This window comes from Python bivittatus, unplaced genomic scaffold (genome assembly GCF_059951505.1).
Source record: "Python bivittatus isolate LINGU-HERP-01145 unplaced genomic scaffold, Pbiv_v1 ctg000700_np1212, whole genome shotgun sequence".
NCBI lineage: Eukaryota > Metazoa > Chordata > Lepidosauria > Squamata > Pythonidae > Python > Python bivittatus.
The window spans coordinates 69,193,059-69,454,561 of record NW_028277098.1 but is presented as its reverse complement, the minus strand read 5'-3'; the positions used below and the strand labels follow the sequence as shown (position 1 = coordinate 69,454,561).

At 37.8% G+C, this 261,503-nt stretch overlaps 6 protein-coding genes across 14 annotated transcripts; 3 read left to right on the top strand and 3 right to left on the bottom strand.

Moving 5' to 3' along the window:
• Positions 1–93,470: 93,470 nt before the first annotated feature.
• Positions 93,471–100,734, bottom strand: OLFML3 (olfactomedin like 3). Its single transcript, XM_007429597.3, has 3 exons — positions 100,542–100,734; positions 99,353–99,638; positions 93,471–94,504 (listed from the first exon to the last, which is right to left on the bottom strand). Exons 1-3 carry the CDS (start codon positions 100,644–100,646, stop codon positions 93,720–93,722), a joined length of 1,176 nt encoding a protein of 391 aa, XP_007429659.1. The 5' UTR covers positions 100,647–100,734; the 3' UTR covers positions 93,471–93,719.
• A 12,546-nt stretch (positions 100,735–113,280) lies between these two features.
• On the bottom strand, positions 113,281–155,583 carry HIPK1 (homeodomain interacting protein kinase 1). Of its 3 annotated transcripts, none has more exons than XM_015888322.3 (16): positions 155,293–155,583; positions 148,847–149,924; positions 138,958–139,081; positions 136,433–136,552; positions 135,214–135,300; positions 134,607–134,791; positions 133,853–134,015; positions 133,288–133,510; positions 131,016–131,137; positions 129,542–129,676; positions 125,593–125,732; positions 124,606–124,788; positions 123,923–124,138; positions 122,640–122,872; positions 120,329–120,462; positions 113,281–119,032 (listed from the first exon to the last, which is right to left on the bottom strand). In XM_015888322.3, exons 2-16 carry the CDS (start codon positions 149,920–149,922, stop codon positions 118,562–118,564), a joined length of 3,612 nt encoding a protein of 1,203 aa, XP_015743808.1. In that variant the 5' UTR covers positions 149,923–149,924; positions 155,293–155,583; the 3' UTR covers positions 113,281–118,561. The 3 variants fall into 3 exon arrangements, with proteins under 3 accessions (XP_015743808.1, XP_007429656.1, XP_007429657.1); XM_007429594.3 differs by having other exon boundaries at positions 125,593–125,735; positions 155,293–155,582; XM_007429595.3 differs by lacking the exon at positions 155,293–155,583 and adding an exon at positions 155,131–155,282 and having other exon boundaries at positions 125,593–125,735.
• A 142-nt stretch (positions 155,584–155,725) lies between these two features.
• AP4B1 (adaptor related protein complex 4 subunit beta 1) lies at positions 155,726–196,192 on the top strand. 4 transcript variants are annotated; one of them, XM_025167539.2, is made up of 11 exons: positions 155,726–156,327; positions 183,612–183,770; positions 185,791–186,015; positions 186,411–186,541; positions 187,191–187,338; positions 189,100–189,596; positions 190,744–190,827; positions 192,277–192,380; positions 193,308–193,515; positions 193,892–194,176; positions 195,302–196,192. In XM_025167539.2, the coding sequence occupies exons 2-11, from the start codon at positions 183,658–183,660 to the stop codon at positions 195,724–195,726; spliced, it is 2,220 nt and encodes a 739-aa protein (XP_025023307.1). In that variant the 5' UTR covers positions 155,726–156,327; positions 183,612–183,657; the 3' UTR covers positions 195,727–196,192. The 4 variants fall into 4 exon arrangements, with proteins under 4 accessions (XP_025023307.1, XP_007429653.1, XP_087984537.1 ...); XM_007429591.4 differs by lacking the exon at positions 155,726–156,327 and adding an exon at positions 181,772–182,228; XM_088128411.1 differs by lacking the exon at positions 155,726–156,327 and adding an exon at positions 181,772–182,263.
• On the bottom strand, positions 169,159–181,869 carry DCLRE1B (DNA cross-link repair 1B). Of its 3 annotated transcripts, XM_088128412.1 has the most exons (7): positions 181,601–181,731; positions 180,525–180,724; positions 180,156–180,321; positions 179,351–179,533; positions 176,247–177,438; positions 171,031–171,220; positions 169,159–170,442 (listed from the first exon to the last, which is right to left on the bottom strand). In XM_088128412.1, the coding sequence occupies exons 2-5, from the start codon at positions 180,711–180,713 to the stop codon at positions 176,315–176,317; spliced, it is 1,662 nt and encodes a 553-aa protein (XP_087984538.1). In that variant the 5' UTR covers positions 180,714–180,724; positions 181,601–181,731; the 3' UTR covers positions 169,159–170,442; positions 171,031–171,220; positions 176,247–176,314. The 3 variants fall into 3 exon arrangements, with proteins under 3 accessions (XP_087984538.1, XP_087984540.1, XP_087984539.1); XM_088128414.1 differs by having other exon boundaries at positions 169,159–171,220; positions 181,601–181,869; XM_088128413.1 differs by lacking the exon at positions 180,525–180,724 and having other exon boundaries at positions 169,159–171,220; positions 181,601–181,724.
• Positions 196,193–204,729: 8,537 nt separating the features above from the next.
• BCL2L15 (BCL2 like 15) lies at positions 204,730–211,415 on the top strand. The gene is made up of 5 exons (XM_015888319.3): positions 204,730–204,825; positions 205,025–205,223; positions 208,305–208,435; positions 209,809–210,027; positions 210,719–211,415. The coding sequence occupies exons 2-5, from the start codon at positions 205,088–205,090 to the stop codon at positions 210,749–210,751; spliced, it is 519 nt and encodes a 172-aa protein (XP_015743805.1). The 5' UTR covers positions 204,730–204,825; positions 205,025–205,087; the 3' UTR covers positions 210,752–211,415.
• PTPN22 (protein tyrosine phosphatase non-receptor type 22) lies at positions 210,549–261,002 on the top strand. 2 transcript variants are annotated; one of them, XM_025167537.2, is made up of 22 exons: positions 210,549–210,658; positions 220,488–220,598; positions 233,888–233,996; positions 235,819–235,895; positions 237,069–237,164; positions 238,239–238,277; positions 238,655–238,726; positions 238,822–238,884; positions 239,410–239,552; positions 241,589–241,655; positions 241,951–242,028; positions 242,733–242,825; positions 244,119–244,195; positions 247,992–248,689; positions 251,739–251,837; positions 251,961–252,091; positions 252,575–252,602; positions 253,266–253,352; positions 254,262–254,362; positions 255,647–255,677; positions 257,359–257,436; positions 259,406–261,002. In XM_025167537.2, exons 1-22 carry the CDS (start codon positions 210,611–210,613, stop codon positions 259,468–259,470), a joined length of 2,391 nt encoding a protein of 796 aa, XP_025023305.1. In that variant the 5' UTR covers positions 210,549–210,610; the 3' UTR covers positions 259,471–261,002. The 2 variants fall into 2 exon arrangements, with proteins under 2 accessions (XP_025023305.1, XP_007429661.2); XM_007429599.4 differs by lacking the exon at positions 210,549–210,658 and adding an exon at positions 219,977–220,110.
• Positions 261,003–261,503: the final 501 nt, after the last annotated feature.

Sequence of the window (261,503 nt, the reverse complement as noted above, 5' to 3'; positions counted from 1 at the left end):
TTTTTCAATTTCTTCTCTGCAATGAGGAAGGGGAGCAGCCAGTTATTTAATAAAATAACATTTTGTCAGCTGCAAAAAAAAAAAAAAAGATGAAGCTGAAAAGTACTGCCTAGTTTCTGTTTAGGAAAGACATTTGTTGTGATCTTACCTGTCAGAAGTGAGTGATGGCTTTGAGAATAAAATGTTTTCAGGTAGATAGTTGAATACAGTGCAGCTTACTGTGGCTTTCCTCAACTTGGTGCCTTTAGATGTGGTGGTCATATTCCCAGCCAACATGGTTTCATACACCCTCAATGTAATAAAGGCAATGGGTTTCAAAAGTCATGAAAAGTTGAAAGGTAGCTTTTTAAGCTTGCAAGCTAGGAGATTTAAATAATATTGAAGATTTGTGTAATTTTTATGATGGGCCAATTTTGATGTCAACTGTTAGCACCCACACAGATAGGATTATATGTCCTTAGTCTGGCCCTTCAGATCTTCCAGTGGTGGCCCCATCACCACTGGGATTGAGTCCATCCACCTTGCTGCTGATCATCCATGTTTTCTCTTTCCTTTCCCAGCATTACAGACTTCTCAAGAGACTAGGATCTTCTCATAATGTGCCCAAAATATGATAATTTGAGCCAGGTGATTTGTACCTCAATTGTGAAATGTGAATTGGATTGATTTGTTCTGTGATCCATTTGTTTGTTTTTCTGGCTATCCAAGGTAATCTCAGGATTCTTCTCCAACAACAAAGTTAAAAAATGTCAATAAACTTTCCCTCCTGATTCTTCAATGTTGATTTTGATTGTCCTTTAATCGGTTTGATTTTCCTTTAATTGGTTACTATCTGTCCATTGGCATCCTTTAACATACCAATTCAAAGTTTGAACCTCTTTCTGAGTTCACATATGTTTTGGAAGACTTGCCTTGTTTTTCTGTGTTTTTACCTTTGATGTCTTTACACTGTAATACTGCTTTTTGTTTCTTCTGACAGCTTTCTGAAATTCTTTGTTAAGTTCCTTCCTGAGCGCTTTGTTTTATTGGCTTTGGTTTCTCTTCTGTTCTTGGCAATTTCCATCATCTGTTTTGACTTCTAGTTTGCTTTCTTCTCTTTTTTTGGTCTTTGGAAGTTTCTTTTTACATTCATCCTTAATTCTTAACAATTCTTTTGATTTCATTCCAGAGTTCTTTTGGTTCCCAATCATTGAAGTGCAGGACTTCAAAGCAGTTCCTGATGTTCTCCATGAAAATTGTGGGTATATGTTCAGAGTGATATTGTGGAAATTGACTGGCTTTGTTCTTCTGCTTCAGCTTGATTGGATACTTGCACATGAGCAATCTGTGATCTGTCAAACAGTCAACCCCTGATTACATCTTTGCTATTATAACTGAGTTCTTCTGCCTCCTTGTACTAGTAATATAGTCAATTTGATTTCTGTGTACTCTACCTGATGATGCCTAAGTACATAGGCATCATTTTGGTTTTTTGAATGCTGCATTAGCAATGAAGGAATTGTTGGATTGGCAAAAACTGATAAGTCATTCTTCTGCCTTGTTTTGGTTTCTTAGGGCATACAGTCCAACAACAATTTCTTCCTTTATATTTCCAACTTTGGCATTCCAACTTCCATCCTCAAGCAGCACATCTTGCTTACATGTTCTGTCAATTTCATCAACCTCCTCTTCTTCTGCATCAGTGGCTGGAGCATTAAGTTGTATAATCATCCTATTAAACGGCCATCTTCTAGTCTTTTTGATATTATTTGGTCACTGAGTGCATGTACCCAACTACTGTCTTTGCTATGACTGGAACAGCAATACTGTTCCTTCTTTGTTTTTTTATGTCCTGAGTAGTGACAGTATGATCTTCTGATGGAAAGTGTCCAATTCTAGTCCATTTCAATTCACTGATGCCTAAGAGGTCAATGTGTAGTTCATTCATTTCACCTTTCACTGAGCTGAGCTTTCCCATGAGCTTTCTTAACTCCCACGTTCCCGCTGCAATTTTGTCTTGCAGCTTTAGATTTTCTTTCCTTCCACAGCAAAATTAATAACTAGATGTCCTAAAGGCTTTAATCTAGCCATATCATAAACACCATTAGTACCCCAAAAGATCTTCAGCTCTTCCTAAGTAGCACACTAAGTGTCGTCTGACCTGATGGTCCCATCATCTGCCACTTTATGTTGTCTATTGATGTGGTTTTCTTGGTAAAATACAGAAGTGGTTTACCATAGCCTTTTCTTGCACAATATGAAGCGGTGTCTTTGCCATTGTCACTAAAGCGATCATCCACATGAAGCATCTTCCTATATCGCTGCTGCCCAATATAGGTGCTTAGCTGGGCAGCTGAGATGGCCTTCATGCCTTGGATGACCTTGGCATTCTTTGCTCATCCCTCCCAGGAACATCCCCTGTCACAATGAGGTAGCACAGCAGAACATGAGGGGAACTACTGAGATCTATAGAGTGTAATGTGATGTTTGTTATCCTACTGCATCCACTCTACTTCAGAGCAGTCCCTCTCTGCTATGGCTTACTTAATGAGGAGTAGAGTAGCAAATCTCTTCCTACTTTTCTGAGTAGGCTGGTTCAATAAAGACATTCAAGCCTTTATTATGTATATCATGATTAGGGAATTAATGAAAATGAAAGACAAAGGGAAAAAGAAAAACAGTAAGGACACCTGGACAATAATTCAAAGAAGTTTATCTCAGCTGACCATTCCTTCTGTCAAGAATCCACACACAAAATCAGATCAGTACCTAAAATAAATCCAAAAACCTCATCCAGCTCCATAGTTACTTATAATTATATCTTTCCTGGTACTCCAATTCCATATTTTCTTGGAATTAGGGCTTTGTTTACCTGGCTTCTGCTCTGTTTTTAGGTTCTTGGGGTTCCCTGAGTTTGGTTGTTTTCTTGCAGATGTTTTATTACCAGGCTAGGTAACATTTTACCCATACCTTAGAACCAGCAGAGAGAAAAAGCAAAGGGGATTGTGGGAGACAGAATTAGAAACTTGAACTAATGTCACTCCTGAGACCTTCCATATGTCCAATAGGAGACATATTTTGTAAAGACAACAAGTAAAAAATTTTTAAAATCCTATGCCAAAGGAACTAAGTAAAAAACAAAACAAAAACAGGGTATCTTAGCTGGTTGTCACTATATCAATTGTCCTTCTTGGCCAATAGGCTTATAAGGTGCAGAAACTCAATGCATTCAATGTTGAATTTGCCAACAGCTCCAGTCCCCACAAAAGCCTCAAATTTAGAAACATATTTACATGCTTTTAGCTAATAATTAATGATACAACTCTCTAGTTTTCTTTCTTCTCAAACTTCACCTCAAACTGTTTTCTATACAATTGCTATTCTTTTTTAGCTACTTCTCTTGTAAAATGAGAAAGACACATGTATAAAGCTTGAGTTTTCCAATTCTTTCACAGAAATGAGCTTTGTCTCAGGAGAAAACTAAAAGAACATCTTTCAGTTCCATATGAAGGTCAGTGCCAAGGGCCTTTTATCTCTTTTAGAAATTGCATGTGAAATCCAGACATTCATGTTCTGTCTTTTCTTCTTACAGCTGATTTTATTAGTTACTTATAAAAATATGCACACCCTGCCTTTTGTTTCACAGAAGCTCAGAGTAATAGGACTTGGCTGATTTTATCTTAGCTCAGAAACTAGGTGGGCTTGGGTGTGACTAGCATTTGGATGGGAGACCACCAGGGAATACCAGGGCTGTGCATATCTGAATGAGGTAACATTAAACCATTTGCATATTGTTGTCAAGGGAACTACGTGGACACAATCACAAGCCACAAGGAGGTGAGCGCAACTTGAAGGAGACTTTACTTTCACAATAGTAATGAAGGTATATGCTAAAACCCCAGCCCACCCCACCTCAAATCCTCAAAACATAAATCAAGCAAGCAACAAAATCAATTCATGAGATCAACATCTTAAAAAAATATGAGAAGAAAAAGACTCCAAAGCCCTGTAAAACAATACTTTCAATGTCATATTGCTGCTGTTGTTATTATGTATAAAGAACTGGTATCTTCAAAACGTAAACTGCTTTTAACTGAAACTGAACAAAGTTCTAGGACCTGATGCCATCTCTGCAATATATTGCAAGACCTGGCAAGAAACTTTGATTAAACCACTAACCCTGGTAATGAATGAAATTCAACAACATCAAAAACTTCACATCACAAAAGAAGCTTTTATTTCTCTGATTTACAAGGAAGGAGACAATCCAACCTGTCCTAAGTCATGCAGCCTATTTCCTTACTGAATGTACATCGCAAACTTTTTATAGCAATACTTGCAAAGAGAACGAGTGATTTTTCCACTGAATTAATACACCCTGACCAGGCTGGATTTGTCCCAAAGAGATACATGAAAGACAATATCATATATATCTTGAATGTAAGCGATAATATAAATTAGAACAACAAGACAGATATGATCTTTCTGGAGGCAGAGAAAGCTTTTGGTTATTTGGAATAATCTTCCATGCTTACAGCTCTGAAGAAGATGAATTGTGGCTCTAATTTTTTACATGAATACTGAGTATTTATAAAGAACAATAAGTTCTTAATAGTAAAGATATAGTAAATGTTTTTTTTAATCACAAAAATCTACCATAATGAAAGGAACAAGAGAAGGTTGTCTCCTCTCTCCTTCATTATTGATATTGGCATTAGAAACATTGCAAAGAAGATACACCAAAATTTCAGGAATTAAATGCTACTCAATAACATAAATTGAAATTATATGCTGATGATGTGGTACTTACACTTACTCAGCCAAATGACTCTTTGGAATTGATAACAGAATACATATAGCAGCATGCTTCGACGCCAGGATATTAGATCCATAAAACTCAAATGTTGACATGGAGCTTAATTGAAGAAGAAAAGCATCATGTGTACCAAATAAATGGGTTTTAATATCACTGCTAAAATTGAAAAAAACCTGGCAATTTACATGATAAAAAACAAAAAGACCTATTTAAAAATACCGTATATACTTTCAGATAAGCCCATCTGTGGATAAGACAACCCTAGAATTTTTAACCAAAATGTCATGAAAAGTGCATCACCTTCAGATAAACTGACCCTCAAAATTTTTGTATGTTTTAATTTAAAATTTAATTTTATAATTTAATTTTCACAACTGGCTTCCCCACGGGTAGCACATTTTTTCATGGTATTTTGGTTAAAAATTTAAGGGTTGGCTTTTCCATGGATGGGCTTATCCACAAGTATATATATGGGTACTTTAAAAACATATTTATACTTGCAGATAAGCCCATCTGCAGATAATTTTGGCGCCTAAAATACTTGATTTATCCATGAATAAATACAGTAATTATTCACAGATCTAGAAAAATATGACAGCTGATTTTTTTTAAGACAGAGAAAATGGAAACTGTCTTGGCTGGGAAGAATTGTAGCTATTGAAATGACCATTCTACCAAATCTAAATTTTCAATTCCAAATGATTCTTACAAAAATTGAAAACAAAGTATTAAACAACGACAGGGACAAGTAAGGAGAGCCAGTTTGGTGTAGTGGTTAAGTCACCAGGCTAGAAAATGGGAGACTGTAAGTTCTAGTTCTGCCTTAGATACAAAGCCTTGGGCCAGTCACATTTTCTCAGCCCCAGGAAGGAGGGAATGGCAAACTACTTCCAAAAAAACCTTGCCAAGAAAACTGCAGGAACCTGTTCAGGCAGTTGCCAGGAGTCAACAATGACTTGAAGTCAGAGGGAGAGGGAGAGGCAAGTAACAAGCTTTGTATGGTCTAATAAAAGACTGAAGACTACATTTAAGATACTGTAGGATTCAAAACAACAAGGTAGTTTGGCAGCCCCAAATTTTAAACCATATAATCAAGCTATCTGTTTTATTTGGATTACAGACTGGATTATATCGCCATATGGTTGGTTACCTCCATTGGAAGAGCAGACTCCAAGATGGACTGCAGAGATATTTTTGGGCTGATTCAAACAGAAATAAACAGTTTACAAAAATTATGCAATGATAAGTGGTATATTAAAATTTTGGGATAAAGATAGGAAAAATCAGTCCTGACTTATGCTTCTTGCCTTGTTATTGTATATTTATATTCATGAAATTTATATTCAAATCATAAAGACTACAAAATCTGGTTGTTAGTAAAACAAAGATTAAATCTTCTGAGATTTTTTCCTCAGAATGGTCAGAACCACCCACCCATTTTTGCTATTTTCAAATAAGCAGTACAGCTTTAAAGGAATTGCAATAACAACAGTTAGAAAACTGAGTAAATTTGAAAACCTTATACCACAAAATTCAGAGCATTTGCTGGGCCTTAATTTATAAATTGATGGTGACTCTGAACTAGTTAAAGACTGTATAATTAAATGGATTTAGAATTTAAATACAATGATTGATGTGCAACAATGGGAATTTCAGTAAAAGAAAAATGTGAAATTCATACCAAATATTATACTTAAAGAAAACTGGCATAAGATGTTTTACCACTGGTACATTGAGTGTTAAAATAAACAGTTCATTCTCTAAAAATTGTTGAAAATGTAACACTTAGATTGGGTCATTTTTCCATATTTGGTGGCAATGTGGTAAAGTTCCACAATGTTGGGAAATGATTTATAAGAGAATGGGACCATTTTAAAAGCTGAATTTCCTTCCAACTGAAGTTAGTTAAATATTGCTAAACCTTGCCTTCCCACAAAGTATACTGTATATGGTAACTGCTGCAAAGACACTCTATACTTCCTATTGGAAAGTGCTCACAGTTCCTTCTGTAGAAGAAAGGCAAATTAAAGGAGTATGCCTTGATATCCAAAATAACGTCATATTTCAAAAGTAAATCTGACAGAATTAAATTCAACTTGTAAACCATTTTTGGATTAAAACTCAATATATGTGTTTATATCACATCTCAAACATGTCTTTAATTGCTCAAATATGCATATATTACTTAGATGTTAACAATGAATTGTAGTTTTTAAAATGATATAGTATATTCAGTTACTTAAAATTAATGAAATACTGAAAATATTAACCTAATTCTTTGATGTTTGTAAATCCTCTGTTTATCCACTTCATGTTTTTTCACCTTTTTCCCCCTTTTTTCTTTGTGTGTGTGTCTGTGTGTTTTGTTTTTTCCTTAAAATGCTTAATAAAAATATAATTTAAAAAAAAAATAAACTGCTTGACGACTTACTTTTAAAAATCCAGAAATAAACATCCTGGTCCTAAGGAATTGTAATTGTAAAGGAATTTTGAGATGGCTTTGCTATTAGAAGGAGAGATTTGGAGAAGCAATTATATAGTCCAGAGGCTGAAGCAAGCATGAGAAAGAAACTTAAAATAATCCTGCCGTGATTTTATTAGTAGAAGAAAGGACAGAGAGAAATTTGAACGGATTTGCAAGATTCTGTCACTATACCCTACTTCAATTAAGTAGCATTCTTGGATTCCCTGTGGTGACTGTTTCTTGATTTGGCCTACCTTGAAGGCTTAACAGGAATTTATAGTCTGCTTCAGTACAAAAGCTGGGATAAAGAAATTTAATGCGGTGGAAGCAAACTAAGGATGTCTTCTATTATAAATACTGTGGCTTATAACAGGAAATGTGCTGCAGAATAAACTTTCCAAACAAATTTGGTTGTGGTTGCAACAAATCCTTCCAGACAATCCACCATGAAAACATGTGTTGTAATTTTGGAAACTGCTGCCATATTTTCACTGAGATGGGTTCTCAACTATATGGTAGCCCAAGAATTTAAACTTGCCTTTAGTGAATAGTTTATGCTATTTAATGGCAAGAGAAAACCATAATTTGATGAAGACAATGACTGATTTGGACATGCAGATTTCATTAAGCCAACCCTTTGAATATTATTTATCTCGATTTGAAAGCTCAAGCCATTCTTACATATATATATGGAGTGGCCATAGCTCATTTGGTAAAGCACATTATTTGTATGCAAAATGTCCAGGATTCAGTTCAAGAAAGACTGCTGTGTGAATCCTTGGAAAATCAATATAATATTGAGCTTCTTGGACCAATGGTTTGACTATCATAGATTTGCCCTTGAAAAATGGTTAGGAACTGCAGTATTTGAAAACATAATGGTTTAATTCCTGGCTGGGAGCATGCATACAAACTACATCTCATCAATTTTAAACAGTCTCATGGACATTTATTAATTAACTTAATTAATGAATTACTTACAATCAAGTTGGAATAATCCCTTCCTATGTAGCTTATGCAGTGATGATGAACCAGATGAAGATGTTTTCCTTTGATTCTGAAATGTCTCTGAATGCAGCTAGTTGTTATTGATAAGCACTCTATACTAAGCATCTTTGCTGTTAAAAACAAACCAAATTTCACATGCTGTGGAAAGGCAGCTGCTGGATCTTTTCCTTGTGCCTCTATGAAGTTCTTTTAAGAAAATTTCCTTATTTATAATGTGATGTCATAATTGATAGCATTAATTGTTAATTGATAGTGTTAATCCTATGCTTGTGCTGCACTTAGTTACACGCTCACAAGAAATAACATTACTACTGCTATTAGTACTTACTCTTTAAGGAGAAAAAGAGTCTTCTGCATTCAGGTGGTTAAGCCTGTCCTGATTAATATTATAAACCACAGAGTGTGAGGGTTAAGTGCACAGGTGATAACTTGCATATTTCAAAGCATCTTAACCATACATGTTTGAGTTTGAACAATTGAAATTCATCCAACAATAGCTATCTAGATGACACGTGGGACATATTTACTGACCATATTTCAGGCAAGCTGACAACAAAATTACTTGAGCTGGGAGCAATTTTATTCAAATATGTCACACTTTGGACTTCTAAGGGGTCCTGATCATCACCCTGGGAGCTTAGATGAGAAAGTATTTCTCATTTTAAGTTTCTAAGGGAACATGTTTGTTTTCTCAGTGGTTCAGAGGAGGAAGAACTCTTACCACTGGAAAATCTCCACTGGATGACATTAAGAATTTTCACTTATGTTCACTCAGATTTGTTTTATGTGTATTTATCATCTGCTTTCCAGCTATCATCTCATATATTTCTTTTGTCCCAGTTTCTTTACCTAAATCAGGGAATGCCAAACAAGCTCTAGCCAGTGCAAGAAAGCACTTAGAGGCAATTGTGTCAACTGGCCAGATTATGATATGACATAGTTTCATTTAAACCAATGCCTCTTCAAAACATTGAACAGAGATTGGCTGCATTGGGTTTAAAGCATAATAAGAAAAATAAGCTGTGCCATGATTAGCACAAGGAAATGAAACACATATTCAATTTCTTATGCCCCAGCACTGTAGATTATTTTAGTGAATTCGTGACTGTAGTGGGTTAATCACTCACATAAAGAGCCTCTCACACGTTTGAAAAGATGCAACATAAAAAGTTGCACTCTCCTTCCACAATCTCAGCATTTTAATACAGCATTATCCTGTAATATTATTATTACAGCAATGTAATATTATTATCCTGTAATATTATTATTACAGCAATGTAATAATGATAATGCAAAACAAACAAACAAAATAACCACTTATTCTGATGGCTGGAATGGGGTTATTTTCTTTCTTAGGCTTATTCGGAAATATTTCATACAAGAGTTAGTTATCAGATCAAACATCTGACGTTTCTTCTGACCTAACAGGCATCAGAGATAAGCAACTGGCCGTGCTGCAACAAAGAATAAAGAGCTAATTTGTTGCCTTTCCTATCATCACAAAATTAATGTATAGCTGTTAATAGTCTAAACCAGTGTTGTCTAAACTTGGCCACTTTAAGATGAGTGGACTTCAACTCCCAGAATTCCCCAGCCAGCATTTTGGGAGTTGAAGTCCACTCATCTTAAAGTGGCCAAGTTTGGACAACACTGGTCTAAACCATCACTCAGATGCTAAGCAACCAGCAGGGCAGCCTTGAGTTGAGCCTGTTTATTGTGAGCCATGCATGCTCTTGGCTCATTATACTGGGTGATCATCCTAAGTCTAATTCCTGTGGTTTCTGACATTGATTATCTTTCCTGCAACTATTTCGGCTTATGGAAGCCATAATTTTCAGTCAGCATGTGGTAAGTTCTAGCCTGATTGCCACAGAACTATTTATGTTTGTATATGTTGGAGAGGAGCTGTAGCTCAGATGCAGAGCATGTGCTTTGCATGAAAACAGCCCTGGAATGTCAGAAAGCCAGAAAATATCTCTGCTTCAGGGCCCAGAGAGACACCACCAGTACAAGTAGGGGATAGTCGGCTAAATCTGCAGCTCCAGGGTTGCATAAAGCTCCCCAGCTCATTTTTAATGGCAATTTTTTGTGGCACCATTTACCTCCATTTTGAGGTGAAAATGCACCATACAAAAATGTAATATATAACCCTACAATAAGCTTTAATAAGAAAAAATGGTGAGGGGACTACTTCTCTCCCTCCCTCCCTCTCTCTCTGTCTCTGAAAATGGGAAATCTCAGCTTCATCTATGTGTATGTTATAACTCCACCTGTTTTGAATTCTTGCTTCAGCCACAGCAGTCTTTATCTTCCTCCCAAATAATTTAAGGCACTCATTTTCAGCACATTTTATGCACCCTTGAGCTAGATGGACAACTTGTCTGAAAGAATTAAACAGTTTCACATATTCCAGACCAAAAAAAAAAAATCTGAGCAACAATCTCAAGATACAAGAAAAAGCAAATATTTAGGATTACAGGAAATGGCCTTATACCATTTTAACCAGTTTATGTGGCCTGTATTCCTACATACAAAGGCCTTTCTCCTGCATGGATATCTTGAGGGAGAGGGCTTCTTGGGATGATAAACAAAACATAATAAAGTTGTAGTACTGAATAGAATTCTGGCAAGTTGTACGTGTTGTCCCAGGAAATGAATGTTCCTGAATTAAGGAAAGGAGTTCTCTCTCTGTCCCAGGACATAATGTCTCAGGAAACGAAGATTCCTGTCTTAATGAAATGGATCTCTCTTTCTAGGCACTACCAGAGAGAAAGTGATACTGGGAAACTTCGACTTGTTCTCCCGGGAATTATCTATAGCATCCCACAAGGATTTCTCTTGTCTTCCATGTTACTTAACATCTATGTAGAGCTAATGGGATTTGAAGATTTGGAGCTAGCTATTATTTGTATTTATATCTTGCCCTTTTTTTGAGAACTCAACCTAGATTAATCTGGATTTCCTCTATACTGTAATTATATGAGGCAGGCTTGGCTGAGAGTGACTGGCCCAAAGTCACTCAGTGGGCTCTGTGGAAACTTGAAGTTAGGTCTTTCCAATTGAAGTTCAACACTTGGACAAATGAGCGTTGTAGTACATGTGCAAGAATTTTTGATTATATAATGATGATGTGTGATTGTGTTGGTTTCGAATCTTAGCAACCACATAGATAGATTTTATCCAGGAGGATCTATCCCCAACCTGGTCCTTCAGGTCTTCCAACACTGCATCTATCACAGTTGTAACTGAATCAATTCACTTTGCTGCTGGTTGTCCTCTTCTTCTCTTTCTTTCCATTTTCCCAGCATTATGGACCTCTCTAGAGAACTAGGTCTTTGTGTAATATGTCTGAAGTATGATAATCTGAGTCTGATCATTTATACTTTGAGTGAGAATGTTACATTGATTTATTTGATGATCCATTTGTTTATTTTCTTGGCTATCCATGGTATTCTCAAGTCTTCTTCAACATGAAAGTTCAAAAGCGTCAATATTATTTCTATCCTGCTTCTTCAAAGTCCAGGCATAACAATAGTAGCAAAAAAAAAAATGCTTTCCTACAACCTCTTATTAGAAATGGACAATTTCTAGCATACACATTCCAAGAACACCATACTGAATTTGAGTTGCACAGTTTTGGGCTGTTTTTTATGTTGGTACAAAGATCAAAGGTGGGAATGGTAGCAGCCCACTTTCCAGAGGCCTTGTGTTCCCACTTTATAAATGCCATAAAAGGATTTTAAAAATTGGGTCTTGCCAGAAGGTCTCAAATTCAAGTTGTAGTTCTACTTATTACAAGTTGCCTACCCTTCCTTTAAATCAAACATATGCAATATTTTGGGTCTGAGTTGGAACTTGGGCTTTGAATGTCATGCTGGGGGCCATACGCTAAGAAACAGACATACACCAGAAAAATAAGACAGGACAGGGCACAGATAAGATCTGCATTAAATTAATTAAATGCAGTTAGTATGATTACTTCCAATTTATTTAATAATGTTACTCTTTTGTTTTCTGAGACTCTAAATGACCAACCCACAACTACCCCATTGGCTATCCCCATGCTTAATGCCATTATATCACTTTATCCTCTGTGATCTTTGGTTACTAAACATATTATTTTTAAAAGTGTATATCTGTACCATGTTAACCTCAAGGCCAAAAATTTCTCCTTCCTTTTCTACACTTCTAGCATTAATATGTACAAGTTTCATAATATATCAGTTGCTACTGATATATTATGAAAAGAAACCAGTTAATTTTATCTAAAGCTACTCCATTTTGTTTTAAATTAAACCTAAACTCAGTAGTTGTTGTTTAGTCGTTAAGTCGTGTCCGACTCTTCGTGACCCCATGAACCATATTGCGCCAGGCCTTCCTGTCCTCCCTGCCTCCCTGAGTTTGCTCAGTTTCATGCTCATTGCTTCAGTGATGCTATCTAACCATCTCATCCTCTGCCGTCCTCTTCTCCTTTTGCCTTCAATCTTTCCCAGCATCAGGGTCTTCTCCAAAGAGATCTCTCTTCGCATTAGGTGACCAAAATATCTGAGCTTGAGCTTCATTATCGATCCTTCCAATGAGCAATCAGGGTTGATTTCCTTTAAGATTGACTGGTTTGACCTCCTAGCAGTCCAGGGGACTCTCAAGAGTCTTCTCCAGCACCACAGTTCAAAGGCATCAATTCTTCGGCGCTCGGCCTTTTTTATGGTCCAGCTCTCACAGCCATACATTACTACTGGAAAAACCATAGCTTTGACTATGCGGATCTTTGTCGGCAAGGTGACTTCTCTGCTTTTTAATACGCTATCTAGGCTTGCCATAGCTTTCCTCCCAAGGAGCAAGCGTCTTTTAATTTCATGGCTGCAGTCTCCATCTGCGGTGATCTTGGAGCCCAAATAAATGAAGTCTGTTACTGCTTCCATTTCTACCCCTTCTATTTGCCAGGAATTGATGGGTCCAGATGCCATGATCTTAGTTTTTTTAATGTTGAGTTTCAAGCCAGCTTTTGCACTCTCCTCTTTCACCCTCATCAAGAGGCTCTTTAGTTCTTCTTCACTCTCTGCCATTAGGGTGGTATCATCTGCATATCTGAGGTTGTTGATGATTCTCCCTGCAATCTTAATTCCGGCTTGTGATTCTTCCAGCCTGGCATTTCTCATGATGTACTCTGCATATAGGTTAAATAAGCAGGGTGACAGTATACAGCCTTGTTGTACACCTTTCCCTATTTTGAACCAATCGGTTGTTCCATGACCGGTTCTGACTGTTGCTTCTTGGCCCGCATACAGATTTCTCAGGAGACAGGTAAGGTGGTCTGGTACTCCCATCTCTTTAAGAATTTGCCCCAGTTTGTTGTGATCCACACAATCAAAGGCTTTTGCATAGTCAATGAAGCAGAAGTAGATATTTTTCTGGAACTCTCGTGCTTTCTCCATGATTCAGCGAATGTTGGCGATTTGATCTCTAGTTCCTCTGCCTCTTCGAAACCCAGCTTGTATATCCGGTAGTTCTCGGTTCATGTATTGCTGAAGCCTAGCTTGTAGGATTTTGAGCATAACCTTGCTAGCATGTGAAATGAGTGCAATTGTGCGATAGTTTGAGCATTCTTTGGCATTGCCCTTCTTTGGAATTGGAACATAAACTGACCTTTTCCAATCCCGTGGCCACTGTTGTGTTTTCCAAACTTGCTGGCATATTGAGTGCAGCACTTTAACACCATCATCTTTTAGTATTTTAAATAACTCAGCTGGAATACTGTCATCTCCACTAGCTTTGTTGTTAGCAATGCTTCCTAAGGCCCACTTGACTTCACTCTCTAGGATGTCTGGCTCAAGGTCAGTGATCACACCAGCGTGGACATCAGGGACATTAAGATCTTTCTTGTATAGTTCTTCTGTGTATTCTTCCCACCTCTTCTTAATCTCTTCTGCTTCTGTTAGGTCCCTGCCTTTTTTGTCCTTTATCATGCCCATCTTTGCACTAAACGTTCCTTTCATATCTCCAATTTTCTTGTAGAGATCTCTAGTCTTCCCCATTCTATTGTTTTCCTCAATTTCTTTGCATTGTTCATTTAAGAAGGCCTTCTTATCTCTCCTTGCCATTCTCTGGAAATCTGCATTCAGTTGTTTATATCTTTCCCTTTCACCCTTGCTTTTCACATTCCTTCTTTCCACAGCTATTTGTAAAGCCTCATCAGACAGCCATTTTGCTTTCTTGCATTTCTTTTTCTTTGGGATGGTTTTAGTTGCTGCCTCCTGTACAATGTTACGGACCTCCGTCCATAGTTCTTCAGGCACTCTGTCTACCAAATCTAATCCTCTAAATCTATTCATCACCTTCACTGTGTACTCACAAGGAATATGATCTAAGTCATACCTGAGTGGTCTAGTGGTTTTCCCTACATTCTTCAATTTAAGCCTAAATTTTGCAGTAAGAAGCTCATGATCTGAGCCACAGTCAGCTCCTGGTCTTGTTTTTGCTGTCTGTATAGAGCTTCTCCATCTTTGGCTGCAAAGTATATAATCAATCTGGTTTCGGTATTGACCATCTGGTGATGTCCATGTGTAGAGTTGTCTCTTGTGTTGTTGGAAAAGAGTGTTTGCTATGACTAGCTTGTTCTCTTGACAGAACTCTATTAGCCTTTGCCCTGCTTCATTTTGTACTCCAAGGCCAAACTTGCCTGTTATTCCGATTACTCCTTGACTTCCTACTTTAGCATTCCAATCCCCTATGATGAAAAGGACATCTTTTTGGTGCTAGTTCTAGAAGGTGTTGTAGGTCTTCATAGAAGCGGTCAACTTCAGCTTCTTCAGCATCAGTGGTTGGGGCATAGACTTGGATGACTGTGATATTGAATGGTTTGCCTTGGATACGCACTGAGATCATTCTGTCGTTTTTGAGGTTGTACCCCATTACTGCCTTTCCCACTCTCTTATTGACTATGAGTGCAACTCCATTTCTTCTAAGGGTTTCTTGCCCACAGTAGTAGATATAATGGTCACCCGAATTAAATTCACCCATTCCCGTCCATTTCAGTTCGCTGATTCCCAAGATGTCGATGTTCAATCTTGTCATCTCATGTTTGACCACATCCAGCTTGCCTTGGTTCATAGATCTTACATTCCAGGTACCTATACAATATTGTTCTTTACAGCATCGGACCTTCTTTTCGCTTCCAGATACATCCACAGCTGAACGTCCTTTCGGCTTTGGCCCAGCCGCTTCACTCTTTCTGGAGCTACTTGGAATTGCCCTCCGCTCTTCCCCAGTAGCATATTGGACACCTTCCGACCTGAGGGGCTCATCTTCCGGCGTCATATCTTTTAGCCTTTTAACATTGTCCATGCATTAAAAATGAGATGAGTTCTATTTGACAAATGGCATTAGGGGATCCATGTTGCAAACTGCAAGTGTATTAGGCAACTTCTGCTGCCATATTACTATATTTTTTAAATAGTTGTCCATTGGATCAAAAGTCCAAAATCTACTGCAACCTATTAATCATTAAAAAGGGTTCCCCCAGATGGGCTGAAATTTTGCCCTATAACATACTTTTTCTAAACTTTAATTCCTGCAAGCAGGTAAATAAATGGTTGGAATATGACAGAGCAACTCTCTTAAGGAGAAGTCTAACAGAAATAAGGACAATTATGCCCCATTAAATTCCATAGGAATTCCCATATAAATTTGCATAGGATTGCTCTCTAAAGATCTGTGGAGTCTGCTCAAAATCCAGAAACTGCTAAGAAAAAAAGCTGGCAGTATGTCACTTCCTGTGGCCCCAGTGTCCACTCCTGTTTTCCCACATATTTCCATAGTAGCAAACTTCAAAACCCAATCCTTGCTGTGACAATTGAACATTCTGCTGGTAAAATGATACATTGTCCTGTTTCTTGTCATTACCTTGTATATTTTGCATGGGTAGACAGCTGAACATTTTGAGGGTGATGATTGTTTGATGAATAGCCAGTGGCATATTGTAGGGACCATCGAGATGACTTTGAAGAAACTATCCAGAAGCTATTAAGACAACAACAGGTGCAGAAGCATGAGCTGAGCCCAGATAGGAGGGAAGGTATTAGAAAGATACTCAGACTGGTTCTGTCCTGACTCCCTGGGCTATAAGAAGGAGGAATGGAAAATACAGGCAGACTTGAAAGATTTTATAAGTATAACCTGCTTCAGTGAAGTATAGTTCTAGTCTTCCTGTTGAATTTCTTTCTGATCTGTTCTGCCCCGGAGGGCTGACAGAATCTATCCTGTCTTCCCTTCTATTCTTGTCATCTACCACAAAGCACCTTAAAATTCCCCTAAAAGTGGGGCAAAGACTTATATTTTATACACTATGGCTATGGCAATTTAAGGAAAAAGAATTGAGAATTTGATAGTACAAAAACCAGCAGGATAGGAATATGTAAATCATGGCCTGGGGATGACACAAGGCCAGCATTAGGGGGACAGAGAATGGTTAGGTGTTGTGATGCCACCTAGTATACACAAGAATGACAGCTTGCTTCCTAGAGAAGAAACACACTCCTCTCTCTCAAGCAGGCTGTACCCAAGGAAGGCATGGCTTGGGATCATGTAGGCAGAGTTACTGTCTCCAAAGCCTGCCTTTCTGCTAGGTAAAAACATTTTAATCCTTTTGAGAGCAAAGGAAGAAGCTGGATGCCAAAGCTAAGGAGAAGAGACAAAAAAAGGATGTCCTGCTGAGCTCCGATCAAAGAAAAATCTACCAGATGCTGGAAAAGTCCAAGAAACCAGGCAGAGAACTTTAACTTCAGACATCAGGTGGTCCTAAGAAATAGGTAACAAGTCTAGCTAAGAATTATGTGTTGTTCAATTTCTGTTACTCTGTGTGTTTAAGTTGTGACTCTGTGTGCTATTTTGTTACTGGTATTTATTTTCTCTGTACAAACTCAGTGATTGTGTGTTTTTTGTCATTTGGAATTTCTTTACAGCTAAATGTCTTCTAATTAGGAGCAGACCAGCATCATCTGCCTAAAGCCTTATATGTGACTTTATAGTTTTCTATGCAAGATCCTTTTAAGATTCTGTAATTTGAACAGCTCTATATTTTATCTGCATCATGACTAAAAGTTGTTGCTTGGTAGTACTTAAAGTTAAAAAGGAATGTTTACATTCCCTCTTTCCCTTTTGAAAAATAAATTTAATTCTCTTTAGCTTTTGTGAGATTGATCTATCTCCCAAAGGGAAGGTGGAGGAAGGATTGATTTCCCATGAAAATGACAAATCAAGAGCTACATGTGGCACACAGTTCATAGTGCTGTGAAACCTATACATTAAGATTGAGTACAATCTCATCAAAACCTAAAGCAGTCTTTCCTTACTGCAGGTGAGGTCCATTCCATCTCCATCTCCAGATTGCACTGTTGAAATTCAGCAATACAACAGCCAAATTGTGGTATCACACTTTCAGGCAGTTTGGTGGGGTTAAGAGAGGTGATAGAAATAGTTTGCTTCCAGAGATCTCCCACTCCCCCATTCTGTCCAGTTCATACTTGCAAATGTGTCTATCTGTCTATCTTTCTATGCAGGTGATAAATATCATCTGTGAACCAGGTTTAGAGAAATGTAATGGACATCCCTTACTTTGCAATCCCTCATTTTGTATATAACATTTGTCTCTCACTCACGTATGATGCACACATCATTCACTCATTATTCCTCATTTTGACAGACCTAGGGATGAATCACCTATACTAATGAACCAGCAATACTAGAAAGCCTTCTTAATTTTTTTTTCATTTTCAAAGGTCAGAGATGGGCATGAAAATGTGAAAATGAAAAATATATTTTATGCAGTTTTTGGTGGGCAGACAAGTCAGTGTCAATGGTTTCACTGCATAGTAATGATTTTAAATCAGGTAGAAATATGAGCAGGTCAGAAGATAATGTTATTTGGGGACTTCCAGGGAGGCAATGGCGGATTGAAGATGGCTTCACATGAGTGGAACTGATGGCTATACGGAAAGAGGATCTGGTGAATGGATCGACTCCTTGGAGCCCCTCCGTGGATCAAGGAGAGGATTAGGATCACCCACAAGTTTGGTCTATACAGAGGCTCGCCCATGAAGACATTGCAAAATAGCAATCTCTGCTGGGTTTGAGAGCTCTGGGAGCCAGGGGAAAATCAATTTGCTTCAAACAGACACTGGGTTCACCTACTTCCCCTCTTAATTTCTTTAGGAAACTATTTATTATCAACCTTTTGGATGTTAAGAACCTTCTGACGAGCAAGTTTCAACACATTGGGACAGCTTCCTTCTATCCTGGATGAAAGTTTTTATTTAAATTTAAAGTTTAAAAAATTGACTAGAGGTAACCAGAGAGAACTAAAGATTACAATTAAAGGAGAAGAAACCTATTAATACAATGGAGCAACCTTTGATTGATTGATTGATTGATTGATTGATTGATTTACATTTCAAATTTGTCGTCACCCATCTCACTGCAGAGCGACTCTGGGTGCTTTACAATAAAAAGAATAATATTAGTTAAAATAGAATAAATATACATTAAAATACATTACAAAAGACTTCTTATATAAATAATAAATAATTTTTGGTTCTGCATATTATTTGACTATAGAAGAAATTAAAGTTGTCTGGGAACAATGTACTCAGAAATTACTTTCAAGATTATCTGCCGCTATAGAAATGGATATAACAGAGGTCACAGAAGAGGAACAGACTTTACAGGATAAAATAGAGACTGAGGCTGATATGAATGTGGATTTGAAAGCGGACTTTTAAAAACCGCCAGACTATAAGAGTGATATGGAAGAAGATGATGCAGATTTGAACATGGATTTTAAAATGACAGACTATAAAAGTGATATGGAAAAAGATGCCACAAAGGATTTACAAATGAAATTGGCTGATGTCTTAATAACTAAAGGGGACATACAAATAATGAAGAGTGACTTGGATAGCCTTCTTACCTTGGATTTACAAAAGGGATGTGTTAAACTGCTGAAGCTGTTTCTGAGGAGACAAAGATAAAATGATAAGAAATCAACTTGTGAGACATTTTTTGATGGGATTAATGATTAATCTTTTTAGAAAGGAATACAAAGTGGATCTATTTGATCAGGGTTAAAATATATATATTGCAGTTTCTGATAGCTATTAATGGAATTTCTTTATGACCAGGACTGAATGACAATGCTTTCAAGATTTCTTTACAACTGGGGAGAAATTTCTTTTGCTTTACCTCTTAGAGAAAGTGATAAGTTGGAGCACAAAATGGATTTATTTCATGAATGTTAATACACACACACACACACATTATTATTATTATTTCTGGTAACTCTTAATGGACTTTTGAGAATGGAACTGAGTGATGAGTTTTTACATTTTATTTATTGATAAGAGATGAGTTATGGGAAGAAGATATATTTTTTATTATTGAAATACTAGAGAAGGAGTTAAGTTACAGGAATTGTTTATATTTGTCTGGAGGGAGGAGGGAGTCACTTTTATATTTCTTTTTTTCTTCTTTTCTTCTCTTTTTTCTTTTCTTTTTCTCTTTCTTTGCACTTTTCTTTTTCTTTTCCTCATTTTTATATTTCTCTTAGTTTGTATTACTCTTTTATCTTTGAATTTCTAAACTTTAATAAAATTATTGCAAAAAAAAAAAGAAGATAATGTTATTTGGCTTAGAGCAATTGCAGGGTGATATTGAACTTGGTGGTACTATTTACTCATAGAAAGTTTCTTTCCCATAAATGGCACAGTCTGCCTTTACTGACCTTTGCACAACAAAGTGAACAATGAGAGCTTCTTTTCCCAGCACCAAGATTTTGCTCACAGGAGAAGAAAAGCAATTCTGACATGGTTGCCGTCTGGTGAAATGTTAACAGCCCTGTGAAATGTTAACTGTCCTATTAAATGCAAGCATATCAGCTACTTTGTAACTCATCATATTTTCTAGAAGATTTTTGTTTTAAAAAATGGTAGCTATATGTGCTAATGAAGTGGCCTATGTTTGCTGAGTATTAAGTAAATGAAACATAATTACTAGACTCAGTCCAGAATGGGAGAAGACTCACTAAATAAATGCGGGGAATAATAGCAGACATTAGTATAGTCAGAACAACATTATTATAATTGGATGAGCTGCTGGCATGATTAGCAGTAGCCAGTCCTGTGCTCCTAAATGAAGGGGAAAATTCCATTTGACTCTTATTAGAATGCTAAGCACTGTTATACTGTCTGTCACAATGCATTTTAATCTAAAAGGAAAATTAGAAATTCCAGAGTTGCTTTCATTTTAGATCAGCAAGAACAGACAGTACACCTGTAAGACAACCAAAGGACACCCTTCAAGCCAACTCCAAGATGCACAGAATATACTAATGACCATAACACAATTTAATGATCTAAGAGAATTAAACTCAAAGAGATGGAAACATCTCTCCAGGATCATCACCGTGAGCCACATTCAAAGTATCTCTTAGTTTTCAGAGACATAGTCTGAAAGCATAGTCTCGTTTGTGTTGCATATTGCTTACTAGATAATATATTCTAAGTTCACTCTTCTTAATATGCTTTGGCCTTTTAATGAACCCTAGTGGTAATAGCTATTTTCTTTAAGGTCCTTGATAGGATGGGGTATATGTTTTCTAAATATATAACACGGACAACTAGCAAAAAATCAAATGTTCAGTTTCAAACTCTTGATTCTGCACAATTTTCCATCCATCCATAGGAAAGTTCAGAGCTTTATCGCTATAACTGTCTTGCTACATTCCTGGTCTCCAAAAATTCATCCAGTAAATCATCTGCTATGTATACTGCATGCAGGGTTGCAACTATCTGCCTCCCTGTGTCTGTATACTTTTAACAGCTGTCTGACAGATAACAGCCAAACAGCTTCAGCTTTGGTTGTCACTGGGAAATGTTGCATATGTACCCTTTTTGTTTCTCTTGTAGATATTAAGAGCACATACCTTCTTTCTAGGGAAAAACAAAACAAAACAAAACTACAACCCACTGCTCTCTTTTCAGCGATGTCTCCTGAACCATTTTATGTTGAGACGTCCAGGCGAATCTAACTGCACATACTTTCCACTGGAAGCCTTGTTATCAAAGAAGCAAATATTTAAGCAGCAGTTAAGCTGAAGCATTTTAAATCCCTATTGATTCAGTTTCAACAAGGGAAGCTATAACCAAGGCTGTTCAGTTTAATTAGGGATCTAAAACTGAGTATTAAAGAGAGCTTCTTAATCCAGTAAATGAGGTGGACTGGGATACCTTTCTTGTGTAATGGGATAAGATGCAGAGGATGTCAACACATATGAGAAAGTCAACAGGCCATAAGACGTTACAAAGGTAACTATTACTAGCTGGGGGACAGAGGTAGAGTAGAGCTTTACTACTATATAGGGAAATCAGAGGAAGAAAAAGAAGAGATGGAATTTCTTTAAATAACAAATCGTTAATTAAAAAGTTAAAAGTTGATATTTGGTAGCATTTTGGGCATAGACAGACTGCTAGTTGGTTCACTGATGTAATGATCTGGCAAAAAAAAAATCAATCAATGAAAGCCAGAGTATGCAACCTGCAAACCTGCCCTCCCCCAAGTTTCAAATTCCCCAACTGCATCCAAACGTTGCTGCCAAATTGCAATCTTTAATGAGCCCAAAGATGGAAATTATTAATCAATTGGAGTATAATCACATTATTTGCATTTAACATAATTTTTTTTCATTTTTATCCCGGCCTTGTCTTCATTGTCCATCCCTTCCCCACCTTTTGGAGAACAGTCTCTGGCATGCTACTCAAACTCAAATAATGCAAATTCATCTGCACAGAAGTTCTACTCATTCAGGGGATGGTGAACTCTGAACACATATGTATTCCATTGCTCATATCAAAGTACATATACACTATGGTTGTCCACTGTGAAAATGATTTGGATAAATTGCTTCACACCCCACACAAGATGTTGTAAAACCAGTCTGCCTTCCTATTATTCTAGATTGTCAACTGCATGTCATACAACTGGTGGTTTCCCCAACATACAACCCTCTGTCCCTGTCCCTCTTGAGGAAGTATGCTTATTTTAGCAAAGGAAGATCCCCCCAGTTCTTCCTCATTTGTAGTTTTTGTGTTTTACAAATCCAAGAAAGTAGCAACATATCTGGGTTAGGAAGAGGAACTAAGGAACATTGTTCCTGAACCTCTGATTAAATGTTGGAACTATTTAGAAGGTCAAGCTCAAGCTCAGATACTTTGGTCACCTAATGCAAAGAGAGGACTCTTTGGAAAAGACCCTGATGCTGGGAAAGATGGAAGGCAAAAGGAGAAGAGGACGGCAGAGGATGAGATGGTTTGATAGCATCACTGAAGCAATGAGCATGAAACTGAGCAAACTCAGGGAGGAAGTGAAGGACAGGAAGGCCTGGCGCGATATGGTTCACGGGGTCACAACAACTGAACAACAAATTTAGAATCTGAAAAAAGATTCAGGGAAGCAAGCAGAAACATTTTCTGCAGTCATCTGTTGATCTCTAAGAAATAGGTAACAAGTTTGAGCTAGAAAAATTGTGTAAATTTATTTCATTTGGAAGGTGTATAGTAATTTAAGCTTTATGTTCTCTGATATCTGTTATCTTTGATCTATACTGTTTCTATGCAAGCTCAGTGGTTGTATTTCTTTGTAACAGATTAATATCACATTCTGGTCTGTTCAGAGTCAATTTTTCTTGTGTATTTTTTGCATTGGAGAATGTCTTGAGTTACTGTCTATAATTTTCATGGGTCTCTATTTTTATTTCATCAGCTGCTGATTGTTTTGCATGTGACAACAAATGGAATTTTTTTACCTTTTTTAAAAAAAAAGTTAATTTGTCTATACCTTGTGAAATTGATCTAGCTCTCACAGGGAGAAATTTCCCTAATCACATGCTGCAACAGTTCAGAGATTTAAATCCTATAGATTTCATTTTGTTTCATTTCTGCTTTTTTCCCTGTTACCTGCCAGTATGACCCACAAAGTGTGGGATCCCTATAGTCTATATGTGTTGGCAGGGGAATGAGAAACTAGGTGATAGGAGCAGTAACTATCAAGTAGCTGAACCAAACCAGGAAGGCAGAACCAGGATGCATCAACCCAAAGACCTTCTACTTCAGTTATTCATAAAGCAATCCTTCTTTTCAGGCTCCCACACAACCTGTTTTAAGGTGTTACTGTATATATACAACTCATAAAGCAACTGCAGCTTTTTTTTAGGCTGGCACAGAAGCCTGAACAAAGAGGGTCTGCTTTAACAAATAGCACAGAAGTACTGTGTTCCCATGAAATCTGAATTATTTATTCCAAATTGTTTTCAAAACATGTGTGGCCTAATATATACACTAGTCCTAAGAATGAAACTTACCAAAGCATAGTCTCTATTTTCATGAGCAAGAGTGAAGGCTATGGCTTAGGTGATGGATTGGGGCCCTACCCACCAGAATCAATCAACATCCCCTGCCCTCGAATCTGAGTGACACCAAGCACTACTGATCAAGACTGCATGATCTCATGGCATCTTTATCGTGGTGCCACAGGAATGCTAGTAGCTGATGTAGTTCTCTAAGAATTCATTTCTCAGTCAGGGTCCAATCATTGTCTGTAGAACACACCATTCATTTCTGTAGACTCTGAGGCCACAAGATCTCATTCTGAGGACAGAACACTCAGAGTCAAGTGAAATATTGAGGGAGGAAATGGCAAAGGTGAGGCATTATTTCGGCCTTTAGCAGCATGACTTTTTAGTGCGCTGGGAAGGTTTCATGTACTGTCAAAAAATTACAAACAAACACATTAAGGAAGAAATAAAGCTCTTACTGATGGGGCAATTTTAGTTTCATTTGGAAGAGTCAGCAGCTCAGAGGCTTTATTCAACAATCTTTTTCTCCTCTATGTCCTCATATGCCTCTTCAATCTACTGCTGTAGAGAAATCTATTTTAAAATCTGACTAATTGAAGCAAAGCAAATTCCCCCTCCGGGTTCTACTGGGTGAGATCTGTCACCCAGGAGTCTAAACATTTCTCTTTAATAGCAAGATCCTCTGTGGCAGATTCACAATGTCCTGAGGTTTCACGTTGAACAAATATACATTATCGCGATACAAGAAAGAGTTATTTACCAGAAGAAGTGCTTGCGGACACAACGATAGCTACCACTCTGCTAGGTTGCATTATGAAAAGGAATTAAACCATACAAATGAACTCGGTCATAGGCTTTCATCCCAAAAGTTCCTGGTCTCAGTCCAAGAAAGATACTGCTACTTAAATGGAATTTCAGTTGTTCGGCTCCTTGAGGACAAGGACTGTTAATTCCAAACTGCTTTTCCTAGCAATCTGGCCCTTTTCTATTTCTCCAATTTCTGGTATCTGACTTTGGGATTCTGACTCTTTTTCAAACTTTGTAGCTGTTTACTTTCTTCATCATCTAAGTCCAGGATTGCAAGTTTGGAGTAATGGAAAGGAACTTTGCCAAGATGTTAGAACTAGGCCATGGCTCCTCAGAATACCATGGACAGCCAAAAAACCAAACAAATGGGTTACTGAATAAATCAACCCAAAGTTCCCACTTGTGACACAAATGACCAGACTCAAATTATCCTACTTCGGACACATTATGGAAAGACCTAGCTCTCTGTAGAAGACTCTAATGCTGGGAAAGGTGTATGGATTCAGTTGCAGTGGTGATGGGTACACCACTGGAAGACCTGAAAGATCAGGTTAGGGACAGATTGTCATGGAGAAAATCTATCTGCACAGAGGCAGCTAAACGTTAACGCTGACTAAATGCACATAATCAATCAATCAATCAATCAATCAGATTTCTCCAAAGCACCATGGGACTTCTTGCAGAGAGCAGTGCTACTTCTCTCCTGCTTCTTTTTTCCAGTTCCAACACAGCATATTCTTCCACTAGTAACATTAATACGAAGTGTACACATACTCCTCATTTACCCTCTTTTCTCACTTAGAAAAAGAAAAATGAGTAAACTCCTCTATCATCACCAATTATCCCAGCTTGTACTGCAAACATGTTATAATATTGCTAACCATCAGCTTGCCATTTTGGAACACTGACACATAGCCACGGCTACCAACTGCTTCTTTCTTGGGTCTTACAAGTTATTGTTTGAAGGTAGTTACACTGATAACAAAATTCCCAGGAATCTGTGACTCATGATCATGTCAGAGAGGATCTTCTGATAGCCATCCTTGCATACTGTTCAGCTCATAAGGTGTGCTGCTTTAGAATTCCGACGTATTACAAAAACACATAATCTTTCATAATTCAGCTCAGATGCGAGAAACAATCTTCTGCTGAACCATAGTAGGCTATGCAGGTTTTCCAAGAGGGTCAGTTTCTGAATCTTTAAATGCTCATCAAACATCAAATGAACTCCATTACATCTGGCTATATTCACCATTTCTTACAATGGGTAAGAGGGCAGATCCCTCCTTGTCTGAGCATAGATACCTCTTGATTGGGACTACTGAATTTCCAGGAACAATGTTTTGTTTAAATGCCTTCTAGCTAGATCCCACCTTTATTGTCACTCCGACTGGTTGCTACAGACCAAATTCTTTCCCACCACTGCCATAATCCTTAGTTTCTGCTCCAACCGACTTGGTGCAAATCTCTCTGGCTCACCCTCACAGCTCTCTACAGTTTTTAGATACAGGATAAGTGACAGCAGACTAGCCAGCTATTTTTTCCACATACCAAACAATGGCATTCATATTCTATTGTATATGAAGTGCAGGCATACATACTGTCCTGTTCTTGTAACTTCACCAAAGTAAGTCTCTGATATGAGCAATAAAAGCATTGCATCTAGGCAGCTTCCTTTTATACTATACAAATGCACACCAGTTCTGAAAAAGTATGCGTGTGGGGGCTGCTGGCTATTTTTTGTCATTGTTCTGGAATATTAGTAAGAGGGTGTTACCATGGCAGAACTATGGTAGTTCAGCGGACAGGACTGAATGATGTTTTGTGTTTTCCTATTGTCTACTGCAGGGTTTCTCAACCAGGATTCCATGAGAGGTCACTAGGGGTTCCCTGGGAGATCATGATTTATTTAAAAAATAAATGATGAGCAGAGACCGAACAAAAATCTAGTTACAACTCTTTCTGAGCTTCCTGGTAGTGCACTGTAGGACTATGTTTATTTGGTTGAATCCATTCTTAATTTTTGTTGCAAGATAGGGGAGACCATTGATAACAGGTGAACAATATATTGCAGGAAGGGATGGATATATTGCAGGAAGGGAGGGAGAAGTGCATTTTTTGAGAAATTAATGTACTCATCCAACTTAATCTGTGCCGTCAGTCTCTCCCTCCCACATCTTTTCCCTGCAGTTTTCCTGTAGTCATTTTATCCTGTTATTTTAAATAAATTTCATACATGTTTATTCACTCATGACTGAGAGTCCAATGTGGCAATTCTTGAAGAGGAGGTATGAGAGAGAAGAGAATTCTAGAATGGACAATATCAATAAGTTTAATGATGATAATGATAATGAAGAATTTAAATCTTCTCAGGCATTTACCTGCATTGGTACTGACCAATGCAGGTAACTGACTCAAAAAAAAAAATCTGTCTTTACAATGAAAGCTATTTATCAATGGGTTTTACATGGACTGGTGATCCAAGTTGTTCTATTCCATTGTGCCTCATCTGTGGCAAACAACTGACAAATGCGGCAATAGCTCCAGCAAAATTAAAAAGACACTTAACTACAAATCACACCCATATGACAAGTAAGAGTTCTGATTATTTTAAATGGCTACTGGAATCACAGAACAAACAGAGGAAAGCTTTTGTTAATAAAATGACAGTCAGTAAAAAAGCCCAAGAATCAAGTTATTTAGTAGCAGAACTTATTACACAGCAAAGGAAAAGTCACGCTTTGGGTGAGAAAGTAATCATGTCAGCATGTAAAATAATAAATTAATTTTTAGTTTAAGAACACTGTTAATGCACATACTGTATACAGGCCTACACATGAAACAAATATAATAAATTTGTAACTTCGGGCCTATATTTGAGCCTGAATGTGCAGGGGTTCCCCTAGGCCTGAAAAATATTTCAAGGGTTCCACCAGGGTCAAAAGGTTGAGAAGGGCTGGTCTACTGGAGCTTGGCTCACAATGACCAATCACCTCATTTCAAGCCCAATAGGAATCATGACAATTGCATCAGGGGGATTCAAAATAATTTGGAGGTCATGAAAAGTGGAACTGATATTATGTGGAAACTCCCAGAATGTCCCAGTTCCTGAAAAGCAATATGTTGTGAGTAAACACAACAATGACTATATAAAACCACACCTACAGCAGAGCTTGCCTAACCTCTGTTGCAAACACCTTAAGAAAGGCTTACAGGGTCAGGGCCATCCAGAACTGGGGAAGGCGAGGGAGGGATTCTGTTTAAACAGAAACATCCATGCCTTTTATGACTCACATTTTTATCAGTAGCACATTTATGCTATGTTCTTCACTGTAATCTTTGCCAGAAGACCATTCTGCTTTTTGCCTTTATGTCATCATTGACATATAAGAGATGCATGGTGTGAAACCTGGTCAGCTTTCAGACTCCCTTTGGCTTCTTTCCATGCTGCCTTGATTTAAAGGCACAGAAATCACAAAGGCAGAACTACATGCCTTTTTTTCTAGCCTAACCAACAAAGGATAGCCAGTTGGAAAGGACCCGTGCAATGATTCACCCTCACTCCCACAGTTCTGTCTTTCACATGTTACTGCAAGAACATGGGGAAAAAACAGGCCCTGCCCATCTACTAATAACTCTACATCAATTGTGTAAGCATCTTGGAGAAAAATCACCATTTATACTTTGGGAGGAGCTGCACTGCACAGAGGCAGCTTATAGCATTATTTTATGTGAGAAATATATTGGGAGATAATTTCCCAGGGCAGGTATCCCAAATATGTCAGTAATAACTGTTAGCGTGAGAAACGCAGTAGAAAAGATGGAAGAAAGAAGCATCAGCTTTAAACTGAAGAGGGTATAAAAAGAGATGGTAGGCTCATTTTGATAGAGACCAATCAACCAATTTAAGTGGCTTCAGTTTAGTGTGCAATCAGCCAATATGCTGGTTACTGTCAAGTGTCTGGGTAACTTCTACAGAGTTTGAGTCAGTGCACTGAGGAAATCTGACAGTTTATTAGCTGGCTGATGTCTGTGCTATTCCTGGAGAGTAGAGAAATGCAAGACTCATGGATTGAGAACCCTTCTGTTCCCAAACTGATGAGTTATGCACATCCATATGGGGGAATGAACACAGATCTTTCATATCATCCTTGGCTGGGAGAAAGCCAATAAATGGCAGGATGTTTCCATCTTTCTTTCCATTGCAAGTTGTCATCACATTGGAAATGTGTAGCCTGCCTTTATATCTAACAATGTTTTGCAAAATCTAAGTCAGGAAGCATCCTAAAGGCCAATACACAGATATGGCCTAAAAGTTCTTAGTTGAGCCACAATATACTTGTTAATGTCATATTCTCTTTTAAAAGGACTCCTAACGAATCCCCTCCATGTTTACGTTTAGCAATATCGAGGGCAACATTAGTGCCACAGATTCTTTTTAAAGTCTCATAAGCCTCTGATGCTCTTCCTGGTATCTATTTAATCAGTGTAACTCACTAGTTCATGCTTAAAAATCCATTTGTTCTAAAATAAATGCCAGTGTATATGAGGTGATTATTGCAGTTGCTTGTTACTCAACAAAGAGTAAAGCCAGTGGGATGGTTGTGGCTGAGAGAGCTGCAGGAACTAGAGCTCTTGATGGCTGCTGTGCAATCTCTGCTTTATCTAATGATGACTTTAATTACTATATTGTTGCCTTTTCTCAGCAGGGCTGCTGGAATAGCTCTGCATCTGAAACTGGAATAATTGTATTCCTGCTGACTGACTGTAGGTGGCAAAGCAATTATGTCCATTCCTGGCCCTAGTAGTGGGAGCCAATGAGACCTTTCTAATTTTCTATCCCAGTAAGTCAATACTTTGCTTTGTAAGAATTTGTGGAAGTAAGTATCTTATAACTTTCCACAAATATAAAAGTATGAAACTTTTGACTTAAATGATTAACTGGTCCCTTAGTTTGGACTGGAAAACATTTTTATAATTGTGATTTTAAGGTGTGCCTATTTCTAATGTCTAGACATCATTGTTTTTACAATGATTAGTCATGACTCTTATTATTTTCAGTGGATATTGCAAATCTAACTCAGAAATAATTCAATTTTCATAACTCCATTATTTTATTTATTCAATGTATGTGCAATTTCTATTATATAACGGAGCTAATGATACACCAAAGGAAAAGTCAAGCAATAAAATTGGTATAATTTTTTAAAAAACACAATAATAAATATTCATTATTAAAACCTCATTACATTTGCAAGAGTTACATAACCCAACTGAAGTTCTAGGCAAATGATCACAATATTTCCTAATCACTGCTAACTGGCCTTGAACAGGCTTCTTTTCTTACGGTATTTCATATTAGTGAGGCCACCACCCAAAAGCTCCTGCTGCTCACTGCATTTTTATATGTTACCTTAGAGAAGTTCTAATGAATTAATTAGCAATTTTAAACAAGGTCACTCTGATCAGATATGGAACTGCAGCTTACAGGGCCTCCCATTTGAAATTGCTACTTTAGTCTTTAATAATAAAAATGAGATGGTGCTTCTTCTTCCTACCAATGCATTTTTTCCCTTTTTCTGTGCCCAAGTTCAGTTTCTCCACTTACCACCTTCTTTTTCTTTCCCCATTTTTCTTCTCTTTCCCTTTCTTTAAATTCTGGATAACCAGAATATTGGAGAAGCTGAAGCCCTGCTAGCATCTTCACATCTCAGAGGGCCATTATTTCTATAGAGAATCCTGGACAAAATTGCAGCTTTGTTGCATACCACACATAGACCCTTTTAAAAGTTAAAAGAGAAAAAGAACCAGAATAAAAACATGGTGCCTGGTAGATGGCATGGACAAGCACCAGGAAAAGAGAACATGGAAAGTCCAGGAGGGAGGGAGACAATTTGAGAAGCATGCAGGATTTGAAGTGGTGATCACCGCTGGAGCCCTACCTATCTGTTGTATTTAATTGGGATTGGTAGCTTTTGTTTTTATACATTATTTTTGTAAAGGCTTGGCCCTAAAATGTGACTTATAAATACTTTGAGGAAGGAATGATGATAAAATAAAATGATGTGACAAAGGGTTTTGACAATGCTGCTAGCATTCTGATACTGAAGATGATAAACTATTATTAATGGTTGTGCAGTGTTTGATAGAGCAAGGTACATACTACTTATTATTTGAAATTAGCATTCAGCCTGCCACATTAAACAGACAATGGCTTGGGATTTTATATCTCCAACTTTGGAGATCCTCCAATTATTATGCTGGGTTTTAACAAACTCCAAAATGCTCTTTGACTCTTTATAGATTTGGGTACCATTAAATTTTCTAGTTTTGCACCACCACAGTTTTAGAGCTTCTCCTTCAATAACAAATATCATATTGAGTTCATTTTATTATGTATCCTCTCTATCAAAGAATAGAAGCTATAGGAATCTTAATTACTTATTTCCATTATAGTATTCCATTTAAAGATTAACTCTGTATCAAAAGAACTATAATTTGTAACTTTGTGCTACTGCCTCATTTAATCTTTCATTACTTCTTTTCACTTTAATCTTTCATTATTTCTTTTCACTTTCACCTTTCCACTACTGTCTGGCTATCTCTATAAGCATCAAAGATGATTCAATTTGCCCTTGATGAAGATGGTGTTGATAACAAAGCTATTTTATATTCATTCCCTAAAGAGAAGCAGACGGTATTTTAGATTATGAAATAAAGATGTGAAGAATTAAAAAGTAGGAGACGAGAAAGAGGGACAACATATACATGAGGACACTGTGAGAGTCCACACCAATCAATCTCTTGCCATGCTCTCTCTTATCCATACACAGTTCCACTTCTAACACATTCTAGGCCATGCCAGTTATTAATTTCTACCATCTTCATTCTTTATCAAGGCTAGCCCAAGACTCTATGCTTTCCAAGAACAAGAAAGAAAAAATGTGGCCCTACCACCACACAAACAAACAGCATTCTACCAACATCTGAGTGTTGAAACTTGTTTCAATGCTGGTGATGGGACACTATTGTCCATCTCACCTGCAAGCGACAGGAATGCTTGGGAGCAGGTCAGGCCATGTGGAACAAATAACCCTGTCTTCCAGTGAAAGAGAAAGGTCGTGGTACCACTAGGCGTCCTTCATATGCTACTACCCTGCCCCATTCTAATGGCAGATCAAGCATGTACTTTGTTAATAATCTAGCAGATTGTTATGAAAACTTTGTTGTAACTCCCCAGCTGTGGAATCCTCTACCCAGGAAACTTCATTTGCCATCTAAGCTATGTTCTTTTTAGTGCCAAGTAAAGATATTTGTATGATTTTTAAGAGTCTTGGGGGAATTGTTTCTTTTTTAATCAACATTAAGGTTTTAAGGGCATGTGTGGTTTTTATATTTAATACTTCCCCTTCTTTCATTTTATTGTTTAAACGTTATAATTTTCCATTGTATGTTTATTATTCCCTGGGCCTCCAGAATAGGCTTTTTTGCCTGGGTCTGCTCCAATCCTACTAAAACCAACAGGAGAGAGACAAAGACCAGAAAAACATTGTTTTCCCCCTCACACGCACATGCACCAACTTTTCAAAACGGCAGATCTGACTCACTCATTCTTTCTCTCACTCTCTCTTTCATAAACACACACATTTATAATGGCTCTGCAAATTTATTTTTTGCTTAGACTGCAATCATACATAATTACCTGAACCACTGAACTTACTCTAAGCAGTACACTATGTAGGAGCGTACATCATCAAAATACTACTTATCCTGTGCTTCTGATTAAGAAAATTAAAACAAAAGCTAAAGTTGTGGTTGGTTGTTGATTCCCCCCTTTCCCTTGTCAGTTCCTTTTAATACATTGTGTACTTATCCTCCTGGCATAATCTTCCCTCTCTTTCAGTCATTTCGCTCTTATCACCTCTGCAGATTGTGCAGAGGTTTTCTTTTTTTTTAAGTAGTTGGACTTCTGAGCCTTTAACTGCTATGGGATAGGCCAAAATTTAGCAGATGGCCCTATGAGGAAAAAACTATTCCTCAGTACCTTTCTGTATGTCAGCCAGTGATTACCTGTAGAGGAGCTTTGCTCACTTAAAAAGCTGTAGGCCACAATTTAGGCTGTTAGCATAAATTGGTAGACTTGAGTTGTTTAGAATAACAGTCATTTAAAAGAAAAGACACATTAGTATGCAAGGCGTCATGTTCATCTTTTTATCTAAAGAAGAAGAAGGTTTATTTTTTAGTAATATATACATCTTACATAACAAGAAAATTACTACACTCCAGTGGTATAAATATTTAAAAAATCAGAAGTTTGGTAGCACTTTTTCTAATACATTTTATTAAAAGGCATAAGCATTTGTGAGTTGCTGCCCGTTCCATACAGTGGACTTGGTGTTTTTTATTCCAGATGTTGTAGGAGAGCCATGTTAGTCTGCAGGGGCAAAAATCAGAAGGAATCTGTTGGCACCTTTTCCAAGTAAAATTTATTAAAAGGCATGCTTCCCCTCTCCTTCTGATTTTTTGCCACTGTAGACTGACACAATTCTCCTACAATGGCTATAACAAGAAGCAGTAAGTTCTGCTGGATGGAATGGTGTAAATGATGGTGGGAAGGCTTGGGCCATAAAGCATGTGGGGTCTAACAGCTCCCCTTCATCATTCAAGCTTTGTCCTCCATCTTCCACAACTTGATTGCGCAGAGTAGAGCTAGCAAAACTGGGGTGCGGAAATCCAGATGACCACTAACTGGCAGCAAAGTTGTAGCATTTTCTGTATCTCTCTGGCACTATACCATTTTGCAGCACAGATATGGTAACCCAAGCTGAAGAAACTATAGAAAAACTATAGAAACTGTAGAAAAAGAATGTCAAGAAAGGGAGGGAGGGAGGGAGGGAGGGAGACAAGGGCCATTACTCTTGCTGCTACCACTATCTTCTCCATTGCTACTCTTGAGTCAGCCATTGCCTCAACAGGAACAATATCTGCTGGAAGCAGTCCTCAAAAACCCAGTGATTTCCCCACTCATTGCTCCTGGTCTCTCTCTCTCTTCTTTTCACTATCCTGCATCCTGCTGGTGAAAGTTTGAAGGGAGAGAGAATAGGCTACTGTATTTGGGCTGGAAAAATGTGGATGACCCCATAGCAGCAAAGAAATACAGGTAACCTCTAACTAGATACTGTACAGGAAACTCTCTGCCACCATCTATTGTCTGTTTGGAATTTTGTAGCCCAAATTTGGCAAGCCTAAGGAATAAAGACTTTTCAGGCAGCCCAGTACTATATGGAGAGTGTTCTAAGGAGAGGGAGCAGGAGGGGGGAAATAATATTTTGGCTGACTGAGAAAGGAGGACTAATGAGTTTTTTGTTTTGCATAGAATAATGACTTGCTCCTTCAATGTTGCTATATTTTCTCAGGATAATTCAAAAGAACTGCAGGACAACATCTTTGTGTAAACAGCTCATGAGAATGGTGCAAGCACAGCAAATCAATATGAAGCATTTTGTTAGCAATTACATCAGCGCCCCAGTTTAGAAGAATGACTGCACTTAGTGTGATCTTAAGAGGGTACAATAAGAAAGCATCTGGCTTCAACTGAACATGTTATATCATCAGGACCATGATTGGATCTGACTCACAAGTAGCTTCAAAAGAAACCAGCTATCATTCTTTAAAAAAAGAGCTTGGTTTGATGAATCCTGTTCCAAATATATTTGAGAAAAAACAGTACAAAGTAATTTTTGACATCCCCTCAACTGTCACATGAAAAAGCTGTAATAAATTTAGGGATGAATGCCACTGCAGTAGAAAAGGGGGTTTTGGGCAGAGTAATGGAATATGTTCCTGTGATTTTATCGTTATACTCTTAGTAGGATTGTACCTTTATAAAAAGGTACATATTTGAGTTGCACTTGACTCCTAGTGACTTCATCCATGTAACTTTCTTGCCAGCATTATGAACATGATTTGCCATTACCTTTTTGGATGATGTCTAACTTCAGTCTAGCCTACGCTCTTGAATTCCCCCATCCAAGTACTGAGCAGGGTTGACCATACTTAGTTTCTGAATTCAGCCAAGATCAGCTATCTTGGTTGCTAGCTTTTAAAATCCTCAGCATGAAACTGTTTCTAAGGACTGATGGGAGAACTGATATAGAGTAGCCATATGTCCCTCTGATCTAATACACTTCTCATGTTGCAAGTTAATTAGCTTTACTTTTTCCGATCCACCTAATAGCATGTAAGTTTATTTCTCCTTGGCTTTTGATTTGTAATTCACTGGACCGCTAGCAGCCCATGATCTTCCTCCTTATAAAAACTTCATTGTTTCTTCAAAACTGTCATTTTGAAGACATTTGAAAGCTGAGTCAGTTAGTTAAAATCTAAGAGATCATTAACGTGAACTAAAGGATTCCAACAGTTTTTATCTCTGCGTGTCTTTTTTAGTCTTCTTTTTAATCTGAAGTGGAGTCTGTCTATCTTGCTTTAAAAAAAATCTTTTTTTAAATCAAATAGCAGAAATTACTTCTGGTCTTCTCAAGAGGGAAATGCAGGAAATATTTCATTGGCTAAACTTATAAGTAAGGAAGCCACAGTACAGAGAGAACATGGTGAAACAGACTGACTCCTGGTTGGTTAAGAAGTACAACAAGGTTGCATACCTTCCCCTTATTTGTTCAACGTATATGCTGAATATATACTAAGGGAAGCTGGATTGGAAGAAGATGAGCATGATTTTAAAACTGGAGAAAGAAACATCAATAACCTGTGCCATGCTGATGATACTGCCCATGTAGCCAAAAATGCAAAGGATCTGCAAGTCCTAGTAATAAAAGTCAAGGAGCACAGTGACAAAAATGGGACTACAATTAAATATAAGGAAAACCAAACTAATGATAACAGGTAGAACAACCAGCCTTAGAATTAACAATGAAGATATCAAAGTGGTGGATAGTTTCTGCCTTTTAGAGTCAACCATCATCAGTAAAGGAATAATCAGTCAAGAAATACACCTCAGACTAGCACTTTGGTAAAGCAGCCATAAAGGCCTTAGAAAAGATATTCAAATGCTATGATGTGTCTATACCTATAAAGATCAGAATTGTACAAGTAATGGTATTCCTTCTATGGAAGCGAAAGTTGGACTTTAAAAAAGCAAGATAAGAATAGTATTGACATTTTTGAACTTTGGTGTTGGAGAAGACTCCTGACAGTCTTGGAAGCCATGGACAGCCAAGAAAACAAACAAACAAACAAACAAACAAATGGATTATCAAACAAATCAACCCAGAGTTCTCACTCAAGACACAAATGAGAAGGCTCAAATTATCCTACTTCAGACACATTATGCGAAGATCTAGCTCTCTGGAGAAGGCTCTAATGCTGGGAAAGGTGGAAGGAAAGGGAAGAAGAGGATGACCAGCAGCAAGAGGGATGGACAGAGTTACAGTGACAATGAGTACCCTATTGAATGAGCTGAAGTATCAGGTTAGGGACAGATCGTCATGGAGAAAATCTATTTATGTATCTATGTGGTTGCTAAGAGTCAACAATGATGGCAATCAATCAACATTTTAACAAAATATTATATTGGAGAATTCAAGATTATTGCAAGAAAGAACTAACAGAACTAGGGAAGACATTGCAAAACAATTAATAGGCATTGAAGTCTGTTATATATGGCAAAAATACTTCACCTGCTCCTGGAGGCACTCTTATTGCTCTTATACAGCTGCCTGCAATTTGTCAGTGGTTTGTTGCATGAGGCCAAGTAATTCAACTGTTCTGCAAACACAGGAAACATAGTCCTTGTGTGTAGGAGGAAAATGCTTGCATACATATGTCTCTATTCTTCTGGGTCATGACTAGAGATCCATCCCACTGTCTCTCAAACTGTTAACTAAAGCAGTGAGAATAATGATGTGGATCAGTCGATTATGTTTTCTCTGTTACTTTCACTCCCAGCAAGTTGCAGTGTGATTTCAGCAAGCAGAAAAATTAACTGGCTATATTTTTTTAGCTTTCCCAGAGAGGAAAATGAAACTTTTCTTTTTTAATGATTAATTGCTTTAGTGGATCCTGTACCGAAGAAGGGGTTAGAATGGCTGACCTCTGAGGGCTCTGAGGGCACTATGATTCTATGATTAGGGACTGATCTGCACCAAGCTTTTCTCTGCTGTTCTAAATCCTGTGTCACTTGCATTGCATGTGATGCCCTTCCTGATGCTATTTCTCTCAATATACATATTCCATTTTGTTCCAAAATGACTTTTAAGATGGGAATGGGAAAATATAATAATTGCAAAGCTACCAAGTTATGCTATTACCTAAGCAATTTATTACTTTAGAAGTCTGGATAAAAGTAAAAACAAATTCCATCTTCTGATCCTTTCTTCCTTCCTTTATTTGATCAGCTGAGCTGTAACACTTGGATAAATATGATCTGTTCACAGAATGGGAAAAGAGAAGACTTTATAGGATTAAAAATTGAACTGATAATAAATTCCAATTTGGTTTCATATGACAAGTACAATAATTTCTTCTTAAGCTTATAAGATTTATTTAACAACGTTTGAAAAATAGTGCATATCTACATTACATAAAATCAGTGGAAGCTATTGTATATCAAATACAACAGATTATTTTGAAAGTCTGTAAAAAGTATGGCAAGAGCATTTGTGATCTGAACATTTTGAGTCAGTTCTTTTTATTCTTCCTTTTAAATCTATTTTGGCAGGTCATCAAAACTAGCTAAAAGTATAATTCATATAATATCATATACCCTCTTGAAATTATATTAATCAAGATCTTTCTATATTGTATTAGAAAAGTGGCAATCAAACTGGAACAAATTTACCATCTGTGGTGGCAATGTCTACTTAGTTACTTATTTTGGATGAAAGTTTTTGAGTAATTTTGAAACATTATTAAATAGTCTTTAATAATTACAGCTACTACAACTTTATTGTCTGTCTTTCCCAATATATAAGACATGAGAAACAAATTCATTATTGTTGTTGGCTACCAGATTTACAATTGCAAAACACTGGAAAACTAAAGTATATGTTTTTTTTTGGATCCATGGGATTTGAAAGTATTCTTGTGGCATTGGTTAAACATTTCACACAGCAGCTATGCTTCTTGAAGAATCCTTTAAATATTTTTGGTCACACTTGGTCCCCATGTTTTAGTTGTGTCAACAAAGTAATTCCTAAGAAAATATCTTTCTATATACCAATGTCTTTGGGACTGAAATTTGAACATGGATGTTTAAAATTGCATCTTAAGTTTACAACTGTATTTTCTCCTGCCCAAGTTGTGTTTTCTCTGCCATTTTAGCAGAAGACCTCCGACTGGATATTCCAGTGGTCTTGCAAAGAGCAATCTCCTGGGCACCAGTTGGCTGACTGCCACCTGGATGGAAGCGGTCTGTGCCTTCATGACTAGTTCTGCTACAGCCTTTCATTTCTTTTTCTTTCTTGGGCTCAGGCATGGGAATAACAGTGTCTAAAATTATCCAACTGCTCCTTTTCCATAGGTTTGCATTAAAATGGCATATGCCAATGTACAGGTGTGGGAGAAAAACAAAGAATTATAGTGAAAATTAAAATCCTATACAAATCTATATTTTTAGAATTAAAATGCAGCAAGGTTGCCTGCTTGTTTGCTCAGCCCATTGTTCAGGTGCTCCTTATTAATAGGAAGTCTCATGACTCCTGTTCGCCATTCTTAGGGTTCTTGATTTTTAAACCAGACTTGAACAAGTTAGCCCTTCAAAGAAGTAAATGTCCTCTGAAAAATAAGGCACACAACCACCCTGTTAGAAAGCACTCAGGAAAGTGTTTTGTTTCTGAATCTAAAACCTCAGGCCAAAGCCTAAGATCTTTTTTTCCCAATAAAACAATATTTTTCCCTCAAAATATGTAAGTTTCCAAAGGAAAACCGAGAATGTCTCTAAATTAAATCAGCTTGTATATAGAGTATAGTAGACAGATATAATTAATATTTTCTGTCTGTTTGCTATAGCTCATTAATTATCTGTAAATGTTCCCAGGCTTAGATTTGAAAATGAATTCTTGTTAGTTAAATGTGTCATGTTTCCAGAAATGATAATTTTTAATTTTCTCTCACAGTGCAAGAAATCCCCATGGTATTGCTAGGGCAATGTAGCCCATGATGTAGCCCAGCGCCCCAGGTCCTGCAAAGATTTATAAGGCAGCATTGAAGTGCTTTGTCCCTGCAGGGCTGAAAGAAGAGCACTGAGCAGAATGTTCAGTGACCTTCTCTCTAATTTATTTTCCCTTTTATTTCCAGTTTCTTTCTTCTGGGAACTTTGCTCTCATATCTCCTTAATAAATAGGAATTTCTGGTTATTTGAAATATATCTTTTGGACTGGATATTGCATTGGGAGAGAGAGATAATTAAACAAGTCCTTATTAAATCTTTTCAAAAGTCTGAAATCTTTTTCAGCTGTTCCTGTGTTTACTCTGAAGTAAAGCTCACTGAACTCAGTGGAATCTACTAAATAAATATGGTTTCTGTATTGCTACCTCTGGGAATGCAAATTATTTTATTAGCCCCCTCTGAGCACCAGTACTCCATGTATTTATTTTTCATTTTTATTTATTTTACTGCATGCCTGTACTGCCTGGATGAGCCAACTCTTAGTGGGATACAAAAAACATCAGTATAACCAACTAATAACCCTTCATAGCTCACATTAAAACACCAAGTTAAACAATTGGCCATTATTCCTCACTCAATCACAAGGCCTCCAGAAAAAGTAGTTTTATTGGCTTCTAGAATAGGTGTAATGTTGCAGCAATGGGTTTTTGCAGCTAATAGTCTGGCCACTGCATTCTGCAGCAGTTGCAGCTTCCAAGTCACCTTCAAAGGTAGCCTCATACAAAGTGTATTGCCCTAATCTAAATGCCCGGTGATCAGGGTAGTAATATTAACTATACCCAAAAGACTGAGTATAAATCAACAAACAATTTTTTAAAAGTTAGAGCTACCAAATTTGGGCTACAAAAATCCAGATGGGTTAGAGTTTTCTATATCTCTTTGCTGCCATCTGGAAGTTGCCTGGATTTTTGCAACTCAGATCTCATAGTCCTAAGCCCTAAGCAAGGAAAGAAAGGTGGTAGAGTAAGTATGAGATCTTCAGATAACTTGAGCAGAAAGCTAAATATTGCACTGATTATATAGCTTGCTATCCTATGATGGCATTATTTTTCAAGTAGTCTTGGTGCAGGGGCAAGGCAATTTCCATAGTGAATAAATAGTGAGGGCAAATTTACCTTTTCTCTCCATAAACCTGATGAAAACTATGCACACACTGCCATAAATGGCAATCATCATTATCATACCCTTACTACAAATAGGATTTGTGTCTATATCCAATTGCAGAATGTGAGAGGTGGTCCTCCTTGTGATATGGAGAGAAGAGTTAAATCCTGCCTCCCTATTTGCTGATATCCATTTGGAAATCACCTCCTGCTCTGGCTAGGATTAAAGATTTTGAATCTGCTGATATGACTACAGTTAAGGCCATGTATGGTTAGGCTCTGAGAAGTGGAGTTGAAAGAGCAAAAATGTAAGGTTGGGTGGACAAGCACAACCAGCCTGCATCCTTTAAGCAGCACCAGCTGTTGAAACTTTTTACACTACAGTGGGAAATATTATTTGCTGGTATCTATATATCCAACTGCTGTTAAAAGAACTCTAGAAGCTGGTGATTGCTTTTTTTTACCTGATGAAAATGAACCTTCACTACTTACTGGACTTTAATTCTCTTCAAAATATGTTTTCCTACTACATCAGTGTTGTCCAAACTTGGCCACTTTAAGATGAGTGGACTTCAACTCCCAGAATTCCCCAGCCAGCCATGCTGGTTGGGGAATTCTGGGAGTTGAAGTCCACTCATCTTAAAGTGGCCAAGTTTGGACAACACTGTACTACATTGTTGGTTTGCGATCCTCACTGAAGTGTGGAAGATGGAGAGAACTTCCTAATGTTGGCAATGCCCCCTCCAATGCTACTCTTTCAAACACTTGGTGTTCAATAGGAAAAGAATTTGGAAGACACCCTGTAGGACAGGAAGGAGAATAAGGGAAGTACTTGTTGTGCAAGCTGGCCTTCTGTTTGCACAAGGCTGAATAGCACTCCATTTAATTTATCTGAATGACTGGCACTTTCTGGAGCACATTCTTTTTAAAGGTATTAAAAATCTAGGGTTTCCTTGCCCCTATAGTTTAATTCCTGAAACATGCCATCTAATAGCATTGATCTGAATCAAACCTACCTTCATAGTAGGTGGCAGTCAGAAGAACGAGGAGGCTCTTCTAGACATGGTAAGTGAAAACTTCCAATAATAAGCCATTATGTGTTAAGATTAGAGCCAGGTTTGTGATGAGAGCAAGAGATACAAGAGAATAATCCACAAGAATGCTCATCCTGAGCAGAAGTATAGTGCATGACTCTGAAGACAGAGAGGCTTCAGAATCACATCATACACATAAAAAGAATTTGGCTGTAAGGTGTTTTGAGTGCAACAGTATTTCAGTCACATAACTGCTGCATCTGAATTATCCAGATGCACAAGCCCAAAAGCATTCTCTTCCCACATCTCTGTTTTTGTAATAATAATGCTTGGCAAACTTTGGGGTTTTATGTGCCGAGATCAATTCACTCTCTTTCCTGTCAAGAAATTCTTCATTTTGTAAGGTAATTTCTGTAATGTTTTGAGAGACACTCATTTCCAATTCCTGCATCATCCTAAGAAATGTTCAGAAGTGATATTAGATCCAGATGGGATTAAGAACTGGAACACAGAGTGTAGATGCTCTCTATTTAAAGACTTTAAGAAGATAGTTTGAAGTAATTTAATAATTTGAGCATCAGTGTTGAATTTATGTCATTACTGAAGTTAGAAGTAAAGATATATCATCACACTGAATACAAGCCTAACATTATTGTCCGTAGCAGGATGACAGACTTGTCAATATCTGGAAAATTACATTAAATCAGATGCAACCAGCTGCATTGGTTCAGAAACAAGACACATACTATGTTTCTCTGATGTTATCTCATTACACTGCATCATGATATGAAGGTTTGCTGCTCCAAGTGAAGATTCTCAATGTGTACATCTAAGCCCTGACCTTGGCTGTATCGATTCTAGCATATGAAATCTGTTCTTTCACATTCTCCTACTTTACTTTACTTTACTTTACTTTACTTTACTTTACTTTACTTTACTTTACTTTACTTTACTTTACTTTACTTTACTTTACTTTACTTTACTTTACTTTACTTTACTTTACTTTACTTTAGGCAAAACTAAATGATACATGGATATGCTGTGCTTTTATTTCCTTGTGATTCTTAAAGCATAGTAATCCTGCATAGGACTCACTATGAATCACATGCTGTAGTAGTTATACTCACCCTGCTACAACTGAAAAGCATATGGGAGAAAGCTAACAATTTATTCAATATAATTGGAGTGCAGAGGCATATCATAAACAGCAGTACATTCTTCCAACAATGGGTGACTCTTCTATCCTCCTCATTCAAAATGCAAATGTCAATATTAATAAGCAATTTAATATTGAATCCATTGATTATCTTGTCTCCTTTTTACAGGCTATTCAAATTTTTATTTTTAACACATATGATGCTCAGTTAAATATAAATGTGTTCAATTGAATTGTCTGATGTTGACTGACAACAAGCAATCCCGTATTGGTAAGGCTTAATCTGATATTGTTTTGCTTCTTCCAGTCCTTGACAGCTTCCAGACACTGGTTCAAGTGTTCCACACCATCTTCAGTACAATCTGGTGCAACTGGGTGTCATCAGCATTCTGATGATATTTCACCCCAAACTGACAATGACTTCTCCCAGTGGTTTCATATAGATGTTGAACAATATGGGGGAGAATGCCAAGCCTTAAGGAAGCCCACCACTGGAATAACATGAGCTAGAACACTTCCCCCAATTACTACCATCTGAAACTGCCCATTCAGGTAGTTCCCCTAACTCCCAACTGTTGCAACTAATTCAGAAGGATACCATGGTCAATAGTACTGAATGTCACCAAGATAGCTAATAGGACCAAGGGGCACACATCTAAGTCCTAACAAAAGTCATTGATCAGAGTGACTAATGCCATTTCTGTCCCATGACTGGACACGTATACTGACTGTGAAGATCCAGATAATCCATTTCCTTAGGATCCTCAACTGCGTTCTCAACAATTTTCCTTAAAAAAGGAAGGTTGGAAAGTTGTCCAGGACAAGCAGGTGGCTTTATGCTCTCCCTCAAAGAAGAATTGACTATATCTCAGATCCAGCTGCTCTTACCCTGCCTAGCCACCCAAAGAAACCAGGAGGGGGATGTATCAAGTCTGCAGATGGCAGAGCTGATACTAGTTTGTCCACTTCCATGGGTTGTAGAAGCTCAAAAGACTCTTGGCAACTCCAACACTAGCTCTTAGACAATGTCCAGGAGTCACTAGCAACCACAGAATCCTGCTGTTTTCACAAGCTCCATCCTTTTGGGGTGTTCATGTAATGTAATGTTGTGATGAAGGTAGAAAAGGAGTAGGGTTTATGTCCCATTCACAATAATGTTTAGTCAGTTTGATCTCTGTTGCCCCCACCAACCCAGGGGGCCACTGCTAAGCAGTTATGCTGTCTGTTTACCAGGACCAGCTCAAGCTTGTCTCTATGGCCCAGTTCCATACATAGATACTCACATCGAGCCATCTCCATGGCAGCTGTGACACAATCACTTCTAGCTCTCCTCCCTCACCTTGCCATCGCAACTCAATTGCAGGAAACTTGCCATCGCAACTCAATTGCAGGAAACTCAACCAGGCAGATTTTCAGGGCTACATACCCACTGCTGTCTAGCCAGGTCTCAGTAATATACACCAGGTCTGCACATTTGTCCAGCACCATATCATGGATGGAGAAGATTGTATTCCACATAGACTTGGCATTTACCACCAGAGGATAGAGGCCAAGACACTTAAATTTGACCACCTGCCACCAGGATAGGGGAAACTGGCTTAGAAGAAAGGAGCAGTGCCAATAATTGAATCGCCCTTCTCCTGCAACAGCTTACCCAGCACCCATGTCATACCTCCCTCCCCCCATCACAGTCCCAATTTGAGCTTCTATCATATTACCCACAAAGACCAATAGTTATCTCTCCCTTGTTTCCATCCTCAAATGTTTCAGCCCTCCACTCACCAGCATCAGAACCATGTTCAGGGCAGTTCTTCAGGCCTAGCCTTGTACTATTCGCACAATCATTCACTCCTTACCACCCCTAGTTTCCTATTCCTTTGCTGATCCATAGAAAAAATGCAGCCCCAACTAACCTCCCCCAAATTCACACTTCCTGAGAGACTTCCAAACCCTCCAGTACTGCCAGTGTGCACTTCTCTCACCCCTCCATTCTTTCCCTGCAGAGGGGAAGCCCTTCTCAGCCCTCCACCCCTGGGAGTGTCCTCAAATAGCCCTTGCCCAATCTAATTAGATCTTCTTCTCTGGCCTGATTGATTTTCCAGAATGGCCTCGAAATGGCCTCTGGAGCAGACAACAGACAGCAGCAGCTTCTCTAGCAACACACCTCCCACTCTATTTCGGTTGGCCACAAATCTGCAGCAGTTCTAAGCACTCTAGATGTTTGGCAGTCTCTTTCACAAATCCTAGCTGCAGCCTGTTGTCCAGGAGTCTGGATTTCATTTCCAACCTCTTGCCTCAGCTTCAGTCACTATTCTTCCCATTGCTGCTCAGTTGTTAAAGGCAGGAACAGCACCCTTTCCCGGTCTGGTGATTGCAGATGCCAGTGCAGTTCACCTTCGGCCAGGCAGTGAAATCACTTTCCAAAATGCAGGTCCCTCTCCCTCTCTCTCTAGTGGCTCCCACACAAGTCCAGCAACAAGTGCAAAACTGGATCGTAGAAATTCCTCTTCCAAATCTTCTCAGCTGATCCATCTTTTATGACTTCTCTTTCTAGTTAATCTTTCAGGACCTCCATTACTGACACCTCCATTGCAAACCATCTACCACCAGCAACCTCTCATTTTCACTTTCACTAACTTTCTCACCAACACTTTCTCTTCCCTGTCTACCGCTATCCCCCAAAGCAAAAACTGGCAGTAACATCATACAAACGTGGACCCAACTATCAAAAAACTAACTTGGGTACCATCTTAAAGAAAAATGTATAACAATGGTTTCCTGGAACTTACCCTGAAAGAAATATTGCAATTAAAGTGCTTATTTCTTATTGTGCTGCATCTATTTTTACAGTGCAATACAAGCAGCCTAACACCATTGGGCGAAGAGGTTTCACTTTTTATTATTTTGTTATTTTCCCCTGAAAATTACTAGAAAATAACACTTCATTTTTCTGCTGGTGAATTTGGGCTCTGCAATTCCAGGAGTCTCTGGTGGCAGCAAAAAATGGTTTTTTTTTTACATATGTATGCCTGCTCTTGTACACAGAAGTAATTCCCACTAGGTTCAATGGGGCTGACTTTCAGGTAAGGTCATGTACAATTATAGCACCAGTCTCTCAGGCAAGAGTGGAGAGAATCCAGGAGGTACTGGTAATGCTAATGTCAGAGCTAGCATTGCGTCTTCATATTACTCTTCCGGGTAAAATGTGATTGGGAATGTTCCTAGGCAAATCAATGGATACAAAGAAAAGCTGGTGCACTACAGTTGACTAAAAACCATTAAAGCCTATTATAGAAAAAGCATTTTTTAGCCAGTGTGGCATAGTGGTTGAAGTAGACTAGGAGCACGGAGACTCACCATCTAGTTTATCCTCACTTGGTGAATTTGGGTGCATCCCTCTTTCCCAACCCAACTTATTTTACAGGGTTGTTGTGGAGAAAAGTGAGAGGAAGGAGAACCATGTATACTGCCTTGCAGATGAGGTAAGCAAGTCATTTAGAGCAATGTTTCTCAACCTAGCAACTTGAAGATGTGTGGACTTCAACTCCTAGAATTCCCAGAGTTGAAGTCCACACATCTTAAAGTTGCCAAGTTTGAAAAACACCACTCTAGCAGAAAGGAAGGGTTTTGCATATAGGGGTGTTTGTGAGGATGGGGCACAAGGGGCAAATGATGAAAGGAACATCATCACAGTGTGATGCAAACTCCACTCCTTTTGTACATGTGGCATGACATCACATGGATGTTAGGGGTGCAGTTCATCTGTTTGAATAATCTTCCTGAGTGTGCATTCTCAGCCATGTCTCAGCTTAGAGAAAATGTCTTTGGCTGACTGTGAAGGTGGAGGCTAGCTTTTCCTTTCCTTTGGTTTTCCCTATATGAAAAACCTGGGGAGAAATGTTCATGTTTGCATATATATCTTGTCTCTAGGTTTACTGTTACAGAAAAAGCTTGTGGGGAGTGCAAATTCAGGAGGAGTTCCTTCAGTTCAGAAACCTGAACTCATTCAGCTACATCCAATGTACATCTGTAATAAACAAATATGTGACAAGGACTGACAGAAAAGGACTGTACCCTAAAACAGTGTTTCTCAACCTTGGCAACTTGATGCTGGCTGGGGAATTCTAGGAGTTGAAGTCCATACATCTTCAAGTTGCTAAGGTTGAGAAACACTGCTCTAAAAGACTTGCTTACCTCATCTGCATTCTGTATATACCTGAGTACAGCCATAGAACTACACATCAGAAATAGCATCCCACATTCCCTGTATACTTTGCTTTTTGCCCTGTGGCTCAGCTGATATTCATAGTCTGTTATGCATTCAGCTTTTCTCCATAGGGGTGAATGAAGTATTTTGCACTCCTAGTCATGCTGAGAAGCAACCGATCTCTCAGTTTTATATGGTGGAGGAAATATAGAAGGTTTCAAAGCATAAGAGCTTTCTTTAATCAGGCAGTGATTCAATTTGACGAGCAATGCAGCTAAGTTGCAAGGGACACATACTTTCTGTAGGATTTTTGTTTTTGTTTTGTTTGTTTGTAAGGTTTTCTTCTAGACGCATATGTTCTACATCTGTTATTGATTCTTGCTTTTAAACTGTGAGCCACCCAAAATTGGCTTCTAAATTGTATAAACAAACAGACAAACCATCCTTGGATCCACTTTGTCTATCTGAATTTTTGTGCTCAGATCAGCAAATCATTCCATCTTTTTATTTTCCCATTAGTGACAACAGTGGCATTCACTGCTACAAATGCCAACAGTTCCTAAAAGGAAACAAATGAATAAAAGCAATGACATTTATCTAATGCCAATCTAAGAGGACGTATGGCTGAGCAAATGAGCTTTGTGGTTGGAAAGGGAGAAAGAGGCCCTTTTCCATGGAGAGGAAATGCATGGCCATCATTTTTGTAATCAAGTTGAATGTAAGATTATTTTGTGTCTTTAACAGAAAGGCAAATCTGTTAAACCCGTCTAGATTAGTTAGGAACATGCCTGGGGTTTTCTTGCTTTGGGTGGCTTCAAGAAAACAACTTTTCCCAAGTTGTCTCAAACCCTACAAGTATAGATAGACAGTTTGGTGTAGTGTTAAGGTACTGGCCTAGAAATCAGGAGACTGTGAATTCTAGGTCTCCCTTGGGCTGGGTGGCTTTGGTCCAGTCACTCCCTCTCAGTCCAACCCACCACACAAGGTGGTTGTTGTGGGGAAAATAGGAGGAGGAAGGAGTATTAGGTATGTTTACTACCTTGTGTTGACCAAATATAAAGGCAGGAATAATAATAATAATAATAATAATAATAATAATACCACAAAACAGACAAAGTAATAGAAAATGAAGAAGCTAAAGTGTTCTGAGACTTTAGAATTCAAACAGACAAGCACCTGGCACACAACACCCCAGACTTAACAATTGTTGATAAAAAAGACAAAAGAAGTCTGGATAGTGGACATTGCAGTACCTGGAGACAGCAGAATAGAACAGAAAGAACTGGAGAAAATCACAAAATATAAAGACCTGCAAATAGAAGTAGAATGACTATGGCAAATCAAAGCAAAGATAGTACCAAAAGTAATAGGCACCTTAGGTGCAATCCCAAAACATCCGGAGCACCTCTTGAAGACCCTCAGCATTGACAAAATCACCATCAGTCAATTGCAAAGGGCAGCTTTACTTGGAACAGCTTATATTCTGCAATGATACCTTTAACACCATCAAACAATGTCTGCCTATCCCAGGTCCTTGGGAAGGACTTAACAGGTGGATAAAAATGCCAAATCCAGTCTAAACAACTGGCTGACTGTAAGACCAACCATAATAATAATACAGTGATAATAATAATAGAATATTAAATTTGGAAGAAGTAATATAAGCTGTTGAATCCAATTCAGTGCAGGAATCCAAATGAAAGCATCTCAACAAATGTTTATTTGCTTGAACTCATCTACCAAAGAGGAACCCACCATCTCCCTAGGGGATTGGTTCCACAATCAAAGTGAGGTTTTTCCTAATACTCAGTTAGAATCTGCCTTTCTGAAACTTAATTCTGCAACCCGCATACCGGATAACTGACAGCATATCTTCTGTGTGACATCATTTTACTCACCTGAAGAATGCTAACATTTTTTTTACTTATTCATGTTTCTCAAGGCAACACATAGCTGCCTTGACCTTTCCTCATAGGACTTCCTTGATCATTCTTGCTCTTCTCTACACCTGTTGCAGTTGGTCTGACTTGTTTTTAAAGTATGCTGCTTAGAACTAGATACAGCTTTTGGGGTATTATCTGAGCAAGGAAGAATAGAGTGAAACTATTATTTTCCATGGAATTATACTTCACTTGATACAGCCTAAAGTTCTGTTTATCGTTTTCGCTGATGTACATTCAGGTTGTGATGTGCTACATTTCCAAAGTACTTTTCATAAATATTGCTGGCAATCCAGGTACCCCACATGATCCTATATTCAATGCATTTTATACCATTTTTCTAAGAGAACAACTTTGCATTTATCACCGTTTCATGCTACTATTCTTAGTTCCCTTCTACAAGGCAATGTCTAATTTTGTTTTTGACTTCTAGAGAATTAGCTATTTTACCCAATCATGTATTACTTGAACATTTGATAAGCATTCGTTTCTTCTCTTCATGAAAAGTTGAAGCTTCTAGGACCAAATCCTGTGCCATTTGCTGAGAATGAAGAGCAGCTTCAGCTCTTCCTTCTTACTGAATAAAATCACCACCATCATACTGATCGGATATGACTGGTGCAATACAGATGTCTTAATTCTAGAAACAATTTCCCTAACTCATTATTCCATGAGTATATGTGGAGTTTGGAAAATTACTTTTTCTAAAATGTAATGTTTCACCAATTTCTCTTTTCTGACTGTTATTTTGAATCTAAACCGCTTTCAGTCTTATTCTCAATTCACAATTAAAGACTCTTCACCATTCTTTGCAACACTCTACTGGGTAAGACAATGATATGGTTCAAACAGCTACTAAATTATACTTGATTAAATGCATTTTTTCATGATAAATGTATATTGAAAAGCACCATTAATTCCTGCATTAGAAGTTGGCTGCTTCACTAGCTTCCAGAAGAGGTGCTATATTGCTGGGACCTCTAATATTTTTGTCACATGCTATTTATGGAGAGGGTACTTCTTGCATTTTATTTCTGCCTGGCCATGTATATTGTCATACTCATATAGGTTACAATGGTAGTTGTTCAGATCAAAATTAATTAATGATCCCATCCTGGAAAGGAAATATGATATACCTGGCATAGGGCCTGGTTATTTGAAGGATTTCCTGTCTCCCATAGTATCTGCCCAGCCAATCTGATCCGGCAGGGTTGGTGTGCTCCCAGTTCCTTCAGTTAAACAATGCCACCTGGGAAGCACACCTTCTCTGTAGCAGTTTCATAGCCTTTGAAATGAGGTTCCCCCCAAGATTTGAACAGCCCCCACCCTACTGGCATTTCAAAGGAGCTTGAAGACCTGGCTCTTCACCCAGGCCTTTGGCGAAACCCCTTGGCTTGTTCCTGTCTGGCTAGTAATTCTTGCTATCTTTTATTTTATTTTTCACTTATTAATAATTGTATTTCTCTTGTTTTAGCTGTTGTGAGCTGCCTAGAGTTGCTGGAAGTCGAGCAACATACAAATTTGATAAATAACATACAAATAAAAACATAACACAACATAACACAACATAAGACCTGAATACTAAGGCCAAGGTTCTAAGTGCCTTTATTCTTAAAAGTAAAACATTTTGAACTTTCCTCCACATTTGAATTTTCTCCAAGTAAAGCCCTTGCCATAACCAGTGCTGCAGACCAATGTGTCCTACCGAACTGTTCTAAGATAATCGATGCAGGACTCCTCAGTGTGGAAATCAGCCTGAAGCCAGACCCACTGGATGTATCCTGGCAGAAAAGCCACAGTCATTTCTTCATAGCCTGTGACTGACAGAGTACCATCCTGTGAGCTCTAAATGGTCAGGACAGGAGGCCAGAGTTATATAGGGCATGTGACCTGCCATCTTACTTATGGATTCCTAATGTGGAGGTAACATTCTAGTAAAGGTATGCTATGGCGGAGGAGTAAATCATACTGCATCCTGGATGAGCATGGCAGACTTTTTTTTTCTGAACAGCAGAGAATTTAGTTACACCATATCATTGTGTACCTGAATAAAAGAGTGGAGAGGCTGAGTCACACAAGTTCTCAAACAAAAAGAAAAGAGATTATCTTTACAGTGGCTCATCAGTGTTTTATTTCGATTGTCTGAAGTGTTACAGCATGTCGTCTTTTTCCAGAGGCGCAATCTTTTTCCCCACTTGTAAAAATCTTTCTTGTCATTTGCATGCCATAGACTGCTGGCTTAGCTCCTGGGTAGCCCAAGGACATAAATTGGCTGAGAAAGGCCAGTTCTGTTGGACTGAATATACTTTCCACCAAAAGGGAGGGGAAAATATTCCACCTCAACTTAGCCTGATCCAATCAGAGGAAATACAACTCAGGCTTGTACTATATGTCCTGTTTGTTGGTGTTTTATTTGTTGGTGTGAGCCCTTTCACCCAAGGCTTTGCATATAGCTACAGTATACGTTAATGTGTGGACTCCTGGAGTTCCCCCCAATGAATAAATTACCCTAATTACAGTACACAGGGTGCAGAATCCATGCATGGATAGAGTTCCATACATGTTGTTTTTGATGGGGGTTGTCCTATTTATTATGTTCCACTAGATACAGAAAAATCTCCCAATGAATAGGATTGTTATATTCAGAGTATTTCCCACCCACGCTCCTTGGAATATAAGAGAGTCTTTTGTTTTAGCATCTTTAAAACATATAAGGAAAGTTAAAATTAACGTTTGTACTATTAATCAGTGCATCATGCTTGTGAAGTATATCTCTTTCATTGTCTAAAATAAACGCAAAAGGGAATGTCAAAGGTTTCACAAGCCACTTGTTTTCTGTTAGCAGTAAGTATATATTTGCTACTTCTGTTTCCAGTTCAATAATAGCAATCAAACCTGTATAGCACATGTTAAATAGAAATAACCCCCAGGCCACTGACAAGGAAAAAGAATAGTAGAATTACACAGCAGGAGAAATAAAGTTTAATTTAAGGGTCCAATTGGGAGAAAAGCTTCCTGAATAGGAAAATGTTGCTTTTATATATAGAATTGCACATATAATTTTGCAAATTCTTCAACTAATCCGTGAAGTGAAAATTTACTATTGCATACATTTTGGAACTGGCATTAAAGACATGTATTTAAAAACTCTCTTATTTCTTTTTTCCACTTTTCAAGTTAATTTAAAAACAACACCAGGACAAAGATTTGCTATATGTATGCCATATCTCTATGAAAGCCTTCAGATAATTTCATTCCATGCATTTAGGGCTTTGTAGGCAAGAAGCTGAAGTTTTATTTGCATCTGGAAATGAACTGGGATGTAATTTAAATGAAACAAAAATCAGACAAAGAAACTGGCAGACAATTCTGAGTGCAGCAATCTTCAGAAATTCATCTCACTTACGTCACCTTACATGAAAAGACTGTGAAATGGGGAGAAAGGTAGAAAAAAACTCTACCAGGTTTCCCAGATTTTCTTTTCTGGGCTTTTAAAACACTATTACAAAGGCATCTGAGAATGAACTCTGAGGAACTAAAATTATGCAAAAAAGCTTTAGATTTCTTCTAAGACAAATGGTTTTAAGGCAGAGACACATATCTAGAAATGTGATCAAGGGGTATTTTGGTGGATTGGTGTCAAAAAATCAAGATGGCAGACATGATCGCATGATAAAAGCCCACTCTCATTTTTTATATATCACATGTAAGAAGCACATTAAAAAGGGGTGGACTTTGATTATGAAGTTGCAGCTGCCACCTCAACCTTTTTATCCCCCCCCCCATGATGCACCTGATGTTATCTCTTTGTCATTACCGCAACATACATTTATCCAGTTAATGTTACCATATGCTCCTTGACTCCCTGTTGAGGAACACTGTAATCTTTTTTCCACTATTTATCCTAATAAAAAAAATTGTATAATGAAATGTTCTACTACACAGGCTTTCAGTTGGCCTCCTATTTTGCTGAAGATGACACACTTCACTCTTCACACTCTTCACTGTTTTCATTGAAGTGATGTAGATGGCTATTAGATATATAATTTATTTGAATAGCCAAGTAAGAGGGTTAATAATAAGCATTCTATTTCATCAGAAAGATAATTGGTAATTTCTACCCAGTTTGACCTCTAATAGCCGCATTTTCCTTCATCACCTATTTCCAGATGTATAGCATCTAATTCCAGGTCACTAGGTATGCCTATCACAGAGATAAGAGTATATTTACTTGAATGTTCCAGATTTCTGCCCTTATGGCATCACAGAAATGCTAAGAAGTCTTGCTACCTAGATTTACCAGCTGCAACTTTTACCCTCTACTAATCAAACAAGTAATTTGATTTTTAGATAACATCTAATTATCTCTCTGATTATATCTAAAATTCCATTCTGTCTCCCAAGATAAATCTGATGTACAGACATTGCCTCTAGCTCTCACCATATTCAAGCCATAATTAAAGATCCATGTCTAAAATCTCTTGCTTCCCAGAGATTTGTTGTTTGAGCATCAACCCTGCATTTTCTCCCTCTCTTTCTCCATAATAAATCCAACTTCTTGGCTAAATTCCTGCAACTAGGGCTTGGCTACTTCATATTCTGTATCATGTTCAGTCCATATTGCTGCAAATCTCAACCCACTTCCTAGGCAGTAAGTAAGCCCTATTCAACACATTGGACAAACTCATAAGATTGTACCACTTGTTAAAGTTTGCAATTAATTACAACTAAATATGTTATTAATTATTTATTAGGCAAATTTATATAGCTGGCCATCCACCAGATCCAGTAGTAATGTATGGCTGTGAGAGCTGGACCGTAAAGAAGGTGGAGCGCCGAAGAATTGATGCCTTTGAACTGTGGTGCTGGAGAAGACTCTTGAGAGTCCCCTGGACTGCTAGGAGGTCAAACCAGTCAATCTTAAAGGAAATCAACCCTGATTGCTCATTGGAAGGATCGATAATGAAGCTCAAGCTCAGATACTTTGATCACCTAATGCGAAGAGAGATCTCTTTGGAGAAGACCCTGATGCTGGGAAAGATTGAAGGCAAAAGGAGAAGAGGACGGCAGAGGATGAGATGGCTAGATAGCATCACTGAAGCAATGAGCATGAAACTGAGCAAACTCAGGGAGGCAGTGAAGGACCGGAAGGCCTGGCGCAATATGGTTCATGGGGTCATGAAGAGTCGGACACGACTTAACGACTAAACAACAACAATCCACTAGAAGAAACTCTGGGCAATGAACAAGAATTGAAAACACAATATACTTAAAACAAAAAAGCATTTAAAACAATGATGAGCCAGGGATAAAACTTGCATCCATCAATCATCCACACCATGCTGGCTCCATCAACATCCTGGCCAAAGTGCCTGGGGGGGAAAGTGAGAAGGAGCTAAACTGTATGCTGGAGCCCTGTGTATATTAGCTGATCTAAATATTCCTTTTTCTATATTCCATGTTTTCAGCACTTCCCAAATAGAAGAAAATATTAAGAAATTAGCTTCTTTTGCCAGTAAAATCATTTAACTAGCCACTGTTGTGAAATTCAAGAATTGCCCCAAGAGCACCAAATGCCTTGTTTTCCATTCTGCATATCCTCTACAACCTGATATCCATTTTCAAATATTATTTGTTTTGGAACTAGGAACGAGCTAATTAACTATTTTAGGAAATACCCATATAATTTTTAAAAACGATGTTTCTGGTTTTCCCCTCCTTCCTGCTTATGTCAGCATAATAAACCTGTCAGCAATGAAGAACATCTATGTTCCAGCAGCTCCAAAGGGGATGGGTCAAGAAGGATCAGAGTGATGAAAGCAGTATTGCAACAAAAGTCCCCTCCCCTTTTTTTACATGCATTGTGACATCACATGCATGTTTCAAAAAGGGCTTAGCTTAAAGCAGTGTTGTCCAAACTTGGCCACTTTAAGATGAATGGACTTCAACTCCCAGAATTCCCCAGCCAGCATGGCTGGCTGGGGAATTCTGGGAGTTGAAGTCCACTCATCTTAAAGTGGCCAAGTTTGGACAACGCTGGCTTAAAGCATGACACCATGACAATGCTTGTGTCAAGAAGATGAAAGCAGCAAGAGCCTACAGATGCTGCGGCTGTGTTCAAGAACAACTAAAATATCTTGTAACTTTCAGTGATAGTAGGGGCCAGGCAACTAAATTCCCTTAACATATGACAAAGACTTTTTCGTCCAAAAGCTCAAAACTATTAGTACAGGTATCATCAGTACTGTGTTTTAAGGTGCTTTATAGACCCCCCCCTGCCTTCAGTCAGTTTATGTGCACTTTCTTACAGCTCCCAGATAATAAGAAATATCTTCCTCTTTTCACAACGAAGTGGAACTTCCATCTTGGCTTGCTCCCTGGTGGCCAGCCAGGACACAAGAAGTTCGTTAGGATTCAGAGACAATAGGCTCAAACCAGAGTGAAATATCAAACATGATTTTATTGAATAAATATTAAAAGGGTTATAGTGAAATAAATATGACCAATTTACTGTATGTCCCTTCTCTTTCCCAGAACCCCACAAGTGGCAGGAGATGGACCCACTGGAGACAGCTGTTGATGGAACTTTGTCTTTGTGGGTTTTAGGTCTACACCAAGATTTAGTGTCTGGAAGCTTTTGTCTCCTTTCTATACTCAGCTGTCTTTTCTTAAAGGACAGGGAGTATAAAGAATAGCACCTGAAGATGGCTTCATAGCACATCTGATCAGTGACTTAGTCAAATTTCAGACAGTTGATCTTACGCCAGTGGAATTTTAAATAAGGAATTGTCTCTAGCAGACAATGCCTAGGAATGGCCTGATGACATATCTTGTCAGTAAGTTGGGAACTCAGACAATTGATTCTTTGCTAAGAATATTTTTATGGGAATCATTGTAGCTAGAGTATGGCTGCCTGTGCATGCACGCACACACACAGACACACAAACTCAAGCAGAGAGATTAACTTTTTTCCATTGAGCTGAAGAGCTGAACAGAGTTGACAGTTGAGCACTGTACAGTCAGAAAGACAGTTGTAAAACAAAGAAAAACAGTGGCCTGTCAAAGTTTATCTGCAGCTGTTACTGCAGCAGTAGCAGAAAAAATGGAGTGTAAGACAGTGCCAAAACCAGGAACTGGTCCAGCAGAGCAGTAAAATTAGGGTGACTATCAGTCTTGTTGAGAGAGACCAGAAGAGGTTCAGTGAAAAGGGTGGTAAACTATGTAGCAACTGAAGCCCACCAATGAGGCTTAGCAACACCATGGCACAGGGTTTGTGTGGCCTACTGAATTGCCATAGGAGGGCAACCCAGTGCCAGCTGCAAGCTAGACAAAGACTAGTGAGGGCAGCTTCATGGGGAACAGTGGCATGTGGTAGTAGGACATGGCAGAAGGAATACCAGAGGCAGAACTCCTAACATATTACTTGGATAATGGCTTGCCAGATTACTCAGATAATGCCTAGCTGCTCAGAAGGCTTCAAAGAGAATATTGTAGATCCTGATAGTCTACTGATAAGTCAGACAGTCAACCAGAGCAAAATTCTATACTGCTGCCAGAAAAGAAGGGGCTAGGCTGTGGGAACTGGCTGTTGCCAGGGTTTAAACTTTCTGTCGAAGGAGATCAAGCCAATTCCTTCTGTCGTTTTGTGCAAACAAGCAGACATTCTTATTAGGCAGGTGGTTTGGCATTAAAGTCTGCTGAAGTAAGTTTTAATTAATGGAGGGCTTTTGATTTCCTTTATTTATTTATATTTTGCCTTTACTTAAACAAAACAAAGAAAAATAATAGAAAAAGAAAAAAGAAAGAGTACATATAAATTTATAAAGGTGATCGTGTGTATACATGTAATATAACATTTATACAAGTTTCCTCTTTACCTTTATTTAAAAAGAAGAAAGAAAAGAATAGTAAAAGAAAATGGAAGGAAAAAGAAAGTAAAACTACATTTATATATATAAAGGATTCTCTTGCATAAATAGATGTGTATGATATTTTTACACAACTGTTTCAATAAATGACAACCATATTTTGTTGTAATCTTCCAACATAATCTGCATCTGTAAGAAATTAGTTTATAAGCCACAAGTAACATCAAGTCTTCAATCCACAGAGTAATTGGGGACATAAATTTTGTCTTTCCAATGTTGAAGGATTAGTCTGTCGGCAGTAAGAATAGTACAGAGAATCCATTATCATTGTCTAGCCATCAATTTCCATATACTTGAAATGTAGTTCAAAAGAATATAAATATTAATTCCATTAATTACTTCTTCCCAGAAAGTAACAACTTTAGGACATTGCACAAACATGTGTTTTAATGAAGCCTTATTCTCTGTGCATATCCAATGGCACAGTGATTTATTCATTCCTTTTCTATACAAACACAATGGGGTCCAAAAAGTCCAAAATATTATTTTTTGTTGAATAAGCCACAGTCTGAGATCTACTGAAATTCTTGATATAGACATTAAGAAAGTTTTGCATTACTCAGTTAAAGTGGAGATCTCTGATTCTTGTTCTGTTCAATATTTAAAATTTGCATATCAAATTGATTTATCTGTAATGAGTATTTATAAAGAATAATGATGAGCTTTAAGATTTAATGAACCCTTCTAATATATAAGATGTCTCTGAAGCCGAAAATGCCACTGCTCCAAATTGAGAAGTCAGTAAATGTTGTAGTTGTAATACTGCCTGTTATTTATTTTCTTTCATTTTTCTTTTAATTTATAATTTTATTTTATCATTCTGTTTTTTTTATTACTAACCACTGAAATCATTTTGAAGGGAAAGGCAGTTATTTCAGTCAAATAAATAAAAATTTCTCTGGCTTCCATCAGCTATGTAATAGCATTTGGGCTGAATTTACAGACTTTACTCTCTAGATGACAGGCATCTAATTTCTAAGTAGCCACAGGTCATTGTAGTGCTGGTGGTTTTATGGGAAGATTGGCAAGGATGAATTGAATAGTGGTGTGTAGCCCTTTCCCTTAGGTGCATGATACAAAGAACTCTGTATGATTTTATATTTTCATATAATGGTTCTGTATTGTAGTGCAGACTTAAGCAAGCATTTATTTTAGTCACCAAAGGGTCATAACTGGGTCATACATTGTTCTGCCTTGACTTTGGTGGGACACCTGTTTAAGTAGGATGATCGTTGTGATCTTCAGTCCAATTAATCTTGAGAAACCAATACTCCTTAACTCTGAGATGGTTTTATTGCCACCTGGTATAAATAAAGACTCCCTAGCCTTGATAGTCTCATTCTTGGCAGAGATTCTCAACCCTGAACCTTGATGATCTCATTCTTGGCTTATAGACTGTTTTAACATGAAACATAAAATCTGGGAATTATGGATAATCTGGGAAGAAATTATGTTCCATGACCCTGCTTATGGATGTCCACAGAATGGACCCAGTTAATTTATTTTATAAAATTGATTTGGCAGCCATGGGAAAAACTGAAGCAAACAGAGGGAAGTTTTAAGATAACAAACATGGATAAAGAAGAAGAATCATGATGTAGCAGATAGTTTTCAATCCTTGAAAATTATCTGATGAATGTAATAAATGCTTGTATTGCCTGTTACAGCAATTAATGGGAAAATAATTAAAATTTAAATGAATTGCTAAACTTAATATTAAATCTCCAAAGCTTTCCTTTTAGCCGTATTTTAAAGCACAGTTAAATCCTAAAGTTATAAACTGTGTGAAATCTTCCCCCAGGGATCAGATTCAAACTATATGGCAAAGATGTTGTTCTTTGTGTTCGTGAGAATCTTGCTGGCTCAAGATGTAATTATGTTATTGCAAATTGGAATGAGTTTATGCAACACAATCCATCTTGATCAAAGCATGGAAATAATTGCAAATTCCAAGTCAGTAATTGAAACTGTCAGAAAAGTAATGAAACATTGTTTCATCCAGTACATTACATACTTTTTTTACAAGGTTATAAGGTCAAGCTGCAAAGATTTTGATTTTAGAATCCTTGCTGTCTTTGGGGGAAAATGCAATAACGGATGAATTTTGTAAAGACCAGAGATACAGCAATCAACTCAAAGCTCTGTCATTGGTAGAAGCTATTAAATATGGCTCTTTGGGGGAAGTATTTCTTAGCCCATTTTAAACAGCTATTCACTTAAATCATTATTCTGGTCAATTCTGTAATGCTTTTCTGGATGAAATCAAGGAGCTCTCTAGTCCCATACATTGTTTCTGATAAAGATTAATCAGGTGCTTCTTTTGAAAAACCTCTACCAAGCCATGAATCAGCCTTCTGTTGTTGTTTATCCTTCCCAAAATCTAGAAAGGTATGTTAACTGGGTTCACACAATGCAAAACCTGTGGCTGGTTTATGGTTCAATGTGTGATGTGGAAGGAGAATTTAGGGTCAAGTTAAACCCTCCTAAACCAGATTAATCTTTCCAGGGAAAACAAAGAACCGGCTCAGCTATATACTATTAAATGAGGCAATGATCATCTTTACAAAATATAGTTTCTCAGGGAAACTAAAACTATCAACTCAGCCATAAAAATATTTAGAAGTCCAAGGACTGCTGATAAGCTGGGAAAAGATACTGGAAGGTGAGCAGAGCTCTGGGAAAGCAAAGGAAAGTAACTCCCTAGAAAGAAGTTATGTTCATGAAAGAGTTGTCTCTTTGTTCTTACAAAATTCCATTGTTTTTGTAGTCCTGCCCCATTACCTCATAGTTATACCCTAGTGGCCTTACTGACCTCAGTAGGTACATGATCCAATCAGATACATTACTGCTATATCCAATCACGTGTGCATTTTAATTTGCATATGTCTATAAAGGGGGACTGTAACTCCACCTCTTTTTAGGCCTCTCTTTGCCTCCAGTGCTGTCAATACACCCATCTGTGCTTCAGTGTGATGGTGTCCTGGCCTCTGGTTTAAATGGAACCCTTAGGGGAAAACTTTCTATTACAGTTCAAAGCCAGGCAATTGAATAAGATCAGTAAACTGTGGATTCAGGTGCTATACAAGCATAGCCACTGCATTTTCCAAATGAGTTTCTAGTTAACTTTCTTGATTAATAAGAGAATCCTCATAATAGATATCATGTAACACTAACAGTGAAACTGAGACAGACCTCTACTGCAATCCAGAAAGGAATCTCTTTAAATCAGAAATTATGTGTATAATTTGTTCCTCGCTCCTTTGCCAACCTGGAGCCGGTCTGTTTCACCATGGACTGCCCATACTGTGGCTTCCTAACCTGTATATAAGTTTCTCATGAGGACAATGAGATGTTCTAGGATTCTCATTTTTCTGAGCACATTCCACAGCTTAACATGATTGACACAATCAAAGGCCTTCCTGTAATCAATGAAGCACATAATGACTTATTTTTGATATTCTTTGACTTTCTCAAATATCCAGCGTTACATCAGCAATAATGTCTTGTGTTCCTTAGACCTTTCTAAAGCCAGCTTGAATGTCTGGCATCTTTTTTTCCATGTAGGGCTCTAATCTGTGTTGGATGATCCTATGCATTATTTTGTTAGCATGTTAAACTAAGGATATTGTACAATAGTTTTGTGATGGAATGGACTTATGAAGGCCATGCTCAGGGAGATAAGCATGTTCTTAGCCCCCAACAGGAGCATGAGAAGTTCAAGAAGATGAGGCTGGCACCTCCCTAAGGAATTCACGGTGTTGTGGCTGCTGGCTTGGGAACTTGGGTTCAGTCTGGTGAGATTCTGTCTTGAGGTAGAAACTAATAAACGCAACAGAACTGTATTTGCATTGTCTCTTGGAGTTCTTTGGGCTGAACCTGACATCAGTCTCACCAGACTGAACCCAAGTTCCCAAGCCAGCCAGCCACAACACCATGAATTCCTTAGGGAGGTGCCAGCCTCATCTTCTTGAACTTCCCACGCTCCTGTTGGGGGCTAAGAACACGCTTATCTCCCTGAGCATGACCTTCATAAGTCCATTCCATCACAGTTTGCACACTCTGTTAAGTCTCCTTTTTTGGAATTGGAATGTAGAGTGACTTCATATTTTTAATTGTTTTCTGAAGGAAGACAGCATGGGGGACAGCTAAACATCTCTCCAGAGAAAATTCCGTAATTGGGGTGCTGAAAAGACCTACTCCTGTCATCACACTGTGAGCAGGGACTCCCCAGCTTAATGCATAAGTTAGATAGTATTAAGGGAGATGAGACTAATATCAACACCATAAATTGGATGTTAAATTGGATGTTAAACTCCACTTAGCATTTGGACAGCCATCTTCTGTACTAGTTTTAGTTTCAGAATACCTTCAAGTATACTGTAGTCCCATGAAGAGTACACTCCGTTCATCCAATCAAGAGGCATGATCATGCAAGGTGGGCTTTCTCAGTCTGAGTAGTGTCATAGCACAGACCTTCCTTGCCACTGAGACCCCCATGCCTCTGGTGACAAACAGGAATAAAGGAGAACCTCCAACCTACATACCATGCTTTATAAGAGGGCATGCTACTCTGTACAGTAAAAATCACATTCCTGATTTCCAGGTACAATCTATTATACCTCCATCTTATCTGGAGTCAGCCTCAGTTTGTTTGCCTTGATTTTTAAAGATAAAACTTTGTGGAAATTTTTCAGACCTACCACTTCGCTAATATGAGATATCAGTTAAGATGTCACATTGGTGCATGGCGTTATGCCCTGCATGTTGTATTATTTAAAATTTGTATTGGTTTTATATTTGAGTGTATTTTTGCTTACTTTGGCAGTTGGCTTTGGCAGTTTTATGCCGAAACTCAGTTTACAATAACAATTGCTGTAAGTATCACTAAAGGTTGGAACTCATTGGAAAGAACTTTCATACTTTCACTGAAGTACTTTTTGTAATTAATAACAACACATTAAACACATCACATTTTAAAGGTTCAAAGGGTGTCAGATATATGGTTGTTCTTTCTTTCAGCCTCTTCTATGCTGCTTCAGCATATTCCTCACTTATAAAGGCTTGAATTTTGTATCATTATTAACCAGCAAAAATGTTTCAGATTTGTTAAGCTTTGCATCTCTGATTGTTGATCAGGATCTTTTTTTAAAAAAAGTATTTTTTTTTCTTTTTTCCTAGAGTTGGGCTAAAGGAAGATGATTTAGGCAGAAGAGCTAAGAACTCTTCAGCTAGAAAGAATACAGAATGCCAAGAGAAGACCTCCAAGGCACCAGCATTTCTGTTTCCAAAGCCTTTACAACACATATTAAAATCAAGTTGAAGTATTTCCTTTTTTATTTCCTTTTATTCAGATTGATGCTGACTTTCACAGCACTATGTCACAGGCATGTTTATAGTTTTGCAAGTCTAGAGTTTGTGGTGAATGTTAACCAATTAGTGGTTTCCCTAGCTGCCTCCAAGCTGGCCAATAGCTGAGTGATCATTGAATCCATTCACAGCATCAGCTCTTGGTGTATTAGTGAACTTACAAAGAAAGAAAAATAATTTGCTAACATTGTTTCTCCTCTCTAGAATTCATTTATTTGTATAAATACATTTGTATTTATTTATATACATTTCTCTGGTTGTTTGCCAGTCATTTCTAGGTAAATGAATGTATTCAAAGCCTTTCCCAGTGGTTGTGCAATTAGCAACAAGTTTTCATTCAAAAGTCTTTCTGAATAGTGTGACTATGCAACATACAGTATATCTAAACTGGGGAGTGGGGTGGGGGCAGTAAAGCTAAATTCTAAATAAAAACTATATAAACACTGGGATCTTGGAAGTTCCATGAACTCTGACATAAATTTTGGCTGCTTCGCTGAGCTTCTAGTTCATGGATTTTTTTCAAGACAAGAAATTGATTGCAGGTACCTGCCCTGGTTTCCAGTGGAAAAGGAATGATTAGCTGAGGAAAGGAAATGAGAGTATGGCAAGCAATCTATTCAATGGGCTACAAAAACATGACTAAAGAAAACAGTGTGAAAATGTTGTAGCTTTCAAAAGCAAAAATGTTTTTCTTGGTCAGAGAAATGATGAGGAAAGAAGCCACATATATATTAGATTGAAGATGTACAACTTATGTATCATGAAAGTTACCAGAGGTGTATTCCTGTGATTGATTGATTATGTGCCATCAAGTCAGTTTTGACTTATCTAGAATTTTGCCAGGAGGATCTGTTCTCAACCTACTCCTTCAGATCTTCCACAGTGTAACTATTGTTGCTGTAACTGAATCCATCAACCTTGCTGTTGGTTGTCCTCTTCTTCTCTTTCCTTCCACTTTTCCCAACATCAGAGCCTTCTCCAGAGACCTAAGTCTTCGCCTAATGTGTCTGAAGTAGGATAATTGGCCTGGTCATTTGTGCCTCAAGTGAGAACTCTGGGTTGATTTGTTCAATGATCCATTTGATCGTTTTTTGGGCTGTCCATGGTATTCTCAGGAGTATTCTTCAAATTTCAAAAGTGGGATTGAATATGGTGTCTAGAAAGGTTCAAGTTCCAACCTAACCACTCACAGCCTTTCCATGCTTGACTTTTTATTGGAAGCAATAAGATAAAACCATCCCTATGTCCAGATTTGTGACATATGCTAATTCAGTTTAATCTTCACAACTCTGAGTTAGAAAATTCCATTTCAAGTCCTGATTAGTAAAATACCCATTCATCCTAATTGGAGGAGGTAGAAAGCTGGGATTGAGCTGAACCCTACTTTATAGCCATAGCTTGCAAGTAAGCTTGTTTGTAGTCACTGAGTTTCTGCTAAGAGGAATTTCCATTGAAGCAAACTGCCCAGGCAGACTGTAGGATTTCTTTCCTTCTTTAATAGGTTTCAGGATGATAGGCTTTAAGAATCTCTGCCTAAAGGCAGGGGTTAATTAAATTATAAACTCTGTGATTCTGGGAAATTATGAGGCAACAAAGACTGATCTGGCAAATATCATTTTTTCTGCTGTGGTCTGCTACACAGATAATTTACCTTCCCATCAACACTCCTTGACCTTTTCATTTGAGCAGGGGTCTCAAACTCAAATTGCCATGTGCGCTGCATATGGACTAGTTCATTAGCCTGATGGCTGCATCACAGAAGCCTCTTCATACATTGATACAAAAGCCTCTAGTGACTCAAAAATAAAGGAAATGAAGAAAATCACATTATGCTATTAAACATAAGTTTGTTGAATAAAACATTTTTACTGTGAAACAGCTCTTCTTTTTTACCAGTTTATTTTGGCCATGTAGATAGCTGCACAATGATTGTAGGGATTGCTATTACTACTGGTAGCAAGATGCTGGGTTGGTGGTGGTAAGGCGAGTAGGAGGAGTAAGTCTTGGCTATGATGGCACTTCCATGCGGGACTAAGAATTTCTACTCAGCCCAAGGATGGACTAGACACGCCTAGCCAAGATTGGCAAACTGTGTACTTGTCAGGCCTAGCCCAAGGAACTCCAAGAGACCATGTAAATTCAGTCCAGCAATGTTTATTAGCTACAACCTCTAGCAAGAATCTTCCCAGACTGAAACCCCAGTTCCCAAGTAATGCCAGCCACAACATTGTGAATTCCTCAGGGAGGTGCCAGTCTCATCCTCTTATCTCTCCCTCTCGCCTCAGGAGATGAAAGAAAATGTTTTTCTCCCTGAGTCTGGCCTTCATAATTCCATTCCATCACAAAAAGACTGATATTGCAGCACTGGAAAGATAAATGTATGGTCCCATTTAGCCAATGGACTGAAGACCTGATACACTTGCTACTTATGAGTGGATTGCCTATAGATGTAGACTTTGTATGGACAAGTATAATGAAATATGGGACTCATTTATACAAAATACATTGGGTTAAAAAAAAAAACAGGGTAGTCATATAACTCTATTAGAAATACATATGTATTTGAATAATATTTGTATTAGATAAGCATATATAGAATTGGAACTGTGTACTATTATAATGATATATTAACTTTTTGTTCTTGTATTTTTTTCACTTTTATGTTAAAGCACTTTTATGTTTTTTTTCCCTTTTTTTGTAATTAATTTTTTAAAAAAATATTTTTTTAAAAAAACGAGGAGTCCTACCTAAGACAATAATTTCATAAAAGGAGATGGGACTTTTTGTGTGTTATTGAGTTAGGATTTTTTTCTGTGGACAAAAGGAAAGATAGCCGAAGGTAAATTGTGAAAACTTAATATATTACCATGAATTTAATCATAGAGTGTAAGTTTTCATGGCTGCTACTTATTGGGGAAGTGAATAAGTGCTGACATTTTGCTAGCCATGCTGCTAGCTTGCCCAGAGCAGATCTAAAAATGAACTTAATAACAGATGTCATATCCTTATATACCGCTTGTGTTCAGTGGAATGGAATGGAACGGAACGGAATCCCCAGAACCAATTGCTAACTGCCATATAGATGACCAGAATTTTTCCAGTCCTGCTTTTTCCAGTAGTTCTAGTATTATTGTCACATAAAGCCATGAGATAATTTTTGCTCTAGGCTTTGGTAGAGATAAAGTTTATTAGACAGCTGGTGTGCCTAAGGATAAGAAAGCAACCACAGATTTGCTGCATCACAAATTAGTTAGCCACATTTTAGTTTAGTGTGTTGTGCAAACCTAGTTTTATAGTTAAATATATTGTGCAGACTCAGAAAATTGGACTGAGTAAATCCCACAATTATGTTAAATATAAATGAGCTTGTTATATGAACACGACCCATATGGCTTATTCTTCCCACAATATATCATGCATTTTTCCCATCATGCACACCTTACACTTTTTCCTTCCCCTTGCATTTAATTGCATTTATTTACTGTACTGTACTTCTAAAGAAGGATTTGAAGCAAATCATATCTTCCTGCCCAGGTAGGAGTGAAAATCAGTGAAACAAAACTATGTGGTTCTTTTTTTTTTATGCATTGCTTGTTGTTTTAGATACCTGTTTGTTTTGAATCAGGGTAATGATATAGGATCTGTGTCAGAATTTATGGAATTACAGGGTAAATTTGGCAGAAATTATACACATGATGCTGGGAAGAAGGTTACTGAATATTTCAGCATAACATACAAGAAGCCCTTAAAATGACCACTCTGGCTGTGACCTAGTGTTTCTGAGGAGCAATAGCAATCATCAGCCCAGATGACATATAGTAAGAGGGAAAGGTCTGTATTTGTTTCTGGTGGGAGGTGGGAATCTATTTCATCTTTAAAGAATTAAATCAACAGTACTGTACTGTGATTTGATACAGTGGAAATGCTCAGTCTCTAAAGATTACATAAAGCTTTGTAAACATGCAAAAAGTATGTTCCTCAGGGGAGAAAGTTATATGCTTGATCACCAGTAAAACCACAGGTTTCAGTTATCAGACATACACAAATAAATACTTTGGACATTCTTGAAAGCATGCTTACAATGGAGTGCCACAGGGGCAGGGAAGGAGATATGATATTTCCCCAGAACTGACTGAAACAAAAGCATCTTGGTTTCACAGCTGAATAATAATACGAATACCATTTGAATCCCTAGAAACAATTGAGCAAGAAACTGTACTACTTCCATGTTTTTCATCTCACAAAGCTCACCCCATTCCAGTGCTTGGGAGAAAAGCTAGGCCTTGAGTGCTTTTCCAAAAGTTAAAGGGGGGGGGGCGAATTTCAGGGGGAAGGGAGTTCCATAGGGCAGGGCTGCCATGGAAAAATCACACTTCCTAGATCCCACAGGATGGCAACATTTAAGAGAGGAGACTAGGAGCGTGCCCATTCTATCCAGTCTGAGTTTTGTGAGATGAACCTGTTGTGGGCTGCATGGGAAAGCTTAGCTATGGTGCCAGGCCTTTTGGTTTTAATATTTTTGGTCTTAATTTTTTAAATTGTACATAGATGTGGTTTTGTCTTGTGGTTGTGAGCTGCCCAGAGTTTGGTACAAGATGAGTCGCTATATAAATGTTGTAAATTAAACAAACAAACAAACAAACAAATGTTTTTAGGAGAAATTTGAACATAAATTTTTTGAACAACTCTTTATCATACAGAAAGCTACCATAAGGCCCTAAGAAAAAGAGTTGGGGAGATCATGTGCTCAGAAGGACGAGATGCAGAATTCCTTAAAAGCTTGAGCACCCAAAGTAGTTTTCAATCCCAGCCTTTCAAAAATACTTGGTCCCAAGCTACCATAAATTATAGCAAGTACTCTACAAAGTAGGTAGGCTATTTTATATTAATTATGAGGGACCTGAAAGCAAATAAAGGATCAGATTTTTTCCACAAAAGTGCGTTTTTGCTGTTATTTATTGTTCTGCCCAAAAAGGACAATAGTAATGCACACAAATACAAATAGATGTTGCACAGTTGAGTGCTCTTTCTGACACTTACCCAGTCCTCTGGAACTAAATCACTCCTCCTACCATGTTATACAAATCCCTTGATAGGCTCTGTTGTTACTTTGAGTAATTCATCCAGATGTTATGTGGGCAGAAATACCTATCTGCAGCTTAAAAGTCTGTGATTATACTTGCCAACCACCTATTAAGAAAGAATTAAAGGGGAGAAATTATCCCTCATCCTTCTTTCACTACAATAGCAGCTTTATAATGCACTTGTTTAAATTGCCTGGCCTTAATTTTGATTCTCTTGCTCTTAACAGAGTGTGCAGGATCAGTTTGCTCCATCAATAAGACCTTTGCAACTGTCAGGAGAGGAGCCCTGCTAGTTGAAAATTAGTGAAGGCAAGAAACATAAACAGAACCCATGCAAACAAAAGAAGAGCTTGTCCTCATTTTCCCTGCTGTTATAACACTTAAGCATGATGTTAAGTGCTTTCCATTTCCCTAAATGATGAGAACTCAACAGACAAATGTATAAGGTTTATTTCCTTTAAATAAGAGAGAGAACACTGAAATCTTTTGATACTTTCACAATATGTTCTTAGACAAATGCTACTGGAAGCAGACTGACACACACAAATAGGCAGCAAAGGTGCTGATTCTCAATCACCAAGATTCAGTCCCCACCAAACTTTCAACAGAAGAGAATTTATGTAGCTCGGGGTTGAACTGTGGAGTCCTTGGTGCTCTCTGAGCTTGGTTGTTTTCTTGCAGACATTTCATTACCCAACCAGGTAACATTATTGGTGCAAGTAAACAACCAAGCTCAGAGAGCACCAAGGACTCCTCACCAAACTTTCCTGAAGAAACTTAGTCATGGGATATGAGAAGTCAAGTTATGGTTTATTTACTAATTAAAGAACAGAGTGGAGGAATAAGCCATTGCTTCTCACAAAGAGAAGCATGGATAGTGGGGACTCCTAAGAATTAAACCAGTGATTTTTAACTACTTCATAAATTATCTGGAATTAAGAAAGAGCAGAGAGATTGTCACATTTTCAGATTACATCAAATTATTTAGGATGGTTACAACAAAAAAAAGAATCTGAAAAGCTCCAAAAAGAGAAGAAGTTGTGTTAAAATGGCAAAAGCAGGTCAGGGTATGATATATGTTGACAGAATTTTATTATCAGTAACTGACCAGGAAAGGGATTGTTGGATTTCTAAGTATGCAGCTCAGTGAGAACATCCACTCAGTTTGTGGCTTCTCAAAAAATACATTCAAATTGGGAATCCTTAAGAAAAGAAGTGAACATAAAACTACCAAGATTGTATGCTTTATAACAAGGACAACCACCTGACCTTTGGAAGGACTGCAGGAAACCATAATGTGATGCTCTGATGTCACTGGAAGGTTCCTATGTTTTGCCTTTGGGGAATGCTTAAGGGATGGGAGTGCAGGTCTTTTCAGAGGAATACTGCTTCCATTCCTACTGTTTAAACTTTCCCCAGTCCCTGCAAAATTAGCCTTTTTTCCCCAAAACCTTTTTGGCCTTTAGGTTTGGGACAGTTAAGTGCAAGGATGAAAGCTGGAGCTCCCCAGATGCAAATTGCTTCTGTTAACCAAAACTCCAAAAATGGGCTAAAATCACATACCTGGATTTCAGAGGGGAATTTCATAATGTTGCAGGTTATAGATGTAGTTTTGGAGAGCCATAACTTATGAATGACCAGTCTATGGTTAACTAATAATGATGGTCAGCACTTTGACAGCTTTAAGGGGTATTAGAATATGTGAAATTAAGGCTATCCATTTTATATTTATTTCTACTATTAAAAGCTCTTGCTACCTACTGCTGTGTAGCATAACAGAAGAGGTTACCTTGGAACTGTATCTCACTCATGGGCTTACCTTGCGGGACAGAACATTGGACCAGATAGATGCTTAGTCTAGACTCAGCATGATTCTGGTTATGTTCTTATGTTAACACAGATCTTTCCGTTTTTCAAGCAATTTCCAGACTAGCTAAATTCATTCTCTCTGTGCCAAACTCAAATGACTACAAATTTCTATTCCTAAAGGATACCATTCTCCAAAAGTAAGGGAGGAAGATTTCTAGCTACCAGGGACTATAAATATTCCTAACATTCCTGCCCACTCATTAGTTGTTTGTTCATGCTAATCAAAGCAAGAACATTAAAAGAAAACGCTTTCATTTTATAGCCAAGAGCAACAGGAGTGAAAATAAGTGTTACTACTTGAATAACTTCTATTAAAGCAATAAAATATTTGGCAATTAAACTAGTAGCATTTACAACCCCATAAAGAAAGAAAAGAACCTGCTGGGACAGCTACCAAACATTTTTTCCCACTAACCTTTCATTACTGTAAATGATGATGTAACATCAAAGTGTGGTGCTTTGCAAATTCTTGTCTTTTTCCAATGCCAGGGCAGTTAATGACTTTATATGCCTATGAGTTACATTTAGGCACTTCCTGGGAGACATTGATTTGTATTCTTCTGAAGGGAGACATCTACCTTGCAGAAATCTTTCTATATAGCCATCCAGCAAGAGACCGTTTCATCCAACAAGAAAGGGGTCCTGGAGACTTTTCTTAGAATCTAAATATAGAACATAATTCTGAAAATACTGCTGGAGACCACTTCATTCTCACTCATTAGAAAAACAACAAAAGATATAATTCCATTGGAACTAATTGTCAGATAATCTCTCTAAATATTCTTTTAATGACTAGGAAATACCTAAAAGGAAGTATTGCAATCTGTAGTCCATGTAATGTGCAAGAATACTACAACAGACCTTCCTTTAAGAGAAATTGCTAAATCTGCAGTCCTTTGTCTACGTACCTGGAAGTAAAATTTATTGACTTCAATTAGAACTTAGAGTTATGTTTGATTGACTATGAGAAATAGTTCTGGTTGGGTTATAAAGCATGCTAAAATTGGCTGCTTCCATCAAGGTGAATTGACTAAACCACAATTGCTTGTGTTCATTACAGTGGCTGGATTTATACTACAGACTGTAATGGATGGCATGAGCGGGGAAGATTCTGGAATGGAAGTTCAAGATTGTCAGGAGGGGGGAGAGGCATTCCAGAGCAAGCGCCTCCTCAGCCCACAAAAAGAGTGTGGGAAGATGAAGAGGATGAGGCTGGCCCCTCCCTAGAGTCTCACGGGGTATATCCACTAGTTGCTTTAGCATAGGTTTAGCCTGGCGAGATTCTGTCTATTAGGTGCGAATTGTTGTTCTTGGGCTGAACCTGACACAGATTAAGCCAAAATCAAACAAATCACTTTATTGCAGAATGTATGCCAGACAGTTCTGAGTTTGGGTTGCTAGTTCCTTATCTCTGAAGATCTGATATGAAGCAATGGATTTGCTATATTCTATTGGAGTACATACTTAAAAATAAAATCAATTATTGCAACGTTTCTTAAAAACTCTAGTGACCTAACCATGAGAAAGTTCCATACTTCTGGAACTGCTAAGCAGATGTGTCTATCAACACATTCCTCATTTTCAAATCAATACACTATGTACATTAATATAATTTTAGGAAGAAATTTTATATTTTAGGATCTCAGTGTGATGTTGAATTACAATCCTAACATATGAAAACAATCATCTCATGAAAAGCTTTGTCTCTATTGAGCATGGGGTATGGCAGAAAGGATAATCCTATATAAATGAAAAGAAAGTCATTCTTCTGATTTTAAGGAATGAATCTGCAATATGAGTCTGTTATTGATTTTTGAAAACTCTTTGTGTTCTAAAAATAAGAAGGCAATACGGTACATTGCTAAATGGTATAGATTTAATGATAAACTGAATGATTGAATTAATTCCATATAGGTATTTATTCATTATATGGATTTTTTTTTCTGTTAATTAGTTGTTGTTACATTTAGTTAATTTAATCATTATAACATGTATAGGGTCCTTTTCCATTGTATAATCACTGTTCAATATTGGACTCTTTTCCTTCTGTATTTCACTATTTTAAATAAATTTAATAAAAATATCAGTATATTCCTCAGTGGTGAAGGAAATTATCTGTTATGCTATCAAGCCAAGTAATTTTGCACCTTGGATGCAAATTCATTTTTGATACATTCCACTGAACATGATTATATTTCTTTTCTTTCTCCTTCTCCTTCTCCTTCTCTTATTTCTTCTTCTCCTATTTCTCCTTCTCCTTCTTCTGTTTTTTACATCAGCGTCAATAGCATACCAACATTAATTCTAAAACTCAGTTTCATTTCCCCCACTTTGTGCCCCTTACAAATATTTAAAGTATGTTGAACTTATAGAGAATTTTTTCTCTCTCTTATTTCAATTAAAGAGCTCTGTTGATCCTCAGCAGCAACTTTATTTAAGTTTCCTGTGACATCTTCAAGACTAGCAGAATTACAGGATAATTCTGTGCATGCTTACAAAGAAGTAAATCTCCATTGATTCTGTGAGAAGTATGCATAAGATTGCAGCCTTATAGCAGTAAATATCTACTTTTTCAGACTTCACTGAAAACTGAATTATATAAGAAGATGGTCAATGTATTTACTCTTGTTTTATTCTTCAGTAAACTTGTGTTATATTTACTTATTTTTTCCAGGATCTCATACTGAAATCCACTTTCTCCCTTCCTTCTAGATTTTGTCAAACTGAATTATAGTAAAGGCATTTTATGATAGAATAAAAGAAATTGCTACAGGTAGGTCTGTTACTTTCTGAGGTGGCTTTCTTCCAACCCACCCCAGCCCATAGATGAAGAGCAAATAGCTCCAACAGCTGAGCTCTAGAAAGACCTTGAAGATTAATCTTTGAATGGAAAAGGTCTCCTCTTTGTTCACATCATGCCAAGACAGAAACAGTTCTTAACAGAAGATCAATTCTATTTCAACAGGGGTACAGTTAACAGCATGATTACTATTATCCTACTATTACCTCTAACAAATTTTGTAGGGTTCTACAGCTTTTCAGAAGCCTTCCTTCCTTGGAATCATTAGAGAGGGGATTGGAAATAGAACTGCACCTTTATACAAATCTATGGTGAGGTTCTAATGCTGTAAAAAGTGGAAGAAAACAGAAGATGTGACCAGCAGCAAGGTGGATGGACTCAGTTGCAGTGGTGATGAGTGAACCACTGGGAGACTTGAAAGAACAGGTTAGGGACAGATTGTCATGGAGAAAATCTATCTATTTGATTGCTAGGAGTTGAACAACTTGATGGCACATAATCAATCAATCACTCAATGGTGAGACCACTCTTGGACTATCATGCATTGTTCTGTCACTGTACCTTGAAAAGGACATTAGAGAGCTAGATAAGATGCGAAAGATGATAACCAATTGTAGAGGGGTAGGAGCAATGCCTCTACAACCTCCTAAAGCAATTGGGGCTCTTTAACATGGAATGAAACAGTTACCGTATTTTTCCGACAATAAGACACCCCCATGTACAAGACGACCCCCACTTTTCCAGCCCAAAATTAAAAAATCAATATTTTAAAGATAGTGCAGAACACATTTTTATTTAGTAATTAGTTAACATTTACCTGATACACTCGGTGGGAGGAGGTCCAAACCGTCTCTCTGCAGCTCTATTTCCAGGCTCTTTTGCATAACTGATTACATTCAACTGCAGTGAGTGAAACTGCAGATAGCTTGTCTCTGCAAACAGCCTTCCTCTAATTGGTTTGTTCAGCATCAGCTGATGTCAGTTACATCAGGCTTGTGATTGGAGAAAGTCTGTTTGGGAGACAAGCTATTTCACTCGTGATTGGAGGCTAGCAACAGGAGGAAGCCTCTCTGCAGAAAAAAAGTATGGGCAGTTTTGCAACCGCGCGATTCTCGGCTGACTTCCTTGAATAAGACGCCCTTCAGTTTTTAGGGTAAGGATTTTAGAAAAAAGTATCGTCTTATAGTCGGAAAAATACAGTATATAAAATAGTAAAATCATGTATGACATAGTAATGAGGAATGAGAGAATTGTTTTTCTTCCTCTCCCACAATATTAAAGCTCATGGTCATCCACTGAAATTAAATGCAAGGATTTTCAAGGTCTACGGAAGGAAATACCTTTCCACATAGTACACAGTTAAACTGCAGAATTTGTTGCCAGCAGTTGGAGTACAGTAGTAGCACTCAGTTTGGATAGTTTTAAAAGGGAAGTGTTAATGGCTACTGATATTGATGGTTATTTACTACTTCTCGAACATAGGTAGCCTTAAAGACTGGTTGTGGAAAGTTATCCTTATCCAAGTGAACAATAGAGTTGTCTCCCAAGATTCTGCTGGAATAAGAGAAGATATTTATTATCTTTGCCACACAAAATCCAAGACCATTGTCACTGAGAATCTTTCTGTAATGGGTGTGATCTACTCTGAAAAGGGAAATAGGGAAGTTCTTGGCCTCTGTTTAATATGAATGAAAAAGAGTCCAGAATAGCTAGGTTCCAGCATCACAAATTTGATACTATCTTCTGTTTCTTTTAATGTGTGATGGACACAGAATGTCTGACAATAGAAACATATCTATATGTCCCACTTAGCTCATCACCAGTACTGGTTATCTACCTCTTCCTGAGTGCAGGAATGATGTTGTGATCCTCCCATTCCTAGGAGCAGTAAGAGAGGCAATCAGCTTAAGCGGGCATGCAGAAATTCCCTAACAGAGAATAAATGGCCTAAAAGCAGATTTTGCCCCAGCCTGAGATCAAGATATTTATACCTCCTATTGGAATTTATACGACTTCACTGCAGGGCCTCTGAACCAGGTTCAGAGGAACTATGCTCGGATTCTATAAATCACTGGGGAGAGATTATCTTAATGAAAACTCATTCCAGGGAACATCTGTCACAGCCAACCCAAATCTCACCATGCATTAAATCCACAACAATGGGATGACCTGTTTCATTTCAAGTGACTTCCAGTGGATCCAGATGTATGAACACCCCTAGAATGGCCATGAAATCCTGAGCCAGAAGACTAGAAAGCCTTGGAAAATTAAGAGTTAACACAGATAGTACTGCTTGATAAACGCCAGCTTATGACTTTTTGTTTGTTTGTTCTTTCAGATGTATTAGAACTCTCCTCTTTCTTTAGGTACCCCAGAAGCCTTAAAAAGGTGGCTCCTGAAAGCTTTATGATCTGGACCTATACAGTTCTGGCTATATTTCTCACTGCCCTGAGTGTTTGGATTGAACCTTGCATTTCCCACCCAACAAATCAGATGTGACCTCCTAGATCATCCCAGTACCTGGACACTTATACTTTTGATTGAACAGCAAAAACCATCAATGCTTTAGAGAATCTTATGAGGCTCTTGACAGTTACATAAAGCTTCTACCTACCTTGCTCAGCCTCACTTTATGGGTAACTGCTACTATGCTGGATTCTCCAATTGCTCAGAGTGCCTAAGAATGTCATCATCATCAATGGCACAGATGATATTTTGTTCTCAGTAATGCCCTCATATTCCTCTCTGATAAATTGATGTTGCTTAAACCTAGACATGAGATAATGGGCAGAGCCTGTTCCTGCTCCACTTCAGTATATATTTGCACAATACATATATAGTATACATTTGCACAATACATGAAAATGATAAACTGAACTCTAATAGAGAATATATTATTAAATGTTGATATATTACTACAGAATTGGAGACTATAAGGACCTCCAGGTCCAGCTGAACAGCAGCTCTCATAACTTTTCATCCTGGACCATGCTGGCAAGAGCTGATATGAACTGGAAATCAATTCTATTAATTACTGGCATGCTCACATAACAAAAATAGTCAACCCATTTTAAATCTTTTTTACCATATAAATGTGTTTAAGAAAACGTATGCTCAAGTACCCAAAAAATTACTCCCCCCAAATTATCAACAATAAAACATCCAGTCTATTAAAAAAATCAGCATAAATCAAAATGACATTGAAATATCTAATTAATACCTTTAAATTCAAAAGCACATTTTCAGGAGATATAAGTCCCATAAACTTGATTCAAGACAACATATTTTCACTGCCTGTAAGAATATAGAGTCCCGTGATGTCATAAAGACTAATCAATTTTATAATCACATAAGATTTTGTAGGCTGGGATGGAGAGACAGAAAAGCATTCATATGGGAAGGGATTGTTATCAAAATATTCAGGTACAATATATTCAAGGCCTCAGGGTCAACGCCTGCATTTTCATTTGGACCCAAGGAGGATCAAATGATGAAATAATTACATGATCTTATCTGCAAGTGTCAGGTACAAGATAACAGCTGTATTTTTAACAAATCAGAATCACCTAATCCTCTTAAAATCCATTAAGAAGGACTCTATCAATTGTGAGTGCCTGGTTAGGACCTACTGTACCAAAACCAGACATTTTTCCAAAGTTGGCCCAGTTCTTTGCTGCTGAAATCTTAGGCCAGATCTTCAAAACAGAGTGGACTGTCACAGTCCAACTGGAATTCTTTAGTAGCAATAGCAGGCAGGGATGAAGAACTGAATCTAGCCTAAGGATTAGATCATCATAACTCAGTGTAAAAGAGCACTGAACCAACATACCAGCCATTTAATCCAGAATTTCCATTTCCTTTTAACTGAATTCTGTTACCACATTAGGGTTTTCTGATCTTCACTGGTCTGTTTTTTATAATTAAACCTATTTGCTGACTCCTCAGCATAGAGATTTCAGTATACCTTTCTGAATATCATATATCTAGTGTATGATTAAAAGTTTAGTGTGAATCAAACAGAGAAATTACATTTGGACTACAGATGCTGTTATTCACATAGACATTATGCAATTGTGGAAAGATTTGGTAGGGCTGTCAGGTTATTTCACTTCAAGAGCCATAATTGTACATTAAAAGATAATCGAAAAGAAAAGAAAATGGATCATTGCAAATAATTAGGATAATTGATTTTTCCTCCCATGAGGTAAAAAAGAATGGTTAGATATTTCTGCCATGAGAAATATCAGGTCACATGAAATCATACTAAGCTAAGAGAAAATTATTTCTTAGTTAGAAATCATGCTATTCTCAGAATGGAATGATGCCATCTAAAAAACTGTAATCCAATGACGTCTCCTGTTCCAATAGTTTTTACATTAGCTTATTTGCACAGGTTAAGTTCAACTACATCTACAGGTTTTTGCCCATAATCTCATTAGATTTGAGAAGAAACGTCCGTTCCATCCATTACAACTCAAAAGCACATTTTCCATTAGAACCACTAATACCCGAAACACATTTCTAGCCAATGTGCATTAAGGTCACAAGGTGAGAAAACTAGATAATAAGTTGGCACAAAGTAATGCAGTATGCACACGGCAAAAGCCTTCTTGAAGCTGGGACGGGGGAGGGAATGAGAGAATCCATTAAAAGGATGCTCAGCTTTCTTTCTGTAGCCTCATATTTTCAAAACCTTTCGATTCTTTGCTAGAACTTTAACTTTCTTTCATCTCACTTTCAGTTGCTCATATTTAATGAATTCCTGGAAAAAGACACTGTGGCTCATACAAGGGTTCCTTATCTCTGTCTCATAGCATATGTTTTCCATGAAGAAAGCCTCAGGTTTGATCCCGGGTTTTTCCAGGAAGAACTAGGAAAGATTCTTGTCTGAAGCCCAGGAAAATTGCTGCTGGCCAGTGTAGAAAATAATGCCTTAGCAGAACCAACAGTTTCCCTTAGAAAACAGCTTCCTATGTTCACATTCTACTGTTTAATAATATCTGGATTCTTACTATGTATAGAAAAAAAATACTATAACATCCTTGTATGCTTCCCAACTATAATCCATCTCCAATAAACTCTGAACCTCTGACCTGGAAAATGAAATTGTCACAAGTTTTTCATCTCAATCCTGTTTTGGAATGATGCTTGACATTTAATGAACAAATAAATCAAATTTTGCAATGACACAAACTTGGTGTGGCTGTCTTTAGTTCATTTTTCTTTCCATTCAGGCAAGTTGCTAAAGCTTAGGTGTAGGTTTACATATCCTTTTCTTATTTAACTTGAATAAATTTCTAGTGATACCAGGTATCATTCTTTTTCACTTTAAAAATATATTATTGTTTTCAGATTATTGGAGATCCTTGTATCTGAAATTCTAGAGCAAAAGTTAAAACTAAGATATTACTAGGCAAAACAAGGTTTAAAAATCCATAACTTTAATCATCCTGTTTAGTACAGTATTATAGGACAAAGTTTAAAATGTTACCAGAATATGTAATTGTTCTAGTTTATCTTTTTATTGTTCACAGATGCAGCAATAAGCAGAGAAAGAGAATTAGGCAAATTCCGATACTTTTAGAAAATCCTATTTTTCCCAAGGGGTGATGGAGATTTAATTCAATGCATCTGGAAGGCACCAGCTTGGGGAAAGGTGTTTAATGAGATTTTTTGACCCAGTATCATATAAAAACAGCCTATCATATCCATATTCAAAATGAACCAGATAACCAAGGAATTAATATACCAAGGCCAGTGGCATAAACTTTTTAACTAGTTCATCTAGAAGGATTTCTAGAGCCATCCAGAATGGGGGTACACAATCCAAGGTCCCAGGGAAAAATGCAACTCCTCTTCTCCAAACTGGGGATACAACTTTCTGAGCTTCTTCAAAGTGTATCACTGAACTGTTACTGTTTTTAGTCTGCATCCAGTTCTGGAACGTCACCTGCCACTGAAGGAACTGCAGGCTTCATTCCATCACATAGTTATGCATCTTTAATCTAGAAGGAAATCTGGAAAATTATCACATGCTTGCAATAAACACCCAGGTATGAAGACTAGTGGAGTTTTGTCATAGATTGATTTCAGATGCAGTTAAAGTAACCTCATGCTTAGTTTACACCATCATTTCAAAACTTTTTTTGTATTTTTTTACAATTTTGTAAATTGTAGCCACAGCTTGCCTCTTTGTTGGCAATTGCAATGAGTCTTAACAAATCAGTGTCCAATCATATGCACACAGAGTATTGCCAAGTTTAGCATGTTCATATTGGTTTGGATCCCAACTAAATAAATTATACTTTTCTCACTAATACAGATGTATTCTAATCTGCATTGCCAGGACTCTTGCAGGATAATATTTCATTTCTAGTGCTGTTGCAGATAAAAGCTCCTTCCTGTGATAAATTAGCTGTGCTAGGCTGAGCAACAGAAGAGAACATTTTCCAGAAAAGAATATCAGTTAATAAAATCTATTCAACTGCAACTTGGAGGCATTGATATTTACTGAAATAAATTTCTTGGTGGCAGTGGGATGTATGCCATTGTAAAAAATTTAAAAAAACTTATATCAAAATGAGGTATGAAAAAACGTGTAGGTGCAAATATTCTGGGAAGGAGGAGACCCATTTTAAAAATCAGCCTTATTCAAAACTCTTGTCTTGTGCAGGTTTGTTTCCCATTCTCTGCCAGTGAAAATTCCTCCCTCCTGCTGAGTATTCTTCCTACTCTTTGTTTAAGTAGTTCTAATGACAACCATTAACACATAAAATAGCACATCTATCCATGCCCACCTATGGGTGAAGAAGCTAACAATAGAGCACCTTGCTTTTAAGTAATCTTTGATATTTTGCTTATACTGCTGGTGCTCATATTCAGATCTTTGATGTTATCAAATACAGATAGCTAATGGAACAATTAACACTGATGCATCGGCCTCAATCAAATGGTTTATTAATTCTTATTTTATCTCAAATCAGTATATAGGCCAGAATAGAACTATTCACGCTTTATATTTAATATATGAGAGTTGAATGAAAATAGCTCAAATTTTATATGTCACCAACAGATGGCAGTATTGATGTTCTAGGAGCTCTAACATGTTTTTAGCACCTGTTCTTTCACTTCAATTGGTGTAAAAAATGGTTGTTATTTTTTGTGAAATACAAACCTACAGTGGGTATCCTCAGTTCTCTTTAAGCAAAGTACCATGATTTAATTTATATACATACACACACACACACACACACACACACACATATATATATATATATAATTTTTATTAAAGAATTTTTTTACAAGATAAAAATAATACAAATTTTAGAGAAGAAATAAAGAAAATAAAGAAAAACAGTGAATAGATAAGAAAATAAGAAAACAAAGAAAACAGAAGAAAATATAAAGAAGTGGCTTCCAATCTTCTTAACGGCAGTTATAAATGCGTTTATATTTTGCCCTAAGATTGATTAAATCATGATTTAATTTTTGACTGCCAAAGGAGTCCTTCCAATTGAAATTCACCACCAAATGCAGGATGTTTATGTTGATGATTGTGTTAACATGAATACTGTGTGTCACTGTGCCAAAAATGTAAAGATGTTGAATGGGGAAGAGCTGGTTTGTGTGATCCTAAATAAAGTGGACTAATGTGACAACAACTAATGAGTTTCACATGAGAAAGGTTGATGTAAATCAGCCTGATTAAGGACAATCAGCAGATCACTCAAAGGGAAATTGCTTTCAAGCTTGGCATTTCACAGGAATGTGTGGGTCACATTATTGATGTTCTCCAGTATTGGAAGATTTGTGCAAGATGAATTCCTTGCATGCTGACAGCAGAGAAGAAAGCTTCAAGAGATGAAATTTGCCAGCAGCTGTTGCTATGCTATGAAAATGAAGGTGAGGAATTTCTTCACAGCATTGTGACAGCCAACAAAACATGGGCTCATCATTATGACCCAGAAATGAATCATCAGTCCATGGAATATCATCACAAAGCTTCACCTGAAGAAAAAATAAATTCAAAACCGAGGCTTTGGCAGGAAAAGGCATGGTTACAGATTTTGGGGATGCAGATGGTGTTATTCACATATATTTCCTTAAAACTGGCACTGCTATCAATTCAAAATGTTACATTGCAACACTTAAAACTTTGAAACAAGAATTAAGCATAATTTGGAAGCAAACAAAGGGAATTTTGCTGCAGCATGAAAATGCTGGCCATCACACCTCAAGAGACAATTGTGAAGTTGGATCTCACCATCTTACCCCATTTGCCATGCAGTCCCGAGTTGGTGCCATGCAATTTCCACCTTCTCCCAAAATTGAAGGAAAACCTTGTGGACATCTGCTGACTCAAATGAAAAGGTGGAACAGACTATCAGGACATGATTGAAGAGACCAGTATAGAGTTCTTTCATGACAACTTTAAAACGCTTATCCATTGTTGGCAGAAGTGTGTACAGAACAGTGGTGATTGTAAGGAGAAATAAATAAAGATAACAAAAGAGTTCATTTCATGGATTATTTTCTGTTTTATTTATTAAAATATTAGCAATCATTTAGAAAACCTATTATATCAATATAATTTAGCCAGAAATCCATCAGTTGTATCTGTAGGGAATATCTGTGGATGGATTGTGGACCTACTTAGTTACTATATAAAGTTAGAAATTCAATTGCTGGTGACTTCATGGATACATCCATGTAGTTTTATTACCAATAATACAACAGTGGCTTCTTCTGTTTGGTTGGTGATTTTATTCCCGAGGCTAGCCTATATTACCTGTAGTAATGACCAGCACTTTGCATACTTCCTCAGAATAATAGCTGCTGAGTTCATATCAGCTGAAGTTTCTAGCCTAGACACAAAGGCAGCTTATAGTCAAGCCTGGAGGTTATCCACAGATACATCAAAGTTTCAGGGTCACTATTTTCCAGAAAGCGATGCATTGGTCCATTAACTGAGGCTGATAAAAGGCCCTCCTGGCTTTTCTCCCAATGTGGGAAACTAGAATTATCTGGGTCCAGAAGCACCCCAAACTGCATACTTGCCCTTTCTAGGAAACTGAAACCCCACTCACAATAGGCAGAACTTCCACTTCTATTAAATTGTGGCCCTTCACAATGAGCAGCTCCATCCTGTTTGGATTTAGTTTAGTAATGTCTGCAGCATCAGAATGATGAAAGAAGGGTCATGACATTGGTCACAATCTCCACAGTATCATGTTACAAGTTCTGCCTCTTTTCAACATGTGTAGGATATTACAATGCATGTTGAAAAGAAGCAGGAGTTATACTGTAATGCTGCAATGCTACTTTTCTCATGCTGACCACCCCCAAGCGGACACTGCTGATTCAGTTTCAGTTTATTATCTTTTCATTAAGCTCATTACTCACTACAATACTGACTACATGGAGCCCTCACCGTTTCCTGAAATTGTCACAGAAGGATAGATCTGGGTGGCCTTTCTGAACTGATTGTACTCAGCATTAAATCTTCTGATGATTTCCCTCAGTGATTTCATGTAGATCCTGGAAATTTTGGAAACAGAACAGAGTCCTGAGGATGTGGTGGAAAATTCACCAAAGGAACACCAACAACTGGAGAGGATCAATGATCACTTTATTATTTCAAAGCTAATGGGTTACAGTGAGTCACTGGTCTCTTGCACTCAAACAAACCAAGACCAAACACTACAAGGTTACTTAGTTCCTATATAAGATATTCATCAAAGACAATTTGAGCATGTACACAAACTTAACAAACCCCCAATGCATAGAAGAAACTGCTTTACAACTGATAAGCAATTGAGTTAACAAGTAAGATGAAGTATGAAATCTATCTGAGAGATAGGAACAGAACCACTGCAGAACCATGCTTCCTATTTCCAGATCCAACCCAGAAGAATACCATCATTGATGGCTCCAAAAACCCCTGAGAGATCAAGAAGAACCAACAGAATCATAGTCTCTCTGTCAATCCCCAAAGATCATCCATCAGATTGACCAAGGCAGTTTCAACTCTATAGCCCTTCTTGAAGGAAATGGGCAAAAATCATCTGTTTTCTCAGAACAGATTGCAGCCACTGCTCCCTCAATCAGTTTAACCAGTCATAGTAGATTAAGGAGTGGCCTATAATTGTCCATCTCTTTGTAGTCTAGGTCAACCTTCTTAAGAATTATTGCCACCTTCTCTTCAAGGTATTTACAATGTTAACTAAGGCATCTGCAAAAAATTCCTGGCTAAGAGTCAAAGCTGAATATGTGAAATGGAGCATACCACTTCAAGCAGCCTGCCCATATCCTTGAGTATCACAAACTGAAATTGACCTGATCTAATTATATGAGTTACCAAACACCCCATGGTTAACCCTATATCCAGAATAGTCAGGATAAGATAAGATTTCTTATTTAATTAAGAAATGATAAGATCAGATTAGCTGTAAACACCAACATTTCCTTTGGGGTGTGTGTATTTTGAACCAAGGAAAAATGGGGGCTATGACAAAGAAAGAATGAATCCAGATGCAGATCACCAGCTGTGAACAGGGATGAATCCAGAGAGAGTCAGGGCCAGTAAGTAGGTCACATCTGCTAAATCCCCACTGGAGAATTGTTATCCCCCTAATTCTGCCCCTATAGAGACAACTGCTACCTAGATAAGAAGGGAATCAGGAAACATCCTCACCTCATCAGTGTGTTGCGTGCAGATTAGGAACCTTGCTTTGGATTGACATTAGGTGCAAAGAGCATTCTCCACTGGACTTTTTCCTAGTTTAATTTGAGTCTCTAATAGAGACAAAAAATTGCCTCGCTGTTAGCAAAACCCTTTCCTCCATTGGCAGGAGTTGGAGATGCACCTTTATATCCAGTTTTAAAATGAACAAAAGTGAGAGGAAGGAAAGCAATATTCCCCATTATGTCTTCTGATACTGTACCTGTCTTGTTGTCATGCCAACGGAACAGCATTAGAATATACTTTCTCACAACGTTGAATATGGCAGATGTTATATCGGGGAAAACAATAGAAAATTATTGTTTGGCTGATGAAGAAAAAATTAAAATAAGTCTGAGAAAACAGAAACATGCTTAGAAATGGTAAATCTGTCCAAAAACAATAACTCTTTGTTTTGCTAAATAGTTCTTTTAAAGGGAAAGCAAAGCCCACACCCTTGAGAGCAATTCACTGCATCTCACCTAATTAAGGGCAGAAAACAGGAATCAGCAGAGGAAACTGCAGCTTATCTTGGACCACTAGCATAATAAAGAAACAGATAGGAGTTCCTCTAAGATAATGTGAAAAGATGGAAAATGCTGGGGAAAAATGTGTGCATAAATGACCTTTGTTAGTAACTAATACATTGTCTACAGTTGCAAACTTTATGGTTAAATCACCTGGCCTAATTTTGGAGTTTGCTTTGCTTTTTTTCCCCTGTCCCACTTCACCTGATGGAGAATTCTAAGAAACTCAGGTGTTGGTACACTCCTTTATGGTGTTTTATTTGGACATATAATAAAAATATTCCCCCAAGTAAGTATTTTGATCTTCCCCACAGCCCTATATACCAAAGCTATTTTGTGTTAATATGTTCTAGTAGAAGCACTTCTTGAGATGAAACTATGATCAATACACAGAATGCAGTGAATTCTTCATGCACTGTTTACCTTAACATCCAATGAAGGATCCTGTATCTTTCAGCACTTCATAGCCACTACAAAAATTCAAGATTCAAGCTGTTCTTTCTTAATGATTCTGGCCATGTAGTAACTGGAAGACGGAAGAGCCCAATTTCTTATGTAACCTCAAGATAATTCACAGGTACTTAGTAACTGTCATAACAATTTGGTTTACAGAAGTAGGGTAAGATTTAAAGAATTATCCCTAGGTCAACCAAGGGGATACAAATCTAGCCTTTTAATTATGCAGGAATGTTCTGCACTGGCTTCTGTACTGATGTGGACATAGATGACATTGAACTATCTGTTCTACTTTCTGCTGAATCATTTAGTATGTAGAGATCCCTCCCCAGTCCCCCAGTAACTTACCAGTCGGAAGCCAAACTGCAATCACTTTTACTACTGCCAGCCTCAAAATACAGAAAACAGGTAGGGAACATCATCAGCTAGCCAGTGCTTTCCCTCCAGCTCCCTCCAGTGAGCAATAAGAAAGCATAAAAACGTCCACAGATATGTAGGGCTGTACATATTTCAAATATTAGGGTTACAAAAATCCAGACAGTCAGTAGATGGCAACAAAAAGATACAGAAAAATAACTCTTTCATGCCATCTAGTGGTTATCTGGATTGTTGTAACCCAGTTTTGGTAGCTTTACAAGAATTATTCTGAAGAGATGTTTCTGGCCTCATCAAAGGAAGTGCACAGCACCTCTCTGCTATTCATTAAAGCAGCCTTGTTTTTAAGTGTTCCATGGATCTCTGAGAACAGGCATTTAAGAAATGTGCACAATGTTACCATTAAAGCCAGTAACATAATTTCTGAGACTCTCAAGAAAGCCTGAAGAAAGGAAGATGTGCTTGCATTGGGTCCAAAGGACCTCTTGCAAATTATTTGCAAAACGTACAGAGTATTACAGATCAGAGCACTTATCCAAGATATAAAAGTGTTAGACAGCAGAGTTGTCATTGGGCTGGGAGAAGAAGAAAACTTATCCTGCCACCATCAATGGCATGGAATTAAAGGCTTTTAAGCCTGAGTTCTCAGGATTTACCCAACCCTCACCTAGAAAGAAAGTCTTCCTGATAAGTAGACCTTTACTCCTAAAAAGTCCTTTTAATTTTGCAAATGAGTACATCAGCACCTGTTCCTGAACCCTCTTGTTAAATAGGGTGGCACCAAAACTTCTTTCTTAGGATTGAGGAAGGGAGAAGACTCATTTCGATGGTGGGGTTGGGATCCATCTAGTTATCTTCAAGATTTCTAGAAAGAAATGGCTTCTCAAGGAGTCTTGCAGTTATGCCTCCGATATGATAGATTCCTGACTTTTTCTTTCTTTAAGTAGTTTTGAGCTCTTTTCAGAAAGGGCAGGAAATTAGGAAGGACAACTAAAGGAGAGATGATTGCTTATTTATATATATTAATTCATTTAAATGTGATGCAGATTTTAAATTGTCCTTTCTGTCTTTACTCAACTAAGCAAAGGCTTTTTCCTGTGATAGTTTCTTCAGGCCCAGTTAACTTGACTGTTCATGTATACAGGGTGTTCATAAAGTCCTTGTGCAGTTTTAATTTTCAATAACCCCACTTTTGTATATAAACAAATTACTAAGTAAAAGTTACTTCTGAAGCTGCTGCCAACACAGCTGTTTTTCTCCCATCCCCAGGAGATGCTGCCTCTGCACCGCTGAAGGATAGCCATTTCATGTTTTGAAGACTACTAGGAAAACATTTAAAAAGCAAAAGTGCTAACAACCAAAATGTTCCTTTAGAGCCGAATCTAAATTAATTATCAATTCTGTATACACCACTAGTGTAGTTGCAATGTGGTAATAGAACAAAAATAATCCTCTTTTATAATTACCACAGGTTCACCATTATGAATGCTTCTTGGAACTATATTTTTTGTCAGCAAGACTATGGAAAAATTGAGAACGATCAAAATGCATGGACTAGTAGTAGCTCCATCTTCTTTGTAAATCATATACTTCTTCTGAATAATTCCTATTTTGGGGAGTGCCAGGAAGGGGGCTTTCATGTGAAGTGGGCTGCCACATTCCTATGTAAGTTAGATCTCTATATCCCTACCAGATTTCATAAATGTGACAACTTAAAATCTGCTCCCACACAGCACATACATTCACACATACACACACACTCCACAAATCATGCTGTTCCTGCCATAATAACTAGAATGATTAGTTGGTTGGTTGGCTGATAAATAATCACCAATGGATTAACATTATACTTAAGTTCCGTATTTCTAATAGCTGTGAGAAAGGATGTAACAGAACATGATAGTGCGATTAGTAATTTTAGATGTCATGTCAAGGCTAGTTTCTCTGGCAATCATAATGTATATTCTGGCCCTGAAGTCCATTATTTCATAACTGTTGCAAGGCAACCTGCCATTTTCCAACTAAGTTGGACTACAGTTCCTCAATGTATGAGAACCATGGTTTGTGATACCTAGATGGCACTGGATTGGGGAATTTTCTTCTCGAAAGACTATACCAAAAGTTTACATTTCTAATAATGGTAAGAAACTAGCCTATATTCTAATTTGTATTTATAGTTATTACGCTTGCCATTTTTGTAACCTAAATAAATCTTATGGAACAGCACTCTGATCCTTTTGTAGAGTACATTTATATTCTCCCTAACCTTTACTTTGAAGTTTAATGGCTCAAGCTCCTTTCTGTTTTCGTCTTGATATTCTTTGCACTTGTTCTAATTTAACATTTATCACCAAAACCAGGGTTCTTGGCTTAGTTCCAAAATCTTCCCTCTGGAGTTGCCATTAAATTTGGATCCTGTGTTCTATTCAGCAACAGTAGCAGCACCACTTGCCACATGAGCAACAGTCATGTATGCTCATGCTGAAAATGGCCTTAGAAGATTGGAAGAACTCCTGAGCATATTCTGGGGTCACCTGGATGCACAGGGGTGATTCTACAGCCATCCTAATCTGGTTTTGTGCCTTGACATTCCAACAAATTATAACAGTTATATTATGTTACCCTCTCCTGAAGCTGGAGTTCTATTAAAAGAGAAAGGAAAAAGGATAGATTAAAATCTGACATGATCTAAGTTTGGGGAATCTATGTTTTTCACTTCTCATTTTCTTCCTTCCTTCCTTCCTTCCTTCCTTCCTTCCTTCCTTCCTTCCTTCCTTCCTTCTTTCCTTCCTTCCTTCCTTCCTTCCTTCCTTCCTTCCTTCCTTCCTTCCTTCCTTCCTTCCTTCCTTCCTTCCTTCCTTCCTTCCCTTCTCCCTTTTTCTTCACGTAATATTTTTTTTAGCATTGCAAAGCCTAGTGCAAGGTACATATGCCTGCATTTTCTATTAGTAATTTCCTGGCACTTCCCCTTTGGAGTTTTAGGGTGCCTGCCTTAGACCAATTATTTCCATAATGGGTCACAAAAATCTTAAAGACAAGTCATTGTATGCTGAAAAATAACAATGGAGTACACAGAGCTAATGAAAGACTGCACACTGATGGAGAAGACATTAAAAAATGCTAAGTTCCCTTTTTTCCTGAATTAGTTATAAAAGCATTATGATCTGCTACATTAGCTACTGGCTCATTGTTGAACAGAATAAGCCCATGAACAACAATATTTTCCAAGCTAGCAACTTGTTTAAAAATTCATTTGAAAGAATCAAACTTTGCAGCAGCTTTAATAAGGCCTGATTAAGTTGCAAAGTAATAAGTCTAGATCCCAACCTGAAAAGAAAATGAACTATTTATATGAAGATAATGCTGAGATCACCAGTTAACAGGTTTGAGGTTAGAGATAGGAATATCATTCTTTTCCCCCCAGAGCCATATAGAATATTTCCACACTAGTGACCTAAACTGTCACCCACACATTGCTGGGGCAATATAAAGCCTGTCTTCATTAGTGACGCATCACCAGCAAGAGCTAGATGACGTTATAAAGTGCTATTGTGGAAATGCTCAAACATAGGCAAATCAGAATGTCTTTATTCCACTTATGGAACCAACTATGAGCTAAGGGAAGACAATTGCCTCAGGCAGCAGATTCTGAGGACGCAGAAAAAGCTGTATCTATCACTATCGTTTCTTAACATTTTGACCTATAATTAATGAGACAGGATGATGGGCAGCAACCCTGGTGTTGGATCAAAACTACAATAATCCAGGGAAGTAATAAAAAAAAAAGTCAGTACAAGATCCTGATAATGTTACAAGTATGTTCTGCCAACTTTATGAAATTATTTAAGTAGCTCAGAGAAGATTTCAGCCTACTGTTTAAAATTTAGATTTGTAGCAATATTTCATCTATTAGCTTTATAAAAAAGACATAGCTTTGAGCTTCTAGAGGGGCTAGAAGGATATGAAGATGAAGAGGCAAAATGTTATTCAGCTGGCATCTGTAGCTAAGACTTAAAACAAAGAAAGATACAGTAAAAGTGAGAACAGATCAGAAGAAAATAAGAGGACATACTTTATGGCCCCAAAAGATCCAAGTTCTTACACACATTTCCTGAAGATGCAGAGGAAACATGATTACTGTCAATGCATAATCTTTTACTCCAGTGATAACAAAAAGGCAACCACAAGAACTTTGATGGAATCTAATCCCATAAGAACTGCACTCTTCACTCCTATATCAATGTATGTATAAACACTGAATAATGATCAATGTTTTTATGAGATCATAAAAGCAAAGAGTTGGAAGGGGCCATTAAGTCTAACTTCCTGCTTCATACAGAAATCCAGTTTACAGCATCTCTGACAAATGGCTGTCTAAGTCTCTTCTTGAACACATCAATAAACAGGAGCCTACCACTTCTCTAGGTAAAAGGTTCCATGGTGAATTTCCCTTATTGTTAAGAAGGTTTTTTTCTAGATTTGGTCAGAATCTGCTTTCTTCTTTGCTTATTTATTTTTGTAAATAGCCATAAACTGCAGGAGGAAAAAAATGAAGTTTACGGTAATTAAAAGAAATAAAAAAACACACAAGCAACAGTATTTAGAGCAGAAGAAACGTCAACATAATAAGTAAGTTAAACTTGGCAAACCATAAAGCTTTACAAAAGATTTTGAAGTTCTGTACACAGATTGGTGGGAAGAGCTAGAACAAGGCAGTTAACAGTTGAGGAAGTGAAAGATGGAAAGAAAAGAACCAGGGTTTAGTTAGCTGTAGAGCAAACCCACCAGTTTCTAATGACCATAGCTACAGTTAAGAATTTCACAATCTTTTTAGATGTAATTACAGTGCAATAGTCTTGCAGCAGCTGATCTATAATCATTGATTGTGATAGGTGGGAAAGATTGTTAATAAGTGGTTCAGTAAGATCACAGCGTCAAGTGTGATATAAAAGGCAGTCTAGCGACACACATAATACAGACTTGACCTGTTGTCAATGCACATGCAGAGACAGTTCTGACAAGGAATCTTGGGATGTCTACCTGTAGTGACAACTGAGGACAGGGCCTCATGCCAAAGTGAATGCCCTTCTGCAGAGAACATGAAGGATATGATAAATTATATGATATATTAACATCAAGATCCAAAATTCCACTTAAGCTCTGCCAGAGCTTTATCAGGACCCACTGAGCATATAGTAGGGGAGATAACCCATAGTAAGAGAAATTCAAATTGATTGCTTTTTTCAAGGATGAAGTATAACTATTCAAGACTGTAAGCTGGACCAAGGACTTCCTCCAGGATGTTTGTTTTAGACAGAATTTAAGACAGCAAGTTTTAGGCAGGCCTTAAGGGAGACATGGCCAAGTTCCAACTAAAAAAGAGCATTCATGGTTGATTGAAGGATATGAAGAATGGCCTTCAAAAAGTTAGACTGAATTATTTCCAAAGTAAAAGTGTCCTTATATGTTTAGAGTTGAACACCATATAGCAGCAAACTTAAGACCTTGGCTTTGAATAATTTGATTGCTGTAGGCACAGTTATTGCCTTTGTGGCTTGCAAATCTAATCTTGTTGGAGGCTTTTTGTGCTCTTGATAAGAGCTCACTTATTTGATGACTCCAGGAGGTAGATGGTAGAAAATGAATACCTAGATGTTTAAGTCCTTGACTTGCTCAATAGCTTTTTCACTGATTTGCCAATTATAAGAAAGCTTTTTAGTGAAAACTAGGACCTTTCTTTTAGCATAGTTAATTTCTAGGTTTTCCCAAGCACAGAAGGATGCTCCTGCTCCTAAACATCTATGGAGGCCAATTTGGGATATGGATAAAGTGGAAGCATCATCTGCATAGAGAAAGATAGAAGTGAGCCAGTGAGTCATGGGGGTGAAATTTGTGTTTGGCAAGCACCAGAACAATAGCATTAATGGAAAAATTAAACAATAAGCGAGCCATAATGTATCCCTGTTTGACTCTTGGAGATGGGAACAGGGGTAATTAATTCTCTGTTGTTTTTACATCTGTGTAAAGATGTCCTCATGTAGCAGCATTATCAGTCAGAGAAGGTTATAGTCAGTGGAAGAGGTGGCTAGCTTTCTCCATGGTCTCTCCCAGGAAACTGAGTCAAAAGCTGTCCTCAGATATACTTATTACAAAGCATTCCATATCAAACTCAGTTGAAGTAGGTGATACCTGAACAGGATATCATACTTTTAATCTGTTCTGTCCTGCTTCAACATTCTTTACTACTTTCTCACAATAAGTAAGTAAATAAAGTTATTGCTGTAACCATAAGTCATAACAATGTAGCATAGCATAAAATACAATAAAACAAAATAACAATAGGATAGGATAGGATAGGATAGGATAGGATAGGATAGGATAGGATAGGATAGGATAGGATAGGATAGGATAGGATAGGATAGGGTAGGGTAGGATAGGATAGGATAGGATAGGATAGGATAGGATAGGATAGGATAGGATAGGATAGGATAGGATAGGATAGGATAGGATAGGATAAAGAATATTGGATCCAAAGAGGTTGAAACAAAATAGAGTCAGGACTACAATTAAGAACTTAAATATTTCTTTCTAAGTCTAAATGACAGCAAAGCAGAAGTAGCAACCAGTCTACTAACAGTGGGAAACTGTCGCAAGAAGTTAATTCAATCATTCAGGCTCCAAGCCCTTAGATTCACTTACCATCGATAATTTGGCCATAATAAATGGAAGACATAGTGAATAATGTCCTCCACTTGATCAACACCACAAGGGCAGAGACGCTGTTCAACAGGCCACTTAGAAATTTTCTCTACAAGATATGCCAAAGGCATCGTCTGCAAGTGGAGCAATATAAAAGCCTTTCTCAGTGGGGGACTGATAATATTAACCAGATACTGGAAGAGGCTTTTATTTTTTTATAATGATGAAACCAAGATGAAAATTTGGATAACTCTACTGCACTAGCATCTTTATTGGAATCCCTTTCAAAAAGCCTATCTCTAATATTTTCTGTACTCCAAGAGTTAAGTTCCCCCAAAGGGTTTCTATTATTATTATTATTATTATTATTATTATTATTATTATTATTATTTATTAAATTTTTCAGCCGCCCATCTCCCTCCAATGGGGAACTCTGGGCAATGTTTGGAAACCATCTACAGCCTTGCTGGCTGGGGAATTCTGGGAGATGAAGTCCACCCATCTTAAAGTTGCCAAGGTTGATGATCTGCAGGATTTGTGAGTATATCATACTATGCTTTTTGATTACAAGAGGTGACCTATTACTGACTTAGTCTATACATTACTGTGTTGTCAATCATAATTTGCTTAACCAAACCATCTTTTAGTGAAGCCTAGATTTATGTAATATACTGAACACCAACTATATTGGTTTAAGATGATCAGATAATTTCGTTTGGTCTAAAGCAGCTCCCTAATCTTTTCTGCCAACAAAAGCATAGGAACTTGTATCAGGAAATGAGATAGTAAATGACAGTGGGACAGTGGGAGTAGTTTGCCTACAAATTACCAATCACTAGTTGGGTTGCATAACCTAGGAAACTGCAATCAGATCTAGATTTCCCAGATTCAAAATGGTAAAATAGAACCACTTATTCCCTTGCAAACTCAGGAAGTTTTGTCCTGGAATTCAGACCCACAACAGTTTTCCAAGGCAGTCCAGGGTCTGGAGCACATCAGCAAGCTTCTCTCTTTTCCCCACATTTGTTGGAAATACCTTGGCACTGAACTAGCCCCCAGCTGTTATATTATATAAATTTCTCTCCTATGAATTTCCAGTCTGTATTGGAATCACATTAAATTTGGAGAAAGGAATGGGGCAGCCAGCCAAAAAAGCCTTTTAAAAAGTCTTGCTAGAGCTTTTGTCTAAAGTCCATAATTTTTTTTTTTCTTGGTTAAATTGAATCCATTCTTCTCTCTTGCAAACCTGCCTCTATCCTCCATGCCGCACTTTATCTTTGGATTTTGTGCATGTGCTAATGAGACCCCAATCTCTTCCCCAATTTCAGATCAGCATCCCTGTATGTACGTACCTACCATTCAGTCCCGATCATGGAAAGGCAGCTCTTTTTCCAACATTTCATATGTGGGATGATGGCATACAAAAAATGGTACAGGAAGTAGTGAAACACAGCCTGTGCCTACCTAGCACCGTTTGTAGTTCCCTGTTCATCCCTGACAGACCAATCTATTAGGAAAACAAAAGTAGTCAAACTGGCAGAAGATTCTTTCCCAGCTGAGTTTGCATCTCGCAGACAATGAAGGTATGACAGCCAGAACTTGGCAGAAGAGAGCAAGCATTGCTCAAAAATCCTTCCTAACCCAGGAAAGGCTGGGAGAGGGGAAGATTCTAAGACCAAAACAGTATCAAGGGAGCAAAGGAGAATACAATGTAATATAAAGATTACAAGAAAACTTATGTATACTTTGAAAGGCTTGGTGTAAACAACACACAAACCAATCTATGTATATGAACAATGCATATTTTTAGATTTTATTATTACATACTAAATTAGCAGGAAAAAATGCTGTGAATTCAAGAAAATGAATCTTCCAAAGGTTGGCTAGAAATTACGACGTTAGTTCCCTGCTTCTTTGGATACCCCAGATAATGTCTTGCATATTCCAAGGGGTGGTTTGTCCCTCTTTTTCTGCTTTTGACCTATTCACATATTCTGCTAGGTTTCCAATCTGGATTGTAATCTCACTGCCACACCTTATGTACTTTTAACAAAAACATAAGAAACTTTTTTCAAAATGTCAGTTTCAGTTCTTCACAAATGTAGGTACTATTATTATAATAAACTATTGGGAGATTTTTAATGGGAAGCATTATATAAGTTTCAAATCATAAATCAATCAAAACTTTCTACAGTAAATAGGTTGGGAAACATTCTTAAATTGCAGTAATAGCAATAAAGTAATAGCAATACATCTTTCTCTGCCTCTCTTCTGAAACCTGGCAGACAGGAGTAGATTTTGTATGAAAGAGGGGAGAAATCAATCCTGATAATGAAATACCTCCAAAGTGTGATTTTGTTTTTTTTAAAGAGAGAGATAATTTGAGGTGTATATTTGTCCTACTAAGCCACTATTCAAATCCTTAGTTCCAGTTGATGGATTTTGAGTTCGCGCGCGCGCGTGTGTGTGTGTGTGTATCGTTATAAATGTTTACCGCCAAACAGCTATTGCTTATTTATTTCCAAGGGTTTAGTCCTGCTGTGAACTCTCTCTACAACCTATTTCTTTCTTTCCAGTATCAAGCTCTGAGCTGATATATGCATATCAGTCAATCAGTGTCTGCTTTTCTGTGTCATGTGGCCTCATACTTTTCTTGTTTATCCACATGAACAAATATACCCTATACATAAATATTAATTCATTGATAATTTCTCAATAATTTGCACATAATAAATACCAATCAACCCTCCTTACACACACACACACAAATCAGCCTTGCCTAAATAAAATCTCCAATACCAAAAATTATCAGCTAGAGATCCCAGACGCAAATGACTCAAAATGCATTAAATTCTCCTTGATGTTCAACACAAGAAATAGCTAGATATGAAAGCTGAAGCAAGAAGAAAACTGATTATGGGAAAATTCACCTTTTCTCAGATAATAGCTGTGATGTGAGACATGCCAAGAAGTCTAGACTAGCAAATGAAAGCTAGTAATATTAAGCCTAACTTCAAATATTCCAGTAATGAATCACTCTGATATATTGAAGTACTTAAATCAGATTGTAAGCAATGGGAAAAAGAATAAATTTACACTAGTTTTCACACTGGTCTAAACTCATTCAGCATTTAAAGGCATCACAATGGGGCAGAAGGAATAGGATACAGCATAACCATTCATCTCTAAACACCCCACCCTTGCACTTTCCAATTGCACTGTCCAATTTTAGTACAGCACCTGAGGTGAAGTCTTATTAAATTAACCATTAAAATAACCAGTTTTTTTTTTCCATAGCCACTGCAAACTCCTGGAGTCTTAGAGTCTGAAATGACAGCCAAATATTTCGCAATCCCTCCTGAACTGCTTTCTGAAAGAGGAGAGGTCTAGAGCAGTCCTGGGTGAAGGATCCCAGTCTGGATTTAAAGCTATTGAAGAACATGGAAATGTAGGGATGTTGCATTGCTTGGGAACTAGAGTCAGTTACATAAAACTTTTCCTCATACTTTTGAATGGAACACATGTTTTTCCATCATAACATTTATTTTTAAAAAATCTAAGTTGAAAAGCAAATGAAAATGGACAGGTACCAATAAAAATGCTGACAACATCAGTTTAAAAAGCATTTAATATATCAGAAAGTCATTCCTTTTAAAAGTTCAGTCTACATCAGTCCTCATTATGGCTGTTGCCTTCCTATGCTATGCGCCACTTGGCATGTGTTGGCATCTGAGTCATAACCTGTGGCACTGAGACATGTTTCAGATTTTCTTATGCCGGAGACAAAGGCCTCTTTCAGACTTCACTCTTCTTCTTCATTTCCATACGGTAAATGATCTGGTAGCCATCATCCCAAGCGTAGATCTGCCTCTCTTTGGGGTTGTACTTCATACTGGAGTGAGAACCATATCGCTTTGGGAAATAGACTTGGGCAGCATCCTCAGATGCCATTGAGCCACTGACATCAAAGGTGCATTGAATACGGGACCGGCTGGGCAACCGGGTATTGTATACTACATAGAGAGCTCCACAGATAACAAAAGCACTCTCTGCATTCTCCCGAGGGCATGGTGTGTCCCACATTTGCTCAATGTCTAGAGATGTAGGGTCTAGTTTGGCCAGTGCTATATTTCTCTCATTTTCTTGTGTGGCGTAAATAGCCCAGATGCCCTCCTCATCGGCCCCCAAATCAATGTAGTTGTAGGATGCAAGACCAAAGACGGGGATCTGCTCCTCAGCTGGGAAGACAGAACTATCAACAATCGTTTTGTTGGTCAAGCTAAACTTGATGACCTGAAATGTGCCATGTCGCCGAATATAATAAAGATACCCTCCATATACCAAATGTCCAGTGCCAACCCATGGGTAGGGCAACTTGATGCGTGCAGCCTTTCGGGTAGCGGAAAAGAGGGTGAATTCTCTCATTCTGGGAAAAACATAGACAGTGTCATTGCTAGTGCCATCAAATACATAGATCTTCTCTGAATTACTGAGAGGGTCTTTGGTCCAGAGTCCAGCAGTGCTGCCAAACCTCTTTAATATCTTCATGGCTTTGACTTGGGATATGGTATCACTGCAATCTATAAAGAATAGTTATAGAATGCTTAATATATGCTCTGCTATCTCATATCCGTACTGAAGCATAATATCAAGCCATGTAAGCACATAAAAAGTTCCAGAATATATGCCATGTTTAGAAACAGGTAGCTTAAATTTTACAGATTTCTGAGATTCTCAGAAAATGCTTATTTTGAAATATAAAATAAATAAATACATAAATAAATACATAAATAAATAAATAATATTTAGCACCATTCAGGGCTCCATGAGTTATCCCATTAGCTCTTTTGGAGATCTTATCAACTCACTCCAACTTGACTTTCTCAGTCTTCCCTCGCCTTTTGACCCATTCAATTTTCCTTTTGATATTTGCTTTGCAAATATATAGTCTTTGTATATATTTGCTTTGCAAGCTAATCTCCACATTGTAGTATAGCAGTTTTTTTCCAAAATAGCACCCTTGAAAACTGTTGGACTACAGTTCCCAAAATCTCACGTTGTATCAATTACATCAAAGAAATCAAAGCCAGGAGAGATCAATATCAAGCTTACCAGGAATAAATTTTGAAGCAGTTATTGGGTAAAACTAAAATGCCACACCTAGTTTATACTACAGGTAGTCCTCAGTTTAAGAATGAGTTCCATTCCCAAGGTCTGTCCTTAAGTTGAATTTGTATGTAACCGGAACAGTATTATAGTAGTATTGTGTAATGAACTTGAACTATTGTGTATTTAAGTTCAATCATTGTGTATTTAACTCGAAGTTTGCTACAATAGGCTCTATTCTTAACTATGGGTCATCCATAAACCAGGCATTCTTAAACCGGGGACTACCTGTAGTTTTTTAAATGCAGAATTTTAAACTCAGCCAGGCCTCAATACCACCGTCACCACCCTTCAGGTCCTGCTATGCTGCCTCCTCACGATGGCGGAGAGGGATGAGCAAATGATGCTAGGAGTGTATATCTCCAGTGGGGTCACCCAAGGTTGAAGGTCATCCCATCTTTCCAATTAAAGCATATGTTGGGCAGCAATGATACAGGAAGACCCTCGAGGGGGAAGAGCACTTTAGTGACAATGGCAAAAGCATCATTTCATATTGCATGGGAGAAGGCAATGGTAAACTGTATTTTACCAAGAAAATCACATGGATAGAAAACACAAAATGATTAATGATAATTAACTCAACATGCTATTGAGGAACTTCTGAGGAACTTTTGGAGTAGTAATGGTGTTAATGACAAAGCTAAATTAAGCCTTCAAGATGTCTAGCTACTGATGTTGTCATGCAGTAAAAGAAATCCAAAGCTGCCACAACAGAATTTCAGTGAGAACATGGAACATAAGAAGCATGAACATGGGAGAGTTCAACACAGTGAAAAATGAAATGAAATGAAATGAAACTACTACAAATTGACAACTTAGGCATCAATAAATTGAGGACACACATAAGCACACACAAAGAAGGAATGGTGTTGCTTTCATAGTTATGAAGAATATCACAAAGACAATACTTGGGTACAATGCAATCAATGACTGAATACTGTCAATTAGATGTTGCAGACAACCCTTCAATATGATGATTATCTAAGTTTATGCTCCAAGCACTGATGTAGAAAAAGAGGACTAACAAGTTATATAGTCAAATTTAGTCTGAAATCAAAAGAACATGCAAGCAAGATATGTTGCTTGTTGCTGGAGACACCTTAAAAGATATTCCCTATTTATAAGAACCTCTAGTACAAGATGATGATCAGCATTCCTAGTCATTACTAAGTCAGAAGGCTAAAGGAATTGATGGAGTATCTACACAAATATGGCAAGCAGCAGAAGAAGAATCAGTAAAGGTTCTAACCAAACTATGCTAGCAAATCTGGAGAATGATACAGTGGTAAACAAATCGGAAGTGGTCAGTCTATATACCAATACTAAAGAAAGGAAATTCAACAGAGTGTGCAAACTGTCATACAATATTCTTAATTTCATATACTAGCAAAATAATGCTTAGGATCATCCAATACAGATTAGAGTCCTACGTGGAAAAGGAGCTTGCAGATGTTCTGGCTTTAGAAAAGGCCAAGGAAACAAGAGACATTACTCCTGATGGACACTGAATAATTGAGCAAACTAAAGTAAATATAAAAAAAGTCAAATTGTGCTTCATTGTTGATGGAAAGGCCTTTGATTGTGTTGACCATGTCAAGCTGTGGAATATGCTTAGGAAAATGGGAATCCCAAAATATCTCATTGTCCTTATGCAAAGCCCTGGACTTATGATAATTCATTCAGCAATTGTTCGAAGTTATGACAGTGGTGAACAAATGGTGATTATGGCCAGTCCTCAGAGTTTCAGCTGTCCCAGAATCTCCACAGTCATATGATCGCGATCTGGGTGTTTGGCAACCCATTCACACTTATGACTGGTTGCCATGCGCCCCAAAATCATGTGATCACCATTTACAACCTTCCCTGCAGGCTTCCTCAGAAAGTCACTGGGGAAGCTGGCAGGAAAGGTTGCAAGTTGCTGGGGTAAGTCTTCCCCACTCACACACACCTGCACACCCTCATACATTCTCCCCAACCCACAGAGCACCTCTGCACACCCTCCCCAATTGGTGCGGTGCCTCTCACATACCCTCCCCAACCCATGCAGTGCCTCTTGTGCACCCCCTTGCACACTTGTGACTCTCCCCAAGCCATGTGGTGTCTCTCACACACACGCTCATGCACCCTCACAAACCCTCCCCAACCCTCCCTGTACCTCCCTCACACCCTCATGCACCCTCTCGCACCCCTACACCCCCTCCATCATCCACGCGGCACCTCTCACGAACCCCCTCGCACACCCTCTCCATGCTGTGCCATGCCTCTCACACACCCTACCTGACCCTTTCCCGCACCCCCGTGCAGCCCGTTGCTCCCTCCCCCACCCAGCAGCAGCCACTTACCTATCTGCAGGCCTGGGACTTGCAACTTCATGCTGGCTTCCCCACTGACTTTGGCTGCGGAAAGTTCAGGAAGTTGCAGTCTGAAAGGATCATGTGAAACAGACTAGCTCCAGTGAGACAAGGTTGTATACTGCCTTCTTATTTATTCAACCTACATGCTGAATATATACTGACAGAGGCTTGATTGGAAGAAGATGAGCATGATTTTAAAATTGGAGGAAAAAAAATCAATAACCTTGCTATGCTGATGACACTACTCTGATAGCTGAAAATGCAAATGCTCTGGAAGCTTTAGTGATGAAAGGTAAGGAGCACAAGGAAAAAAGGAGACTAAGATTAAATACAAAGAAGGCCAAACTAATGACAAGAGGTACAGCAATCAGCCTTACAATTGATAATGAAGATATTTGGATCAGGATGATTACAGTTCCTGCCTGGAAGACTGCAATAAATTTGAGTACTAGATCGCCAATTAATTGTTTATATCTGTTATGAATAAATAAATGTTGAAATGGTGGATTGTGTCTGGCTTTTAGGATCTACTATCAACAATAAAAGAACCAGCAGTCAAAAAATACATCTCAGACCAGCACTTGGTAGAGTAGCAATGAGGGCCTTGGAAAATATATTCAGATACCACAAAGAGCAGAATTGTGCAGACAACGGTTTTCGCTGTGACACTCTATGGAAGCTAAAGTTGGACTTTGAACAAGCAGGATGGAGAGAATATTGATGCTTTTGAACTTTGGCATTAAAGAACAATACTGTGAATAGCCAAGAAAACAAACAAATGGATCACAGAACAAATTAATCCAAAGGTTCTCCCTTGAGGCACAAATGACCAGGCTCAGATAATTGTATTTTGGACACATTATGCAAAGATCTACTTCCTTAAGTCTGTAATTCTGGGAAAGGTGGAAGGAAAGAGAAAAAGAGGATAACCAGCAGCAAGGTGGATAGACTGGATTACAGTGGTGATGAGTGCACCACTGGAAGATCAGGCTGGAGAAAATCTATCTATTTGGTTGCTAATTGTTGACCCCAGTTTAATGGCATTTAATCAAGACATCAGTAATTTGGGAAGTCAAATTTCCAAGGTCAAATTTCTTTTGTTATAAAAAATGTAAATATCCTTTCTGTTGTATGTATAACACGTTATTTTAGCACTGAGAGTAAAATATTTTCCCCACTTCCCTCTTCCAAATTGTCCATCCACTTCGGTTGTTCTGCTAAGTGAATGAAAAGTGCAACAACTCCCATTGGACAGGAAGTAATAAATTACAGCTTCTGCCTTACACCAGCCATATCATTCTGTGAGCTTTGCATGTTCATTGTTAAAAAAATTTAAAGGCTATTTAAATTTTTCACTGTATTTATTATTATTTCGTTTCAGGCTGCTAATCTGTCTTGATTTCTTTAAGAATGACCCACATAAAGCTACCAGCTCTCCACTACAACATAATCTCTTTTTTAATGGAGGTTTGTTATTTTCAGAATTCTGAAGACCTTCTTCCCTCTCACAGAAATTTAAACTGTAAGATATGAAATAGTCAGAGTTCAACTGTACATCTAACCCCAAGGCTATAATCTTTTGCAAATGCCTATCTTGATATTAATATATTCATTGGTTAGGTTGACATCTATCACTAAGATGTGGCTTTCTGAGCTATGGTTTAGTGAATAAAACACAATTGGCTGAATTCACATATCACTCTAAGCCATAAACCAGAGTGGCTGGATTCACACAGCATGCGAATCCAAACCAAACAACCCACATTATAGCTTTGCACAACATGTGAACACAGCCAAATATATCTTAATAGCTGATGGTAACACATGGGGAACATATTGAAAGATACGTAAGAGGATCATTGGGATTGGCTTCTTGTGTGAGCACATGATCTGGGGAATTCCGCTTACCTGTCAGTTTGTCATATTTCTCATTCTTACGCTTCTTGGCAGTAGAAGCCTGATTCTCCATGAGCTTATCATCTACTTCCACACAGGGTGGGGCAGGATTTTGGGTCTCAAGATAGTCCACCTCTCGCTCCAGTCGGTCCACCCGTACTGCAGTATTTTCCACCTCTGCACGGAGTATTTCCTTATCTTTTTCTACTGTCTCCAACATGGATACCACCTTATTCTTGAAATCTCTCAGTTCGGTGGAATAACGGCTGCTCTGATCATGCCACTGGGAGATGCGTTCCTAATGGTACAAAGGGAATTAGAAGCTTTAAGGGCAATGCAGAGGAAACTCTTTAGCAAACATGCTACATCTAGATAATTGCAGAAGAAATTGAAAAAACTCATAATCCACAGGATAAAAAATGAACTCAAACTGAGACAGTGTTCACCCTGTAAAAATCAGGTTATATCTGTTTTGACATATTACAGAGTCGTCGTTATTATAGACTAAATACTGAAAGTCATGGACTTAAATCCTGTCGTGTTAAAATATCAAGTAATTCTGAGATGTTTTCATCTACCTTCTGGATTTTCAGGCATCGCTATGTGCCTGCATTTTCATTGTTAAGCTTTTCTACAATTTAGTTTTGCTTGAAAAGGTACCAAATTGTAATCTAGACTTTAGGACTCCTTATTTTATAATCCTGTCTCCCAGTCAGCAGCATGTATCCAGCTGCTAACACTCACAATAGCTGCAATCCTTCAGGGTTATTCGGTAGAGCTTTCATGAATTTATGGGTGAATTGCTGTCAGACCCATTATGCTTTGAAATAAGAGGCTTCTGGTCTTCCAAGTAGATGTAGCATTTTAAAATATGAAACAAGACTTTAAAATCTGGGGGGGGGGGGGAAACGTTTGCTTTCAAAATACCTTGCATATTTCTCATTACAAATAAAAAACTAAGCAGCCTTAAATTTTCACTTTCATCCGTGCTGCCACACCAACACCTACAATCATGAATGGCACTCTACCTTGTCTCAAAATGTAGGACAATTTAGCATTGCATCTCAATTGAGCCTGTAGTGAGTTCCCACTTGGGAGAGGATGGTTTCAAATCATTCCGCAAGAAATCTACACAACTGCAGTCCTAATGCCATGTGCCTACCAAGTTCAAAGATGAATGTGTCAGTTCTCATGCTCTCACCTCTAAGCCAGCCAGCCTCCTCTCCATGTATTCCATTAACTGCTGTTGCCCATCGACAGCACTGGCCAGGATAACCAGCAGAAGCAAGATATGTTGGGGAGCCATGATTGTGCTGGTTGTCTTGTGCTTTGCCAGCCAGCGATTTCTGTACCAGATTCTACCTCACACCATTGGAATGTTTTGACAGTTTCTCTGTAAAAGGAGGGAGAGAGAGCACACTCTCATTTGCTAGATTTTATTAAATCCAGATGTCTTGTTGTAGAAGAGAGGCTGGCCCATTCCACAAAGAAGCCAGCGTTGAGTCTTAACTCCTTTATTACCAGAATCATACAACCACTGGAATTCAGAAGTGAGTAGAATGGGAAACAATACTGTACTTGCATACTGTTACTTGGAGACTACATTGTCAATAAATTTACAAGTATAAAAGTAATGCAGAAAGCCTTCTGCAGAGCAATATTTTTGTCCTGGGAGATTAATGTGAATCACTTTCTAATGTCATCTAAGCCTTCTAGAAATATTTCAAGTGTCTTTGTGTTTCCTAAAGGTTCTACCTATCTATAATTTGTATTGGCAGACTCTCCTGCTTTTTATTGTGTGTTTATATACATGCTTCATTTGCAAATATGAAGTGCACATATTATATGAACCATGTCTAGCTTAACCATCATTTATTGAACAAATTATAACTGACTAGGTTTGTACATTTCACTAAGCAACAAACTTATTACAGAGGTTGAATTCATGCAATATTCTAAGCTAAAACCAATCACACTGTGGCTTAAATATGTGAACTTGCTTCATATCTGCTTGAATTACTATTTACTTGGGTTCTTTCTCTTTTTTTCATGATTATATTTTTACTTCAAAATTTAGTTATCCTGAGTAGTTCCCAAAGTGATCTTAATAAGTGAACTTTGGATCTAGAATAGTCTTTTTTTCAACACCAGCCTAGTTAGACCTAGAATTTGCAGCCCTATTTGCAAGGTGATCCTGGAATTTCTTTCATCTAAAAAGGTCTTAGATGAAAGCATCCAGCACAGACCTCCCCCACTGCAATCCTGCTCTTACATCTGCCCTCAGGTGAGGGCAAGGAGTGCCAAGGTGGGAAGTGGCAGAGGTTATCAGTAGGTATATCGAGCTCATGGAATAGCTATCCAGAGGTCAGTATTGCTAGCAGAAAAAAAGAGGAAAAGAAGCATTTGGCTACCAGGAAGCCTAAGTTCTTTCTGGCAGTCAATGGAGAAATGGCCACGGAGGCACAGAGCACTAGGGCCAGATTGTCCTATTAACTTTTGTACTTATTTTGTTAGGGTACTTTATCTGGAACTCAGCATCCTCTGTTGCTAAAGGAGTGCCACGTTCAGCTGACAAATGTTGTGCTTAGAATCCAGTTCCCAAGTAAAAATAAATGTACATAGCACCATTTTAAAAGGGTGCCCATATGAGTATAAATCTTGGTATTTCCATAAACAATACATCTGAGTAGCAAGTGCAGTGAATTGATCTCTAGTATTATTTGTAAGCAAAAAACACAATTTATACATGAGCACACACTTCATAAATAAGGTATGCATATGAATTACAGGGGAATCAGACACTAAGTATATGGTGTATGGTATCAAGTAGTCGATGCTAGTGAGTGAGATAGCAAATTTTAAATATTTCTTTGTGAGTGTGCCAGTATGATTGCACTTGTTCATTTTTAATAGGATTAAGATTTGTTTACATTGAATGCTGCAGAAATTAAAGCAGAGGTGAAAATAAATCAGGAATAGTTTATCTGTATCTTGGGAGAGGTCTGTAGCTCAAAGTCCTGAGGATCAGAATGCAAACTGGCCCACCACGTATGGATTTCACAGAATAAAAGAGTAATGGAGTAGGAGATGTTGAAATAGTTGGCTGAAAACCAGAGGCTAGACTTTATTATGGATGCCAAGACTTCCTGCAGAGCTAAGTAGACAACGGTTTCTAAAAATTCACAGTCCAAAACATAGTGGCAGCTTTTATTCTGAAATGACTGCTGACTGCTTTGATACTGCCTGGGTTATATTAGGAGTTGAATCTATAGAAATTCAACCTATTCTAGAGAAAGGAGCCATAGTTAAGTGGTAGAGTGGTAGAGCACATGTTTTGTATGCGGAAATCTCCCATCTCAGAAACATTACAGAGCTGTGAAGTCCATACATCATTCCCAGGTCAGATTGAGCAGCCTCCTTCACCTTGAACTTGCTTCCCTGCCTGAGGATTGCGTATGATATCGCTGATATCAGCACACGTTTTGAGGGATAGGGGATATTTGGGGGGGGGGGTTAAGGGGTGGGAATGGGTGTTTTTCACTTCACTAAGTTTGATACATCCATTTCCACCCTTATTTCACCCTTTTCCTTAAAATTATGCAGCCTTAAAAAATGGCTGGATAATTTTGCAGCCAGATTTGGTGGTGTAATCTGAGGGTACTCTGGGGATCTTTGAAGTAAATTTAAGGTTTGAAATAGGCGTGTTTTGCATCACAGAGCCATCATACACTAATTTCTTCCTTTATTTTAATCTTTTTAACTTAAATTCACACTTTCAGCAGCATAATCTTGGATATTCAGGGGACACAAATGGGTCTATAGTTGTTCACTTCTGTCCTAATCCGTATTAGTTTGGTCTTGGCTTAGTGCATTATGTGGACCCAGCTAGTAGTGGCTTATTCCATCAACTACAGTTAAATCATGGCTTACTGTGACAAGGGAATGCAATCAGTGCTGAAAATACCAGACTAGGTGGATCAGTAGTCTGACTCAGTATTAGGCAACTTCCAGTTAAACTTCATTTCAAACATGTCTCAATTCAAAGGAATTAGTAAGAGAGGTTGCTTTCCTCTGTTTGTATGTGAAACAGGACTCTGGTATGTTTTTGAAAGGTAGGGGAATTTCTGTTTTCTTTAGACATGAATCAGAATGCAAAGTTTCTCAAGATGCAGTTACATTTATAGTCATATAAGTTTATAGAACTTTTAAGGCAGTTTTCTTGAGAGTTTATCAGGGATTTATTCACAAGGTCAGTAAAACATTAAGATTCCCACCACTGTCAATGCCAATGTTCCCTCTTGCAAGAAATGTGGGAAATAATGATGTCCAACATACCTGGCCAGTTTCACAGGACCTGCAATATGCAGATGATCCTTAAATGTATTTTCTGGAGGGAGGAAATGGAAGAAAGAGCTCTTGCTCTAAGAAACGTCACTCCTGAATTCTCAAGGTAGCATATTTCTCTTTTTGTATGACTGAAACAAATGGTTGGATTTCTCAATTATACACAATTTCCAAAATTGAGAAATGTAGATGACATGAAGATTAGTAATATTAACTGACTCTGCAAAGTAACAAATAGAAAGAGTCCTCAGATGCTCAGAAGCTTCAATATGTCACCCTTTATAAGTGACTAAAGGAGAGGGGGAAAATCCTTCATTGTCAAAATCAGTTAAAAATGAACCACTGTTCCTCTGAATTAATAAAGCAATCAGGTTTTCAGCAAATAACTAGATCAATATCTGTGTGACAGTCTACATTACCGTAGAATGCCAATAGTTTGGGATTAATTACACGTTTCTTTTTTCTGATGCTTCAAGTTCACATTCATTGCCACTGGACAATAGTTCCATCATGTTGTTTGGAACCATTGATTTGCCTTTCCATTATGAGCCAAGAAACCACCTTACACTGAAGATGCTTCCAGCTAGATTATTTCCAGTGCTACCAGGTGATACACATTATGCAACTATTGTGTCTTTTTGCTCTTAATGGATTTGGGGGGGGGGGGGTTCATTGTTGTCTTTTGTTCTTTTTGTTTTTAGTCCTAAGGTGAAAGATGAAAGAAGGAGTAGGAAAACATGAGAGAACTACAAGTGGAGCATCATCTGGACTGCCAGTAAAATTCCATGAATGATACAGAACAATTGCATAATAGAAGTTGTACCTGGAAACACCACTGGTTCATCCAGTTCAGCATTGTTTATATCAGTGTTTCTCAACCTCAGCAACTTTAAGGTGTGTGGACTTCAACTCTCAGAATTCCCCAGCCAGCATGGGAGTTGAAGTCCACACACCTTAAAGTTGCTGAGGTTGAGAAACACTGTTCCATATTGATCAGAAGTGGACCTCTAATAGAGATGATTCCTAAAAGTATGTGGAGATAATAGGCCTTAGGGTCCAAGGCATACGCCCTACCACTGAGCAATAGCTCTTGACTAAAAGAAAAAGGAAAGATTGAAAAAAAAAAAAGTCTGATTATACAATCTTTTCCCACACAATTACTCTACCATGAACCAGTCATGTATCACTATTGTTACATGAGACTGATTTTAGGTTGTGCAACAATAAGAAAGTACAGTACTTCATATACTGAAATACAAGATATAAGCTATAAGTATTTTTTTTTCCACCATGAATACAGCAAGCTGATACATTTTGGGACATTTAATTCAATATCTTTTTATGGGTCACCACTTACCAGCCTTTAATGCAGCATGAGAATTGAGTTTAAGGTTGACTGAGAAAACAAAGAATCTCTTTGGTTTTTTGTTCAAGATTTCTTCAACTCAAAGCCATATGCTGCCATCTAGAGGCTCTGCTACAGTCATGTTAATATGACTGTAACTGCAGAATTTAATATTCTAAAACCTGTCTTTTCAAGGAAACTTTAAATTTCAATAATATGACCTTACTCCTGGAGTATAATTACCAGAACCTCTAACCATTGGGGGGATAGAAGTTGCAGTCCAAAATATATTAAGGACGCTGGATTACCTATCCGTTGAAAAAAAAAAAAGGATGCTTGTTAGGTCTGTGCAAATAATTTCATGGATGTATGGAGTATGAAGGCCTGGCAGCTGCTATGACAAGCCTTGAAGCGGTAGTAGCTGCTTCATGACTCCAAGGAACAGATGCCAAGGAGCACCACTCAAGAACCTTGTTGAGTGATTAGCACAATTCTCTCTAGATTCAGCAGATTACCTTGTGGAAGAAGACATAAAATAAGCAGTGCTGAATTTGAGCCAGAACCCATATATTTTAGCAGGCATAAGCATAGGCATTCTTCCTAGGAAGGTGGGCACATGTGCATTTTGGGGACTATGACATGGGCATCCTCACAAAATGGCTGCCTGTTCACCAAATGGCTGTCACCAGTCTCCATTTATCAGAATATAAATTGGTGATATTTTTCCTTGTCACACACAGTAGTGCCTTATCATACCCAGTTTATCTTTGCCATTTTTTTCCTAGACAAATGGAAATACTAGTCTACCCAGCATTTTTGTAAACAAAGATGATGCTAGAGGCTAGGGCTTTGCTTTTCATTATGCCAGGTTTCCATTGAATTGAATTGAATTAAAATAATTTTGAAAAAAAAATAAAGTGAATAGGACAGGGAACTCAGCAGGTGTCGAAGATGCCTCTGGGCACCATATTGTTTCTCCTGCTTTACTCCAGCTTAATTATCAATATTTCTCTCCCTCCGTCTCTCCCTCCCTCCCTTCCTCCCTCCATCCCAGGGTTCTCCAAAGTGGCTGATATTGAACCCCAAAGGATGATGGAACCATCCAAGAGGTCAATGTTGTTGTTGTTGTTGTTATTCATAGTAGTATTAAAGTAGTGTTTATTAAATTATTGTCATATAATAAATGTTTGGGGGTTGATGAACAATCTGAAACTTCATAAAGTTAAGTTGAAGAGTTTGGGGACCCCTGATTTATACAGTATCTATCTATCTATCTATCTGTCTGTCTGTCTGTCTGTCTGTCTGTCTGTCTGTCTGTCTTCTGTTAAAGAAGACAGTTCCTACTCTAAAACTTTTCAGAAACAGAATATGAAGCATTCAAGATAAGACTGTACTGGAACAAATTTAGTAATTTCCAATAAAGTTATGGACATTCTCACAAAATGGTTGCTACAGTGAGTGTGGCCAATCACGTAACACCTATATTTATTTTATGTTAATATTTCAATTTCAATTTTGAGGCTGCCCAACTCCATAGAAACTCTGGGCAGCATACAGATAAAAATTAAAATAAAATAAAATATATTGAGAGGGAAAAGAACACAGTTAACTGGAACCAAAGCACCAAAAGCCAAGCGGCCAATAATCAACCAAAGGGGCTTGATCCTCATTCTAGCCCAAGGTCTGGGAGAACAACCAGGTCTTAAGCAGTTTATAAAAGGCCAGAAATGTGGGAGTAGTACAAACCTCCAGGGCGATATCATTCCGCAAGGTAGGAGCCATCATTCAGAAGGCACACTTCCTAGGTGCCTGCACTACTTTATTCTGGACCAGCTATAGCCTCCAAGTGGTCTTCAAGGACAGCCCCATGTAGAGCACATTACAGTAATCCAATCAAGTAGTGACTAAGACATGAGTCACTATCTGAAGACCCTCCCAGTCAGGAACAGGTACAACTGGTGCACAAGGCCAACTTGTGTAAAGGCCCTCCTGGCCATCTGCTCTTTGAGTAGGAGCTGTGAGTTCAAGAAGACTTCTAGATTGCACACCAGTCTCGCATGGGGAAGTGCAATCTCATTAAAGACTAAAGATGTCCCTGGAACCAAAAGGGTCAAACAAACAAAGCCACTGGGTCTTACAGAATTGAGTCTGAATCTGTTCTTCTCCACTCAGCACTATCTCCAGGCACTGGATCAAGATTTCAACACTTGGTTGACCTGGGTTGAGATATATAATTGAGTATTATCAGCATACTGATTTTTGTTTTAATCCATTCAGTTGTGTCCAATTCTCAGAGACTGCCTGGACAAGTCCCTGCAGTTTTCTTGGCCAAGTTTTTCAGAAGTGGTTTGCCATTGTCTCCTTCCAAGGGCTGAGAGAAAGTGAGGCTTTGTGCCTAGGTGGGACTAGAACTCGTGATCTCCCAGTTTCTAGCCTGATGCCTTAACCACTACACCAAATTGGCTCTCTCATATTGTTGGTAGCTGACCCCAAACTGACAGATGACTTCACCCAGTGGTTTCATGTAGATGTTAAACAAAAGCGGAGAGAGGGTTGAGTCCTAACTGTTGGTAAGTTAGGAGTTGCAGGCATGCCTCTCACCTCCTGTCAACACCAGTTGGAACCAGCCACAGAGAAAGGAGAGAATCACTGCAAAACAGTGCTTCCCACTCCCAATCCCTGAAGCCAGGCCAATAGGATACCATGGTCAATGGCATCAAAAGCTGCTGAGAGATCAAGGAGCACCAGGATGGATGTATCACCCCTATTCCAGCTCTACTACAGGTCATTGACAAGTGCGATCAATGCTGTCTCCATACTGAACCTCGGCCTGAACCCCATCTGAAACAAGTCTAGATAATCTAGAATCAGGAAGGACCTGATTCTAACAAACAGGTGGCCAAGCTCATAGACTGGAGGATCCTGTCCACTCCTCAGGAGTTAGAGTTAGATTTGTTCCAGATAATGCTACAAAGTCATACTTCAGGCCTTGATTTAAGTTATTTCTCTTCATTATGGAAAAATTGATTCATAGAAGAAAATGGAGAAAAGTTATTACCTCCCACTTTGGTCTGAATCTGTGCCTTGAGAAGAGCAGCCAACACATTTCTCTTTTCCAGTGATTTTAGTTTTAAAATTTATTTACTTCTTCTATTTTTTTTCTCTACATTTTTCTATCTGTGCATTTTTCTTTAACAATAAATCATCTTGAATGTTCTTTTAAACAAAAAATCTAATAAAAGGTAAAGATGCCCTAGAGTTGAGCTCAATTCTTGCTGACTACATCCAAGTAGTTTTCTAAGCGGTGTTCATGCCAATGCTTCCTTCAATGTTTTTTCAGCTTTGCAGTCTGGCCCATAGCCCTGGAATTCCCAGATGGCTTCCCCATCCAAGTTCAACCAGGGCAGACACTGCTTAGTTTCCAAAATTACCTGAGGGAGGATAGGCGTTACAATGTACAATTGATTGCTAAATGCACATCTGAAATAATGTGTCCAAACACAGAGAATGAAAAATAACCAAAATACTTTATTAAGTTGAACCAGGAATTTGATTTTCTAATATCAGATTAAATCCTGACAAATCTGATTTAGAAAAATGTAGAAGATAATGTTTCACTGAATATATTTCAAGAAATATTTTTCAGCTTGTTACGTATCTATCTACTGATTATTGCAAGAACAAATTGCTATCAGCTACACATTATAAGGAGAAGAGGACGGCAGAGGATGAGATGGCTAGATAGCATCACTGAAGCAATGAGCATGAAACTGAGCAAACTCAGGGAGGCAGTGAAGGACAGGAAGGCCTGGCGCAATATGGTTCATGGGGTCACGAAGAGTCGGACACGACTTAACGACTAAACAACAACAACACATTATAATAAGGAAAGCAGGGCAAGAAGGGAAAATATCCTATCTAGATGGATTAGGAAAGCTTAGTATAGTGTAGCCTATTCAGGTTAATGACATATTTTTTAGGGAAAGATTGTTGAGAAAGGGAATCATGCAGCAGCTTATGAGGATCCTGGAGGAAACAGATTATCTGGATCCCTTTCAGGCCTGGGTATGGGACAGACACTGCATTGGTCACACTTTTGGATGACCTCTGGTGGGAGTGGGATGGGGGTAGTGCATCCATCCTTGCTGTCCTTGACCTCTCAGTGGTTTTCAATACCATCTACCATGGTATCCTTCTAGATCAGCTCATGGGTTGGAAGTGGGCAGCACTGTGTTGTGCTGGTTTTCTTCCTTCCTCCAAGGCCAGTTCCAGTCAGCACTGAGTGGGGAGGAGAGGTTCCAGCACTCAGCCCCTGGTTTGTGGGGTGCCACAGGGTTTGGTACTTTCTCCCACTGGATGAGGTTATCCGATAGCACAGAGTAAGGTACCATCAGTATGCTGATGATACCCAGCTTTACATCTCCATCCCGGGCCAATTAAGTGATGCTGTGGAGGTCCTGTCTCAGTGTCTGGAGGTTGTGAGAGTCTGAATGAGGAACAACAGGCTTTAGCTTAAACCAAGCAAGACTGAGAGGCTTTGGGTGTTGGGACCTCTTGGTTTTGGGGGTTTTCCATCTCTTATTCTGGATGGGGTTGCACTGCCCCAAATAGAACTTGTGCACAATTTGGGGGTCCTTCTGGACTCATGGTCCCTGTTCAAGTAATAGGTGGCAACCATGGCCAGGAGGCCTTTTGCTCAACTACATGTTGTGGGCCACTTATGCCTTTGGTAATCTCTTGTATGAATTACTGCAATTTGCTTGAAGAGTATTTGGAAGGTTTAGTTGGTCCAAAATGCACCCCTCAATTGACACACATTACACCTCTGCTTCGTGGGCTACACTGGCTGCCAGTTTACTTCTGGGTGCATTTTAAGGTACTGGTGATGAGCTATAAAGCCCTTCAGGGCATGGGACCAGGTTACTCGAAGGACCACCTCTCTCCAACTACGTCTACCTGTCCCATCAGGTCCAGCAGAAGGGGCATGCTCCAACTCCTATCACCCAAAGAGTATAATCTGGTGGGGCCCAAAAGGAGAGCCTTTTCTGTTGTGGCTTCCACCCTGTGGAACTTCATCCCCTGGAGATCAGAACAGTCCCTGACCCTGCTGGCTTTTCACAAGGCCCTGAAAACATGGTTTTGCCAGTAAGCATGGGGATCTGGGAGTGTGGTAGAGCCTGGACAGTGGCTATATTGACTGTTATGGATGGATGTGCTCACCTTTGGCTATGGTGCAGGGATTGTTTTTGAATTTTGGTTTGAATTTCTTTAGTGTACAGGAATAGTTATTTTCACCTATACCTCTACCATCCTGATTTCTTTAGGGACGCCTGCCTCCTGACCCAAAGAGGGCTAACTTTAATCCTATGGTAGAAGGTCCCTCCAAATACAGTCAGGACCAGAAATATTGGAACAAGGAAAACTGTTTTGGCATTTGGCCTCTGTACACCACCACATTGAAGTTGAAAGGAAACACACCCAGATGGGAGTGAAGTCAGGACTTTCAGCTGTAATTCAAGGGGGTTGACAAAAGTGGGGCACTAACCATTCAGGAAGTACAGCCAGTGGCATACCCCCCCCCCCCAATTGTTGGTGGCTTATAAATAATGGAATGAATGGCTGACAAGCAGCTGCATGGCCAGGTGTAGCCTGTTTCCTGGGTGCCCAATCAAGCAGATAAAAGGCCTGGAGGTGGTTCTAAGTGTTACATTTGCATTTGGTAGCTGTTCACTGGAACTCTCAACATGAGGTCCAAAGAAGTGTCCATGTAAGTGAAGGAGGCCATCATTAGGCTAAGAAAACAAGATAAACCCATCAGAGAGATAGCAAAAACATTGGGAGTGGCCAATACAAGAGTTTGGAACATTCTGAAAAAGAAGGAATTAACTGGCAAGCTCAGCAACAGTAAAAGGCCTGGAAGACCATGGAAGACAACTAAAGAGGATGACCGCAGAATTCTGCTCATGGTAAAGAGGAACCCTTTCACAACATCTAGCCAGGTCAGGAATGCTCTAGAGGAGGTAGGCATGTCATTGTCAACATCTACAGTCAAGAGATGGCTTTATTAATACAGAGGCTTCGCAACAAGGTGCAAACCACTGGTAACGCTCAAGAACACAAAGGCCAGATTAGACTTTGCCAGCAAACACCTAAAAAAGCCTGCCCAGTTCTGGAATAAGATTCTTTGGACTGATGAAACCAAGATTAACTTGCACCAGAATGATGGGAATAGTGTGGAGAAGGAAAGGAACACCTCATGATCCAAAGCATACCACATCATCTGGTAAGCATGGTGGAGGCAGTGTTATGGCATGGGCATGTATGGCTGCCAAAGGAACCGGGTCACTGGTGTTTATGATGACCTGACCTCTGATAAAAGCAGCAGGATGAATTCTGAAGTGTATAGGGCTATTCTTTCTGCTCAGATTCAGCCAAATGCTGCCAAACTGATAGGACACGGCTTCATATTGGAGATTGATAATGACCCAAAACATACAGCAAAAGCTATCCAAGAGTTTCTCAAGGCAGAGAAGTGGGATGTTCTTCAACGGCCAAGTCAGCCACCTGATCTCAACCCAATAGAGCATGTTTTTCACTTACTGAAGACAAGACTGAAGGCAGAAAGACCCACAAACAAGCAGCAGCTCAAGGCAGCTGCAATAAAGACCTGGCAAAGCATCTCAAGGGAGGAAACTCAGCATTTGGTCATGTCCAGGGGTTCCAGACTTCAGGCAGTCATTAACTGCAAAGGATTTTCATCCAGGTATTAAAGGCGATCCTTATGTTTGTAATGATGTTGGTTTGTTCCATTACTTATGAGCCACCAACAATGGGGGGGGGGGGCGGGGTATGCCACTGGTTGTACTTCCTGAATGGTAAAGTGCCCCACTTTTGTCAAACCCCTTGAATTACAGCTGAAAGTCCTGACTTCACTCCCATCTGGGTGTGTTTCCTTTCAACTTCAATGTGGTGGTGTACAGAGGCCAAATGCCAAAACAGTTATCCTTGTTCCAATATTTCTGGTCCTGACTGTATGTTCCCTTTAGATAATTAACTGAGGTATGGGAAGCCTTTACGCTGTACTTTTGAAACAGAAATACCTATTTTTATTGAGTGTCAATAATGGACCCCCAAATGGAATATCCATTTTGAAGGCGAGAGAAAGTGTTTTCCTGGTTTACCACGAACCCATATTTGTTAAGTAGTGGAGGGACTGATCTATGTTCCTGTTTGTCCCTCCTGAGAGGAAGCTCTGATTAGTAAATCATCCAAACAAGTACAGATATAAGCCTCTTGAGTTCTCTAATATCTGATTAGGGCCATTCAGATATTAAAGACTGAAGACTCTTGGTGCCAAAGCAAGGCTAAATGTAAGGGTCCTGAACCGAAATTGGTCCTTTCCATAAGTGAACCTGAGAAACCTGTGGTGTTTTAGTCAGATGGGGATGTGAAAGTATGCATTGGATAGGTCTATTGAAGCCAAAAAATCATTTAACAGAATGGCCCCTGCAGTAAATGCCAGTGTCTCCATTTTGAATAACTGGTGTCTAATGTTCTACAGCTTCAAGCTCAAAGTAGTACACATCCCTGACCAATTTTTTTAATCTAATTTTTTCTATTAAGAATTTTGATTACAGTAGTAAAAACTAATACAAACTAAACTTAATGAAAGAAAAGAGAATAAAAAGAAAGAATAAAAAGTACAACTTTAAGGTGCGTGGGCTTCAACTCCCAGAATTCTCCAGTCAGCATGCTGGCTGGGGAATTCTGGGAGTTGAAGTCCATGCATCTTCAAGTGGCCAAGGTTAAAAAACATTGCTCTACGTCATTGCTAAAGTTCCATTTTCTTTGTTCTCTGTTTTTTGTACATATGGATACAGATCACTGCCTCTCAGCCCAGATGGAACTAAGAGGAAACAAAAACACCAAGTCTGTCTAGCCATGAGATACTCCATCCTCAGACCATCTCCACAGCCAACAGAAATTCCTTTTGATCCTGATATCAAATTATGCTCCGCTCTCGAATGCTAAGGTACCAGTTCTACCACATACTGCTGGGCAAATTCCCTGTTCTCTTCAAAGAGACCTCCCCTTCCCCTTTCTCCTCCTTTTATATGGTATCCTTTACATAAAAACAGACCTGGCACCAGCCTTTCCTTCTTTCATTTTATCTTGATGTACAACTGCGATTTAAAAAAGGAGTTAATCTCAGGGGCTTTTCAAACCCTCAAGTCAGAAATCAACAAATTAATAGAATACAGAAAAGTAACTTTTTTTATTGATGCATTGCAATTGTTCTACATTTTTACCATATTATGTAGAAAATACTTAAAATACAAGCTACTTTGTAAAACCAAAGACAAACATTGAATCCAAAGATAAACCGGTTTTCACAATGGACCCTTTTCCCATATAGTTAGTATTAAAGTTTTTAAATATCTGTATTTCCTTTTGTTAAAATGATTTTTACATTATCCCTTAAGTACATTGGCAATACAAACATAGATCAATAATTGTCAGAAACTACCTTTATCTAGCGGCTTGTAAAAAGGAAGAGCACAACCAGAAAAAAGTTAAATTCTACACAGTAAACTAGCATATCAAATACATTTAATAAAGTAGGAATTCCATTGCAATATCAAGGAGTCAAGCAGAAATACTAACATTACATATAATGCACTGCTACATGTAGTGAATTAGATAATAGTTCAAGCTGAATCTGAAATCACACATTATATAAAGTTTAGCAACAAACAACTATGTCAACATGCGGCACCATTCATAAGTTAAAAATTAAAACAAGAAAGCAGGGCTGTGCCAATCCCAGTCACCTAGAAGCAATTGAATTTCATGTTTTTTTAAAAAAAATATTGAAATCAGAGGTATGGTACTGCACTGTTTAACTATGTGCAAGCAGTAAAGCTCAGAAGCTGCCTTTGCAGTGGAGTATCAAGAGCAATGAGGTGAAAGTTCAGCTATCAAGAATGTTAAATAATCTGTTTAATCAATCACAAGAGTGACTAGGTAAAGCATATTTTGTCTTATTACTAAAGTTAAGTTTACTTGCAAGTGAGCTCAGGTTGCAGAGAAAAGCACAGCTGCCCACATGCAAGTCCTACAGATTTCAGAACTTGCACAAATATTTGGCTGCATGCAAAAATGCAGCCGTAATATTATGGGGGTATTCCAAATTCCCTCAGAAAAGGAGACTATATTTTTGAAACATGTTCGGTTTTGCGCATAAAATAGGTTCATTTACATGTAGGCTGCACAACTGTGAGGCTACTGTGCTCTCTCCTTTGGCTGTGAGGCAACCTGGAAATGCACTGGGAGAAAAAGATGCCCCTAAGGCCTAGTTCTCACAGAACATATGAGAGGTTACTTTCAAACCCACCCACCCCACATCTGGAGCCAGGAAGAATCTTGAACCCAATGCGGGTGCCAAGGTCAATTAAAACTTCCCACCTGCTATTGACTCCTGTACCTGAAAGGAAGGTAAATTGAGGGAGAGTTCCCAAACCAAAGCATCTGGAATTATGTCTCCTTCCCTGGGATGGTGTCAATCTGGATGAACAGTCCAGGTGCATATTGTGAGATTTTAAAAGAGCTTAAAGGCAGTAGTCTGCTATGTGTGTAACTTGCCATCTCACCTGCTTTGTGAGAAGAAGGCCTTCTAGGGAAAACCCTTTATATATATTTGTTTGCTTCCAGATATGAAGTGTCTGGTCTCTGGAGCAAATTGCTGAGGAAGCCAGAATCAAGAGCTTGGGAATATGTCTTTTGTTAATGATTCATAATTGCTTAATTCTGATGCTATATAATTATACTTTAAACAGTTTTGGTTTTTTTTGTCTTGAAAAGCCAGTTGTTGTGTTCACTCAGTATAAGTGAACTGACTTGAGGTAAAAATATGATTAACCCTTTCAAGGATAGTTTTTTTTGTTGTTGTTTTTTTAAAGACCTGTACTTTACATTTTCCAAGCAGATTCACTGAAAATCCTTGTCTGCACTGGAAACATTCTAGTAATATTTTGAATTGGACAAAAAATCTACTTTCAGAATTTCTATAAGGTGGATTGAGCTACAGGTCATACCAGGGATGGGACGATAATAATGGGCTTGGCACTAAGCAGAAAACTATTTTGAGAATGTTACAGCAACAGAAAGTGTTGTTGACACCAGTGATGTAAAGAATTGAAATTCCTTGGTTATCTTCACATCAGTACAGAGGAAAAAATTACGACAGAACAAGAGTACAGTAAACAAATGTTCACAGCTAGTCATGCTGTTTACCACTCTCCTCTATTGCCAGAGACAACAGATTCCTCATTAGAAAGGAAACTGTAAGGCTTGTGGTCCACAGACTATTTAGAACTATTGGGGTAAGTGGCTTTAAGACCTCTGAAATCTTGGCCTGGCTGAAATCATGACCCCCCCCCTTCCCCCAATTCCTGACTAGTGGGTTAGTTATTGCCAGTTACCATTTCATAAATTGTTCACATTTGGACTATTATAACATGTGAACATGCACGTTCCAGAAATTGGTTTAATCTTAAGATTTTTTTTTTGTAAAGTACAAAATCTAGCCATATAATCTAGATTGGATGGAATACAAACTGGGTTCCAAGGCTGTTAAAGCCTTTTATTGCTGTAGCAGTACCACTCTCCAAGACAGTTAATTCTCCATTTGGCCAAGAATATTCTTTGCATAATGGCAGTGGTGAAATAAACAATTGTGATAGAACTCAGGAAATCAAATGTGATTTAAAAGCTCACCACTAGCAGGCCAGTTCATGTGTTCATTTCCTCCACCAAGTGCTACAGTTTTCAAAGCTTTCTAAAAATGCCAAATTACTAGTGGTGTTAAATAAAACTTTGTTATGTGCTTTCCAGTAAGCTCTCTTTGGTATAAAAGTTCTAATTGTAACACCAAACTAGAAATATTTTATAAGCAATTTCTGCTACACACATGGGTGGTAATGTTACAGTATAACCTAAGGGAAGGAAATTGCACATGCTTACACCAGTGAAATACCAAATATGTTTCCCAATGCATTCCTAGCATAATACTCTCTTAAAGATGCATCAATAGCTAGAACAGTTGAAATTTTTTTGGGGGGGGAGGGTCACTCAAAATAAAATAGGACATAATCCAGCTAAACTGAAGCATTTCAGACACCACACTAAGCCTTGGTTCGAAGCTGTAATTTGAACTTGATTACAAACTATGTTACTGTTTGAACTGGCAAACCAAATTATTCTGTCTCCAAAGTACATACACCATGGCCAAAGCATGCTGTACAGTGGCCTTCCCCAAGTTGGTCCACTCTAGACATGCCAATTCCCATTATTCTCCAATCAGCAATGACAGGCTGGTTAGCAAATCTTGAAGGAATAGTCTGTCTAGAGGGCATCATGTTGAGTAAGCCAGTACTTTTTAGAGGAGACTATCCTACATGATGGCTTGGCTACCATGCAACTGGAAACAAACTGTAGTCTGTGTTTTATATTGTGGTTAACAAACACACAGCTTGGCTTGATGTCTGAACTCACTCAGCAGTTTCAGGGGGAGCAAATTATAAACATTCTTAACTTTCCATCTGAAGTAAGTGAGACTATAGAAGTACTCAGCTTTGGCTGAATGATGCCCATTGTTTCCATTTATGTTGGCATTGAAACTTAAAGCAAAATGGTTTTGCCACCTATATCTATCCTTAGTGGGACATACTCGATGAATTGCTTCAATTTGACGGAGAGCGGAGGGGCTTGCTGGTCCATCATAAGGCAAGCTCACTGTAAACTCTAGTCACACTACATAATCATTTAAGGCACTACAATATTGGGGGGGGAGGTACACACCAGTCACACATACCTGTGCAAAACAAATCAGAAGATATCCTTGTCTCTCATGCAGCTTTTTTTTTCTTTTCTCTCTTTCTCTCTCAGTGCTACAGTGATGAGCTCTAGGCGATTGCATTATTTCACATACATTCCAACATGTATTAACAACTCATTTTGGTTTAAATACAAAGGAATATATCAATTTCATCCCCAGAAACATTTAAGAGTTAGACAAACACTTAAGTACAGAGTTCAAGTATAATCACTACACATTTTGATTACAAAGACAGAACATTTGGGATTAGCAGGAAATTTTGCTTGTTGTATTTAATTCTAATCAATATGTACATATTTCATTTTCTGTAAAATATTAAAACATCACCATTACAAAACTTCTAAAATAGTTTTAAATTCAGTAATAAACATTTAAAATCTGCAATTTGTGTGTCATGTTTTTGCAATTCCTACATGCATGTATTGTATACAAGTCTTAATAAGAGCGCTTTAATGTTTCCTGCCAACAAATTCCTGGAAGGAGATGCTGGCAGAAGTATAAAAAGTTTACATTTCAGTAGGTTGATGTTAAGGTGAATTTTGGATTCTTCAGCTAAATGAACCAGGCAAGGAAAGACAAGATGAATAAGAGACCCTTGCATTTCTGAGAAAAGAATCCAGCTCTAAATGTTATTTTTAAACTGAAGAAGTATAATCTAATGGCCTAGACTTCAGATAAACTCTCCAGAAACTGCACATCTATTCAGTTTAGTGAGCCTCACAGGAAGAAATTCCCAGTGGCTTCTGCCCTGAAACAGTAATGCAATCCTAAACATTTTCAGCTAAGAGCAAGAGCTTCCGGACAATGCAGTCATAACAACATTACAGACTGTGATCTCATAACAGAAAGCAAATTCATATTTCTGCAATTATTTTTTGAAAAATCCTCTCATCTTCATTTTGGAAATTCACATACTAAAAAAAAAAATTGTGGTTTAAATGAAAACTGTGTACAAAAATGCTACACTATCCTTCAACAGAAATAATTAAAATCAGGGAGTTGGAGAGCAATATACATATGTCTATGTACATAGATAAGAGAAGCTGAAGAGGGAGGAAATAATTGCTTTTGCAGAATTCAGCTCTTGCCTATCAAGAATATGAATTACAATATTAAATTTAAAATACTAACTCAAGTTTATAAAACTTGCCCTAGCAACCTAGAGTTAAATGTGCATTTTAGTGGCAATAGGAGTTTGTGCAAGCTGCTAAAATAATTTAAACAAGTACTATTTAACTCTAATAAGATTTTTTAAAGAACAGCTTCTTAAAAAAGTCATTGATTTGCTTTTCCCTTCTGATTAACATAATAGCTTTAAATAAATGGGGTTCAGGCCTTAGTTGTTTGTTTTTAAAGCATGAATAAAAATTAAACGTAAAATCTTAATGAAAATTTGATTCAAAAGATTCTACCCAGTCATCACCTATGTTTCCCCCAAACAGCAGGGCTCCACCAACAGTACCACCTGATTCTGGAGAGCATAAGCAGAACTGTCAACAAAGGGGTGATTCCCCATTATTTTCCTTGGATTCCACAGAGGTTCCTGTTGTGGAACTGTTAGAATACTGTGAAACCTACTGCAGATCCCTTCACCTCTATGATCATTCACGATTTCGAGTCAATCTCTGCCCCCAAACTACAAGTAAGAATACTGATTAATCTTGGTAGGGCTTAGTGGGTATCCAGTGTAAATCGCAGATCCTCTGGAAGCACCAATGTAGGACTGGGCAGCAAACTGATGTTGATACTGAGCAGGTGCTACGTTGGCAGAGGTTAGCAAGCTGGGCCCCACACTGACTGGGACCTGGTGCACAAGAGTGCTTGGATGGGTTGTGTATGTGGTATGCCTAGAGGAGCCCTGAGGGGAAAAGAGATGAGCAATTGAATTGGTGGAGCCCAAGGTGGCAGCAGTAGTAGGTGCGTAGGTGTACATGTGAGGCTGGCTTGCTGTAGCTGCTGCCAAGTGAGGGTGGACTGGGCTACTATGCTGGAATGTATACGGAGCCTGAGCAATTGTTGTTGGCAAGGGAGCAACATAGGCCTGCTGTCTGCGGGGAGCTGGATTTCCACTTCTCTCTTGAGAGGCCAGTACAGTTGCTTGCTGGTTCTACAAAGCAAGGAAAAGGCTTAGAAAGAAAGCATTCAGAACAACATTATACCAAGAAATGTTTAATAGGAGGAGGAGGAGGAGGAGGAGGAGGGGAATGAAGAGCACTTTTTCCTTCTGGGGATTGCAACGAAGGACTCAAGGATACTTCAACTCCCTAAACACCCTTCCAGGCATCTATCTAGTGCCCCTAACTCACCTAATTTTTATTTTTGAAAAATTAACATCTACATCTGCATAGTAAAGGAAATATTCTGCACCATCAATTTCCTTTCTTTGTTTAGCATATCTAAGAGCATTCTATGAAACGTTCTTGGGGAGGAGGAACAGGTTGACTCTTTGGTTTTTCCAGGGGATATCTACCTAATTTGCCTATTTGCTTTCTGGGATATGTTTTTCAATGGTTTGCTGTTGGCAGGGGTTGGGGGTAGGGACAGTTTGCATGCCTGCCGTTTAGGCTGGTAATCCATTGACCTATTTGAAGTTGGGAGAGTAGTTTATGGACAGCTAAGCTTTTTCAGTTTAGTTATATGAAAACAGTATTTTGGGTTGTGCACTGCAGAGATAAATATAGGGTTTAGCATTTGAGCTCACATCCAATCTTTACCTTACACTCAACTCTGGGGGGAAATTTGGTTGATCGCTGTGAGTCAACAGGCCTTGACAGTGCTTTTTTTTTTTTTTGCCTAGACACACTCCCACAGCAGCCATTTTATAGTTTTGTCACTTTCTGTTTCCTCAAATTTCTAGCCATGCACATAGTCATCTACCAGGGAAAGGGGGTGGAAGGGAGAACTGATGAAATGTGTGTTGCTACCTCACAACACAAACCTTGACGTATCAACTTGCACCCATTATTGGGACACTAATATTTGTTATTAATGTGCATCGTGACATCGCAACACACAATGCATTACTTTTCATCATTGTGGTTTGTAGTGGATGCCAATGGCCATGCTCATGAGCCCAAAATGATTAGAAATCCTGTATCTGATTAGTCTAAACTTGTTCCAAAAAGGAGGCATGGGGATGGTTTGAGGGGTTTTCCTGGACAATGGGGAGGGCTGAAATACATGATCCTTGTGATCCTGTCCGACTCCATAATTTATGAAGCAGGAACTGAATCAACCACTGAATGCAAATTTGTTTCAATACCATTGCTCCCTTAAATTTCCATCTATCACAAGTTCCTATTTTGGTATTTCCTTTTTAATTGTTCCTTCACTATATAGCACTGTTAACTGCTAATATCTGAACATCACGGCAGGATATAGCAGGCAAAATAGTTCTACGTACCTGGCTAAGGTTGAGTGGCTGTACACCATTTGTCACTACCCGATGTTGCCGATATCCAGTTGGTGTGATACAACATCCTGATGTTTGCCCACTTACAGATGCCATTGGCTTGATCTTGCTCAGGCTAAAGACTCCTACAATAAAAATCACCAAATTTACTCCATAAAATATCCTCCTTTTTAATAAGGGAAACAAGATCCAGTCCAAAAGCTAGGTATCTCCTCAAATCTTTAAAAGAAAAGGTCCCTGAAGAGGCCCAAACCTCTTTGGGGATAGGCCATATCAAGGTGTCGCCAGAGGGGAAAGGCAAAGTCCTGGGGAAGCTGTGAGCAGATAAAGGGATGGAGCTTTGGGGAAGGAAAGAGGCAGGCTTTAGGAAGAGCCTTAAATCAAGGCCATCTCTATTCTGTTCTACATCTCTATTAGATGTGCTAGAATGTGGACATACGCTATGAACTTTTTGATTTGTACAACAGGAAACCAATCATATCGCAAGTTATTTCTGAACATAACATTCATTTCAAAATTGGTTTATCCTTTTAACAGCAGGTGAGGAGGGATTCATGCTAAACTCACCAAGATGTACCAACTAAGATCCAGTCTATTATCTTATTTCATTCACATTACTGCATATACTCCTTGCCCAAGTAATCAAAACCTATACATACAGAAAAATTAAAATACCTACTAACAGTATATAAAATCCTATCAGCATAACGTTCTTAATTAAAATGGCAAAAAACAGCCCCAAAATGTCCCCCCCACACACAAAAAAGTTTACAGCATTGCTATAAAGAAGGAAAAGGAAAGTTACTCTTTCCATGAAAAACTATCCAAACTATCCACCAACCTATCTCCTTGGTGCCTGCCCTAAAGAAAGTACTTAAAAAGAACCAGATTTAAGGTCTGAAACCAGATTTTAAAATAATCTAATTTTAGTGAACTACTTTAAAGCATTCACAGGTTTTGGGGTATATTTTTAACAATTTTCTTCTTGGAGTGATAATTAAGCACACTGAGAAGGGACTTCTAGTGCCCTTTTTATTTTTATTGATTTATTGGTTTGATTTTTAAAGAACTGCAACCTTATGATTCTTGGTGGTATACAAAAATTTTCTAAAATTCCACAATACAACAATATAAACTAGTGAAACCAAAATACAAACAAACCATTACCATTAATTTAAATTACAACACTATCCTAATAGCAGTCAACACATTGATGGCTTTATATTAATTAAATATTCTTGACTCCCTTTATTGCATTCAGTGAGACTATTAGACAGCCATATTTAATTAGCTACGTAAAATATAATATCATTCCACATGTGTTAAATCGTAGATTGGGTTGCCTTAACTATGAATGCTGAAGAACAAAGTAAAAGCAGCCTGGGAATATATGAAGTTTCTAGAAATAAATACCTGCATAATCTAAATGGGAGAAAATCACTGCAACTCTATTAAAAATACATGGCTATCAATTATTATGGAAGGAAATAATCTTACAAATGAAAAAAAAATCCTTTTCCAGCCTTATGTAAATAAGATAACAATAGAGTGGGAAAATTTGGAAATTCTGAGCTTGATTCTGGAAGCTTTTACTTTTTTTTTTTTTTTGCATTTGTTATAAATAAAAGTTTCCCACTCTGTTGGGACTTAACCTAACATCTCAAAATGGTCAATCTGCCACCCTCGTGCTTAAAGAGGAAATCTAAATTTATTATTATAAATAATAATGATTAGAGATTGATTACCATTATAAATGACTTGGGAAAATTATGATTATACTGAATTGGAAGAAACTTGTGCATAACTTTGCTTTTCCCAAGTAAACATTTTCTTTTTCTTTTATATTATATATAACTACAGAACTGTGATTAGTACAGAATACTTAATAAGAAAATATTAATAAACTTACAGGTATGCACACATAAACATACTTGTATGCATCATATAGAAGAGAAAGATTTAGTTTACGAGCACACTAGGTTTTGTCATTAATACATTTGTTATTCTTTTCTGAAGATCACATTTGTATTAATTTTTTGTACTCTGAATGAATCCATTATAAATAATATTTTTAAAAGCTTTTATCTCAAACCACCTTTTCCTTTTGGCTAAGAGCCATCATTTAGCAAACAGCTGGATGCCTATGTGCTCCTCCTGACAATTACTCTTTCGTATGTTGATTATGAAAGCTGTGCAGGCAAACACTAACAAAAAACACATACAATGTTTTAGCAAAACCTGGATAAAACTGGGAGGAGAAAACCCAGCCCCTACAATGCACTTTGCAGGCAACAAACCTTACCTGAGGCCTGGGTGGCTACAGTACAGTCGCTAAGCTGTGTTTTCAGAGGCACAATAATGGTACGGGAAGCGGAGTTTTCAGCCGCCCCTCTACTTGGCTCCAGCGTGCCACCAGAGCTCCTGAGCGTGGAAAGTGCATCTGATGCATAAGGGCTATTCAGTGAAGAATCTGAATCAGGGGAATCATTAACAGTAACGTAGCTGATGACATTGGATCTCTGCTTCATGCCCAAGCTATGAGGAAACAATAACCCTTTATTAGTTATCTTAGTTATCTTAATCTTATCTTATTACAATATTTAGAAAAATACATATCCATACTATTCAGGAACCCAAATAAATCAGATAAAAAGAAATAACATAGGTTGTGCAATGCAGTCAATGATCTGATTCCAAAAAAGTGCTTCAGAGCACACAGGAATGTGAATTCTGCATCCACCTGCAACTCCTGTATTATTCTGTACACAAAACTGTATTAAATACGTTTGCATCCCGCAACTTTCCCACAAGCTTTGGGTAGCATACATGGAATCTATCTTATTTCATTTTCACAACTATCCTATAAGGTATGTTACACTGACCTAACAAGGTCCACAACTTTTTATATGATGGAGAACAGTTTGGAGCCAGTCCAAAACTAATACTTCTAACACAAATCCTCAAACTACCTTAAAGTTGTGAAGGGTTTGTTTAATTATACAACTTCAAAAGTATGAGGAATCCACTGTGCTTCAAAATAGATGAATTTATCCACTAGCTCTATATAATTGTGTAACATGAGATGTGTAACATTTACATAGATATGAACACAGGACCTTATATCCTGTCAAATTACTGTTCAATCTAGACCAGAATTATCAATGCAGACTACAAATAACTCTTCAGGGGTTCAGAAAAGGGATTCTTGACACCTCCAGCCCTACCTAAAGATGCCGGAGACTGAGCCTTGGACCTCTCACCTGAAAATCATACACAGGTAGTCCCCAGTTCAAGAATGAGCTCCGTTCCCAAGGTCTGTCCTTAAGCTGAATTTGTACGTAAGCCACAACATACTGTATAAGTAGCATTGGGTAATTCGCTCGAGCCATTGTGTATTTAACTTGAATTTTGCTACAATAGGCTCCATTCTTAACTATGGGTCGTCCTTAACCTGGAGATTACTTGTCTTGCCCATTGAGCTATGGGCCCTTGCTCTTTTCTGCTTCATGATTCTCTCTTTCTCACTGCAATGTCTTAATGAATAACATATATGAAATTCCCTTTGAAAGGAGCTTAAGCCTCTACCTTCCAGGTTTGTATTTGTTGTCTTCCTCTTCATCAGTGTCACTGCGGATGGTGATAACACTAACAGGAGGACTGGGGGTATCTGGAATAACAATGGGCTGATGCTGCTCTTGCACTGGAAGGAGAGCATTGGAGGAAGAAGATGTGGCACGCAGAGGGCTGCTCCCAATTAGAGAGTAGACTTGAGATGGAATTGCCTCCAAAGTAGATGCAGGTCTATGGGGAAGATACATTGATAGTTATGATAAATAAATTCATCCACTAAAGGCATAAACAGAGCTTATATATTATGGATGGCTCCAAGCTTGCAGAGTTATTCCAGCTCAAATAATCATGTACAACCCAGTACAAAAGCATGTCATTTAGATTTTAAGTCTTGCAGGATTCTCAAACCAGTGCTTGTCCCACTCTCTGTAAACAAATTTTTATTCTCTACTTTCCTCAGTAATTATATATTCTTATTACTTAACAATAATTTAGCACCTACAGGTGCTAATTTAGCAGGTGCTAAATTAAGGCTAGTGCACAAGAAAGTTCTTATTTAGCATAACTGTCTGGGTTCAAACTTGCTTGAGGACTTAATCTGCTATAAGCATCGTGTTGTTATACTAAAAATGCCTAGGTGTATATGAAAAATACTGTCTGCCTATTCCTATTCAGAAGCAGGAGAAACAGTTGCTTACTTTGTGGCACTGTGAGATGGGTGCTTATTCTTCTTCGCTGGTACCACATTACTTTGCTGCTGTCTTACAACATGAGCCACTCCAACATTCAAAGGTTGGGTTGTAGCCAGAGTCACATGATTGGTCAACAAAGATGGCTGCTGCATGATAGTGCTATACTGATTTCCATGTGAATGAGCGTTTCTAAAGGAAACAAGAAAATAACACAGAGATGCCTATTATTATTTATATACTCCAGAAGACAGAGCCAGTTTGGTATAGTGGTTAAGGCATCAGGCTAGAAACTGGGAGGTCATGAGTTCTAATCCCACTTTAGACACAAAGCCAACTGGGTGACCTTGGGTCAGTCACTCTCTCTCAGCCCTATGAAAGAGGCAATGGCAAACCACTTCCAAAAAACAGTGCCAAGAAAACTGCATGGACTTGTCCAGGCAGTTGCCAGGAGTCAACATTGACTCAAAGGCGCGTGCATGCACACACTCCAGAAAAACAACAATTCTTAGAGGGTGGTATCCAATCAGGATCCTGGAATGGGGAGGATCTGTGTTTATTTTATCCACATTATAGTAGGTTTTGCTCGGTCTCTACATATTTGAACAGAAAATATATTACTTTCTTTGGAGTTAAAACTTCAGACATTAACTGTACTTTTTTTTTCCTAGAGAAGGCTGTAATTTAATGGCATATCTTGAGGATGCCCAACAGATCCCCTCCTACCTTTTGTGAGCATCTGTGGATGTTATGTACCTATCCACTTATTTCTTGACAGTTCAATCATATTTCTATATTTATATCTTTCTCTCACTTTCCTATCCCCCCAGAGGGGTATACAAAAGTACATCCTAGTCAATGAGAAGGAATTTATTTTTACCACTATGCCACGCATCTTGTTATCTATCCTTAAAAATATCATCTGAAAAAACGGCATCATTTCTACCCTTTTTCATATTATGTAATACCTACATTTCTGCTTTGTAGAAGACTCACCTCCAATCAGCCAACTGCTGGTTACTTCCAATTGTTTCAGGAATCACAGCCGTAGGCTGGACAGAATTGTGCAATGCAACCCCTGGAAGCTGTTGCCATGTAGAAGGCAAAAGGATCTGTTGGGTCCCTCCAGGCCAGGCCTGCTGCAAAACAACAAAAAGAAAAACAAAAGATTTACTAAGGTTAGCTTTTAAGAAACTAAAAAAAATTAAGTTTAAAGTAAAAGAAATGAGAACATTGTTAACTTGCAGAGATAAAGACACGGGACTACATTTCTGCAAATAATTTTACAATGGAAGTGAACAAAAACGCAATAAAAAATGTTTCCTCTCACTCCATTCATTGTATATATCATAGAGCCAACAGTAGAGGAGCTTTATATTCAGATAATGCTGCAGAAAATATATTTAGCATTTAAGTAACTAAGCAAAACAGATAACATTTTGGGGGTGGCTTTGAAGAAAATGATTCTTAAAATATAGAATGGGCCATTCTTAGAGGCTTTAGGAGAAGCAGCAAAATTTTATGATAAGTTCTGGAGATAGTGCATTCATATTTAAATGCTAGTTCTCATACAAATATTTTCATGTGAAACTAGCCCTTTGGAGGAATATGAATACCCCTTCCTCATTAACACAACATATTAGTCTGCAGATAGCTGTCTGCAGCAGTAGCTGAAGGCACGTGGCTTGTGTAACTATTTCTGCATGCTGACTTGTAGAAAATAGGTTGGTGCAGGACTGAAGTAGAAGGCAATATAATTTTAAAATGAGGGGTTTGAGTTCAAATGCCTGGAGGACAGCTTTTTTCTGGATCATTTACTGTGTTGAGGAAATTTCAAGATTTGAAAGCAATTTAAACTACTTTTTATGTGGTTCCTCCACATGGAATCAGGAGTAATTGGGATAATTTTCTTCCCTTTGAAAAGCAAATACTTTTAAGGAAATTGCAAACTTGATATGTAGTCAAATGTGCATAAATCAGAAGAAGTCCACAGATTTAGGAGCATTTAACTTTAATGAGATGGTTACAGTTGCGCCATTAAGGTAAGAGCAACTGCTGGCCCATCTGCAGTCTTAAATATTCTAAGTACACATTGTATAACCATAAAGGCTCTGAATTATAAAGGAAGTACTGTAACAGTTTTTCACTGGACAGGAACCTGTACCTGTGTAACCAAACAGATGAGGATCACCTATCTCTCTTCCTACTTTGGCATCCTTTTTGTAACCATTATTAAGTGAAGTATTTATTTTTGTAATTCTACAGGAACGGTGTTGTAGAATGTAGATAACTCTTCCTCTCTATGCCATGAAGGCTGTATCCCAGCATATCACTTAAAAAAAAAATTACTTGCTCCATGTCTACTGTTGCTTTATTTAAAACATGTAGGATGTTTTAAATAAAGGAGGATCAAACAGTCCTCGTGTTTGTTTTCAGATCCTACTATAGTTATAATAAATTTGTTTTCCAGTGTTAACTCCTTACAATGGATTCATTAAATCCATCCAAGAAGAGTGTTTTCTCTTTGCAAAAACATATTCACAAGTTCTGCAATAAAATACTTCCAGAGTCCAATACTTGTAACCATATTTCACACAGTTCAAACTGCAAAATTATCACACATGCAATTTTAAATGACATATTTCTGCAAGTAACAAATTCTCTTATTCCAAACACTGGTTCCAAACAAGAAGCTTTCAAGCAGAGAACTGCTAACCCCTCTGCCAACACAAGCGGAATAATTAAAAAAAGAGAATAATGTTAAGTCACACCATGCCTCTTTCCAAAAGCCAACACCTGCACAAGACAAAGCAGAGAGTTTAATACAGTGCGAGATCTAATGTCCCCACCAGGAGGCAGAAATCGGGCTTTCCAAGCGACGAACTGTTTTGACAGAGGAGGGACAAAAATATGCAAAGCTTAGCAAATGGCTAACGTAAACTTAGATGAAGCAGCAAAAGGGAGAAGTGTTGAAAGCACTAAAGGTGAGCATTTCAGGCAAAAGCCTAGAAGCCAAAATTCATGGAGAGAAAGGTAGGATTCAGATAGACAGGTGGATTTAGTCTAGAAGATACATTTTGTGTCATCGTACCACGGAAGCACAGCAATTAGTATTCCAAGCAGAGGTGCAGAAAACATTTCAAATTCAAAACATTTCAATCTTGTTTTGAGCTCAAACAGAATGCTTCTACTTTTCAGTGTCCACACTGTTCTGATCATTCCATAAGTATTTGAGTTCAAAACAGCTCAGTTCCAGGCTCCAAAATGATTCCAGACAGGTCGAAACAAAGTTGGAGCATTTTTACTAAGGTTGATGCAACTCATTTGAACCCCAAACAACTGTTTCAAGCTTGAAATGTTTCAGTTCTGAATGCTTTGCAGACTCTAATTCCAAGTATGACAGTTTGGATTTATTAAAATCCAGTTTCTAATCCTTAAGGCTGCAAATTGTTTGAAAGCATACAGGCTATGTCTTGAGGAATCTCAGAAGAGAGAGGCGACACAAGTAGAAAAGAAGTTCAAATGGCCTGTGCCTTCCATAGTTCTTTTCCCTTTCCTGTGAGACAAGAGGGCTTCATCTGTATAATTTATACTAGTTTCAGAATTTAATTTTCCATTGCAATGAATTTTGAATGCAGAGTATATAAAATTCTGGTCTCAGTCTCCTAGCAGTAAATCAAAAGAGGGACTGGTTAGCTTACTGGTTGAGAAGTCCAAAATAGTCTTCTGATAGTAAATAATCAAAGATTTAAATTCTATTAGATGTACTCCATGTGTTTCAACTAATGAAATTCAGCTAGAATTGAATAATGGAAGACAGAATGGAGAACTAAGAAATCTGTAGTGATCTTTTCAACACATGCAGTCATAATCTTTAAAAAAAAAATCTATCTTGCCTACCCACATGGCACTCCTTGGAGCAACGGTAGCAATGTCAGAGGGAGCAGTTACTCATCTTGGTGAGACTTATTCTGACTAGAGCCAACAATGCCCCTTTTCTCTCCATTGGAAGAGAAAGATGCTCACGAATTATCACTTTAAAGTAACATAAGACAATGATGTATGCAACAAATAGAAGTGTGCTTGGCAAGACACATGAGGACATCACCATTTCAAGTGCACTGCAATGTTTCCATGTTTTTCACTGATCTGATTCTGGGGTTTCCAATTGACTGTTTTGTGGGATCTACAAAGTATGAATTCCAATCAGAGAAATCCAGAATGAGAAAGAAAAATTTGAGAAGTGTGAACTGTGCTTCTTTTAACAACTCTAGAGAATTAAAGAACTATCCTAAGATATAGCTTAGACAGGAAGAGCTCACCTTTAATCTCAACCAAGAATTGTAAAAGGAACTAAAAGCACTGGTGGGATGCAACATCTCTTTAAGGATGATGCACACTAGTCAGAGGTAATGAAAGGCCAGAAAGATTTGGGTTCCTAATTGTTTGATGGAGGTTAAGAAATCTGGGTTGTTAAAGCCATGAATCAATAAAGGATTTAATGATATTAGACACTTTCTGTGCTTAACAGATCTGTATGTGCAAAGAAACTAAAAAAAAAAAAAAGCTAAATTTGTCAAGACATGGCTACCCAGGTATCAATGGCAGAATCAATCTAAGGACCATTACTGTTGTTTTCAATCAGCAAAATAAAAAAGATAAGAGTATAGAAAAGAAGAAGTACATTACTGCTCTTTCCAAACTAGGAGAAGAGCTTGATCAGCAAACTAGCCAGTAAAGAACAGTCAATGAATCTGGATTCTTTACAGAGCAACACTAAACATCAGAGTCAGACAGTGCTTCAGCAATGTTGGGGAGGAAAAACAACAAGACATTAAGATGTAGCAAGAACACAGCCACAAGATGGCACATGCTTCCATGCCCTCTGCAAGTCTAAGTTAAAACAAAAACTCCGTTAGTGAACACAATCAAGGGAGGCAATTACCAGTACTGCAGCCGTCTGTTCTACTAGCGCTGGCCGGCCGGCTGCGCAGTTCAGAGTAAAGGGCACCGCATACTGCGGCGTGATGGTGGCTACTTGAGGATGAAGAGTTGCTACCATTAGTGGTGTACAGCTTCCCTGAAATGTAGATTAGGCAGTGAGTGAAACAAATGTACTAAGGTAACAGGGCCAGAAAGGCTTCCCCCAAGGATATTAAGGGTGCTTTTGAGTGACTTGCAGAATTCATAGGTATCCACTGAAAAATTCAATATGCTTTTCTGCCAACTTGTATGCACTGATAACAAGTATTTCTTCATATCCATGAACAAGCCTTTTGTGTTTAGTGCACTTAAAGCAAAAATTAATTATGAGTGGTATAAAACAGTGCAGGAAAGGCTTGGAAACAGAAATAACTCCTAAAATGGCTTACTGAAAGCATTCAATTGTTAAACCAGCGTTTTGTGTTTTGATATAAAAATAGCATTAACTGCTTTCCTACTGATTTCATTTTAAAAATACAGAGCAATTCAGTTACTCTGTCAGTGTAATTATATTTCACCACAAATATCTTAAAACTTAGAAGAGAAGAAAATTTTCATTGTATTCATATAGAATACAATATGGGATTTGTATTATGCTAGCCTAAGTGCTTCCAAATGCCTTCTGCAATACAAATAAAAAGGGAGAAGTTGCTATCTTTAGGTTATTCATGCCTGACCTAAATTGAGTTTACAATGATGTAACCAAAGCTGCATTGCAAAGATAATACAATTAAGTTAACAAGTAATGTATGTAACTATAATTATTAGGATTTCAAAATCTTCAGTTCTGGAACAAACATCCCCATTATAACAATGAATATATAACAACAACAACAACAAAGGTTTCTGAAAGCAGAAACTCCTTTGTTTTTATAGCAGAATATGAAACTAATATTGAGTTTATCAGAGCTGTAAGTCTAAACCTTTGTTATTATGGGTAACCTGCCATTTTCTCAGCATCAAGAAACAAAACAAATGCAATAAGTACTCCTAAATCGAATGGTAAAATTGATGGGAAAGAGTAATTTATTTGAACCAATAAACAACTTTTTCTGCTTTCTACTAAGTCTTATATTAACTGTAATTTTATGGCAAGCAATTAAAATCAATTAAAATTTATCTTCTTTTAAAATAATAGCTGCTAATATATTCTGCTATAGACACAATGGCGGATCTGTACCTGTAAATGAAAATTGCCTAAGATTTTGGTCTTGGACAATAAGTCCATTTGCAAAGGCCAAACCTTTAAAGCAAAGAAGTCATTAGACAAAGAAAGAGACTACTGCCCATATTTTATTATCTTTTCCTTAGTATGCTACTAATGATTTTTAAAAGACTCAAGCATTTCTTATTCCCAATTTCAATTGAGAATATACCATAGATATTATCCAAACATATCTATGACATCTTGCTTTACTGTCCCTCCCCCTTTTTACCTGTGTGAGAACTCCTGACTGGATCTGCAGTGGCTGAGCTGCTGGCGCTTGTGGCACAATTGGAACAGCATTGTCCATCCTTACAGGAAACCCCGAATGCTTTGTGGTTGCCTGAAGACCAGCTGGAAGGAATACAAGATAGATCACAAATAACTACCCAAATATTTTTCAGAGCTTACCTGCCAATAAATGATCCATAAAAAAGATAGAGTTAAGATCCTAATTATCATATTGAGAAAGGTTCACCCACCCCAGAAGCTAATAATATTCTATGCTATATTCTCAAGGCACCTGATACGCCCACAGGACCAAAAAAGTTGGGGATCCTGGCCTACCTTTGTAAGACAGTTATGAAGCAACAGAAACATTTTTTTTTTTTTTGCAATACCCATGAAATGAACCATGCAGCTTCCTTCTATTATGCATCATACCTATATACAGTACTGTGCAAAGGTTTTAGGCAGGTGTGAAGAAATGCTGTAAAGAATGCATTCAAAAATAGATATTGTAATTATCTATGTTTAGCAATTTACAAAATGTAAAGTGAGCAAACAGAAGAAAACCCCAAATCAAATAATTATTTGGTATGATTACCCTTTGGTTTCAAACCAGCATAAATTCTTACACTCGCACACTTTGTACACTTGCACAAAGTCAGGGATCTTGTAGGATTAGAGTCAGTTGTATGATTAACCAATTATACCAAGCAGGTGCTAATGATCATCAATTTCATATGTAGGTTGAAACACAGTCATTAACTGAAACAGAAACAGCTGTGTAGGAGGCTTAAAACTGGGTGAGGAACAGCCAAACTCTGCTACTAAGGTGAGGTTGTGGAAGACAGTTTCATGTCACACACCATGGCAAGACTGAGCACAGCAACAAGACACAAGGGAGTTATACTGCATCAGCAAGGTCTTGCCCAGGCAAAAATTTCAAAGCAGACTGGGGTTTCAAGATGTGCTGTTCAAGCTCTTTTGAAGAAGCACAAAGAAATGGGCAACATTGAGGACTGTAGACACAGTGGTTGGCCAAGGAAACTTAATGCAGCAGATGGAAGACACATCATGCTTACTTCCCTTTGATACTGGAAGATGTCCAGCAGTGCCATCAATACAGAACTGGCAGAAACCAGTGGGACCCAGGTATACCCATCTACTGTCCAAAGGAGTCTGTCCAGAAGTGGTCTTCATGGAAGAATTGTGGTCAAAAAGCCATACCTCTGATGTGGAAACAAGGCTAAGCAACTCAACTATGCACAAAAAAATAGGAACTGGGGTGCAGAAAAATGGCAGGAGGTGCTCTGGACTGATGAGTCAAAATTTGAAAGAGTTGGGTGTAGCAGGAGGCAGTTTGTTCACCAAAGGGCTAGAGAGCAGTACAATAATGAGTGTCTGCAGGCAACAGTGAAGCATGGTGGAGGTTCCTTGCAAGTTTGGGGCTGCATTTCTGCAAATGGAGTTGAAGATTTGGTCAGGATCAATGGTGTCCTCAATGCTGAGAAATACATCAGATACTTATCCATCATGCCATACCATCAGGGAGGCGTGTGATTGGCCCCAAATTTATTCTGCAGCAGGACAATGACCTCAAACATACAGCTAACATCATTAAGAACTATCTTCAGTGTAAAAAAGAACAAGGAGTCCTGGAAGTGATGGTTCCGCCCCCACAGAGCCCTGATCTCAATATCATTGAGTCTGTCTGGGATTACATGAAGAGACAGAAGGATTTGAGGCAGCCTACATCCACAGGAGATCTGTGGTTAGTTCTCCAAGATGTCTGGAACAACCTACCTGCCGAGTTCCTTCAAAAACTGTGTGCAAGCGTACCTAGAAGAATTGATGCTGTTTTGAAGGCAAAGGGTGTTCACACCAACTATTGATTTGATTTGGATTTCTCTTCGGTTTGCTCACTTTGCATTTTGTAAATTGATAAACATAAACAATTACAATATATATTTTTGAAAGCATTCTTACTTTACAGCATTTTTTCACACCTGCCTAAAACTTTTGCTACTGTACTTAAAATACTATTTTCTGTATTACAAAATCCAATTTTGTCCTGGTAGCCCCAAAATCAACTTGGGTTGTCTGGATATTTTCTTTCCAAATATGCTTGTTTTTATTTCAGAATGTAAGAAAACGTAGATTTTAATGTAGAAAGAGACAGCACTAAGGTGATTATTTTCTCCTATCTTTTTTAAAGCCATGTAAATATATTATCATGGATATCCATAAATAGCATGTTAAGGACCAAAACACATGCTTACTTGGAAAGGCAGGAGGACATACAATGAAAGTTTGTTGAAATGGGTCTGTTTGCGTACAGATTTGGGTTGTTCCAGGCTGTAAGGAAACACTCTGTTGTGCCACACCAGCAACTGGTGCTGCAGAGGATGGATAAAGAGCAGACTGATAATTCAAGAGTGAAACATCTGAATTTGCTAGCGAGAGAGTAGCCGCAGCTGTAGAATTGGAAGCCAAAACACTAGCCTGAAAAAACAAGACAATCTAACATTAGAACTAGAAACTATAATATTCTAACATGTATATTAAACAACTGAAAACAACAAGACGAACAGTAAATCGATCACTTTCTTAATCACACGGGACTGTAAAAGCCCATCAGTAACCTGAAGGGGATCTAGAACTCATAGGCAGTCATGGCACAGATGCTATGGAACAGATGCTGTGGCCTACCAAATACTGAGGAGATTTCAGATGAAATTCACTGAAGCTACTAAAAACAAGTCAATTGCTAGGAAGACTCATTCCAGGAAATGATAACAAGAGTTTTATTTTGTTCATCAAAAGAAACAAAAGGGAACTGATTACCTGATGATGCACAGTACTGAGTTGGTTGTTGAAACTCATGGTGAGGTTTGTGCTTGTATTTGGTGCAACGTGTGTTGTAAATGGGCTTTTTATTTGATTAACAGTGTCATACATATTAACTCTTCGTTTACAAATTTCCATGTTCTGAAAGCAGGATTTCACACTAAAAGAGTATGGAGTTTTAAAAAAGTTATTTAGCTTTTCATTGTACAAACTGACATGTCTGATTATCAAAAAAGGGCATTTATGACTGAATTAATAGTTATCAAAACCTTTTAAGCTGTTTCTGAAATCTAATTTGATATTTGCCTAAGTAACTATAACTGCCATCCTCCTCCATCATAATTCCACAATACAAGCAAAACCAAATATTGCCTATTCCAAAATATACTTACATAGCCAAATACCTCTAGCAAATTATATATTACTACTAGGTTTCTCTCCTATCCTCTTTTGTATGTGCAATATAAAACCTACCTAAATCATAAGTGGCAGTGGAAAGCCAAGACTGAAAAAGGAAGTAACTTGCTGAGCTATTATGACAAGACTTCTTGATGTCTCTGATGAACATTATGCTAAAACTGTGGTTTAGCAATTTATTTTACTGAATCCATTTTTTATTTAATTTAAACACTTTACAAGATTATCCAGAGATTATACTTTTTGGTTTGTTACTTGTCCAAAATCATGAGGAAGAAGCAGGCTACAAATGTGAATGAATTAATAGATTCATTTATCTGGGCCACAAACTCACTGGTTGCTATGTGGAAAATCCAGTAGATGATTCATTGTCACAAATGGATGGTTCAAAGTCTTCAGCGGAGTAATTCTCTTATCTGCATCAATTGTCAACATTTTCTTCAACAAATCTATATATTCTCTTCGGTCAGCCTTCTCTGCCAACATGTCTGTTCCCTCCAAGTCCGTAGACATATTTACCTTATGGAAAAGGTTTTTTAAAAATTGTTTAGATTTTTCTTCAATTTATTTATAGCAGGAAAAATAGAGGACACATATTTTAAGTTACTGAGGAATGTAGTTCTAATTCACCCCTATTCTCTCTTGCTTTGCTTCTAACAAATAAATATTTACCTCAAAGAAACATTATCCATTCATTTAAAGTGTATGTTCAAGACAAGTCTGTGAAATGTAAGAGGTTATCCTAAAATTGTTTACTTATAATTGCTAAATTACTGAGAATTATTCTCAGGTGCACTAAGACAGCAGTTGCATAGCCCCACAGGGAATAACAGAAAGGAAACACAATTAGCTCCTATGTGCAACAAATGCAAATTAATGCTTCCATGGATTATAATACTTGTACTTGTCAAACACAATATTATTTTTTACTGGCAGCTTACTTGCGCCATGTCATCCAAACAGTTGAAAATATATTTCCGAGCTTCCTTTGATTTTATTCCTGTCTCCAACTCATGTTCTTCTGGAGTCTGTCAAATAAAATAGAGGTTACAAGAAATTATATCAAGATTTAATATTTTAGTACAATAAAAGCAAAAGTAGGTCAGCAGGCATCAGCCACCGACAAATAGAATGCCAAAATAGCAATAATGCAAGCTTCAGAGAATTTCTGAAGAGCTCAGACCTGAAACAGTGTTTTAAATCAGTAAAACAGCTTTATATTCAGGGTGGAAATAACTAGCAACCACAACACGTGTTTACTGAAAATGGCCAAGGACATCTGTATTTGACAATTTTCCTCAAAACTAATTCTGATGGGCTTAAATCTTACAGAAACTATCTTACAGATATATTTTTTTTCATCGCATGTTCCAAACATGTTTTCTACAGATATGTCTACTGTAAATTTCCAAAGATCCTCAGAAAATAAGAACAAAGTCCAATTCAGAACACCCCTTGTGTATCAATTATGCACAACAGTAGTTGAAGGAATGTTATTTATTGGACTTGCTTTACTGGACTGTAAAAGCTGTAGAAGCATTTTCTTAGAGACAGTTATAGAATCTCACTGTGTCAAGGCAGGAGAGAACCTAATCTATCTTTTTCTTTTCAGCCTGTTATCACTCACTATTTTTCCACCAATGGTTTTCTGTTTTAGGTACAGAGAGGATGCAGACTCAGAGGGAATACTTTATAGCTAATGGCCAGATTTATATTCACATAATTTATTAGACAAACTATAGTGGTTCACACTATAGTAGAACTAACCCACTAACCACAAGTCAAAATTAAATCACATTATGGCATAGTATGATATGTGCAGCCAATCAATTTAAGCCTCCTTCACTTAATGGGGTTGCAGGAAAAAAATACATATTTAATGTTACACACTCCATCCAGTTATTAGCAAATTAATAAATATTCTATTCCTGATGTTCAGATGCTGATGTTTCCCTTGATAAAATGCTACTGAATGCAATATTGATTGCTACTAGTTTAGCTTATATTTATTGTTAATTTACTTAACTTAGTTACTAGTTTTAAGGCAGAAATGAAACAATGAAAACCACATAAGTAGCACCTAAGATGTGTCTTAAAAGTGCTACTCTCAGAAAACAAAGAGCTTCTTAAAAAAGAAAAGAAAAAGAAAAGAAAAGAAACCTTTAGCCTCCATAGAGGGTATCCCAAGTTTGGATCTCTGTTAAAAAACCTGCTTGTTTTCGTTCCCGCACTCAGAAGATACTCTGCTGGTAGTCCTTGTGTTTGTGAAATGTAACGAATCTGCAACAGAAAAATAATACTGATGATGTCAACAAACAACTATTACTGCTATTATACAGTAATAGTAACTTTATTTTTATACCATTATTCTTCATGTACTACTATTATCCTTTTCCTCTGGAAGGTTAAATGTTGAAGACACTATTTCTTATACTAGGCCTGCACAATATATGGCCAGCAGACCAGATGTGGCCCATCAAGAGTCTTGTGTGACCCAGTGGCATTTTTGAAAACTTCATAAATTCACTGCTGCCAAACATCATTGTCACCAGGAAGGATGTGCTGCCACTTAGTTTTTTGCAGCCATCTCTGCCCCAAAAGACATTCTGCGGAGTCCTCCCAACATCTCTAGGCCTCACCAACACTGCCAGCTCCAGCTTTGCTGCTGTGCTGCTAGCTGCCAAACAGCTGATTGCTGCCCCAGCTATTTCTCTGTGGCCCACAATTTTTAATAAGGTATCAATGCGGCCCTTTCCCTTCCATAAGTTGTGCAGGCCTGTCTTATACCAATTTATTATATCTTTTGAACTTCTACACTTACAATATTTTACCAACAAAAATACCTCTGGAAGGGAAAAGTATATTCTTCTGTGCTGTGCTGTGCTGTGCTGTGTGTGCACAGAAATGAAAGTAAAATGTATCAAGCAGATTTCAAACTAATTATTTGAGACCGATGATGCCATCCGTTCAATCATGTCCCATTCTCGATGATTCTATGGACCAGCTTGCTCCACATTGTCTGATCTTCTATGGCTTCTTTTAGTTGTTTCATGCTCTGGCTGGTGTCAGCTTTGATGGCATCTAGCCACCATGTTTTCTGGTGGCCTTGTTTCCTTTTACCACTAGCCATTCTGATTATTCAATTCAAATTGAATTTGAATTTTTTTGAATTCAAAAATTGAATTGAATTTGAAAAAAAAGAGATTCAAATAGTCCCTATTTGAGACTAGCTATATGCAAAAGAAATTATTTTAGATGCTCATTGTTTATAGCTAAAAAGAAATAAGATGCAAATAAATATAGATAGTTCTTGGGTTATGATGACAATTGGGACCGGGAACTCCATCACTAAGCGATGTGGTTGTAAAGCGCAATGTCACATGACCATGTTGCTTAGCAACAGCAATTTCAGCAGTCCCAGTTGCCGTAGTTAAACGAGGACCACGCTGGTCATTAGGTGAGGACCTCATGTGATCGCGACTTGCAACTTCCTGTCAGCTTCCCCATTGACTTTGCTTGTGGGAAGCCGGCAGGGAACATCAGAAATCGTGAACATGTGACCGTGGTTCACTGCAATGTTGTAATCGTGAGCCAGGTGCCAAGTGTCCAGATTGTGATCATGTGATTGCAGGGACACTGCAATGGTCAGAACTCTGAGGACCCACCGTAAGTTCCCCTTGTTCAGCACCACTGTAAACTTTGAACAGTTGCTGAACAAATGTCATAACCTGAGGACTACCTGTACATGTGAAAGTGTAGTTAGAAGGAGATCGGTGTCTAACCAATGTGTGATGAAGAAAGTCCTTCCTTTCTTCATTATAGTGAATTTTTGGAGCGTAAACATCCACCATGAACATATAGCACAGTTGAGAGGAAGAAGAGGACAAAGAGGAGTTAATTGGACTGGTCACACCAAGGAGAGCAGCCCAAGGACCCTGTTTGCCCCAGAGCAAACATTAATTCCTGAAAGCATGCATATAGTCATGCTCACATAGAGGTAGTTGGCAATAACTTTTCTTGGCAGAGAATGGAACAGGTAACTGTGCTGTATAGCCACAGGCAGAGAATACTGTAAGTCTGTAAGTGCTAGCCTTATTTCTCTAACTGAAGCAGCAGCAGGAAAATAAGTTTGTTAGTTTAACAGTACTGACTTGAATACTATTAATACAAATGGACATTCTATAATCTAGTAGTTCTTTTTATTTCTCTTCTAATTTGGCATAATGGAATAGGAATGGGAGACAAAACATGACAGGATATTCATCATGCTTTTATATGACTCTTTTTATCTCAAAAACCTGCATATCAAAAATCAACCAAAACTAATAACAAAGTGTTAGCCACAAAGAGGTTATATGTAGCAATCTGGGAAGAATGGGTGCTTATTGATTAAAGCCAATCAATTGCTCTCCAGAGCAAAAGTCCAGTACCAATGACTTAAATGGCTCTCATTTAACCAGTATACAAATATCAAGTAGTGTTTACTCAAAAGCAAATCCTATTGGATTGAATGACACTTATTCCCTAGCATAGTAGTTTAAAGACTGCACATTTAAGTATCAGCATATCTCTGCAGCAACCAGAAAACTGAGAATTGGGACATTCTATAAAAAACAAATGTGACCTTAAACCAGCCCCAAACATAAGATCACACAAAAGTGATCCAAACATCAGCAGAGACTTACCTGATCATATTCTGAAGCTCCTGGATACAAAGGCCAGCCAAGAAACAACTCAGCTATCACACATCCTAGTGACCACATATCAATAGCTTCACAAAATGGCAAACCCAAGATGATTTCAGGAGCTCTGCAAAATATGTAATATTTTATTATTCAGAATTTACTAACAGCTTCACAAATCCCACTGGCTTGAGTGACAATTAAAAGGTTGTAGTTTATCATGTGTACAGTCAGAAGAGATTTCCATAGTAAACCACTATTTTTATCTAAGGAAAAATACATAAAAGTTCTGGCAAAAGTAGCAAATCATCCTGTAGCCTTGAAAACTACAAAATATATTATGACATCCTAAGATATATAGCTTCTGATAAACTGGACTTTGACCAACCAGGAGTTCCAACACTTTTAATCTTTACAATGATGCAAGAATTTGGGATATTTATGCTACAAGAGACTAATAGCTGAGGTTTGTCAAAACTGATACTGATATCTACAAACTCTTATTTTCTTATTTAGGCAGGAATACTGATCCACATACTTTCCATATCAGTGGCAGTACAATTTTCCATTCAAGGATATTCAATTACAGTAATCTGACATAAATATATTTAGATATATATCCCATTAGGTTCATAGATTACATCCTGTTAAATTGGAAGAGACTCACAATTTCTAGCAAAATCAGCCTATGCCTGTAAAGTGATATATGCCCACTTCAAATTAAATCCCACTGATTTAATTTGGAATTGCTTCTGAAAACAGTAGCAGCAGTAGCTTTATTTTCATGCACTTATAACTAGGAGCAATACAAAATGATAAAATCCAGCATAACTTTAAAAGCTGTAAAACAACAGAATGTCCTGATTTATTTGGCACACAATTCACTGTATCTGGTATCAGTCAATTGGTCTAAAGCCCAATGTAGCATAGCCTAGCTGGGAAACATCAACTTGAACACAAATCACTGCTAAATCTGCTGTGTTACTATTTGTCACTAGCAACATTTTCCACCAATAAAAAGAACATGTTCAGCAATGTGCTTGAAAATATGCTCATAAATATGGGTTGTAGTTGAGCACCAGATCCAACTTCTGTCCTCAATTCCATATTTCTCTGCCCAGTTTCCTTACACTCTCACTCTATTTCAAGAGACCATAACCACTGCTTTATGCCTCATTTATATCTTATCTCAGCTATTCCTTTCCCTCAGACTTACTTATGTTATGGCCTAGCAATTTCACCAGCCAGAGGATGATACAAACCCTAAGCTTTGCATTCACTTGGATAGATTTTCAGACTATATTTATTTATACTTTTTATTCTTGATCCTTCTATTTTAAGCCTGTCCAGAAAACTTTCTCCCCTTCTTTAGTAGCTCAGCATACAAATAGAACTGAGATAACAGAGGGAATTGGTTAGTGATTATTACCATCACAAATACACTAACCCTAACCCTTTAAACAGGAAAGGAGATTTTTTTTCTAGACAAATTTTAGAAAAAAGAAGCATTGCTGAAATATTTTTTGGTTTACTAAATAGACACTTACTACTGCTCTTTTAGATCAGGGCTGGACAACCTATGGCTCTCCAAATACTGTATACCAGAAGCTGCAACCAGCCCTAACCAGCAAGGTTAATGGTGAGGGGGCAACAGATTTGCCCATCCCAGTTTTACATGATAGCACTTCTGCCTACCTTAGTACAGTGGTACCTCGGTTTACGAACTTAATTCGTTCCGTGACTCTGGTCGCACCCCAAATTGGTCGCAACCCGAAGGAAATTTCCCCATAAGGTTCAATGTAATTACCGTTAATCCATTCTGGCATGGAGGACAGGGAGGCGGCTACTGCTTGGAGGGAGAGTCCCCCTCCCTACGACCACGTGTCAGGGGCAGAAAATGGCCGCAGACCACGTGTCAGAGGCAGAAAAATGGCCGCAGACCATGTGTCAGGGGTGGAAAAATGGCCGCGGACCACGTGTCAGTGGCGGAAAAATGGCCGCGGACCGTGTCACGGGAGGGAAAATGGCCGCGTATCCTGTTTGTACCCCGAGGCGGAGTTCGCAAACCGAGGTAAATTTTTGCGGCTGGAGCTGGTCGTAACCCAAAAAGTTCGTTAACAGAGGCGTTCGTAACCCGAGGTACCACTGTATATTGGTTCAGAAGGTGGTGATAATGAGAACTGATAAATTTGCAAAGGTGGAAAACATTGGTAAGTGAAAATTCTATAATATTTTTCATATGCAAAAAATATAATCTGTCTATTTTACAACTTTAGGGACTACATTTCATTTTCAGATATCTATATACTACTAAAATTCCTCTGTTTGTGTTTGTAACCTTCAGTTGGGTAAAACTGTGCATAATAGGGCAACAATTTTTGAACCAAGGTACCTTAAATGGGCTAACTTATAGAATGCGTACAAAATCCAAGACACATTACTCCTGTGGGATTGAAATTTGGCAAAGTTGTGCCTGCTTCAGTGCCACTGCGCCACTGTGGTCATGTGATCATCATTTCCAACACTCTCTGCCAGCTTCCCACAAGGAAAATCAATGGGGAAGCTGGCAGGAAGTTGGAAGTCGCTCCTGCTCCCATTGCTTTTTTGCCTGTGGTCATTCTGTTTCTCTGTTTAGGTAAGGAAATATCTCTGAAATATGAACCCAATGGATCACAGATTGTCTAGTGTGTAAATAAAAACTGAAAAACAGAAATTTCCTAAGTCACATAATGGCTTGCTTGATGTAATCTGCTCATCCATGATCAACTTAACATTTTCCTCAATTAGCCTAATTTAACTGACCACCATCAACACATTAGGCTAAAATGTAGTTGATTATTTTGTGGTTCAGGGTGCCATGTGAACATGGTTTTATACTGTACAAATTTTGCCTGGGTAAAAACAAAAAGAAGCAACCTAGTAGAGGAGTCCTTCCTTCCCTCTGCCATATCTTAGCAGAACTGCTGCTGAATGACCACAAAAGGAGCAACAAAGCCTAATGGATTCAGCTTCTCAGGAGGACTAGTATAACCTGTTCTTTCTTTTTGCCACTATAATTTAATCATGCAAAATGTTCCAAAACAATACACAATTCCCGAAGCAAACAAAGGATGATAACAGAATCCAAAGAAAGTAACCACAAAACATTTGATGGTACAGTGCCCAATCCAACATACTAACCAAAGATAGCAGTAACCAACAGTCCAGTAGAACTTGAGCTATCAAGCTATGGGAAACAAGATTACATTCCTCTCATTCTTGCCTAGGTAACTAGCTGCAGTTTATTATATCCATGGTCTTAAATGAGGGATAAAGAATGTTTATATGAAAGGGATTTGCAAAGCCTATAGCCAATAAGTATAAAAGAAGTTTGTATAGGGAGCTTTGGTATTTTAGCAAGGAGGGAAATCTGTCTAGGATTCTGCAAGATTCCTTTAGCTTATTATGCATATGAAATGTCGCCCAGCAACCAATTTTTTTTCAATATAAGAAGTTAAAATTTTAATGAAACACATAAATAAATTTTTATTCTAAATAAAGGCTTGGAATGGATACATCATGTCCATTTAGCCATTTTTCCCACAGGCTGCATTTGAATCTTAAGCTAAAATCAAAACCAAGAAATCTGATACCCTCCAAATAAACCAGATTATAGCTTTTACAATCCCTTAACTCTGACCATGTTTGTTGTGGCTAATGGGAGCATATGAAGGACACCAAGATGCTTATCCCAATATAGGTTTTCTATTGCTAGTTCTTCCTAATAAAGCCAGAAGGAGGAGCCTGAAAATTTTTATACCACTTTTGATTATCATTGCGCCTATGAAATGCAAACTGGGAAAGTTGTGGCTAATCTTAACTATGTTATTATTAATAACATAACAAATAACTATGTTATTTAAGTAAACCACATTCAAACACATGTTGCTGCTCATTTTTAAAAGTTCAGTTGCAAGAAAGGTAAAAAAAAGCAACCTCTCACAAGTTGGACATGTAAGATTAATTTACTTTTTATACTAAACCAGGATGTTTAACCATAGCTTATTGAACAACCCACAACTGATATATAGGATATGTAACCCACATCAAATGGAATTCAATTTTTGCAAGACAAAAGCAAACTTGAATTCTTCCTACAGCATACAATGCCAGCTTAAAAACTGCTCTGGAGATCTGGAAGACCATCCAATGGGAGTTTCTTTCACTCCATTGGGGAGGGTGGGGAAAGAGAAATTAATGAAGATTGCATCCTACCTTGCTCCAACAAAAAGCCTCTACTGGATCCCACCAACTCTGGCAAATGGAAGGAATCCTAGCTTGCTGTTGTGAGAATGAAAGGAACCCTTGTATTCACACAACAGCAAGTTGGAGTCACTCTAAATATACTAAACTCAGATTCATGAAATATTTAAAAAGGCAAGTTGTAAAGAGGATCTTATTATTTTTTGTTTAAGAATGTCCATTCTTAGCATTATGTAAGTCTGAAATAAATCTAGAGAAAATCAAGGCAAATTACTTCTGTAAGGACAAGAGCAGAATAATTAGTGACAGAATAGATATAACACCAGTAAGTTCTTGTCCTTAAAATATGTGTACAAACATATACAACATTATATTAGCATTAATATTTGTTTTTTTCCAACATAAAAAATCGATTTTTTCCTAATATTTACAGTCTACTTTAGACATCTGTTATATATTGTGGCTAGAAAGAAAGTTTAATGAATTAGAACTTGTCCTCTTTTGAACATAATATCAGTCATGTGCTTTCTACAGACTTTTCTAAAACTCTTGGAACTATGTCAATAAGGTAGATATAAGAGATGATGACAAGGCAATAAGATTAATATTACTGTACTAGAATGTGTTATTCCATCTGCTCCCTGTCAATGACCGACAGGATCAGTCACAACTATTTTTATTCTAATTAACAAGTTTGGCAAACTTTCAACTGCATAATACTTAAATATCTAATTGGAACAAATATGTATCAAGATTTTTTGAAATGAACATATACGTTAGGTAAATAAATAAGAAAGCATCAAAGAAATGAGGTAGCGTCTTATTAAGATCAGAAAACTTACTAGCCTTTTTCTTGAAAAAAAAAAACGAGTAAAGAATTTTAAGTAATTGTGGCTTGCTGTGATATACAGATGTTGCCTCTATTTGTTTCAGCTTTGTATATCGTTGATAAGAGTTTGGATATTCCAAAACAAAGATGGGAGGTGAAATTTTTAATCATTTGAAAAACAGTCAAAATTCCCAATTTTGGAATACAATTATGTCATAGAAATAATCTATTGCAGAAACATACTATTTAAATACACAGGCTCAGCATATGGGACATAATATATAATGCTTGTGCTGATCACTGATCAGTTTTATATGTCCATATCTCCTTATCAGCATAGTGTTCGGTGCAAGTTGAATAAATTAAAAACAGAGATAGGAAAAAAAATTAACAAGCAGTTGATTTAGAGACATTACTGATTGCCAAAGACAACATTATTTCTCCTATAATTAATGTAAGGGGAAAAGGAAAATGGATAGTTTTCTTCCAGAGGGAAAGTGGAATAACAACATTCAGGGCTTATGTGTACTATATTACTTTCTATTCAATCACAACTAACAAATCTTATTTCTTCATGTACATTAGGAGAGTCAGAAATTAGAAAAAGCTCAGAAAACAAATTCACTTTGACAATATTTGTAAATTTCTGAGACTCAAGAATAAAGTATTCACAATTTAGAGTGAAAATTGTTTAATGCTATAAATTATATTTATGCATATATACAGTTGCAAGAAAAAGTATGTGAACCTTTTGGAATTTCATGGTGTTCTGCATTAATTTGTCATAAAATGTGATCTGACTGTCATCTAAGCCAAGAGTATTGACAAATATAATGTGCCTAAAATAATAACACAAAAACAATTCTGATCCTTCATGTCTTTATTGAGAACAACCATCACAACCTCATAGTGCTAGTGGAAAAAGTATGTGAACCCTTGAGTTGACCTCAAAAAAGCTAACTGGAGTCAGGTGTTAGCATACCTGGAGTCTTGTTAAGAAAATGAGTTTGGAGGTGTGGACTAGAGATACGTTGACTGATAAAAACCACTCAAACTTTTTGAGTTTGCTCCATACAAGAATATGCTTATGTGAGCCATGCCTCACCAAAAAGAGCTTTCAGAGGATCTACGATCAAGAATTGTTGATTTACATAAAGCTGGAAAGGGTTACAAAGTGATTTCAAAGACCTTAGAAATTCAGCAGTCTACAGTTAGGCAAACAATCTACAAATGGAGACACTTTGGGACTGTGGCTACTCTACCAAGAAGTGGGTGCCCAGTCAAAATGACCTCAAGAGCACAACGAACTTTACCACAATCAATGAGGTAAAGAAACAACCCCGAGTGACAGCCAAAGATTTGAAGGCATCATTGGAACTGGCTAACGTCTGTGTTCATGAGTCTACAGTACATAAAACATTGAATGAGCAGGGTGTCTATGGCAGGACACCATGAAGGAAGCCGCTGCTTACTACAAAGAACATTGCTGCACGCCTGAAGTTTGTGAAAGAGCACAATACCACTGCGGTATTGGCAAAATGTTTTGTGGACTGATGAAACAAAGATTGAACTATTTGGAAAGAACACGCAGGACTACATCTGGTGTAAAAAGGGCACTGCATATCATCATGAAAACACCATGCCAACTGTAAAGTATGGTGGAGGAAACATCATGATTTGGGCCTGCTTTGCTGCATCAGGGCCTGGCCAGCTTGCAGCCATTGAGGGGAAGATGAATTCCCAAGTGTATCAAAAAACTCTTCAGGATAATGTGAGAATGTCTGTACATCAGCTGAAACTCTGTAGAAGTTGGGTGATGCAGCAGGACAATGACCCAAAACACCGGAGCAAATCCACAACAGAATGGCTTCAGAAAAACAAAATCCGCCTTTTGGAGTGGCCAAGTCAGAGCCCAAACCTCAACCCAACAGAGATGCTATGGAATGACTTGAAGAGAGCCATACACATGAGACATCCAAAGAATATGACAGAGCTAAAGCAGTTCTGGCGGGAAGAATGGGCTAAAATCCCTCCTGAACGATATGCAGGTCTGATCCACAGCTACAGGAAGCACCTGGTTGAGGTTATTGCTGCCAAGGGAGCGGTCAACCAGTTATTGATTCCAAAGGTTCACTTACTTTTTCCACTAGCATTTTGAATGTTGAATGAGTGTGTTCAATAAAGACATGAAGGATCAGAATTGTTTTTGTGTTATTATTTTAGGCACATTACATTTGTCAATACTCTTGACTTAGATGATGGTCAGATCACATTTTATGACAAATTAATGCAGAACACCATGAAATTCCAAAAGGTTCTTTTCACATACTTTTTCTTGCAACTGTAGTTTGATTCTTACAAAATTAAGTAATGAGAGGTATCCCATTATATCCTATTTTTGCACAAAGCACTTTATCAACAACTTTCAACTGTGTCATGCCTTGCAGTAACAGACAGAAATGTAAGCATCAGATATTTGCGGGAACAAAGATTACATTTCAAATAACTACCAGTTACGCTGATCCAACTGCTAATCAAAAAAGTACTGTTAGAACATATATCCTATCCAAAGCAAAAATGCAGGAATGGCAGCATACATTTAGGGAGGACAATTCTGCTTCACTTCTATGGTTCCATACTGGAACCTTTTCATCCAATAGACCTAATACCTGCATAGTTGCTCTTTCTTTCCAAAAAAGCAGCAGCTGTTTCTCAGTTTGTGAAGCTGTGGTTATGAATAGGAAACAACTGCACCACTCTTTAATCTTGCTTTGTCCAATATATTAGCAAAATATATTGTACTATTTTTTATTATTCTAGGACTGACAGATCTATAATTTGGCCACAGAGGAGCAAGCAATGATGCAGGGCATATCTTCCATTACTTTTTGGCCACATCCCCACTTCTTGCATACATGGACAAGGAAACAGATTTGGGAGAAAGATGTCAACCCTACCAACAATAAATAGCACAGACACAAAAGGAGCTGTTGGTCATTTGTTGTACCTCCATCTCTGAATGTATTGAGCTAAAAACTTAGTTTAAACTAAGATTTCAATTAGAACTATGGCTCTATTCTAGTATAATTGAAAATCTTTCTTGATTAGAAAAGTAGTTCCCGTGACAACCTCAAATTTCAAAAGAACTAGAACAGGAATAGGTATTTTAATTCCTATATACATTATGACCACAATCACTTCTGATGTGCAGAAGATTACCAATCCTGACTTTAATAACAGTAAGTAACAGTAGTAGTAGTAACAGTAATTAATGTAAAGCAAAATTTCAATTTCCAGGATTAACCTATACCTAGAGGAATGGCTCAGGATCTCTCAAATTTTGTAAGAAGTAAAAATGCCTGGAGTCCAGTGTTTTGTTCAGAAAACCCCCAACTTCCTAGACATAAAATAATCTTTGATGAAGATAGCAGTCCAGGGGTTTAGAGGCAACTGTGGAAAGTACTGCCAGTTTTCTCTCATTTTTTTGTTTTCTAACTGGCCATACTGACACGGGGCATTTTGTGAAAACACTGATAATGTGCTCACTCTACCCAAGATATCTGATTCTGAGAGACTGTACCACCTTCAGTTAAAGGGAGAGCAGAGTTGGATAAGGTATCTTTTAGATCACATTGTGTATGGTCACTTCTACTATTAGATTGGAAAGAATAACTGCATCTTCTGGCAGGGCTTGAAATGACTACTTGCCATGAGATATTATAAGAAGGAATACTGACAACTGCATAATCTCAAAATCAGGGCCACTCATGGGCAATTATAAAGTGAATGCATATAAGGAAAAAAGGGGGCATGTTATTTTAAAAAAATGGATAATCATTCTGAATACAATGGAATTGGGTCCTACTGAGTATTTACTTATTGTAACCACCTGCTAATGTTGTGCTTGGCACAAATATTACAATTCCAGCAATGAAAATTCAGGTACCACCTATTAGCATCTAACACACTTTCCTCTATCCTAGTGTTTTCTATATGAATATGATTATAACTATCATAATTCCCAGTCTGCATGCTGTACTAGATTATGGCAGTAGTATTCCAAAATACTAGATAGAGGAAGATTCAATTAATCCATGGCTTCTGAAGCTAATAATCAAATCCAGGATTCAAGACAGCTACTTTATTTTTAAAAAATAACTTCTTCCTTTTACCATCAGATGGCATGAAACCCAAAATATCCTACAGCACAAGAGCAGACATAAAACTACAATTACAACTGAAAATGCACATACACACCAAATAATCTAGTATGACATGTTAAAATGCCCGTGTTGATAAGTTCTACATGTTGCTGAACTGATAGATGAGACAAAATGCAAGTTTTAACTTGGCACTGAAATGAAGAGGACATTTTACTGATGCTGCACTACCATAGATAAGCTTAACTGCCTAGTTCATATAATCAAACTTAGCCTGGCAAAGGAACAAAAGGATGATCCTTCTTTGGCGAGCTTAAGTTATAGGAAAATCCTCCTTCAGGATCTCAAACCATAACAAAGATGTGATAGAACATCAAATAGAGGCCAGAAGGAAATGCTTATAATCTTGGGCATATCTAGAAAAGGCTTTTTAGATTAGCCTTTTCTTTTTCCCCCACATAGTGGCAAGGAAGAGACCTTTAGTCAAATTAACTTGAGCTGTTCTGTCTATGATATGAAAGTGTTTCATAAAAAAACCCTACTTCACACTTTTTTTTTTTAACTCAGTGAGTCGAGTTACATCCACATATCTATAAAGTATCAACTGAATCAAGATCTGTGACACAAAATGTATGGTTGAACATAGAAAATGGATACTTACCTATAATAGCGTGACTGTAAATAAGTGGAACACACAGCTTTTGAGACATGACTAGCAGAACCAAAGTCTATGACCTTGACCCTATATGGCTGGCGCACAGGATCCACCAACATGATGTTTTCAGGCTTCAGGTCAGCATGTATTAAACCTAAGCTTTTCAGTTTCATCAAAGCAGTGGCCACTTGTTGCAATATTGGCCGAATATATTTCAGAGGCAGAGGGCTAAACTTATTTTGTTTTAAGAAGTCATACAAATTTTGTTCCAGCATCTCAAACACCAGACATGTGTGGTTTTTGTGTTGAAAACACTCATATGAACGGACAAAGTTATATTCATCAGCATTCTCACTACTCAGCCGAGAGAGGATGCTCACTTCAATTTGACCTTGCCTGGCATAAGAAGGATGATTTTTCAAGATTTTGATAGCAACAATCTCCTTTGTGCTGCGCTTCCAACATTTTGCCACCTGTCCAAAGGTTCCTCGGCCCAAGAACTCCAAGACTTCATAGCTATTTGTCATAGAACAAAGGATTTCATGCTGGACTAGCTGGTAATCACCTTCGCCACTGGAACTACTGCTTTTGGTTGTTACAGTGGTGGTAGTGGCCGCAGCACCCACCGCAGGTCTGTTTTGCAGCATGAGAGGTGGATGTTCCTCAATTATTTGCACGCTACCGTTGCTGTCAACTTCTTCACTTTTCCTTTTTAAGCCACATTTTTGATATGGTTCCAGTAAAGCAATATTAGCCCTGTGTGTTAGGGCTTGGCTGTTTTGAAAGGATGTTGTTCCACCACTGCCTGTGCTGTCTGCTGCTGTAACCACAATGTGCTCAACTGAAGGAGCGGGGAGAAGGAGGTTCTGATCATAAGCAGGGATACTGAAGTTTGCTACCTGGTGAGAGGAGCTTGCTGGCCCTTGAGCACCAGAGAGATTTTTGCTGTGACTGTAATACTCGTCACTGTTACTCTGTCCTGAAACATCCCAGCTAGAGGGTTCCACTTTCAGTTTCTTGGCACTGCAAAAGGCACTCGAAGATACTGATGGAGGTGAGAACACCTGCAGCTGTGAGGCCATACCTAGAGGAAGCAAAGAGCTAATCAATCACCAAAAATACTTATAGTGCACGTCAAGTTACAAGACATCACACTTGGCAGGTACAGAAATCATAACTCTTTCACTACTGAGTAAGAATAGCCAATTCATCACACATTTCCCCAAATCTGTTATTAGTAATTACAATTATATCCTATTTTTCCACATATATATCATACCAAAGCTGTTCAGAAGCAACAACAGTCATAGTAAAACAAGCTATGGTTATTGTTCTGGGGTCATTCTTACAGAGGACTTAATTGCAATAGATAGATCTATGGAGAGGGGAAAATCTAGTTTAACTGGGACGATATTCATCTGCCTTCTTCCTGTTCCCTGTGGGGGGGAAAGATAGAAGAGTCCATGTTGCAATGGTACAATGGAGGAAGGTGGTCTAAATCTAACCATAATTTTCCTACAACTACGTACAAAATGCTACCTTTCACATAACTAAAGCTGTGTGTGTGAGTGTGTATGTGTATGTATTTGTGTCCTCAAGTCAATCTTGACTCCTGGTGATTACATGGACAAATACATACAGCTTTCTTGGCAATATTTTCCAAAACGGTTTGCCACTGCCTTCTTTCTATTGGCTGAGTCACCCAGCTGACTTTGTGCCTAGGGCAGAACTAGAACTCAGTCTCCTACTTTCTATCTAGGTGCTTTTAACCACTACACTAAACAGGCTCTCAGTGAAAGCTTATCTTGGTCATATTAACTGATTGACATATGAGAGATATAGTAATAATATAAGAATAATGGGAAATTAATGACTTTTTATTTTGGGTGGAAAATGATAAAAGTCAGATACTGACTTCTAGTATAATCAGACCCTTCAAAGCAGTGATTGATTTACTGCAGTAACAAACAACAAACACAATATTCACAAAGCTATCTTTAAGTGAATAGGTATGAGTAGCTGAGCAAACAAAAGTATTTTTTGCAGTTTAATATTTATGTACTTATGATCTACTTAGATGTTATAGAATTTCTCCTATTGCACACAACATATAATTTTGCAATTTATCAGTTTTTTTATTTTAATACTTTCCATGGACGTCTTAAAGTTCTTTATATCATACAAGCTGCTCAGAGTCATTCTGGACTGCAGCTGGATAGAAATAAAATAAAAGGAATAAACCACCTGATAAACCCACCAAAATCTAAACTGATTCTCCCCAGTATGCCAACCATCTATCATGAAGGAATGGAACCACATTACTCCCTAACAATTGCTCCTATGAGAAAGTCAGCCTTCCAAGGAAACTTCTTGGAAGTTTACAATATCAAATTTTCTACTAAGTAAGGTGCCAAAATAAGTTTAAAATCAATAAATTGGTTTTTAATACAAGATAAAGGTTTTTTCAGAATCTGGATTTTTTTCTATAATTCAACATGGTTTTAACAAAAGCTACTACTAATTCTTAGAAGACAAGTGCTATTTTAAGTTAGAAAATTATGAATATTTATTTTAAAAATATCATTTATAAAAATAACACTGTCCTATCTGTTGTACTGTTGGGCAGGTGTTACTTTTATTCTAAGTGTATTGTCAATCTTCTTGCATATCATTTTGATTATCAATGTACTGAAATTATTGTAACTTTCCAATTTATGTTTTTTTTTTAACCAAGAAAAACTCTAAAACAATTAATAAGTACTTGCCTCAAGCCTATCAGAAGAAGCAGTTCTACAGAACCCACTACAAGGCTACCTTTGAGTCAACCATTTTGCTTCAGTATCTCTTAGGATACTAAAACTTCATTTTATTTAATATTTAAATTAGCCTTTAACTGGTCCTTTAACAGTTAAAAAGTATATTTTAATTATTTGGCTTTTTCCCAGAATAAAGACATCTATAAAAGGTGGGGATATTCAAGAACTATTCTTCTGGTTTAAAAAAGCCAATATGAGAACTCTGTTTTTAAAAATTTTGAAGATATATGCCACACATGTCCACAGCTATACAATCCATGTTCTCCACAAAATATTTGTACTAATATGACAATATCCATAGTCAATTCATAGATGCATTTTTGAGTTGCAATGCTAATAAAACAATCTCATTTTGTAACTAACTTTCCTATTTAAACAAAGAAATTCATTCACAATGCTGTTGATGCTACCTGCACCAGTTAATACAAATTTATTTCTATCCTGCCTCCCAGCAATGTCATTAAAACTCCATCAATTCACTTTAAAATGCTGTCTACAGTGCAAGCATTTCCTTATGCCATTTGTACAGACCAGGAGAAGTACATTCAGTATAAAAAATGGGAGTGGAGAAATACCTATTTATTAGAATATAGCTCTAACTGAAAAAAAAATACAGTTAACTCATACTAACCAATTTCAAATGCAGTTTCAATGTTTAGTCACCTCTAGATTGGACGTGATTAATTTATCTAATTTTGTATATGAACTGCCCTAACATAAAATTAGAATATTCCTTAGAAACTTCCAAAATGTTTAAATACCAAAATCCTATTTTGACTGCCACCTACAGCAATGCATTATCCAATAAAACATCACCAACTCTAAGGGGAGAGGAAGAGTCAACTCCCTACTTGTTAGTAATCCACTGTTCTACTAGATATTCTAATAATACTCCAGGAAAATGTTAACTCTTTCTCTGCACTCTATCAATATAAGTTCTAACATAGGATTAAACCTTCGACAAGTGCTCTGTCAGTAAACTACATTCATTCCCAACTCTGAGGACATGAATATGCTTGGACTTTAGGAGCTTAGCTATTAATCTATTTGTTCAAGCTACTGCAAAGTTTGAACCTCTCCCCCACAACCATTGGCTTTTAATAGTGAACAGAAATGAAAGCTTCTTGTATGTAATACAATTCAAGATTAAATTAGCATATACTGAGGTGACTCCCCTCTTCTATACAGTATACTCAGCAATAATCAGATACCAGTGACCTGTATTGACTTCTCATGCAAAGCAAAAGCAAGAGCAGCATGTACATATTCTCTAGAATATTGGCACAGAACCCAGTATTTTGAAGAGCTAACATCCTTTCCAAAAGTTTATTCTAACTCTACAGCATGTTGGCTCAATGAGTAAAAAACAGGAGCAAGAAAATCAAATCTGGCTCCAAGAGATGAATCTCAGGTTTTCATTCCCAAGCAACATCTGCCCAAGGAAAACTGCTCTACTAAAGGCATTGTATCAAGTTTCGAAGAACAACCACTCAACCAATGTTTCAGGAGAATACTTTTATCAGTATCCAGGAAACTGTCTTAAATCCCTCCCCATCTTGCATATAAGCTAAATCTAATGCCACATCAGCATCAATGTGCAAACTGTTACCAGGATAAAACACTATTTTGCTGCTACTTACTATCACTTTTCCAATAATTCCAAAAATGGAAATTCACAGCAGCCTGTATATAATTCTAAAGAAATAAGGGTGTGATCTCACCAGTAGGAAGATTCTGCATTTCAGGTTATAGTGACCTAGATAGATTTCAGCTAATGCTGCATCATGGGTAATTTTTAAACTATTTACTCAATTATTATATCAACACACACAGTGCTTATCAGTGAGTATTAGACTGGAGTCCTGGACTAGATAAAATGTTGATTCTCTACACCAATTTTGTTCATAAGCAAACAAATTAAGTAAAAACCAGTGGACAGGGAGCGGATTTGTTGAATGGAGCTAAATGGTTAGGAAAATCTTGTCACTTTTTGAAAAAAACCTCACATAATACATAACTTGTAGAAGGTGCTTCATTATACAGGAATGGCTGCCAACTCTGTCAATTTTAAAAGGGGATTTAAGCCTTATTTTCCACGAATTTATCTATCAAGTTGTTAATAGTAATTACAGCTATATATATTACCCCCAACAGACCCAATATGCCTTTGAATTAAGTGGGAACTACAAGCTGATACATTTACATCTTGCATATCTTCCAAGAGAGGTCTGCTATGGTCCATACCTACAGAACATTTTATTCATTTAGTTGTTAAATTTATACCCCACCATTCATTCAGGCACTCAAAGAGGTACACAGAACATTTCCTCCTATCATTTTTTCACAACAAACCTGTGAGGTAGGCTGGGCTTAGAGTGACTCAGTCACCTAATGAGCTTTCATGGCTGAAGGTGGACCTGAAAATAGGTCTCCCCAGTGCCATCCCACCTTAAGTGCTACACCACACATATTTTACTAGTGAAAAAAACAGCATTTTTAGATTCACATCAGCTATGTACAACATTCTCACCCAGTTGACTGAATTAGCCCAATTGCTTGGGCTCATACAACATTCTGTACCATAAAATAACCACACTGTGTGGTTCAAGCAACACACAGCCAATAACTAGCCATTCACATTTTAGCTTAGCATCTTACATAAACACAGCTACTCTATAGTAACCTAATCCTAGCAACCTAAGTGGAAAATTTCAGGGTCTAAACCATTACTATTTTCATATCAAATTAACTGAGGAATGCCTCAAGATGAGTTACGTACACAGTATATTGTAGGACTAAATCTAAAATCTCTAGCTACTTCTTACTCTAAATGAGCATTTTCAGGGTACTGTCTGGACATACCAATAAAAGCCTGTGTTGGCTCTAGGTACAATCACTGTGGCAAGTTGACAAAGATTTACAAAAAATTACAACCATAGAATACCACAAGGCATACAAGATACCTCGTATGCAGGTATCAGATATAAACCAGGAGTTTGTTAAAAGATTACTGCGAAATCCAGCAATTGTTCTAAGTGATTGTGCTATGAGGGAAAAAACAAAATCATATAATTGATTTTTCCCGTATGTACGTATGTATATTTAAATGCTTCCCGGAAAGATATTTTTTGTTTCTCTGTGAGAAGCGCTCGGGCTAACTGCTAATTCTACACAATTTTTGTAAGTTTCAGTTCAATTTCAGCTCAACAAAACTACCCAATGCGCACAACTTGAGAACGTTTTCGGATTGTATACCGCAATTTACACCTAAAATATTTGAGGAATTCGCTCAAGCGATTTAAGAAGGGGGGAACAAACAAGTTTAAAGAATGGAGCAATCCAATATCTTTATTTAGGTCGCTGGAAATCGGAAAAAAAACAGATGCGCCGTATTAGGGGAAATACAGAAAGCTGATCATCTGCCGAAGATAACTGTCTTCCATGGGGCCTTCCGACCCACCCCAATTTACTCACTTTTGGCAACGATGTTCGCTCGCCGCCTTTCCGAGCAGGCCTCAGCAGTCGCCAAGAGAGATGGCGGTCACTGACCTAACCAGTCAGGGCTAAAGCGCTTCCCCAGCGGCCTGTCCCGTTCGACCCTACCATCTCACGGCCGCCCCAAGGGAAGGTACTTACTCGCCGCCGTTCGGGGTGTCTCAGCCGCGGGCCGGGCCGGGAGCTGCCTGCCGGTGCCGGGGGACGAGCGGGCGCATCCTAGCCCTGGGCGAGGGGGAGCGTGGCCGCCGCGGCCCTGTCGAGCCGGCCAGCCCACGGGCAGCCCCCAGGCCGCTCAGCCTCCGCTTCCGCCAGGCTTAGGCCCCCGTCGCCCGCCAGCGAGCCCAGCCCGGCCCCGGCCCCGCTTTTCCTCTAGATGCCGCGCCCTCGAGGGCCCCTCGGTTCAACCCTGCTGCTCCCGCTCCGTTCCGCGCCCCTCTCCCAAATCAGGCTGAACCTGCCGAGTGCGGAACTCAAGCTGCTCCGCACGCTCTAGGCGGCAAGGCGAAGGAAGCCGAGCGTCGAGGAAGAGATGGAGAGGATCATGGGAACCCACGTGACTAGGGGTGCTGCACCACGCTGAGTCTGTGGAGGCCCGCTGGTGCGGTCGTTAATCGAGGAGCCCAAGGGGGCATTTTCTCCCATGTTCACAGTCACGAAGTGCTGCTGCCAATTCCTTCTCGATCCGCCTGGCGCGACTGCAAACTGCTCAGTTTTCTAGTGCTGGTTTATTGCGAAGTAGCCAAACTCCGTAAGAGCTGAAGTGTGTTTGGGACAGCAGGCACAGGCCGATAACGCGAGCGGGAAAGCTCGCCCTAGAACTGACCACCTGCTGCATGAAGATAGGACTCCTAAAAGGAGCGTCGGGCCGCGCGACTTTCCGCACTTCGGTCCTTAGTCCGGTTGCAATCTTGGGCCCATTTATTCAGACTAAGCTCCGCCGAAAAGGGCTCGGAGTCAGGGTTGCTGTCAGACTCGTTTCTTGTACAGACGAACTCCTCACCTCTGAGGGCATCGTAAATAAACGCTTTTACTTAACGTTTTCAGAGGGAACGTGGCTGCCTGTTGTATTTGGCCGAAGCAAGGAAATGAAACCTCTGCTTTAGTGTGATTGCCCCTCGCTCAGGCAGATGATGTCCTGCTTCTTTCCTCTGGTTAAATCTCTGAGCAGTTTGGGTAAGCTAAAATCAGCCTTTCTCCTTGTTTTGATCTGCCAGAAAGCAGGCCTTCTGATCGAAACTTGCAGGAAGTTGGGAATGTTAGCCCCTGAGGCCTCCAGATTTCTGTGAAAGCGGCTTCTATGAAAGCCATCATTCCAAGAACCCTTCAAGCTTTCTCTTCACTGAAACAGCAAGCCAAGCATTTTCACTGGTCCTTTTTGATCAGTCAAATGCAACAATTCTAGAACTTAACACACCGTTGGTTGAGAAAGGAGTAGCCTATGGTATGAACTCTAGCTGCATCTTACTTTAATATTTCCACATTCTAAGTTACGGCCTTGAAATAAAATGTAAGATCTATCTAAAAATGAATCCATTTATCTTACATTTTATTTCAAGGCTGTAACTTAGAATGTTACATTCAGCTTCTATTATCTTTTCTCCATTGGAAGTCATATTAAAGTCTGATCTTGATTTCAATCAGTGTTTTGAAATTAATAAAGTATTTTCCATAGGTTGCAAACACATACTGAGTCCCACAACATGCTTACCTGTGGTTAATGAAACCATGGTTTTCTGAACCCAATTTTGGGTGTTGTACAATACTATACATGTAGTCCCCAGTTTAAGAATGAGTTCTGTTCCCAAGGTCTGCCTTTAAGTCGAATTTGTAGGTAAGCCACAACAGTATTATTGTATAATATTGTAGAAGTAGTATTGTGTAATGAACTTGAAAGATTGTATATTTAACTTTAATTTTGCTGCAGTAGACTCCGTTCTTAACTATGGGTCATCTGTAACCTGGGCATTCTTAACCCGGGGACTACCTGTACATTTATCACATGAGCTGGACTTGCACAACATAACTGCAAAAATGCATTGGCTAGTGTACTGTGCACAGTCATATAAAGACATTTTTCATATGTATGTGTGTATGCACAGACAGTTTGGTGTAGGTTTGGTATAGTGGTGCTGAATAGAAATTGGGAGACTGCATTCTAGTTCTCTTAGGCACAGATGCCAGTTGGGTGACTTTGGGCTAGTCATTCTCTTTCAGTCCAACACACCTCACAGGATTGTTGGGAAAATAGGAAGAGGGAATATCGTGTACAAAACTGGGTACAAAATAAAGGCATTATATAAATGATAGAGAAAGGAAGGACGGACTATAAGGAGATACTGATATGTTAATGTCCCAATACTTTGTCAAATGAGAAGAGAACTGTTGAACCCAATAATAATTTCTTAAACAGCCAGATCCTGATTCAACTATGTGTATGCCTTCTTTTTTTTTTCATTTTAAAAAATGGCTATATGATTGATGGATAAAAGCTGTATATATTATATGCAAAGTCTTTGCCTTGTGTTTGCCCCAAAATCATGTTTCCATCCTCAAGCGTATCGAGCGAAAACCAATATTCTGGTCCTACAAATATTCAGATATAATACATCAAAGTTACATGTGTATCTTAATTCAGCCCCCATTGATTGCAATTCTTTACCCAAAATCTTAGATTGACTGTGTTGGCTACATCTAGAGCAGTAGTTGCTTAAGGTTAATTTTAATTGCTTTAGGATAATGGAAATATTTTTATGAACCCAAAATAGACTTCTTTTCAGTCACCTACTAAAAGCTGCTAAGAAGATTTAAATTTTATGCATATACGTAGTTGGGTAAAATTCATGTTAAATTTAGTGGACTATTTCTAGTCAGGTATGTGCAGTCGTTGAAGACAATATAACTATTTAATTACATCAGAAATGAAATTGCAGTCCTAATTGTGTCCTAGGAGAGAATTTGTGTTCCAAGAAGACCACACTAACCTCTTCACACTTGTTTCTGTGGCTGGCCTCACATGATAGGTCATAATGCAGTTGTCTGGTTTTCACTTAACATACTGTGCAAATCCAGGGGAAGGGGGAGATATAAGGTGATGGCACATATGAATCCTTTAATCTACAGGACTTAGTGTTTCATACCAACTCAACCAATCTGTCTCTTAGCCTTGTACAAAATGAAACTGTGATTGCACTCTATTTTGTACTGCCATTTCCCTCACCCTACATATCTTCAGATAATGTGGCATTAAGTTTCCAGAATTCTCAGCAAAGATCCCATTTGCACTTGTACAGTACATACATCTCATATGGGCACCAGATTGAAGAAGTTTATTCTGATTCACTTGCTACTTCTGCCTTACTGTTATTATCCTACCTTTTTAATATATATAAATCAAGGTGGCAAACACACATAATCCTCCTGCCTCCTATTTTCTCTACAACAACAACCCTGTGAGGTGGGTTGGGCTGAGAGAGAGTGACTGGCCCAAAGTCACCCAGCCAGCTTTCATGTCTAAGGGAAGCCTAGAACTCACAGTCTCCTAGTTTCTAGGCCAGCACTTTAACCACTACACCAAACTGGCTCTTACATAAAATAATACACTTAATAATATGATACTTCTACGAAGAGTTGGAAATCACATCTGTGGAAAAAAATGAATTGCCAGAAAGCAAAACAAAGAAGTTTGAGTTATAATACACAAAATGTAATGTAAATACTATGACTTTACTGGGGAGATGGATATTTCAATGTCAGTCAGCAAGATTATTGATTTATTAAGTGCCATCAAGTTCTTGTTGACACTTAGCAACCACATAGATTTTTTCCATGACTATCTTAACCTGGTCTTTCAGGTCATCCAACAGTGCACTCATTGCCACTGTAACTGAGTCTATCCACTTTGCTGCTGGTCGACCTCTTCTCTTTCCTTCCAACTTTCCCAGCATTAGAACCTTCTTCAGAGAGCTAGGTCTTCACTAATGTGTCCAAATAGTTAGCAAGGGCACCAGCAAATTCATGTGTTTGAAATTTCCTACCTTTGCTGTGTTTTCTGCTGTTGCAAGAAGAGTAGTAATGCAGTACTACTACTGCAACAACAATAATAGTTTGATAGCTATAAAAACTTGGATTATTCCTTCTAATACCTATAGCTTTCCCAAATTGAGCATCATCCAGATACATTGGTCTTCTCATATTTGTAAGAGCTGAGAGCCAGTTGAGTGTAATAGCTAAGGTGCTGGGCTAGTAACGAGGAGATAATGAGTTCTAGTCCTCTCATAAGCATGTAAGCCCAACTCACCTCACAGGGTTGTTGGGGGGAGGGAAATAGAAAGTTGGAGCATTAGATATGTACACTGCTTTGAGTTGATCAAAAAATGAAAGTGGGATAAAAATCTAATAAATAATAACAACTCCTTGCTAGACTTCTAGCTTTCCACAGCAAAGATCCTAGGTTCAAGCTAGGACTAGGAAACCCCTGCTGAAACCCTGGAGAGCCATTACCAGGCAGTGTCGACAATCCTGTATTAGAAATACGTGAACATTTAAATGTTTATAAATATTGTATATTAGAGTACAACAAAGGGGAAGTTAAGAAACTATTTACCTATAATGTTTTTCTTTTTTTATGGTATCTTTAAATAACAAAATAGTAGACGCTTTGGCACTCAGCTCAGAGATTCAAAAAGATCTCTACAATCCTTTTCCTTATTGTTAAAGATAAATTAACCATAAACAAAATGCATTAAGTTTTCCTCAATGATATACTGAGCGCTAACTGTACAATTTTTGTAACTTCTTTGTCAACTTACTGATATCTTTGCATCAGTGATAGAGTCCTTGGGGTTCTCTGAGCTTGGTTGTTTTCTTGCAGACATTTCATTACCTGACTAGGTAACATCTTCGGTGCTAGAAAGGAGTGGGGTTTGCTCTTTCTTTATATACAATAGCTTGCCTTGTCAGTGTTGGAGGGTTTTTTTTTCTTCTTGGTAGTTTCTTGATTAGGGTATTGTTTACTACTTGTTTGTTTGTCTGGTGTTAATCCTGGTGTTAATCCCTGCTTCTCTGGGTGTTGATTGCTGGCAAGAGGTGTTCTGGTCTTTTTGTTTCCTTTTCATTGTCTCTTTTGAATGGTGTGTTATTTATCTCTTTGTGCCTGTTGACAGCTGACTTGTCTGAATATCAAGATTCCCTCACGTTTTTGGATTTAGCTTGGTCTAAGATACTGAGAGTTTCCCAGTTGAAACTATGGTTGAGTCTGTCCATGTGTTGTGAAATTAAGGAGTTTTCATCGTGTCTTCTGACTGCTAGTTGGTGTGACTCCCTTCTAGCACTGAAGATGTTACCTAGTCGGGTAATGAAATGACTGCAAAAAAACAACCAAGCTCAGAGAACCCCAAGGACTCTACAGTTCAACTCTGAGCTACATATATTATCTTCCATTGCATTGATTATTCTTTTTTCTCTTTCTTCCATTTTTACTTGTTTGCTTTCTCTTAAAAAAAGTAAAAATTATTTTAAAAACCCACAATCCTGAGTTGTCTGAATGTGGCTGGATTTATATAACATGTAGTTTGCTTGTTGGTAGCTTAGCATATTGTTAACCCCAGCCACAAAGCTCTGTGGACCATGTTTTAAGGCTTAGCATGATGTGTAAGTCTAGCTTACTTTGATTTATTCAGTAAACCTCCTGGCTAAGCAAATCATAGGCCCAAATTGTTAGCTCAGTATGAGGTAAGTCTTATGCTGCCAGTTTTCAGCTAACTGGAGATGCCCAACTGAGCCAGCCTATGTTTTAAACTTGTATGGAGGAAATTTTACAATAAGTCTGTCTTCATACAACATGCTAAGCCATGGCTTATGAATAAACCAACATTAATTGGGATTTTTTGCTATACCAAAAAGTGTGGTTTACGTATCACACTGGGTAGGTAATCTACACAATAAGGCACAATTAAGCCAGCCATATTTTGTTTTAGCATGATGTGTGAACCCATCCATTTGCTGTTATAATTTATAGCATAATCTAAAGCAGGCTAAAAATCAGGTATTTCTCTCTGCATTGATTTTAAGGAAATATGTTTCAAAGCTATCTTTAATACAACTTCAACTTTTCTTTTAAGAAAATCAGTATATTTTTCCTGCTGCTCCTGTGTTATACTGCATGCTCTTCATGCTCTTATGAAAAAGGATACATAGTGCAGTGACTTTATACAAAGGATGAATGAAAAGTAATGCCCCTACCTCCATACATTTAGTTTAAATAAGGATATTTTAGTAAATGAAATAGAAAAATAATCCTTGAAATGAGCTTGTTTGTTACCTGTACTTACTTCTCCATATAATCGCTGCCATTCTTTAATGGACAAACTTTTTAAAACCATCAAAAAAGAACAATCCTTCCACAATCACTTCCCATGAAAAGTACTACTGTATTTTCTTTTGACTATGTTTTGGATTGCAGCCTTCGTGGTGTGACAAGGAAGTCCTCCTCCCCGCCAGGCGATCTTCCTGCCCATAATCAAAGCAAAAGGTGAAAAACTACAATTAGAATGGGCCAAATACATAGATTAAAATGCAGCGAGAGATGCCAAGCTAATAGCATTCCTAGCCAAGGTCAAACAGGAGATCTCTTTGATCAAATAAGGAGGGATCTTTTCCCCTAGGAAATTACCCTCTCAATCAACAAATGCTAAACAAATGGAAAGCCACAGCTCAACAGGGTGCCTAACTACAGTGGGGCAAAAAAGTAGTCAGCCACTAATTGTGCAAGTTCTCCCACTTAAAAAGATGAGAGAGGCCTGTAATTTTCATCATAGGTACAGTGGGGCAAAAAAGTATTTAGTCAGCCACCAATTGTGCAAGTTCTCCCACTTAAAAAAATGAGAGAGGCCTGTAATTTTCATCATAGGTATACCTCAACTATGAGAGACAAAATGGGGGAAAAAATCCAGAAAATCACATTGTCTGATTTTTAAAGAATTTATTTGCAAATCATGGTGGAAAATAAGTATTTGGTCACCTACAAACAAGCAAGATGTCTGGCTCTCACAGACCTGTAACTACTTCTTTAAGAGGCTCCTGTCCTCCACTCGTTACCTGTAGTAATGGCAACTGTTTGACCTTGTTATCAGTATAAAAGACACCTGTCCACAACCTCAAACAGTCATACTCCAAACTCTACTATGGCCAAGACCAAAGAGCTGTTGAAGGACACCAGAAACAAAATTGTAGACCTGCACCAGGCTGGGAAGACTGAATCTCAATAGGCAAGCAGCTTGGTGTGAAGAAATCAACTGTGGGAGCAAGAATTAGAAAATGGAAGACATACAAGACCACTGATAATCTCCCTCTATCTGGGGCTCCACGCAAGATCTCACCCTGTGGGGTCAAAATGATCACAAGAACGGTGAGCAAGAATCCCAGAATCACATGGGGGGACCTAGTGAATGACCTGCAGAGAGCTGGGACCAAAGTAACAAAGGCTACCATCAGTAACACACTACGCCGCCAGGGACTCAAATCCTGCAGTGCCAGACGTGTCCCCCTGCTTGAGCCAGTACATGTCCGGGCCCGTCTGAAGTTTGCTAGAGAGCATTTGGATGATCCAGAAGAGGATTGGGAGAATGTCATATGGTCAGATGAAACCAAAGTAGAATGTTTTGGTCTAAACTCAACTTGTTGTGTTTGGAGGAGAGAGAATGCTGAGTTGCATCCAAAGAACACCATACCTACTGTGAAGCATGGGGGTGGAAACATCATGCTTTGGGGCTGTTTTTCTGCAAAGGGACCAGGACGACTGATCCGTGTAAAGGAAAGAATGAATGGGGCCATGTATTGTGAGATTTTGAGTGAACACCTCCTTCCATCAGCAAGGGCATTGAAGATGAAATGTGGCTGGGTCTTTCAGCATGACAGTGATCCCAAACACACCGCCCGGGCAACGAAGGAGTGGCTTCGTAAGAAGCATTTCAAGGTCCTGGAGTGGCCTAGCCAGTCTCCAGATCTCAACCCCATGGAAAACCTTTGGAGGGAGTTGAAAGTCCGTGTTGCCCAGCGACAGCCCCAAAACATCACTGCTCTAGAGGAGATCTGCATGGAGGAATGGGCCAAAATACCAGCAACAGTGTGTGAAAACCTTGTGAAGACTTACAGAAAACGTTTGACCTCTGTCATTGCCAACAAAGGATATATAACAAAGTATTGAGATGAACTTTTGATATTGACCAAATACTTATTTTCCACCATGATTTGCAAATAAATTCTTTACAAATCAGACAATGTGATTTTCTGGATTTTTTCCCCCATTTTCTCTCTCATAGTTGAGGTATACCTATGATGAAAATTACAGGCCTCTCTCATTTTTTTAAGTGGGAGAACTTGCACAATTGGTGGCTGACTAAATACTTTTTTGCCCCACTGTACATAGGACTCCTTGGAATACTGGCTAAGTGCATTTTCTTGGAATTCCTGAAGGGCACACATTCATGTGCTTTCAAGAAACAATAGCAAGTTTTCTCTATATAAAGGGCTTAGAACGGAGGGCTAATGGTGGCCGCCCTGACAGCTGACTACATTTGCTCTTGGAAATAAATGTTATCTCTGTTTCAAGGAACTGCCTGTGCATTTTTTATTCCCAGCTTGGAAATGAACTTGGTACGATTTCTTTCCAAGAGTGGCTTTTTATTTTAGAGACTGTACAGATGGCAGAAGTCTGGATGATCCAAATCCCACTTTTTTCAATCCTATTAGACAGTAGATAAAAGTTTGTTTCAACAGCAGTAACTTAAGCCTGAACATATTATTATTATTATTATTGCATTTCCATGGTAAACCATTTATTTACAAGCTTGTTCCAATGAAATTTCCTAAACAATATGTTTACAAAGAGGAATTCTCATAATGAATTGAATATTGCAAAAGCTAAGAGATCTGTGTATATATGCATTTACACCTTTATTCAATATTTTAGTGTATATAATTTTAACAGAACTTGAAATACTGTTGCCTGAAATTTTAAAATTGCATAAGCATTTGGTAGCTGTTGAGTGAAACTGTCTTGGTAGCAGAAGATGCATTATTTTCACTGAAGTAGTAGTATTAAGTTAAATTAATGAGAATCATCTTAAATAAGACTCTTTGCTTCATCCTTATAGAAGTTACAGGTGCTATGCTTAGCTAACTCAGCCTAGTCCCAGGATAATTTTTTAGAAAATTTTGAAAACAACTCCTCAAATCAGTTTCCTTTACAGCAAAGTGGGGGAGGCATGGTCTTCCTGTAACACAATGCTTATGCAAACAGCAGGAAAACATGAAATTCTGACAATAGTAGTGATGCAGCCTAAAAGCTGCAGATAGCAATGAAGCATTACAAAACTTGGTTAAAACCATGTATCAGATCTTTATAACAAAGTATTAGAAAGAAGGTATAGCTTCCTAGAAATTGTTGAATATTTTTCATCTTGGAAGTAAAGTATTTTTCAGCTTGATTCCAATTTAGGCCTTTGTTTCTGTGTATTGAACAAACACTGAACCAGAAAAAATTAAGTGGAATTTTAAGTTCTGTGAAAAGCAGAGGCTTAATAGGCACAGCTCAAAACTATGAATAACAAAACACAGAGGGACCGTTGCAAAGCTGGTAATCCTATTGCAGTATGAAAGAAGGAAGGGAGAATGTAGAAAGTAGAAAATGAGGGGCAATGAGATTTTAAGCTGCTGGAATCAGCTGCAGAAGATAGTTGTAAATCAGAGGCAGTTAAAGGATAACTAATAAGGGATGTGATAAAAACATTACTCATATTTTCTGAGAGATTACCACTATAATAGTAGACATATAGTAAGGCAAAAATAATGATGCCTCTCATATGAACTTAATTCCTGGTGACATGGAGAGAGCCATGCAGTTTGTCTTGATAACAATATGGAAGTGGTCTGCTGTTGTCTTTTTCTGGAACGCTCTTTTCTAAATTCCCATTTGAGTCTACATCCCTGGTATTCCCTGGTCCCCTAATCAACTGTTAACCAGACCTGACTTTAGTTAATTTCTGATACCAGACAAAGGATATAGTAGACAATCTATAGAAGAAAGCAGTATAAAAATGGAGAAAAAATAAATAATATTTATTCCATATAATTAGAGTTACCAGATCTGGGCTGCAAAAAATCTGGACTAATTGATGGCAGCAAGAAACACAGAAATCTCTTTGCTGCCACCTAGTGTTTTCTTAATCTTTCTGCAGCCATCTAGTGGTCATCCGGTTTTTGCAGCCCAGATCTGATAGCCCCAGGTAGAATATCTAAGATATTGCTTATTGGAATGCCAACTGGTGGGGGGGAATCTGCCTGGTCTTTGTGTGTGTGCATGTGTGCTTTTAATAGCAACTTTCTAGAAAACATTTCTTGTGTCATTAAGAGTTATAATCAATCAATGCTTTTGAAATCAATTAAAAAATTAAGAGCTATGAGAAATCCAAGAGATGCTGTTTCACAGCTGTTGCTAAGGAAAGCTGCAGGTTCTTGTCTGTCCAGAGAACACTGGGATGGGGAATGAAAGAAGTCAAGAAAGCTGTCAGAACTCTATATCTTAGTTAGGCAGGCCAGCTTCTTTTCAACCACAGCCAAAGCTGATTATGGGTGACCATGATAGTACGTGGACAATTGTATCTTAACTTTCCATAAACAACTTGAAAGGAAAGACTGAGCTGGCTGGGGATTGTAGGTGGGTCCTATTTTAGTAAATTATGGAGTTTATTCTATAACTAATGTAAACAATATGTCTTGTTTACTGTTATCTTCATAGAAGGATTTCATAGACCCAATATGGAACACAAACTGGATTCATAGTAAGTCATAATGCAGTTTATTTGATATTGGCTTAACATGTTACATGAACCTAGTCACTGTGGTATGTAATGAGTTGTAGTACCTTGTATAATAGCTAACTGTGACTTATTCCATAAACTAATTCATAGGATTTGTTCTTAAAAAGCTGCCTACAGAATTGTAGTCTGAAATGCAGTTAAGTAAAGGAATTTCCCCTTGAAACCAGTAGGACTCAGAATTGTAGAACTGGAAGGGGACAATTAGTTCAACTTCCTGCTCAGTACAGAAAAACAAATCATCACAGGCAGAAAGGTGTCTCATCCAGGGAAAGGAAGCTTGCCATCACTGTTGGTAAATGGTTCCATTGTCAAACAGCTGTTACCATTATGTTTTTCAAAATGTTCAACTAGAATCTGCCTTCCTGTAACTTGAGACCATTATTCCATGATTTACACTACAAGAAGACCAGAACAGTCTTAGCCTTCTCCTTCTATGTGACTCCCATTCAGGAATTTATACAGTGTTCTCATATCCCCGCTGCCCCACACATATACAGTAATCTTCAGGCTAAACATATCAGGTTTCCCCCAGTATCTCCTCATAAGACTTAATTTTCAGTTCCCTGATCATCCTTACTGCCCTTTTTTGCATCTATTGTAGTTTCTCTTAAAGCTTTAATAAAATGTAGAGCCCAGAATTGGATGCAGTAATTGAGTTGGGATTATGTCCAGTGCAGAATATTTTATCTACTGAATATTTAGCTTTCTATGTAGCCTATAATTGCACTTGCCTTTTGAGTGGCCACATTACATTGCTGATTTATATTCAGCTGATAATCAGCTACAATTCCAAAACCCTTTTCATGCATACTGTTACCAAGCCAAATATCCTAATCCTGTATGTGTGTATTTGATTCCTTTTCCCACTAGAATACGCCAGGCAGTGTTAAACTGTTGACACTTCTCCCTATAGGCTTACGTCCTCCGACGCTAGAAGACAGATTTCAGAGTGGATGGAAACGAGCAGTTTACAACAAACTCTTGCTCCTAGGACTTTCTCCCACTTACCATCTCTGGGCTATGACAAGGAATGGCCACACTCAAGCAATATTTATTTGACATAGACTGTCAAATCAATGCTGGTAATACCACTCAGTTTCCCATGGCGGATAGCCTGAGATAAACTATGGCACCAATTTACCATCCTGAATCAGAGAAGGGCCTTTTCCTTAGTCTGTTGTAATACTCTTCCCTCAATACTTCTGACTGGAAGATATAAAAAGATACCATATCCACTATGAATATGTCCCTGTGACTCAGGACTGGTCAAAAACATTGAACATGTTCTTCTGTACTGCCACTTTTATATAGAACTCTGAAGTGTTCTAATTACCCTAACCCTGACCAGCAAAACAGGATTCACCATCCAACAATCTATGCAATTTCTGCTTTCTGACATTAATCCTGAAATAACACACAAGGTAGCCAGGTTTTGCATGGCAGCATGCAAAATCAGGCAAAGGATAATTAAGAGCAGCTGAACCTGCCTGAATATGGATAGACAGAAATGGCTTAGTCTCAACATTAACTCTTGGTTACTTATTAAATCCTCGAAGGTGTTTATGTTTTGGTGGGTATATGCTATGTCAGTTATTATGCTACATTCTTCTCAGGTTTTGACAGGAGTGTAAGTGAAGTTTATAATCCCCAAATCTCTTCTGGATTATTTTATTGCTTTATTTATTGATATTTACTTGAATTTTATGCTACAATTTTCAAGTTTGTAGTACCCTGATTGCTAATCTTAATCCCTTTTCTCTTTTGTCACACGTGTAGATGGAGCATCCTGTGTTTAGTTTTATGTATTTTTCCTAGCTATTCTGATATTGTCAATTCAGCTTCAGATCATTGCATATCAATTTCCTCTGTGTTAGTTAATGACTGCAATAAACTTTTTCAGTTTCAGATTTTTTTTCCAAGTGAATTATTACCTTCAGCCCATTTCTCTAACCTACCATGACCATTTTGAATTGTGCTTGGATTCTATCACATCCAATTTTCAATAAGCTTTTCTCCCATCTCTTCATCCATGTCATTAAAGAAATATTCAGGATCAGATTTGATGCCAGTCCCAGTTCAGAGATTTCTCCAGTTTTTTGAGAAAATAACTCCTTGATTTTCAAGCCAGGTGTGGACTCACCAGGTGTGGATCTATCCTCCAGTCCATACTTAAGTAGTTAGCTAATCAGAATCTCATGCAGTAGTTTGCTGATATCAAGATATATTATGTCATAGAATCATAGAGTTGGAAGGGTACAGTTAGGCCGTTGAATCCTATCCCTTATTCAGTGCAGGTGTCAAAATTAAAACATTCTAGAGAGATGGCTGTTTAGACTGTGAACACTTCCATTGAAGGCAAGCCCACCAATTTCTGGATAATTAATTTCAGTGTTGAATTGCTTTCACTCTTAGGATGTTTTTTTCTGACATTCAGTTGGAATCTACCTTCTTATATCCTTTATTTTGTGTCCTGCAGTCTGAAATAAGAGAAAACAAGACTTGACATTTGTCATTATGACATCTTCACAGATGCTTGAAGAGTGCTATCATATGTTCCTGTCTTCTTTTGTCAAGGCTAAGCTTCTCCAGCTCTTTCAATCTTTCCTCATAGGACTTTGTTACTAATCCTCTGATCATCCTCAATGTCCTTCATTGAATTTGTTCTGGTTTCTAAGAATCCTAAAATATGCCTAGTAGTTGGCACTCTACTTACAGCGAAGGCTGACCACAGCAGGATAAAGTGGAATGATTACTTCCCATGATTCAGAAATTATATTTATGTATCCTAAAATTGAATTTGCCTTTTTTGCAGTTGTATCACATTGCTGGCTCGTATTGGTTTGCAAACTTCCATTCCAAGATATTTTTCACCAGCATTATTACAAAACCAGGGCTTCCCCTCCTATATCTTTGCATTTTACTTTTCTTTCCTAAGGGAAAGAAAGAACCTTCCACTTATTTCTGTTAAATGTCATTTTCTTACTTTAACCAATTTCTCTAATCTCTCAAGGTCACTTTAAATTTGGTATCCTGCCCAATTCTGTATCGCCTGTGAATTTGATACTCATTTCCTCCACCTCGTCAGGTAAGATGTTGATGAAGGCTACCAGATCAGTATTGCAAAAAAAAAAAAAAAAAAAAAAAACCACCCAAGGTAGAGTTCTAATTCTATTTGCAACCACCTCATCGTCATCCATATTTTTGTAGTCCAGACCTGGTAGTACTAAGTGTTGAAAAACAGAGGACCCATGCCCGATACCTCTCTCCAGTTTCATGAGGAACCATGGATGGGTACTCTTTAAGTATGACTTTCAAGCCAGCAACATATCCACTTAACTTTCATGCCATCCAACTCACATTTAACTAGCTTCCATGGTATTTGTTTAAATGCTTTCCTGGAGTTAAATATAAAGATGTGTTATATTTTTAGTACTGCCATAATCTACTAATGATATTTTTCAGACCAAAAAATGATGAAGTAAGATTAATTTGACCAGACCTGGTCTTGGAAAATCTGTGCTGTCTCCTACTAACATTACATTGTTTTCAAGGTGTGTACAGACTGATTGCATTATGTTCTGCTCTAGAATTTTCTCAGGTTTCAATATCAGATTGATTGGTACATAGCTTGCTGGATCTTCTTTTATTCCCTTTTTGAAGATAGGAGCTCTTGGCCTCCTTGTCATCTCCTATTTCTTATGTTTTCTAAGATTCTTCTTCCTCTTCTTCTTCCCCTTCTTCTCCTTCTCCTCGCAGCAACTTTTAATTCCAATTTCTATTTCTCCTACTCCAGGATTTCTCATGATATGATGTATGTAAGTTAAACAAATAAGGTAGAAAGTATCCAACCTCAGTGTACTCCTTTCCCAATTTTGAACCATTTAGTTGTTCCCTATCCCATTCTAACTATGCTTCCTTTCCCCCCATTTTATTTGTTTATTCTTACAAGCTAGGTATTACAATTTTCAAGAAGAAAAGAAAAAGTAACATACTATTACAAGTACCAGTTTAAAAGAATATAGAAAAATAGATAGAGGTAACAGTAATTAAAAAAAAAATTATAAAACAGCAATAAAATAGGAGTAGATAGCCAACACACTTCAGATACCATTGAACCACCACTGTAACAAAGATTACTTCAATATACAAGATTCTGCCCGAATCAACTTTCAGTGTCCTAGGTTACAGTCCGTTTGGTCATGAGACTTCAACTTGTTCATTATGAAGAGTCATTCCCTACTTTTCTGTCAAACTTAAACTGCAGTTCTGCTTCTTCAGCCAACTCTTCTCAATTCCAAGTTGCTTTAGGATGATGGTGCTAATCCACGTTGTTAAGATTTCCAAAGAGGATTGTGGGTGTCCTTCTCATTTTCATCATCTTCTTTTCTCTGTTCCACACCCCTTTTAGCATCTGTAGGCCAATCATTGAGTGGGATTAGATTGCTTACTCTGATTCAGATAATGTTCCCAGATGCCTTCAGTTTCCCTGCCTCACCTGTCTTAATTCTTTGCATTTTTTTAATTAAAAAAAATGTAAAACTGGCTTTTCAGTTTTTAATTGAAAAAACAATTGAAACGCTCTTAGGCACTCTTAGAAAAAAATATGGGAGAGTGAATGCACCTGCCCAGGAAAAAAAAAAAAGGCTGATAGGGAGCATACTGGAGGGAACTAAAGATGATGGCCTGCTAGTAATTTTTTATATTGTGACAGAACAGGCTCAACATGGCAGTGCCAGGGTAATCATTTTGAGAGAGTGCTTACCACATGGTTGCACAATTTCAAATGTTCTTGTCCCCAAAAGATTGCCTGACCCTGATTTAAATTAGATAAAGGGACCTCCTTGGTTCCAGTTGCCTTTTTTGTAAAAGTGCAGTCCACTTCTGAATTAGTAGGCTAAAATTATGCATGTGGCTTAGGAAGAGTCAGGAAACTATACTGAGCTTGGCAAAATGGCCATAATTTCTCCCTTCCCCCAATACATTAGGAGACCCTACATACCCCCTGAAAACATTTGTATAAAGATAAGGATTATTTGTCTTCAGAGGAACTCAACCATAAGGTGTTTCTGCTTGAGATATGACTTGTAACTGGCAATTCCTGAACAGGGGCTGATGCAGAGAAACAAGGCAATTGGCTTCTTCTGAAGATGAATTAATCCGTTGCATCTTTGCATTAGCAGCAATCTGATCTAGAGATAAAGCAAAATTAGTTACCTCCAAACGGAAACTGATTGAAAAGAAGATTAGAGCAGTCAACCATAACAGAATACAGGCAGTAGATGGGAGCTTTTGGATTTAAGGAGCCTTTGATGATTTCCCAATTCAGTTTCTCACAGAACAATCTATCAGGGTATTACTTGCTAACTGCAGAAGCCAGTGGTGCCATCAGAATGAGGAGGGAGGACTTCCAGATGCAATGAATCTTTTCCATTAAACTCAAAGGAATAAAACAAAAACAAATGCCCGCTTAACAATTTCAACTCCCTTTAAATAGTGCAGAACTATGAAGTGTGACATGCTTTATAGATTTTAAAATATGAACAGAAATATGTAACATTATGCTGGACAAATCAGAGAATTTGGTTAGATGAAAATCCTCTGCTCCTCCATCAAAAAAATATCCAAATGCTGACAATGTGGCTTACTATTACATTTTGAAGGAGGTGAACTAGTAGAGTATTATTATGGAGAGGAGAATGTAATCATTTGGGCAACTTGAAGGCACAGATGTTGCTTTTGTGAAGGCTCAACTATTTAATCCAAACTCTTGGCTTAATTAAATAAATGTTTTGTACAAAGTCAAGAGCAAATACTTTGGGAAAAAATGAATTAAGCCATAGAAGCAGAGTTTGCTCTGAAAGTGACTGTGAACTGATATAAATCACCTCTCAAATATGCAATGCACTATAATACATTAAAATCCAAATATAATTGATTACAGAATAAAGGATGAGAACAACAAAATCTATCACAATCAAGCAACAACAGCTGCTTCACAAGGAAAAGTTTTAAGATAACAAACCAAGACATTATAAGCTGCAAATAATACGGCTGTGTTATTGCAAGAATGTGAAAGATACTCAATTCCACTGGCACATACTAAGAAACAGTTATACCGATCAGCTTCTGTCTCACCTACTAAGAAAACCCCAATCATTTGTTTAGAGATAATTTTTCTTAGAATTTTTCATAAGATAATTATAATTTTTATCACTTGATGTAATCTACAAACCTATTTTACTGTTCCATTTATATAATTTAGGAAGTAGTTAAATCATATTAACTGCCAGCCAGAACTCTGAACCACTGTTGACTTCTGTGTATTCTTAAAATGGTCTATTTAATCCTGCTCTTTGCTATTATTAAGGGTGGTGGTTTTCACCCACAAGATACCCTGTTTATGCCATGATTAATGACTTTCATTATAGGCTTTTCAAAGGTGAAACCTCTTGAAAATCCAGACATGGGATGTTTGAATCCTTATAAACACTTAAAAAAAAATTCTGAAAGTTAACATACATTGATTAGCTTCTGATTTCATGGTAAGGTTGCTTTTTTAAAGAAATGCACTTAAAGGTTTAACTTCTGCACTCAAATACAAGACCCGAGGATGGATAAACTTGCAGTTTTCCAATTAGTTTTATTACTTTGTGAAATGGCTTGGAGACATTTGTTCAGCTGCCCAGTAATTAAATAAGAATCACTCAGTTTCTTCTGCAGCAGGGAAAGACCAAAAGAGAACACCGTTTAGCTTTTCTGTATAATAATCATTGTTTTTAAAAATTCCAGGTTTATTGTAATGATCTTTTTACAATATTATTTAAAAGCCTGTTTCTGCAGTTATTTGGTCTTCAAGATGAAATTGAATCAAATAGATAGCAGTTAGCTTCCTAAACAAATATCACCACATCCCAAATAACTATTTTTCTAACCAGCAGAAGTTTTTCCCCAACCCCACTTCCTTTCTGATATACATGTTTTATGGGCCGCTTTTACAGCAGTACCACCCTAGGCTGCACTTCACTTTTTCGACTTTCTTTGTAATTTCACCCTCAACTCAGAATGTTTCTTCATTTGCTTTATTACAAAATTAGCGGAAAACCGAGGTGAGGTCTTTCAACACCTATCCCACTCTGACAAACAACATACCACAAGAGGCAACAGAGCAATTTACTGAAACTGCTGAGAAATGGCACAATTGAATAAGCCAGCAAAGGACTGGGAAAGAAATCACATCCCCTCCCCCCGCATTCACGCTTTGAAAACTGCTACATGGTGTAATTAGGCAGGGCCCACCTGGGCTGAGATTGGAGGCTTTCATTTGCAGTGTTGCCATCATCCTGAAAGCAGTGATTATTTTAATATCGTTGCCAATTTCATTAGGCATATCATGCACCAGGGTGTGGTGTGCTGGGAAAGAACCACATGTACTAGAAAAGCAAGCAGTCACAAGCAACTCCAGACATGCTGCTATCACCTGCCTTTTGCTGATCTCTTTTTTCCCTTTTCTCCTCCTTCTGAAGTACAGAGCACGTTATGCAAATGACAGGATGTTTTTTATATATTATTCCGTCTTCTTGTTTTAAGGAAGCAGACTGGAAACTTAGTTAGCTTGCCAGTTGGCTTCTGACCAGAAACTATTTTATAGCTTAGCAGTGACAAAATTCTGAGAAATTATTTTTCCAGAACTATGACAAAAACCAGGCATTTCATCAGCAGTCCTGGGAGGAAAAAGATAATTAACACATCTAACTATCTTGTGCAACAGGCCTCTCCCTGTTAGCTGTGCCCTGGGAAGTATTTTCATTTACTAGTGAACATTCATGCTGTGTTCCATTTGGCTAAAAACTGTAACAGGAACACTATGGCTGAAAATTGCTGCTATGGATCTCACTCCCATATCATCTCTAATTTCATAAGTGCATTAGCCTGACCAGAGCCAAATCTCATTCAAACAATAAATACTCTTACCCAGAAACCAACACTGTTGACCAACAGTGCTAAAATCTATCTTCCCATTTCATGTCAGTTTCTTTGGCCAAAAAAATTTCCTGGTCTTCCATCTCATCCCCCAAATGCTTTAGAATTCCTTTCAGTTGTGTTTTTAAGCTTACGTTAGTGCTGTAAGGTAGAGCAGGCAATATGAGGAGGGGCAGGCTGGAGCTCAGCCTCCCAACTTTCCAGAGCGTGGCAAGAAAACAACTAGTGATGCACTGATTACAAACAATGGAAGGGGCTGAATTTGGGGAGCTCATTTTCTTTCTTTTTTCCAGGATTCTAAGGGTGGGAATGGGTGCCAGAGATCTTTTGCTTACATTTCCACCCTTAAAAAATCTTGAAATCACCATTTTCAGGCTGAATTTGGGCCAAAAAAGACCCCCAAAGGCTTTGAGGATTGAAAGTGCTTGAGGAAAAAAGAGAATTCCCATTTCCATTCTTAATATTGGGAGGAAATGTGCAATTTCCTGCCAAAATTTGGGAGTGCAATCTTACACATAGAAGCAAAAATTTGCCCATTAAACCTTCCCTTAGGATTTAACTAAAGCAGGAAAAGTGACAGGGAGAAACTGGAACTGATCCAGGGAGATCTGTCCCCCTCACCAGCCCAAGAGGGTAGAATAATGACAGAGTATGGAGCTTTAGGAGACTCCACTCCTCCTCAAAATCCCTACCTCCTAATATAATTCATTGATTTCTTATACAGGAGTCAAGGTCACTTGATGTTTGTTTTTGTAAAGCTGTGAGTAAAGGGTAAAATATGGAAGAGGGGTGTCATCTGAGGCTTTGTGGACCAGATCAGCTGAACTGGTAGGCTCATTAAGTTTATACAGGATCCTGTTTCTTGTATAATAGACATGTTTGAGACATGAATGAAGTAACAAAAGCTACAACAAACTCTTCACATGCTCACTTATTGTTACACACTAGCAGCATCTCCTGCTCCCTTTCTACATGCTAGCCTGAATGAAAAGATAAACTTTTCATACATTCTGATGGCCCATGTTGTACAATAAGAAATGCAGGCTGCCAATAAAAGAAACTAGCCACCTTTCTTATTATTCTTAGCCTTGTAGCTCTGCTCTGTGCATATGTAAAAACCAAGAGAGTTTAATGGAGCTTGCTGCAAAACGGCTGTGTCCCTGTCCCTTGGATGCTGTGATCGGGGAACAATTTTACTAAATGGAATAGAAGTTGTAACACTGGCACTTTCTAATGGACTTAGGATAATACAATTATATCATCAATCGATGCATTGTTTCTCTAACTTTTGCTATCTGAAAGCAGCTGCACAAATCATAACTGGATATAACTCAGGAAAACTTAGCAATAACTATCTCATCAAGCTCCAGTCTATAATTATGTGATTTTTTTTTTTAAAAAAACCCTCTAAACCCAGAATCTGTAGGAATAAATCTGATGGTTTGTGTTTTGTCTCTGGTGGCAGCAGCATCTGAGGAAGAGAAAAGTTATTACAGCTACAGTATTATGTGTAAGACTATGGAAATTAACTACAATATTGCTGCTTTAATATTCAAAAGTATACCTAGAGATCTGGAGAACTGACACAACTCAGCACTGGCTTTAGTAAATGTTCATTATAAGCAATAAAAACTTTTGAATAAAATAACAGTGTCAGTCCCCTGTTGTGTTGAGAGAAATTAATGTATTTATTTTAACATTTAAATACTAGCAGTATACTATAAATCATTTAATTCAGAGGCAGTTTTTCATGAAGAGTCAGTTTGATCAACACAAGCCTCCTGTTTGGTTCTTCTTAAAAAGCACAAGGGAAAGTTATTTTTCATTTTAAAACATTACTAGTAAAAAATATATCCCTGACAAACCATATATGCTTCCTTTCTCAGGAATATTGTTAAAGAGACAACGATCAAATGATTGCCTTTAATTCACAGGAAAGATTTCAGTAGTGAGTAACTCATGAAAGGACAGATTGCCCTTCAGTTAAAAAAAAAACCTATTATGCAGGCAAACTTACATATTTAGGGGTCTGTGATTTATCAACTGAATTGATACCAGTAAGCAGCCCTAAAAGATAGGAGAGAACCTTCCAAAAAGTGAATGGAGACAAGCTGTTAATACTGAAGATTCACTTTTTTGTCAAAGTAATTATTTGATGGGATCTATTTTAACAGATAAATCGGGAAGGACGCAGATATACCCCACTTGAAAATCAGATTATTATTCCATAGCTACCTTCTTTTGGCACTTGATCAGAAGTTTTGCTTTTTCCTGTAAGTTTTTGTCCAGAGGGCAAGTTTACACTACTCTGTGCACATTGATATTCTTCCTCTTTTTATGTAGCTCTCTACTTGCCAATCAAAGTTTTCTAGGGACCTTTGCTTTGGGGTGTTTAGTGGAGATAAATCATATTCCTGAAAAAAGTCTTTTACAGCCTGTTGACTGGCCACTCTGTGAATCTGATCAGTCTGTGATGCTGTTGAGAAGATATCATTGTTGAAGACTAGTTGACAAAGACAGTCACTGTCTACAGAGGAAGGAGGAACTTTTTCTAGAGTGGACCTCACATCCTTTCTGTCCCTGGAAAAAGTGCATGTGCATGCTGGTGTTGCAGCAGTCTGACACTTTTTAAGTTGATTGACAACATTGTCCTTCAGCTGATGTTTGGTAGAAAACATGTTTTCTGACTCTACTACAGATAGTACTCTCTGGTTCTCAAGGTTTGTTGGTTCTACTGTTATTTCTTCCTTTTTCTCTTTACATTGTGCAGACCAAGCACACTGTTCTTGTCTACAATAAGGCACAGTTCTGTTAGTGGATTCCGGGCAGCACTGCTGGGAAATTTCTGGGTCAGGGTAATACTTGTTCTGTCTAGTACATTTTTCTGGAGAGTCAAAGCAAACTCCCTTTGGAACATGATGAGTGGTTGCCAATTTTAGTAGTTTTATCGGCTTTTCTCTCTTCTTGTTTTGCGTGACTCGTTTAACCGATTCAGGAACTTTAGACTCCAGAAGTGAATAGTTTTCAGATGTCAAATATTGCTGAAAATATACCTGACATGCCTCCTTCTTCACCACAGGGATAATGGAGCAGGGCTTTAACCAAGCTACAAATTCCAACAGCTCTTGGAAAGATGAGTGGTCAGAATAAGGAACAACATATATATTAGGGTGTTTGATTTTCACTGGTCTGCTGGTAGGGAGAATAGCTATAGTTGGATGACTCCGATTCCAGTTGGTTATTGTTTCTTTGCAGATTTCTGAAAAATCCACAGCATGAATCCATCCAGCTCCTTCTTCAGAAGTGAAAACATCCTCCATTTCCAACAGTTGCATAAGCTCCAACTTCTGGGGACTCACTACAATCCATGTATGAAATTCTTGGGCCAGTTCCACCAAAAGTGACTCCTTTCCCAAGCTGTATATACCTACAAGATAGCAAACACCTGTTAGCATTTCAAAAGCCAGGTAGCGTAACACTATAGTAATTCAATCTTCAGAGTGGAATGTATTCAACTATTATTATTACATCAAGTCAGAGCATTTGAAATATGGCTTGGCAGTTGAAGACTTCAAAAACCTGAAACACTACACCTTCCCTTGGTGGTCTCCTCTGCTAATGGCTATTGGCTCAATTGGCCGCTCCATGCAACTGTTTTATCATTGCTGATACATGTTCATATTTTATGGAGTCAAACCATCTTCCAGATTAATGATTAGATAGGATCAATTTTCACAGGTGACTTTGAGAAAATATGCTGCATCTTACTACTCTGGAGGGCATTCAACACTATAATAATGATAATTAGTAGCAGTTAAATATAGACTAAAATTAATACTAAAATAAATATGAAATTATTAAATTTGTAATCTTTGCCTCCTTGAAAAAGACAGATTTCTCCAAGTCCTGACTTCATTAAATCAGTTCCATGTTCTCCCTTTGGGGACCCTCTATAAACCAGGGTTGCACAACAGGCCAGACACTGCACTTGGCTTTTCAAAGATGTACCAGCAATCACATTCTAAAAAGCAGTCATGGCCAGAAAATAACCCTGGATTTTAATTCATATAATTTAACCTGAATTAATATGAGACAGAGCCTGTTTGGTGTAGTGGCTAAGGTACCAAGGTAGAAACCAGGAGACTGAGTTCTAGTCCTGCCTTAGGCACAAAGCCACCTGGGTGACCTTGGGCCAGTCACTCTCTCTCAGCCCTAGGAAGGAGACAATGGCAAACCACTTCTAAATCTTGCCAAGAAAACTGCAGGGACTTGTCCAGGCAGTCACCAGGAGTCAGGTGATAATTTTATTATTCTACATGTATTTAATGAACTTCCCTTTCTAACACCTTAAAATTTAGAATTCAGTAGCAACTTCTGAAAGTATCTGGAGCATTGCATCTGAGACTTTCTGGAGATGGGGAATGTTTGGGGCCTTGACTTGTGCACCTCTGGTGTAAACTTGCTATGATGGTTATCTGGGTTGGCACTCCATGGCCTACCATGAGCCAACAGGCTGAAACCAAAAGGATTCAGAGAAAATAGGCTCAAACCAGGGTGAAATGCCAAAAAGAATTTTACTGAATAAATATTAATAAAATTACAGAGAAAGGTATACAATCCACATCTATTCTGCTTCCCCAAATTCCCAGAAATGACAGTAGACAGACTAGCCCTCCTAGGAATGTGGATCTATGTTGAGATTGAAAGTGGCCAGATTTTATAATCTTTCTATACTTTTTTTTTAGGAGACAGGGAGTATATAGTAACACCTGGAGATGGCTTGGTAGCCCATCTTATCAGGACCTTGGTCTCAACTTCAGAGTTGACTCTCTGCCAGTGATATTTTAAATAAGGCATTGTCTCTAGCAGACATCACCTGGGAAATAATCTGATGAACTATCTTGTCAATAACTTGGGAACACAGATAGTTGACCGTTTGCTAAAATATTTTTATGGGGAAAGATTGAATTTAGAGTAAGGCTGCTTGTATGCCCAGCACCCCCAACAGGTGTTAGATTAGGGAACTCATGCTGTCCTCTTTAGCTTAATCATTATAAGTAGCAATACACATAAAGCTTGCTAAGTAACTTCTTCTAAGCACAGGTATGGATAAATTTACAACACAAAACTTGCTAAGTCTGCAGAAATTGCCAATGCTGCTAAGTAACTCTATCTACACATTACTTCTTGTATGTGGAAAGGGGAAAAAAGGGTCCACACTACTATTTCCTTGCCAGTCTGCCATGCCACTGTACTACCTAAAGGATTCTCAGATCAGTGAAGAATCTATATGACAACTTCTTCCCATTCTATTAGATCCTAAAATTAGATCTTCTTACCAATCTTCACCTGATGATCAGGGTGACTCCTGATCACCCTTTTGATTTGCTCAGTGGCCTGTTGCCGGGATGGTAAGACAACTTCAGGATGACAGTTGGTATTGTCCAGATAGAGGAAATTGATAAGCTTTGAGTTCTTCAGAACTGGCTCCTGCTGCATGTTAGGAGTGTAACGAAAATCACCTGTTAAGACACAGATATAATGCGACTGTCAGGAGAAACTGCTCTTGGGAAGCAGAAGCCTAAATTAATTAAGAATAAATGTCTTTGGTTACTGTAGTAGGAAGCAGTGATGTAAATTTTCTAAAGCATTTTTGAATGTGAAACTCATATTTCATTGAGTCTTGCAAAATTACTGAATGACCAGCTACTAGTTTACAGCTACTGTTGAATGTATGTTGACACAAAGTGGGATTTACATTTTCTTCTTCCATATAGGTCTGAATCTCAGACATTATACCATGCCAGTCTGCACAGTTATAGAAGTGGGAAGCTACACTTTTAGCTTGCTATTACAGCTAGCATCAAACAGCAAGCAAGCGAAAGCGAGAGAGAGAGAGAGAGAGAGAGAGAGAGAGAGAAAGAAAAAGAAAGAAGGAAGGAAGGAAGGAAGGAAGGAAGGAAGGAAGGAAGGAAGGAAGGAAGGAAGGAAGGAAGGAAGGAAGGAAGGAAGGAAGGAAGGAAGGAGAAAAGCAGCTGAGGACATGTTATGACAGGATTCAGACAAACCTAGGCCACAAGGGACAATCATAGATGTGACCTAAAATGCAATTCTCCTCTCTCTCAAAAACAAAGAAGTTCATACCTGTGTAGAGAATGACACCAAAGTACCCTTCAAAAAGGAACATGACAGATCCGGGGCAATGGTTAGCATCTATCAAGGTCACTGTCATGGTCTCTCTGCCCATCTCATCCAAAGCCACAATATGGCTATCTCCCACTTCCAAAGGACGGATCCACTGCTTAGCTACCTAGAATCCAAAGAAAGACATAATAGAATCAATGTCAGACTTTGCCTAAGAGATGAGAAAATGAGTAGGATAATGGTGAACTACATTTCCCAGCATTCTGCACACTAGAAAGGTCTGTCAGTGTGTATTTCAGCAACACCAGGAGAACAAAGAGCTGACTAAGAGAAGTGGTAGAAGAACAATTACATGTGCCTAGGTTGTACCTTCAGCCTGAGATGTAGAATTTGACCAGAAACAGGTGAACAATAAACTGGTTGGTTCCAGGTGCTAGAAAGCCCCACAGTATGGTCACTGTGCATATGAGAAAGAAAGAACAAGCGAGCCTGCCCAGCTTTCCTGATATTCCAAAAATCCACCGCAATGGGTGTACCGGCAATCAGAGTCCCATTCATCACTCCAGGTCCTATAAAAACAATGAATGCATTTGAAAACTAAAAAAAAAAAAATCTCAGAAAAGTTAAGATGAATTTATGCATCAGTAAAATTCCAAACAAACTTATTAAAAAAAAAAAAAATGGGGTGGGGATACTGGTATCCAAAATGATATCCACAGACAGTAAGAACTAAACTTAGATTAGGCTAATAAGGCAATATAGCATGCTCTCTTATTTGCTTAGCACTTAGGATTTCAATTGCTGTGTTTCTATGACACATTCACAGTTTGACACCCAAAGCCATAAACTGATCACAAGGCCTATATCTGCGCAATACAGGCCATAAGTCCCCAACCTATTCCTATATGCAGACTGCTATATAATCTCTACAATTTTTTGAGGACCATCAGTGGAGGGCAATGCAGCCCCTGTGAGCCCTACAGCGTGTGTGTGTGTGTGCGCGCGCGCGCGCGCCTTTGAGTCAGTCTTGACTCCTGGCAACTCTAAAGCAGGACTAGCATTCACCATTTCCCAGTTTCTAGCCTGGTGCCTTAACCACTGAACCGAACTGGCTCTCTCCCTACAGCATACATATTTAATAAAGTGTAGTAGTAGTAGTAGTAGTAGTAGAGAATGCGTCCAGAGGACCTCCAAATTATTCTTTTTAATGAAAAATGGCCTAAATCTTGTGGGACAGTGAAACCTTATGACATTTTAGCACTCCAGCTAAAGAGATTAGGACAAGACCGCGGTCCAGCGCAAAAAACTTTTGCGGCACCCACGGGCAGCACTTTACAACTGCTGATTTATGAGTAGACGAGCACTATAAAACTTTGTTCTGGAGCTCAGTCCACACACCCGCCCCTTCCCTAAATCAGTATGCAGAGAGCACCGCGAAAGCTTACTGCGATTTGCCGTAGCCTTGTAGCACAGGAAAGAGAAGGCAGCAAAAAGGGATGGCTCTCCTTTCCCAGATGCAAAAATGCCTGCTCGGCGAGCTTCCCAGTGGAGGGAATTAAAGAACTCTTTCCTGAGCAAGTAGGAACGTCCTGTCACTTTCCCAATTTTGTCCTCACGCAGCAGCTTTTCCCGCCGAAGAATGGAAGAACCAAAAAAACAATTCGCCCGCTCGCAAGGCGTTACGACAAACGAGCATGCGCGGTACTGGCCGCGAGAAGAAAAAAAATTGCGCCGCTAGCCGGAGAACGCGAACCAAGACGGTAAGCGCATGCCCGTTATCGACCTGCCGGGGAGCTCATGCGCAGAATAGTCATAATTTGAAGGTTACAGTCGTGATCCTCTCGGCCACTGTTACTCAACTTCAGAAGCTTTAAGATGTGCGGACTTCAACTCCCAGAATTCCAAGCTGTATGTAATCCCACGGTCTGAAGACAAAACTTCCTGGATACTTTTGACGCCTCCCCCCCACCCCGGAAGGCTGTTATAGAGGCCCATAAGAAAACAGTAGAAAAATCCAGGATTTGTGCGGAGCTGCGACTAGGCAACAGCAGCCTTTCCCTTCTCAAGCAAAAGGTAGCAGCAAAGCCTGCGTGGTGTTTGTAACGCGAGTAAGCCAGGACTCTTTTGCACTGCGAAGAAAATGGAGCTGATGTCTTTACTTGGGGCGGGGGCGGTGATCACGAAAGGAGGCTGCGGCTGAGGCTGTTCGGGAGATTTTTATTAATCTACTCCGTTGTAGATTAATAAAAATTCATATAATGATACTTTCGGGCTGCTGTTGAGAGTTAGGACCCTGCAGCGTATCCGAGGTTTCTTCTGGCTTCTGATTCTCCCCGTCCCTAGCGCAACCAGGATATTAAGCTGAAAAGCCCCCGGAAACGTTTGCAGTGAGGATAATTTAAACCTTTATGTGACTGCCAAGCAAATAACTTATCCTGCATTGCACTACCAGTTCTCACTTCATTTGAGAAAATAAGAGTTGCATTAAAGTTTCTTCTAAAGGAGAAGAGAATTTTGGAGGCATTCGCACGAGTTTTGTCTTCCTGCACTTAAAGCTCCGCATTTTGAGAGCTTGATTCCCTCCGATGACGAGGTAAATTGCAAAATTTGCCCTCCGAGCGCATTCACTCCATTTATTCTCTAGTTGCCTGGTATAAAAATTGTAATGCTTTAGTTTTCGCTCTCTGCCAGGCCAGAGCATTTACCATAAACAAGTGATAAATTGTGGTCTAAAATCTTTGTGTTTTCAGAGCTGGGAAAGCTACTGTTTCCTGCGCCCTGAAGACTAAATGTAGTTTCATACCAACAGTATCTACAATGACTGCATTGATTCCACAACTTTCATCTTTGGCTTGACACAATTGTACTTTGCATAACTAGTTTAATTTTTGAGCTGTACTGCTCCTTCCTTCCTTCCTTCTTTCCTAGCAGTATCTTGTGTCATGGAGAGTTCTAAGAATTTAACAGCTTATACATCATGTTATGACATTTTGTTTGGTCCTAATAAATGTACCACCTATCTGTGGAATTAATACCTCTTTCTCATAACTGTTTTATTAATCTGATGAAAAGGAAGTGATTCACCAAAAATATAATACATTTGTTAGTTTGTTTTTATGCCTTTTATTGTTTTTACAGTAAGTCTAACACAGCTACTCCTCCAGAAATTAGGTGTAACTAGTTACTTGTTATCTATTTGTTGCTATTCTTGTCTTCTTGCCTTTCTTCTATTCCATCGCCTGTATTTACTGTATTTTGTTTGCTGTAAGCTCCTTGGAGCAGAGACGTGTTAACTTGTTGCTTGTAAAAATGCCGTGCTGTTTGCTGTCACAGTGAAAAAGTAGCAGTAGTCTCTGTTCTGAGAAAAGCAGAAAAGACGAGATTGAATGGAATACAGTCTGAAATGCTCAGCTTTCTTTCCGTGACCGTATCTGCCCTATGTGACTATTATCCTAGGTTCTTGAAGAATCAGTACTTCCAGGGTATTTAGGATCTCAACAAGATGCCATATCTTGGTTCAGAGGATACAGTGAAGGAGCTGAAGAGGGCCCTGTCCAACCCTCATGTGCAAGCTGACCGTCTTCGCTATAGAAATGTTATCCAACGAGTGATCAGGTCTGTACTGAGATGCTTGTGTTATGCTACAGTCCTCTTGTATTCTGTCAATTATAGCTGGTCTTATGAAACGCTGGAAGTTTTTAATCAATTAAAAATACATGCAATAATTGCTTTAGATTGCTATTCAGATAATATTTTAACAACATTAACTATCAAAAAAGTTTAAAAATAATTGGATCTGGTTAGAGTACGTATAATCTATCTTTATATTGTTAATACAATTTTTTTACAACTGTGCAGTTTTTTTTCAGATACATAGGATATAAAGTTTTGCTTATTTCTATTTTGTATACTGTACTACACCTGCAAAAGACTTTGTAACAGTAACATGTTATTTTATAAAAGCCAATCTTAACAAAATCAAGAAATAGTATTTGCGATTACTTGGAACATAAATGGAAATCTTTGATTAAAGGAAAAAGGAAAAAAATATTTTGTGCTGTGCAATATTGCTTCCTCTCTCTGTCTTATTGTTATTTCTAGTTCAATTTTTTTAAAATGTTCTGGTTGTCCAGGCCAAGATTATATTAAAAAAGAAATCAACATTCTGTCTCTAATGTTGTGCAAAGTATAGCTAAATACTATAATAATATTTTCATATATTTAGTTCAAATATTTATTTATTTATTACATTTATAAGGTGGCCCAACTCTACAGAGACTCTGGATGTCACATATTTAAGTTAGAGATACATTACATATTTTAACTGCTCTGTGGAGATGCATGCTGAAGATTGCAGCTGACCACGCTCAGTTGTCATGCAGTGCTTTAGTAGAGGTATCAAGCAGGTTTGTGCCTGGGATTTCATAATGAACCCATGATCCAACCCCCACCTTACCTTGGTTCATTAGATGAATTCACTCCTTTTCCTTCTTCCTTATCTTCATTTCCTCAGCTTCAATATAAATCCTAGCCATTTCCTTTTCATAATCCTTTTCAAGTGGGGAAAAAATGTAGTGTGCAATCCACCTAGTACTCTGGAATATAACCACCTTGGATCTCAGCCAATTATAAATATAATTTAGTCTTGCAATCTGTGTATGAAATTCATACTTCCTTTTCATTTTTGCAAATGTTGTTTAAAAAAAAAACCTTTCTGCTACTCTTAAACAGGTAAAGGAAATATGCAGGGCACTGAAACGTTTTTTTTTAGATTTTTTATCCCGCCTTTACTATTTTTATAAATTGCTCAAGGTGGTGAACATACCTAATACTCCTGCCTCTTCCTGTTTTCCCCACAACAACAACCCTGTGAGGTGAGTTGGACTAAGAGTGACTGGCCCAAAGTCATTCATCTGGCTTTCATGCCTAAAGCAGGACTTAGAACTCACAGTCTCCTGCTTTCTAGCCTGGTGCCTTAACTACTAGACCAAACTGGAAAACCCTATTTGGGTTTCCTTCTGGCTTGTCAAATTTTATTATTGTCCATATACTTTCAAACTTATATGATTTACCTATACAAAGTATTAGGTATACATCATACTATTATGGGTGTAATTTAACTGTGAATTCCCTTCTCCTTACACTCTTCTATCAAATTTCTAGCCAAGGAATACCTTCCAAGGGAACAGTTGAAATTTTCTTATTTGACCTGGTGTTCAAAAGCTAGGCTTAAGAAATTATTTAAATTGACACCTTGTTTATATTGCATATTTCTTGATGTATTTATTTTTTCTGAGACTTTGAAAAGTGGAGGATTACATAGAAGTAAGTCAATCAAAGTATGCCGAGTTTGGAATATGTAGCCAAAAGTTAACATAAAATGCTCCAGGTAAAGACTTTGGATTTTTGTGGTGCAGGACTTACTTTGGCTGTGTTTGCAGTTAAGCTGCTCCACTGAGGTGGAATGCAAGTGAAACTTAAAATGTATTTGCATAAATATATACACAAATTCTGGGTGACAACTTCTTATGGTTTATGCATTGGCTATAATAATGACAAAGTTATCTTTTGATTTTTCAGATAGATTAATATGGGATCCCCATCGCTGTATTTAAATTCTGTCTTTTTCTTGCAGGCATATGACCCAAGGTGTAGATGTCTCCAGTGTCTTTATGGAGATGGTTAAAGCTAGTGCTACCATAGACATTGTTCAGAAGAAGCTAGTGTACTTGTATATGTGTACATACGCTCCACTGAAGCCTGATCTAGCTCTTTTAGCTATCAATACTCTGTGCAAAGACTGTTCAGACCCCAACCCTATGGTTAGGGGTCTGGCTCTGCGTAGCATGTGCAGTCTGAGGTAAGGAAATATACTGCTTGCTCTGACCTTCACTGCAATCACATATGAGAGAAGGGTATATTGTGTTATACACTCAGATACAGAGGTTATTGGGCAATAGCTCATGTCCTGAACTGTGACGTTTCAGTTCTTTTAACTTGAATTTAAGTCTTATTAGTAATACATCACTACAAATAACAGATCCCTCCTAGTTCTGGGACACACTTGAAGAGCTTTCTGTTTTGTTGGCCTAGACTGAATTTCCCTTGAATTATAGCAGGGTAGACTGCTATTTTGCTATCAGATCTGCAGAATCTAGTACTAACTATTTAATAATATTTTATTAAAAGGGGGGGGCATCAAATTAAAGAGGGTTTTAAGAGAATTTATAGATTGATAGCCTACAATGTTCCTAGGATGCCTGGCATACAAGAATATATTCAGCAGCCAATCCAGAATGGTCTACGAGACAAAGCTTCTTATGTAAGGAGAGTAGCTGTTCTTGGATGTGCAAAGATGCAAAAACTCCAAGGAGATTGTGAAGTGGGTAAATAAACATTTTTTTTTCCACTCCCTTTTCAATCCCCCCTCTCCATTCCTGTTAGAATAAATATGTGGCATATTGTTTTAATGCTATGAAGAGAAAGTTGGGTTTGAATGCTGTAACAGTTCTACTTTGCACGTAGAGAGCCCCCTTCACATCAGATATATTCTGCTGAGTGCGATTCTTCCTACCTTGCCCCATAATTACTTGCCAGCAACCCTTCTCAGCAAACTCATATATATATAAATATAAAAATAAATATATATATATATATGTATATATATAAAATTATTATTATTATTATTATTATTATTATTATTATTATTATTATTATTTAAACTTGTATGCCCAACTCTCAGCAACTCTGGGTTGCTCACAACAATCAAAGAAATTACAATAAAATCAGTAAAACATGATAAATGAAAAGATGGCAAACGCAATGAAGCAAGGGGTTTCACTCTCCCCTGCCAAAGGCCTGGGTGAAGAGCCAGGTCTTCATGGCTCTTCTAAACGACAACAAAGTGGGGGCCATTTGGATTGTTTTCATTAGATGATAATTGTTTGTGTTTGTATACACATGGTCAAAAGCAACGTCACAAAGAAGATGAAAGATGAAATATTTCTGACTTCCTTTCTAACACGCTTTCTGCAGATGGTGCACTAGTTAATGAGTTATATAGTTTGCTTCGGGATCAGGATCCTATTGTGGTGGTAAATTGTCTGAGGGCTCTTGAGGAAATTCTGGCACGTGAAGGAGGAGTTGTCATCAACAAACCCATTGCCCACCATCTTCTTAACAGGTACATTCCCCCCAAAATGCTTGGGTGAACAAGAGGTATCATTCTCCACTGTCCTTTTCGTTTTGAATTGTGAAAACCAGATGCTTGTCAAATTAATGCTAATATTTTCTTTCTTTGTTAATTTATTGAATTTATAACCTGCCTTTCTGCCAAAAAAGGCAATCATGGGAGCTAACAGTAATAATATAAAAATGAAAACAGGTATATAATTAAAATACACTATGAATCATCAAAAACACATTTGTGGGAGAAGACAAGAATAACCAATCAGTGAAGTCCTACTTTGAGAGATTCACAAACCAGCTTAGATGGTAGACAACTGATTGAACAGAAATATCATAACTTATTGGCATCTAGGCAACAAGGAGGGAACTTCCTTTGGCAGGGAATTCCCAAGTCTGGAATCCACCATTGAAAAGACCGTCAGTTGATATGCCATAATACTGTCCAAGGTCTTTCATTTTTACATGATGGCAGCAGAAATCATTGCTTGTTCTGCAGAGCAGTTGTTTCCTGCTTCTGGCTTTAAGGCCTGTGAGTATTAAATGAATGTAAAAAAAAAACCCTTTGCAATTATATACAGTTTAAATAAAATAATTAGCTTATAAACCCAGTGCCCATAGATAATATATGATTGCTCATCTGATTTTATGGGGCTATAGCAAATATGACATTATTTTTGTTATTATTAATATATTTTATCCCATCTTTCTTTTATATGTATGTATGTATGCAGGTATAAAAATATATAAAAAACTCAAAGCGGTGAACGTACCTCATACTCCTGCCTCCCATTTTCCCCACAACAATAACCCTGGGGGGTGGGGTGGGCTGAGAGACAGCAACTGGCCCAAACTTACCCAGCCACTTTCATACTTAAGGGAGGCCTAGAACTGAGTTTCCTGGTTTCTAGACCAGCACCTTAACTACTACACCAAACCGGCTCTCAACATTGAATGCCTCTGACATTGAATTTTGTTTGTGTGTGTGTGTGATATGAGTAAACATGAATATTTAGAGATGAGTTGGTAAAAAAGCAAAATTTTAAACCTTATGGATCTTTCTGTAATTTTAAGATGCCATTGACTGCCTGATGTAGAATGCTTCTAGAACAATTCTGTTTTTCCTGTGAACGGTGTTCCTAATATTGGGGGTTAGTATTTTCTTTGGGCCCCTCTCTCCCATGAAGAACTGTGATTACTGTGCTGATAATGAAAAGCCTGCAGCTTGCTTTATAAGGAAATAATGCATTATATTAACATTTTGATGAAACAAAGATTTTGAATGAAGTTAGCTAGTATATTTTTAGTTTCAGGTTCTTTCATTTCATTTCATTTCATTTCACTTCACACAAACGTGAATCTGTGCAAGTATACGCTTTCATTGTTCAGTTCTAGAATTTTGCTCTCTGAATACATCTGTGAAAGGTGACATTGGGTACTACTCTAAAATAATGTGAGGTGATCCTGGATGAGTTTCAGACAATTGATTATCTGTCTATCAAATATATATTTGTATTTCTCTTTTAAATTTTGAAAGATATTTTATGTCTGTGGGTCAAGGACTAAGTACAAATTTAAATTTAAAATATATAGTTTAGTAGAGTTTGGTCAGGTCCCTCCATCTCATCTTACTTACATCTTAAACTTATATTTAAGTTTAATACTGATGAAAAAATTGAAACAAGTGGCCTGCAGTTTGGGAGAGCTAAGCTATAGTTTCATTGCATCACCATTTGTTTTTGTTTTCCCCTCTTTGCAGGATGCCAGATCTAGATCAATGGGGGCAGAGTGAGGTGTTGACCTTTCTGCTGCGATACAAGCCCCGCAGTGAAGAAGAGCTTTTTGATATCCTTAATTTACTGGATGGATACCTTAAAAGTAGCAGTTCCAGTGTAGTGATGGCTGCCACAAAACTCTTCTTGGTACTGGCTAGAGACTTCCCACATGTCCAGGCAGATGTGCTTGTAAGAGTAAAAGGTCCACTCCTAACAGCATGCACCTCTGGAAGTAGAGAACTCTGTTTCACTGCTTTGTGTCATGTGCGCCAGATAATAGACAGCCTTCCTGGCCATTTCAGTAGCCAATATAAGAAGTTCTTCTGTTCTTACTCGGAACCACATTATATCAAGTGCCAGAAAATGGAGGTGCTGTGCAAGTTGGTGAATGATGAGAATGTGCAGCATATATTGGAGGAGCTGAGAGATTACTGTACTGATGTATCAACAGAGCTCGCCCGGGGAGCAATATTTGCCATAGGTAAGTGGACTAATAGGATTCTGATGAAAGACTTCCAGCAGGCAAATAAATGTAGACCATGGCTGGCTGGGGAATTCTGGGAGTTGAAGTCCACTCATCTTAAAGTGGCCAAGTTTGGACAACACTGATATAGACCAAAGTTGTAATGTTTGTGTAAAGGATACAGTACCCCTCCCCCTCCAATTATATGGCAAATTCTGTATTTGCTAGTGTTTCTTTTGGATAGGAAAAAGTATGATTGTCCTTACAGGTATAGATAGGACAATCTGCTCTAGAACAAAAGGTAGGCTTCAAAGTCAGAAGCAAAGTATGGTCAAACTGGAAAACGAAGCAATTCAAAATTAGGCCGGTCTTTTGAAAATATTTGCCGTGGCCCCTGCCATCTTAGATATTTCTGAAAACACAAGCTACTGCGCTCACAATCTCCAGGAAAGTACGTTTGCTCAAAAGTAAATTCCACTGCATTCTATGGGTATAGGTTGACAGCTTTAGTCTTTATTTAATATCAAATTAATCAAAAATTTAAGAAACTTTAGAAAACAATTAGTCGCAGAATGTTTATCAAGAGGCATGTAATTGACCTATCACCAGTACAAATATTTCAGTTTGATGTAGTGGTTAAGGTGCTAGACTAGAAACTGGGAAACCATAAGTTCTAGTCTTTCCTTAGGCAGGGAAACTGGCTGTGTGATTTTGGGCCAGTTGTTCTCTCAGCCCAATCCACCTCACAGGATTGTTGTTGTAGGGAAAACAGGAGGAGGGAACATTATGTATGCCGCATTGAGTTGTAAAAACTAAAGGAGGGATGTAAATCTAATGTCTCAGTGAGAATTTCACTTTATGCCACTCAATTATATTGAATGTGTTTCTTGGTTGATTATCATACTGCTGTACTATTGTTTAGGTTATGGAAAATATTCATGTTCTCTTCCTTAAGTGGTCCAATAACCTGCCTAGAACTGTCTTATCTATATTATCACTGTTCCCAATACTGTTCCATTCTGTCTTATTTTGCATATGATTAGGTTGTTACATTTCTGTACTGAGAGATATTATCAGAAATATCAGGGTGTGTTGCTGGCTGTTTCCGGGTTAAGGAATTATTGAGCAACCTTCAAAACTTTGGGTCATATGTGATTTTTTTCAGGAAACATTGCAAGAACCTATTCAGAGCAATGTGTGAGGATTCTAACAGAACTCCTTGAGCTGAAGCAAGAACATATAACATCAGGTATTACTCCAGACTTTCTGATTAACATTTGATTTACACTGTGGCAAAATTCAGGTTATTTGGTCAGATGTGACATAGTTTCTTCTAAATTTAGAAGAAATCACAAGGTTGCTTCAAAGTGGGCATGGGGAGATGCATTCCAAGAGTTGGTGCCTCCTTAAAGAAGCTGCATATTTTCCTGACTCAGGGAAGCCAGGAAAATATATATTTGCATTAAGGAGGTACTAACAAAGTACAATAGGGTGCTTTCCAATGGGTGTGGGCACACTCTTGTCACTTACTTCCTTAATTCAAACATATATTTTCCTGGGATTGCATGGTTTCCATATGAGTCCAGAAAAACATGCAACTTTAAGGAACTTCAACAGGTGTGGCATGCAAACTCACAGCTGTTCCAAATCATCTTTTTGGCTTTGAGTCTGAAGAGCACACATCCATAGTTATTGCTATATTTAGATGACATAAGCTTTCATTTCCTTGCTTGAGACACTGTCCTAAATCATGTGGGATGCTAATCCACAGGGCATTCACTTTTTAACCTCGGATGCTTTGAGATCTTACAAAGTGACTTCAATCACTTGGACAACTATTTTTTTTTTCCCCTGAGAACTCAGAATTGGTGAGACTTAATCAAGAGAAGGTAGAAATACTATTGGTCAGTAGAAATAGAGTTCCAGAATGGGAAAGACAATCTATTCTGGAAGGATTTGCATCTTTCAGAGGCCAGGTTTGTACTTTGGGAGTGCTCCTCGATTTGTCATAGTTCCTGGATGGCCCAATAACAGTTGACTGCTCAGTGCTAAGAGTATTTTACCTGCTGTAGCTGGTACCAGCTGTGTCCATTCTTGGAGAAAGCAGATCTGGCTACATGTCATATGCCTTAGTCCCATCGAGATTAGATTCCTGCTTTGTGTTTTCTATCAGGCTGCCTAGAAAAGTGTTCTTAACTAGAGGTGCTGGAGAATGATGTGGCCAGTGTAACCTTTCTTTTCTGTGCTTTTTTAAAATACCATGGGCTTCCACTTTGCTTCTGAAAGCAATTCAGGATATTACTGTCACTTACACTTAAATTCTCCATGTAATTTAAAATCAGAGTATTTGAAGTCCTTTTTCTTTGTGCATGGTCCTCTCTATCAGCTGTACCATCTCCTCATGCCCGGCTTTGCATTCCATGATGGTCAGGGAAACAGACAAGGCCTTTTTAGTGGCAGCACCCTAATCGTGGGTCTTCCTTCCAAGGGAGGTCCAACAGCTTCTTTATAGTATTTTAGGCAAATGGTGAAAATACATTTTGCTAGAATTTTAGTGTATATTAATCTTATTAGCTGCAGTTTCTGTTTTAACTATTTTTTATTCTGAATCTTACTGCTCTTGGGTTTTGACTATATTAAGATGTTATCATTTGGACCAAAAAGTGGTATAAATTTTTTGTTATGTGTTTCCTGATAGCTGTAGTGCAGGTGTTCCGGGATCTAGTATGGTTGTGCCCACAGTGTATAGAGTGTGTGTCCCAGTCTTTGTCTGGCTGTGAAGAGACCATCCAGGATAGTGAGGTAATGCAAAATACTTTTTGTGTAATATAGATGATGATAGTGGTGGATGGCTGAATTGAAATCATATAAAACCCTTGATTCCAATTCCAGAAGTGAAAAATGCAACTTGTAATCTAGAGTTCTGTATGAAACCTCGATTTCTGGTATATATAACAGCCTTCAGCCGTAATATAATGAATTTTATAATTGTATCAGCCTGTCTTCTATTCTGTTGATGAATTCTAAGTAAAAAGTTGAAGCTGAAATGAAGAAAAAGTACATGTTTATTGTATATAAGTGAGTCATTAGTATAAACAATTATATAATCATTCAGTTATATGATCTGAAGGTATGTCTATATAAGAATTTTATCTTTTTTTCTTATTTCTATTCTAATCTATTTTCTTATAGCATGAAGAATTCCTCTGCTTTTTCATTTGCAGCGCAGAATCTTGAATCAACTAACTCTCCTTTTACCTATGTGTTGTATTCCTGAAAGCAAAATGTTATATAATTTATTTGTTATCTTACCAATTTTTAATCAAGTAAGTATAGAATTAGCATTGGACATTATGGAATATAGTGTAACTAAAATTTTTGCTAGTATCGTATAATCTGACAAAATAAAACCAATCACATTTAATCCTTGAATAATTCAAGATTGTGTGTGCTAAAATTCTTAGAGTTCTAACTCACATGACCAAGTACAGGTAGTGTTTTATAATGTTGATTCTCCAAATTAAATTGGAACAGATCCTAAAATTTCAATTATGAAGCAAGCAGATGGTGCAGCACCCTCAGAATTTATTTCGATGTCTTTTTCATTCCAATTTGCTCCAATAACATCCTTAACATGTAGATTTGGTATGTGAATTGCTGTTAACAGTTCTGAATGCCAAATGTTTTAATGCGGTCTTAAATGTGAGCTATCCTGGTTTAATTTTTTAGGGAAAGCAAGCATTAATCTGGCTGCTGGGTGTACATGGAGAAAGAGTTCCCAATGCCCCTTATATATTAGAAGATTTTGTGGAGAATGTGAAATCAGAACCATTTTCAGTTGTAAAGCTGGAACTACTGACTGCTTTGGCCCGGCTATTCATAGCACGTCCAGCTGAGTGTCAGGATACACTTGGGCGATTACTTTATTATTGCATTGGTAAGTCTGTCACTTTGTGGTGGTTGCTGTATCATGAATTAGGTGAAAAGTAAGAGTTATAGTTACTGTTGAAAAGCATATGCAAAGAAATTCCTGGTCTAAAATTCTATAGATTTCCAAGCCAAATCTCAAATCATTTTGCCATGAGTATTTTTTCTATCCTATCTGTACTGCTAGTGTCAAATATCTTAACAGATTCTAAGGGAGTGATGGAAGGGTTGGGAGGGACACTTTGGAACTGCATCACTAAAGGCCAAGTTAAGTGATTGCTTATTTTTTGTGGAGTCTTGGGGTTCTCTGTTCAACCCTGAGCTACACATATTCACCTCCATTGCTGCTTATTTTTTGTTGCCAAATGTGTGTGTCTCTGATCCAGAGGAGGAAAAAGACATGGCAGTTCGGGACCGTGCACTATTTTACTACCGTCTTTTACAAGCTGGTATGGAAGAAACAAAAGGAATTCTGTGCAGCCCAACATCTGATCGTTCTCTCCGCCTTTTGGAGGAGCAGACTGAAAGTTCCATTAATGAATGGGTCTCTGACTTTAATTCCTTGGTGCCCATCTATGGCAAAGAGCAATGGGCAGCTATGACAGCGAGTCGAGCTGTTGATCTCCACTGTGCAGACTCCAGCTGTGATGATTCCAAAACAAGAGACAAAGGTAAGAGACATACCTAGATTTTAGTTACTTTCCTATTCTTCATGTGCTCACTTTTCCTTAATAAAAGCCAGAATCATCACTGAAAAATTTACTTTTAGGTATCTGATTGGCAAGTTATTCTTTGCTTAGTAGGTGATACTATGTTTGTTATAATTCTGAAGTTCATGCTAGGCATCTTTCAGCTTATACTGTTAATAGCGATTGCTCCAATGTGGGGTTCCACAGAGTTCGGTTCTCTCCTCCATGTTATTTAACAACTATATGAAACTGATTCATCTCTTAGTTTGAGGCGGGATATCATCAGTATGCTGATGATGTCCAGTTCTACATTGCCAGTTCAAGAGATGCAGTAAAGATTCTTATCCAGTGTCTGGAGGTTGTGAGGGACTGGATTTGACAAAACAAACTCAGACTCCCAGCAAGATGGAGCTACTGTTCTTATACAAACAATCTGGCATTATGTCAGTTCCAAGGTTGGTTCTGCAGAGTTGCATTTCCTCTGAAGGAGCAGGTCCTTAACTTGGGGTTCTCCTGAACTAGAGTAGCAGGTCAAGGCTATGGCCAGTGGAGCCTTTGCTCAGCTTTGGCTGATGTACTAGTTACAGGCCTTCTTGGACTAGACAGCCCTTATGATAGTTAGGGTTTCCCATATGGATATACTTAAGACTCCCCTTCCTACATGAAATTTAGGGATGGGGGCCCAGAGAAAGATGATAGCCATCTGCTGGGAGACTAGTGGACTTCCTTATGTAGTAGGTTGGCTACTGTGAGAACAGATTGTTGGACTAGATGGGGCAGGGGTCCAATCCAGGAGGGCACTGCTTATGTTCTTATGATGTGTTTCATTCATGGCCATGACATTATGGAATAGCCGACCCCCTGAAGTACTGGGTGTTTGCAAAGTTGTGAGTATGACTTTATTCTGATAGGCTTGGTTATGTGTTTTGGTTCTTGATTTTGATTTTACTGTATGATGGATTTTTAGGGAAGATTAAAAGGACAAGTTCAGTGTTGTGTTTTAATAGATGTTATCGCTGCAAACTGCTGTGAGTCTGATGAGCTGGTCATACACAAATGTTTGTAATAAATAATTAGTAAATAATACGGCTTTTCTTTCTTTTTCAGCACCACTGATGCTAGAAAAGGAGAAGGTCCCTGATACCAATACCAGTTCCAGTAGCCTTATTTTAATGTCCAGCATCTGTCTGGCTGCAGAGCAGTTTGAGAGGACATGGCTAAACCTGGCTGTTGGCTGCCAGCAAGCTGTTCCTTGGCAGGAAACCATGCAGCCAGAGACTTTGCAGGCTGCCCTGCAGGTGGTCCATATTCAGACTATTGCAATGAGCAAGCCTGGTTCACAGACATGGAAAGCCTACCTAGGGGCACAGGATGACACAGGATGTCTTTTCCTAACTGAGCTGCTGCTGGAGACAGGAAGTACAGAAATGCAGATGTTAGTGAAGCAGAGTGAAAACAAGCTAGAAGCACTGCAGGCCTTTGTCTCACTCTTGAAGACAGTTCTGGAGACAGTGGCAGGCCTGACATCCTGATTCTTTCTAATCTCTGATGTTGGTCATAAGCAGGAAGAGGCAGAGACTTTGTATATGGTTTACTTGTTGTATTCTTCAAATGAAGCTGTAGTTCTTACAAGTTGACAGTAAAGGCTTTCTAGAGCATAGCTTTCAGTGCAGATGAAAACTATGTGTCTAGAAAGATATGTGCAAAGAAACCAGTCACCCTTAAAAGGCAAAATAAGAGCATGTTTATGGACAAACAAAGGGGATTTTGTATAAATCTACAGAACTACAATGGTAAGAGCTGAGATTTCAGGGTGATGGCAGATTAAGGAGGATTTGTGTGTTTGGAAGGAATCACAAGCAATATTCTCTCTAATTTCTGACATCTGTGTGTGGAAAAAATTGTTTTGTGTAGCTTTTCCCAAACCAAGTACAAATTTGTGTGCTACAATATGAGTATATGTGTTAATTGTAAATAAAAATATAACAGCAATTATAATTTTATTTCTGCTTAATTTCAAATGTATTTATTTATTAAACTGATATGGCTGCCTGTCTTAAATACAATAATCTTAGATAGCTCACAACAGAATCAATAAAAACAATAAAACAATCATGTCCCTCATACACAAAGCAGCACAATTCCCTCCCATTGTGCTCCAGCTGATAATTGCAATCAATATTTTGTAGCATTTAAAGTAGTTTCTTGGGTGGGGGAATTTGATTTGTAATGAAAGAAAAACAAAGAAAGAAAGAAAAGCATTAAACAAAAAGCATTTAGATTGCCCTCTCTCTTTCATTTTCTCCCTATTTTTTGCTGCTTCTCTGGATGTATTCTGAACTTACTTAAACTTTAATTATTTTTAAAGACTTTTTTGTTTTTTTGTTTTTTTTATAAAATTAACGTGTGGCCTGAAATTCAAGAGGTATTAATTAAGACTTTTTTGGAGCATTGTGCTCCTTCTTGCCCAGAAGGCTCTGGGATCCAGAGCAGGTTGGCTGCAACTGCAAGGCTGAGAAAGGGCTCCTGCCTGCCTGCCTGCTGTCCCAGGCAAATGGCACTGGCTCAGGGCCTTGGGAGTACCTGTCAGTCCTGCTCAGTCTGTGCTGGGGCGGCACCAAGCAACCCTCCCTGCTGCAGGTAAGCTGAGGCAGCAAATTTGTGCAGGACTCCTTGTGAGTTGTGAGCCTGGAGTTTTATGATGACTAAATTTGTTATTATTTAAACTTAATTTTGTGTTTGCTTGACATAGATGCTTAGCAAATGGAATAGCAAGGTTGTTTTAAATTTATGTTCAGCACCCTTGAACATAAGCAATCGACTGCTGTCTTAGCAGCTTTTAGCTTCAAAGGAACCATAAAGAGGGACCCGTCTTATCTCGGAGGAAATACCAGGATACCAAGGTGACCTGACACCTCAAGCACACTCTTATCAGAACAGCACCTTATCAGAAAAGTTCCTACCATAATAAATATGATGATGATAATATACTACATTACATGCCATTTACTTCCAGCAACTCTCTGCAGTTTACAAATTGTTAAAAAAAATTAAAAACAAGGAACAATACAAAAACACATAAACAGCACAAAACAAAGGAGCAAAGATGGCAGCAAAAGCAAATCAGATGGGAACAAGGAAAAGGAAGAAAAGGAGCATCAATCATCCTCACCAAAGGCCTGGGTGAAGAGCCACATCTTGAGGGCTCTCTGAAATACCAGTAGGGTTGGAGCCATTTGAATCTTGTGGGGAACTTCATTCCAGAGGGCAGGCACTGCTACACAGAAGGTGAGCTTCCAGGGTTCCAATGGATAGCATTGTTTAAACGATGGAACCCAGAGCTTGCCAACCTTGCCAGATTGAGCAAGCCAGACAGATACTACAGAAACAGGCATTCCCTCAAGTAAACAGGCCCTATCCCATGTAGGGATTTATAGGTAGCAACCAGCACTTTGAATCACACCTGGAAGCAAACTGTCAACCAGTGCAGCTCGTGAAGGAGAGGTGTTACATGAGCATAACAAGGCACACCCATCACCACCCATGCTGCTGCATTCTGGAGCAGCTGAAGCTTCCAGGAAGTCTTCAGTGCTGATCTAATTTCATCTTCTGGTACTAGAGGTTCTTGATAGTATGGAATATCTTCTAAAATATCTTGGATGTGGATATCTCTACTGTACAGAATTTCAGGATACTCCTTCCATCTTTCTTTCTTCTTTGAATCACTTATCATCTATTCATTGGCAGCCTTCAGCATACCAATTCAAGCTTGGCACCTCCTTCTCAGTTCAGAAATCTTTTGGAAGACATTCCTTGTTTTTCCATATCTGTTTTCATCTTTGATGTTTTCACAGATTTAGTTGTAATACTGCTTCTTATCTCTTCTAACAGAGCTTTGAAATTCTTTGCTAATTTCTTTCCTGAGATCCTTGTCTTTTTTGGCTTTGAATTCTCTTCTTGGCAATTCCCACTATCTGTTCTGACATCCACTTTGCTCTCTTTTGTTTTTTAGTCTTTGGCAGTTTTTTTTTTTTACATTCATCCTTAATAACTTGATTTTACTCCACAATTCTTCTAGTTTCCTATCAGTGACATAGAAAATGGTAGTGTCATCTCTTTGAGGTAGGTCAAGTCAGGAAACAGGCTCCACTTGTTTGACTGGAAGTATATTGATATAGGCTATAATAATAACATCTTGAAAGCCTGGTTATGTTTTCCTTTCCTTCCGTCTTTACCGCAGAGAATTTGGGTGGAGCCAATCTGAATTTCTTTCTCATACTTTTCTCTGTTTCCTGGGTTTAAAACATGCTTTTAGTTTCATAATTTTCTCCAAGGTCATCTCTGTGGTTTTCTAGAGGTGAGTATATGCTCAAGATCATGTCATGGAAATTGACTGGCTTTGTTCTTCTGCTTCAGTTTGATTGGATACTTGCACATGAACAGTCTGTGCTCTGTTCCCCACTCAGCCTCGATTACATCTTTGCTAATATAACTGAGCTCTTCTACCTCATTGTACTAATAATATAGTCAATTTGATTTTTGTGTATTCCATCTGGTGATGTCCATGTACATAGGCATTATTTTGGTGGTTTGAAGACTGTGTTAGCAATGAAGAAATCATTTAATTGGCAAAACTGGTAACTCATTCTTCTGCTTCATCTTTGTTTCCTAGGCCATACAGGTCCTACTACATTTTCTTCCTTTTATTCCTTCAAACTTTGGCATTCCAGACTCCAATCATAAGCAGAACATCTTGCTTGCATGTTCTGGTTGACTGCAGATTAAACTTAATCATAATATTCATCAGCCTCCTCTTCTTCTGCATCACTGGTTGGATCATTAACTTGGGTAATCTAATCTTCATATTGAAGGGTTGTCTGCAAAGTTTAATTGACATTATTTGGTTATTGACTGCATTGGACCCAAGTACTGTCATTGATATAATCCTTCCTGTCTATGAAAATAATGCTGTTTCTTCTTTGTTTTTTAGTTTTGAGTAGTAAAAACTATGATCTTCTGACTAAAAGTGTCCAATTCCAGTCCCTTTCAGTTTGCTGATGCCTAAGATGCCAACGTGTAGTCTATGAATTTCATCTTTCACTATGTTGAGTTTTCCCACGTTCATACTTCTTACATTCCATGTTCCCACTATAATTCTGTCTTTGCAGCTTCAGTTTTCTTTTCCTGCATAGCAACATCAGCAATTAGACATCCTCAAGGTTTTAATCTAGCCACATCATAAACACCATTAGTGTTCTGAAAGCTCCTGAGCTCTTCCTCAATAGCATGTTAAATGCTATCAACCTGAGAGTCCCAACATCTGGCACTATATCATCAGTCATGTTATATTGTCTATCCAACTGGTTTTCTTGGTAATACACAGTAGTTTAACCTTGCCTTCTCCTATGTGGTATGAAATGATGCCTTTGCTAAAGTGATTGTCTGCCTTGAGAATCTTCCTATATCACAGCTGCCCAACATATGCTTTAACTGGGCCGCTGGGAGGACCTTCACACCTCAAGTGACCCTGCTGGGAATATACTGTGGTCATCTACTCCTGGCATTCTTTGCTCATCCTTCTCAGGACCACCACCACAATGTGGCAGCACAGCAGGATTTGAGGGTGTTCACAGAAGTACTATAATTCAAATACAAATTTCAGAGAGATTATTTTAAGATATTATAGCTTGTCTTAAAAATTATAGGCAACATTCCTAAAGAGGTGGAAGCTCAAATGTTCAAATTCTTTATTACAGGACAATGACCCAGGCTAAATGAAACTTACTAAATAACACCTACAGAGCAGAGCTACAAAATGGAACATAGAAAATAAAATAAGGCATACAAAATAAAAAATATACAGTCATACTTGCACTATTTTGCTATCAGAATTATATGAGTTTTAGTAAGAGTTACCTTGGGGTCCTTATCTGCTAGTAAAAATTGCTCATAACATTCTTCAGTCTGTCCCAGAAATGGAATTAGGAGAGGCATTAGGAGCTCTTTGCATATGTCCCAATAGAAATTGCAATATAATAGAATACGAGTTTGTGTTTTAATATTACCATCTTTACAGGGGCAGAGACTTTCCGCATATGGAATTTTATGAAATTTTCCCTCTAGCTCTGCTGATGATATAATATTGAACCATAGTAACGTAAATGCTTGCTGAAATGTATTGTTTGTGAGGTGATCTAGGTACAATGCTGTTCTGAAGTGTGCATTGCTGTGGTCCAATTGTACCCTAGGCAACAGCTTACTATATTCTGACTGTAATTCTATATAAAGGATCCTTTTCTTAAGCATATTGTCCCATGGGCATGAGTATCTCCCTTGAAAAACCCAATTAATTATTTTTTTCTCAATTTGGAGTTTCTAGGAGGAATCATACAGTATTTATTGATGTTAGCTGTGTTAGACCTTGATGTTAGGAATGAACTTTTAATCAGTATTTAAACACATATAGCCATGCCCTTGTTTCAACTTTTGTAAGTCCTGCCTCCAGCCACAGGGCAGAATTAGGCACACATTTCACCATTTAGAATAGCTTTCTTAGGAATTTGGACTGTATCCTTTCTAAGTTCTGATAATTAATTCCTGGGATTAATTGGGCTCTGTACAGCAGCTGGGATAATATCTTGATTTCAAAAAGTTTGAGGGCAGCTGGTATATATTGAGCACCTCTGGAGAAGAAGAAAGAAAGAATTGCTGCTGACCTCCTCTGGACATTTGAAGCAACCCAACAGTGTAATACTTCCCAGGGCAGGACAGCAAAAGCCCAAGTATTTAAAGCTGGGAACCTGCTACTGTACATTTTATTCCTGTATTATGTCCAATACAATTTTTTAAAATCCCTTGCAAAATCCATGAATGTTTTTTTTCATAATTGATCTGTAATGAATGTTCTTTACAGAAATGGGCCAAGGCTCTCATGTCCCTTCTTAGGCCTGTTGGTGTTTGTCCTAGAGTCTAGTTGGGTTTGCCCAGGGAGCAGAGATGCGGAATTCTTTGCAGCCTTATGGGAAGCCAATGTCCTAAAGTTTTTCTTTGTTGACATCATCAGAAATTGTCCTCCATTAGATGGGGCTGTAAGATGTGGGGTAAAAAGGTGGTACAACATGACTCAGGCCCTGTTATGACTAGGATGGAAATATCCAGAATATCACACTTTGTGTGTAGCCCAATCAGCTTGTTTTTTTCTGCTGGGAGGAACACGCCAGTTTCCCTTGGTTTATTTTTCTGCACTGTGTCTCTCACTGGGTTAGGATGAATCAGAGGAATATGCATTATGGTTATCAAAACCTCTTTTAGGGGATGGTGTTACTAAATCAATCAGAGGTTTTGCTGCAGTTCACATTGCCAGGAGGGTCTGTTTAAGAAACTCTAACTTTCTCAATATTTCATTCTGTTTTATTTTTTTTTCTTTTCTGCACTTTCCATTTTTCTTTTTATTCTTTTATATTTCTTTAGTTTGTATTAGTTTTTATCTTTGTAATTTTTAATAAAATTACTATTAAAAATATTTCATTCTATTCACAATTTGGCAGTCCTATGAAAGAGTTAATCAAATTTGCTTCTAGAGGTTCATTTTTATTCCCACTCTCTGAGTTTGTCTCTGGGTGTTTATCAGAGTCGTACTTGGTTAAAGAGTTCTCAAGATTACTTGTACTGAGTAGGTTATTCCTATTGCTAAAAGAAGTTGACTGGATAATTGAAAATTGAATTGAAAATTGAAAATTTAATTCCTATTGCTAAAAGAAGGTGACTGGATAATAGAAAAAGTGGGCATATTTTGCCATCATGGAACACACACAATGGTAATATTTGAAAAATGCTCAGAAAGGGTTTCATTTTGAAGAGCACGTTCAGGATGGTGGGATTTTTAAATGTCAGTAAAATTCTCTTGTGACCTGTTTCACTACAAAGCCATTCCACCACCAAAAGATCAATTGTGTTATGTCGATAACAAAGACGTTGGCTTAATGATGAAACAATGGCCCTTTTAACACCCTAACGAGCCCTGTGGAGTTTGTTAAAGGGAATATGCAAAGAAACTCGATTAGATTGAAGAGTCCAGTTTAACTCAGCTCCCCTCATTATCTCACCATTGTGTGACATTAAAGCATCATTCAGTGTTTCGTCTCCCCTCCTATTGGAGTTAACCTTGGAGTTAAAGCATTTAGATTTTGAATATTCCTCTTGGGTAAGTATAGGCTGTTCCCTCTTGGCTTTGTTATTTTGTGTTTCCACACACATCTTTGTTTTGTTTGAGTAATTATGTGTAGTTCTTTCAAAGGTCTTTTTCAAGGAGTCTACCTTATTATTTCTTGTTGACAGTTGCTCAAAAATAAAATTACCGCCTCTGTGGTTAGAAGGCATTGCGTTCCTATAAAATCTGAGGTTCACTCATTTCCTAAATACTCAAGCTGACCCTCTTTAGGAAAAGATGAGGGAATTGGGAAAGCCTTGATAGCCTCTGGGAAGAATCACACCAATAAAATGATTTAACCACAGAGCTTCACCCTGAGTGAAGAGAGGAAGAAAGATCTAGCAATTACTGTTGTTCAATCCCAGTTTCTAAGTTCCGTTCCAGAACATCATGGCCGATTGAAATGTCATTAGAACTTGTTTTGTTTATATATTATTGATTGTAGTCATTGATTCCTTGCTCTTGGTTGCTAAATACTGCACAATTTAAGACTACGATGGTTTTGAAGGAGCTGACAGTCCTGAATTTATTCTGTGTCGCTTCCTTCTTTGACCTATTTTTTTGCTGTCTTTTGATTGCTTTCACAATGGTAAGTGGAGAAGGTTGCCTCTTGTGCAATAAATAAAACAGTGCAAAAGTATTTATAATTCCACGGTCCGTAAAATCATGTGGCCGCATTTCAGGTGCTTGGTAACTGGCTCACATTTTTGACCGGTTGCCAGGCACCCTGCGATCATGTGATCGCTATTTGCAATCTTCTCTGCCAGCTTCCCCAGAAAGTCAATGGGGAAGCTGGCAGGGAAAGTTGCAAGTGGAGGGGACAGAGGGAAGCTGAAATCCTTCTGTGGGCTGCAGGAATGTTTGAGAGTGAAAGGGCTGCCTATCAGGAGGATTTCAGCTCCACACAGAGCTGAAATTCTTCAGCAGGCAGCTCTTTTGCTCCATGCACAGAGGGGAGGGGAAACCCTTTGGTGGGCTGCAGGAATGTTTGAGTGTGAAATCCTTCAGCAGGTAGTTCTTTTGCTCTGTCCACTTAATGACCCAGGAGATTGCTTAACGCCTGCAACTGGGAGTGGTCGGATTCCAGTCGTTGAGCAAAACAGTCATATGGGTGTCTTGCTTAATGACTGTTTTGCTCAACAATTGATATTCCAATCCCAATTGTGGAGGGGACAGAGGGGAGCTGAAATCCTTGTTAAATGAGGACTATCTGTACATTTTTAAAAAGTTAGTACAGAAGAAGAGATTAAAGAATAACAAGGTTTTTTTAAAGTTGGGTTTTGTTTTATTTCTTAAATATGTTGATAGCCTTTGGGATAGGGTCTGAAAGAAAGTTACACTGCAACTGTATATACACATACCTGGGTGGAAGAGGCTTCACTGAATTAAGTGGGACTTAATTTTTGAGTAAGTAAGCATAGACAGCCAGTTTGGTGTAGTGGTTAAGGTACCAGGCTAGAAACTGGGAGACCATGAATTCTAATCTCAGGCATGAAGCCTGCTAGGTGACCTTGGGCTGTCACTCTCAGCCCTAGGAAGCAGGCAATGGCAAACCACTTCTGAAAAACCTTGCCAAAAGAACTTCAGAGACTAGTCCAGGCAGTCACCAGGAGTCAAAAACTAACTTGAAGGCACACACACACAAGTAAGCATAGGACAACATGACTAGCAACACAGAAATATGAACACTAATTCTATACCCTCTCTTGCCCACTACAAAGGAAACTTTATGATTGAATATTCTGTTCTCAATATTTTTCCTTCATTTGCGCTGTATTCAGATACATATCCTTAGACGTAAAGGTCTCAGCATTGAAAAGTGCAAGTAATGCATTTAGGCACAATATGTCCACTAGTCCACTGGAGTTGGGCAGCCAATAAATTTAAATAAATAATAAATATCTAGAAGTTCAGGTAGATGGCAGCGCTGAGCCAGACTTAGCTGAACTTTGAAAGCAGTTCAGGGGAAGACCTGGTTAGAAGCTGGATGGGAAATCAAGAAATACCAGGGCTATCATCAGGATGGGAATTTAAAAAAAAAAAAAATCTGGAAAAAGACAGTATCAAATAAATTCCACTATATGGATGGATCCATAAAGTTGTTAGGAGTCAAGATGAAGTTGAAGGGGACTTTATACCTAAAAAAAACCCTCTCTAGTGTGAGGAAATGATTGTGAAATACTATAATACTGTAATGTTACAAAACAGATGAGATTTACAGTATGCATCTATGGTAACTGAAAGAACTGTTGAAAAAATTAGACACATAACTGCTTAATGAATCATATTACTGCTATTACAGCCACATAAAAATCGCTTGGAGTCCAAAGGTTATGTATGCAATATCAAATATAAAATTCTACTTCCGTTTAGTCAACTGAAGAACCTGAATGGAATGGACTTGATGGTCTAAACATTTCTGGTAATTAATTTTTTTTAGTTATCAATCTTGACAATATCTTAAAATAATTATAGTGTGGCTACAGATGTATTACAGAAACATAAATAATTTTACTTTGTAAATTATGTTTCCTGTTCTGAGGAGTACCTGCTGAATATTATATGTTCTAACTTGAAAGAAAGGAAGCTGCTGGAGACTTTTTATGTTCAATCTCTTCTAGACTATAGAAGAAAAAACTTAGAAAAATAAGACAGAATCTTGTATTCGAAATACATACCCAAACATGAAGGACTCAATGACGTTTGAAGAACAAACAGAACAAATTGTGGAAGCATTATTTACTAGCCTTTTCTCTAAGAAGCAAGTGTCACAAGTAACTGATCGATGCCTGAAGATCCAGTATGAAGGCTTTTTTGAAGGTAAAAACACTTTTTTGTGGAGAAGGAATTTTGCGGGAGGTGGGGGGAGTAGCTTGATATTTCCCAAATTGTGAAGTCAGAACCAGCCGCTGGACCTTGCATGGAGTGAAAAAAGTTTGCTACCGCAGTTTGAAGTGTTTTTTTATTAGAGACCAAAACTAGTTTCTTTAGATGATAGTGCATAGACACTAGTGGAAACCACTAAGTTAAAGAATTTTAACCATTTGCTCTCTAATTCATTGGTTACTTTTAAATAAATATTTAAAATTCCAGACTGAGATTTAAAAATGCCTTGCTTCTGAATTCTGAAATATATCTGTAATATCAAAAATCTCCAGAAATCTAACTCATAATATTACTCCAAAGCACAGTTTAAAAATTGAATAGTCCTGTCTTAAATCTACTGCTTATTAACATTAGTTAACATTAGTTGATTTAATGTGTACTAAAGTTTGTGGATTTTGTTAATTCTTCTGTAGGAGCTACCATTTTCAGCAAGGGTGTGTTTGCCTCAGCAGCATCAGCATGGGTTGTGCTGCCTGGGAAAAATGGGAGTTGTAGTCAAGTACATATTTAAAACATCAAATTGGGACAGTTGGTTGGCAGCGGGACTTTAAGGAGGCCGATCTTAAAACACAGACAAGCACCTATAACAAAGTCAGTCCTTGAGTTTCCATAATCCTAAACTGCCAGACTCCTGATTCGGAAAGAATCAGTTCATGAATTACTTTCCTGTGTCATGGCTGCAAACAGGAACACATGTAGGTAGTACGGAAATGGTGGTGTTTTCCATAGCCATTTAGTACTGTCTTTGCAGATGTTACCACCAGTGAGGTAAGACATGAAAGTGAGCAGAAGCAGTCCCCAAATCCAATAGTAACATAAGAATTGGCCCCAAAATTGAAACTGAAACCACATAGGTCAGTTCATTCTGTGCAATCACTTGTGAAATAATTTCATGAGGGTCTACAAATTCTGACTCAGAGACATCAATTGTAAAGCAGATAATTTAGTCTGAGCATGCTGTGTGCCATTTTGAGATTTACAACCATTACATACCAAGATGTCATCTGTACAATGTATCTATTACTTGGATAACATCCATTAACTTTCTCTACTGCTTTTATTTTCACAATTATGCAAGCTAGGCTAGTTGAATGAGTGTCATAGTTGAGTAGAAACTTGAACTTTTTATCTATCCTTAGGCTGAAATGTTTGCCATCCAATTGTAAAATCAAGTCAATGGATCAATTTCTTCAATTGGATGATTTGTATTTTTTACCCTGCCTTGGGATGCAATAGAAGGATCAACAAATAGATAGCTACCCAAAGATTGATGCCATTTCAATCTGGAGAAAGGCTTTCATACAGAAAATGGTAGTGCTATGGATATAAATGGCCATTTTAGACTGATGATATTAATGTATTTAATATGCTAGGTATTGATGATCCGTGCTCTAATGCATAGTGTGACTCTCCTTACCTTGTATCACTAGATAAGAAATGAATATATGTAATGTTTGCGCAATTTGCTTGCAAGTTGAGAGGATTACAAGGTTCACATTTCAATGTGTCTACACTAGGTAAAATCCATTTATCACATATCACATAAGAAAATTCTAACTTGTACGCAGGGAAATGTTCAGATGGGAAAAGCAACCATATGAGTTCTTTGCCACATGAAGCTCCCTAGTCTTGTATTTGCAGTTCCTATAACCACCCAGGATTATGCCACCAAATCTCAGTGACACAGTGGGAATTTTCATTAGTGTGGTTTTAATTTAAGTTATTTCAGATTTGAAAGAGATGTATTAAACCAGTGTGAAGCTTATACAACTGTGTGCTGGCTTGTGATTAAAGCAAAAGCCAACACTGCTCCCAAGTTTAAAAATGAAACAGGCTGAAAATAATAGTCCTCAACAACTCTAGGGATATCAGTGGGTATTGGCCATGCCACGTCCTGCCCCACTCCAACCAGGCAAAAATGCACACATCTGCCACTGAAGCCATGGAAACATCTGAAGAAAAAGGCATTATAAGAGGAGAGATAATAGAGCGTCCTTTAAAATGTAAATTTTCTTTGCAAACTATGAAACCAAGATGTGATCAAAGTAAATGGATGTTTGAACTAGAATTTCCAAACTATTTGGGCCTTATTTTTAGGCTGATGATTTAGAAAGACTGTGTGTAGGGATGAATGATGGCACCCCAGGGGATTCTTTCTCCCCCTGATAGAATTTTAAAGCAATGGTCTTACTGCCATCTGCCTTCTTTATCTGCCACACTGGCTCTGGTACCTTTCTCCCTCTGCCTTTCTGTAGATGTTTCCCTTTTCAGCTCTTTGTTTTCTGAGATAGAAAACTTTGTAGTACACGTAGTCCTCTGGTTACGACAGCAATTGGGACTGGAATTTCTGTTGCTAAGTGTAGTGGTTGTAAAATGCAATGTCACATGACTGCATCACTTAGTGATGGGAATCCTGGCAGTCCCGGTTGCCGCTGTAACTCCAGGACCATGCAGGTCATTAAGGGGGAAGAGACGGGAGTTTCAGCTGTGGGTGAGAGCTATGGGTGGGCAGGGGAGAGTCACGGGCAGGCACTACAGAGCACAGGCGGGTGTGCGGGTGCCACAGGGGGGTGGGGGAGGTGCCACAGACAGGCATTACAGAGGGCAGGCAGGCAAAAAAGCAGTGGGAGAGGGAGCAACCTGCTGCCTCCTGCTGGCTTCCCCATTGATTTTGCTTATAGGAAATCAGCGGGGAATGTTGGAATTGCAGTCACGTGATCGCAGGGGTGCTGCGACAGCCACAGCTTCGCAGACTGGTTGTAAGTCCCCCTCGTTCAGTGCTTTTGTAACGTTGAACAGTCACAGCCACAGGAATGAGTGGTCATAACCTGAGAGCTACCTGTACTTTTTAAATAGGCAAATTTAAATTCCCTTTATCTAAATTTAAAATGTAGACAAATGTTATATGGGACATGTCAAAAGGATTAGAATTGAAATGGAATTGAAATTGAATTAGAACATTTTTGTACAGAGACAGAAACTGTAAATCTGTATTGGCTTTCTTTTAACCAACAGCTGATTCTGCAAGCAATTTTAATGCAGTTCATATTGCCAACATCCTGCGATCCCTAGGAGATCAGTATAATGCTGAGTTGGAGGGAGAGCAGAGTGTACAGGCACTTATTGCAGAGAAAAGCAAAGCAAAGGTAATTACCTTCCTAAGCATTCTGGTCAAAACACTTTTAGTTTACCATTAACTAATAAAAATCAGCTATGTAGATGGAATAAATCATGCCAGCATACTTTTCTGCTAGCTAACATATGGGAGTAAAGCACTTTACACTGGGTAATTTGATCTGCCCTAGTTTGATATGTTTTTAATGTTGGTTTCTTATCTATCCTCTTTTTTACTTTCAGGAGCAGTCTGGTGATTATAACTAAGTGAGATTTATTTAGAGCAACAGATTAATATAGCAAACAATACTTAATTATAAGGTTGAAGGAACTGGAAATGCCACTTATGCACCTGTTCTTTCATCTGATTTCTTTCAATTCTCACAAGAATTCACTAGTCTTTTCCATCCAAGGTAATCAATTATTGCCCTGTTTAGGGCGCTAATTAAAAGGATTTTGCAGTATCTTGTAGAAATCAGCATTAACTGATTTCTTTATCCATGATGGTTCTACTTTGTGTTGCTACTGTCTAGTGATTAGCTTTAGTCAGGATTAATCGTGATGGTCTGTCCAAATTTTTGAAAAAAACCAAGGCAAGAAGTCAAATGGTTCAAGTCCAAAATCAGGAGAGCACTCTTCCAGTGAAGGCAATAAACAAAAATATGATCAAGATCCAGCCCAGGGATCCAAACAGAGAACTTGGTGTCAGAAATCAAGGTTCAGAGGGTACAGTAACAAGATGAGGTCCGTTCCAGGCCTGAATTTTCCAGAAAGAAAGAAAGAGAAGGTTTGGAATCATGGCACAAAAAATGGCTGTCATGGAAGTTGTTTTAGTGATTGACTGTTATTAGGCAGGGTTTTGATGCTAGAAACCCCCGTCTTCCAGCCAAATACAGCTAATTCCAGAAGCAGAGGTACTAGAGGGCACCCCCTCTTAAGAAGACTGTGTTCCAAGATAGCCTTTTTAAAACAATCTGGCTCTCTTTCCTATCTCTGGCTTCCAGTGTAATGCTGTTGATTGTCTTGGAGACTGTGCCTTTATGTTACGGTCTGAGTCCAGAACTGAAGTGTGGAGGATGATTTTACCGAGATCTCACATTAAGCTTTGACATCATTATATCATATCTGCTTGTTTCTTCACCCAGCTCTTGATCTTTATCTTTCTTCTCAGAAGGAGCTGGTCTGAAGGATCATGAAACCTAGACTATTCTAAGCTTTGATTGAAGTACTTTAAGCATTATGACTTTCAAACAGTTTTGTTGCACAAGGTAGAACAAAACAGATGTTTGATCCTACTGACAATGTTTTACTTAAATTTTAAGGTGTACCAGAGCCGTTCCCACCATAAATACCTATTGTTTTATAGTAGTTGCATTGTTTTGAAATATTCACTCTATGTTTGCAGCCAAAGAAATTCAGCGAAGTGGCAGAATCTCTCAGCAGGACTTGGAGTAGTCAAACTCCTGGGCTGGAGTATGAAAGAGCTTTCCTAGCTGTTGCTGTGAAGTTGTTTGAGTACTTTATAAAGAAAACTGTTGTAGGTTCTGGCCAGATAAACCTACTCGCAGAGGCAATCAACACAAATGCTGAAGTGAGAAGCTATATTGAAAGGCAAGGTGGTTGGGTAAGTTAAGTAAATGTTTAACTGTAACTTAGCATTCAGGTAGACTGTGTTCAAAGGCCAACCTTCAGAAGCTCATAAAAATAGAAAAAAAATTAACTAGTAGAAAAACATGAACTACTATTCCATTAATTTCAGTGAACAAAATCATTAAACAGCCAATGATTTTGTTCAGTGGAAATTCTGACTGTTATAGTCCCAACCAATCTGGAAGCACCACATGGAAAACCTTCAGTTGACCTATTTCATTTAAAAGATTTATTTCCTGGTTTTTAACTGAAATCTTTTAAAATGTAAACGATTTGTATTAATGCAAAATAATCCACTCCTTTCTCACATGCACATAGGTGCAGAGTCCTTTGTGTCCTGATTAATGGATGACATTAATCTGCAATCCCAAAATAACTAGCAGAAGGAGCTGATTGCTGATGGCAGAAAGGGACAAGGCAAGCTCCTTCCATATTTAATGGATGGGACCATATCCCCATCTTGTGCATGATGTTCCCTCTGAGCATAAGGTATGGGGGCAGATACACTGCATATCCTGAGGTCATCTTATTCAGGTCTGAAGGTCACCAAAATCCCAATGTATTTCACAACAATGGATTGGGGATCTTTACTATATACTTTTGAGGTAGGTCATTTGTTGCTTCTTCCTCACTCTTCTGATTACCAATATTTTTCTTTCTTTAAGGCTAATCTCGGAAGTGGAGTAAATAACCCATAGTTTCTTGCTTCCAGTATAAGAAACCCATCTGCTATTTTGGAGGAAATAGAGCCAGAGAGTTGCTTTGAACCTGGAAATGGAACTGCCATGAGTTGGAAAGCTACATACAACCCCGAAAAGAAGCCAAATAAATTTAATTAATTTAAAAAGAAAATCATAACGGCTTGATGGTCATTACAGTTAAATTGTTGTTTACAGGAATTTCACAGATAATTCAATCTGAACCTGCCTGCTTGTTGCACTCTAGAAAGAGAGACTATGTGACTTCTTTGTCAGTATTTGAAGAATATTATCATAGCCTCCCACAATCCTCTCTACTTAAGACTAAACATCATCAGTTTCCTCAATTTCATTTCATAAGGCTTAGTTTCTAACCTTATTATCCTCACAGCCCTTCTCTGAACCTGTTCCAATTTGTCTGAATTGGCACCACAGTTATACCACTTCCTTAAAGTGTGGTGCTCAGAACTGAAAGAGTATGCAGAATAAAGTGGAACTATTATTTCCCATTCTCTGGAAACTATGCTTCTGTAGTAACAGGTTACATTGTCACTTGCCATTTGCAGCTGCAACATACTGCTGACTCATATTCTGTTTGTGGTGACCTACTGTTCCAAGATTTTTTACACAAACATTATTACAAGCCAAGTATCTCCCATCCAATACTTCTGCATTTGATTTTTGTTTCCTAAATGAACAACTTTGCATTTAGATTTTTCCCTGTTACTTCATTTCTTGAACCTGTCAAGACCGTTTTAAATTTTTATCTGTCACCTAGAGTATGAAGTATTCCACCCAATTTTGTGTCATCTGCAGAACTGATAAGCAATAACTCACCTCTTAACATAAATTTTAAATTTTTAAAAATGATTTTTAAAAAATGAGTTCAGAACTGAGTGATATGGAACCCCTTTTGATTCTCCACCCAGTATGATAGGTAACTATCCACTGATTGGCTGGGAAGGAATGATGAGCCTGCTGACTTTTGTTCCTAAGGGAGGACTGGAAACTTGATCTCCCCACTCCTAGTCCAGTACCTTAACCACTACACCATACTGGCTGTCATTTATGCCTATTCATGGTTAACGTATACAATTTAATACAATAGTGGGGAAAGACCTGTCATTTTTCATCTGCGGGGTGAAGGCAGCCCTGTTCACCAAGGATGTTACCCACTAGATGTGCTGAGAGTTTAGATGCCAGAAATCACAGCTAGAACTGACCTTCAGGGTCAAGTGAAAGAAGGCTCAGCTAAAAGAGCACGTAATTTTAACTCTAACCCTATTTTTCCTCACAATGATAACACTGTCTGATGGGTGGGGCTGAGAAACAGTGACTGGCCCAAAGCTACCCAATAAGCTTCGGTCACCAAATGTGGACTAGAACATGGATTTCTCCACTTCTGGTCCAGCAACCTAACCAGTACACCACTGGTTAAAAGGAAAACCAAATTCTATCTTCAACTCTGATCTGGATACTCTTTTGCCCCCCAAATTGACTAATTCAATATATCATTTTTATTGTCTCTTCTCTACTTTGAGATGCGTCAGGGGAAAGCTATGGGTATTTCTGCTATTCTGCTAAGATATTTTTTAAATCATCTGGATTCTACAGTGCATGATGTTAGTCACCAAATGTTTGTGTGAGAACTGATGCTTACCTCTTTGTGACATTGTGAAGGCAAATATAATTAGGAGGAAGAGATTACGTTAAATTAGATTTGGAACTGAAGTGCAAATTTGTGGTAGCTTTGACCACAGAAGATAAAATGGAGGGGGCAATCCTGACATAGTTATAAGCTTCTCCTTTTTTTTTTTTCTTTTCCTCTTTTGCCTTTTCTGTACCTTTAAGGCTTTAGCTGAATCTATCTTTCCATAGTTTTAATGACACAGTTGCTCTTATGTTACACTTATCGCCTTCTTTTGTAAATTCCACCAATTGTCTTTTCCCTCCGATGTCAAACAATGATATCAAACACTCAACACTCCTACAAAGGTCTGGGCTATTTTCTAATTTTTTGGCATAAATAAGGATTTTAAATGCCTAACGTGGAATATAAATGGAACAAATGTACCTCAGAAAAGAAGAAATTTATTTCAGTACTTGAAAAAATTGAAACAAGATGTAGTTTGTTTACAAGAAACACACATTAGAAAAAAGGATATAAAATACTTGATTTGCAAAAATTCGGGTGAAGAATTTATTTCAGTGAGAGCCAAAAAGAGAAATGGAATTGTTTTGTATATAAACCCCCAATTATAATCAGAACTAAGATTGACTGATGATTATGGTAGATATGGGGGATTGAAGCTACTCTGCATGGGATCAAGACTCCAATAATGGGAATTTATGCTCCAGATGACGATATAATAACATTTTACAAAGGACTTGTAGATAAACTAATGGACTTACCATATGAAAGTTGGTGTTTAATGGGAGATTGGAATGGAGTTAATTTGTCCACAAAAAGATAGAATTTCTAAGAAAGATACTAAAATGACACAAGGTAAACTACCACAAGGTTGGTTTTTTTTTATATGATGGACAATTTAGAGCTTGTGGATGCATGGAGATATAAAAATGGTGATGCAAAAGAATATACTTATTTTTCTGAAAGACATAGATCTTTTTTAAGAATTGACATGTTTTGGATATCTAAGAATTTGGGTACTAGTGTTCACAAAGTAGAAATACTGCTAAAGATTTTTTCAGACCACAACCCAGTGACTTTAGCATTTAAAAGGAAAATCAGTTCCTTCAGATGGAGGTTAAGTGAAGTATTGTTGCAGAAAGAAATAGTAATGGAAGATTGCAAAAAGAAGTTGAAAGAATTTTTTGACAAAAATCTTAATAAAGGTATAAACGTAAGGAAGGTTTAGAATGCAAGTAAAGCTTTTATGAGGGGACATTTTATATAACAGAATAGCAAGCTAAAAAAAAAAAAAAAGATTGTGCCCAAAAATGTATTTATGGGTCTCAGCACAAGAAGCATTTTATAAAAAAGAAACAGCAGGCAAAGAGAGATGGTTAACTTATGGAGAGTTGTTAAAAGAGCATGGAGAACATAAGATGAAATCAAGAGATCAATTGACTGCAGAGGGATTTAGTTTTCGATGGTTTTGGTATGCACAGTTAAGAGAAAGATTTAAGGTAAATAACAGGACATTTGGAATTAAACAGCACAAGACAGAATTTGAAACTGAACTATGTACAAATGATGAGCATGTAATTGCTAACATGTATAACCTTTTGTTGAGATTTGAAATAGAAGAAGAACAAGTGAAGGAGTATATGATAAAATGGGCTAAGAACTTTGGACATAATATACTGATGGAACAATGGGAAATATGTGGCTCTAAGAACTTAAATTTACATTATGTTATAATTTAAAAGAACTTTGTAAAATGATGTATCATTGGTACATGACTCCAGAAAACTATGAACTATGGAAAGAAGGAAATTATGTTGTAACCTTAGAGAGAGAGGGTAAAATATAAATGTAACTGCTGTTAAGAAGACCGGAAGCTGCTTTTTTATAACCTCTTTTCTTTTCTTTGTACTTTTTTCACATTTCTATCTATCTATCTATCTATCTATCTATCTATCTATCTATCTATCTATCTATCTATCTAATTTTATTAAATATTTTTTAAAAAGGAAGATGAAAACTAATAGAAACTAATATAAAGTAAGAAAAAGAAAAGAAAAAGAAAGAAATCAAAGAGAAAGCGAAAGGTGCAAGAAAGGAAAAAACCCCTAAAAGATAATAGAAATAGAAAAGAAGGAAAAAGATAAACGAAGTAGTTTCTGATCTTCTTTACAGCAGTTATAAGTACAATTATAAATTTATTTATTTATATTTCAAATTTAGATACCGCCCATCTCACAAAAAGTGACCCTTCCTCTATGGTTACAACCTAACTCTCTTCTTTCTATATCCTGTCTAATCATCAAAACATAAATCATAAGTTCATTTTGTTCTGTTTTACACAAAAAGTCCATAAGGGGTTTCCAGTCAGCAATAAATGTAGATATTGCCTTTTCTCTGGTTAAAGAAGTCAATTTGGCCATCTCAGCAAGTTCCATCATCTTCTTCAACCATTCCTCCGTTGTGGGTAATGCTGAATCTTTTCATTTTTGTTCATACAGTGATCTCGCTGCAGTTATCATGTACAAAAACAAAGTTTAATAACTTTTTTCCAACTGTTTGTCCATCAATCCCAAAAGAAAAACCTCTGGTTTCAATTATATATTATCTTTAAAATCCTCTGAATCAGTGTATATATTTGAATCCAGAATTTTCTAACTTTTTTACACATCCACCAAACATGATAAAATGTCCCTTCTTGTTGTTCACATTTCCAACATAAATTTGAAGTACCTTTATACATTCTAGACAATTTCTCCGGTGACATATACCAATGGTAAAACGTTTTATAAAAATTCTCTTTAAGATTGTAACAGAGTGTAAATTTCAATCCTTTCAGCCACATATTTTCCCACTATTCCATCTGTATATTAGAACCAACATTTTTGGCCCATTTTATCATACATTCCTTCACTTGTTCTTCTTCTGTTTCAAATTTCAATAAAAGTTTATACATTTTATTAATTAAATGTTCATCATTTATACACAATTCTACTTCAAACTCAGTCTTACAATATTCAAAACCATAAATTCTTTTGTGTACTATAAATCTTTCTAATAATTGTAAATAAGAGAACCACTGACAACTACATGATTTTGATTTTAGTTTACATTCCCCTTGACAAAATTTTAGTGTCTCATGTTAAGTTTGCCATTTGGGTCTGCCTGTTATTTCTCATCTATAAAATGTTTCTTGTGCTGAGAGCCACAAAGGTGTTTTCAGGCACAACCTGGGTTTGCATCTATTCCATATTCTCAATATGGCACAACTAACATAATGATTTTTAAAATCCACATTAACCTTAACTTTATTGTGTCACAAATATCCACGCCACCCAAATCTCAGGTCATGTCCTTCTAACTCCAGACACCTTCTATTTCTCAGCAACACCCACTCTTTCATCCAAACCAAACAGCAAGCTGCAATTTTAAATCAGGTAAACCCAATCCTCCTCTTTCCCTTACATCTTGTAACACCTCATACTTATCTTGTGGTTTTTTCCCCCGCCACACAAATTTAGATATATCCTTCTGCCACTGTTTAAATGGTGCATCAGTTGTTAAAACAGGTAATGTCTGAAACAAAACTTACGTTTACTTTTCTTTATTTTCCTTACTGTTCTCTTTCAAAATTTGTATTTTTATTCTTTTAAAAATGTATTTAATAAAAAATTATATGTATATATAAAATGGAACTGAAGTGAAAATTTGTGGTAGCTTTGACCACAGATGATAGAATGGAGGAGGCAATCATGACATAGTTACATGTGTCAGGAGCTGCATTTTGTTATGAAATTATCTTTATACTCTTTTACATGTCATCAGGATTCAAAATCATGCAGTGGGCGGGTTATGTAGTCCATTAATACGAGAAGAAAAAATGAAAAGCAAATTGCAAGTTCTGCTTGAGAATATTTATGGAAACTTAGTTTCCTTGATGTATAATTTTTATTAAAGAAATTTTTAAAACAATAAGAACAAATTTTGAAAGAAACAAATTTAGATATATCCTTCTGCCAGAAACAAAATACAAATTTTGAAAGAAAAAATAAGGAAAATAAAGAAAAGTAGTAAGTGAAAAAAGTGCAAAGAAAGAAATAGAGAATAGAACAAAGGAAAGGAAAGGAAAGGAAAGGAAAGGAAAGGAAAGGAAAGGAAAGGAAAGGAAAGGAAAGGAAAGGAAAGGAAAGGAAAGGAAAGGAAAGGAAAGGAAAGGAAAGGAAAAGTCCTGGGGTTTTCAACATTTTGAACATCATCAGGGTAGGAAACATACAAATCTCTGGGGAGATACTGTTCCAGTTATATACTTGCATATCTTCCCTTCATGGCAGTACAGGTGGGGGTGAAGGTGGGGCTATTATTATTTTTTTAAAAAAATCTGCTATAGAGTGATATTATGAAGATCTTCATGTTGCATATCAATCATACACTACCATACATAGGATAAACCAGGATTTTGTTTTCCTGAATTGTCAGTATAAGGTTATAACCTGCTGAACTGATCATGTAATGTTCATCCTTTCATCAGATGATATTATCTCTGGCAATTCATAACAATACTACCATTAAATGATAATGCTTCTGGCTTACTTACTTGAAATTACTTGGACAATACAGTTTCTTGTAGCTTACTAGAATAGCCTGGAAAGTGTAGAGATGCCATATTTGCTTCTGAGCCAATTGTCAAAGTGTATTAGACTAAGGACAGCCTGTCACTGTCCCCCCACATATCTGACAGCAGGCCTTATCAAATTCAGAAATGGTTGTTTTTTCTTTTTAATTGTAAGCCACTCAGAGCTGTTGAGGAGTCAGGTGACCTCAAAATTGAAATAAATAAATGTATATATGATTGTACTGTAGTTATGTTTGCACATTTTCTAGATGACCTAGAAGATATTGGCCTGCATGAGAGGGACAAAGAGTTGGATAAAGTTTATTTCTATTCTCACTGGAATTGAGAGATAAAGAACTTTGTTTAAGGTCCAAGGAAAATTTTGAGATTAAAGGAGAAAATTTAATAAATATGATGGATGAAATAGAGAATATTCTTTGTATAAATTCTAAGTATGCAACTGTATATGTTAAATCAAGAGATGTGTTGGTCTTTCAAGTACACTTTGATTTTAAATTTAATACTGAAAACATGGATATAACTATGCCTAAAGAAATATCAGTAAGGATTTCAAGGAAGGGAAAGCATTATGCTGTTTTGATACTTTGAAAAAGAATAGAATCCTCTTTTGTTGGGAAAAATTAGAAGGATTTTTCCTAGAAATCAGTAAGGATTTCAAGGAAGGGAAAGCATTATGCTGTACAGATACTTTGAAAAAGAATAGAATCCTCTTTTGTTGGGAAAAATTAGAAGGGATAGGGTGAGTTAAATTTTAAAATAAAAGTATAGAGTTAGAAGGCTTTATATCTTATTGATCTACTTATATGCAACTGTTTAAATATTTTTGTATAAGTGATGAATATGTTACTGCTAAAATGTATAAGATGTTGTTATAGATGAATCTGGAAGATGAACAAGCCAAGAAAGATGGAAGGTCCCACAAATACCTACAGCAGAAAAATGGATTATCTAATGGACTTGGCTTAAATGGCAAAATTAATAGTATTAATAAGAGATAATTTTGTTTTTTAAATTTGTCTCCTTATGGCAACCCTTCTTAGATTACATGCTTGTGGGGGGAGGGGGGGAATGAAAGTGTTGATTGTGGGTTTTAATAATTAGATGGTTTGTGTTGATAGAAATAATGTGAATTTGGATTAACTAGTGGTAAGAGATTAACTTTTTAAAAATTTGTATTTATATCTGTATGGGAGATAGTCAGAAGTCACTTTCTGTTCTATCTATCTTCACTATTTTAGTTTTTGTCTTTTAATTTTCTATCTTTACTGTATTCTCTTTTTTGTTTTTAATTGTATTCTTAATATAATATAATAAAGTTCTGATAAAAAACAAAAAGAAGATATTGGCCTGCAAACAACTTCCTCATACCATCCAGAGTCAGTCCAAGACATAGTGACTGACTTGACATATTTCACTAAACTCTAATGTGATTTGTTTGGTTTTAGCTTAGTGTATTGTATGAATCCAGATGTGTTTCATTTAACAAACCATCACTTGATACAATATGTGAACCCAGCTGACTGACATATATTGCTAACCTATGCTTTAATTATAGTTTGTTAAAGATTCACATTTGGCTGGGTTCGTACACAGCAAAAAACAGCATAATTTGCATAGCACAATGGCTAGGTTCACACAAAACCAATTAAATCATTATTAATACAATCTACAAATTAGATCACAAACAGTATGACTGCTGGTTAACTCGCAGAGTAGATATGATACAGATTGTTTGATTTAGCAACTTGAAGGGGAGCATTTATGAGGTGAGGTTTTTTACAACTTGGAGCTAAATATGAACATGTGCTAACGTCTGGGTATCAAACTTCTATTAAGGGCATTACACTACATTACACCATTTGTCTTAAACAAAGAAACCATAATATAGCAATAGCAGATTATGCTCTATTGGAATTAAGTTTCTGAAAATTAGACATGGCTGTATTATCGGTTGTTTGGGAAGCTGTTGAAGGAAAACATTTTAGTACTTTATTGATTGCTTACAAAGGTATCTAGGACAAACTTTTCCATTGTAAAGTGTTAGGCTATGCTACTTGGAAGTTGCAGTCTCAACACACATACAGGGAAGTGGGTTGGGGAAGGCTGAATTCTCTGAGTCTGGTCTGTAAAGGAGAACATTTCTCAGTAACTTTGCCACTAAGATGAATGATATCTTGCCCTATCCTGCCCACAAGCATGGACAGAACTAATAGCAGATGTACAGAGAAAACATCTGCATTGCTGGGTTCATCTACTCTACACTACTCTACCAGCATGGCTACGCTGGCTGGAAATTAAGAGAAATGTTATTCCAGCTGGTCTGGAGTGCACCAGGTTAATTTAGGAAAAAGTAAAAGTTCTGATAATTCCAATCAAAGAGAATAATGCCATACTGATAAGTGCTTTTTTGTGTCATACTCTAGTCAACTAGGAGGATAAACTTTGCCTTATATATGTACTTATTCTGACTATCTGGTTTGTTTCCAACCACATGGGATATTCCATATGTTAGTCATTAACATGTCAGTTAAGAAACAGCTGGGGGCAGTGCTCCTCTGTGGCAGAGAGACAATGCTTTTTCTGCACACTCTTTTTGTGAATTAAATAGGCAGAAGAGGTAATAAGAATCTTGTTTTTACTTAGTTTTCCAAAAGCTGAAACTAACATTCTTCTGAAGGGAGAGTGGATGGTAACAAAAATCACTCAGACAGTCTGCATTCCAAGAACTGTCTAGTCTATTCTACACTAACCCCTCAGTAACTTTAACATTCTGACATAAAAATGTCTGCTGCTGAAGTTTTCTGGAAAGCTCACTGTAGGTCATGTGAAAGGGCAGCAATGTCTGAATATTTTGGAATTTTTCTTCAAAGTTTAGGGCTAAGGCGTGACTAATACATTTTAAAAGCTAAGCCATCTCTTTCTGGTGGGAGAAGGGGAAGTGGACATATGAACAAAGAATGTTTTTAAAATCTGAGAAGGCTGCTTATCAGCACAAAGATATTTCAGACTTATAAATGAAGAAGATGGATTCAGTAATGAAATCTGACAACATTACAAGGCGTATATCAGGGACCTGAGGTACCTTTGCTGCTGTTCATTTCTTAATTTTTTTCCCCTTTCTCTCTTCGTGGAAAGAATGCTTCTTCAAAGATTTGTTGGGTGAGAATCTCATCTTAAAGAAAAATGAGCAATGAGTTCTCAGGCTCATTTTAACCAAAGCGAGGTGCTTTTTTGTTCTGTAAAACGATGCATTATTTCATCCTCATAGTTGAAGGCACTAGGGCCCAGCAAGGAATAGTTTTTTTAAAGTTCCCCACTGTGGCTGCTACATACATACTCACTTCCTTTTGGTCTTATGATGAACTAAGTAAACCAGACTCTGACAGGAACCCTCCACACTGGTGGTTGTTTCCACCGTAGCATGTATTTGTCATGTCCATCTTCTTTTCTGACAGTTCATCTTCATCTGGTTATACAACATGGATCAAAGAGAAATTATCATGAAAAACCTGGAGAGGATCAGAAGCAGAAAGCTCAACAAGGAAGAATTCACCAATGAATATTTGGTAAGCAAGCTACAGCAGTATTTCTGAGCATGATAAAAGGAAAATTAAAATTGTGTTCTAAGAAGACCACCCTGTTATTTTAGAAAACGGCTGCCTCATGTTTGTAAGTTTTTTACTATGTAAGCACCTAAAATAGCATTGAAGGGGACAGATGGGAACTGCCTGAACCTTAAATTACTTTACAAGGTTCAAATTCAGCCCTTCCTGTTTTTTCATGTGGGATTGTACTAACTGAACTATAGTACTGGCTTGATTGCAAAATGGTTTGGAGTTCATTTTCCACCATATGGAGAGAGCACTTGGGATTACAGGTGATCTAGAAGGTCTAGTTCTTTCTTTTTGTGATCTTCCCCAGCCTCTGTTGAGTCCAGGTTGTAGGGAGACCTCCAATTAAATGCCCTCAGTGGGGGACTCTCCCTGAATTCATTTACCTCCTTGTTGTTATTGTTCAGTTCCTCTCTTTTGGTGCGATCCATACAACTGCCCAGAAGGAAGAAACGAGGCAATTAAGGCCTGCTCCTTGTCCTCCTCCTCATTCAAATTCCTGGTAAAAACAGGTGGAGAGGTAGAAGCAGGGCCAGTGATGAGCAGCAGCTCCTGCAGTAGCATGAACCTTCACAGGGATTCAGAAATGGTGGCCCCTTAATCCAGCCCTGGCCTTAATGATCATGTTTAAAAATGACCGATGACCGAGAAGTCATCATTTTGGTAAACTTGAAGAGAGGCTGTAAGGGAAGCTTTAGAGTTTGCAAGGTCTCCCTACTTTTTATCCCATAGTTTAACCATCAGCATATGTGCATGTGGCAAAAAAAGGAGGGATCTTCTTACTAGTCACTTCATGGAACATGGGAGTTTTAAAAGGTTTATGTTAGAAAGTAATGATCTAGTAATGGGTTGTACTTTGCATGATAAGCAGTTTCCTCATTAAGCAACAGTGAAATCTTTTTCCTCTTCCCACCTCAACCCCCATCCTAAAAGGGAAGGGAATAATTTTAAAAATAATGCTTGTATAGTCTTGAAGAATTAATAGCAAGAATCATATCAAAAGTAGCATTAGACTACCATGGTCAGATTTAAAAAATACATGGGAAGAAGTAATAGCAAGGTGAGGACTATGTTGACTGTGAATGGTGGCCTTCAACTTAATAACAACTTGTCAGTGTCCCAGTACATTATGGATTGAAAATTATGATTTGAGGAGTTCCTGGGAATCCATGGGAGCTTTTAGCAGGTCACTAAGTGTAGACAAAGTTCATGAAGAATAGTTTATTCATCACTGTGCTGTCCTGGAAATGATAGCTCAAATATATCATCAGCGTGTATGAAGGCTAATACTGAAGTTCAAGAGGGCAGTGTAAAGACTATACCCTAGAACTTCTCAGATTCCTTGGCAAGAAACATGCTGAAAGCACAAATATCTTTTCATTCATTGGATAAGAGTTGCTTCTGTACTGCTAAAGGAAAAAAAAAGATTTTTTTGCAACAGAAATCAGGAATAGCACTGATAGATATCAGAGTGCTAGAAAATAGAATTTTGCCTTTGGAAACAAACCTATCTTGTTTCCTGTAGCACTATTAAACAAAGACCACCCCTACAGAAGATTATTTGTGCATAATATTTTATCTTTTTGCCTTCAAATAGTTTAATATGAGTGTGTCTGTATATATGAATCTGAAATACGTATTAAAATTCTACACTGGTTGGAACAAACTTTTCTACATCTAATGCTCTCCAAATGTCCTGGAACTGCTTACTTCTATAGTCATATTCATTCAGGTAGGCTTACTGCCCAAAGCAACGATGCCGACAAATGCTACAAGTCCTTTGCAATGCTCCTCCAAAGATATCATGCCTTGCCTTCTTTGGCTCAGCCTTTGGATTCTGTCAGTTATTTCTAGCAGTTGATGGTTGGTTTCCTGCTGCCGTTTGTAGGCCTGGAGGAGGTGCAGCTCTGAAGTTTCTAGCCTTCAGGCCTTTCCCTTGTTGACGTTTTGGCTACCCTTTGCAGTAGAGGGCCTATATTCAGCCTTTTGTGATGCTGGTGGCTGTTTGGCTTTCTTTACTTCTTAACCTTGCTGTACGGGTGTTTTCCATTCCACCCCTTGGAGGGATTGACATCGGAACTAGAACTCTAAAAATTCCTAGCTTGAGGAAGAATATCATCTGCTATGATAAGGTATTAGTTGTTTTTGCCTCTGTACCACTGGACCAACAATGTTCACAAATGACTCATTTCAGACTAAAACATTCTTAGTGTGTTTTATGAAAATACTCCAAAAGTGTTTGATAGAAAACAGCTCTTCACTGCTACACTACCATACATCCAGACCTGATCAGGACAGAACACTGGAAACAAAAGGCAGTATTGTTTTCCTTCATAATTGTATCAGCTTGAATGGCATAAAATCATCCATTCCATTTATTCAGACAATAGTAATTTTGAACAATTCCCTTTCCTTATTTTTGTTGCATTTCTTCTGGTACAGCTGTTTAATTCCAGTGTTTGACTTTAGGATGAAACTGCAAATAGGTGGGTATAGCAGTGGGCAGTTTTCAAGCAGGCATGCAAGTGATAGATATTTATAATTAAGGGCCAGGGATTTGTTTTTATTACCAGAACTGAACATGATCTATTTTTTCCAAAGTATTTCAAACATTTTGAGGCCACTGAGATGATATTGGGTGGCAAAAATACTTCTTGATCTATTGTGTGTTGACCAAGTCTGGAAAGGTCAGAAACAAACATCCTGAAACCAGAATGATCCATTATAACAAGAAGGGATAGACGTCAACCATTCTTCCCGACCTGAAAGCAAGATGGTGTTAGCCCAGTATATAACACTGGCAGCATCATGCTTTTATTATATATATGGCTGGCATTTTCTTCTTGGTAGTTGCTAGATTTCTCCTTAAAATTGTTTTTCTAGTGCTTACAATCATCAGAACCTACCTGTTTGTCCTTGAATCACTTCCTGCAAAGCTTCCAGCTTCTGGTACTGGTCAGGTGAAGTCTGACATATTGCAAATCAAAACATCTAGCACAATTGATTCACCTGGTTTTTCAGATGTGGGTTTTGATATAGAAAATGCTGTTAATCTCCCATCTTCCTTTTCTATTTCCTTTTTTTCCCTTTGAAATTGGCAAGCTATTCAGTTTCATCTTTTTAATTTAATTTTGTTTTAAATAACTATGCAGATACACATTAATATTCAAACATGCTCTTTAGAAAGCCACCCTTCTCAGTAAGGAAAAGTGTCATGGCAGTAGGCTGAGAGCGGGGGTAAATATTCATGAAATCTCAATAAAGGCAGAATGGTAGCTTCTGAAAATGAGTAGGCCAGTGCCTGCCAAGAATATACAAACTGCCGACCAAGCGGAGCATGTGAATAAATCTCAAATTTGAGTGAGTCACCTTGTAGCCACCTCCACTGGTCTTTGAAAATTGTGATAGAATGGAAAATCTGCATCAGCTCTAATAGATTTGGTGTTTGGGTATCTGTGTTTGGGTGTACAGGGGGAAAATTTGGATTTGTGTAGAAAGGCTGATGTTCTTAAATATAGTGCTGTAATTCCACCTCATTGCAGAGCAGCACTAATGATAACAACCTGCTTCCAAATGCCAATTGTTAATATATGGAATTAGATAACATAGAATTATTACTGAACTGGCTATACAAGGTATCGTTTTTCTAAACTGCATTCTTCTTGTCATTTGAAGTGTCCATAACTTTCCAAAACCCTTCTTCCTTTAACCACTTTTGTGTGAGTTTGTTTTCTCCAAAATTGTATCTTCCAGATGTGATTCCCAGAATGTTGAGTTAGCACTGGCTATGCTGGCTGGGAATTTCAGGTGGTTGTGATTGGCAGTGGGGAAGACTGTAAGCCATCTTTGCAACCATATGGGAGAAGGATATTTTTATGGCTGCTCAGTTAGAAGACACTACATGGGGAGCTTGTTCACACAATCAGTTTCCCCATTGAGTTGTATCCACATTATTTTATGCTAAAACAGCAGTTGGAACAGGAAGTAGGTGCTATTTTTGAACAGAAATTAAGTAACTGTTATTTGGCATTTGTACTACATACCGCAGGATCCTTTTGCCTTGGGGAGGTTAAAACCTGGCAAGCTGTTTGTAAACTAAGAGGACAGTGTAAATATGTGGTCAGGCTTATAGTCTAATAGTCTATGGGTGCTTCAAAGTTAGGATTTAAGTGTGAAGTTCTCATGTACCATTCATAGAATTTTATGGGGTCCATATAGTATCTTCTCTTTTTTATTCACCCCTTTCCATTCTCATCCATTTTCTTCCATGCCACAGAAAATCCATTAAGGAGGGAATATTAGAACCTGTTTGTACTAGGGTTATATTTTACAAGATATGTTTTCTACATTTATGAATGTTTAAGTCTAAAAATAGGCTAGATGGGGAATTCTGGCAGTTGAGGTTCAACCAGTGGCGACTCAAGGGTATATGGCACCCCTAGGCTACATTGTTTGATGGTGCCATCCCCTGCCAATACAAATATTTGCATTTTTAGAATTATTCAGGACCCTAGGCCAGTGTCTCCTCAGCCATAGCCAAAAGCTGGCCATAGATTCAACTTATCTGGAAGATAGCCTGGTCAGGGAGGTCTCTGCCAGGAGCTGCATCCATTAAACTATTTTTTATTAATACATGTATATTGGTGGATTAGTTTTTCTTCCTCTACTTCTTTCTATAAAAACACTTATTTTCCTGCAAGCAAACGGTCTGTTCATGTAACTATTCGTAAAGTAAAATGTAATAGCAGCAATCTGGCTGTGGAAAAAGAAATCTTTCATATTTTGTTTTGAAGGCCATATGCAAAGTCCTTTCCTGTCCAGCTGCATAGAGTTATGGTTCACTGCCACTGGAGCTGGTAAAAAAAATGGGTGGGACCGGGAGACTAAAGATATGTGGGGTGGTTTTAAAGATATAGCAATAGTAGATACTGTCTGTTAAAATGTTCTCCAGTAAATATTCACCTGCCTGTTCCTCCTCCTTGCATAGAAGTTATTTCTATCTCTGTATAATATTCTACCTCTGAGAAAGAAATTTATACTAGGCAACATCGTGTTGTAAGTGCCTATGACACTGAAAGAGCCACATGGCAACTGCATTGTCAATTATAACAACAGTGTAACTTGAAGATTTGATTGAAGTAAAACTGGAAAGTTTTAAATCAACAAACGTTCTTTAGTTAAAATCACATAGAAACAGACCGTTCTGACTAAAAAACCCTAATTGTTTAACTAAAAACTGCAGCCCAATAACCCCTCTCAGGGCATATCCACTCTGCACTTTTAAGCTGCTCCTATCCTGTGATTATGGCAGTTTAAATCTGAGCCAGTTTAAGAAATGCTTGTCTAGACTGAACATCTGGAATCAGACTTCACCTGCAACATCCTCTCCTTGGGCAGTTCTCCTGCTGCTGCACCCTCTTTCCTTTCCATTCCCAGAAAGCAAAGGCCGACTGCTTTCCTTCCTGGGAGTGGGTTTTACTCAGTGCATGTGCATGCACATAGACTTTATGCATGTGTGCTTGTGCATGTATAGTTATGTGTGTGAGTGTGTATATATATATATATATATATATACACACACACACACACATATATATATACACACACACACAAAATGTATATGTATACAAAGTTAAAGGCATCAAAAAGTACATATCTGCAGTCACAACACCTAGCTCTCAAATTTCTTTCTAGCATTTTCAATTTGTTTTTCAAGAAGCTTTTTACTAGCTCTGTTACACAGTTATTGCAGTGGCACAGAAGTTAGAACACTTTCTCCATGTGCAGAATGTTCCTAGTTCCAAACTGTCAGAAAACGACAGACACGGGTTCGGTTATCCAGTAGACAGAAGTTTTTATTGGGCACGTTTGCAAAGGTGGGTCCCTCCCGCAGCAATGGAGGAACCCCGAAGCAAGGTCTGACAGGTTTTTATACCCCCTATCTGTCCTCCCCCTCCTACGAGGGCTTGGCTCACAATCTCACCTTTTTTACCGCCCCGGAGCGCTGCTAATTAACCGCAAAACCGCAGACATTCCACTTTCCGAATCCAATCAGCGCAATATACATTCCAATCCCCACTTGACCCGACAGCCGCCCCTGCCGTTTCTCTTCACTCTGGAGCGAACGTGCCTCTTGCCTGCAGTCTTTCCTCCCTCCTGCCGTCCCTCTCCACTCTGGTGCGAGTGTGCCTTCTGCCCATCCTCCCTCCTGCCGTCCCCCCAAGGCTGCCCCATGGTGCACAGCGCTCTCCCCTAGCAAACATGGTTCGTTTGAGGCCCTCACTTCTCCCTGCCTTCTCACAAAACCCAGCAGAAATACTTTTATATTATTATTATTATTATTATTATTATTATTATTATTATTATTATTATTATTATGGGGTGCTGCAGTTAGTTGTGGAAAATAATGAAATAGTGCATCCCTGGATTTATTAAAAGAAACAAAATCCCAGGGAAAAGTAGGGAGGTCAGGCAACTGACAATATTTGCTTGGTGATTGATATTTTGTGTAAAGCAGCAGAGAAACTTGAATTAATCTCACTGGACACTGTGGTCTATGACATGATTCAGATTAAGTTTTATGAGTGTGTTTTTAAAAAGTTTAGCTTTCCATCCTCGTTTGCCCTGTGGATTACAATTTGGTATCTTCACTTCATTGCCAGAGCTATTACAGATTGGTTTCTGCACCCATTAAGTTGTGACACCCGACAAGGACAACTGTTTCCTTTAAATTTTAATTATTTTATTCAATCTAATGGCGGGTGTTATAGCAGTGGACATCAAATATAGGTCAGTTTACAGAAAACTGGGCTTGTCTTTCCCAGCCCTGAAAGCTGCTAGACACATTTGGGCTTACTAGACAAGCAGTTAAGTTTTGACCAATGATCACATGAGACACTGATGTGGAATAACCTCAATTTGAACCCAGCAAGAAAAATGTTTTATTGGAAATCTTGGGCCAGGAAAGGATTAATACCTTGAATCAACTGATTCTTAATAGTTGTTTTAAGGATGCTGAGAAGCTACATTTGGAATATAACTTACATTATTTGCTTAGCAATATAGACAATTAGAGCATGTACTATAAAGCAATATGGCCCAGGTATTTTAGTAGCTTCAGAGGTGCCCATGTTTAGGAGATGCAATCCAATTTTATACAAAACTAAGAAAACAAGTTGAAGTTATTCATCAGAAAATCTTCTTCCATGCTTTCTCAAATAATGCTTTAAAAAAGATTGGCTATCAGATTTCTTATTCTGGCATTGCAAGAAATTTGAGGGCCCTCTGATTTACATGACTTGGTCATATCTGCCCATGGCTCTTGTTTGGCTTCAAGTTATTACACATGCTAACATAACTTTTCAGGGAAATATACCACTTAAAAATGTAAATATGATGTTGAATTATACTCCAAAATTATGAAATTTGACATTTTAGTAAGAACATTGGCTCTGTCGAGCCTGGGGTTTGCAAAGAGAGTTAGTGTACATAGGTGGACAGTTTACACTCATGATAATGTTAATGAGTACATTAGAGATATATGTTCCTTACTGATTTTTGAAATACCTTTATATTGTAAAAATGATAAGATAGAAGAGTATGTTTCTATATGGTCTAGATTTAATTATATGTTAAAGTATTGAGCTGGTTCACTATTAGTATTATATGGATCACTCTTTTCAGTTTTAGTTCACAAATGATTAAATTTATGCACTATTTTCTTTTTTCGCTGTATAATCACTGTATTATTTATTATATTTTGCTATATTTCAGCAAAACAATTAAAATATGTTTTAATTAAAAAAAATTATGCCCAGGAGAGAGGTGTTTTAGGTGCTCAAGAAATGGTTCTTGGACCATTTAGATGAGGAGGAAATCAGGCAATGCAGATAAGCCCTAATCTGCTAAGTCTAATTAAATGATTTGGTTTTTGCTTGCAAGCCTTGCACCCAGCCTATCCATGTGTTTTACTGATCTATCCAAATGCTGAGAACATTAGATACTTTTTCCCAGAAAACTCTAACTCCAACTACCGGATAAAGTCAGCAAGAGCTTGGATATGCAACACCAGCCATATCAATGACACTCCTGTTATTAAGCAGCCCCAAGGCATACCGTTCATATTTTACAACAGTTAACAGTATCTGTATGATAATGCTTTCTGAAGCCAGATCTCACTTTATGGTTGCCCCATTGCCAATATGGGCCACTCATACTTTCCTGAGTGCAGGAATGGACAATGTCCTCCACCCACAACCAGCCCATCACAAATACACACCTGCCCCCTCTTTTGAAGCTCCACTTCAAAAGTACTGTTTTCCATCCTGAGTTGTCTGACCTCTTCCAAGTGGTTGGTTTACTGCACTTCATGTCAATCTAATGACATCCCCAGCTTCAATTACCTACAGTACCTGACACATCCTCTCCCCATCCTTTGCCATAACATCATAACAATTTCCTTTCCTTTTTTAAAAAAGAAATCTTCAAGTTCTAATGTTGGCACATTGGAACAAAGCTTCAAAGTTTCAGTGAATGCTACTCCTCTGCTTTGATGAACCTGAATCATCCATTTTTTGTTGCCATAAATTTTCTATGGCCCTATGCTGGAAATGAAGGAACAACCAGTTCTCTTTGCTTTAATCACTGTAGCATCCTAGCAATGATGGTACAAAAAGGGGGCTGGGCAAGAGAAAGGTGTCAAAGGAAAAGATGTGAAAAGGCGTCCATGTGTGGAAATGTCTGGGAAAGCAAAGCAAAAAAGAATGAGGAGGAGGAGGAGAGGGACTAATGAGAAAGGAACAATCTCTAAAAGGAAAAAGTAAGGACTGGCAGATCCACCTACACAGGACAAGACAGTAAGGCTTATCTTCTATGGGAAGAGCAAGAAGCAAGGGAATGATGAATCAAGTCTTATGGTAAGTTATAGTTTGGACTAAGCACCACCCAGTCTGTTGCCAAACCACTGCAATCCAGACTGGAAGATGGATAGGTCCATCCAATTTTTAAATCATAGGAAGAAATGTACAAAATTTTGCCGCAATTTTAGCCATATCATGCTGCCATATTTTTTTAAAATTACAGTTAAGGAAACTTTTGTCAATGGTACAGGATTAGTTCCCTCAGCACTCCTGAAATTCAATATCTATTGCTACCATTGCCTGTACTTTATTTTTTCATACAATTGTCTTGCTAAGTCTCTAAACAATCACCAAAGAAAGGAAAATTGAAAGCAAGTACTAAGGTTGTATGTCATACTAATCTCTAGCTCCTTGCTACAAGCATAATTTCATGAGGAGACTCATTTGAAAGAAATGTAGGCTAATCTATTAGGAATGTTTGCATCTAAAGGCTTTTGTCTCACTCATGAAGTTAGGCCAAATGATCTTTGAGGCTTTTCCAGGTTTCTCTATCAGTAGTTCCCATCAGATTATGCTAAACACCATCTCTGAATAAACTTCTGACTCATCCGGTTTTCTATTTTCTCCCTTTGAGCTCCTCATTACATCTATCTGTCTCGTCTTGTCTAGAGTTGAAGTTGCTCTGCTAAGAGAAATGTGATATCCAGGTCTTCATTTCCTGATCGATCTGGCCTACAGACATCTATGGACATAAATGCATGGATGGGGTACAAGGAGCAAGAACCAAACTGTGTATTGTGATCATCCATATCAACCCATTAACTTAAAATTGTGAATCTGGCAGTCTTTCCTGCTCTTTTTCTTGATTCTTTTTATGAATGAGTATCTGTTTATGAGCAGTTCACAAACCAGTAAAACATCAAAGAAACAATCCTTATAATCAAATAACAGTAAAATGAAAAAAGAAAGAAAAGCAATGAAAGCCATATAGGGACGGTTGTACAGGGAAGACAATCTTTCAGCAGCCACATGCTGTATTTTCTCTGTATCTCTGGCCAGCTGAGGACATGATACAGTGGGGCAAAAAAGTATTTAGTCAGCCACCAATTGTGCAAGTTCTCCCACTTAAAAAGATGAGAGAGGCCTGTAATTTTCATCATAGGTATACCTCAACTATGAGAGACAAAATGGGGGAAAAAATCCAGAAAATCACATTGTCTGATTTGTAAAGAATTTATTAGCAAATCATGGTGGAAAATAAGTATTTGGTCAATATCAAAAGTTCATCTCAATACTTTGTTATATATCCTTTGTTGGCAATGACAGAGGTCAAACGTTTTCTGTAAGTCCTCACAAGGTTTTCACACACTGTTGCTGGTATTTTGGCCCATTCCTCCATGCAGATCTCCTCTAGAGCAGTGATGTTTTGGGGCTGTCGCTGGGCAACACGGACTTTCAACTCCCTCCAAAGGTTTTCCATGGGGTTGAGATCTGGAGACTGGCTAGGCCACTCCAGGACCTTGAAATGCTTCTTACGAAGCCACTCCTTCGTTGCCCGGGTGGTGTGTTTGGGATCATTGTCATGCTGAAAGACCCAGCCACGTTTCATCTTCAGTGGCCTTGCTGATGGAAGGAGGTGTTCACTCAAAATCTCACGATACATGGCCCCATTCATTCTTTCCTTTACACGGATCAGTCGTCCTGGTCCCTTTGCAGAAAAACAGCCCCAAAGCATGATGTTTCCACCCCCATGCTTCACAGTAGGTATGGTGTTCTTTGGATGCAACTCAGCATCCTCTCTCCTCCAAACACGACGAGTTGAGTTTAGACCAAAACGTTCTACTTTGGTTTCATTTGACCATATGACATTCTCCCAATCCCCTTCTGGATCATCCAAATGTTCTCTAGCAAACTTCAGATGGGCCCGGACATGTACTGGCTTAAGCAGGGGGACACGTCTGGCACTGCAGGATTTGAGTTCCTGGCGGCGTAGTGTGTTACTGATGGTAGTAGCCTTTGTTACTTTGGTCCCAGCTCTCTGCAGGTCATTCACTAGGTCCCCCCATGTGATTCTGGGATTTTTGCTCATCGTTCTTGTGATCATTTTGACCCCACGGGGTGAGATCTTGCATGGAGCCCCAGATCGAGGGAGATTATCAGTGGTCTTGTATGTCTTCCATTTTCTAATTCTTGCTCCCACAGTTGATTTCTTCACACCAAGCTGCTTGCCTATTGCAGATTCAGTCTTCCCAGCCTGGTGCAGGTCTACAATTTTGTTTCTGGTGTCCTTTGACAGCTCTTTGGTCTTGGCCATAGCAGAGTTTGGAGTGTGACTGTTTGAGGTTGTGGACAGGTGTCTTTTATACTGATAACAAGGTCAAACAGGTGCCATTACTACAGGTAATGAGTGGAGGACAGAGGAGCCTCTTAAAGAAGTAGTTACAGGTCTGTGAGAGCCAGACATCTTACTTGTTTGTAGGTGACCAAATACTTATTTTCCACCATGATTTGCAAATAAATTCTTTAAAAATCAGACAATATGATTTTCTGGATTTCCCCCCCCATTTTGTCTCTCATAGTTGAGGTATACCTATGATGAAAATTACAGGCCTCTCTCATCTTTTTAAGTGGGAGAACTTGCACAATTGGTGGCTGACTAAATACTCTTTTGCCCCACTATACATGTATAATATATGCATGGACAAGACCAGGATTTCTTGGAAAAAATGTTTGATTTCTTTTAAAGATGTCATAAGTTTTTTCTACACTTCTTTGCTGTTTCACTTACAGCCAAAATCTATATGAAACCATACCTCCATTTATCAATGGTTTGCCACCAAATTTCAGTGGTTTGATTTCAGTTGACTTTGGGGGCTATATATGGTCCAGAAATTGTTATCCATTCCTGGTTTAATTAATGGGAAAGAGCCAAATCAACAAGTTGCTATAATAAAATTCTTAGAGGAAATTGTCAGTGCTGAAAGTGCAGGAAGCTGGGAGTGAGGGGTTTGAGATAGGACAAACCAAATACCGTGTAGCAAGCTGTAACAAAAAGATATAGAAAGGAATGAATGTTTATTAAATGAGTGAATATTACTAAAGCATAGTTAGATTGTGGGAGCACTGTAATTTCTTTCATGAATGACAGGTAAAACGTATATGGTTTGGAATTAGAAAGAAATCTTGAGGAAGGAGGTTCATACAAATAATTTTCATTATGTAAAGAGAAATGTTGAGGTTACAAAAACACAAGTATATTACATTTATTTATAAGTTCAGTATTATAACTTCATTCCTCCTTTAAGAAAGCCAAAACCAAAACCAAAGGACACTTAAAATTATATATGGAATCAGTTGGAAGGATCCCATGGTTTGGCTACCAGATCTGCAAAATCTAGGTTGCCCTCTAGATGGTAGCAAACCGGTTGAATTTTCTTTATTTCTTTGGTGTCATCAGGTGGTCATCTGGAGTGCTGCAGTCCAGATCTGATAACCTTAACTTCAGTTATTACAATAAAGATGATACAGTAAGCAAGTAGAATGGGTTATGCTTTTTCTTACCATGTTTCAAATGTCACATAAAGAAAACAACTTTTATATGTATTTTTTCCTCTTTTTTTATTTGCAAACCATCCAGAATTGTCGAGGAGCTGGGCAGCCTTGAAATTTGATTAAATAAATGAATTAAAAAAAAAAAAAGCTTGGGCAAATGTATCTATTTGTTACCTGGAATGAGTACATCTCTGTTCTACAAGTTTCATAACTACTAAATGCAGTTAAATTGTATTTCAGTTGCTAGTTCATTATAAAATTTAAAGCTGCTGCTAAATTTTATTTTCTTATTAGAAAGTATCCCATTGAAACTAGCTCCAAGAACTCATGCAATAAAAATAATTTCTGAGTTCTTTGGGAAAGTATTTTTCCCTACTTAGCATAGTGGCTACCATAATGTTTCTGGTCTAGTTCCATGTGTTGGGGTGGCAACTTCCAGAATTCTCAGCCACCATGGCCAGTACTATATATTTAAGTGTACATGCAGAAGAAATGCTGTGATGAGTGGCATTTAGTCACAGTTGTGCACAGGAAAGATTTTCATACTTTCCAGTGTACCTGATCTAAATGTTATTCCGCCACATCACACCTATGCAACTAATGTATACTCTTCTAGGAAGCCACATCAAAAATGCAAGTGCCTGATCTATGTAGGATTCTTGATCGGCACACAAATTTTCCATTCATACAAAGAGCCCCTCAGCAAAGCCATAAGGGCTGTTTAGTTCTTACTGTGGTTATCTCAAGAGAGGCCGGTCAGGAAGTAATGAGAGATGCAGTTCTGTGATACTGTTCTCAGGTTTTCTATAATTACTCTTTATGATTTAACCACAGAAACTGAAGCGGCAATCGGCGACCTATAGAGCAGAGAAAATTTACCCAACAACTGTGTCTGAGAGACCTGAAAATAACAGCAAAAATCGGTATAAAGACATCTTACCATGTAAGCTAGGAATTAAATCTATCATTATGCTGTCTTAAACCAGTTTATAGATAAATAAGAATGGGTGCATTTGGAGCATGAACTCCTGCAGGGATGGTGGTAGTTATAAAGGGCAAGGTGATGGACATGGCATCACAATGCAAATCTCATCCCTTCTGTACTTGTGTGGGGTACATCTGCCATCTTGCTGTTTGAAGCCCCTCCTGGGGATGCTATTGCTCCTTTGTAACCTATAATACAATGTGGGGGGATTGGATCCTAAATTAAAGCAATGCATAGAAGGAATGTTTCCTGTCACCTTCTCCCCCAAACAGTTGTACTTGCTAAAAATTATCTAGAGAACACTTTATCATGTTGTAGTGGTTAAGGTGTGGGGCTAGGAGTTGGGATACCCAGATTCTAGTCCACCCTTAATCACAGAAATTCACTGGGGATTACTTAAGGCCAGTGACTCTCTCTCTCTCAGCCTAAATTTCTCACAGAATTGTTGTTGTGGGAGGAAGTGGGAGGGAGTGCCAATATGCCACCATGATTTAAATGAAAGGCTGGATAAAAATCTAATAAAACAAATAAACAAGCAAGCAGATGAAATGAGAATTGCACCCAATTGGATGGATCTCTACTTGCAGGAAGCCAGGACAGAAAATGTTCTTTCCATGAGCTTAACATATCTTTGGCTCCAAGTCAATCTATGTGTGCACCCCTAAGCTTAGACATCCCCTGCATACATACCAGTTGTAAGATAAGCACAGATATGATCCACATTTACCCCATGACATCCATACCACTAATAAACGATTTCTGATACTTTCCAGAACAACATCCTCCATGCAGCACTCTGAGACACTTTTCCTATGTGTCATAAACTATGAAAGTTCTGATTTTGAAATTTGTAATGAAAAACTCCTCCTTCCTCCTCACATATCTTCCACAAAGTCTGCTCTGAACTTTAGGAAGCCATAGAGTATACTATACTGCTATTGTGGCAGTAATGCACAATAGGTGACCCATGGCCTGTAGTGTGCCTGTAGTCCCCACCTCCATTTTTGTAGACCTTAAGCCATCCCAACTTATTTAATTGAAATTTGAAGTCAAACTGATGTTTTTAGCTGTGTGATTGTTTGCTATTTTAGGGATTATTTTCATACACTCATTTTCTTAATTATCACCAATCCCTCCACAAGTTTTAAACATAGACTGAACAATACAGCCACAGTCCATCCAGTGACATCACTGTGTCACTGCCATTCCCCTTGTGGTCCTTAGAAACTTTTTAATTAAAAAAATGGGCCATGGTTTAAAAATGATTGCCTTTCCATTCTGTATAGGCCATAGTTGCAGGATGTAGGGTTGATCTTCCAACCCATGCAAGAGTAGAAAAATCTTCAGTTTGCATAAACAGATATTTGGATCCAAGTCTAAATGATTACATATAATCTATAAACAAGATTTATTTTTACATTCAATTTTATTGGGGAAGTAATGGATAGCATAGAGGAGGCCAAAAGCTGAACATTCTGTTGATGCACCAAAAAGAAATTGAAGCATTTGGCCACAGTGATAGTTTTTTTTTAGAGTATAAGCAGCACTACTGGCTATATTGATCCTTGGATTCTGGCACAGCTAGAAAATATGATTGGGAGCTTCATTCAATTTTCTGAAACCAGTTAAGTATGTATCTGCAAGAAAATGCTTGAAATGCATGTGCAATTGGATTTCTGCTGGACAAAGGTAACTTCACACTTCTGTTTAATAGATTCTTTTAGGATCCGTTACACAAGGCAGCTAACAGCTGTTTCTTTTGTCCTTTTTCCTCCTTCAGATGACCATAGCAGAGTGAAGCTCTCTTTTATCACATCAGATAAAGACTCTGATTACATCAATGCAAATTTTATCAAGGTACAAATAACAAGCATTTGATATTCAGTTGCCCATTAGCACAAGATTCTAACGTATCATTATTTTGCGATTGCATTTATATTTTATCTTTCTTCTAGGCAGTATGGAGTCATGCATTTTATCTTTGTGACAATCCTGTTACCTTCATTAGGCTGAGAGATTGTCAGCAGATCATGAGCATCATGGCTGAGCAGAGATGTGACTGTTGTTCTCCTTAATTTTCAGCAGACACTTCCACACCATAGTGTTTCTACTGTCAGTGTGAAGCCAACCTGTAATCAACACCACCATTTCTGATTTCAAATGCAAATAATACATTAGGATCAGACAGTTCTAGCTGGCCAAGAGGAGAATACAAAAAAGCTATTCAATGACTGCCTCAAGTTGCTGCAGCTTCTAGGACAAAAACAAAAAACAAAAACAAAAAAACCCCTCCACTCCTACTTCATGCAAAAGGAGAATGAAATAAATTGCTAGCCACCTCCCTTGTCATCCATATTTCCAAAACTTATTGTGTGCATTTGTTGGATTCTTAGCAAAATAAATAAATAAAATCTGAATAGTTGTTATAAAGAGGTACCAGTAAAACCCCAATGCCACCATTCTTTTGTTTCATCTAAAAGCTCTTACTAATGTGAGGGTTACAGAATAGTCTGTTGGAAATTTTTCTTTCCTTAGTAACTGTAATCATGTAATAATTGCTGTTGTGGCTTGAATAGAGAAGCTGGGAAGATACATTCTGAAGAGGAAGAGTTTGGGGATAACACGACTTCTGTACTAAGGTCCTAAATTTTTCTAAATTTTAGATTGTATGGATTATTATGCTTTAAAGCACAGCCTTTCCTAATCTGGTATAATGCCTACCTGATATGTTGGACTAGAACCTCTATCCCACACCCATCTCAGGATTATGAAAGCTATAATAGAACTGAGGTCATCACCATGATGGTGAGGATTGTTGTGACAGTAGCACCACTTGGAAAAATGCTTTCACGGTTTACTTATTCGTTTAACACCACTTCCTATTTTAATGGTTCTGCTAAAACTAGTGTGGCAGCCCATTTTAGGATGTAACAATACTGTAAAATGAAAAAGGGATATTCCAAAATGGATTAGATCTGAATGCTTTTTAATGAGTTAGACACACCTCTGTTCTATTTATTTCCTTTTTAGGGTGTATACGAGCCAAGAACCTACATTGCTACCCAGGGTCCTCTTTCCACAACTGTTGTAGATTTCTGGAGGATGATTTGGGAATATAAAATCTTGGTAAGAGACAGAGCAATGCTATCTATTAATTATTTCTTCAATTTTGTCTGTATCTGTATCCAGTTTTATTGTCAGGTTGTCTGTATCTGTATCACATCTCATATAGTTTCCATAAGGTATTTTGTTTTGTTTTTTAAGAAAACGTGCAAGGGTGAGGCTTTGTATTTGTGTTCAGAAAGCAAGGGATGACGTGCAAGTGGTTTATCATTCTGTGGTTGTCAATATCTGCCTTATACAACATGACCCCCTTCCAAATCCACAAAAGGCATTAAACCAATTGAACGGCAGAGTCCAATATCTGATTGCAAAATCATTACATATCTGAACCTGGAAAAAGCTCCAGCCCACCACTCTGGTGGAAATTGCCGCCTGGCAATATCTATTGCCTGTGTTCCAACCATTTGTTTTCTAGCTTGGCTAGCACGGATTTTTTATTTCTTAATTGCATTCATGCACAGATGCAGTAGATCCCTCTTACATCAACTGTTCTTGGGACATTTACATTCTGCAGTTATTTTTCTTCCATACAGTAACATATACTGACAATACATAATGGATTGTGGTCAGCAATGAAAGGAGGCTGAAGTCAACAACCTAAATAGTTTTGGAGCAAAACTGTGGAGTTAAAATATTTCAACACTAAATTCCTCAAAATCTCCAAATTAAAAAATAATAATAAAATGTTACAACTCAAGTGAATTAGGGAAGCTAAGAAAACATGTTTCCCTTTTTATTCTGTTTTCATGTCTTGACTTTTCCAGATATGTGAAAATTTATGGACCCTTTTTCTTTATTTATATATCTCTGCTTACATCTGAACCTTCTTGCAGTGGCAGTTTTCTTCAAAGGACAGTTGAGTACAATGGATTTTTGAACTACAGCACTGGAAATACATTTTGTGCTTCTTTTGTTATGTATCAAATAGTATGCTGTACACTGTGGCTCAGTGACTTCAGGTTTTTTTTCCTTCAGCTGCGTCTTAAAAGTCTCTTGTTTGGAAGTTTTTAAACAACAGCATGATCAGTATCTGCCAGTTTCCCAATAGCATTTAGACATTTCTTTTTCTCTCTCCAGATCATTGTCATGGCTTGCATGGAATTTGAAATGGGGAAGGTAGGTATTAGGACCTCAGAGTGTATATATTTCCATAATTGACATTTTCTTCATGTAATTACATGTAGATGAAGCTAACCCTGAGTCTTTTATGATCATGTTTATTCCATGACCTATCTGAAATCTTTCCCCATGTCTGTTCAGAACAGTGCACGTGTTTTCTTTTGAGACAGTGAAAGATAAAAGTAAGATAAAATCTGCCAGGAGTACAGCTGTAGATAACACCTTATTCTGCAATAGGAGCTCCCGATGTCTTCCCACCTCACCTCTAAACAACAGCCTTAGACCACTCTGCTTTTCCTAGACAAAATCAATTGTGGGCTTGAGTGAATATCTGAGAAAAGATGGACAGAAACTCTTATTTGTTTCCCCAACAGAAAAAATGTGAACGTTACTGGGTTGATGTAGATGAATCCCCACTGCAGTTAGGCCCTTTCTTCATTTCCTGTGTAAGTATATTCTTTTCTGATGGAATTCATAGACTGTATTCTGCTTTGTGGAAATAAATGCCATTTAAATAACTTCCTGGTTTGTTTCCCTTCAGGAGGCTGAAGAAAAAAGAAAGGAGTATGTGATTCGCAAATTGAAAGTAAAACTGAATGACAGTGTAAGTGTGGGATGGTCCAGGAAATAGGAACCTATGTGAGCTTGCAGGGAGGCTCAACCTGGGAAAGTAGAATGAGCCTCTCTCACTGATATGTTTCTGTGAACATTTTGTGGTTCCTGTACAACATTCCCTTCACAGGGTGTGCTTTAGGGACAAGAAAAGCCAATAACATTCCAGCAGAAACCATATTATTTACATGTACCTGCAGAAAGATGGTGGGGTTTCCCCCCCCCCCTTTTTTCCTGGTGTATAAGAAGGGTTTAGGCTGATGTTTCTGAACCCTGGCAACTTTAAGATGTGTGGACTTCAACTCCCAGAATTCCCCAGCCAGCAAAGTCCACACATCTTAAAGTTGCTAAGGTTCAGAAACACTGGTTTAGGCAATCCTGTATAGATGCACATTAATATTTCTTTTACAGTATAAGTTCAGTTTGCATTCTGCCTCAAGGGTTAGGATAAGATAATTGGGAACCACCAGTGTTAAACTAATTCCTGCAAGTTCCTTGTTTCGGGTACCTTTTCTAGGAAATCAGAAGTGTCTATCATTTTCATTATAAAAACTGGCCAGACCATGATGTGCCATCTTCAATCAACTCTATTTTTGAGTTCATAAATGAGATGCATTGCTACCAAGTACACAATGATGCACCTATCTGTGTACACTGCAGGTAAGATTGCTTGAAATCAGAAATCATTTTTAACTCCAAGAGAGCAGAATTGTTCTGTAATTCTTTTTTGAACATACCTATAGACCTAAAATCATCTTTAGGAGGCTGCAATAAATCATGCTAGCTGGTTCTTCATATTTTACATTTCTGCTGAAGAAATCTTTACTACTGTTTTCATGCCCTATTTATTTTCTATGTATCTTTGTTTTCATGCAATGATCATCCACTCCCTCCAACATGCATATTTGCAAGCACACTTTTATACATGTACAGCAGAAATGCTGAACTCTAAGTTATATTGTTTTTAGAACAGCTTAATTTTTCCCCAGCAGACACTGGGGGATGTTTGGTCTCAACAGAAGCTCAGGTTCTGTCGTCTTACATGCATATACACCCATTGCATCCACAGGCAGCATTCACACAACACAAACATATGCACCTTTCCCTACTCCTCCCTTTGTCTCAGTTCTAGTTATTCATTGCAATCAACATTTTCCTGCTTCCATTAGTGGTGGGAAAATGATCAGGTCCCCATCAATCAGCTGGTGATTTTTGGGGTGAAAGCAAACCTGCAGTCTATCCTGGATGTCAGTTTACTCATTCATGTTACACACGCATGGACTTCTAAAATTGGGAGATATAAGGTTAGGGTTGCCAGACATCCAGCAAAAGGAGGACATGTCCTCCTTTTTGTCTTCATGTCCTCCATCCAGCAGACATTAAAATCTTAAAATCAAATACTGTCTAGCTTTTTGAGTGTCTTGTCTGTTTTTGTTTTTTGACTGTTTTCCCAACAGTAGTCATTCAAACTTTCATGTATTGTGACCTTGTAAATTGTCTGCTTCTTTCTTTCCCTCATCTGTTGACAGACTTGACAGCCTAGATTTGTTATTTAATTTATTTCCTGATTCCAACAATCAGCTGCAATCCAGCCCCTTTAAATCTATGGTCATTGTAGATCACAAGACTCATCATATGTTTCTACGGTGAAATTTAAAAGGGCATTCTCATTGATTCTATATCTGCTTGTTCAGATATCTGCTAACCCTATGTAAGGTCGTTTGTAAATAAGATACAAAAATGATTGTATGCAATACATAATTTCTAATAGGCAGTAAATTAAAAAAAAATAGAAAGGAAAGCAAAAATATTACTTGCATGCAATAAAAAGTGTCACATAGCCTGGGGTGTTATATGTAGGATATTTATGGAATGGGCTACAATATAATGATGAATGGAGAAGGAGAAAATTATAAAGGTTGCTTATGGTAATTCAGCAACATGATATGTAAGAAGTATTTGTAGTAAAGGACTTTGGACTGATTTTGGAGACTGTCGTGGTAGAGAAGGGAAGAAACAGTATATTAACTATTAGAGGCAATTTAGGATTGTTGTGGGTTTTTTTTCCCCCCATGCTGATAAGTCTTTTAAATTGAGCCCAGAAGACTTTTACAAATTGATTAAAAGTACTCAATCATGGGAGTAATAGGGACCCAACATCCTATCCCCAGGAGAGAAGTCATTATGTTTTGTACCAATTTAAACTCCATAGGAGTTTATTACATGCAACTGCATGTTTGGAGTGTGATTTACATGCTTGTTTTCCTCTGAAGCATCAGACACTGTTGCTGAAAGCAACTGGTCATTATGGTCTAATGCACAGTAGTTAAGTTTGAATAACAAATTCAGATGCAAACCAGTATCTTTATCTGCCCACACTGAAATGCCACCTTTGCTATAGTCATGGATGTTCGGCAGATTTGTGTGATCCTTTGCCTTTAAAATGCCCAAGTTGGATTACATAAAAAGTAAATAAACAAAATTCAATCATTGTAAGGTTCCCAATGGCTGTAGAAACACTGATGATGATGATATAAGAACTAAGTTTCAGTGGACATATTTAGCTACCTTCAGTCAAACAGTACATCTGAAGATACACTAAAGAGATTTCAGAGAAGTCTGAATATTAGTTGATCCGCATAAAGAGATAATAGCATATTATCATCATTCTCTTATCAATTTGTCATGTCTTTCAGTGCGGGCTGTGGACGAACAGGAGTCATATGTGCCATTGATTATACTTGGACCTTGCTAAAAGACAGTGTGAGTACTTCCATATTGTCTATTGACCCATCTTTTTAGATGTCATCTAGATCATAGCTGGAACCACCTAAAATTATAATGTAATGTTCATGCTATTTGCTATGTTGATGCTATTTTAGAAGAAACTGAATTTTTACAACAAACTGACACACAAGGTGTGACAGGAATGATGAATTATTAGTGAGTCTTCCCATAACATGCAATACAGTACAGTTTCTCTAATGAGTATTCAGCACGGTGATTGAATGGCTGGGCATTTCACAAGAGCACTGCCTTCTCTGTTTTTTCTCTCAAGATTCTTCCAGTGAACTTCAGCATTTTTAATATAATTCAGGAAATGCGCACCCAGAGACCTTTGTTGGTGCAAACTCAGGTATGTTCAGAAAATTTGGTTTCTTTATACAGTGCCAAGCATAACTAATGTTTTAATTAATTTTGGGTTGTAAAATATTTTATACCATTTTTCTATTAAAAGCACTTAAAGAAGTGAAGAAGCTTTTTTGTCCTATAAAGACATTGCTGTGCTGTAGGAAAATCTTGTGTGTGACAGTAATGATTTTTTAATACTAGAAGTCTCTTGGGGATACATCAAAGGAACAGGTGCTGATGCTTTCAGAAAAAGGGAGAGCAAAGTTCAAGTTATTTAAATGCTCTCTGATAATGTGCCATGAGGACATTTGCCAAACGTATTGCTTAAAGAGTATAGAACCCTTCAAATGCAAATCCTCTCTCAGAATGACATGCCACTATTGTTTGAAACTCATGTCATAATACTATCCTTATTCTCTGTTCATGTTTTACTTGTAAATAAGTCACTGGCCGGGAAATGAAGCACAGCAGGAACTGCAATTTCCTCTTCTACCTTGCCAAATCCAAGCACGACACACAATAACTGCTTATTAAATGGACTTCCCCAAACTCAGTTTGAGAAGTATAATCAGTGCCCCTAAGATTAGATGCCAGAACCAGTAAATATATCTGAACCTTCCTATGTTAGACAGCCTAGACTCGTGAAGTAGAGAAATGAACAAGCAATTGTGACATATCTCAACATGACTCACGGGTGTTATTTTTCAGGGCCAGTATAAGCTGGTCTACGATGCAGTAATTGAACTCTTTAAAAGGCAGATTGAAGCATTCTCCAATCAGACTGATCCTGTTACTGTGGAGGTAAGCCTTCTTGCTGGCTCTACAGAATTTACAACTAGATATTCAGTGACAGTTTTTCCAGAACAATACTGCAAAAGCCTTACAGTATCTATATTTCAAGCTACAATATCACATGCATTCAGCTCTGTATTCTTCCCACTCCTCTTTGCAGCCACTTTTGGTCTAATGTGTGATAACAAGCAACCTAAGATAAAATGAAATCTCATAACTTTAGTCTGAGAACACTGTCATCCCCAAGTGAGTTTAAGAAAGTACCAAGCTTTATTTAAGGCAAAGAGGTAACAATCAAGCATTATACTGAAATAGGAAATAAATGAGTAGGTGGAATTCTCAACCAAGATGAGAAAAGTCCTCTCCAGATACTTAAAACTTACTCTCTTCAGCTTGTATTTGACTGACACCTATCCCCTTCTCTCTTGGATTCTAGTCCTGCCATTGTCCCATTTTGGCAATGTGGTTTTCCTGATTCATCAAGTTTTGTTTTTAGTTTGTTTCCTCTGTTTTTCTCCATAAAGTCTTATGTTGTTAATACAGTGGTCAGCAACAGTCATTAACTAGCCATATGAATTGTAGACAATCAGTTACAGTAATTCAATTTGTAGAAGGACAGCCATGTTAGCCTACTGTACTCCAAAATCAGGAGTCTAGTAGCACTTAATGTGTTTTATAGCTCTGGAACAAAAACTTGCTTGTTCTGTTTTTAGATGATATCTTTATATATTGTAGTAGCAGGCATTGTCCTAAAATGGGAGTGAATAACCTTTTTAGCATAAGGGCCATATTTTGTCCTTTTATCTGCCTGGGACTGCAGAATACGTAGCCAGTGGTGTAATTGTTTGAACAGAATGGGTGGAGAATTTTGCTTTGTGTGTGGGAGGGTGCATTTTGGAAGGTGTATATGGGGGCATATAAGCTTCTGTTACTGTAACCTTACAATAAAGGTAGTGTTAGTACTCATGGTTTTGGTTTCTTGTCTGCACTGCCTTGAAGGGCTGATCTCAATCGTGCAACCCTGATGGAGGGTTGCTGGGACTGGGAATGTCTTTATTAACCAGCAGAAGGAGATATTTATTTATTAATTAAATTTGTATGCCACCCATCTTCCCCAATGGGTGACTCTGGGCAGCTCACAATTAAAATTAAGATATGAGCAGCAACTCTTTTTTTTAAGAAATAGAGGCATGCTTGATAGAGAAATCTTAATAATGTAATATTATGTTATAACTGTTTTTGGCTGGGCAGTGACTAAGAAGTGGGCCCTGACCTACAAGCTGGACTTTGTATCTTTTGCAGACTGAAGTAAACCAGCCTGCAGCCAATATACCTCAGGATCCACATATGGAAAAGTCTTCTGTAAAACAACCAAACAGGTAAAAATAGATATTATTCTTAAATGCAGCACAACATCTGGGTAGAATTAAGGACTTTGGAGGCTTTGGGATTAAACAGATTTACCTGAAAGTCAATCCCATTGAACTCACTGGAATTTCTGTAAATCTCATGAGTTTCAGTTGTGGGGCTAAGTCGTGTAATTTTCTCTCCCAGTGAAACAGGACATAAACATACTCAGTCCTGCCTAATACGTTTGCACTCATAAATATTTCTTAACTACAGAGTAAATAAACTGAATCTAGCCCAATCATCCACCACTATCTAATGTTTCCTTAGAGAAATGTATGAATGGCATGTGTATCAGTGGCTATTGGCTCTGTGAGTAGGGACAGCACCGCTGCAAAGATTGGTGACCAGGTGGCAAGTCCTGGCTGATGAAGTTCTTTCTGGAGAAGGAGAGATTGGGAGATCACCCACTTGTATTCTGAATAGCTGCTTCTTGCGAGGAGAATGCAGGAATTAAGTTTCTTGTGGTTGATTGTAGGTTGAACAGCTTGGGAGCTGAGGGATTTCTATCTCGCTTAAAACCACTATGTAGCCTTTATGGACACTTGACCTGCAAAAACCTCACTTTCTTAAATACTTTCAGATAGAATTAATTTACAACTTAAGAGAGATCTTCCAGATGGCAGGAAAGAATAAAGACGCTCAGTGAGTCACCTTCTTTTTGGAATTAAGAAGAGAGAGAAAAAAAACCCTTATCTTAAATGATTTTGACTTAAAAGCAAAAAGCTTAACAATTGTGATTTAAGAAAGTTTTAAATGGATAAAGGGGATAGTAATTTTAGAAAACAGAAAAATGAATATGAATGTGTGTGTGTGTGTGTGTGTGTGTATATATACACACACACACATATACATATATATACATACATACATACATGCACGTGCCTTTGAATATAGTAAAATTAACTAGAGAAACAGACTGGATCTTTATGGGAATGCTGATTGTTTATTATTAAGGAGAGTAGATAATTGGTGAATTTTACAAAATATAAGCCAGATGTGTGACTGTAGCTAAGGAGAGCTAATTGGGACTAAAGACAGATAAAAGCAAAACGGGGGGGGGGAGCTTGCCTTTTACTTTCCCCCTAGTAATTGTCATACTTTCACTTTATTACAATGGCAACCACAAGAAAAGCAGCAAAAATAGGAGAAGGAAGGAGAGGTTCACTAGAACAACTTACAGATAACAGCAGCATGCCAGATTTATTGGAGAAAACGTTTGAGGAATTTGGCAAGAGGATAACTGAAACAGTTGCCAATAGTTTGGATTCTTTTAAAAAGGAAATGGAAGAAGGATTTGCAGGGATAAAAAAGGATATGAAAAAAGAAGTTAAGAAGATTGAAGAATCTGTAGGACAATTGGCTGGAGATGCAAAACAAATTAACGGCACCATTTTTTAAAAATAGTTTTTTTAAAAAAATAAAAACTAATACAAACTGAAAAAAATAGAAGAATAAAAAGAAACAGTAGAAGGTGCAGAAAAAAAGGAAAAAAAAAAGGAAAAATAGGAAGAGAACTAGAAAAGAAAGAAAAAAATAAGAATATAGGAAAGGGGGAAAAAAGAAATATATAAAGAAGTGATTCCCACCTTCATCACAAGTATAAACAAATTTAATAACTTATCAATCTCTCTTAAAATACAACAAATTATCTCTTCTTCCCATATCCCATCTCTTATCTATAAACAAATCCATAAAGTGTCATTTCAGTCCTGATATCAGCAAAAGTCCATTACAGGTTACCAGAGATAACAATGTATCTATTTTAATCTGATCAAATAAACCAACTTTATATTCCTTCCTTTTACTTCTAACAATCTTAATCTTTAGACCCTTCAAATGATGTCACTGAACTTGATTTCTTTTCATTTTTTCTTTGTCCCTTCTCACAAAATTCTTCAAAACTTTAACAAGCCTTGTTTGTAAATCCAATATAGGAAAATTATCCAATAACATTCTTGGCTTGTTGTTTATATAACCCTTTTCAATTATTTAATTATTAAGACATCAGCCGGTTGCTTTTGTATGTCCAGTGTAACACCTTTTTCCATGTCATTCTTGTAGAAATCCACTTTCAACTCAGTCTTGCTCTTGTCAGGTAGAACTTGTTCCTCTTCCATAACATCTTTTAGACACAGTGTATCTATAGAAGTAGACACTATTAAAATTAACTTCAGGGTCCACTGTTCAAAAAGATCCTTCAACGTGTCCAATGTTAAAATATTTTGCTTCATTCTGTAATTGTAAACCAAGTTTAAGTGTTCTACTTTAATTTTTGGTTCTGTAAAATTAATTCTCCTGTAATCTTGGTTCCCTCTAGTTCCCTTTAGTATCTAGTTTTTAAAATCTTATCTTATTATGTTTCAAAACAAAAGCATTTTCCCATGGGAAGGATTCTTTATAATTAATTCCAAAATCTTATTTTAAATTTATTGGAACCCTTTGTAACTTTCTAAAATCAAAATTTCAATCACCATTTTTTAAAATTCTTAAACTTGTAGTTAAAACTTCTTTCACTAAGGATTGAAGGAAACTCACCCAGTGCTTTCAAGCTTGTTGATCCAAAGGTTCCCAATAGCTGAAGAGCAGTTAACAAGCAATTTCCAAAAGTGATCAGAAAAGGAAGTATGTGAACTTAGTGTCCTTTCAAAGGCACTGACCGCAGTTTAAGCAAGATGGCTATTCCCTTGTCTCCTAGAGCTCTAAACCCAGCAAAGAACGCTCTGTTACGGTCTCCTCATGAGGAGCAGCTGTCTGGAACACTTATGGATGTTCTCAAGTCCTCTCTTGTCTGGAGAGGTATTATCGAAGAGCCGGTCTACTCACCAGCTCTTCAATATGCCACGGTCATCAGCTCTGCTTTTTGCAGAGCCATCTTCAGTCTGCCATTTCTTCCCCAGAAGTCCCCAGAGTCTGCACCATTTCTGTATCTATACAATACCGAGCATGTGTTGCTATTGTTCTATTCTCCAGATTTTCTAAAATTGCATTGCTAATATTAATAACTAAGAAAGGTTTATCTTTGCATTTTTACAGTGCAACATGGAAGCCTCCATACTCCTGTACGGATAGAACCTACCCAACAGAATACTCAACTTTGTTTTTTTTTGGCGATTCATTGGCAATTATGTGTATTAAATTAAAACAGGGATGCATCACTTGGGGGCATTTGCATTCCAAAAGACATTTCAGGGATCCTATTGTAAGAAGAGAATAAGTCCAGGAGAAAAAAGAGAAATTGGACCAAGACAAAGAAATGGGCAAACCCAGGACAAAAAGTTAATGTTATTTGAATGCAATTCAAATTTATATCTAATTAAACATAGTTAATATGATTGCTCCCCATGTATTTAATTTCCTTCTGTCACATTAAAAACTACAGATCAGTATTTTGTAGCCTTAAATTAGAAGGAAGCAAGTATTTTAGTGGGGAAATGCTGGAAATATATTGATATGGCAGCAATATCAATAGATGCTCAGAATATGCATTTCCACATAAAGCTTTTCCTGCACTTTGCCCTTTCTTTGGGGTATCTTTCCATTGGCTTATTAAGGAGATAACTGCTCCCAATTGCAGAAACCAAGACTCAGCATTTTCATACAGAAAAAGAGTTTTGTGCTGCTTTAAAGACTCACATATTTATTATTACTAAGGTAACAAGGCCTCCTTGCTGAGGTGTGTTTGTCATACAAGGAAGGGAAGAGCTGGTGTATTTTTGAATGCCTCTGGAAAATCGTGCTCTGATAATTATGTTATCTTTCTTGCAGTTCTGCACAAGGGGAGCAGAAGAAATCTCAGTGTTCTGGTCATGATGCACAAAGCTTAGACAACCTTGACAAAAACAGAGATGGTGCTTCTTTGGTCAGGCCAGCACTTTCTGTTGGAGCGTTGAGCCCTAGTGCCAACAGAAACACAGGATGGGACTCTTGGTTGGCAAATCAGCCACTCCACAAACATCACAGTTTGGACTTCAATTATTGTTTTTGGACTGATCCACTTCTCACTTTGAAAATGGGTGATAAAACTGGGATAGGCTTAGATACCAAAGTGCATCCTACCCAGATCAAATCTACTCCTCTTCAATCAGTTTCACAGAAAACACTGCAGCCATTGACAAACATGGATTCAGGTTCTGGCCAGTGTGGAGGCTTTCAACTTGACTCAAGCCTTTCCAGCAAGTTGTCAAACAATACCCCGCACTGCAAGCTCAGGAATTTGTGCCACCAGCACTGTATATGGTCATCAGAAGACCCTTACTTTTCTTCTCTCTCATCAGAAGAACCTTGTTCCCCAGCACTTCCTGAGTCTTCTCTCAGTCCCCCTACAACAGTTTCTTCATCATTGTCTTTGGCTACGGCCTTTGCAGCCCAGTCCTTGGAGAGCCCAGAGCCCAGCTGTTCATTGGAGGGTATCCCTCCAGCCCAGGATACCCACCCTTTGGATGCAGAGGAGTCAGTCTGTCAGTGTAAGTTTATGCAAGGTTGCAATATTATTTCATTTCTGCAATTTATATGCTGCTCAATTCGAAGAAGGCTCTGAGCATCTTACAAATTCAAAAATAAAATAAAATTACAAGAGGAAAAAAAAATAACTGAACCCCCAAACCAACAACAAAATTTTTTCCTAACCATTAATGCACCAAGGGAAATAGTCTTAGCAGCAATAATTGTTTGCTACAGGGAAAGAACTCACCACAGCATCAATCCCCAATGGCTTTTTCGAACAGCTGTGTCCTGACAGCTCTCCTGAATGCCAACAGGGCTGGTGCTAACTTGACTTCAGGTAAAGCACTGTTCCAAAGAGAGGGACAGCTACAGAAAAGGCATACCCTTGTGATTCCTGATCAGGACAATCCCTCAAGGATTTCAGAGGATGCTGATAGTTGATAGCCCTCCGTACTGGGTCTTATTGGATGGGCAGAAATACTGGGAGAAGATATTTCCACAGGTATCCAAGACCCAAGCCATGTAGGTATAAATATAGTATAAATATTAGGAATCTAAGTGGAAAACTAACAGCTTTTCTTTAGGGAAAATTTACATTGCTTTTGAGCCTTTTTCTTCAATATATATGTTGACAATTGTTAAGAGAGGCATTTGGAATGTGACTGAGCATACTGACCAAAATCATAATATGTATTTTAGTATTATCTTAGACCAGAATTCATACATACATGAAATACAACCATAAAAGAGATTACATACGATGGAACATTAGTCCGATCCCTCCATAGTGAAATGAGTCCCACATGCTAAAGAACAGTGTCATGTAACTGCTTATGCTACGTTTGGGATTCCATTAACCAAAAACAATAGATATAAAATTCATCTGGGTGGCCTGGCATATTTGCTATTAGAAGCTGTAACAGCCTTAGCTGATAAATAAAATCTGCAGTGTAAGATCACATGTTCTGTCAATCTGACCCCCCCCCCCCGATTTGCACAGGCAAAGTTCTGACTAAATGAATTGATGAATAAATTCTGAATAAATGAATTGAATGAATTATTTTATTTGTATAGCACATATGCCATAACAAATTAAATTAGAGAATCATTAAATGAATAAGATAAACCATAAAGAAAATAACAAGTATTCCTTTTTTTTTTTTTAAACTCAACAACAAGCACAACACACACTTTCTCATGGCCTAAGTTACAGAAGCCAGCATGGACAAATTTCTGACGACACTTGGCTGCAGACCAGATCAAACTGGCTAAAGCCTTTACTATTTTTCCTTTGATTAACGACAACAGGAAATTGAGTTGTAATAAAGAAGCCAGTGAATTTTGCTCTGCAAGAGAGAGAGTAGAATTTTTTCCCCATGTTCTGCAGAAATTAAGCAGTGGAACAAAGAATAAGTGAAGTCCTTTATCATGTTTGCTCTGTATGGACAAAAAGCAGATGATATACATACTGAGGGAAGAAACAACCCTTTAATCCTTGGGTATGAAAAAGTTCTGAGGTGGAAAGAATTGGAATGATTTTTCAGCAGATGCCTGTTGGGAACACAATGGTGGCAGATCTCCTATCTGAATGTTTTAATACCCAGAACTTAGCAAGATGAGATAAATTATTCCAGGATAACTGGCTAATGACAATCAGTAATGAAAATGGAAAATTCACACCCAATTTCTCCCTTGATTAATACTTCAGAAGTATGCAAATACAGCACAGTTAAAGTCTGCAAATTTTTATGTTTCAAAGAAATGATTAGCTTTAGTGCCATCTAGTGGTCACAAATGTATATTAAAATGCATATTTATCTGCTTTTATACTAATGTTTTGTAATGCATATAGTAATTGGATAACATATTTGTATTAGAAATTCAGGTGTTTGAAAATGTGAATAGACTCCAATAAGTCTCTGGCATTTTAGACACAATAAAAACTGCTGTTCAAAGCCAAAGCAGTTATAGAGTGCTAGCTATTACAGATAATATTTCTTGAACATAGATTAATAGGCTTGCCTATTGAATGAAATCAGATGATAATAATATTAACTGATCATGCTTCAGAAATAGCAGCAATTAGAAAGTACTACAAAATATTTTATATATGATAACTGCAGCTAGACTTTTATATGCTCAAAGGTGGAAAGATTCGATATTACCTACAATGGGACGCTAACGTTGATGGAGTTAGTGGAGATGGTGAAATTGATAGCTTTGATTAGAGAAAAAACACTGACTAACTTTAATACTTTTGGGGGGAAACAGAAAAAAATGAAATTATGATATATGGATTTGATGGTTAGTAAAATTAGAAGACTATGGGAAAATGTATGTTAAGATGTAGTTTTAGAGTAAGAGGTTGTTTTGTTTCATTTACATCTGCTGTATAAGAAGTCATTCTTTTTGTATTTGTTTTTCTCCTTTTTCTATTTTTCAGCACCTGTTTTTTTCTTTACATCTAGCTTTCTTTCTTTCCATCCTTTTTCTTGATTATTAGTTTGTGTTAGTTTTTATCCTTCTGCTTTTTAAAACTTAATAAAAGCTTATATATATATAAAACTACAAAATGGAAGCAAGGGAGGAGCTGTAGCTCAAGGAGGGAATGGAGGGTTTGTGTGTCCAGTTTCTGACATCTCTAGCTTAAAAGAATACAGAGGGCAGAGTTAAGAGAGCCTTCTGCCAATGTGCCAGGGGCAGTCAGAACAGAAGTGATTTGGAATAACACAGTGCCATATTTTTAATAACTATTTTCACAAACTCATGACACAGCATGAACAGCTATATGGCTACCTTGCCAATATTCACCATGGAGGACCACCACACAACATAAAACTTGATATTTGGTTTAATTACATCAATACTGAAATCAAGTATTTTTGTAAGATAGGGCTATCAGATCTGTTCTGGAAAAATTCAGATAACCATCAGAGGATAGCAAAGACTTTGAATTTTCTGTGTCTCTTTAATGCCATCTAGTGGTCAACTGGATACTATAAGCCCAGATCTGGCAGACCTTCATAAAAAAGGAAGCCCTCTAATCTTCAGGTTTTTTTTGGATTGCAGCTTCTCCCCAGCAGGATGAAGACATTCCTCCTCCGCTGCCAGAGAGAACCCCTGAATCCTTTATTATTCTTGGAGAAGACAATGAGCTCCAGCAGCTGGGTAAACGCAGCACAGGGCACTTTGGGCAAGATACAGCTATTTTCTATTGCCTGGAAACTTCTGCTATCTAGAAAGTTTTTTAAAAATCAGTCAATTTTTATTTCTAGTTTTTATCATTTACAGATAAGCCTTTGTTAGCAGCTTCAGATCACCAACTATCATCTAAAAACGACAAAATAAAAATCTCTACGGAATGGAACAGCATGTCTCAGCTGAAACATTTTGATGACTCAGTGAGACTGAGACCAAGTAAGGTAACTGGCTTAAACATATTCTGGAGTACTTTTCTACCAAACGCCTGACTTCTGAAGAATAAAGGCTACCACTTTGATGAACTAGATTACTATAGATATTGCATCTACATTCCAGTGGTTGAGACTAAGAGCAGGTTATATTCACTTTGTGAAGCAAGGGGTAGCAGGAATCTAGACATGGCAAGCAGTTTCCAGTAATTATTCTAGCAGCTGCTGTTTCATATTCGTCTTTCCCAAATGGTCTGAGACCTGGACTCCTGGAACTGGAATTCAGGAAGACGTTTGAAGGGGGTGACTTTTTACCATTACCAGACTGAATTTCAATTAATGTGGTTGTGTGGGATGTTCCTGCTCTTATCTACCAGCCAACCTGCTCATGTGTAAGGTGTTGTATTGGGGAACACAAATTACTCACTAAAAATTAAATACAGTCATGCTAAGATGAGGAAAGATTAAACATTGTCTCTCTCTGTTCATTTCTAGAGTGGAAAGCTACAGAGGCCTAGATCAGGTATCTTTTCTCCTATTTTTTTTTTTATTAATTAGTCTGTACAACTAATGATGCTTGCTTTATGATGACTGAAACTAGGCCTTAGCACATCACATTTTTACATAGGCTACTCTTTATAACAATGTGTTACTTTATTATAAAATATATTGTGAAGGTTTTTTTGTACAGGTTACTACACAATACGCTAATCAAGTACCTATATTGTTAGTTTCTGGTGTAAAACAATATCTTGGGGGATATTGGCCTGGGGGCCTGATGGGGGTTCACATTGTTGGAATTGGCTGCTGGGGTAATCGATTCTGCCCCACCCACCGTCATCTTGAATTGTATATAGTCTCTTTATATAGTATTATTTTTTAGCTAATTTAATATGGATATTTATATTTTTACTGTTTTTACTGTTTGATTTTAATTGTGAGCCACCCAGAGTCACCCTCTGGGGGAGATGGGCAGCATATACGTACATTAAATAAATAAATAAATAAATAAATATTTCATTGCACTAAGCCATGCTGTGGCTTTGCAGAAAGTGTGACTCCAGCCATGACATATATAGGACTTTTAAATGCATAATGGACATCTTGTGAACCATTGCAGAGCTTTAGGATTGTTAAAAGTGAACTAATTTAAATGTGTTTTTTCCCCAAACTTGTATCATCACAGAATTTCATTGGAGTCGATCTTCATCACCCCCTACTCCCCCACTTCCAGAGAGAACTCCTGAATCATTTTTTCTTGCAGATGAGGACTGTAAGTCCCACAGATTTTGTCATCTTGTAATGTTTTAGATAGTGCTTTTATTTAAACATCCTCATCTTAGAAGAAAGGGGAAATTAAAGCAATTTTAAGAAGATCTAGTTGATAGAAAGAGGTCAGTTGGTAGAAGGAATTTACAACTATGGAAAATAAAGACAACTGAGCATCTGTATATAAAAATGATACTCAGCTCCAGTTCTTGCTAGCTATTCTTTACATTGTGTTCTTGTGATATTATGAGACAAAGTAATGCATATATAAAGCTTTTAGGATTTTTCAGAAGTGTTGGACTGTAGCCCCCTCCCTTATTTCCAGAGTCTCTTTCCTTAACTAAATTTGTTCCCTTGTTTGCTTAAAAAAGTTAGTTGACCTCCATCTTTCTTCATTCCCTTGTAAAATATATGCTGAGTCCAAAGCCTGATAACATACAGAGTGTGATTTTAGCTATAAAATTTAAGTTATTTTTAAATATTGGAATTGATTTATGAGCGAACTTGTTTTACTCTTCCAACGATGCCATCCACATACAAGATCACATACAGAAACTTCAGTGTGAATCTAGCAATATAGGTAGTCAATTTGGAGCTATTTTTATACTTGTGGCAAAGCTCCTGCTATGGTACATATTAGATTACAGCTCAGTAGACAGATTTACATTTATTTCTTAGAGTGCTTTTGAGCCAATCCTACTTTTTTATACATCTGTTAATGCCTGTGCTGGGAGATGGATTTACATTTTTGCATTTATATCACCAACAAATTGGCTGTATTCCTGTACGTTTAGGTCCTACAGGATTTTTTGTCAATCATATTGGATTAATAATGCTTTGTTCACACATACTTTTTCAATATACAGAGAGTTTTTCTAGTGTGTCTTTTCTTGACACTGTTTTCTTTTTATAGCTTGTTCATCTGTTACAAACATTGTAGTGAACCCTGGAGACCTTCAGATTAAATCAACAAATGTACCAACAAAGGAGACAAAAGGCTTCAGAAGGAGCAAGGTAAAGTCACATGGAAAACAAGGAAGTGGGGTTGGTGACACACATCATTAAATTAGAAACAGAAAAGCAAGTTTCTTTACCACCCCTCAGACACATGTGAATCATAGAAATTTCAATTGCGCAGAAGACCAGATGTCTTTACACAATGCAACACTTCTTTTGGTTAGAGAAACAGCATTCATCCAAAATTTAAACAAGTGTTTTTTCTTCCTGGATTTATTTTGTGATCACAATTATTGGATTGGATATGATTGCAAAGTAAGTCCTGAAAACATTTATAGGTTAATAACTACAATAATATCACCTATGGTGAATGACAGTCCCCCTTAATATCCTCATGTGGTTGCATATCCTGCCTTATAGAAAACAATCCTCCACTGAAAGGGTGACCATAGTTACAATATCTAGCAATTTCCATTTTATGCATAACTTAGTATATGCCAATTTTGTATGAATTGCTTCACCTCCTTTTATATTTCCTTTTTTTTTTGGTATGCATGCATGAGCGTCCAAAATAACTAACCAACACCCTCTGTTTCTTGCCCATCCCTCTTCTGTAACGGAGCAACCCCATGTAGAGCATTTTACAGTAATTTATCCAAGAGGCTCTACTCTCTGTCACTCACACCCTGGTCACCTCCCAGATGGATTACTGCAATGCGCTCTACATGGGGCTGCCCTTGAAGAGCATCCAGAAGCTACAGCTGGTGGAGAATGGGGTGGCATGGGCAGTTATGTGCCCTCCAAGATCAGTGCATATTACACATCTGCTCTGCGAGCTGCACTGGTTGCCAGTTTGCTTCTGGGTTCAAGTCAAGGTGCTGGTTATGACCTATAAAGCCCTACATGGCATGGGGCTGGGTTTATTGAGGGACCGCCTCTCTGCTGTTACATCTACTTGTCCCATCAGTTCTGGCAGAAGGGGCATGTTGCGAGTCCTGTCATGAGGGAGTTCCATCTCATGGGACCCAGGAGGAGAGCCTTTTCTGCCATGGCCTTATCAAGTTCTTAGCCCCAGAACCTAACCCATCTTCTTAAACCAAATCTGCTACAACGACAAAAGGAGGAAGGCACAGGCTATATTATTTGCTTCTCTGTATTGCCCCAAGTGAAGGGTCTGCCAGAGGTGTTATCATGTCCCTTCTCTCTGGCCACTGGCTAACATTCATATCATCATTTCTCTTTCCGTATTTGCAGTCTCTGTTAGAAACCTAGTCCCAAGCCTTAATGATCTTCAGTAATTAGTGCTTTCTTAACACCAACACTTTGTCTTTTTTTTTACAGAGTTTGAAAATTTTACGAAATGTGAAAAACAGTAAGTATCTTGAAGAAAGAGACTATTAACAGTGTACATATATCCCAACAACAAGTACGGAGCATAGTGTATACTTTACTGGATTAATAAAAACCTACTATCATACTCCCACTGTATTTCAATGAGAGACAAAATAACTCAACGGGTTTCAGAAGCAGTGATTAATCTATTGGATGAAAGGCTTAAAATGTAAATTATTAACATGTAATATGCTTTGGTTTCTCATTCCATTTTAGATATATATAAAGTAGCCAGCAATGAAATCTCAGTGTAAATTTCCCATCCACCTGTCAATAGACTTGACAACACTTACAGTATGAATTGGGGCCATTATGATAAACACCTACATACACATTCTAACTGATAGATCCTTTAGACTTATTTAAGGTCTAAAGCAGCTTTAGCATTAAATAGTTTATTTAAGAGTGCTGATTCTGAAGCTTTGCTCTATGCATTTGATGATGCAGGCTTCTGCCTACATTTCCTCCCACAAACCCACAATTAACTTCTAAGGTGCTCTTTATATTCCTGCTGCCATGGACTAACAACATTACTGTCCTGGAGATGTTGCTGATTGATTGCTGCTGCAATGAGACTTAAGCAAAAATCAATGCAGTACAGTCTGGCAAAGGGAAAGATGACCACCCTGGGCAGCTTGGCCTGGGAGGAAAAAGAAGTCCTAGAAGGTGACAAGGGGATTAATGAAATAGAGGGAGGGAGGGAGGGAGGGAGGGAAGGAAGGAAGGAAGGAAGGAAGAGTACCAAAATCACTAGATTGCTAAAAGTCTGTCAGAAGCTTCTGGGATCAGTGGGCAATTGCTTCAGATGAAACACTGAACAGCAGGTGAGAGTTTCACAAAGAATAACCTGCAACCAATTAAATGCTCTGCAGTCAGCCATTAGATCCTCCAGAAAGGAAGAAGTATAAAACAAAGTAGCTTTAACATTGCTTAAGCGACAAGGACTTCCTGGGTTCCATAGTTGTTCTATCACTGATTATTTGTTAATAAACTTTGGGCTGGGCACAGCCACATAATTAGATACTATAAAAGTATATAAAAACAAGCCATACCAAATAGGTTATAAAAAATATCCTCAAATACTGTCCCAATCAGTGGCAGCTGAAATGCTCTACAACACCTTGTCCCAGTTTGATGCTGTCTAACACATCTACATATAACCAGATTTGGGGAAACTTCCTATAGCTTGACTTTCTAGGTTTACTGGCAGGATTCTTAGTCTTCAAATTCTATATCAACTAATTCTGAGGTATTTATTAGAGGTTCTTCCAATTACATGGAAGAACTTTATCTATGAATCTTTAAAAGACTCACCCAGAACTCATGTGCCCTGCTTATGGGAAAGACTGGGTGACTTGATCCACCTTCTTCTGCCATGTAAACCTTTACATAGCTACACAGGCATGTGCTTATGAGATAAACAATTCTTAATGGATAAAAGAACATCTAAAGAGCTCCAGCACCAGTATTAGATTTCAATGGCTTGCAATACTGCATTCATAATGAGTGGTAAGATTAATGCTATGGATATTCTCCTTTTATCTTCCTTATTCCAATTTAAGCAAACAAGACTTCCCTTACAACAGAAATCACATTACAAGAAATCTGTATTTATCAGACTACTTAACTATGACTTGCTAAAGATATTTTTGTATTACTAGGTATTTGGAGCTCACCTTCACTAGTAAGACCTCCAGAGCACGATCAGTCAAATCATCACAGCTCTCTTCTGAGTCTTGGTATGCATTTTTAAAAATAAAGTATGCTTCAATATTCAATTTACTATGAAGGTAATCTACAGAATAATATTGAAGTTCAAAATTAGAATGCTATCTAGCCTAATGATTTCCTGCATTCTCTAAATTGTTACTACAACTTTCCAGTGGATAGTTTCTAATGCCATCATCAAAATTCCTCATCCTATTATATATAGGATCATATACCTATATGTAAACATTGCAAAGCATAGCCAGAATCCTTTTTACATTTATTAAATAAGATGTTGGTTTACATTCTCTCACTCTTATCTTAATTGGTGTCAACAGTTTTACTTCATGGCTCGAAAGTCTTACTCAAATTAACATAACATGTTAAAACTGAAACACCTAGGATTAAATTGAAATGGGAAAATACATTCTGTGAACATTTTAATGAATAAAGAAACATCCTCTTATTTTGATAATTTCTTGGGAGAAGGCGCAGAATTATTATTATTATTGTTGGTCGCACAGTCAGCCAGATGTTTAGACTGGATTTGGCATTTTTTTCCACCTATCAAGTCCTTCCCAAGGACTTGGGATAGGCAGATGTTGGTATTTGATGGTGTTAAAGGTATTGTCACAGGATATAAGTTGCTACTTTTTTTTAAATTATTATTATTATTATTATATTATTATATTATTATTATTATTATTACTACTACTATTATTGAAAATACTTATAGGAATGACTTTTCTCTGCTATCCATTTAGCAGAACAATGCTTCTGATTTTACCATTATCAATATTGCAAAGCCAATTCAGAATGAGAGTTTCATTTCTGTCCTCACTTTAAAATAACTTGATGACACTGTCACATTGATAAATCTGGTTGGTCTATAGTACTATAATATGAATCATGAGGCTCATTGGCTAAGGAATCATTTAAGGATAAATAGCTAGGGAAAAATGGCACTGACATTTTGGCAGTATGAAGAAAAAAATTCCTTTTGAAAATAGTGCAAAAATCTGCCATATTTGCCCAGGAAGATACAGGTTCTAGCCTCCATCAGCCATGGAAAGCCAGTGGGTGACTCTGAGCCAATCACTTTCACTCAGCCCAATCTACCTCACAGCATTGATGTTGTGGAGAAAAATAGGAGGGAGCACCATCTACATTGCCCTGACCTCCTAAATGAAAGATGAGATAATAACAACAACAACAAGCCACTTGACTCCCAGCAACTCTATAAACTCTATTATATATGAATTATATATATATAAAAATCCCCTCTCACCCCAGAGGCCTGGGAGTTTGAGGGTTCTGCAGTGTCTTAGCTGTTCCTAGCACTGCACTCTTCTGGACAGAGAGCTCTGATGTTGATCCTGGGATCTGTTGGAGCCACTTTCCCAGCTTAGGAGTCACAGCCCTGAGTGCTCCTACCACCACTGGGACCACTTTGGCCTTTACTTTCCACAAGATAGATAGATAGATAGATAGATAGATAGATAGATAGATAGATAGATAGATAGATAGATTTTGGTATAAATAAAACAATTTAATAAATGGATAGTGCCAACATATGCTACCATATGCAAATATTATTGCTACATTTGACCATTTTAAATTTATTTTATTTAGTATCTGGGTACTAGAGGAACATGTTATTCATTTCTTTCTCTGTTTCCCAGGTTAGATTTGGAAAAAAATACTTGATTGTACTAGGATGAACAATAAATGTATTACTGCAGATTTAAAGTTATTTGTTTGGAGTAGTTGCACTGTCTCCCACAAGGCTACTCTCACAGTAAGGGTAACATGCATACCCAGTATGTTTATGCTTTAGATTCACTCAAGATTTATTAGCTCAGTTGGCTTCTTTGCATGTATATATCAGTTTCATGTTATTTTTCTATGAACATTATTTGCTAATTTTATATACATTACTTATATACATTTTATATAAAATACGATAGTAGTGCATAACAGTTTCTTAATTTTGTGTCACAGGCTTTGCAAACCGATTTTCCAGACCCAGAGGGCCAAGAAATCCACCACCAAATTGGAATGTCTAGAAGAATTTCTTATTTTCTATTGTCTCTGTAGACTTGCCTTGCTGATGCTTCTTCTGTTTGTTTCCAACAAAAATCATCATTTTGAACAAAAAGATTTTTATTGAGGTATTAGACTAGTATATAACTTTAGTAAAATTAATATATAAACTTACCTGTCCAGCTGATTTGGACTGCATGCCATACTGAGAAAATGGGAACGGAGAGCTGCTGTGCTGCTTCCAATATTTGTTCCCATCGGACAACATCAGGTAAAATTTTTGAACAAACAACATATTGTGATGAACAAAAAATAAATGCTAGGGCTCAAGCGGCCACAGTGTCTTATGATGTTGTCTTCAGCCTGCCACTGTAGAAATATAAGAATGGAATATTCTTACACTTGCTGTGTTGCTGTTCAAGAATGGTACTTGGTTTTCTACAGAGAGACACTTCATTTGTCATTCATATATTCCAGGCCTATGCCTGTCATGAAGATATGACTTCAGCCCCCCTTGCTTTTAAAACAGATTAGAGATTGGTAAGGAAGCTGACTATAATAATCATTTATGGGGAAGGTATATCATTTGCAGCTGGTGGACATTTCAGCACACTTTCAAAACTGACTTCAAGTGATTTCTAATGTGTAGGTAGAGTAGGACCTTCATATTCTGAAGTGCTGGAACACTTCTTCAACAACGAAGAGCAATAAATTGTTTGGATTGCCCCCTATTTAAACAGAACTCATTTACTTTCAAGCATATGTTGTAGTGTTTCAAATCAAAATACTTGTGTTTTGTTCTGAGTTCCGTTTTGTTTTTAGAGAGCAATTCCTGACTATTTGAAGACCTAAATCACTTCTCAAAATGGCAGTCTTTCTCTTTAAGGTTCAAAATTTGGCATCTGAACCATGTATCCTAAATCTCCAAACTTATGCCAGCCCTTTTAAAATAAGAAGATAGGGTTAGAAATAATTGATTTTACATATTTGGAGGATGTTTAAATTGCCTTTCCACTTCTAACTGTTGTGATTTATTGCTTGAATTTTGAGACCAAAACAGGCCTGGCAGTGAATCATTGTTCTCCATGGTCAGTAACTGAAGTATGTGATATAAGCTCAAAAGATGCATTATGTGTAAAGTGCCTATCACAGGAGGTATTTGCATCACAACATTGATCCAGTTGCCTAAGACAAGAAAGATGCCTTATGTCCAAGCCATGGCTATGCTGAAATGTATTGAATTCAATACAAATCTATGTATTGAAATAAAATACAATACAATACATGGAGAAGGTACCAAATTGGGGAAAGCTGGGTTATATTTTAGAGTTGAGAACAATATGAGGTGAGGATAAAGTGAGAATAAAATAAAGCCAACAAGTAACCTTTACCTCTATTAAAAATAATCAGAAAACTTTAAGCAAATTGAAAAACATTTAGTGAAATACAGTGGAACCTTGGTTTATGAACTTAATTCGTTCCATGATTCTGGTCGCACCCCGAATTGGTCGCAACCCGAAGGAAATTTCCCCATAAGGTTCAATGTAATTACCATTAATCCGTTCTGGCGTGGAGGACAGGGAGGCGGCTATTGTTTGGAGGGAGAGTCCCCCTCCCTATGACCACGTGTCAGGGGCAGAAAAATGGCCACAGACCACGTGTCAGGGGCAGAAAAATGGCCGCGGACCGTGTCATGGGAGGGAAAATGGCTGCGTATCCTGTTCGTACCCCGAGGCGGAGTTCGCAATCTGAGGTAAATTTTTGCGGCCGGAGCTGGTCGTAACCCGAAAAGTTCGTTAACAGAGGCGTTTGTAACCCGAGGTATCACTGTATAGGAGATGCATAATAAAGTTATACATATTATTTATTTAGAATACCAGCAAATGTTTCTGTGGACTACATTTCCACAAACTTTAACAGCCAAGTTCATTTCATATTTATCTCAAAGGTGCACAGTGCTACCATTAGTACCATCTTCTCTCTAATACAGTAGTTAACTGTTAATGGCATACAAAGTTGACAAAAACTACATTCATAGTACTAATATTCCAAACTG

Bases quoted from the DNA above. Each gene is read 5' to 3' on its own strand.
- OLFML3 (XM_007429597.3), bottom strand. From the start codon at position 100,646: ATGGCTCCCCAACATATCTTGCTTCTGCTGGTTATCCTGGCCAGTGCT. The intron at 99,639-100,541 runs GTGAGAGCATGA...TTGTACCATTAG, and splicing joins GGAGGCTGGCTGGCTTAGAG to GAACGCATCTCCCAGTGGCA. The intron at 94,505-99,352 runs GTAAGCGGAATT...TATTCTTTATAG, and splicing joins GAAATATGACAAACTGACAG to ATTGCAGTGATACCATATCC.
- AP4B1 (XM_025167539.2), top strand. From the start codon at position 183,658: ATGCCATATCTTGGTTCAGAGGATACAGTGAAGGAGCTGAAGAGGGCC. The intron at 183,771-185,790 runs GTCTGTACTGAG...TTTTTCTTGCAG, and splicing joins GTTATCCAACGAGTGATCAG to GCATATGACCCAAGGTGTAG. The intron at 186,016-186,410 runs GTAAGGAAATAT...CAATGTTCCTAG, and splicing joins CGTAGCATGTGCAGTCTGAG to GATGCCTGGCATACAAGAAT.
- PTPN22 (XM_025167537.2), top strand. From the start codon at position 210,611: ATGTATTTCACAACAATGGATTGGGGATCTTTACTATATACTTTTGAG. The intron at 239,553-241,588 runs GTAAGATTGCTT...CATGTCTTTCAG, and splicing joins CCTATCTGTGTACACTGCAG to TGCGGGCTGTGGACGAACAG. The intron at 241,656-241,950 runs GTGAGTACTTCC...TTTTCTCTCAAG, and splicing joins GGACCTTGCTAAAAGACAGT to ATTCTTCCAGTGAACTTCAG.
- HIPK1 (XM_007429594.3), bottom strand. From the start codon at position 149,922: ATGGCCTCACAGCTGCAGGTGTTCTCACCTCCATCAGTATCTTCGAGT. The intron at 139,082-148,846 runs GTAAGTATCCAT...CATATTTTGCAG, and splicing joins TTACAGTCACGCTATTATAG to AGCTCCTGAAATCATCTTGG. The intron at 135,301-136,432 runs GTTTCTTTTCTT...TTTATTTGACAG, and splicing joins ACCCTCTATGGAGGCTAAAG to ACTCCAGAAGAACATGAGTT.
- BCL2L15 (XM_015888319.3), top strand. From the start codon at position 205,088: ATGAAGGACTCAATGACGTTTGAAGAACAAACAGAACAAATTGTGGAA. The intron at 208,436-209,808 runs GTAATTACCTTC...CTATGTTTGCAG, and splicing joins CAGAGAAAAGCAAAGCAAAG to CCAAAGAAATTCAGCGAAGT. The intron at 210,028-210,718 runs GTAAGTTAAGTA...TCTTTCTTTAAG, and splicing joins TTGAAAGGCAAGGTGGTTGG to GCTAATCTCGGAAGTGGAGT.
- DCLRE1B (XM_088128414.1), bottom strand. From the start codon at position 180,713: ATGAATGGGACTCTGATTGCCGGTACACCCATTGCGGTGGATTTTTGG. The intron at 180,322-180,524 runs GTACAACCTAGG...TTTGGATTCTAG, and splicing joins TTCTACATCTCAGGCTGAAG to GTAGCTAAGCAGTGGATCCG. The intron at 179,534-180,155 runs GTATGAACTTCT...GTGTCTTAACAG, and splicing joins TGGTGTCATTCTCTACACAG to GTGATTTTCGTTACACTCCT.